This window comes from Bos javanicus, chromosome 7 (genome assembly GCF_032452875.1).
Source record: "Bos javanicus breed banteng chromosome 7, ARS-OSU_banteng_1.0, whole genome shotgun sequence".
Lineage (NCBI taxonomy): Eukaryota > Metazoa > Chordata > Mammalia > Artiodactyla > Bovidae > Bos > Bos javanicus.
The window spans coordinates 26,192,784-26,481,141 of NC_083874.1; the positions used below are offsets into that span (position 1 = coordinate 26,192,784).

General features: G+C 40.6%; 1 protein-coding gene across 2 annotated transcripts; it reads right to left on the minus strand.

Moving 5' to 3' along the window:
• Positions 1–3,007: 3,007 nt before the first annotated feature.
• MEGF10 (multiple EGF like domains 10) lies at positions 3,008–181,676 on the minus strand. 2 transcript variants are annotated; one of them, XM_061422913.1, is made up of 25 exons: positions 180,949–181,676; positions 134,542–134,674; positions 124,553–124,654; positions 123,117–123,217; positions 86,400–86,492; positions 64,412–64,658; positions 62,473–62,593; positions 58,414–58,550; positions 51,772–51,984; positions 44,809–44,983; positions 43,380–43,500; positions 42,438–42,601; positions 39,539–39,641; positions 28,975–29,121; positions 27,676–27,810; positions 27,028–27,156; positions 25,456–25,584; positions 22,838–22,966; positions 19,220–19,348; positions 16,523–16,759; positions 15,127–15,248; positions 13,615–13,738; positions 7,320–7,364; positions 5,884–6,090; positions 3,008–4,389 (listed from the first exon to the last, which is right to left on the minus strand). In XM_061422913.1, exons 2-25 carry the CDS (start codon positions 134,655–134,657, stop codon positions 4,205–4,207), a joined length of 3,411 nt encoding a protein of 1,136 aa, XP_061278897.1. In that variant the 5' UTR covers positions 134,658–134,674; positions 180,949–181,676; the 3' UTR covers positions 3,008–4,204. The 2 variants fall into 2 exon arrangements, with proteins under 2 accessions (XP_061278897.1, XP_061278896.1); XM_061422912.1 differs by lacking the exons at positions 3,008–4,389; positions 5,884–6,090; positions 7,320–7,364; positions 180,949–181,676 and adding an exon at positions 151,956–152,200 and having other exon boundaries at positions 13,366–13,738.
• Between the last annotated feature and the right edge of the window lie 106,682 nt (positions 181,677–288,358).

Here is a 288,358-nt window from a genome sequence, read left to right on the forward strand (position 1 = left end):
CATATCAAACATTGTAAATAATTATGAAATATTCTTCATCATATAATTAACTTCAGAAAACAAAGATCATGGCATCTGGTCCCATCACTTCATGGGAAATAGATGGGGAAACAGTGGAAACAGTGTCAGACTTCATTTTGGGGGGCTCCAAAATCACTGCAGATGGTGACTGCAGCCATGAAATTAAAAGATGCTTACTCCTTGGAAGGAAAGTTATGACCAACCTGGATAGCATATTCAAAAGCAGAGACATTACTTGCCAACAAAGGTCCGTTTAGTCAAGGCTATGGTTTTTTCAGTGGTCATGTATGGATGTGAGAGTTGGACTGTGAAGAAAGCTGAGCGCCAAAGAATTGATGCTTTTGAACTGTGGTGTTGGAGAAGACTTGAGAGTCCCTTGGACTGCAAGGAGATCCAACCAGTCCATTCTAAAGGAGATCAGTCCTGGGTGTTCTTTGGAATGAATGATGCTAAAGCTGAAACTCCAGTACTTTAGCCACCTCATGCGAAGAGTTGACTCATTGGAAAAGACTCTGATGCTGGGAGGGATTGGGGGCAGGAGGAGAAGGGGACAACAGAGGATGAGATGGCTGGATGGCATCACCGACTCGATGGACATGAGTTTGGGTGAACTCCAGGAGTTGGTGATGGACAGGGAGGCCTGGCGTGCTGCAATTCATGGGGTGTCAAAGAGTTGGACATGATTGAGCGACTGAACTGAACTGAACTACAAATAATTTTCTCTGTATTAAAGCAAGCATACAAACTATAATTTGGGCCAGTTTTCATTTTATATAGAAATACAAATAGGTTATAAATTTTCTGACACATCAACCTCTAGAGAAAGTATAATAGTTTGGCTGACATCCCTACATGAATGGTTTTTGCTACATGTCACCAAGCTCATTCACTGCTTTGACCACTATAGGATATTGAGTAGAGATTATTTTTAAGGTTCTAAATTAAAATGGGTTCCCTGGTGGCTCAGATGGTAAAGAGTCTGCTTGTAATGCAGGAGATCTGGGTTAGATCCCTGGGTTGGAAAGATCCCCTGGAGAAGGAAATGGCAATCCAATCCAGTATTCTTGCCTGGAAAATCCCATGGACAGAGGAGCCTAACAGGCTACACAGTCCATGGGGTTGCAAAGAGTCGAACACAACTGAGTGACTTTACTTTCAAACGTTATGAAAACAGATTCACTGTGTACAAAGCAGAACATTACCATTAAATCGAATTTGATATATCTGAAAAAGCCCAAAACACTGTAATTTCAAGGGAAAAACTGTCAGATTCTTTTGTCTCCAATTCTCCTTCTGCCAAAATTGTTTTTCTAAAGTATCTTTACCCAAGTCTTTATCAAAGTATCTAGAAATTTTTTACCTTTCAACTAGATCTCTTTAAATATAGTGTGTAGTTTTACAATATCCACAATGCTATGTGTAAGAATTGCCTCCGGTCCAAATGTCGTTTTAGGACACCAGCCATCCTGAGGAGGCGATCTGTCAGAAAGATTGCACAGGGAGGGATATCAGTGCCCCTCTGGACCCACCTCTGTTTCCTAGGTTTTCTATTTACATTGCTGTTGCCTTGGGACATGAAGCTTTCATTTTTTAAAAATAGGGGAATTAGGAAAAAAAAAAAAAGGTGTCTTTTTTTTTTAACTTATCTCGGAGAAGGCAATGGCACCCCACTCCAGTACTCTTGCCTAGAAAGTCCCATGGATGGAGGAGCCTGTTGGGCTGTAGTCCATGGGGTCGCTAGGGGTTGGACACGACTAAGCGACTTCACATTCACTTTTCACTTTTATGCATTGGAGAAGGCAATGGCAACCCACTCCAGTGTTCTTGCCTGAAGAATCCCAGGGACGGGGGAGCCTGGTGGGCTTCCGTCTATGGGGTCGCACAGAGTCGGATGCAACTGAAGTGACTTAGCAGCAGCAGCAGCAGCAGCAGCCAGGGAGTAATGGGAAATTTCAACTTACCATGGAGCTCTGAAGAGATGAATCTTAGAAGTGGAAAGCTGTCTTCTTTTTTCTAACCAAAAAGGACTCTTACATGGTTATGAACCCAATTGTCTCAATTAGATCTCTATTCCCTAGAATCAAGGGCCAACCAGCAGGACACTGTTGAAATAAATCAATTGTTTCTAAGGTGTGTTCCGGGCATTTCCCATTTCCTTGAATTAACTTTGGAGTTCCCTGAAAGAAATAGCCATCAAAGAAGTATATTTGTTCTCTCATCCACCTGATCAAACCAACATCAGAGGTGCAGGTGTGTGATATGAAAGCACAGGATACCCCACTGGGTGACTGGCAAGGACAATGCCTTCTGTATACTATTGGCAGAATGGAAATACAATACGTATTTGTGAGTTGACTCACTGGCACAGGACACCATGTAGGTTTTCATGTCTTTAAAAGATGGATGGCCACTGTTTTCTCTTACAAAAATGCTTCCTCATTCAGCTTTCAGCCCTTCAGGTTGCCCAGGTAGGTCAAAGAGAAACTGGTTTCCTTGCATGGAGTTGGCATTCTCCTGAGGTAACTCCCTTGGAGTGAAAAATGTTAACTACATTCAGAATACACAAGATGAGTATCTCTTCTGGTGTGCCTGTTAAAGTGCACATTTAAGCCCACTGCAGGATAATTATTCACAATGCCTTCGTTTTCTTTCAAAAGTGTCCCAGTTTGGATAATTGATTATATGATCACCCTAATGAAGGTCTTCAGTAAGATCAGTCTGTGGTACTCGCTCAGGGACAATGACTCCCCGTTCCTCTTCCCTTTGGTTTAACCAAAACTCAGGACCCACAGATCAAGAGGAACTCCATTTTGGAATATTTAAATGCTTCTCCATTTCCATTATAAACCATTTACTTGTTACTACACTATTTTAGTAATGCCCCATTTTAATGGATTCGATTTATATATCTTCTTCTCTTCCCTCCAAAAGAAACAAGACCGATGCATTTTTCTGAAGCAGAAAGAAAAGTGGCCAAAACACAAGAAACAATAAACATATAATATTTTTTTCATTAACAATCCAAACACTACAAAACATAGAATATACAACTTAAAAATGGAAATACAAATTAATGAAAAATGGGGTACATGTCATATTAGCAATGCAAAAGACCAGCTTAAGCATAGTTTCTCTAAATCAACAATTAATAAAAGCAAAGTGCCCTTTTCTCAAATATGCACAAAAATATTTCGGTCACTTCTAGGGAAAAATTAATCAAAACTTTCTGCTAATTCTATATTACAGCATGTATTACTAATGGCTTACAAAACTTAAGCATCATCTTACACCTAACATTTACAACCTTTTCCAATCATTAGACACTCATTCAATCCAAGCTGTCAAAAATAAAATTATTTCATTTCTGTATGTATGAAATAATTATTGATATGTTATGGATCTCAAGTGGTGAATGTGTATGATTGGGACAGTGATCAGAATAATGTCGTGGATCTAAAATGGGCCGAAAAACAGAGAAGCATCTCTGTCTGTCACATCTGTGTATTCATTGCTGCAGTAATTCTATTACTTCTAAAGTAATTCTAAATGTACATTTCCTCATCCTACAAAAAAAAGTCTAAAGTGTTCATATGTAAATTTGCTCTGCACCTCTAGAGTTTATGAGGAGTCTGTGCAGTACTTGACAGAATGTTTCCTGCTGGGGTCCTATTATCCTTACAATAATGAGTCCCGCTGAAAAAAGGTAAACAATAAGGACTCAATGAGATGGCCCTTTTCTTCTATGTGTTGAGCATGTGACCTTTAATGAAGTAAATTTCATGGTAAAATGCACAATCCTAGGTACAGTTCTATGATGCAAATGAGAAAGAAAATATTTAAATTTTAATTTTTCAAGCAACAATACCAACATCCGCTGCAACCCGTGTCTCTGAACGAGTCCTGCACGGTCATGCTTTTAGCCAAGATTTTACAGTAAGTCATGCTTCATGGGTGCAGTTCTAATACTAACAAAAATGGGAAATCACATTGATATCTCCTTCTGAGCCACCTGTATAAGGAGGACCTATGGTCAGTTAGCCTCAGCTTTGAGCTTTCGGGTTCATATGCAACAATTGCCTATGAAGTAGATTAACATTCACATAGGGTGGCAAACTTGAGGATGGAGAAGAACCGAACTGCAGTTCTGGAAAGGGGTCCAGTGGCTACCCAGTGGTCTTTGGTGTCATTCACTGCTGCTGCTGCTGCTGCTGCTGCCGCCATCCTCTTGCTTGGGGGAGGATGAACTGTCTCGGACTGGCAACAGGTCATAATGGCAAGGGATGTGACTGTTCTTTGGGAGGTCATATGGATCCTGGGTGCGATGCCCATTATTGCTGAATATTCCTTGGACAACACTCACTGTAGGTTCTGTGACAACCAGGGACACATTAATTGATAAACAAGGACGTTTTAAAAATATACAATATGGCATTTCATGCAAGTATCAAACACGCCAGAGGAACATTCATAAAAATATAAGAAAGTATTTTTAAAAACAAACAATCCTTGTATAATCCCATAGAGGTGACTACTCTGTGGTTGGTAACCCACTGACACTTAAAAACGATGTTCAGAACAAAGGGTGACTGTGTGGTTGGGATGAAGACATCAAGGGAATATAAAGAAACCCTGGACATGAATCACTGTCTGTAAAACCTGGGAGATAATCTAGTCCAAGCCCCTTCCTGTACAGGTAACAACAACAAGGTCCTCTGGCGATCACTTGATTCATGGAAACATGTAACAAGTTCATAGCTTTAGGATTCAGGACTCAGGTTTTCAGTTGTGTTCCCATCTCACAGTGGTAGGCTTAGGGGACAATTCAAAAGGGAACTGCTGCTCACTTCCAAAACTAAATTTAGTTCATCCTGGTTTCCATTTTACAAAGCTGTCTTAATACTTTAAAAAGAGTTACATATCTTTCGGTCACATCTATGGCATAAAATGAATGACTAGTGACTAGAGTTAAATAAGTCACTACAGTTGACCCTTGAACAACTCAGGGTTAGGGGTGCTCCACACATAACCCCAACCCACCACAATTTAAAATCCATAGTCAATTTTAAAATTGGCCCCACTATTTACCATCTCACATCCTTGGATTGAACCAACAGAAGAGTGTGTAGCAGTGTAGCATTTACTAAGTGGAAAAAGTCCGTGTGTAAGTGGATTCGTGCAGTTCCAACCTATGTTGTTCAAGGATCAACTAGAATAGAGAATTTTTTTAGGTTCAAATCATAAATACTGGGAAAGATATGGAGAAAGAAAAATGAAAATATAAAGTTCTACTATCTAGCCCAGGATTGCTCTGGTATGTTTTAGCTTCCTCAAATGGATGTGCAAGGGGCAATCAAAATAACTCTAATATTAATTGAATTCTTATTAATTTGTATCAGATTCACAGCTGGGAATATTACTGATCTATTAGACAAATATAAAAGTAAAATGTTAAAATTCTGCTAAAAGCATTATATTGGTATAATGGATGCAACCAGGAAATGGAACCATCTGTTTAATCCACTTGAACCATTTGTTTTGGCTAACTCAACATGTTAGCTAATATGATACATATGCTGTTCCACATGCGTGCTAAAATATTCACTATGGTTACAAAACAAAAGATGGATAACTAGGGAGGTAAGAAAAAACCTACTTTGACTTTTTGAAATAGTATTTTTCCTGGAAAGTTCATTTGACACCAACTAATATGATCACCACAAACACAGGCTGAGTTTAAAATACAGATTATTATTTACAATAAAATGTATATGAACTGCAACTACTGTATTCTCAAGGACTTTAAAATTGTTTCAAAAGAATAGTCTCATTCACTAGATTCTTTCTTTGGTTAAGAAAACTTACCAACTTCATAGACATTCTTGTTGGCAGAGGCTGAGTTATTGATCTCTGCATATGGGGAATCTCTCCGCGCTGGTGACTTCATCTCCACATAACCACACTCTGAGTGTTTGGGAATAAGGACAGGCGGGTCTTTAATAGTGGCGTATGGGTTTTCAGAACTGCTTAGGGAGCAGTTACTTGAATTATATTCAGAATGCTTCCCCAGGTCTGTGAAGAGAGACAGAGGGGTGAAAAGCAAATGCTATTTCATGGGCAACAACATTTATTTTCTTGGCGATTAACTGACTTGGGCAAATTATTTCTTTTCCTTTGCATCTAGTTTTCTCATTTTTAACAATGAAAAGAATACTATTCATTCTCCACTTATTTTGGAGAAAATCAGCTATAAAATTACCCATCCATAAAGTAATCGTGGCTCCTAAGGTGAGGATCAGTGTAAACATCATGGATTTGATTTCATTTTCCGACTCTTTGCGACCCCATGGATTATACAGTCCATGGAATTCTCCAGGCCAGAATACTGAAGTGGGTAACCATTTCCTTCTCCAGGGAATCTTCCCAACCCAAGGAGCAAACCCAGGTCTCTCACATTGCAGCTGGATTCTTTACCAGTTGAGTCACCAGGAAAGCCCCTTTTATTATCACACTCAAATAAAATTAACTCCACTCTATTTTACCAATAGTCTCTGAATCCTCAAAGGCTTCGATCAAGACCCCACATGTTGCTGGCTCCAGGAGCACAAGGAGGTTCTATTTTGATGGTGAGGAAGGCACCTGTGCTGTACGGCTTCCTCGTAAAACCTCAGGTCTGGGCATATGAAGTTATTATTCAAACTCTTCTCAAAAAGCTGGCTTCAGTGAACATGTAACCAGGCTGACCTTTTCTTTTCCCTGCTTTTTCCTTCTTCATATTGCTCTCTCTCCATAAGCCATATTTCTTTGAGGCGAATTATGTGTGTTTTCCCAGCAAACTGAGATACTGGTGCTCTAAAACTTCTGGTCTAACAGGATAGACCTACGTTCACACTCTTGCTGGCAGTCAAACCTGGCTGTGGGTTTGTTGGAGTAATTTACCACACTAACTGCCTTCCCAGGTGGCTCTAGTGGTAAAGAATCCACCTGCTAATGCAGAAGACGAGACGCAGGTTCGATCCCTGGGTCAGGAAGACACCCTGGAGAAGGGAATGGTAACCCACTCCAGTGCCCTCGCCTGGAGAATATCATGGACAGAGGAGCCTGGCAGGCTATCGTCCATGGGGTCACAAAAGAGTCAAACACGACGGAAGCAACTTAGCAGGCACACACCACAGTAACAATGCTACCTTTTCTCCGGAGTGGTTTTGCTGGTTTAACAAATTATTTTTATCTCTGAGATTAAAAAATATTTTAAATTGTGATTCTGATAAATGTATTTCTTCTGCAAATTCAGGCAATACCTTTCAAGGATTTTCCCATATAACTTCTGTCAAGCCCAAAAGCACCTGTGACAAAGGAAGAAAAAAAAAACATCCAGTGAGAACTGAAAGGAAGAGAAAAAAGAAAGGAAGGGAAAACCCATCTAATATTCTCAGGTCACTGGAGTATGATGGTTTGGGCACCCACAGTCTCCCTACTGCAGGAAATAAACAAGGTTGCTATTTTCCAAACCTTGACACCGGATCACTTGGGCCAGATGTGTCAGTACTTCAGAGTTAACCAAATGTTATGTATCATCCTGAGCATTCTCCTGCCTGTTTCGTGGCTTTGGGAAAGGCTGGTCAACATGGGGTAGACACCGAGGAACCAATGAACCAAGAAGGTTGCCTTGATTCAAGGTTGCTCAGTGGAAAGGACACAGCCAGGCGACCTGAGACAACGGACTGGGACTTCATCACTTGTTAGCTGCATGACTTTATGCAAGACGTTCAACTTGCTGAGCCTCAATTTTCATATTTCTAAAACAGGGAAAACACAACTCACCTTCTAAGCCTCACAGGGTTGTTGTGAACATAAAGTGAATCGACCATAAGGAAAGGCATTGTAAACGCTGAGGTGTCATATAGATGAACGGTATTTCAGTTACCGTAATACCTTTTTAAAAAATTGATTTTGCTGACACATACCTGATTTACAATGTGTCAGTTTTGGGGGTAGAGCAAAGTGGTTCAGTTGTACATATATTTTTTCATTATAGGTTAAGATATTAAATATAGTTTCCTCAAGAATCTGCCTGCAATGCAGAAGACCCAGTTTCGATCCCTGGGTTGGGAAGATTCCCTGGAAAAGGGAATGGATATCTATCTATTCCAGTATTCTTGCCTGGAGAATGCCATGGAGAGGGAGCCTGGTGGGCTACAGTCCTTGGGGTCACAAAGAATCAGACACAACTACATGATTAACACTTGCACTTTCCCTATAGAGTAGGGCGTTGTAGTCTACACATAGTAGTTTATATCTGCTAATCCCAGACTCCTAATTTATTTCCCGCCCCACCCTCTTCCCCCTTTGGCAACCATAAATTTGTTTTCTATGTCTGTGGTATATTTCTGTTTTGTAAATAAGTTCACGTGTATCATTTTTAAAGATTCCACATATAAGTGACATCACATGGTATTTGTCTTTATCTGATTGATTTACTTCATATGGTATGATAATTTCTAGGTCCACCCATGTGGCTGAAAATGCATTATTTCATTCTTTTGCTGGCTGAGTGGTATTCCATATGTAGTATATACACACATACCACATCTTTATCCATTCATCTGTCGATGGACATTTAAGTTTCTTCCATGTCTTAACTATTTGAATAGTGCTTCTATGAACGTGGGGTGCATGTATGTTGTTGAATTATAATTTTATCTGGACATATGTCCAAGAGTGGGATTGTTAGATCATATGTGCATGCATACGTGCAGTTACTTCAGTCATGTCTGACTCTCTGTGACCCCATGGACTGTATCCCATCAGACTCCTCTGTCCTTGGGATTTCACAGGTAAGAATAATGGAGTGGGTTGCCATGCCCTTTTCCAGGGCATTCTTCCCAACCAAGGGACTTAACCCACATCTCCTGTATTGGTGGGCAGGTTCTTTACCACTGAGCCACTGGGGAAGCCCTGTTAGACCATATGGTAGCTCTATTTTTAGTTTTTTAAGGAACTTTCATACTGCTTTCCACAGTGGCTGCACCAATCAATTACTGTAACACTTCGTGTGTCACAACACCCTCAGCTGCAGTCTATCTGTAGGCAATCCAAGGTATCTGCAATTATTCTTTAACAGAATGTTATGGATTTAGGCTAAAAACAGAAAGTAAAGTAGTAACTTGTGATGAATATTCAAATAACTATGAGAAGGGTCAGAGAAGGCAATGGCACCCAACTCCAGTACTCTTGCCTGGAAAATCCATGGACAGAGGAGCCTGGTAGACTGTAGTCCGTGGGGTCACTAAGAGTCGGACACGACTAAGCAACTTCACTTTCACTTTTCTCTTTCATGCATTGGAGAAGGAAATGGCAACCCAGTCCAGTATTCTTGCCTGGAGAATCCCAGGGACAGCGGGGCCTGGTGGGCTGTGTCTATGGGGTCGCACAGAGTCGGACACGACTGAAGCGACTTAGCATAGCATAGCATAGCATGAGAAGGGTAAGGAAATTATTTCCCTGCATGGCAGGTCTGTGTATAATTTTCTTAGAGTGATATTAAACTCAAGTTCAGAAGGTGATATTCCCTGGGGGTACACATTTGTGGAGAAAGAGGGAGGATCCCTGAAGGAGAGAGTGTGTGTCTACTGTCAACTGTTAGAGGACAGGAAACAGGGATGTTTCCCTCTCAGGCGTGCTCTCTTGAGTCTGGTATGTGAAGAATAGCCAGGCAGGCTCCCAGATGGTGGGAAAGGCACCAAGTTGTTCAGGAAGACAGGATAAAAGGCTCCCCGTCCCTGGGATTCTCCAGGCAAGAACACTGGAGTGGGTTGCCCTTTCCTTCTCCAATGCATGAAAGTGAAAAGTGAAAGTGAAGTCACTCAGTTGTGTCCAACTCCTAGCGACCCCATGGACTGCAGCCCACCAGGCCCCTCCATCCATGGGGTTTTCCAGGCAAGAGTACTGGAGTGGGGTGCCATTGCCTTCTCCAGAAGTCTACACTACCCTTTGCCTAATTCTCTTGGCCACCTCCAAGCTGTGGCAAAGTCTTTTTAAATGTCCATCTTGATCTTAGCTATGCAAGATCTAGCCTTCCCCAAGGGATGAAAGCAACATGGGGTGGATAACAACTTAGGGAATAAGAGTGGGGCTACGAGATTAGCCATGCTTGGCAGATTCCCTCTCCTCTGCCCTGGTTGATCAGGGCGCAGTTTTAATAAGGGAGCAAGTGGGCTTTCTCATAAACTCCCATCTGTCTCAGTGTCTGGACAGGTGTTTTCAAATGCTCAAATTAATCTACTTCATACAATAAGCCAGAACATGATCCTTATCTCTATTTTTTTGTGTTTTTGTTTTTCAGTTGTGTCTGACTCTTTGCAACTCCATGGACTGCAGCACGCCAGCCTACTCTGTCCTCCAACATCTCCTGGAGTTTGCTTAAATTCATGTCCATTGAGTCGGTGAAGCTATCCAATCATCTTAACCTCTGCTGTCCCCTTTTCCTTCTGCCTTCAATTTTTCCCAATATCAGGGTCTTTTCCAGTGAATCAGCTCTTTGCATCAGGTGGCCAAAGTATTAGAGCTTTAGCTTCAGCAACAGTCCTTCCAATGAATATTCAGGGTTGATTTCCTTTAGGATTGACTGGTAGGATCTCCTTGTGGCCCAAGGGACTCTCAAGAGTCTTTTCCAGCACCACAATTCAAAAGCATCAGTTCTTCAGCACTCAGCCTTCTTTATGGTCCAACTCTCACATCTGTACATGACTACTACAAAAACCATAGCTTTAACTATACAGACCTTAATCAGTAAAGGGATGTCTCTGCTTTTTAATACTCTGTCTAGGTTTGCCATACATTTTCTTCTAAGGAGCAAGGGTCTTTTAAGTTCATGACTACAGAGACAATTTGCAGTGATTTGGGAGCCCAAGAAAACAAAATCTGTCACTGTTTCCATTTTCTCCCCTTCCATTTGCCATGAAGTGATGGGACTGGATCTCTATTTTACAAATGAACAAATCAGCCTTGAGAGGGTGACTGCAAGTGTCATACCACAGAACTAGGAATTGATTTCAGGGCTTTTGCGTCAAATTCTGGGCTCTTTCAGACAGCATCACAACTTTTCCATCATTTAAAACACTGCACACTTCATTATCCGTAATGAGCCATATTCTGTTCTTTGTAAGAGAAGACTTTTTCTATGCCACAACTTCACAGGGATACTAAATGCACAATTACTTTTGGATGGGAACAAACCAAGGAGATTCAGAATTTCCAATGAAGATTTTATGTTCCTAATAATCAGTCCCTTGGGTCTCACTGAGACAGAAAGCAGAGAAATTTATATGTGACCATTACAGTAACTGTGTATCCTGGAATCAGGACAAACTGCATTAAGTGGAGATGGAATGAGAGAACTTTTCCCTCATTAGTGCTGGGTGGTATTTTACTAAGAACTAAGTTATCATCTTGGTTTTACACATTTTCATCAGCCTTTTTGGAGAAGGAAATGGCAACCCGCTCCAGTAGTCTTGCCTGGAGAATCCCATGGACAAAGGAGCCTGGTGGGCTACAGTCCATGAAGTCGCAAAGAGCTGGACACGACTGAGCGACTAACACACACGACCACACAATTCATGGACTTCTTTGAGCTAGATTATTAACCTCCCTAAACTTAAATGATGTCACCAATAACTATAATGTAAATCTGGTATATAAATAATTTTACTGTAAGTGTGTGGAAGTACTCATCCTATTGATAATGTTAGTGAAGAATTCAGATAAAAGCTAAGCATTTGAACTTATTTTCTATTTCCATAGTAATAGGGGATTCCAGAGTCCACCCATGGCTCCTTCAAGTGGCTTAGATGAATTGAAATCTAAGGTGTTCACAGAAGGATCAGAGAGGGAGTGCGCAGAAGACCAACTATGAGACCCGGTTTTACCATCTTCCTTCCATGAAATCTTAAGACAAGAGTTAACCTGTTTCTTCCTTTATAAAACAAGGTATGTGGAAGGGCCCACACAGTGAGGGGTACCAGATTTAGCAAACAAAAACATAGCAAGTTCAGTGAAATTTGAATTTTAGAGAAACAACAAATCATTTTTTGAATAAGTGTGCCTTGTGCGATACTTGGGATATACTTACCCCAAAATTATTTGTTTCTTACCTGAAATTCCAAATTAATGAGACTTCCTTCCAACCTTATCATTAAATAAATACCTATGAAAGGGTTTGCTTTCAATACATAGGAAAGTGCCCATAAGACACTGCACTCATGTTAGTTACTATGTGGAACTCCTCCCTGAGAATAAGATTATACCACACTCTCAATGTGGAGTCACAGCAGTTATTTAAGTGGAGTCACCCCACGCCCTCTGCAGGAGGGCCCTGAGGTTAAAACAATTCTTGTCCTATTACAGCACTGTTTGTTCTTTCCTCTCTTATCCTCTCAGGTGGACGGTGGAGTTTTCCAGGAGCCACACCAAGTGTGACATCACTCTTGACTGGACGCAGAGCAGCTATGAAAATTCAGCTGACCTCTATTAAGCCAGATGTCATAAAAGTGTTAAACAGTGGCCATTCTTCTCAGTAATTTTTTTGTTGTTTCATTTTGAAAAAAAGTCATTTTTCACAAAAATGCACTGTATATTATCAGGAAATAAGACTTATTATCATCAATAAATTAATAAATAGCCCTCAGATTTTATTTCTACTATGGCAAATATCAATAAATATAACCCATGTTAGTAGGGCCTCTTGGGGGTCCTTGATTACTTTTTAAAAAAATTAACTTATTTTAATTGGAAGCTAATTACTTAACAACATTGTGGTGGTTTTTACCATACATCATGAATCAGCCACGGGTACTACATGAAAGTGTTCTGATTCCCAGATGTTTGAGAACCTCTGACTCACTATATTCCCAAAGATATCTCCATTTTCCCACCTAAAAGAGGAAAGGGCCTCAAGTAAGGGTACCTCAGCTTGTGCATGTGTGCTAAGTTGCTTCAGTTGTGTCTGACTCTTTGCAACCCTATGGACTGTAGCCCAGCAGGCTCCTCTGTCCATGGGATTTTCCAGTAAGAATACTGGAGTGGGTTGCCATGCTCTCCTCCAGGGGATCTTCCCAACCCAGGGATCGAACCTGTGTAGCAGAGAGCCAAGAGAAGCACACATGCTGGAACCAAGCTGACGGGGTTCAAATCTCAGCTCTACCATGTCATAGGCTTTGAGGACTTCCACAATTGATTTAACCTCGTTATGACGCAGTGTCACAATGGGAGCAGGGAGATGATGATGCTAATAATGGTACCTACAGCAGTTCTTGTGAGAATTGAGTTGATACATGGAAAGGTGGAGTGTAAGCCACAAACAGGCAGTGATCCTTGCCTCTTTATTGATTCCTTGTTCACAGTAAGAACTCAATACATGCTGAGTAAATAAAGCACTTGGGACAGTAAAAGCCCCACACAGGGATTAGGTGTAATGCTATGTCTTTCTTTTCCTGTGCATATTTTCAATAGTTGCTTTGGCACTGTCGTGGATCTCTGAGTGTTTGAAGTGACTAAAAGATAAAGATGCTGGTGGAGGCTGGGGGATGGGGAACTTGCCGAGCTCGTTGAGGTAGCCGCCGTGTTTCCAGTCTGCAGGCAGCGTGCCTGTGTAATCTACCACAGGGCCTCTCTTCCCGGGATTCACATTTTTCAGATTCACAAACAGCTGATTATTTTTTGACTGTTAAAAATATAAACAACAAAAAGATTTAAAAAAGAAAATACAATATGACACAGTGCAATGTTACCCATCTAAGAAAAGCAGGTCCATGGAGCATATCAAGGACTGGTCCTTACATGAGGAGGCACCAAGGGACAGAGGTGAAGCTTCTGACCTGGTGGGACTTAGAGGCAGCAGGAGTAGGTGCCCCTCAGCCCCAACCATTCCCTCCATCACCTTACTTCTTCATTTTAAGTTGGTGCTCTGTGCCAATTAGGCCTCACTTGGATTTACATACATGGAACTTTGAACTGAAAAAAAAACAAAAACCCAATTCCTGAGCCTTCCCATCAAACACTGTATAATCATGTAGGAGTCATTCTTAGCAGTTTTCTTAGCTATAAGCATGAAGGTAATATGATCAACTTTGCTCCCTCCCTGAATGGGAATGAGAACAAATCGTATGATAAATACCAAAGTCTCTGGAGAATATGAAATGCTATTTAACTATGAGGTACTATAATTAAAATCTAGCTGCATTAATTTAACTGCAACTGAATAATTTAATTAGCTTGGTTTTCTTCTAATAGAGAGCTGGAATATAACTCGAGCACAGTTGGAAGGGAGAAATGTTTGGGATTTTGGAGCACTCTGGAAGAGGCCTGGTGGTGAGCTGGATGGGTCCAGAGGAGCTGCTCCAGCTTCTAGACAGCCCTGGGCCTCCAATCTTTCTGGGCCTCTGTAAAATGGGATAATCACTCAAGTTATAGGATTGGCATAAAGATTAAACAAATTTATATTTGTAAAATGATTAGAAATGCCTGGCACATAGTATTAGGTTGTTTTGTTTGGTAACTTTTTGCCCACAAAACTGCAATTTCATATGGTTCAATCAAAATAAATAAATGTATATTATTGTTGTCATTACCCAAGTACAGGTGGCCAGGAAAGGGTACCAGAAGGGGATCACAAAAGACAAACCTGCCAATTTTACCCAGACCGGAGTCTGCTATAGGTCTGCTATGAGACATTATTTTAAAACCACATGCAATATTAGAAACATTTTCCAAAAGAAGTGCAATGGAAACAGTACAAGTTGCAGAGACAGAGAGACTGACTCACCTCGCTGCAGCCTCTCTCACAAGCTATGTTTGGAAGTGACTTAAGTTCCCTGTTACTTAGGGTTTTTTGTCAGTAAACTTGAGATACTAATACACACCCACAGGATTGTTTGGAGGAATAAATGAGATAATTGATGTACGTATGTGGAATGGCAGCTGGCCAACTGCAGCCCTCAGGCATGCCTGTTCCTTGCCTCCTTGCTCTTTCCCTACCCCCCATCACCCCCCCACTCCCCGCCATCCACCCCCCCCCAACCCCGCCCAGTGACCTGGACCATCTCCTCTCACCTTGGCAATCCTGTCCCTGTTGTTGACGTGAGGGGATGTGGCACACTGAGTGAGCGTGTGGTAACTGGGATTGGTGAAGTAATGGCTGTTAGCATTTCCACCGTTGCCATGAGGAAGCGTTTCTGACAACAAAGAAGGAAATGGTTAAGATGGCAGGCTCCTTAAACGTGTGTGGGAAAGAGGGAAGTGAAGCAACAAGAACAAATGTTTGGACTGATTCCAGATCACAAGCGGGCAGAATCCCCTCCTGCCCGGCATGCTCAGAGAAGCCTGTGGAAGCAGCAGGCGCCTGCCTTTCTGCCCACCTCCTGGAAAAGTCTGAAAGCATCCACCAACAACTGCTCTCTGCTCTGGGGCTTGTACAAGCTGGGTAGGCATTGCTTTGAAGCTTCTTCCACTGTAACTTTCCTCTGTGTTTAAACACTTGAGCTCTTGACACAATATTCTTTCTATTTCTCTATCTACTTATAAATCAATCTATCTACCTACCTACCTATCAATCCATCCATCCATCCATCCATATTTCTATCTATCTAACTGTGCTGGGTTTTAGTTGAGGCATGTAGGATCTAGTTCCCTGATCAGGGATTGAAGGCAGACCCCCTGCATTGGGAGCATGGAGTCTTAGCCACTGGAATACCAGGGAAGTCCAGACAATACTCTGCACTAGAAACACACCACTAAGTAAATCAGCTACTTTATGAATTCCCCCAGAATCACTTTATTTATAAACCTGAAACCCTTCACTGATTGCCCCCAAATTAACAAATACCTTAAGTTTGCAAATTCTTCACTTATATGAATCTTCTGAAGACTGAATGCATTACTTAAAAATTTACTTTTATGGGGTCTTGTGACAAAAAGGAAGATTCAGGGGTTTTATTAAAAAAACAGCCTTGGTTCTTGCTAATCCCCCCGAACTGTTTATGTGACTTGGTTGCTGTGTGACTAATAATGTACATGGGCTCCAGGACAGGCTAGAGGGTACCTGGGAAGAACCCAAGGCCAAAGACAGAAGACCTGTTTTTTTCTCTGATCTGCTCCATGACCTTGGTGAAGTTATGGCACCTCTTCCTCTCCCGTCCCTGTCCCCCACATATGGCAACAGCTTGGGATCAGGCGTCCAGCAAAGCTCCTTCTTGGTTGACATTCCCAACATTTAAAGCAACCATATAATGAACCCAATTTTAAATCTCTCATAAGAGAAAACAGTGATGGTTTTACCACTGTTGACACATAAAACACATCTCTAACAATGTGTCGTCTCCAAACATAAAAGCTGCTCAAGGCTAATGGACAGTACCAACGGGCAGCACAGCCTAACACTCGGTTTCAAAGAACCAGGATGAAGTCTCGCTTTTCATGAGTGAAATGCCTCTAGCGAGTCCAGTCTCACCTGAAATGGCATAGTCTGCATTCATGACCCTCATGGCAGGGGTGTAGGTAACTGCTGGCATGCTCGATTCCTTCCCCTTCTGCTTGTGTCTATAAATAATGAACAACGCCAGGAGGAACAGAACAACTAGGACGAGAATGATGATGCCCGCGATGGCCCCGATCTGGTAGGAATCAGCAGGGAGAGCCGTACTGGTCCTGCTGAGGCTGTTCAGATTCCCCACTATGATAACACCAGCTAGAAACGCAAGAAAAGAGATGTGAGCAAGGATGACAATGTGCCGGACAGATATTTGATCTCTATTTACAAAAATCTCCCACAGTGCTAATAAAGCCTGGGTATTTTCAGTACATGAAATTTTCATTTGGAAACTTTTGAAAACAGAGCAGGAAGGAAGAACAAACAGTCTTCATTTTCGGACACAAACCGGACGTTGTTGGTTTGTCTGTGTCCAGAAGAAGGATTCTCTAAGGCTCAAAAAAAAAAAAAAAAAGAGAACCCAAAGATTCAACAGTAGGGTTTGGGAGCATCTCCCAGATTTCTGATTAAATGCTTAGACCAGAAACGAGATGGAGATAACAATTTATCTAATTTTTATTGTTTTTTGTTTATTATCCAGCATTAAGTTTATGAATGGCTAACTCAAGTCCCTAACTTAATAGTATGTCTCTCTTTAGCATTTCTAAGAGGAAAGTAATTTTCCTTCCAATTAAGAATAAGTCTATTATAAATCTCAGAGAAGGCAATGGCAACCCACTCCAGTACTCTTGCCTGGAAAATCCCATGGACGGAGGAGCCTGGTAGGCTGCAGTCCATGGGGTCGCGAAGAGTTGGACACGACTGAGCGACTTCACTTTCACTTTTCACTTTCATGCACTGAAGAAGGAAATGGCAACCCACTCCATGTTCCTGCCTGGAGAATCCCAGGGACGGGGGAGCCTGGTGGGCTGCTGTCTATGGGGTCGTACAGAGTCAGCCACGACTGAACTGACTTAGTAGCAGCAGCAGCAGCCATTATAAATCTAGTCCAAGATCAGGATCTGTCTGGTCCTAATTTCAGAAAGGTCCTAAGATCAGAAAATATATTCTATGCAGAATTTTCTATGACAGAAAGATCTGTCCCAATACCAGGTAACATCACCTCACCTAAAACCTTACTTATTAAAATTCAAAATTTCGCTTTACATGGTTCTCCCTCAAGTTCCATCAAGTGAAGACACAAGTGATATGAGTTGAGAGTCAAGAAACCTGGCATCCAAAAAAAACTGATTCATACATCTTGAACTTTCCCTTAAGCTCCTAGGCTGCAGTTTCATCATCTGTAAAAGAGGAAACTGGCCTTCATGAAGGTTCTTCCAGCTCAAGTGTTCCTATGACTACATGATTCTAAATGCTGGAACTTCTTATAAGACAACCTGCCTCGAAAGGAACCAAGGCCAATGTAGTGTGATCACAATGCACAATGCATTGTAACAATGATGTGACTGTGGAATATGATGTCAGATTTTTATGATGGCCAAGTACAAATCATGAACATGTCAAAGTTATTTTATGAAAGAAAGTTAAATACAAATACCCACATAGTGTACAGTTTAAGATAACTCCACTTACAAGAATTTTATGAAATTTCTATATGAATTTTTAAAAGCCTTTATCACCCGTATATTTAAGACCACCTGCACTAGGAGCTCTCATGCTTCAGAACCATCTTTCTCAAGGGTGCCATCTATCCCAGAATCAGAATTGCCCAAGTAGGACTGATTACTGATGACTGTCATTTCCAGATGACTGTACCACGCATCCTAGTTAAGAACCACGGGCACAAGGTTCTTAAAAAGCTAGACATGCAACCACCATACAACCCAATCCTTCTACTCCTATGAACTTGCCCAAGAGAAAAGAAACCCTATGATGCCACAGAGACTTGAAACACTATTGTTCACAATAGTTTTATCTGCAGTAGCCCAAACTGGAAGCAGTCCAAATGTCCATTAACAGGTGAACGGATGGGTAAACAAATTATGGTATAACCACCTAATAGAATATTATTCAGCAACAGAAGGAATTGAAGTATGGAGATACCCAACAACATGGTTCAATCTCAAAATAATTATGCTAAGTAAATAAAATCAGATGAAAAAGAGGAGAGTATGGTTCTACATATACAAAATTCTAAGAAATGCAAACTAATCTCTAGTGACAGAAAGTAGATCACTTTTCACCTGAGACCTAGAGGACAGCGGTGGTCAGGAACAGCATGAGGAAATTTTCGGGGGTGGCGATATATTCATTATTTTTATTGTGGTGATAGTTTCATGGATGTATAGATATGTCAGATTTTATCAAGTGGTATTCTTTGTTTTTTTACATATGTGTTGTATTGGGCTGGCCAAAAAGTTCATTCAGGTTTCTCTGTATACCGTTATGAACTTTTTGGCCAACCCAATTTGTGTGTGTGTGTGTGTGTGTGTGTGTGTGTGTACGTACAAAGTATAATTATATATGTGTGTGTTGCTTTTTTACAGCTAATTATATCTCAATAAAGCTGAAAAAATTGAAGGCACAGTGGAAAAGTCATGAGCTTTGGAAATCCTAATATATTCTACTACAGATATTAACATAGGTAACCTCGGGCAAATCACTCAGCTTCTTTGAGCTGCAGTGTCTCCACCTGAGTAATCATCTGTGCATCCTTACCTTGATCACATCGTGCTCCCTTCCATCCTGGGCTGCAGTAACAGGTTCCGGTGATGTGGTCACAGGTAGAGTTGTTCAGACAGTCACATATCTGGCGACAGCCATAGCCATACGTTCCTGCAGGGCACTCTGAGAAGGAGATGAGAGTCCAATGTAGCTCTCCAGCCTTGGGAACCTGGGGTAAGGGTCTCACTGTATGATCTGGTGTGCCTGGAGGCCAGCCCTTTCAGGGGATCCCTGTCCAGGGAGACCTGAACCATCCAGGGTGGCCTCCAGCTGGCTGGCATCCCCTGAGTCACGCTGGGACTCTAGAGGCCAGGCGGCAACGGACTGGAGACTGAGACTCTCATCACAGCTCTTGGCTCTTTCCGAGTCTATATGCCCTCCTCCTTGATGGAGGTTTGTAGAGAGTACGAGGAATCCCAATAGACCTGATGAAGATCATCATTAAGGGCAATCTGAGATGATGCCACCAGGCAAAACTATGGGATAAAAGGGGACTACACTGAAAAATACAAACCGGAGATGCTTCCTTGGGAAGATGCATATTTTACTGTAAGCTTTAAGATCTGCCTGAAGGCATATTCTGCCTTCAGTTCAGCTGGGAACTGGGAAGGAGGGAGAGGGCAAGTTTGTTAATTTTCTAGGTAAGAACTTCATTTACCATGTGTGTGCTTGGTCGCTCAGCCATGTCTGACTTTTTGGTACCCCATGGGCTCCTCTGTCCATGGAGATTCTCCAGGCAAGAATACTGGAGTGGGTTACCAAACCCTTCTCCAAGGGATTCTTTCCAACCTAGGGATCCCACTGAGTTCTCCCACATTACTGGTGGATTCTTTACCGTCTGAGCCACCAGGGAAGCTCTTATTTACCACAGAAAGCCTCAAAATTTGGATTTGCAGGTTGAAGTCTGAGACACTAAAATAATGGGATTTTTATGATATAGTTGTGTAAGAGTTAGGCATGAATTTCAAAGAATAGGCTAGGCATGTTAAATGTAAAAATCCTCATGACAAAATAAAGATGTTTTTTGTAAAATGAGCAGCAGGGGGCGATGCACAATTATTATCAGAGTTCTCTGTCAGACACAGGGTTTCTGTTTACATAGGAGCATTAGGAGAAGTCTCTAAAAATCGGGACGTTTTAATTTGATGTTCAGAGTAATCATGGAAGTACTTTAAGATGTGCTTATTTAATAAGACTATAAATAGTCTAGCATTTAAGTGAAAGTCAGTTTAAAGCCTATTCTGGTTTCTAAGTATATATACATGTGCATAAATGTTTAGGGGGGCTTCCCTGATAGCTCAGTTGGTAAAGAATCCACCTGCAATGCAGAAGACCCCAGTTCGATTCTTGGGTCAGGAAGATCCTCTGGAGAAGGGATAGGCTACCCACTCCAATATTCTTGGGCTTCCCTCATGGCTCAGCTGGTAAAGAATCCACCTGCAATGCAGGAGACCTGGGTTCGATCCCTGAGTTGGGAAGATCCCCTGGGGAAGGGAAAGGCTACTCACTCCAGTATTTTGGCCCAGAGAATTCCATGGTGTCTCAAAGAGTTGGACACCTCTGAGCGACTTTCACTTACTTACTTACTTACTTATATGTTTAGACATGTACACACATAATTACATGTGTAGACATATACACACATAATTATATTGCATACACAAAGTGGTGTGCAGGCAACTGTGCGACCAAGTACCTGTTTCATGGTTAAATGAACTAGCAGTGCAAAACTAAAATGGGGCTATCTTTGTCCAGGCTGACTCCTGAATATCACTCTTGGTATTTACTAGATGCAAGGATATGCAAATATATTCTAGAGTTTAGGGTTTGGGCTTCCTAGGTGGCTCCAGTGGTAAAGAACCTGCTTGCCACTGCCAGAGACAGAGATGCGTGCTCGATCCCTAGGTCAGGAAGATTCCCTGGAGAAGGAAATGGCAACCCACTACAGTATTCTTGCCTTGAGAATCCCATGGGCAGAGGAGCCTGGCAGGCTACAGCCCATAGGGTTGCAAAGAGTCAGACACCACTAAAGCAACTTAGTACAAGCACAATTCTAGAGTTTAGCAAATAAGATTGAGACAACCTGACTGTCCAGTGGTGATATGAGGATCTGGGGAGGGAGCCTGATGGAGGGAGCATGATGCTTTATTGCCAAAGCCCTGCCGACCTTTCCAGGCAACAATGCCCCTACAGCCATGTAATCTCTGGTACGTCTTTCTCAAGAGCACACCCTCTGTAAGCAGGAAGCGTCCTGCACCTTTCCTGTCACTTATGATAAGACAGTGAGCCTCATAAGCTCTACTGCTGCTGCTGCTGCTGCTGCTGCTAAGTCCCTTCAGTCGTGTCCAATTCTGTGCGATCCCATAGACGGCAGCTCACCAGGCTCCCCCGTCCCTGGGATTCTCCAGGCAAGAACATGGAGTGGGTTGCCATTTCCTTCTCCAATACATGAAAGTGAAAAGTGAAAGTGAAGTCGCTCAGTCGTGTCCGACTCTTAGCGACCCCATGGACTGCAGCCTACCAGGCTCCTCCGTCTATGGGATTTTCCAGGCAAGAGTACTGGAGTGGGGTGCCGTTGCCTGATTTATTCAGTGTGAACACTGAATGAAAGTCACAGAGAAAGGAATAATAAACTACTCTGAAACATTAAGTCTAAGGCTAATGTTCTTACAGCCCTGGGAGCAGCTGCATAGCTGATGGAATAGAAATGGAAACATAAGGATGGGGAATTCCTACGGAGCATACTCTCCTTGAGTGGGATTTTTTACAACAAGAACAAAAAAAATGAAGGCAATATATTGTCTGGAGGGTTGTTAAGATTAAGATGAGGAGTAGTTAGTGGAAACAGTATAAAACCACTATCAAGAGAAAGTTGTCAAAAGCGTAGCCATGTTTGCACAGACTCACCCCCGCCCCTATAGTGGATCTGGCTCTGGGTTCCCAGCCCCTTTGAATGCATACTCCTCTTGGATTCCTGTGGGCTTCTTTGGTGGCTTGGATGGTAAAGAATCTGCCCGCTAATGCGGGAGACCCAGGTTCGATCCCTGCGTCAAGAAGATCCCCTGGAGGAGGCATGGCAACCCACTCCAGTATTCTTGCCTGAAGAATTCCATGGACAGAGGAGCCTGGTGGGCTACATCCATGGGGTCACAAAAAGGACACAACTGAATAACTAACACAAACACCTGGGTGCCCAGCCCCCCTGAATGCACATTCCTCCATTGTGAGATCAGGTTCTGCCTCTGCCATGAAGAACACTTGACTGGCTCTTTTAAAGCTCTGAGCAGCCACGTTTCAAAAACAAGAAGGGGAGGAAGAGAGAGCCAGGATGAACAGATGGAAAATTTGAATACTGTCTTCATCCTTGTAGCCACACCCCCTCCACCCAGATCACTGTCAGTTCCTCAGAAGAATTCTGAGGACAAAGACAGCCAGCAAGAATCCCAAGGTGGCCAGGTCTCTGGGAGGGGAAATCAATGGTGCTGGGAAGTGACCAACCATCAGCTCAAATACCCTCAGAGCTGTGGGTCCTTCCTTCACATCGCCAGCTATGTAGGAACACTGACTCTAGGGAAACAGCAGCACCCAGAGATGCTACGCTCTCACACTCACTCTGTTCGCAATGCTTCCCCATGAAGCCAGTGCGGCAAGTACACTGCCCGGAGATGTGGTCGCAGTCGGCTCCGTTTTGACACTGGCATACCAACGCACAGTCCTTTCCATAGAAGCCCAGGGGACATCCTGTGCGGGAAGGAAGGACAGCAGAGTCAAGAGGCCATCAAGGAGAAACTCAGCTCTGCCTCCAACGTGTTTGAATCTGAAGGATGCTGAGCCAGTAGAGAGAGAATAAAGATAGTAATACAGTCAAAGCTTCTTACAACAGCTTTTGTGAAGTCCCAAGTTGGAGCTCTTTGGAGGAAGTTTCCTGAGCAGAAGGCAGAAGAGTTCCATGCCTGGGGCAGTTTAACCATCACTTGTATCCCAGGAGGCAGGCTGCTATCTTCTTCTTCTTCTTCTTTTTTTTAAACCATTTACTTTATATTGGGGTATAGCCGATTACCAGTTTTATGAGTTTCAGGTGAACAGCAAAGGGACCAGTCATACACATCTATATATCCACTCTCCCTCAAACTCCCTTCCCATCCAGACTGCCACATAACCTTGGGCAGATTTCCATGTGCTATACAGTAGGTCCTTGTTGGTTATCCATTTTAAATACAGCAGTGTGTACATGTCCATTACAAACTCCCTAACTATCCCTTCCCGTCAGCAACCATAAGTTCATTCTCTAAGTCTTTGAGTCACTTTCTGTTTTGTAAGTTCATTTGTATTATTTCTTTTCAGGTAACACATAAAAGGTTTGGTGTCTTCTAAAAAAAAGCATCCCATCAACCCCATGGATGTCTGGGAACATTTCTTTTAGTTTTTTTTTCACTCAACTATTAGAATCTTGGACTCAGATTCCATGAATTGAACTGAGTACTTTATGCTAAAATTGCCTACATGCTTCTACTTACAATACAGAATGTCTCCAAGTCTGCTACTAGGCCTGTCTTCTGTATCTGTTACTAATTTAGACAATAGCATCTTCTTCTGCAAAGATATATAGTAGAATTCTGAACTTAAAAAAAAAAAAACAAAACTGTACTTCATGGGTGCGTTGTTAAAAAAAAAAAAAAAAAGGCAATGAGCCTTCTTACTGCTGCACAATTTTCAAGACAAAGACCACTGGGCCGAGGACATGCACAAGCCCTCCTGGCTTTCCTGGGCCAGAGTGGCCCTGCAGGAGAGCTCAGGGCTCTCCGCCATCAAGAAAGCTTCAGTACAGGCTGTTTTCATGCATCACATGTGCTTTTTCTTATAGTGGTTTTAAAGAAAGTTCATGTTTCAAGAAACAGAGGCAGAGTAAGGATGCCAGCAAGTGACATCACTGCTACATATCCATTTAGCACCTACCCTGTGCCAGATTCTTTTCCTACATCTTCTCATGAAATCTTTACAGTAGCCCAGAAACACAGGGATAGTCTCCCTCTATAGAAGGGAATCGCGTCCATGTGACACAGCCAGCAAATGGCAGGATAGCAGGGCCACGATACAAACACAGGGAGGTCTGGCTCCAGACCCCACGTGCCTCCCACTGAGTTGTGCTACTTTTACTTTAAAAGGCCCTCTGATTGAAGCAGGTCCCAATTTTAGAATTACACACTCTAAGTTTTAAGTACTTTCCCCTGAAGAGCTGAAAAACTTCCTACATATACAATCTTGGCAGAATATGTTCGAGACACCATCACAGCTCAAGGTCTACATCTCCTTCTAGAAACTTCCCAAAGACATGTTCAACGTATTCTCTAATTTTGTTCTCTAATTAGTATTAAATAAGAATTGCTTAACTTCTGACCCATCTTTCTTCCTTAGCTCATTTTCGTGATTTGAAATTATATATTATTGTCAATGATCACCATAATGCGTGCTCTCTTGTCTTGCCTCCTTTATTGCATTGCAGACAAAAGGGCAGAGATCAGTCTTTCTTTTTTCCCCACAGCGCTGAGCTGTGAATTCCTTTGTACATTATACCCTATAATGCTAAAAGTCTCCTAGAAGAAGAGGTGGTGAGGACATTATGGGATATAAAATGGAAGAAAGAATGCGTGGTTCTTGAAGCATGATCCCTGACTGATATCACCTCCTGGAAGGGCGTTAGCAATGTGGATTCTCAGGTCCCACCAAGACCAGCTGAATCAGACACTCTGCGAGCAGGGCCAGCAGTTGTACTAGTCCAGTCAGCCTGGTGACTCTGAAGCTCCCTAAAATTCTAGAACCTCTGAATCGGTCTTCTCCCAGAGCGCACATTAGGTCAGGCAGTGAGGCTTGCTGTGTTCACTTCATTTCTAGTAACTGTCACTTATCTTAATCTTTGTGCTACTAGAACAACTGAGCCGTATAACTAGGGCCTGGTGAAAGGAGAGAAGAGAAAGAAGCTGCACGCTGTCACTTACGGCACTGTTCCACCTCAGTGTCCTGATATGACCCGGGGACAGCAAGCCTGGAACGTGGCAGCTCTTAACCACCCAGAGGAATTCAGACGTCTAGAGGTCACTAGGTGAAGAAACCCTCCAATACCAGGAACCCTGATGAGCTCAGCTCATCCATGTGCAGGGTAGGGCCGTGTCCCCAGAAGTGCCTCCCCCCAGCCCCGACTTTTGGTGAGCCTCGGAAGGCATGCCGCTTACTCTGAGTGCAGTAGAGCCCCGTCCAGCCCGGAGTGCATTTGCATTCCCCGTCATAGGCGCTGCAGAAGGCCCCGTTGTGGCAGTTGCATGTATGGATGCAGTTCGGGCCCCAGTGCGCAGGGGGACAAGCTGAAAGCACAGCACAGCGTGGAGAGTTCAGTGCGAGTCCCTAGGCCAGCACCCCACAGAGAGGATCCCACCCACCTGATCCCACCTGTCCACAGCTCCTTCAGTGGACGGGTCAGCAGTGAGCATCAGGACTGAGAACGACCGTGCTCCACACAGGGCTCAAACCCAGATGGCGATGCTGGTGCCAACGGTGGCCATCACTATGATATGATATTCATTCACATGCTGCAGACCGAGGTGGGCAGAGCAAACATCATCCCAAGCTTACAGAGTTAGCTATTTAACAAACCCACACTGAGCACCTAGATATGCCCAGCGCTGTGCTAGGTCCAGGGGAGATGGCAGATAACAAGGCAAGGTCCACAGCATCCTCTGAAAGCTTACATTTTTGTAGGGGAGGCAGGCAAACCAATCAGCCAACCACCCAGCCAGCTAGTCACCCAGCCAGTCAGCTAAAACATAAGGGCAGTAAGGACTATAAGAAAAAATAAAATAGGGAAATGGGGACAAAATGATGGGAGCTATTCCTTTATGGAAGGTATCTCTGAGGAGAGGACATTTGAGTAGAGATTAGATGGGCAATATGGTGTGACTTGAGATAAGTACTCAAGGTCACATAATTCTTGTCTGTGGTCTCTAAACCTGCACTTGTCACTCCACTCTAGACTTGTCCCTAGAGGCTTGTTTTAAACATGAAGGCTCCTATTTTCATGTGAGAACAGATTTACTATAAACACTCTTAACTGGACGAAGCAGAACATAATCAAACTAAATTATCAGGGGTCATCGCCTATCAAAGAGCAATGAGAACCTCAGATAAAGTAACATAAGATTATGGGGGTAAAATGATTTGCTTTATATTCATACTAATGCTTCAAGAACATAACTACTTAAAAGAAGGAACACTTACAATTTCTATACGGTTATCCAGTAGGGAACATGGCCCCCAAAAGATAATACATAAATGTGAATTAATTTAAAAAAAGAAAAAAATTTCTCCCATAATTGTGTGTACCGTTTTTGCCCAAGAGCAAAGGGAAAACAATATGACACTTGAAGTCTGGAATGAAGCTTTGAATGGCTTCTGAGTACAAGACCCTCATTTTGCAAAGGAAAATCATTTTAGTGAATAAGCAAAGTGCTAGCTGTTTAGGTTCTTTCCAAGGCATGAGTTAGATTTAAATACTGTAAGCAAGCTCCAATTAAAATAAATAAATTTATAAAAAATAATAATAAAATAAAATAATGCAAAAAAAGATTTAAACACAGGATCATTGCAGAGAACTCTTAATGAGGGGGGAAAAGCTACTTAAAATTTTAAAAAAATCTTCTAACTATTCATATATTATTTCTTAATTATTTAAATACTCATATTTTGATCCTAAAGAAACTGAAAACAAATGGAAATACATGGCCGACCAGTTGTTCCCAAACAAGACTTACGTTGAGAGCAGTCACTGCCGATCCACCCTGGGTAACACTGACAAGATCTGTCAATGGGGTTACAGGTTCCATTGTTGGTACATGTACAAATTCCTGCACAGTTTTTCCCAAATCTGCCACTGGGACACACTGTGAATAAATTATAGGTCAGAAACTCATAATTACATCTCATCTCACAGAAGCCTAGACTCTTAGGATAGGAAACGACTTTAAAGGTCATCAATCCAGCTGTCCCTCTGGGAAGGTGCTTCCACTCCAGAGCATCCCTCATCCTAAATGGGCTCATTTTTGCAAACATCTGAAGCCAAAGACCCTCATTAAGGCATCACAAACCAGGAGACATCACCACACTTTTAGAAATCTCCGTTGGCTTCTCGCTCAGGGAATCAAAATCCTCCCTCATATTGATTTTTCATGGAAGGCTGTTTCCAATTAAAACTGAAGAGTAGCACAGCTCAAAGAATAAAGAGATTGTGCTGGACTGGCAAGCCAGCTTTCCCAAAGCTCAAAGCCATATTTACAGAAGCTGCAGACACAGCATACCAGGAGCCGCCGCTAGCTGCAAATGCATCCTTTGGGAAGCCTGAGGACAGACTGTATGGGGTGTGCTCACCACCACATATTTCTGCCAAAGTCTGCGCACCCTACCTTCATTGCAGAGGGCGCCTGTGAAGCCAGGCAAGCAGTCACACAGGCCTGTGATGTGGTGGCAGGGCCCACTGCTGTGCACACACTGCGGGCACGTCTGGCTGCAGCGATGCCCATAAAAACCAGGGGAGCAGACTGAAAACAGAAAGGAAATAGTTATCTTCCCTGAGACATGTTTCTCCTGTATTCCACACAAGGATCTGGTTCAAGTTTGGGATAAAAAAAATTTATTTTTAGTGATACTGAGAATTTTCCAAGCATAAATCAACGACAAAAGGAATAAGGGCAGTTTTTAATAATGAAAAGAAGCTAGGAAACTCTGAATTGCTTGAGGGCAAGCAAATGTCTTAGTTCTCTTTATTTTCCCATTTATGGCCCCAATTAGCTTGAAGCTTGGCATAGAGCAAGGGCCTGGAGAATTTTCATTGAGCAAATAAATGAGAGAAAGAAAATTCTAAATACCAACAAGGACCAAATAAATACTCACATGTTAATCCTTTATTCTTTAAGAGTCATTACTGGCAATAAATAGATCTACAGTCAGAATCAAAAGATTGTCCCTCCTCAAAATGGTTCAGGTTAATGATTGTGATTGAAAAGTGAAAAAGCAAAATGCTTCATAATTAGGTTCTTCACAAGACATTATTTGTATTTAAGTATAGAAAGACAGCATAGAACTCTTAGTACAAAAACTAATCATTAAAAATAGAATAATGTATCTTATAATTAGTCATATATTCATTTTTTATTACATTTACTAAAAGACTAGGGAAATCTTATGGATTCATACTCTCTAACTCAAAAATTCTATTAACCCATGTCATCAGTCCCCATTTTTAATTCTGCAATCCTTTTCCCCCAGAGCACTGGCTTTCAGATTACTAGCAGGATGTATAATTTGCCGGTAGGTTTGGCTGATGTTGACTTCTGGTAATTGAGGTAAGGCCAATGCCAAAACGGCTGAATAAAATAGTTACAGGTCAATGGATTTCTGGAACACCATTTGCAAGGTCTAAGGCAGGATCAGGAAACTGACGATGGTGCCAATGAGGCAATGAAATCATTACTGAGAAGAAATGGCTAGAGCCCCATCTGTTAGGTTAGTCCTGAAGGATGGAAAAAATGAAGCCTTTGGGGCAGGGCTATGGAGCAAGGACAGCTCTGTAAAGGACAGGATGACCTATGCCACTCCTCTGCCCTCGACTGCAACAGATCATCTCTATGAACTGAGAGATCAAAATTGTGTACACGGTGATCTGAGAAGTGAAGACGGGAGGTGTGGGCTAACGAGACACTTACTTCTCTGACAAGTGGTGCCTCGGAACCCTGGTGCACACTCACAGATGCCGTCATCGGGGGAGCAGGAAGCCCCATTTTTACAGTAGCAGGGCAGGGAGCAGTTGGGGCCCCAGCGCCCCTCAGCACACACGCTGTCACAGTGGACACCTGAAACGAGGCACACAGGCAAGGCTGGGTGAGACGCTGTGAGGGTGGACGCCTCGGATGCTAAGTCAGAGACCAGGACCAAGGTCACCATATCACACCTGAGTTATCATGGGTAGCAGTGAGCAGGGATGATCTAAAACTTAAAATCCACTTATACACAGCAGTTCATCATCATATATTGTATCATATATCATATCATCATAACATTAAAATAACCCCAGGACTATTCTCTATAGCATCATGAAGGAGAAGGAATACAACATCTTTGTTATACTGATTTTTCTTCCTTAGAAGGAGAAAGCAGAGAAGAAGCCCAAGGGCTCTGTCAATTGAAGGCAAAATTTATCAAAAATACTATATGATTTAGCCGTCAGGGCCTTCCTTCCTTCCCCATTCTTTATTTTTTATAGAAAAGTAGGCAAAGCATGGAAAGATAAAGTAAGAAAAAGGTGGTTAAATAATTTTACATAAAGAAAATCTTCCCCTGGAGCAAACAAACATAATCTTAAAATATTTTGAAAATACATTATGTAAGACAGAAAGATATACTAATCTGTGCCACCAAATTCCTCTTTAAACATTTAATCCAGCACAGGCAGGATATCACAAATGATGTTACTCATAGCTGTTGTCTAAGTGATTGATTATTGAGAACCCATATGCAGGTATTTAAATCTTAGTCTGGAAACAGAGAAACTTTAGAGTCAGTCACCAGTGAACCTAAAAGAAACATACAGAAAATCCAAAGTTGCAAAAAATAAAACCAGGTTTTATTTCAGATAAATGGAAGTCTCCTTTGTAAATTCATTCAAAATACCATAGGGGCCTCTTTCTTGTAAGTCACAGTACTTCACAACTCAAAGAAATGCTCTCTTTATTGAGAGGCAATAAGAATGAGTTATAATTAGGAGTGAACCAGCGACTGCTGGCCTCCGACCAAGTGAAAACACGGTAAGAACCAGCCCACTCCCACTCCGATGATTCCAGAATGCGAATTCTGCTTGCACTGAGGAGGCTGACAAGTCCATGTTTTGAATTACAGTTTTTGCTCTTAAATTGATTAGGAGAAAAGTTACCATGGCCTGAACCTTAACACAGAAGCAGTTCCAAACCCTAACGTGAACACTGTTAATTGGTGGCCAGTCATTTCTACTGAAATAACTCCACTTTTCACTCTTCCTGGTTTTCTCCATCTGAAAGTCTTCCGCGTGGTAAAGGCTGTTAAGCAGGCATGAAAAAGCACAGGCCTCATTGTGTCTCGCTGGAATTGACAACAGACTGTTATTTCAGCCTGGACTGCTGGCTGAAGAAAGGCAAGCAGGCCTGTTAGAAGCCAACTGGGGTTTAAGTGTTCCCCATAGAATAAAATGCAGAATTCTGGTCTACTATGATTTTTTTTCCCTTGAGCTCACAAATATTTGATCTTTCTTGCAAACTGAGATGGGATTGCAAATGCTCTACTCTCTAAGCACGCTAAAACAGTCCCAAAGTCTAAGCTAGTGTTCTGACACAATTACTAGGCAGAAGCAGCAAATGGACTGAGGACCAAACCACTTAGAAAGAGGCTGCACATTTAAAGTTGGTTTTGCAAACTTGAAAGAAGTACCCACAAAGGTAACCTGTTTCATTCTCTAATTCAAGTTCAGGTTCTGATCATGAGCCAGGACTCCTGTGTTACAGCAGGTAAAATGAGACACTAGCTTCATAAAGACCCAGACAACCCTGGCCATTTTGGTCTGGAGCTACCTGGGCAAATCCCACTTAGGATTTTAGAGAAGTGGAAACTCAGTGAATATTTGGATAATCTGACAATCACCCTGAAAATTAATCCTGAGTTTTGACACTGTTTTTCTGGGGTAGGAGTTTGGGGGAGGTAGAGATACAGCCATTTACATGGTCTAATTTATCAGCTACTTAACAGATTTTTACATGACACTTAATAAATTGCAGTTAAAATGAAATGGAATACACTCTAGATCAAAAAGTATATGCTGCTTTTCCACATTACAGATTATCATGATTTACATATTAATTAGCACATTCTCAATTAAAGCATGTTAAGAAAAATAACTCTAGGGCAGATTGACAAATCAGAATAAAGGGATCCTTTGTTTATACCTATTTCCTCCTCAGTAATAAGTTTGTCCAGCTGGTTAGCATAACAATCAGTTAAAATGAACTTTATCAAGGTAATTTTCATAGATGTAACAAGGTCCCTGATATAGCAAGGAGATCCATAGCAAAGGTAAGCTTTTTTTTCACGTAATTTACCCATGATTTCATTTCTGGAGAATCAGGTAATTCTAGAGATCACCTATCAAGACTTCTTTCTCTAATCATATGAGTATATTTCAACAGAATCAAGCTTATGTTTAAATAATTTATTTTAGGGCTACAAAGAAGTCTTTTTTTGGCAAGTAAATTTTAACAATTCTATTACCAACTCACCCTGAAAATTCAATTCCTTTTCTTTTTCTCTATCACTAGTAACAGTCAGTCATCATTTTGCAGATATTAATGCCAAGTCTATTTGGACACAAATATAAAGCATGTCTCAGTCAGGTGGCAATTCCAGGAAAAAGGCAGGAAGCTGTCTTTTTCCCTCTTGCTTCACCTTTTTCTCCTGTTGCTATTCATCCCTTTCAGACCTCTGTGCCCTTCTGTTATCTTTTGCTTCATCTTATAGTCAGAAAGGGATAAGATAAATTTATTATTACTGAGGGTTATCACCTCTAGAAAATTAATATTTTAGAAAGCATACCTGTTAGAAGCCTAAGAAATAAATCACTGTGAAATTTAAATCTATAAGGCTGACTGAAATTCAGGAAGTAGCCCTGGGGTAAGTGCTTTTCTAGGTCACAGTTAGTGTATGGACACTGATGTGCCCTCCATATAAGGCTAACCCTACAGTGAAACTTTCTCCAGGATAGGGAACTATAAGTTTGCTTTAACTATTTTATGGGGTAAGGTAGGCGGCTGGGTGTTGTGTGTGAGTGTGTGTTTTATGCCTTACTTATTTCCACTGATCTCATCTTACTCTTTGCCAACCTTGCTGGAGTCCTATAAGACACATTTTTGTTTCTTATTTGTCAAAGACAGAAAAGATAATTCAGCTCAATAAATATTCAAGGGGTCTAGACACTGCTGGCTTGCTAATGACAGGTTCTCGGAGAAAGACCTCCAACTCTAGAGTGACAATGGCCCCAGTAAAGACATATCCAATCCTGTCTGGAGATCATGATCAGGGAAGGAAGTAGCTTGTGAAGGTGGAGGAGGGTCCCAGGCTAATAGTATGGTGGTGCAAGGCTCAGGCCCTAAGAAGTATGTGTCTATCCTTCAGGAGTCAACAGTGTTGGGGACGGCTGAAATTGGCGCTGGAAAAGGCAGGAAAGACAGTGGGGCAGCCAGGCAGTGGTCACAAAAGGAAGCGCCAAGGATGCCATTCTATGGAGTATGAGCTTTCCTCCTGGGTTAACAGTGGAAAAAATGGCAAGGTCTTGAACTAAATCAATGGCACCTGAGGGAGATGAATTCCAGAGAAGTACAGAAGAGAATGCAGATGAAAAACCACTCTCTGGTCCATACTCCATCCAGGGTAATATAAGAATTCTCACAGTCCCATGAGAGTTGGTGCCTATGATTGTCACTGCAGAGCCCAGTACATGAAGGATGCTAAATAAATGTCTCTTGAATGAGTCAATAAGCACAGTTCCTCTTTCCAACATAATAGTCAGGACCATTTTCTAATTGGATGGAGCAACCATACCATTCTTTGTTTCTCTGAAGAAGATATGAGAAGAACATTCAAACCAGGAAGCCCAACATGTTAATATTCTGTATACCTAAAATGAGGACCCTTGCTAGCTAAGGGAGTGGAAATGTCTGCCTTACTTATTTGGGGCAAGACAGACTTTTATTACCTCAGGTCTGTGATTTTAAATGTTAGTCCAGATTATAAAGCAACTGGAGATCTAAAGGATATCTTGAGGAAATTCCTTTGGAATGTTTATCAAAGTACAGATAGAGGCTTTACTATGAGTTACTTTGGGAAACAATTTCCTACACTATTTGGAAGAAGGGACAAAACACAAAGGGGATATCTTTAAATTTGTAGGATTCTCTGGTTCAATGGAAGTATTTTTTCCTGATAAATGTTCTAACGCTGATAAGGAGATCTGTGAGGGACTGCTTTTGCCAGGACCAAGGACAAAGAGCTCTTTGATAGCCCTCAAGAGTTGCTAGGCAATGGCTGAGTGATCGTGATAAACTTCAGCTAAGCAGCTCTAAAGAAATGCTCATGCATTTAATGCATGATGCATTATGCCTGTGGCCTTCACGTGAAATCAGCATTCACTAGGCATTTGTGATTATGTGAATGCAGTAAATAAATCATTTGGGGTGTTATTATTTCTCCCTCTCAGAGATCTAACCCAAACTCCTGGTCTTGCTTAATTGTTTATATTCCTTATGCCAGTATTGCAATATTTGGGCATCAATGAATGAAGGAAATGATTTCAATTCGATGTCCTGTTCCCAAGCAACCAACTACTAAGTATCTATTACACTGAAGAGTGTGATTTGTTAATAATCACTGGATTTGGTGATTATAGGAGAGAGGAACCAAAGACACTCTGCAACTGAATACTTGGTCATAACACTGTCTCTGCTTTTCTAATCCTCTGGACACCCAAGGCATACAGTAGTGTAGACAAGCAACTCCCCAGCGTATCCACCTCTGCCCGCCCACTGCCTTCCCTGGGAGCTGTCAGCACCTTCCTGCCCCCAGGAGCTGGTACCACCTCATCTTCCTGCTCCCAGCACCAAACGCTGCAGTTGCATACAAGGTGGAGACACTCAGCAAATGGTTGTTAAATCAAAGTTTTCTCTTTGCATACTATTAATATAAATGTTAAAGATCCATTAAAAAGGATCTGCTATTGGTCATCACGTTGAAAACAATCTTGATAAATAAGTAATGTAAATCAGAGATGTTTGCATTTGCAGTGGCAAAACCAGAAATCATGGTCTGCCTTAGTCTGGACCCAGATAAAAGCAAACAGGACAGGATGCTGGGCAGATTGGTAAAGCTGGAAGCCTGGCTTTTTCTGCAGCCTTTCGTTTAGGAAGGTGAGTCCCTCCCTTCACCCTCACTTTAGGGACCCCATGTTCTGCTTTTAAGTTACTGCCTCTCCCAAGCCCAGGTAACAAACAGACATGTAACAAAGCATGTGCTACATTTTCCCACTCCCCTGTCCACTCCCAATACCTTGAAGGGCCAAATAGTGAGTCATTCATTTGCTTACTATGACAATTCAGGCGTCACAGATCAGTACCCGGAGTTGCAGCTCCCTTACTCAGCTGGTCAAAGTTGGTGTGTGTAGAGCCACTTAGAAAGGTATCTCTAAGCTTCCTCTAGTCTTCTGCCACTGGCTATGAGGGTTTCTGCAGCAGAAATGCTCCCCCGGACTTCAACTTCTTCAATCATTAGAATAGCAAGGTAGAGCAGAGGCCAGCCCACAGATGGGTAATCGCCACTACAGTTACTGGGGTTACTTTTCAAGTAACAGACAAAGCCAGCAAGTAAGGCTGGGCAGGTTGCACACTGCACAAAAGCCTTTGGCTAAAGGGCTAAGTCAGAGCATAAATCTACCTTGTTACTTTCTACTACCAAGAAGCACACTCACAGGCATTTCAAACCTTTTCTAAATTTATACAAAAGGTACTTTATGGGTTGGCAATGGCTCCATCCTTCTCAGGCACCCTCCAGAATGTCATTCAGTAGGTCTGAAGTAGGACCAAGAATATACAAGTTAAAGGAGCTCCCAGGTGACAATGATCTTAGCCAGGGTTGGGAACCAGGCTGGAGGCTACTTATCCTCCCAGACAGCTGGAAAGAAATCTTGATTAGCTGTAACACTCAGCAAAGAGGTGATCTGGCTGACTGAAGTCAGAGAGGAAAGGAAGGAGAAAAAAACAGTGGCATGTTTCTAGTGTTTCGGGGAAGTACTTTACAAAGCATATCACTCCACTACTCTGGAAATACACATACACATTGACCTAATTATATTTCTGGAATTTCAGGATAATGATTTTGAAAAGTCGTCTCACTTATATATGTGTGTGTGTGTGTGTGTGTGTAACAGAGGTGTGGGAGACAAAGCCCAGGCATTCTTCTCTTTCTCTCTCTCTTTTTTTTTTTTACTGCAATCTGCCTCTGTTTGATAAAGTAACCTATTGGCTAAACACATCAATAAATTAAAGTTTTAATTAACAGCATATAATAAAAGTGTATGTCTCTTCTTTTGAAAAATGGTACATTTCTTTTGGAAATAGTATCTGGGATGTCAGATGCAATTTTTGGTTAGTATTTATGGCAGTACATTTTGAAGACTTATTTTATGACTAGGTAAAATGAGACAATCAATTATAGTACAAATAAATAAGAGTCTCATTTCCTTTAAGAAAAAAAAAAGACCATCAAACATTAGAAAAGAGAATGAAGTTACAAGGGTGGTGAATGAGCACCTTGGTGAGACAGCAAGCTGACTTCCTCTGTCTATCACGTTAGAGCCTGACTTCCTGAGTGTAGGTATGTCCATTTCTTTGTAAGGAGGGATAGAGCTCTCCTGACCCTTTTTCTTTAATCTCCACACTCCTAGGCCAGATCCGTCTCTCCTCAGTGTCCTCAGCGGCCGAGCACTGTTGGTGTCTCTACAGATCAAATCTCGATAATTTGCTCAAGGGAAGAGTCCAGGTTCCCAAGTTAGATTTCACTGATTCTTTTGCAAAGGCCTTGCTTTTATCCCACATATTTGCTACCCTCTCTGGCAATTCTCTACATATCACTGAGAGCAAACTCCACAGCAAGGAGAAAGGAGACAGAATCACTTGCTTCCCTGAATTAAGGTTATTTATTTTGCCCCAAACCTGATATTTAAATGAAAAGCAAAGTTTTTTATTTCAAAATGTCCGTATGAGGTACCCATTCAAAGTAAGTTTGTGATGAAAAATGATAAGTCTACCCAATGTTGACAATGAAATAATACAGAGTCTACTTTTCTTTTAGAAAAACAAGGCAATTCTTGATCCAATTGTAGGGTGTTTTTCAAAACTTCAGGAATTTTCTTTTCCTGTATACACATTTGCTTATACAAGTGTGTTCTGTGAGTGTGGGGGATGACCTCTCTAAACAATGTCTCCCGGCAGCCTTAGATACTTAACATACCAAGAGTCCACACAGAAGACCCAGAGAAGTAAGACACTGGAGCCATGAAGCAAAGAGACGGTGAGCAACAAGTGATAGAACAATGAGGCAGCAAAACTTCCTCCCCTTTGGAGAAGCAGACCAGTCACAGATGGACAGAGGATTACAAGATTATGCCGTGTGACAAAGCCACTGCATTCCCGCAGGAGCTCCACAGGTCTAAGGCCAGATGGGATCATTTGTCTTACCCCATGACCCAGACTATGGAATGCAACTAGCACATTTTCTGGCTGGCTTCAGGCCAAATCATATCTCCTGCTTTTCTCATGTATACAAGAGCATGCTTTTCACAAGCTGGTTCTAAACCATCCAAGCAGGTGGATACTTGATCAATGACTGGTGGGTCCAGGAACATGTCACATTTCCTCTACATTCATAAGACAAAAGTAGCCAAAACAAATGATGTGACTTCTCTATTAGAAAAGCCCTGAATACGCCAGGGGGGTTAAAACACTATTTGCTTCACTGTGGTCATTGAGAACTTAGTAGTGGTCACTCCATTTGAAAGCTTCAGGAACCCTTGCAAAGTCACAAAATCTGGTTTAATTCCTACGTATTAATAGTTGTAACATGTAGTAACTGAGAACCAAGTAGAAACACGGAAAAGTGGAATTTCATACTGTAGAGTCAGAGTTATCTCAGTCTTTGCAAGTCAAGGAGGAACTGGAGGACTATGGAGTCTTTGTTTCAGTGGGTAGCTCCTAGTGACAGAAAATAAAGTCTATTACACAAGCCTTGACCTGTTCCCAAGGTAGCTCTCAGACACTAGGAATCAAACACAAGACAGTTTGTCTCTGTTTGTCAGAAGCCTAAGAAGCTCTCAGCAAATTGCAAAGAGCTGAGAGACACCACTCCAGAGGTTACTGATGGCATCCTATGTTCAAAGATCTGAAGACTTAATATTGTTCAGATCAGATCAGATCAGTCGCTCTGTTGCGTCTCTCTTTGCGACCCCATGAATCGCAGCACGCCAGGCCTCCCTGTCCATCACCGACTCACGTCCATCGAGTCAGTGATGCCATCCAGCCATCTCATCCTCTGTCGTCTCCTTCTCCTCTTGCCCCCAATCCCTCCCAGCTAGCACTATTCCTGCCATGGATATATAGACTCAACCCTCTTTAAATTTCCACCGTTTCTTTGCAGGAATTAACATGCTGATCCAGAAACACAAAGGGAAATTCAAGGAACCCAGGATAGCCAAACAATCTTGAAAAAAACAAAAGTTGAAAGACTCATACTTCCCAATTTTAAAATTTTCTACAAAGTTACAGCAATCAAAACAGTATGCTACTTACATAAGGATAGACATATTTGTCACTGGAATAAAACTGAGAGCCCAGAAATAAATAAGTCACATTTATGGTCAACTGATTTCTGACAAGGTTATCAAGACAATACAGGGGGTGAAAGAATGCTCTTCTCATAAGATAGTGCTGGGACAGCAGGATTTTGACATAAACAGTGGATGAATTTGGACCCTTATGTATACCATATGCAAAAACAAACTCAAAATGTGTTAAAGACTTAAATGTAAAAGCTAAAATTATAAAACTCTAAGAAGAATACAGAGGCATAAATCTGTTATCTAGGACTGGGCAATGATTTCTTAGACACCAAAAGTACAAGCAACAAAAGAAAAAGTAGATAAACTGAACTTTATAAATATAAAACCTTTTTGGTGGCAAAAGACATCATTAAGAAAGTTAACAATAACTCACAGAGGAAAAACATTTGCAACTTACATATATGAAAAGGACATGGAGCTAGGGGACAAAGAGACATTACAACTCAGTAATAATAAGACAAATAAGCCAAGTTAAAAAATGAGCAAAGTATCTGAAGACATTTCTACAAACAAGATACACAGATGATCAATAAACACACAAAAAGATGCTCAACATCATTACTTATTGAGGGAATGGAAATCAAGAACACAATGAGATAAGATTTCACACCCACCAGGATGGCTGTAATCAAAAAAGGTAGATAAATAACAAGTGTGGTGGGGAGTAGAAATCTCATACATTTCTGGTAGGAATGCAAAATGGTGCAGATGCTTTGGAAAACAAGTGTATAGTTCTTGAAAAGGTTAAGCTTAGAGTTACCATACAACCCAGCAATTTCACTCCTAAGTATATACCAAAAATATATACATCCACACAAAAATTGTACATGAATAACAGCATTTTTCATAATATTCAATAAGGTGCAACCAATTCCAGTATTTATTAACAGACGAATGGGTAAATAAAATACGGTCTATCCAAGTAATGGAATATTATTTGGCAGTCAAAAGGAATGAAGTACTGATATACACTCCAATGTGGAAGAACCTTAAAAACATACACTAACAGAAGGAATCCAGATACAAAACACCACATATAGGCAAGTTTACAGAAACAGAAAGTGGTTGCCTAGGGTAGGGCAAAGGGGGTGGGGCCGTGAATTGGGAGTAAATGAAGAATGACTGCTAATAAGTACTAATTGGGTTTTGGGAGAGGGCAATGAAAATTTTCTAAAGTTGATAGTGGTGATAACTGTTCAATTCTTTGACTATACTAAAACATTGAATTCTACACTTTAAATAGGTGAATTCTATGATATGAGAGTCTATCTATTTACCCGTCTATATACCTATCTACCTATCTATAAAGAAGTTGCTAGTTATCTGCACTGATAGTTAGACCTTACCTAAAGACTCAAGAGAACTGCCACTGCATGATTCAACAAGAAGTCATCCCTGGATTATAGATTAATTGTTGTTGTTGTTCAGTCACTAAGTCATATCTGACTCTTAGCAATCCCATGGACTGTAGCCCACCAGGCTCCTCTGTCCATCAGATTTCCCAGGCAAGAATACTGGAGTGGGTTGCCATTTCCTCCTCCAGGGGATCTTCCTGGATCAGGGATTGAACCCATGTCTCCTGCATTGACAGACAGATTCTTTACCACTGAGCTACCAGGGAAGCCCACAGATTAATTAGGCCTATCAGTAATATTGTGAGGGTAAACATTTATCACCTTACTGGAGATATTACCATATTTTCTTTTTTTGAAAAACTGACCTGTGAGTGTTTCTCTGAGGTAGCAAGGAACAGCACTAGGTACAAACTGGCATGTTTTTCACTTCAAGTAGTGGCCCGTGGCTCTCACCTGACCATCCGGGGAGGCAGCGGCAGTGACCCGTGGTGGAGTGGCAGCCATCCGCATGGCTGCAGTCACAACGCTCAGCACAGTTCAGCCCATAAGTGCCATCCTACATGGAAGACAGCGGTGAGGGATGGGAATCCTGCAGCGGGCGACTTCAGTCAGCCATTTAACACACAGCACCCTCCCCTCCAAAACACCTCTCGGCAGCATGCATTACAATCACCTCTTCCCATGTCTTCTTGGCTCCTAAAATATTGGCTGCAAGGGGTTAGTGTTTTCAAAACGCTCAAACCTAGGTTTACATCTAGCATACAAATTGTGAAACCAACTATGTCAATATGCTGGTGTGCATATGTGCAAAGATAGGTAAACATGCCAATTAATTAAAAGAATCTTTATCTTATTGTGAGCCATAACTCGTAAAAATATTGTCCTTTTGTTCCTAAAGATTTTTATAAAATAGTTCAGTACTCCTTACAGGGTATTTTTCCCCCCACTGATGTATAATTCACATATGTTACATTAGTTTTAGAGGTAAAACAAAATGATTTGATATTTATATACATTGTGAAATGATTACCACAATAAGTTTAGTTAATATCCGTCCCCACACACAATCCCAGAATTTTTTTTTTCTCCTACAGAACGTTCTATTTGTTAGTGGAAAAAGAAGACTCCGATCCACATAAAGAAGCCCTATATGTGGAATCTTAAAAAAAAAAAAAAGTGGTACAAATCAACTTTTTTACAAAACAGAAGTAGAATCACAGACATAGAAAACAAACTTGTGGTTACCAGGGGGTAAGGGGACAGGGGAGGGATAAATTGGGAGATTGGGACTGACAAATACATACTTCTAAATATAAACCCGATAACTAACAAGGACCTACTATTTACCACAGGGAACTCTACTTAGCACTCTGTAATGACCTATATGGCAAAGAATCTAAAAAAAAAAAAAAAAAAAGAGTGGATATATGTATGTGTATAACTGATTCACTTTGCTATAGACCTGAAATTAACACAATGTTGTAAATTATCTATACTCCAATAACGTTTTTTTAAAAGAAGCCCTAAAATTTAAAAAACAACATAGTTCTAATTAAATTAAGATCATGTCCATAAATTGTCCGTGAGATACACAGAACTATAAGGAGAAATGAATATGTTTTGTCACTTTTTCCCAATTAGCATCCTCTCTCCCATGATGACATCTGGACATCACGAAGCATTCTGATTTAAGCTCCTAGGCAGGGCTGAGCTGTGTGCTGGCACACCCTCCCCTTCATCCCCTCCCAGGCCTTAATGTTTTCACATGCACATCCGCGTTGCTGGTCCAGCGGAGATGAGACTCTTCACGGACGTGATCATTTAGTTTGTGGGAGAGGAATGAAAGCTCCACATTTACAAGCCCTGATCCTTCATGCCAGGTCCTGAGGAACTGAGGGAGGGCACGGCAAACCTCCCACAGCACCAAGCACTAAGCAAAACAGGGGCTGTGAAATTACCAACAGGGAGGCACCCAGCACCAGCATTCAACAGGCGCCTGCACGCTCAGTCACTCAGTTGTGTCCAGCTTTTTGCAACTCATGGACTGTAGCCCGCCAGGTTTCTCTGTCCGTGGGATTTTCCAGGCAAGAATACTGGAGTGGGTTGCCATTTTAGTAGGTGTTAAATGGCATATTCATTTGTCTAGTGATTATTAAGGTAAAACATTTTTTTAAATTAAGTTCTACTAATGTTTGCCCAGGCATATAGGATTTAGTTTTGCCATAATATGAGCCACTAAAACCAATTTCCAGCCTTGGCTGATTTACTAATGCATCTAATAACATACCAAAAAAACAGACAAGATGGTGTAGATTTGCTTTGTCTACACTTAGACTTGTATAAGTGAAAAGTGATCTTTAAGCCCATCTCAGAGCACTGATAATCTGCTCACTGGCAGATAACAGGAGGCAAAACTAACAAAACTGTGTCCTAGGGGTTTGGAGGGCATGGAGTAGCACCCCAGGCTCTTTAGCTGGGAAATGGGTTGGACTTAATGAGGAAGAAGCCCAGGGAGAAAAGCGCTCTGTGGAAGGGCCCCCTGGAGCTGTCCAGTTCAGGGGGCCATGGTGTCACTTCATCATCACGTGATCCCCAGGAGGCACAGCATACACACCACTGAGAGAATGCTTAATGGCTTGGGAGAAAATAACTGCCTAGGGAGAGAAAGCTACGGAATAGAGGGAAGGAAACTGGCCACACTGGCCCCGTACTTTAGAGGGAGAGAGTGAAATGGGCCGTCACTACAGAATGCACTGTCCATTGCCCACTCTTGTTGGCCTGCGGCAGACTCAGTATGGGGTTGGGGGCGTATTTCCAAAGTAGGTGAAGGGGAGGGAGTCGGCATTGAACCATGGAAATCTATGGAGATCTGGGTGACTCCAGAGATATTTGTGCTAAAAGACGGCTGTTTCCAAACCTTTCACCACCTCATTGAACCCTTCTGTGACACCATCACCACCCTCCTTTCAATGCCCTGCCACTTTCCACCCCAAAGGCTGGGGGATTTCCATTATAATGGAAACACAATGTTTGGAGAGTTGACAGGCATACACTGGATGTTTGACAAATACTGATGACTGGTTGCCATGAAGAGATGGGTATATTAGAACAGAGAAAACAGAGGGGAGAGGTGGGAGGAACTAGGAGAGAGAGGATAAAAAGGATTCTCACAAAGCTGCCTAACCAATTTCTGCATCTTTCCCTCTTCTCACCCTGTATCCACTCTGAGTTCAAACATCTCAGTTCTTCTACAGTGACTCTAGTTTGGTTCACAATAAAGGACTTTAAATCATGAAGTCTGCAGAAAATAAGCTGCCATCGGATCCTCCCGGCCCTCCCTGAGGAGTCATACCTGGCAGGGAAATTCACATTTCTCCCCACGCCATCCAGGTGCACAGGTGCAGGTCCCGTCCAGGGTGTTGCAGGCTCCGCCGTTGAGACACTGGCATGTTAAGTTGCAGCCAAAGCCCCAGGTGCCACTGGGGCAGCTGATGGAGCAGTCCACCCCGTGCCAGCCTGCCGTGACAAAAGTGCCAGGGCACGTGAACAAACAAAGGCAGCACGGAGCTGGCCAGCCTCTCCCAGCCACACTTCCCTTTAGAAACACCTTGGAGGTGGGCAGCAGGGCCCCTGCCCTAGCGTAGGGAGCATGGCTCTGCCGCGTAAAGCCTTTCTCAGAACTGAATCAGAGCACCAACACAGCTGTCAAGCGAGAAGCACCATTGGGCTACTGGGGGAAGAGAGATCAAGTTGGGGGTACCTCACTGTCTAACATGCGGTCATGCACACTGTGGGGTGCAGAGTTTTGTGCAGGTCAGGAAATAAAATATTTATATGGGAAGGAAAAGGAAAGTGCGTTTGAAAGAACATCCCCATCTTTAAAGCAGGACCCCATGAACCATGAACAGTGAGTGTCCACAACGCTGGCTGCTGCAGAAACTATGGATAAAGATGCTCTGGCCCCCATGTACAATCAGGTGCTTGACTGCATCTCTTGTCAGGACTCCAGGCCAATGGATTTAGGGGCACCGACACAGTTCTGCTTGCTTACTCTTCCCCAAATCACAGAGACCCATAGATTTTGGAGCTGGCAGCAACTTCAGAGATCATCTCACAGAAGCCTCTCCCCTTGACTCTGGAAAGCAGGAGAGCCCTTCCTGGGTAAGGGTGTTTGCTGAGTTCAGTCACTGTATTTTGGCAAAGCTGGAGCTAGAATCCTGGTTAAGGTTTCTTTCCTGTGTCTTTAGGAGCTAACAGGACCGGGATCAGATAACAGACTCATTCACCCACTCACCTGCATTGCAAGTACAAGATCCATCCACAGGAGAGCAGACAGCGTCATTTTTACAGCTGCAGAGCGAGGAACAGTTTATCCCATAGGTCCCCAGAGGGCATGGGATGGAGCAGTCAATTCCCTAGACAAGCGCAAATAGGAAAATGCGTGCAGTTTGACCACCTGAAATAGGGCCAACACAAATATACAAAAATATATCTTGGCTGTGCTGATTATACTCTCTCTCTCATTTTAACACACTGTATTTTTTTAAAGAGTTTTATAACTATTCAGATGTACAAACTGTACAGATTCAAGGGCAGTGCCACCTGGCCTATATTTAGGATACAAGTATTGAATATGACCCCAAAACCCTGCTGCCTTCATTACTTTCCCTAGGTAGCAAACACAAAATCCTCTGTCCTTGCTCATACAAGTAGATACAGAACAACAAACTGCAGCTGTAAAATTATTGTCTATAAATAAACATAAATATGAACTATACATTAAATTGCAATGATTCCTAGACTGCTTTATATAATATGTAATATGATCAGTAGGTAAGACAAAGAAACAGAACACATTTAGCCTGCAGCATGATTCAATTTATTATCTGACAGGGAGCATTAAACACAGAAGTTGGTCACCGAAGGTGACTGGAGGTCACCTCCTTTAAAAGCAGAAGAGACAAAGAGACTCTTAAGGCTAATTCAAGGGCTCAACCAAAGCATTGTGACCCAGCTTAGAAAACCCTGTAAAGATCTCAGCTCTGAGACTTTGTGACCCACTTGTTCTATATTATATGCTCTGGAATAGTCATCAACATTCTTCACAGTTTAATGTTCTCTTTAAAATGGGAGAAAATAATTCAACAGCAGCCCATTTTCCTTTAAAACAAAAATTACTAATCTGTGGCTAAGAAATCCTGAAAACTAGCAAAATTCTGCTCTATGAGCTTATAGGCATATTTGAAAGGTCTGGATTCTCAAAGGGACTGAAAAATTTACATACTACTAATCCTTGGCTGTTAATACATAATAAATGCTAACTATGCCTTCAAATTGCTGGAATTAAAACATAAACTGTGGACAATAAAACATATCCTATTTGGAAAAGTAATTTCTTTGCTGCCTATAAATTATCTACATGATGAGATAATTACATAGTTACATAAGAAATAATTACATCTTACTTCATGATACATATTAATTAAATTATTAAATATTAATGCCACTTTAGAGTTTTACCAGCTTGCCCAGGCATCATTCTCAAGTAATTACTTATACCTCTTATTATTTTTTTCTCTTTATTTTCTTCCTTGTTAATGATGCAATTGGTTTTTAGCACATTCACTGGACTTCAGAGAAAGGTCATATAAATCATGGTATCGATGTGCTCCAAGCTGCACCCCTCCTCTCCTCCTTCTCTGGAAGTAGCCCAAGCCACTCACTTTGAATCCTGGGGCACAGATGCACTTTCCTGTCACGCTGTCACAGTCAGCCCCATTCTGGCAGCTGCAGATCTGTTGGCAAGCTTCCCCATAGAATCCAGGAGAACACGTCTCATTACAGTAGAGTCCCGACCAGCCTGGCTTGCAGGCACACTCTCCAGACATGGGGTGACAGCTGAGGGATGTGGATGAAAAGAGCAAGTCACTCATGGGTAAACATGACACCCAAGGCTTGTACAAATGTTGCTCTAGCCATGATCACGAAATGTGTTGGTAATTCCATACATAACAATTTAAACTTCATTCTCAGGCTTGATATGGTTTAATTAATCGGCTGAAACCTGACTGGTACCACAAATGTTGCATGAAATCAGCATCATGCTCTAGCAGGATGACTCTTGTAACTGTGTCCCTTTGTCTGAAACTCATTTTAATTTTTGTCAAGTGAAAGCACTAATACAATAAGAGGTCAACTAGATAAGACGATCTGAAGAACTCCATCCAACGAACACCACCAAGTCAGTTAGCAAGGGTCATGTCCAAGGAACCCCAGAAGCAGTGACCTTTCCAGCCTAGCCTACTTCTCTCAGGTCCCCATACCTGGTGGCGGAGCAGCTGTCTCTACCTGAAACGGCAGCCACATTGATGGGCCAGGCAGCCAGCTGTCATTCCACAGCAAATGGACACATCAGCTGTGCTGAGGCACGGGTTAACGAGGCTCACACAATAGGGTGCTCTGTATGGCTCAAAACACATGTGCTTCTCGCCAAAGGAAAATCTGAACAATCAAACCAGCTCTGCTCACAACTGGAAGACGGTTGAAGATGGTCTTCCTCCCCTAATGGAGATAAAACCCTCCCCTTAACTTGGGCCGTAACAAAACCCACTGTCTCATCCAGACATCTGCTAAATGACCTCTCACCAGAGGACTGTTAACAGATTTTCTGCAAAGAACCATGACCTGGAAGGGATAAGGACTGAGGCTGTAAATTCCAGCTCTCCCACAGCCTGGCCAACCACAGTGAAAGCACATAACCTCCCTGGGCCTGACATCCTAATCTGTCGAATGAGGGTCTCGCCACACCTTATCTCATTTCCTATCTTTTTCTTAAAGAAATTGGCTGTGGGTTAGATAGCTTGCTACTCATTTTCAGAAATTTATTTAAATATGCTTTTGGACCCCTGTTGCAACTAAGTGCCCATAAACAAAGGCTTAGGCTTCCATCACAAGCATCACAAGCATGACTCGGGAAACATGGAATGAAGGAATATCCAAGCACAACCCTATATATAAGATGGTTTCTTGGGTACAGAAGATTTGATTCCAAAAACAAGGTCTGAATCTCAAATCTTCTTAGAATTGCTGAGATGTATCTATCTGGTATTTATCATTGGGCAAAACACCCAACATCTCCATGGCTTCTCAAACTTAACCCATTAAACATGGAGCCCTGGCTCTCCCCTTTCTTCATTCCTCACTCAGTGTTTCCTCTCCATTGAAAGTGAAAGTGAAGTCACTCAGTCGTGTCCGACTCTTTGCAACCCCATGGACAGTAGCCTACCAGGCTCCGGGTCCGTGGGATTTTCCAGGCAAGAATACTGGAGTGGGCTGCCATTTCCTTCTCCAGGGGACCTTCCCAACCCAGGGATCAAACCCGGGTCTCCTGCATTGCAGACAGACACTTTACCATCTGAGCCACTAGGGAAGCCCTCTTTCCACAAAAGCAATGGAACCAACCAGCCACTCAGTAGTTTAAGTTAAAAACCTCAGTTATTCTTAATAACTCTCTCTCTCACCTCCTATATTGCCTTCATCACTAGGACCTAACCATTCTAACTCCACAATATATCTTGACTCTATCCATATCTCTCCATCTTCAGAGTCACCATCCTACTCCAAGGCAAGGGCATCTGTCTCCTCCACTCCTGAAGAGCTTTTCAATCTTCCTCCCTGTGTTCACTCATGAATCATCAACTAAAAAACAGATCATATGGTATCACCTTCCTTAAAATTCTTCAAAGGCTCCCTTAGAAGCCTACACTCAGAGTAAAATGCATACTGCTTAATATAGCTAGAGTGAAAATTATTTACTGTCTAAACCAGGGCATTTTTAAGAATGAAGAGAAAGTTACTAATAATTACATTGGGACAACAGACCTAAACCAAACAGTTCTGAGACATATATCTGAGACATCGGATAAATGATGACCTTAGGAGCTGGTGATGGACAGGGAAGCCTGGCGTGCTGCAGTGCATGAGGTTGCAATGAGTTGGACATGACTGAGCAACTGAACTAAACTGAAACCCAGCCCACAGGCCTTCATCAACTGGTCACTGCTTACTTTTCAATCTTTTCTTTCATCATTATTCTCTTTCTTTATTACTATGTTCAACTGCAATAGATTTCTTTTATTTTGTAAAAGCATTGAACTTTTTCAAAGTTAAGGGCTTCACATGGGCTATTTCATGTGCCAGGAATGCCATCTCCCAACTCCTGGCCTCCATCTCTCAATCTTATCCTTCCAGGCCCAGTTTAAATCTCTCTTCCTTAGAGAGGCCTTCCCCGACCAAGCACATTTCAGTTAGGAATCTCATGTTATTCTCTTTCATTGTCCTCTGCTCATCTCACTTGTCAAGATCTGTAATCTTATGCTTATTCTTATAGTCCTTCCCTTGTCTCCCTTCCCCTCTAGGCTTCGAGCTCCAGAAGAATGAGAATTGTGTTTCGTTATCATACAGTAGGCCCATGGTAAACACAGATTGAGTGAACAGGTGAAAACATCAGAGTTGATTGTGTGTGTCGGCGGGGTGGGGGGCAGGGCGCAGAATCTGCCTCCCCTGATCTCTCCAAATCATCCAGCCTTGTTAAAATATAGTCTGTATGTCTGCATACAAAGGCCAGATGTCCCTTAAAATTAGTTTTTAAAATCTCAACTTTATAGCTTAAAAGGAATCACCATTAATTGCAGGGAACAGTCATTTAAGTGACATTTATGATGACACTGCAAGCGGATGTACAGACCAGCGCTGAATGTATGCTAACACCATGCTAAGCAATCCCTGTGGATGATTTCATTTAATGCTCACAACGTTAGGTATGACTCTATTTTTTAAATGAGGGAACAGAGACCTGGAAAGAGGTACTAATTATTCCAAGTCTCGCGCAGGTAATGGCAGAATCAAACTTGAACCCCGATTTCTTTCTTTGTCTCCACACCAAAGGAAAAGGAAATTTGATAGCAGTCTGATAGGAGGGCTAGATATGAAAAGGAATTGTTAAAACTTAGGATTTTGCACAGATAAAAGGGTTATTATTAGGACCAATAGAAGCCTAAATTGTGCAAAAAGCAGGGACAAATTTAATTTTATTTTAGCAAGGCCCTACATATTACAAAAAAGAAATATTCCAAATGGTGAACTGGTTAAAGTAGCTTACCTTAAGATAGATACTATTTTTAAAAAGGACATATTTTGGTAGGAAATGTTACTCAATAATAAAAGTCCAAAAACAACACACATGGTATAGATATAAATGTTAAACAGAATAGACAATTCAGGGATAGGGAATTGACCTAAGCTAGAGGCAGACAGAGAAATTGATATTCAATGCCCCCCGGTGAGTATTAGCGTAGCACACTGGTTCTCAGATTGATTGACACCAAAATTAGTATTCTGCAATTTGTAATTACATGTAGGAAACTAGAGCACTTTGGAGGCATTTGATGGGCTCTCATGCAGGCAGCTTAATTGGTAATGAGATTTACGTGTCGTTGTTAGAGGAGCAGAGTGGAGGTGGAAGGGTAATATCCTCCTACCTGATTTCTTTCTAAACAACAGATTGCTTTGTGTAATATGGAAATTGGATTATACACAGATAGGAATACCTACCATTTTATACACTTATATATATAACTAGATTAAAACTTTCTAGTAAAATTTTCAACTTAACAGTTCAATTATTACAGGTATCCAATATAATGTTGGCAAAAATAGAAAGAGTCACTGAACTTCCTTGTATTCATTTCCTTAGATATTATTAATGCTCAAATATATGACAATTAGGTGGCATTTGCAAGTATGCACATCCTGATTGCCCACAGCTATTAAATGTCCTTATTAACAAGAGCTAATATACATATCTCATGTGGAATCTCAGTGAATCTTGAATTTTGTTTTCCTATTCAAAATTATTTCCACTACACAAGTCAGTTTTAAGAATTCCTGGTCACAGAGAATGCCCTTAGGCTCTATAATAGTACTGTAATTCAAAATACTAACATCACTTATAAATATATTTAAATTCATTTCAACCTTATGATAGCTTGAAAAATAAAAATGGTTACAGATGCATTGTAACTCCACCCCCTAAGAGGTAGAGTATAAGGAAGCTGGACTTGGTTATGATGCCTTCTCTGTCTGGAGAGACATTAGCAAATGTGGTATAACCAAAGGTTTGAAAAGCATTTGCATGTTGGGGCTTGCCCTGTCTCTTACAGTTGTTGAGAAGCCAGTTACCATGTACAGAAGCTCAGGCTAATGTGCTAGATTACTGGGGACATATGGCTCAGTCACTCCCATCACTCAGCCAAATGCTAGACATGTGAGCAACACAGGAATTCCAGCCTCTAGTTGATCTGCCAACTGAATACACACAGACCACCAGAAGAACCACCAAGCTGAGCCCAACCCAAGGAGTCAAGCAAGAAATCATCAGCTAATAAATAAATGTTGTTTTAAATCCCTAAGTTTGGGATAGGCTTTTTTGTTGTTGTTTTATACAGCAAAACTAACTGATACAAACCCTTACTCAAATATATGGCTTCCATATATGTCAATATGTGAACATTCATAGAACTCAAAATTTACCTAAAGATACTATAAATTAATAGTTCTCATTTCATTAGTTATCTCATTATTTATAACAAAGGATTTTAGGATAGACATCATGTATTATGCAATAGCAAGCTATACTCTTGTCTGACTAAATGGTAGGCTAAACTTTGAATTAATACAAAGATACTATGCCTTTTGGTTCAAAGGAACTTTGTGTTTTCAGGAATTTTACATAGAAGTCCTAGATTTAAGAGTAGAAGGGTGGCTCCAACTATGAATTCAAGAAGACAAGAGTCATATAATCAATTGTCAATTGGTTTTAATAGGAATTTGTACAAGTTAATCTTTTAAAATAGCTTTTATTATTTAGGGAAGCACTTCATAGGCTAACGGTCTTTGATCTTCTGATTATCTGTTATATTATTAGACAGATTTTAGTGTTCTTTTGATCTATGTACCTAACAAATAAGTTCATTTACTTCTTTGTTAAAGCATATGTGTTTAGGTACACATGACCTATGTCAAAATTATACAGTATTGACATCAATCAAATAACTGTCAACTTGTACCCTGCATCTACTATTATGATAACTAATTTCCGCAAAATCAACATTTCCTCTGCTTCTCCAATTCTTCTCAAAGCAGAGATCCTTTGTATAGGTTTATTAATCTATTTGATTTCAGACTGTATCTACATTCAATGAAAGAGCACACTGGTATTAAAAAATCCTTAGCTATTTCTAATGAGAATTACCTTTCGTTGGGACAAACCTTACATTGCAGGAAAGGCAGCCAAAATTCAACGCTAGAGAGTTGAAAAACAACCAAAATCCTGTAGAGACTATTCATTTTTACTCTCCCAAATGTTTATTTAACCTGTCCTGTAAAGATGGTGATATTTCCCAATGAAGAAGGCCAGAAATTGACTAAAGAAGCTTGCTAACTGCTGGAGACACATTAAGAATGCACTTCTTTAATATGCCCACTAAAATGTATTTCAGTGCATGTACACACTGCAGTCTTTTTTTTTTTTTTGCTCCCAACAATGGTTTAAAGAAGAGACCAACCACAGCCTTCTATTTACTTTTAACTTTAGTGCATTTGAGATTTAATGTGACCACAAGTTATCTTTCAGAAGCATAAATGAAGTAACAGTTGTGCTGAATGCAAATAAAAGTAATCCTGGTATCATCCGAACTGCTATATAATGTACCACATTATAGTCAAACTCAACTTTTCCAGCAGTATGTAAGCGAGGCCCAGAATTCTAAGTGATGTGTATCTGGTCCTTGGGGGAGGCAGAGGAAGAAATGGTTGGAAAGACATTTTCAGGGGCAGACAAAGTACAGTAAAGTGGCTGGGATTTTGGTTTCCTGTTCTTAAGTTCTTCAAGAGATTTTTGCGCCTTTAAAAGACCCCTGTGAGTTCTGTGTTCAAGTAATCAGTTCTGAACACACATCTCACATGTGACAACCACAAGTGAAGCACTTTCTCAAAACTTCCACACTTCCTGCCTATACAGACTTTGAGTAAAGAGGCCGCCATGAGAATCATTCTGTGATGGTTATACATACCCAACTGGGCTTAACCTATGTCTCTCATTGCGTCTTGGCTGCTAAGGGAATGTCACAGAATCCCTCTCTTAGGGAAACATTGTACTAACCTCAGCAAGTTTAATTTTTTCCAGTGGTCATTAACAGAGAATAGGATTTCATATCCACAGCCATAACAACTTCAGCACTTTTGACTTGGACCACTGGGTATAAAAGTCTTCCATATACTGAGTGGTTCTTGCCCAGGATGATCCAGAGGCAGGAAGGGTCTCAGGATGGGAATATCTCTGCCGATCCCTCCTTCTAAATAGTGGATAGTGTGTGTTAGTCACTCAGTCGTGTCCGACTGTTTGTGACCCCATGGACTGTAGCCTGATAGGCTGCTCTGTCCATGAAATTCTCCAGGCAAGAATATTGGAGTGGGTTGCCATTTCCTCCTCCAGGAGATCATCCTAACCCAAGGATCGAACCTGAGTCTCTTGCATTGCAGGTGGATTCTTTACCATCTGAATCATCAGGGATCCTGTAGTGAAAACTTTAACAGAACACATCACTCCAGGGGCAGCTGACCCTCACCTGAGAGTGTTGTCCACATGGCAGGGACACCGCTTGTCACATCTGATGCCATAGAGTCCTTCTGGACACAGGCGCGCTTCACAGCGGTCACCAGAAAAACCTGCTTCGCAGAGGCAGGAGCCACTCACATGGTAACACTTTCCTCCATTGACACACTGGCAGGTCTCCGCACAGTGAACTCCGTAGGTGCCAACGGGACACTCATCCTGGCACCTGTCATGCAGGAGATGGGAGTGTAAGATTAGTCAGTGCCTTGTGAAAATAAACACGTTTTGTTGTATAACACACTTAGATCCTTTTTGGATTTCATATTTACTTAGTGATTGTCCCATCACAGATATGAAAAGCATTAAGAAAAATTATAATGGTAACAGTCATATAACCTGTTTAAAGAAATAGTAAAATCAAAAACAAAATATGAATTTGGGATGGGAAGCATGTTTTATACCTAGTCCTTGCTAAAGGTATACATAGCCCTTTAGTAGATACCAGGAAAGAGAGAAAATGAATTGCCCAAGTGTGAGCCCCAGCCCATTATTAGAGAATTAAAACATATGCTCTCTCTCAAAAAATGAAATAATGCCATTTGCAGCAAACATGGATGGACCTGGATATCATCATGTTGAGTAAAGTAAGTCAGAGAAAGACAAACATCATATAATACCACCTACATATGGAATCTAAACAAATGACATAAATGAATTTATTTACAAAACAGGAACTGACTCATACACACAAAAAACAAACTTATGGTTACCAAAGTGGGTCGTGGGTAGAGGGAGATAAATTAGGAGTTTGGTGTTAACAGATACACACTACTATATTCAATATATGTAAACAACAGGACCTACTATATACAGCATGGGGAACTATACTCAGTATCTTTTAATAACCTAAAATGGAAAAGAATCTGAAAAAGAATATGTATGTATAACTGCATCACTTTGTTGTTCACTTGAAACTAACACAACATTGTAAATTAACTATTCTTAAATAAAATACATGCTTTCCCCATTTCAAAGTGAAAACTTTGGAGCAAATTCGAAACAAAATGTTAATTCTCTTGGCTTTTATGTTGATGTTAATTTTTAACCTCAGCCACGTGTCTATCTTTTCAAAGCTGAATGGCAATAACTGCTCCTTATTCAGAAAGTTTTGCAACTTGACAAAGAAAGTCCTCCTTTGGGAGGACTTTGGGAAAATCTGAGCTGTTGAAATCAGGTGTCCTCAATTTCAACCTGGGGAACTCCTGCCAGGAGGCGGTAGAGAGACTGTGAGTTCCCCGAACACAACATTTTTATTAAGTGGGGTTTTGTCCTTTTGGGAAGAAGGGCTACCAAACAGCAAGGGAAAAAAAAATCATATCTCAAAAATCCACCTTATTTTCTTTTAAAAAATGGCCTTAGATTGTGGCATGAGGATATGCTGTGGGTAAGTCAGATCGGGTGGGAAGCCGAGTTGCTGGAGGGACTCAAGAAGAGAAAATCCTCATGGCTCCATGGAGCGTATGCCCTGCTATTGGGCCAGCTTTTTCTTTCTGACCAGGCAAGGTGACTTGATAGGATTTTCTGCAGCAGAAGGAGTGCTTTCTGCCAAGGGAAAGGCAGCCGGAGTCTGCTTAGCCAGAGTGCTGCCACAAGCAGAGTACTCTTTGTGAGTCTCAGCAGCCACTTCCCATGTGGCTCTCAAGTCATGCCAGACCCAGAGTCAAAAATGTAGGTCAGCACTGCATTTTTTCAGATGGGTACAAGGCAAGCAGCAAGTGCACGATAATGAATCCAAGCAGACTTCAAAGCAACAGGAAAGGGGCTGAAAAGCAAACATTTTCCACAAGGCTTTGCATATTTTTAATGATAGGGTGTGGGGACTAACAATACCAGGGCTGGATAGGATTCTAGTTTAGAGCAGAGGATAAATCTTGAGAACTCTTTGATATTTTTCTGGTTAACTCTGGCTCTGACATATTTAGGGAAAAGGGGCTCTTGCAAATTTGGTTTCACAGACTGTAGACTTTTTTTCAATAGGCAAAGTCTTCAAATCACTCACTCAACAATGCATTAGAGTTCTGGAGTAATTGAACTAAGTTCATTTAGCATAAAATCAGATGTGTGTTGCAAAGTTACACAGGAGTATACCTATTTTTAGACCAGAGTGTTTTTTAAAGGCACTCTATTTTTAACTTCTAAGCAGCTTTACTAAGCCAAGTCACTTAGTTTACTCCCCAAAATGTAAACTTTAGAGGAAGAAATGCTGTCGGTCAATCATCGGGCCTCTTCATGGCTCCGCCAAAGGTTGGCAAGACGGTTTGGCAACCTGTCTGTCCTTGCAAGGCAATACCAGAAAAAAAGAAAAAGTTATGCTTAAGGTAAATCATATTACTAAAAGAAACCCAAATGCTACATTTTGGACTCCAGGATTTTAACTTGGGGAAAAGCACAGCTCTAAAAATGGGGAACAGGAGAGTAATGGGAAGCACGGGAAAACGTCTGCCACCAAAGACAGGGGAGCGTGTGACTATTCTATCCTATCTTGGCAGAGACTTCCTTCTCTCTGAGCAAACAAAATCCGTAATAGCTGGGCATGACCCAGATTTACCTTTCTAACCTATAATTAAACACACTACTAAGTTTGTGTTTTAAACGGCAAAAAGCCATTCGAATTTTTCTTACGAAAGTAGTCAGTAAAGCTTGGTTCACCATCCTGCTTCTTTTCCATCAGTGTTGCGCTTGTAAGAGGAATCCTGTTAGTTGCCACCTACCACACCAAAGTGGTAGGATATCTTTCTAGAAGTAGATCTTTTCCATCTTGAGAATAAACACAGTGGTGAAGTAGATTACACCCTTCTCATTGGCTGAATTAAAAATCTTTGTCAAGCAGTCTTACCTCCCTTTTGGGCTCATTTTTCTGAAAGAAGCATCATTTCCCAACAAGTTTTATGCCCTCAGTGTTGCTTTTTTGGGCCCACGTGGAATAAGAAAAGTAATCTTAGAAGTCACTAAAAGAGGAAATACTTTCTTTCTTAAGAGATGGCAGAGAGGAAGATAAAAATACAGCAATAAATACTGGCCACAGTAGAAATATGAAAATATGAAGTTCCTATTTTATTTTACTTTTTTTTAGATTTTTTGAAATAATACCCTGGAGTTTGGAAAAACGGACACACATTAAGCTGTGATAATCTGGTAAGACATGACACTAATGCACAAACCAATGAGGGTCACAGACTTGTTTGACTATCATTTTGATTATCTTATTGCATCTCACTGTGAACTTATAGAAAAGAAAGTGCGTTAGCATGGAAGGGGTGCCAGGTCCCATTTTCTCCTTTGTCCTTTTACGTATGACCTTCCAGAATGACCAGAATAATTGGGCCAAACCATGATTTACTGTGAAAGAATCACATTCCTCATCAGACTGGGATCAATAGATCGGCTGCTTGCCTTTCAAACCCCTGAAACCGCTGCTCTTGGGAAAATATTTATATAAAGAACACTGGGAAAGAGTCAGCTTTTCCTCCATACTGGAAGCAGAAAAGACTGCCTCTGTTGAAGACCAATTCTGCATCCCCCCAATTCCTGTCTATAACTCTGGACTTCCCCTCCCTTGGCCCACATTCTTCTTCACTGTGAGGGTGGTTCAGAGCACAGCATAGCGTAACATTCTGGGGCTTTCCTTTAACAGAGTGCATGACTGATCCACAGACCTCTCCACCCAGCTAACACGTAAGAGGCAACAATCATGTACATGGACCCACGCTAGGCCATCAAAAGCCCCAGTGCAGTGATGCCACGACAACCCATCAGCATTAAGAACACTCTTTCAGCCCCTTCAGAAGGAGTGCTGTGAGGATCTGAGAGCCATCATACTCGGCTATGCCACATGACCCTTCCTCACCACACCGTCCTCTGAAACCATCCCACAAACCCTACAGCCTATTATGTGGGCAGCCCACGAGCTGCTCTGTCTGCCTACGAGGTGCCTGTTTCGTTTGTTCTGCGTCCTCTCTGGCTGGGAGATCCATCCCCACATCCGGGGTGCACTCTGGGCCAGCTGCCTGTGGTGGTACCTGCTCCCCTCTGGCCTGACCTCAGGGGTCATGTTTCGCTGACTTCTCAAAACAGGGGAAAGGGCAAGGACCCTTGGCCCTCGGACTGCTTTCCCCACACCTCCTGCCACAAATGGTTGCATAACCACTGTTTCTTTCACGCTGACAAATGTGCTTGATGTCATTGTGTTGTGAGTATGTGTGTTTCCGTGTATCAGAGAAGAATTGGAAACAGGAGTCATGTCATCAGTTCATCAAAAAAAAACCCACAACTGTTATAAAAACAAGTTAAAAGCAAGTTCCTTCTTCACTTTCCTCTCTTACTCTGGCTCTTTGCCTGCCTGGCCTTAAATCAAAAATTCACCTGAAAATTAGCTGTTATCCCCTTTCCCTGTGTTCTAAATGAGTATAAGCCTGCCTGTATGTTTGCTGATTTTATGTTCCTTGAATTTGAGACAAATCCAGACAGGGCAAGAAAACTATTATATTTAAATTTTTAGTGTCCAAAAATATTACACAGAGTTATTACTTAGGGTTCTGCTTGGTCCCATGCCTCTCTTGCCCTGATTCATCTTTTTATATTAAGACTTTAATACAACATGGATCCAGAATTCATCTAACAACCTCATTTTCCAAAATACAATCATAAACCAGGAAGCAGGGCACAAAAACTTTCTGAGTACCCCAATTACATGTTATAGAAACCATGTGCTAAAGGTGCCAGTAATTCATAACATCAAAAATTAAGGAAAATACACAATTGTATTAATGAAACTAAACAGATATTACTTAAAAAGTTTCTAACAAAAACAGGGATTTTTAAAAAACTACTCAAAGATGAAAAAGACCATCTACTAGAAACCAGTAACAAACAGGAAACTATACTGGAGCCATTTTCAATAAAATTAGGAAGAAGATAGGAATTCCCACTTTTATCTATATTTGTCAACATTCATTTAGAAGTTTGGGCTTCCCTCATAGCTCAGTTGGTAAAGAATCCACCTGCAATGCAGGAGACCCTGGTTTGATTTCTGGGTCAGGAAGATCTGCTGGAGAAGGGATAGGCTACCCACTTCAGTATTCTTGGGCTTCCCTTGTGGCTCAGCTGGTAAAGAATCTGCCTGCAATACAAAGGACCTGGGTTAGATCCCTGGGTTGGGAAGATCCCTTGGAGAAGGGAAAGGCTACCCACTCCGGTATTCTGGCCTGGAGAATTCCATGGACTGTATAGTCCATGTGGTCGCAAAGAGTCAGACACCACTGAGCAACTTTCACTATTCCACTGTACTATTTATAAGTTTAAATTAATGCAATCACTCAAGTAAATGACACATTACAAACACTGAAAAGAAGAGACTAATTTATCTTTATCTGTAGATAATAAAATAACCTTAGGGTTTGCTAAAAATAACATGAGAATTAAATAAGAAGTTTGGTAGAGTGACTAAATAAAAAATAAATATTCAAAGGCAAGACTTTCTTTATCCAGAAATATCCAATTAAAACTTAAATGGGATTCTTCAAAAACTATAAAATACTTATAAATAAATTTCCTAAGAAAGTGTGAAGCCTAAATTGGAGGGGGAAAACACCCTACAGTAACTTATCAAAAGTCATAGACCAGAATTTTAGAAATAAAAAAATTAGAGAGGAAGGTTAAAGGAATTTTTAATTCACAGATATAAAAAATAATGATAGCTAATATTTATACAGTTTCTAGATATCATTCAAGTTAATAATCACTAGTATTTATACAGTTCATAGAATCACTCAACTACAATAATAGCTAATATTTGGAAGATTTAGCACTGTTCTAAAAGCGTTAATGTACTCATTTAATTCTTAACAACAACCCTAGAAGAAAGTACAATTATTGTTTGAACATTATAGATGAGCATATTTCCAAGGACAGAGGTTTCAAATTCTTTGTTTGTATACTTTTCTGCCTCTCAAGCCTCTTTCTCTAATTTTACAGGCACAGCTAACAAGCTTGGTTATCAAATCTTTCAGGATACAATGGATTAAAGAGCAAATTAGAAGCCGTAGGCTGAACAAAGCACTCTGGGTAACACTTTACCACCTAACACACAAAACGGACAAGCTGTGGGTATAAAACCACACTCCACACAAGCATCAGGAGAGACCTGTAAGTCCCACCGGGTCTTACTCCTATCACCACCACAGTGAAACGACACATATTCTTAAGAGTACACAGTGTCATAGGAAGGTAACTTTATGCCTGACATATTTTTTAAAGATAAAAAATCTATCCAGAAATCTTTAAAATGTTAGAAGTGTTGGGGTTTGAAGAGGCTGCCCTAATCACTTAACTGTGTAGAACTGATCCATCATGGGTTTCTAATATTTTCTCATTTAAAAAAAAAATGCTTTCTCTGCATCTTCAATTCACCATTGTTGTCAGCGGTCCAGTTGCTATGCACTGAGTTGGGAAGGAATCTGTCAAATACACTGATACCTTAGAGATGCTTCTGGGAAGATTATAGAATAGTCACAGACAAATGGTCGTAAATGTGCTCCCTGGACCCTCCCAGCTTCGCTTCCATGCAATAGTCAGAGAGGCACACGGCTGCCCTTACCTTTCCCCTGTGTAGCCGGGACTGCAGTGACATTGGCCTGTGGCAGCATCGCAGGTCCCTCCATTATGGCACTGACATTCTTGTGAACAGTTCTTTCCAAAGCGACCCTCGGGGCAAGGCTGACCACACACTGTGCCCTGCATTCAAAGAGACTTGGAAAATTAGATGGGCCTCCAGTTGGGGAAGGGTCAAAGAAGAGAGAGAAGGGAGAAAAGAGAGGAAAGGCAGGGTATGGGAACAGGGCTGCACAAAGATTAGACAAAGGAGATTTTAGAACACAGATGTTAGAAATTCTAAATTGACTTATTTTCTTAGTAAGCCTAAATCTCAAGATACATGCAGAGGTGGCAGCATAGTAATCATAAGAAATACCTATGTTAAAAAAAAAAAAATACAGTCACTTCAAATGATTATGGGAACCTAAGGAAATTAGAAATCCTCCTAAGTGTTCTTCCTGTGTCTTACATGTACAGTAAGTGAACAGCACTTATTGAGCATCCATTACATAAATGATAACATCTGGCCCAAATGGAATATTCAAATACTTTACCATATGTTCTAGAGAAAATACACCTTATCGTTGGTTTTATTTCTTATAAGCAAGCATTAGAAAAAGGATGGACATTTTGTGTATCTGAATTAACATTAACATTGCCTAAGAAATACTTCAACAGAAACAATTCTAGACATTTTATTTTGGAAGAAAAGACACTTTTACTTTTCAGCGGGTTCAACAAACATTGCTGGGCCAAGATCAATAGGAAAACTAATTTCCTGGGAGAGAAATCAAGAGAGTAACTTGGACACATCTTCTCACCCTAGAGGCTGTCTGTCTTGTCAGATATTGTCATATTTATTCCAGCCCTATGTGGAGAAGCATAAGATACTTTACCAATAAGTCAATGGAATACTCTACTATTTTCTACTTCCTTTGGCTACATAACTTGGCTTTGTAGTTTATCATGTATTGGAATTACTATTACATCAAACAAAATAACCCCAAATAACAGGGATTTTTACAATGTTTTTAACTGTTGGAAGCTGTTGCTTTGTCCTCCTTCTCTATAAAAAAAGACAGACTGTGGGCACTCTGAAATTGGAGGCTGGCGAACACCAGATGGTTTTGTAAATGTTTATTCTGGATAGCATAAGAAAATGCATTTCCTCTAACTCCTGGCTACCCACAAAGGCAGTTGGTGTGCTAATTAAGTCTCCTCTGGTGGTTTCTAGCTATCTACCAACGAGAAAAGTTCTTCCAGAATCTTGGAACTGAAAAAGCCTTTGAGAGATGATTCAAATCAGTGCTTAAGTGAGAATCATCTATGTGCCAGGCATCGTGCTAAGCTCTGAGAATCAAAGATAAAGTCACAACCTTTAATTAGCTCACAATATGATGAGGGAGACAGATATAAAAATAGCTCTAACCCCTCATTCTAGCACAACATATTAACATGACTAGATGAAATAAATATGCGAAGGGTCAATCCATGGTAAGCCAGGGTTCTGGTGAAAATTCTCACTCTCTCAGGAACTACTCACATTTTGTAATGGTCCCACATAAGCTTTAGAGATGCTGTTGAAATACTGTTTGCAAAGAAAGATTAATGTGAGTCAATAGCTTTAAGTAGAATATTATTGGGCTTCCCAGGTGGCTCTAGTGCTAAAGAAGCTGCCTGCCAAAAAAAAAAAAAGAAAGAAAGAACCCTCCTGCCATGCAGGAGACACAGGATACATGGGTTTGACCCTGGGGTCTGAAAGATCCCCTGGAGGAGGGCAGGGCAACCCACTCAAGTATTCATGCCTGGAGAACCATGGAGAGAGGAGCCTGGTGGGCCACAGTCTATACAGTAGCAGAGAGCCTGATACGAATGAAGTGACTTGGTATGCACACAGGACATTATTAGTTGAAATATATACTTGTGTATGTGGAATAGGAATACATAGCCACCTATGAAAAGCACTTAGGATTACTGCCCAAATAAAATGCTGCAAAGAGAAGTGTAACTTGGAAGCTCAGCTGCACTTAGAGAAAAATGACCTGAAACATTCAGTAAGAAACATCCATCAAGGTAGGGGTGCAGAGTATACGGGAGGCTCTGCTTGGGTGATGGAGAGGGCTATATGTCCACCTACTGGGACTCACGGTCCAAACTCGTGGTCACCAGCATCCTACCTCATGACCACTCCAACCCAGGAGAAGAAGAAGGCTTCAACCTCAAGATGAGGCAACTCTACAGACAATGTCTACACAAAAATTCTGCAAGTAATTTTTCTACGGCTCCTCATCCAAAGAACATGGAGGTCCCTGGACACTCTGCTACTTCAGCAAAATCCATCCCTTGCCAAGAACCAAGTAATGACCAGTGTTTGCAAAAGGCTGACTATAAGAAATAAAAGAAGAGAAGGAATCAAAGATATTTCAGCATTTCTACTTTGGGCAACTAAGAGACAAGTGTTGGTTTGCATGAAGACAAAAAAAAAAGTAAAAAGAGAATCACCTTAAGAAAGGTTTAGGTGTATGACAAATTTGGTTCTATGAACACTGACTTTGACAGGCCTGCTTCCAGGTCAGTAGTTCTTCAATAGCTTCTCTATTTGCCTCACCATCAGGCACTCAATAAAAGGCCCCCTTGCACTGACTCTATTGCTCCATGGAGTTTCTCCAGGCTCTGCTTCCTTGTCTTGTCTGCTTATTATTTCCAATTCTTGCCTTCGGTCTTACATTTCTTTTTCACTTCTCCCAGTGGTCTTACCATCTTGAACCCAATCTTACTTCCCATGATTCTGACTGGAAGTGGACTCCAAGTCTTCTTTGCTCTATTCCTACAGAAAGGGCAATCCCATGTCTGCCTCCTAAGGCTCCAGCCTAGGCATAGTTCAGGCAGATAGTGACACATGTCTTTAGGTGAAACTAGGGTGGAGAGTCTAACAGAACAGTGACAAATACACATCTGTGTTCAGGTCAGAGAAGGTCAAGGCTGAGAAAAATCAGCTGATGATTGTTAAAGCAATGGATCTTAATGAGATTTCCAGGAAAGATGTATCGTGAGAAAAGAGAAAGACTGGCATGAAACACAGGAAATAAAATGGTATATAAAAAAAGAGGGATTAGGAAAAGAGATCTTTAATAAGAGAGGTAGGAGAAGGGGAGAAGTGGAGAAAGAGATTAGGAAAGGGAGGTGGATGAGCAACAGAGTCAAAAGCTTTGGAGGAATGAAGTAGAATGAAGATGGAGGAGTTGTTATTGAATCTGGCAATTACATCACTTGTACCCCTGCAAGAGCAACTTCACTACAGCTCATGGAGATGGAAGGTAGTCATGAAGTAAACTGCTGTTTTGTTTTCTGTATGTTAACGAAGGAAACAGACATTGGTCATTCACTCTCCTGTCTTCAAGCAGACTTTTACAGAAACCAACTCAGAGAAACATGAGCCAATATTATTGCCTGATTTTAATCTACCTAGTAAACCAGCTTTGACATTGGGTATTCCACATAAGATTAAGCCTGTGAGATACTACACAAAGAAAGAATACCATAGTCAAAAGTTGGGAAGTGTAGTAAGGTACAGATCATTACACTAAAGGCTCCGAGTTCTTCAATACTTGGAAAACTTGATTGACCTCAATGAGTCTCCAGATTCAAAGACCAAATAACTTTTTCACACAACACTTAACCTGTTGAGAATAATGCTCCCAAAGAATAATAATGATCCATATAACATAATTATGAAAATGCTTATTTGAATACTTACAGTAATTAACAGCTTTTGTTGTCATGTGAAAGGCGAGATATTTCCCTTTTATATCCTGAAGGGAGATGCAGGACAGATGGCCTACTAACTTTTCCATGAGAACCCTCAGTAAACTTCAAGTTCAGGATTTAATCACCTTCTGCCTTCTCTGCACTAAAAAATTCCTGCTTTGAAATGGTCAGATATTTCCAATTTTGAAATTTTTATCCGTTGATGTGACATTCTTTTGTATTAAAGTTCTCCCCATGCATTTTCACTCAGGTATCCTGGAACAAGGGTCTTTGGCAGGTGGGGAGGGATGCTTACCAGCCAACCAGGAGGACAGGAGCACTCTCCAGTGACGTGATGACATACGCCTCCGTTCTGGCAGGGGCATCTCTGCTCACACTGTGGTCCATGCTTGCCAGGGGGACAAAGATCCTCACAGCTGAGGGATTAACATGTGACAAAGGACACCATAGTTTATCCCAACCTACAACCCTTAGGTTCACAAACACAGCAGCACCCAGGACCCTAAAATAGACAAGCTCCTCTGTTCAATATTGTTCGTTTCATTAACAACAAGAGCACCAATCATATTGACTGGAAGGGTCAAGGGGTCACTTACTCCTTCCCTTTTGGGGGGATATTTTCTACTGAAACCATTTCAATTTGAGGAGAATCTGTCCTATCAGAGAGATGACTCTCACTGGCCACACACTCTTAGTTACAGGGACTATCCATGCAACTCTCAAAAAGCCCATGGGTTACACTGGAAGTGTACTTGGTGTGTTTGTTCTAATCTCAAAGAAGAATGAAACATCTTCACATCACCTAATTAGTACATATTCCTTGTACTCAATTTTTAGCATTCTCTTCTGCAAAATGATGAACCTCCTCCATATTATATGAATATACCTCCTACTTTAAGCCTTTGTCTTTTTTACTCTCCTATAAAATTGCTCCAAATTTCTCAAAGCCTTATTCAACTAGGACCTTGATAAAAAACCCATAAAAGCAACATTAACAATTAAATAGTCTGAGATGCTCATCCATTTTTCTGAAAATCAGGGCTTTCTTGGCTAATTCAGTTTTTTCTTTAGCTTTACTTTACAGCCTTAACTCTGTCAGCAGGAAACAGCTACCTCATGAGCCACATTTTTTCAAGTTTTAGTTCTGTGATTTACAGGTGTAAAAATTTTCTCAGTAAGGGAACAAGATTTTTTTTAATCTCACTTTTTTGGGCAAATTCTGCCTCTTAGTCTGTTCGCTAATACAAGCAAACCAAAGAATGCCCTTCCCATAAAATAAAGAAAGTAGTAGAGACAAGGGCTTCCCCTGGGCGCTCAGCTGGTAAAGAATCCACCTGCAATGCAGGAGACCTCGGTTCAATTTCTGGGTCGGGAAGATCCCCAGGAGAAGGTATAGGCTACCCACTCCAGTATTCTTGGGATTCCCTGGTGGCTCAGACAGTAAAGAATCCGCCTCCAATGCAGGAGGCCTGGGTTCCATCCCTGGGTTGGGAAGATTCCCTGGAGGAGGTCATGATAACCCACTGTAGTATTCTTGCCTGGAGAATCCCCATAGACAGAGGAGCCTGGTGGGCTACATTTCATGGTGTCACCAAGAGTCGGACACAACTGAGCAACTAAGCACAACACAGTAGAGATTAAGTACTTGCTTCTATGTTTTCCAGAAAGAATTAAACCGTGTGCACATGTACTACACGAATGTGGTACAAGTCCTTTTATATTCACAAAACAACACATACATATCTATGAGCCTTAAATAACCCAGCTAACCTTTGAGCATAAACTATTTCTAACATCTATTTCCTTCTCTAAGGCACTGAACTCATCCTCTTTTATCCATCTTATTAACTGCCACACAGAGCAGAACAACATGGACCGTTAATAGCCAAAAGTGTAAAATGAATGCAATCAAGGGAGTTATCAAAGTGTGAAATGAATGCAATTGAGGGAGTGTCAAAGTGGAACCCAAATCTGCCCCAGCAACCCCAAATATTGATATTCAACACAACATCCAGGCCCTCTATCTCTGCTCTGCCAAAGGAAGGCATGGAAGCTGGTTCTAAGACCCTGACTGGGCTCTAATGCTCAACAAACTGCAGGAGCACCTGCCTGGAGTCCTGTCCCCTAGTAACTCCTTAGGCAGCCAGAGAGACAGAAGTACAGGAATATGAGGCTGGCGGCAGGAACAGAGAGGGTGGGCGGGCTCTGCACGCTGCCCAGTGGCGATCACTTACAAGGCTCCAGTGTATCCAGGTGGGCAGCGGCACTCCCCCGTGACATGATCGCAGGTTGCTCCATTCTGGCACTGGCATCTCTGGTGACAATCGTTACCGTAGGTGCCCTGCTCACAGCGCTCCTCACAGCGCCAGCCCCGGAAGCCCGCAGCGCAGTGGCAAGCCCCTGTGATGGGGTTGCACAGTGCCCCATTTTTGCACTGGCACCGGCTGCTGCAGTGAGGCCCCCAGTGATCACCGTCGCACGCTGAGGTTGGGGAAAGAAACAGTGGAGGGCATCAGAGTGTGGGTGTGGATAATGGCAAGCTCTTCAGTACCAGCTTTCCTCTCCCCTTGGAGAGAGTGGCTGGATGACCCCTTTATCACCATTTCTCCACTGAGCAGCAGGGCTTGGGTACACAACTATGGCAATATTTCACTGGTGCTCAGCACTGGACCACTTTCTTTCACTCCATTACTCAAGCATCGCTTGAGGCCTGTGCTCAGTCTGCTCCCTACACCTGGAGTGTTGTGTGTGATGTGGGCAGTCACTGGCTAGGGGAGGGTGTGAGCAGTTGTGGGCAAAGAGGAGGCTGACGAGGCAGGTGGGAATGGTCAGCTTATGCAAGGGTTTTATACACATCAAGAAGTTTGGATTGTATCTAGTTGACAGAGGATTGGTAATAAAGGATTTTAAGCACTGAGGATCAATGGAGATTTGCCTTCTAGTAAGATCAGCTGCCTACAGCATGAAGAAGGGGCAGGAAGGAGCTGACAAGAGACAGGAAACCGGGCAAGAAGCATGGCAGTCAGCGGCTTAGCGACTCACGCAGTGACCAGAGGGATAAAGAAATGACCCACATGCAGTCCACTGTGGAGTGGGCTGATCCTGCTAGCTATGGGCCTGGGCCGAGCTCCTGAAAAGGAAATTGATGTGCTTTCACGATAAATCAGTCAAAATATGTGTGATTGGGAGGTAACCAGAAAAGGCAGGGAAAAAAAAAAAAACTGACTAAAATGTTTAAGTCATTGACTTATTTTAAAAATATAACAAGCCGGAACTTGAAAGTGGACAGCAAATAAACAGATAAGAGGTAGATAAAACCAGGAAAGATAAAGGCAATAAAAAAGCATTTAAAAAACTTTAAGGTGCATTTCCCAAGGAAAGGAATACTGGCTTTGATTCAAGTCAACGAGCAGGAAAAAGCAGAGAAGAAAAAAACTTCAGTCGCAAACATTCTAAAATTTATCAAGGGTGACAATAAGCAAAGTCTACTCTTAACATGCATTGCCTAGTCAGTCATCCATTTATTAATTAGATGCTATAAAAATCACTGGGGAGGAAGTACCCTGCCTAGAGTTCCTAGGATAAATTGCCTTTATGATAAAACAAAATTTCATTTCATAAAAATTTTGTAATGTCAGATACAGAATAAACTATTGAAAAAAACAAAACTAGGCACACAGAAAACAACTTTTTAGACTTGCAGGATTCATCTCCCAGTATTAGAACCTACCTTTCATTTCATAATATCAAGAAATTTAAATGAATAATTCTGTTTCTAATAAGTATGGCTTTAGTCTTATTAGTACTTTAATAAACATACTTTAACACAATTAAATAAAAGCAATGAGAAAGAATTATTGAACCTAAAGCAGATCAAGAAAGCAATTACCTAAGAACAATCTTCTTTCACAAAATAAGATAAGGTGATGGTTCCAAGATGAGATTTCAGCCTAACTATTATTCATATGAATAGGTTTTTTTTTTTTGCCTGTGGATATGGACAACACTCCTTTTTCTTTCAGTTTTAATTCTTTCAATCTAAGATCCATTCTTTAAAAAATTACATGGTGTGTTTCTTGAAATCCTCCAAGCTATCTCAGTTGGAAAGGAATCTATCTTGTTCTGAAGGTTCCCCCAAAGTAAACAAGTCCTTTGTAACTAGGCCCTGGTTCATCAGTCCTAAGAGTAAGGAAAATCTTCATTCTATGTAAGTCAAAGCCATTATTCTATAATTTGATCCTCCCATCCCCCCACATCTTCTTCACAGTATAGTCAATCTAGTATAACATTGTTCTCTATATTATAAATGATTTTACTCCTTAAATGTAAATACATCCTTAATGCCAGTATAGCCCAAATATATACTAAATACTACAACTTCAATACTTTGATGTATTTTTTAAAAGTTTATTCAATTTCACACATTTTCTCTGCTGAATCCTCTCCAAAATGTCCATATTCCTTTCAACTTCTGGGAACTTCATATTAAATTAAAGATCCATTTTTCCTTATGTATAATGGAGAATTAATTAATTGACACAAGAAAACAATGTAGCTAATAAATTTACCTCGATAAGGATATCATGATCATGTTAAAAGAATTAAAACAAACAAACAAAGTAACAACTCATGAAGGGTTAGAGTCCTTTTCCCTCACTGTGAAACTGGACTAAGGTGGGCTGGAGCATATACATTTTATAGAGTATATTTCACAATAAGAGGTGAGTGGTAGGAAGAAGCCAAGTACTGAGGGGACAGAACTGGTCTCTCCTCTCCTTCATAATTCATTTATTTGCCCACCCCCTTCAACAGCTTCTCTTCCAGCACAGCAGTCAGGCAGATATCAGTTCTATTATGATCAGACAAAAACAAAACTCTTAAGATATCTCCTTGTGGTAGAAACAAGTTTACAGCAGAAATTGATGACTATCAGCATCAATCCAGCCACCCACGTAACACAGTAGTCAAGAGACATGAGTTCGATCCCTGGGTTGGGAAGATGCCCTGGAGAAGGAAATGGCAACCCACTCCAGTAATCTTGCTGGAAAATCCCATGGACAGAGGAGGCTGGCGGGCTACAGTCGGGGTCGCAAAGAGTCAGTCATGACTGAGCACACACACACATCAGCATCAAAGAAAGGGTTAAAGCATTAAAGAAATATTATCGTGCTGACGTGGTTAATTTTCTGGCTGTGTCTAAGCGTTGTGGCATGCTTTGAAGTGACAGCTTCTTCCCTCGGGGTTGTATTTCCGTAAAAAAGCCATTGATACATATGCCTCACAATGTGAATACGAGGCACCAATATGGACTCCGTTGGGAGGAAAATCCACAGACAGAAGTCTACAGAAAAACAGACAGGAAGTAGAGTAAGTAAGATACAGAAGCCTGGCTTGAATGTAGGCGTCACTGCGACTTCCTTTTTTCATTTGTCAGATTTAACTGCTTCAGTACATTCACTGTTAAATGTACCCCAGTGAGTTACACAGTTTATCGCACAAAAGCCAGCTTTCTTCCCTGATTACTACATACACAAGAGTATGTTGAGTGTCCCGACAAGAGGCAGAATTTGTTCCTTATGTTTAGTGCCAAGCTTGGACAATTATCCTGAATTCAACTACTGCATTTGGAAAGACAGTTTGAAGAGGGTGAACTCAAATTATCTGGCATCTTTTAGTTAACATTTCACACAAATTTCAAGGGGCAAATGTTTCACTCCTCAAGAAAAAGGGACTAGGTTGGTTTCTCCCACTGACAACCTTTTTAAAAATATATGTATAACTGAACCACTGTGCTGTACATCAGAAATTAACACAACATTGTAAATCAATTATACTTCAATAAAATACATTTTTTTAAAAAAACAATGTAGTTAACACGGAAATAGCTTGAATAGCCTAACAGGAAAAGGTAAATGAACAAAATTTCGTTTCCGATTAAAGAAGGGGGTGATGCCTCCTTTACAGCTCCTGGTTTCAGCTCTTATTGTGCTAACAGCTAGGAACAGGCTGTCAGATGCCATGTGCCCAGATTCATGCAGGTATTTTAGGAGACAGCTTATCGAGGGTCTCAGTACAGACAGCTTACTCTAAGAAGCTCTCATAATAAGTTAAACAAATAAAAGGAAATAAAAGGAATTTTAAACTACTATGCAATATCAGAAGTGTACAGTCCATGCTACAAACCCTTAAGGACAACTAGTAGAGCACTGACGAGAATGGAATTACCCCTGGGCCATTATGGCTGTAATTTCTAATGACCAGAGGTAGACTCATGGGCTAGGGACTGAAATTGATTCAAGCTGTATCTTTTAAGTAATGCCTTCTGCCAGGCATGGTACTAGACCTTGACTTCAAATAAGAATAATAAAGCTCATGTTTCTACAAGCTTACAGTTTAATGACAAGGTGTCAAGTTAGTAGGCAAGAGCATAAATACCCTGTGATAAGCGGTAAGGTAAGCATATGGACTGGGTACAATGGAAAATGCAGGGATGACATTAACTAGTGTTGGTGAATAGGGAAAGGCTTCCGTAATAAAATGATGTGTAAGATGAGACCTAATGGCATAGTGAATCATATATAGGTAAAGTGCGAAGAATTTTATGTAGAAAAAGGAGGAACTGCAAGAAGAGGGAGGCTGCAGGCAGTTTTACATTCAGAAAGAATGATACATGCAACAGCCAAAAGGTTTTGAAAAGACAATCATGAATGCTCTCTTGGGGTTCTACACTATTACATCATGGCCCTCATCATCTTTCTTAGCTGTGTGCATAACAAAATGAAGAACAGAAATAATCAGAGAGGAAGAGATATTAGACATGTCCTCTCCATCAGTCCTCCCCAGCCTGCCACTCAGTCCAGAACATCTGAGCTTCAGGTACATTCTACAGATCCTATCTGAGATGCTCTCTGAAAAAGGCATTGTGTATTTTCCATGACACTAACTCTGCACTTAGATCACAGTTTTTATATATGTTTGCCTTTTTTCATATCTCTCAAACTGAATTTCACAGATCTTAAGACACATAGATACCCTTCTGCTGCTGCTGCTGCTGCTAAGTCGCTTCAGTCATGTCCGACTCTGTGCGACCCTATAGACGGCAGCCCATGAGGCTCCCGTCCCTGGGATTCTCCAGGCAAGAACACTGGAGTGGGTTGCCATTTCCTTCTCCTTCTACATCTTATCAAATGTCAGCAGAAGGTTTCATACAACCATGTCCTGGCAGTCACCGTGCTGACAATGATAATGAGAAACATTCTGATTCGGAGATGTTGCTGTTGTTGTTCAGTTGCGAAGTCGTGTCTGGCTCTTTGTGACCTCATGGACCGCAACACACCAGGCTTCCCTATCCTTCACTATTTCCCGGAGTTTGCTCAAGTTCATGTCCATTGAGTTGGTGATGCTATCTAAACATCTCATCCTCTGCTCCTTTTGCCTTCAATCTTTCCCAGCATCAGGGTCTTTTCCAATGAGTCAGAGATATTAAGCTGTGAAAAACTGTGCCCCTGAGTCATGAAGTAGTATAATAATGACAATGAGCTTGATCCTCAAAGGGAGGATGATAATAACTCCCTTTCTGGGAACACCAGCACTCTATGCAGTACTGTGGGAGTTCAGATACTATATCCAGTTTAGAGATTAGCCTGGGAAAGTGTATCAGAAGCCCCTGACTCATAAATTCATCTTTGCGGATTTTTCCAAAGGAAACAAACATAAGTATATAAAGACAACATCAATTCACAATAGTTAACCATTAATAATATTTACAAATTGTGCCCACCAATACCATTGAAAGCACCTGAGACAGATGAACGACCATGGTGTCCCTATGAAGCAGGGACTACAGTCACCCTTATTTTATTGAAAAAACTGATAACAGCTGATATGCTTAAAGTCATACAGGTTAAAAGGAGTGAAGAACAGATCTCTTGTCTGTTTTCCAAACCACAATATTCTACCCCCTCCAAAGCTATAAGGATGTTTTTATAATAACAACAAAATTAGAAACAACCTAATTTTCTAGAAATAGAAGACTGGTTAAAAAAAAAAAAATTGGTATAATCATGCAATGGAATACCATGCATCAATTGAAAGTGATATTGTAGAAGAATACTTAGTGAACTTGAAAAGTGAAAGTGAAAATTGCTCAGTTGTGTCTGACTCTTTGAGACCCCATGGATTATACAGTCCATGGAATTCCCCGTGCCAAAATACTGGAGTGGGTAGCCTTTCCCTTCTCCAGGGGATCTTCACAACCCAGGGATCAAACCCAAGTCTCCACATTGCAGGTGGATTCTTTACCAGCTGAGCCACAAGTGAAGTCCCAGTGAACTTGAAATGTTTGTAAATATCATAACTGTAAAAAGTAGACTAAAAATATGTATCACATGATTCAACTTTAGCAACAGACTAGAATCAACTACATGAAAAGCTAAAAGCTAAGTCACTTCAGTCGTATCCGACTCTGTGCGACCCCATGGACGGCAGCCCGCCAGGCTCCTCCATCCCTGGGATTCTCCAGGCAAGAACACTGGAGTGGGTTGCCATATCCTTCTCCAATGCATGAAAGTGAAAAGTGAAAGTGAAACTGTCATTAATTTAGGTTATAAATGACCTCACGTCAGCAACTGTATGTGACTGACCCTAATGTGCAGGGGAGAGAGGAGAAGAGAGAAAATGAAAGAGACACAGAGACAGATACTGAAAAGCTCTGTGGTCATATGGGACCACTTGGTTATTCTGGATCTTAAGACTGTGTGATTTTTCTCTAATTCATCTGAATTAACTAGATTTTCTAAATTCTCTGCAATTGAATGTATCCTTCTGGTGGGAGGAGAAAAGCAAGCGAAAAGTTATGTTTTTAAATAGTTGGATCTGCTGGATCTGCTAAGCATTTGTATTGTGTCATGCTCTATGCTCCATGCTTTACCCACCTCCCTCTAGTCCTTACAGCACCAACAAAGTGGTATAATTATCACCTTTAGCACACAGAGGATATTTAGGATGAGAACATTTAGGTAAAACATCCAAAAACACTCAGCTGTGGCATCAGTATCCAAACCCAAGGTTGTCCACAAACAAAAGTCCAGACGCTTTTCACAAGGCCATTCTGCTCCTGAGGCAGTGAAATTAAGTATTTTGGTTAAACATAATACCTCACAATGATGTGTTTCATCTAATATGATCCATTAAGATGGAGCAGCCAATGATAAGACCTTCCACTGAGCAAGCTTATAGGGTCAGCCAGTGACTCAACAATGAGGGGCACTGAAAATAGGAAAATATCTCAGTAGTGAAAACATAGGGTGTTTCTCAAAGAGAAAATAAAATGAAGGGGATGGTCAGATCTGAAGAGCTTCTGTAAGTTGAAAATGATTCTCTGCAAACAAAAGAGCCAGTGAGCTCACTGTGAAAACAATACTGATGCCATTAGCTGAGTACTCTGACTGGAAAACTAGGTCCACACAGTACGTGGTACGTGGCTGCTCTCAAGATGCAGGTGGTGAGTGAGTGAAAGAGCACACACAGAACAGGGCAACTAACTAGGACAAGCGGAGAAACCTGCAAAACCATCATCACAATTCTAGGTACATTCTCTCCTCCTAACCTACTTCAGGTCCATCTAGTCAAGGCTATGGTTTTTCCAGTGGTCATGTATGAATGTGAGAGTTGGACTGTGAAGAAAGCTGAGCGCTGAAGAATTGATGCTTTTGAACTGTGGTGTTGGAGAAGACTCTTGAGAGTCCCTTGGACTGCATGGAAATCCACCCAGTCCATCCTAAAGGAGATCAGTCCTGGTTGTTCATTGGAGGGACTGATGCTGAGGCTGAAGCTCCAAAACTTTGGCTACCTCATGCGAAGAGTTGACTCACTGGAAAAGACTCTGATGCTGGGAGGGATTGGGGGCAGGAGGAGAAGGGGACAACGGAGGACTGGATGGCATCACCGACTCGATGGACATGAGTTTGAGTGAACTCTTGGTAGTTGGTGATGGACAGGGAGGCCTGGCGTGCTGCGATTCATGGGGTCGCAGAGTCGGACACGACTGAGCGACTGAACTGAACTGAACTGAACCTACTTCAAACCCTTAGTCTAGCTTTCCATGCAAAAAACAGGGAGAGAAGAGATTTCAAGATGCATTGAGTTTTGAAGATATGTCAGCATATGCAGCTATTTCATTTTATCCTCATAATAACTCAATGAGCTAGGTGTAATTATTCTAACATACCATGTGAAAAATGGACTTAGATGATAATTTGCTCAAAGTCACTTAGCGTTCAAGTAGCAAAAGCAAGAGTTCAACCCAAACCCAGCAAGGCCTCCCAAGCTGTGATCTTGCACATGCCATGCATACCATCCCATGTCACCAACACAATTACAGGACCTGCTACCAGTGCACGTTACTGGCTTTTGCCAGCTTTTCAAGGGGGGAACAGTGTAGAACCAAAGTCACACAGGTGTTTTGAGATGTAATACTTGTTTGCCTAAATGACAGTTCCCAGGTTCCAAAGTGTTAGTAGCAGGCTCATCAGAACCATTTGATAAGGAATGTTCCAACATGTCCACAGCCACACACGTATTGACAAAACCAAGGCCGCAGGAAAAAATCTTTGAACAAATGAGAGATGGTTTAGTAAATCTCTTGTTTTTGTATAGACCAAGAATAAAGAAAGGAGAACAATTAGAGATACAGAGACATACTAAATGGAGAGAGACTCCTGGAGGAAGGATCAAGGGCACATTAATATACTGCCTTACCCAAAGGACTCCCTCATCAGGGGGGAAAAAAAGGATGAAATCATTTTTCCCTGAGAGAAAAGAGTAATGTTTACCATCACATTCACCTTGTTATAAAATTCATCAGTCACTTAGCTGGGGTACAATCACTTAACACTGGACAGGCCTGGACCTTCACGGGGACACTGCAACTTCTTAGCCATGAAATTTGAACAAGTTTCTGACTTTTATTATACTTAATTTTCTGTCAAATGGGGATGGTGAAACATACTAATTACATCTAAAATACTTGTTGGTATGTGTGACACAGCATAGATCTGGTGGCAGCAGCAATTTTATTCTGTGGTTGGCTCAGTGAAATGTCCCAACCCTGAAAAAAACATCCTCCAGCTGTATATGAGGCCGGAATAACAGGCCTGTCGTTGGTTTGTATTATTTGTTTGTCTTGCATGAATCATTCATGCCAAAAAGGACAAGTTGGTTCTCACAATGTGAATTCCAAAAAACAACTTGCCCAGTAACTCCATAAAGTAAAAAATAAGCCCTGGTATCCCTCTTTTCATCCACATTTTTTTTTTTTTTAATAAAGCTAATTGGAAAAAGCTCAGGCCTGGGATGAAACCCAGTGTTAATTTACATCCTATTCTTAATTGTCAATTAAAAACTGGATTTAGAAATTTCTCATTTGCTGATGATTAATGTGTCCAGAGGTGCAGGCTCATAAATGGAGCTCAGAAATGTAAAAGGATAAACTTAGAAACAAATATGTGAACTTCTTAGAAATCATCCTCTTGGAGTAAAGAGGTAGATGGTGATAAATAGAATCTGGAGGATCTGCCATATTAGAAGGTGTCAATCCCAGGACTTGATTTTTTCCCAGCTTATCTACATCCACCAAGACCACAGAAACAGCCTTGAGACACATATTGAAGTATAATATACTTTCTTAAAACAACTGGTTCTGAATGATAGAGAACAACAAAAGGGCTCAATTCTGTGTACTTGTGTTATGCTATGCTATGCTAAGTCACTTCAGTCATGTCTGACTCTGTGTGACCCCATAGACGGCAGCCCACCAGGCTTCCCCGTCCCTGGGATTCTCCAGGCAAGAACATTGGAGTGGGTTGCCATTTCCTTCTCCAATGCATGAAAGTGAAATAGGGCTAAACAAACCTTAGATGAACTAAGTAGCCCATTTTTTATTCTGTGTTTTTCTTTTGTCTTAGTTTAATACTTTTGGAATCAAAGAAGTAAAATTGTGGAATTACATGGAGTTCAAGAACCTTGTGGATACATCTCTGCTGCTGCTGCTGTCATTTCAGTCATGTACAACTCTGTGCGACCCATCTCTACCAGACACTTAAAACGGGATAATGTATTGAATCTTAGAACTCATGTTTATCATAGGGAAAGTGACGTCAGTTTATAATACATAACTACCCTCACCAGGGTTGCTGTTTGAAGTAACTATAAGTGCCCTTAACATCTAAATGTCAAGCATCTATTAGGTTATATCAGTCAGCTATACGGACTTAAAAATATATTTTTACATGGAGTTTCACTGTGATGTTCTCCATTGACTTTAAGCACAGGATAATCTGTGATTATTAGAGAAATTAGCAGGAAAGAAAATTCAGCCTTTCGTAGTCTCATATGTAAACAAAGCACCAATAAGTCATTTTCAAGAAAGCGTCTCTATAGAGTGAGTAGCTTTTAGAAGAGACCAAAATAATTTTCTGCTGTCTCAAAGGATAGAAAAACACGATTCTTCCTGAAACATATACCCTTTCTTCCCAAGCCGTGGTTCCCTCGGGGTCTTTTATCTCCCTATGATTTCATTCCTTGTGCCTCGGGCTAACAAGGCTATGCTGTGTCATTCCCTTTTGTTAATGTAGAAGAAAAGATCCTCATTCAAAACATCAAGTGCTTTAAAAAATAAAACAAGTTTGTAAAGCTTCTCCATCCATGAAGAAGAACAATAAAAATGTATTTTCCAGATCCTCTGAAAGCACTAAAACCTCACGTCCTTCACATGTCAAAAAGCCGGCTGGAGAGCTGACAGCGTGCCAGCAATCGCTGTTGACAGCTACCCAGTGCTGTTTATATTAATATTATTCAGTGGCTGAGAGAGAACCTTTATTCTTCTTCTTCAAAAAAAATGTTTATTAAATGAAGTTTGGAAGCATGAACTGTCATTTTTTAACTACAGTGGATGCTTACCCCAAGCGATGAACCAGGGAAAAGGGCATGAAATGTTTATTCCTTAATGTGTCTAAATTTAAATGTTGATGTCTCTCAACGAGAGCATATTGATGACTCTATTCATGGTACAGGAAAATCTCCAGGATATACATTGTAGGCTGGGATTTGTAAGGGATTTGGGGGGATTACATTTATATTCAATGAAGTCAAAAGCATAATAACCACCTCGGGAGCCATTACAGGATATTTTGCTTTATAAAGTCTTGCCATAGTTTTGCTCTTTTGCTCATTCATTCTTTCCTAAGTTCTTTTTGTTGAGCACTTACTATTGCTCCTAAGACCTGTCCTATAGCTTTCTTTATCTACTGGAAGATACTGGCCCACAGTGAGACTTATCAGAAAAGAACGTGCTAACATTATAAGCCTTGCTTTGGTGTTGGAGAAGACTCTTGAGAGTCCCTTGGACAGCAAGGAGATCAAACCAGTCCATCCTAAAAGAAATCAACCCTGAATATTCACTGGAAGGACTGATGCTGAAGCTGAAGTTCCAATACTTTGGCCACCTGATGCGAAGAGCCAACTCATTGGAAAGGACCCTGATACTGGGAAAGATTGAGGGCAGGAGGAGAAGGGGACAACAGAGGATGAGATGATTGGATGGCATCCCTGACTCAATGGACATGAGTTTGAGCAAACTCCTGGAGATGGTGAAGGACAGGGAAGCCTGGCAGACTGAAATCCATGGGGACACAGAGTCAGACACGACTGAGTAGTTAAACAACAATAAGCCTTGCAGTGCACAGGATGCTCGAGGAACACAGAAGCCTTCAATCCATTGCCTTATATCTAGAGGCCTTATATCCTCTGGGCAGAGGACAGCAAGAACGGCAGAAGGCTCCCAGAGGAGGAGGGCTGGAGGTGAGTACCGAAGGATATGTACTCAGGACTACCACTGTGCAAATACTTATTACCTCCATCATAGATGTGGGAGTCTAAAAGGCCTTAAATGATCTGCTTAAACTGCAACAGTAAGGAAAGTTCAGTTTAGTTCAGTCGCTCAGTTGTGTCCGACTCTGCGACCCCATGAATCGCAGCACACCAGGCCTCCCTGTCCATCACCAACTCCCGGAGTTCACTCAGACTCACGTCCATCAAGTCAGTGATGCCATCCAGCCATCTCATCCTCTGTCGTCCCCTTCTCCTCTTGCCCCCAATCCCTCCCAGCACTGAAATCACTGGAGCCTGAGCTCGGTGATTTCGAAGGAAGGCAGGACCTCAGGTCATGCCCTTTTCTAGAAGACACTGGACCACTTCCTCCTTGACTCCTTTTGCCTATGTATTTGTAGATGGACTTCCAATCCTATTAAACTGAAAGCGTTTGAAAAAAGAGGTAGAACCTTACTCATCCCTCGAATCTCCTATTTATATCCATTACTGCTCCTGAAACATTTATGCCTTCATTCTTTCCTTCCACAAATATTTACTGAGAATCATTGGGTACCCAGAACTATGCTAGACATTAGGTGAATAAATTAGCTAGGCAGCAGTGAAGAAAACAGACAAAATTTATGTTTCTATGGGCCTCATATCCTGGAGGGAGATACAGACCAAAAAAGAAGTGAACAAATGAAATATTTTCAAATAGTGCCATAAAAAATTAAAAAGAAGATGTAATAGATAGGTATGGGGGAATATTCTTTATATCGAGTCAGGGAAAGCCACTCCTGGTGGCGACACTTAGTAAGTCCACTGGCCTTAAGAAGCCAGCCATGCAAAGTTCCAAGGAGGAGAGCATTTTCGTCAGAGAAAATATCAAGTGCAAAGGCAAAAATGGAACTACTGTGTTCCAGGAAAAACAGGCAGAGGCTAAACAGTGTGGTACCCTGAGTGATTGGTGGGATGAGAAGGGGGCAGGAAGGTATGGACGGATGGATCAAACAGGGCTTGGTAGACTACATCAGGGCTTTGGCATTTTATCTAACAATAATAGGAAATACTGAGGAGTTTTCGGAAGGGGAGCAGCATGTTCTGAAGTACATTTTGACAAGATTACTCTGGTCTCAGAAGAGAGAACTGACCCTAATGGGGCTTGAGTAGATGCAACAGTAGGGAGACTATAGTGATCACAATTAAGAGAAGATGGTGGCTTGGATTTGAATAGCACCAGGAAAGAGTAGCAAAAGGTTAGATTTTTGAGGTTGAACCAGGATTTTCTGATAAACAGATATACAGGGCAATTACTCGAAGCTAAAAAAAAAAAAAAAAAACAGGAAAAAAATCAATAAATGATGTGTAGTGGAGTTAAATAAAATGACAGTCCAGCCTTGTATTTACAGCTTATGAACTGACTAGCGCGGGTAACATAAACATCTATAGTGTTCTCAGGACGCCCAGAGCAATACAAACCAGACATGAATTCATCTGGTAAGGACATTCATGGTCAGAGGTTGGGAGAAAAACACCACCAGAGGCTCTGTCTGGGGAGCCTCTTGGCAAGCAACTGTGAAGGAAGAGAGGCTCCTGCTCAAGAAGGGTGTGGCCTGCAGGGCAAAATGTGTGTGCGCACGGGTGCTTTGTCATGTCCGATTCTGAGACCCCATGGACTGCAGTCCACCAGGCTCCTCTGTCCATGGGACTTTCGATGCAAGGAATACTAGAGTGTGTTGCCATTTTCCTTCTCCAGGGGATCGTCCCAACTCAGGGATCGAACTCAAATCTCTGGTATCTCCTGCACTGGCTGGTGGATTCTTTACCACTGAGTGCGTCACCTAGAAATGAGATATCCACAAAGAGCCGCTCCATCTATTCTCTAGTCCACAGACTGGATTGATTCCAAGTCTGGTGGGAGGCACATTTGTCACACAAGGAATTGTTAAGTAAGTAGGACTTCTCTGGTGGTTCAAATGGTAAACAATCTGCCTGCAGTGCAGGAGACCCAGGTTCGATCCCTGGGTTGGGAAGATCCACTGGAGAAGGGAATGGCAACCCACTCTGGTATTCTTGCCTGGAGAATCCCCATGGACAGAGGAGCCTAGCAGGCTACTGTTCATAGGTTCGCAGAGTTGGACAGGACTGAGTGACTAACACGTTCACATCATTTATTGAGCCGTTATCATGCTGCCAGGAACAGTGCTGAGTGCTGAGTACTCAGCAGGTATTGTATCATTTAATTTTCACAAGTATATGACATAGATACTTTGAAACTTCTTTTAAGCTTAGCAAAGTGAGGCATCGAAACAGTACAGAATTGAGAACCATGAAGTCTACTGCCGTTCAGTTCCAAAAGGGAGTTGGGTGAGTAGAAGTGGAAGAGACTGTCTGCCTCTCCAAAGAGGAACCAACAACAGCTCAGATTTCAGACTTTCACAAAGGCAAAATCAGCAGTTTCTATGTGTGACCGCTATCACTCACGTAGTCCATCATTGAAATTGCTTTCATGCAGTTCTGATGAAACATTCATTCTGAGCTCAGTCCTTCCCACCTGCCATCAATGTCTGGCCCCCAGGCCAGTGAACCCAAATGATCCACTCTTATTCCTGCTGCTCCATCAACCTGATTTCTAAAGCAATTCTGACAGTGCAATGGGGATATTAACAACTTGCCACAAGGATTGGGCTCCAGTATCTTCTCTCCCCAGACAACATCGATCCTCCATTGTATCTAGTCAATAGACCTTCACATCAACAGACCTTGCTGGCAAACAAGTCAGCTTTTTGTGCCTTACAATTTCTGGCTTGTAATATCTTTCAAATGGATTCCCCCATTAGAATATCCTGCAGGCAAATTCTTATTACTTACTCCAAGCAGCACAGCACGTTTGCTTTATCTAAAAGGTTATCTGTGTTATTAAAGCTGTATTGGAAATGTTTGGGCAAATTTGGCCTCCTAGGCATGTTTTCACTAATTCTAAGTACATTTAACCAGAAATGCTATTGATGACTAAATAAACCTCAGTTTGGATATTTTAGATGAAAATTAATTTCCATTTTTTGCTTCTACTTGGTACTAGTGTCAAAAGTCTGGGGAACAAGCATTTGAGAACTATTTGCTGGCTGCTGGCTGACTTAGGATATGTGTCTCGGTGTGTTTCTGGATATGCCCTCTTACCAGAGGAGAAATAAATTTCACTATAGACCTTTAGAAAATCACAAATAGAATTATATGGGCTGAGAGAACAAATGTGTTATTGCTACTCATACAAAAGGTTTAAAGGGTTTCTGAAACAAAGAAAGGTCTTGGGGGTTGCAGACACATATTTATGAGAGTAAATCACACACAAAATCATACGTTTGAAAGGGAAGATACATATAATCTGGTCCAACATCCTTAATGTTACAAATGAGGAAATTACAAATTACTAAGGCATCCAACCAAATTGGTGTCGTTTTAATGCCATGTTTGTACACGCTCCACATCTCTCAGGAACTTCCCTTCGCTATTTTGTCTGGTGGTGTCAGTCCTGCCTCCTGCTGTCATTCCCCTCGGCATCCCTGACCTCGTCACCTTCATGAAACCTCCTTTCCCACTTCAGAAGGCACCATACCCTTGCGGTTAAAATTACTGGCTCTGAATGAGATGCAAGTCCAGCTCCATTCTTTACCAGAAGTATAAATGTAGGCCAGACACTTAACTTTTCTGTGCCTCCATTTTCTCATCTGTAAAATAGGAACAAGAATCGTAACTCTCTCATCTTGTTGAGCATTGAATGAGGTTATTTCCTACAAAGCCCTTGCAATAATGCTTGGCACATAGGAAGCACCCGTTAATGATGATGCTGTCATCATCAACATGTCTAACTTCTGCTCCTCTTGGTATCAGCAGGTCATCTCTTCTCTAGTTCACCAAAAGAAGAAAGGTCGTCAAATATGAATTCGCTCAGATCCGCCTCCCCACTGCCTATGAGCTCCTGAGCCCAGAAACCTATCCACATGCTGCCAGCCACTCTTTCCTCCCTCACTCTGCTGGGAACCGGAAATACTTTGTACTTCAATCCTTCCATCAGAGTCAGGATGCCATCTGTCTTCTCAGGAGCCACGTTCCCTCATTTAAATGACCTCTCAATTAAACCTCCAGACTTTCCCTCTCTTACTACCCTCTCAGCCTCTTTAACCTTCAAACACAATCAAAAGCAAACAAACACACACAAAACTTGCTCTTGAGCTTGCATCTGTCTTTTACTAACTCCCTGTCTCTTTGCTCCTTCTTGTTGACCTTCCAGCTAAGCTTTCGGAAGATGAGTCTATGCCTTAGCATCTTTGCATCACCCGTCACCACACAGCAGTCTGATTTCTGTTTCCAGCACTACATCAGGTCCTTCTTTTTAGTCCACCCGGAACATCTCTCACTGCTCTACCCAGTGCTCTACCATTTCTGGCTCCTTCCATCCACCTCTTCTCCTGAGGCTGTTCTCTTCCCCAGGACAAGACACTTACATGTCTGTCTACTTTCCTACGGGCTTCGATCTCTGTGGGTCCAGCAACTGCCAATGGTTTCTCTATCCCCAGCATCCAGCACAGTTCCTTGCACACGTAATCAATGAAAAAGTTCACATCATGAACACATGAATGACCTTCTCAGAGTCACACATTCAATCTCATTAAATGAAACAAACATTCACTGTGCTTCAGTCACATGACAGCAGAGTGGAGGCTAAAGAGATTAATAATACACAGACCCTACCCTCCAGGAGTTATCATCCAGTGAGAGAAGAGAAATCCAGGATTGACAAATAGACCCAAGATATTGATGGGGTAGGAACAGAGAGAGAACAGGAAAGAGGAGGAAAGAAAGAAGTGGAGGTAAGACAGATTAACATCATATAGGCTAGGGTATACATCAGGATGCCAATAAACATAAAATATGTGTATACTTTTTAAAAAAAATCATTTAATCAAATTTAAAAAGAAGCAATATGCCTAAGTCTAGTTGAATAAATCATGATTTCACTCCAAGCAAACAAACTCTGCTCAGTTCTCACATACCTGGTGTTTCATACAGAGGATACATTGAGACTCAGAAACTCTGACCATATACTACATACAGGAATCTGTCCATCTGCTGACAAGGTGAACAGTCATACTAAATCTCCAAAGGCGGCCTTTGTAAACTTGTGCTTGGGAAGGTAACTGTCAGACTTAATCTCCCATGTATATATCCAGAAGGAAAAAATATACAAGACAGATAGTTGTGTGTGACAGTTATCAATTTATTTATTTTAAACTCATAATGTAAATTAAAGGAGCTATTCTTCTGGTTGGAATGACTTATCCCGATCATCAACAGGAATTGGGTTGCGGCTACATAGTGGGAGAAAGCTGAACTCTGTCTGGAACCCAAGGGATTCGGTGGGGCACCTCTTGGAACTCACATGCCGAGTAGTAAAGCTTAATGGAAAGGTCAATGACCAAAAAAAGGCAGGACAACTGAGAATTCAGGAGTGGAGGTTTGAGTCATTCCTCCCGGCAAAGAACCCTAAGCAGCTGAGGTCTGGGCTGAGAAGGGAGATACCTGAAATGGGGAAGAAAGAGTCCATACACACAAGTACAGCCTGTGAGTCATTATAGAAAAGAGTTCTCTTTGCTTGCGACATCTACAGGTTTATTTGTAGAAGCTATTTTTTCTTCTGCTTCTTTGTATTTTATCTTATATAAAATAAAAGTTGTTGGAAGGTAATTTTACTATCTAGGTAACAAAATATTTGACTTCCTTGGTGGCTCAGGAATAAAGAACTTGCCTGCCAATGTAGGAGACGTGGGTTTGATCCCTGGGTTAGGAAGATCCCCTGAAGATGAAAATGGCAATCCATTCTAGTATTCCTGCCTGGGAAATCCCATGGACAGAGAGAGGAGCCTGGCAGGCCACAGTCCATGGGGTTTCAAAAGAGTCAGACATAGCAACTAAACTACAGCAACAACAAAATATTCAGTGTAACTTCATAAGAGTTTCAGGAAAATTTAACATAACCAGCACAGGATACTACAACTGTTGGTACCTGCATCTCTTTATTTTGAGAAAAGAGCAAATAGCATCCTAACTTGTAAGATGGCAGGCTGTGTTTTATTAGATGGAAATGCTGAGTTGCTTTGTTTATCTGCAAGAATTCAAATGCATATAGAAAGGTGTACAGGAGACCTAAGGACCCAAAGGAGTAGATTGGAGGTACTTTATTGCCTCTCAGTGCTAAAGTTATCCTCCATTTTTATCTACAAAATGGATATGGGCCGTGTAAATAGCCTTCCTTGCCAGCTGGCTGACTGTTAAGCACTTTCCTAGGGTGCTCAGAGACACTGCAAGAGGAAGGCGTTTCCCGTTGTGTTTCCAGTGTGCCAGCTCAGCTGACTCCTGAAGTGCCTGCTCCTCCAGCATGGGCAACTTCTTCAACATTCAGCTCCTGCAGTGCACTGTGACGAGCAGCACCTATTAGCTAGCAACCTCCCGGGCACCTCCCTTGGGCTACCAGTAACAGAGTGCTTCTGATAAGACATGTCTCCAGAACAGCTTTCCCAAGCATCCTGTAGAACAGATTTCTAGCAAGTTCCAGACAGCAGATTTCCAGCAAGTCCCATGAGGAGTAAACCATAGCAGCCTCTGCCATTCAGTAGGCTGTGGCTGTGTTCTCATAAGGTCTGTACCATACCCCTACTGGGGCTTCCTCTTTGCGTGAAAGTTCCATCTCAGCCCTCAGAGTATGGGTGTTCCTTATATTTGCCATTCTTGTATTCCTTTCAGTGTTGTCTACTTCCTACTAGCCAATGCCCACAACAATTTCTTGTTACAGCTAATAATTCTTTTTAATAAACCTTCCCTGCTCAAGTTACAATATTTTTCAGGAGCAACGAGCACCTCCAGTATCCAGATCTTGGTTTCTAAATACAATTCTTTAATGGCTCATTCTAGGACTGAAGTAGGAAAAACACAAAGTGAGACTGGAGAATCCGACAGTAGCAGAAAGTAAGGAAGTGCTCAAAAGACAGAACAAAACATAAGAGCCAAACAAAAGGACCAGGGCGTGTCAAAAGGTCACAGAAGCCACCTAAAACAACGCCCGATTGCCAAATCTAGAGCAATTTAAGCAACGAAACAATATATTGATTTTTCATATAAATATATATAAGCCCACACTGATATAAATGACTGACTAAATGGGAGAGAATAAATAAATCTTCTTTGCAGATGAATTCCAAATAACATACATAGACAATCTCTCCTCCCAAAACCATGGAGCTTAATCCCTACCATTCACCCTTGAGGGTAGACTAGACTTAGTGACTTATTTCTGGAGAATAGAAATGGGAAAGAGAAAAATAATAACTTTATGTGGAGAAATCTGGCAAACACTACACATCACTAAATGATGAAGGTTAACTGAGTGATGACATCATCGGTGATGTCATGTGAATATCATCATACCCCTGGTAGAATGTCATGAGGTGGGTACTTCAACTGTGTGGTATTCTTTTAAAAACTTGTACCCCTAGTCTAGTCATGAGGAAAACACAAACTGAGAGACATTCTGCAGGATACCTGGCTAGTTGTTGTCAAGGTAATGAAAAACAAAGGCTGAGTAATTGTCACAGACCAGAGAGGGCTGGAGAGACGCGACAATGCAGTATAGTGACCAGGACTGGATCTTGGAAAAGAAAGAGGACTTTAATAAAAAAAAATAATAATAATGAAATTCAAACAAAGTCTAGAGTTTAACAGCAATATACTAGTAGTGAACTAACTAGTAGTGCATTCAGGTCAATTTCTTTTGGCAATTAGTTTTGCCAAGCTAATGCTAGCTTAAAATGTTAAAGGGAAAACCAGGTGTGGGTATGTGGAAACTCTCTACTATCTTGTAACTTTACTAAAATTGTTCCAAAATGAAAGGTTTAGTTGAAAAAATTATTGCAATTTCTGTCTCCTGATTGGACCCTGACTAATACAAGGAACTGATCTAACTAAAAAAGAAATCATTTTCTCAATCTAACATATAGTATCAAATATATGAATAATGATAACCAGAGAGGAGGGTACAGAGAGAGAAAAATCCTTGGGACCTAGGTCATTTTAACTCTGCTACTTAATAGGTTACTAGAGTATGCATTTGCTTCAAGAATTATTTGGCTGAACGATACTGGATGCTTGGGGCTGGTGCACTGGGACGACCCAGAGGGATGGTATGGGGAGGGAGGAGGGAGGAGGGTTCAGGATGGGGAACACATGTATACCTGTGGCGGATTCATGTTGATATATGGCAAAACCAATACAATATTGTAGAGTTAAAAAATAAAATAAAAAAAAAAAAAATATATATATATATATAAAAGAATTATTTGGCTGAGAGTATTAAATCACACACCTCCTAATGAGGCATATTAGGGTAACAACTACAGACAAAACCCAGGTAACAAAATTCAGTGCTCTGACTCAGAACAGAATGTAGGTGCTTAAAAAAGGTGTCAGAAATGTTTTCTCAGGTATCTGTCCATGTTTATTGATGCTTCTGTTCATGATAATACCAAAACATGAGCTGTGGAGAATAAACTAAAAGTCACCTCAGTATCTTCACCCAGAATTGAAAGAACATGTGTTTCTTTCTAGAAGAATTCTAGAGGCTTCACTAAAAAGTTGGTCAATTCCAAAATAAAGCAACAGTTGTTTCTAGAAGGCCTAAATCAGTTCTAGAGGGTCTGAAACCCATGTTGGCTTTCCTTTCATTTATATACACTTCAGCCTGATCTCTTAGCACGAGGCAAGCTGCAGCTTTTAGGGGACAAAGTGTGACTATGACTAAAATTATTCCACAACTTTCCCCCTGAAATTAGTAATAACAAATCTCATTTTTCAGAAGAAGAATACAGCCACTCTTCTCTTTCTCAATGGTTTATACAATAATGTTATTTTTCTTCTAAATGTGTAGGCACAACTGATCTTTAAGCAGGAAAAGCCAGTGAAAGCAACATTGCATTTGAGGTCAGTTGGCCAAAAAAATGGACATGAGCCAGATCCCACATCCTAAACATTTTGCCTCAGCAGTATGAACAAAATGCCCACTCTCCTCCTGATCTCCAGCAGAAGCCAAACTAAACCCTGCAAGACAGTTACCCATTGGAATGGGAACCCTGTCAGGGACAGAGACACATGCACACACACTCCCTAAGACACAATAAAAAGGTTCTCTCACATGGAATGTTCTGTGCACAGATAGCACAGGAGATTGATGCTGTTTTAGAGACAGCCAGGAAATCATAGGCCTAAAACAAAGTAGTTCTAACAAGATAAAGAACAGCATCCCCAATTCCAAAGGGAAGCAAGTAAAAATTCCTAAAACCAGCTTATCTATTATACATAGCCTGATGTTCTTTTTGACTGGTTTCAGAAATTCTTTGGTGGCAACGAGGACAAATCTGTGTTTGTCATGAGAGCTTGGTAATTTGAAAACTATTATTCCCTTTCTCTAAATGTTAACATTTCATGCATTACAATTGAGTTGCACTTGAGCTCTTTCTCACATTTTTCAAGGCAAAATGAAGTATAAAGGAACAGGAAGAGTACACAATTACACGCACAGCAAGGAGTTAGCCAGAAAACTTAAGTTTTAACTGTGAAATTTAGAAAAGCAACTGTATTACATGACATTCCATCATTTAATCCTCATAATCATGAATACAGGATTTTAAGTGCAATTTGTTTATCATCCAAAACACCATCATCTTAGAATTATAATTCTAATACAATGGAGACAAATTATATATTATGAATTAGTACTAAATGGCATGAATTTTCATTTACTACCAGTAATTCACCCCAGTTATCTGAGAAAGTACTTATTATTGGTACCTCAGAATTCAGAGATAAATAAACAAGTTAAGCATTGAAAATATCAATTTTGCTTCTGCTTTAAAACCAACAAGTGGTAAATTGTCATCACCAAGAAAATATATTAGATATATGAACGAGTAAAAACAGATGTCAGAATACAATAGCTGTGTTACCACAACTGCGTTACTGAATGAAGGAATCTGAATTCTGGATCCTACTCTGGAATATGTATTCATATTCATAGAAGTATCAGAATCAGATTACTGAGATCTCCTGCTTTCCAAGTGCCTTTCTTTATACTCTATTCACAACAGTTCTATGTATAATACATGTCGAGATTTCAAAGAAACACTATTTGTGAGCTGGGTTGGGGATCCACACCACACTCTGCATTGGGCTGCAGAGGGAAACCCATGGACACAAGGGGCTCATACAGCAAAAACATCCCGAGACAGACAACGGCAGGTGCACACTCACCACTGGAGCAGTTGGTCCCACCCCAGCCAGGCTCACACTGACAGGTGTTTGGAGCAATGCAGCGACCATGGACACATTTATCAGCACAGTGGGCTGTCAGAGAGAAAAATCAATCAAATAAGGAAAGTTGGCACAAGAAAAAAAAACCCAACAACACAGCTGTTTCACATATCAGTCTCAAGTATCGCTTAAAAACAACACGCATGCTTGATAATTTTCTTCATTCCGTTCCTCAGGCCTCTTGCAGTCCTCTGTGTAACCAAACAATTCCACTTCTTATTTTGATACCTCCAAATACATGCCTTCATTTCTACTATTTAATTCTACTTCATGCTAAGTTAGGAAAGAAGTTTCAAGGAAAATTGCCTGATCTACTTTAAAAAAAATTATCAATGACTACCAAATACACCCTCTTTGTTCCAGCAGACGCATATGTGGATGCACAAACATACCACAAAGCAAGATCTCAGGACTCCAGGGCAACAGAGGAGACCGAAAGGTACTCCTTTCACATAATACCTTTACTAGAAACAAGTCAAATTTCTCTGTGCATGTGTTATTCATAACTATGACACAGCAGAGCTACATATCCTTCATCTGTTGAGGAAGAGCTGAAAAATGTCATCCAGGTCTTTAGGAAATAGTAAATCTCAGTTCCCATTTCATTACCGCATATCATTGGTGTGACCCAACCTGTGAAGATAGGGATATCATTGCAAACATGAGCAGATGGGTAGACTGATGATTTCCAAAACAATGATAGAAGGGGACATTAGAAAGATGTGACGTTGAACATCCGTATTACCCTCACCCTTAGTGTCACTCACATGGTTAAACCTTCTTTAAAGTATCTGGATATATGAGTAATTGTGAAAACAATTCAGAAGAGTTTGGATTTAAGATCTTCCAAAATTCTACTTAAGGATGATATAAACTGTCCACTTGAGAGATAAGTTTTATTAATTCATTTGTTATTATAAAAATAAAATGGAGCTACCAACAAGCAAAATAAACCTGTCTCAAGGAAAAAAGATAATCATAATATTTTTCAATTTATATTTCCTCAATAAAATGGGGAAAAAACTTTCTGTGTCATTAAATATCTTTAGTGTGATTTATATACTGTTGTAAGTCTACATTGTGTATATATTTTTTATATATTATATTATTATCAGATATTCCAGTTGAGCTATTCCAAATCCTGAAAGATGGTGCTGTGAAAGTGCTGCACTCAATATGCCAACAAATTTGGAAAACTCGGCAGTGGCCACAGGACTGGAAAAGGTCAGTTTTCATTCCAATCCCAAAGAAAGGCAATGCCAAAGAATGCTCAAACTACCGCACAACTGCACTCATCTCACACGCTAGTAAAGTAAAGCTCAAAATTCTCCAAGCCAGGCTTCAGCAATACATGAACCGTGAACTTCCAGATGTTCAAGCTGGTTTTAGAAAAGGCAGAGGACCCAGAGATCAAATTGCCAACATCCGCTGGATCATGGAAAAAGCAAGAGAGTTCCAGAAAAACATCTATTTCTGCTTTATTGACTATGCCAAAGCCTTTCACTCTGTGGATCACAATAAACTGTGGGAAATTCTGAAAGAGATGGGAATACCAGACCACCTGATCTGCCTCTTGAGAAATTTGTATGCAGGTCAGGAAGCAACAATTAGAACTGGATATGGAACAACAGACTGGTTCCAAATAGGAAAAGGAATTCGTCAAGGCTGTATATTGTCACCCTGTTTATTTAACTTATATGCAGAGTACATCATGAGAAACACTGGACTGGAAGAAACACAAGCTGGAATCAAGACTGCTGGGAGAAATATCAATAACCTCAGATATGCAGATGACACCACCCTTATGGCAGAAAGTGAAGAGGAACTCAAAAGCCTCTTGATGAAAGTGAAAGTGGAGAGTGAAAAAGTTGGCTTAAAGCTCAACATTCAGAAAACGAAGATCATGGCATCCGGTCCCACCGCTTCATGGGAAATAGATGGGGAAACTGTGGAAACAGTGTCAGACTTTATTTTTCTGGGCTCCAAAATCACTGCAGATGGTGACTGCAGCCATGAAATTAAAAGACGCTTACTCCTTGGAAGAAAAGTTATGACCAACCTAGATAGCATATTCAAAAGCAGAGACATTACTTTGCAACAAAGGTTCGTCTAGTCAAGGCTATGGTTTTTCCTGTGGTCATGTATGGATGTGAGAGTTGGGCTGTGAAGAAGGCTGAGCACCGAAGAATTGATGCTTTTGAAGTGTGGTGTTGGAGAAGACTCTTGAGAGTCCCTTGGACTGCAAGGAGATCCAACCAGTCCATTCTGAAGGAGATCAGCCCTGGGATTTCTTTGGAAGGAATGATGCTAAAGCTGAAACTCCAGTACTTTGGCCACCTCATGCGAAGAGTTGACTCATTGGAAAAGACTCTGATGCTGGGAGGGATTGAGGGCAAGAGGAGAAGGGGACGACAGAGGAGGAGATGGCTGGATGGCATCACTGACTCGATGGATGTGAGTCTGAGTGAACTCCAGGAGTTGGTGATGGACAGGGAGGCCTGGCGTGCTGCAATTCATGGGGTCGCAAAGAGTCGGACACGACTGAGCGACTGATCTGATTTGATCTGATTATCAGAGAGAGAGAGAGAGAGAGAGAGAGAGATATTGTAGAGCCAAAAGTGATCATCACTTTTAAGGTTTTTATCAAGAAAACTCAGACATGAAGAGATATAAGGGAAAGACATTTTAGGTAAAGAGAAAGCAAAAGCAAGAGTAGAAGGAAAAATAAATGGAAGTGAGAAGATCTGTCTGGGTGCAGTGTTTGGAGCAATATCTTTGGAAAGAGAGATACTTTGAAAATCAAAGTAAAGTATCAGGACTTGATTCTGAGAATTAGTGGAGAATATTCTAAAGAAAGACATAAATTTGTTACAAGAAACCATCAGGTAGGTCAGCTGATGAGGACACTGCAACATAATAGAATGATCAAAATTTCAGGAAATAAAAGTCTACATCCTATTACCAGAATAATTCCTTAATACCCAAGCAATTTTGCGTGGGGTACCAGCCATATGAGCTAGAGATTTTGACACTAGAGTTCCAAGGAGATGCTTGTATGTATGTGCTCAGTCACTCAGTCATGTCCAGCACTTTGAAACCCCATAGACTGTAGCCTATCAGGCTCCTCTGTCCATGGGATTCTCCAGGCAAGGGTATACTGGAGTGGATTACCATTTCCTTCTCCAGGGGAATCTTCCCCACCCAGGGATTGACCCATGTCTCCTTCTTTGGCAGATGGGTTCTTTACCACTGAGCCATAATTACATATGTAACTGTAATTAAAAGCAAAATCTGTCTGTAACATATGAACACACTGCCCTATAACATGCTGACTTATGCTGCCAGGTTAAGTTGATATGTGCCAATCTCAGGATTCAGTGTCTCCTGCCATTTCCAGGCATGTTTCATGTTGTAGATGGGTCATTCATTCAAAAGGACTTACTATTATTTCTTTAAATTTTAGGTATGCAAGTACAAGACAGAAAAATGCCATAACTGGATGGAGTATGTAAGGTCCCACAAAATGTCACACAACGCCCAGAAGATGTAATAGGACGTTTAACAGGATGCAAACTTGTATTTCCTGAAATTTTGATCACTCTATTCTGTTGCAGTGTCCTCATCAGCTGACCTAACTGATGATTTCTTGTAACAAATTTATATCTTTCTTTAGAATCAGATCAGATCAGATCAGATCAGTCACTCAGTCGTGTCCAACTCTTTGCAACCCCATGAATCGCAGCACGCCAGGCCTCCCTGTCCATCACCGACTCCCGGAGTTCACTCAGACTCACGTCCATCGAGTCAGTAATGCCATCCAGCCATCTCCTCCTCTGTCGTCCCCTTCTCCTCCTGCCCCCAATCCCTCCCAGCATCAGAGTCTTTTCCAATGAGTCAACTCTTCACATGAGGTGGCCTAATTACTGGAGTTTCAGCTTTAGCATCATTCCTTCCAAAGAAATCCCAGGGCTGCTCTCCTTCAGAATGGACTGGTTGGATCTCCTTGCAGTCCTAGGGACTCTCAAGAGTCTTCTCCAACACCACAGTTCAAAAGCATCAATTCTTCACAGTCCAACTCTCACATCCATACATGACCACAGGAAAAACCATAGCCTTGACTAGACAAACCTTTCCCCCCTAATTCTCAGAATCAAGTCCTGATACTTTACTTTGATTTTCAAAGTATCTCTCTCTCTTTCCAAAGATATTGCTCCAAACACTGCACCCAGACAGATCTTCTCACTTCCACTTATTTTTCTTTCTATTCTTGCTTTTGCTTTCTCTTCACCTAAAATGTCTTTCCCTTATATCTCTTCATGTCTAAATTTTCTTGATAGAAACCTTAAAAGTGATGATCACTTTTGGCTCAACAATATATATAGGTGTGTGTGTATCTTATAACAACATAATATATAATTTCCCCTAATTGTGCAGGGGATGGTCTGGATCCTGAATCACACTGTTACATGGTAGCATGCACACCCAGGACACTCACATCTTACAGAGGATGCTGGCACCCTTTGTAAACATGCAAATTTGACAGTATTTGGTGCAACTTGGCTAATGCAGTGATGACATCTATGTTTGTAACATATTGTTAATGATCAGTCTTCAGACATCCAATTTTCAATTTCTCCTCCTTCAAGATAGTAAATCTACTTAAAATTCTATTTCCACTTCCAAGTTTGAGAAGTTTTAAAAATTCGATACCATTTCTCTTTAATATGAAACCAGAGTTTTCTGTTACTGTGCATTTAAAAGAAAACACAGAAATTGCATATAGTGGTAGATGAAAAGAAGTACCATTCATCTTCTCAAATTTCAATTTTTATGTCTATTTAAAATACTCTTGTTCTCACCCATTAACTGTATACTAAGCAAATATTATAAATGTTAACTTATAAGGTAAATTTATATTAATAAAACACAACTTTGTCTTTAAATCTTAGGCATCTCCATATAATTTCATTTGATCAAAAAATCAGTTCCACCACTTGAAACCTGGAAAATCTCTGGGTACCCAGATCACTGGATTGGATGACGGTAACCTGGGGGTTTATATCTACAAAGAGCATGTGGCCAGGAGAGGAGGAGTTTGGGGGGTATTCCACGGGCAAGTCTCGATTTGCTCCTCTCCCTTTTCCTCTCTCATTTTTTTCATTCCTTATCTTCCTTCATGCTTTCTTTTACTGCACATCTTTCTCTCCTCCAAACTATGTCTTTGATACGCACAGCCACAATACAGACCACAAAGTAAACTGGTTTTAGGTGTAGTTTAGCTCTTCACCCCTGGGTGACACCAAAAGATTTTGCACTGTACCCACCTAAATCAACCAGAGAGAAAGGACGATGCAAACCGGTCTAGAACCTTTTCTCTAATATATTACTAAAATGGGTAAAAAAAAAAATGCATGGTAAGTTAAACCTGGGTATCAAAAGGTTAGGGATCAGAATTGCGTATGCTTGGATACCAATTGATCCTTCTTTGTTACTCTTGTGGATTCCAAGAAAGGATACTAAGTGAATTTCTACATGTAAACATCAAAGAAGATCTGCTTCAGAATGCTTTGAGATTGCTGAATACTCACACAAACGCTCTCATGTTTGATTCCTGATGATACAAACTGTATTTTATGAAATGAACACCAAGAAGACTAGTCAATTGTAATAGACAAAAAAACTCCTATGATGGTAATTTTAAAATCTAGTTGTTGTTGTTTTTTTTATGAAAACCTTGAAATAACATTTGGCTAAAGTCTAAAGCAAAACATAAATAGATAGCAGAAAACAAATTAGACTGCCAGTTAATTAGGAATTGGAAGGCGCAATCTGCTTTCCTAACGATTTTTTTTTCCCTTCATTAAAGCTAGAGTCAAAGGAATCACCTCAAGGCATTGAAGCCGAAAGTCAAATAATGATCTAAATAATGAAATATATTGTTGGTACAGATCCTCAAAGGAAAGAACACAAAATTCTACTGCTATGTGAATCCACATGGCATTAGACTGCACCACAAGCATCATCTCTGTTCCACGCCCTGTCCCATAGCTCGGGACTCCCCACACCCAGCAACGTTTCTCATCAAGAACCCACAGACCAGTGAGAGCAAAGGGAGACAATGGAGGAGATGAGAGCAAGCTAGAAAACGTTATGTTCTCTGATGTACCAATTCTCCAAGTTGCAGGAAAACAACCATAGCATCTGTGGCGAAAAACACAGACTCTCCCTCTAGGAAACTGGTTGAGCTAGACCTCTACCCTAGTTTCATTTTTCCTCTTTCAGCCTCAAATGCCACCTACTGGGTGCTGAGCTTTCAGGACTAACAACCTCCACGTGAGAAACCATGGTGAGTTAAAGACATGAATTTGTCATATAGGAAATTCCAAAGTCAGCTGGAAAAGAAGACAGGGAATAGCGGTCACTTGTAGCAAATGCTCAACAGCTTAAATTTCAAGACGCACAAAAGAACCATCCCAAGTATGGCTTTCTCATCCGTGGGAAACTGTCATTTTATTCCCTATTCTATTACTACCTTTTAAATATTTCTTTATTTATTTTTGCCTGTGCTGGGTCTTCATTGCTGACTGTTCTCTAGTTGCTGTACGTGGGCTTCTCATTGAGGTGGCTTCTCCTGTTGCAGAGCCTGGGCTCTCGGGCACTCGGGCTTCAGTAGTTGAGGCCCCCAGGCTCTGGAGCACAGCCTCAGTAGTTGTGGCACAGGGGCTCAGCTGCTCTGTAGTATGTGGCATCTTCCCAGATCAGCGATCGAACCTGAGACCCTTGCATTGGCAGGCAAATTCTTGACCACTGAGCCACCAGGGAAGCCCCATTCTTATTTTCAGAAGTGCAATTAATACCAGGAAAATGCTAACAAAGACAGTCTACCCAATATGATTCTTTTTCACATCTCTCTTTAAGAAAATGGTAAAGAATCACATTCTGAGTTTTCGGTAATCTTTTAGACACTGATGTAAGCCGAATATGTGGAGCCATTTGGTATACCACTGCAGACACATCAGGTTGCCAGGGACAGGCAAGGCATCTTCCCCCTCAAGAACTGGGGGGCAAGGCACACTGATGAGAAAAACACGCTCTATCTTTGAAGTGAAAGCTGTGGACAGCCTGTCTGCCTGATGGACAGGTGAGGACTGACCTCATGACCCTGGAATCTTCTCTAATTAGGATCCTGTTTCAGCCTTAGTTCCTAAATCCATTTAAATCCCATTACCAGTTACACGGTTCTCATTCCTTTCACTTGGAAATACTTGCTTTTAATACTGGGAGCCACTAACTACACTCAATAGCTTTCTCTTCTGCCACAAACATTTCCCTTTGGATTTACCCCTAAGGTATGTCAGAAAGGTTAAAGTAAGAGTGGACACACTAGAGACTCCTTTAAACCAGTCGCATCACTAAACAGAATACCTACTGTGTCTTAAAAGGATATATTATAATCAATGCATTTAAGTTCATTTGAAAAATGCTCCCATGATCCATCTCTTGAAAATAACTGTCCACTAGAAACACACCAGATGGTCAATACCAAAATCCGATTGATTAAACTCTTTGCAGTCAAAGATAGAGAAGCTCTATACAGTCAGCAAGAACAAAACCGGGAGCTGACTGTGGTTCAGATCATGAACTCCTTATTCCCAAATTCAGACTTAAATTGAAGAAAGTAGGGAAAATCACTAGATCATCCAGGTATGACCTAAATCAAATCCCTTATGATTATACAGTGGAAGTGACAAATAGATTCAAGGGATTAGATCTGATAGACAGAGTGCCTGAAGAACTATGGATGGAGGTTCGTGACATTGCACAGGAGACAGGGATCAAGACCATCCCCAAGAAAAAGAAATGCAAAAAGGCAAAATGGTTGTCTGAGGAGGCCTTACAAATAGCTGAGACAAGAAGAGAAGCCAAAAGCAAAGGAGAAAAGGAAAGATATACCCGTTTGAATGCAGAGTTTCAAAGAATAGCAAGGAGACATAAGAAAGCCTTCCTCAGTGTTCAGTGCAAAGAAATAGAGGAAAACAATAGAATGGGAAAGACTAGAGATCTCTTCAAGAAAATTAGAGACACCAAGGGAACCTTTCATGAAAAGATGGGCTTGATAGAGGACAGAAATGGTATGGACCTCACGGAAGCAGAAGATATTAAGAAGAGGTGGCAAGAATACACAGAAGAACTGTACAAAAAAGATCTTCATGACCCAGATAATCACCATGGTGTGATCACTCACCCAGAGCCAGACATCTTGGAACATGAAGTCAAGTTGGCCTTAGAAAGCATCACTACAAAGTTAGTGGAGGTGATGGAATTCCAGTTGAGCTATTTCAAATCCTGAAAGATGATGCTGTGGAAGTGTTGCACTCAATATGCCAGCAAATTTGGAAAACTAAGCAGTGGCCACAGGACTGGAAAAGGTCAGTTTTCATTTCAATCCCAAAGAAAGTCAATGCCAAAGAATGTTCAAACTACCGCACAATTGTACTCATCTCACACGCTAGCAAAGTAATGCTCAAAATTCTCCAAGCCAGGCTTGGAGAACGTGAACCAAGAAGTTGCAGATGTTCAATCTGGATTTAGAAAAGGCAGAAGAACCAGAGATCAAATTGCCAACATCCGTTGGATCATCAAAAAAGTAAGAGAGCTCCAGAAAAACACTTACTTCTACTTTATTGACTACGCCAAAGCCTTTGACTGTGTGGATCACAACAAACTGTGGAAAATTCTTAGAGATGGGAATACCAGACCACCTAACTTGTCTCCTGAGAAATCTGTATGCAGGTCAGGAAGCAACCATTAGAACTGGACATGGAACAACAGACTGGTTCCAAATTGGGAAAGGAGTAAGTCAAGGCTGTATATTGTCACCCTGCTTACTTAACTTATACGCAGAATACATCATGTGAAACACTGGGCTGGATGAAGCACAAGCTGGAATCAACATTGCTGGGAGAACTATCAATAACCTCAGATATGCAGATGATACCACCCTTAAGGCAGAAAGCGAAGAAGAACTAAAGAGCCTCTTGATGAAAGTGAAAAAGGAGAGTGAAAAAGTTGGCTTAAAACTCAACATTCAGAAAACTAAGACCATGGCATCCAGTCCCATCATTTTATGGCAAATAGATGGGGAAACAATGGAAACAGTGACAGACTTTATTTTCTTGGGCTCTAAAATCACTGCAGATGGTGTCTGCAACCATGAAATTAAAAGATGCTTGCTCCTTGGAAAAAAAGCAATGACCAACCTAGACAACATATTAAAAAGCAGAGACATTACTTTGCCAACAAAAGTCCATCTAGTCAAAGCTATAGTATTTCCAGTAGTCAAGTATGGATGTGAGAGTTGGACTATAAAGAAAACTGAGCACTGAAGAATTGATGCCTTTGAACTGTGGTGTTGGAGAAGACTCTTGAGAGTCCCTTGGACTGCAAGGAGGTCCAACCAGTCAATGCTAAAGGAAATTAGTCCTGGATATTCACTGGAAGGACTGATGCTGTAGCTGAAACTCCAATACCTTGGCAACCTGATGCGAAGAACTGACTCATTGGGAAAGGCCCTGATGTTGGGAAAGATTGAAGGTGGGAGGAGAAGGGGACAACAGAGGATGAGATGGTTTGATGGCATCACCGACTCAATGGACATGAGTTTGAGTAAGCTCTGGGAGTTAGTTGATAATAGACAGGGAAGCCTGGCATGCTGTAGTCCATGGGTTGCAAAGAGTCAGACACAACTCAGTGACTGAACTGAGAAACACACACCTTCCAGCTAATCCATCTTTCCTGAGAAGTCTATCTTGGTGTCATGAATAAAAAATGACAAACCTTATTTTGCTCATTTTTTATTCTGAATTGCTACAGAGGAATATAGGTTTATATATAGATAAGAAAACTGGGACCTGGAAAATGGAATGATTTTCCCAATATTTGCAGTAACATTAAGAGGCAGCAGGAGTTACTCCAGGTGTCTGAATCTCAGTTGACCAAAATGTCTGATGAGTTTTGATGGGAGTGGGGAGGCAGGAAGGAAAGGATAATAGCAGCTTCACTGGGTCAGATACTGGGGCAGGTATGCTAGATGGCTGCAAGTCTGGAGTTAGAAGATTCAGATGAGAAAAACAGAGAAGGTAGAGAATTGACTTTTAAGATAAATTTTATCCACTCCATATTTTTGTTTGTGGCCAATTATATGCAATGTCTTTCTAAAAGTCAAATTGTTGCTACAGTGTTCACTACAGAGAGGAATCATTTTGTTTTCATATTTGCAAACTTTACATTGCAGCCTGCCTTCTTGTGTTTTTTATGAAAAGGAATGGATTCCCTTTTCCTTCAATTCAAGGAGGTTACTGAGGTAGCAGGCACATTCCTGGACGCTACTACGGACACAAAAATGGCAGACCAGGAGCTCTTAGTCTGCAAAGGAAGTCAAATATAGGCTCCCCAAAGCCAAAAAATGAGAGTGGAATGCAGGTGTAACACAGGGAAAGAATCTGCCTGCAACGCAGGAGACCAGGTTCAGTCCCTGGGTTGCGAAGACCCCCTGGAGAGGGAAATGGCAACCCATTCCAGTATTCTTGCCTGGAGAATCCCTTGGACAGAGGAGCCTGGTGGGCTACAGTCTATGGGGTGGTAAAGAGTCAGACACAAATGAGCGATTAACAATACCCTACTACATGAACAAATACTGCGAAGCATGTTCAATGTTTCCATTTATATGTAATCCAAATAGGCAAATCTATAGAGACAGAAAGTATATTAGTTGTTGACTAGGGATGGGAGGGACTAAGTGTGAATGTGGAGTGATGGCTAATGGGTACAGGGTTTTACTGAGGAAATAAAAATATTCTAAAATTGATTGTGTGCTGGTTGTACAACTCTGTAAAGATGCTAAAACCCACTAAATTATTAATGGTTGAATATTGTGGTATTGAACTACATCTCAAAAAAGTTATAAAAATATTGAAGAGAGCAATTAATCCCACCTGGAGTGAGAACAAGGAGGGTCTCAGGAAAGCGAGAATATCTGATCTGGGGAAGTGGATACCTCTGGAATAAAGTTGCAGGAAAGAGATGCCAATAGCAGCTGCCTCAGACTCCATTCTCTTTTCATCCCACCCCCAAAGATACATAAGTCACTGCACAGGGCAAGGGGCTATCACCCCACAGCCACCACAAGTTCATACACGTGACATGCATTGATGGCTGATCAGTCATGGAGAGTGAGAAAACACGGGGAGTCTAGAAAGTTGAAGTTAGTAAAGGTATTTTTTAAAATCCACACCTAAACTTCCTTCCCTTCCGTTACTGATTGAGCTTTCATGACAGAGCTGGAAGGACAAGTACAAAGAACAATTACTGCCAGTGTCTTTGGCAGACATCTCTAATTGTATACTTAATGTATAGTCTTCTTTCTACCTTAATTAACAGAATACCACTGCCACCAAGGACAATGACACGACCAGCAATAAACCACATTCCCAGCCCTCTTTCTGGATTGAAGTGTCCATGTGGAAACACTATAAAGGGATAGGCTCAATGGTCAGTGCAACTTCCCGTCTCTTTCTTCTTCTTGATGCCCAGTATGTGGACAAAAAGGCTGAATCTGAAAATACCATCAGGCAACCTTGAGGGAGGGACTTCCCAGGTGGTGTGGTGGTAAAGAATCCACCTGCCAATATAGGAGACGCAAGAGATACAGGTTCAATCCTTGGGTTGGGAACATCTCCTACATTAGGAAATGGCAACCCACTCCAGTATTCTCACCTGGAAAATTCTACAGAGAAACCTGGCGGGTTACAGTCCATGGGGTTGCAAAGAGCTGGACATGACTGAGCGTGCGTGCACACATACACACACACAAAACCCTGAGCGAAGGGCCCAGGGAATCATGGAACTCTTTGCTCTGAATTTCTTGCATGGATGAACAAATGCCATAAACCACTAACTTCCAGATATTTTATTACATAAAAAATAAAAAATTCTTCAGTAAATGTTTCCATTTTTCAACTATCTACTTATTGCAGCCAAACATGATTCCTAACATACACTGGCCCTTTGGAAGACTTTTCAGACCAGTCAGTTTCTGAGTTTAAAAAAAAAACTCTATAATAGCAGAAAATAAGTATCTCAAAAATATCCCTAAAACACTTGGCAAAATCCAACATCCATTCCTGAAAAAAATTCTCTACAAACTGAGATTACTCAAAAAAAAGAAAAAAAGAGCTTCCTTGACCTAAAGGGGCAAATATGAAAAACCTATCACTAAGATTAGACTCAACAGTAAAAGAATGACACTTGACCCCTTAGATCAGGAACAAAACAAGGGTGTCTGCTCCTGTAATTCTATTCAGCGAGGTTCTAGCAAGGTAATAATACAAGAAAACAGAAGTACCAATAAAAGATTGGGAAGGAAGAAGTAAAACTGTCTTTGTTTACAGATTATTGAAATATATGTATGTATGCAGAAAATCTAATGGAAATCTACTCAAAATAGGTACTAAAATAATAAGAGAGTTTAACAAGTTTGCTGATAAAAACCAATATAAAAAACTTAATTATATCTCCATATACAAGGGAGAAACGATCAGCAATGGAAATTTTAAAAGCCATTTATAATAACACCAAAAATATGAAAAATTTAGGGATAAATCTGACCAAAGATGTGAAAGACCTATACACTAATAACTAACAATATTGCTGACAGAAATTAATTAAGCTACCAAGCAAAGTGACCTATTTGACATTTACAGAACGCCTCACCCAACAACAACAGAATATACGGGATATTCTCTCCAAATAAAAATAGAGACATTACTTACAAATCAGATGACTCACTACTGTTAAGATTAATTTTCTCCCAAATAGATCGACAGATTAATGCAATATCGCTTAAAATCCCAACAGCTTCTTTGGTTGAAATTTACAAGCTGATTTTAAAATTCATATATAGATACAAAGGACCTACAATAGCCAAAGCAACTCAGAAAAGATAAAGACTAATACTACTTGATTTAAAGACTCAAAAACTACAGTAATTAAGCCAGTGTGATATTGATGTGTGTGCTTAGTCACTCAGTTGTGTCCAACTCTTTGTGACCCTTTGGACTGTAGCCCGCCCAGCTCCCTCTGTCCATGGGATTTTTCAGGCAAAAAAACTAGAGTAGGTTGCCATTTCCTCCTCCAATATTGATGTGTATATATATATAAACAGATCAAGGGAACAGAAGATAGTCAAACAATCCACACATATATGGACAGTTATCCTTTAACAGGGGCACAAAGATAATTCAGTGAAGAAAGAATAGTCTCAATGATGTTGGAAAATTTGGATACCTATGCACAAATAAACAAACATGGATATATAATTTTGCACCACATGCAAATATTAACTCAAAATGAATCATAAACCTAAATATAAAACTTAAAAGTATATAGCTCTAGAAGAAAACATAGGAAAAAACCTTTGTGACCTTGAGTTGGGCAAAGACTTCTTAGCTATGGTACCAAAAGTACAACTTGCAAAGAACAAATTAATAAATTTATCCATCAAAACTAAAAAATTCTGCTCTTCAAAAAATATCATTAAGAGATTGAAAAGATGAGTCACAGAAGGGAAGAAATATTTATTTAAAAACTAGCTGATAAAAGAACTTGTATTCAGAATATACAAAAAATACTAAAGATAAACAGCTCAATTACAAATAAATAAACAGGCAAAAGATTTCCTCACTTCACCAAATAAGATGTATTAACAGTACATATGTCTTGAAAAGATGCTCAATATCACTAGGCACCAGAATAGTATGAATTAAAACTACAATAAAATAATACTACCTATCTAGTCAAATGACTGAAATGAGAAAGACTGCCTGTACCAAGGATTGGAGGCATTAGAACTCTCATTGCATTGCCAGTCGACAACTACTCTGGAAATTTTATTCAGTTTCCTACATTGCTTATGGACATTTGTATTACTTTCAGCTTTTGGTTTACTACAAACGAAGCATCTCTACACTGTGTACAAAGTCTGTACCAAATGATTCAGCCATCCTACTCCAAGGTACTACCCAAAATAAAGGAAGGCATACATCCATACCAAGACTTTCACATAAATTCTCAGAACTTTATTTGTAATTGCCAAAACCCAGAAACAATCCAAGTATCCATAAATAGATGAAAGAATAAATAAATTACGGTATATCTATATAACAGAATACTACTCAGCACTAAAAAGAAATGACTCAATAATATATCAGTCAATATGGATAAATGCCAAAGTGATTATGCTCAGTGAAAGAGACCAGAAGCAAAAAAGAACATACTGTGATTGCATGTGTGTTAATATAAAGCTCTAGAAAATGAAAACCAACCTAAAGTGACTGCAAGTAGACCAGTGGTTACCTGAGGGTGGGCAGGGTGGGTGGCGCAGGTAGGAATGGTTGGGAGGAATTACCAAGGGGCATGAGCAAATATTTACACATGATGAACAAGTTCACTATCAGAATTGATGTGGTTTCATGATTTTCGACATATGTCAGTACCTATCAACTCATACCCTTAAGTATGTGCAGTTTATTTTATGACAATTTTACCTCAGTAAAGCTGTTCTTAAAAAAGGAACGGTAGAACGTGAGAAGAACTTCCAGAGAGGGGCAAAGAGACCTCTCGCTATACAAATAAGACATAATAAAAAATCCGAGCTAACACTGAAACACTATAAACATACTTTGCAATTTCAGTAAGTGTGGTCATTGGAGAGTGGGCTCTCCAAATGTTTATGAAGATATTTGTTTTAGAGCCTCCCAAGACATATTTATTTTGGGAAATACCAATACGACAAACTCACAATGCAATGTTCTACACTAAGCTTCTCTACAAAGTAAATGACATATACAAGGAGAACAATGAAATTGACTATTGTAATGGATCCCACACAAGGGATTGTAATACCATCTGTGGAGCACATAATCCTATTCATTTATTTAAAAATGGAAAGTTTTCAGCTTAATTCCACACATACACAGGCATTAGCTCTTCTGGCCACAACTCCCACATTGTGTCTCTTTATGTTAAATCAGATTTGAATAATATAAGTAACATGATCCTAATGGACCAGAGTTTCAAAAAGTTAACAAGTGCTGAAATAAACTCTAATTCTCCTAAGCACAAATTCCTAACAACTCAGCCTACGAACTGGTTTGATGACACAACTGCAAACCGATTCAATTTGGGAAGGATTTCAGAATCATCAGGAGACAGTTGAGAGAAGAAACCAGAAGGAAAGTACCTTCATTTGGGATAAATTATTTTCCTTCCTGTCTGGTCAAGCTTGTATCTACTGGGAAAGCATGGTGATTCTGTGGGAACTGCCACACCAGGCTCTTCTGTTTTTAGAATGGCATTCCTCTTGGTCTGACCACTTTCTACGGAGCCATGGAATTCTGTGACAAATATGCCTTCCCACAGCATGCTTTGCACCCCCGTGACATTTCTCTGTCTGCCCTATTTCATCGCACTGATACTTGTTTCCAGACACTTTGCTTCTGGCTATCCAACACGTTTGAATCACATGTTAATAATAAACGCCAGCTCCGGGGAAAGTGAAGAGGGCAGTGATGGTCATAGTTGCCACTTTTCCCATCCAGTGTCTTTCCTCCTTGGTGATGGCCCCTGGACATTTCCTTCTGGACTCTGGTGCCCTCATGTCCTTTCTGCTCTCCTTCTCTGTCAAGGCTAACTTGAGAATAAATGGAGTTCTCATAGCCAAGAATCAATGACTAATTATAACAACTCAGTTTATTTCCCTTGTCAGGGACATTTGCATTTCACTATGGAAGCTTTAAGCCAAATGTCTATATTAAGCGGCAGAAGTTCTTCAGAAAGGGGAGGATCAAACATCGAAAAGAAAGCTGGCAGCAGGATCATTGTTACTAGAAGGGCTCATAAAAACCAGGGAACACAAACTCAAATGCCTGCAGGAGCCAGGGGGATCAATGAAAAGAGTAAGTAGGTCAGTTAAGGCCTGGAAAATCCAGAGAGCATGTGCTCATTTAAAAAGGAGCAGCTCCAGGGGGGTCAAAAGGTACAAACTGCCAGTTATAAAATAAAAATAAGCCGTGGGAATGTAATGTACAGGATGGTAACTATAGTTAACAATCCTGTATAGCATATCTGAAAGTCACTAAGAGAAAAGACCATAAAAATCCTCATCACAAGACAAAACCATTTTGTAACTGTGTGTGGTGACAAGCATTAACTAGCCCTACTGTAATGCTAGTTACATCTCACAATATATACAAATATTGAATCATTATGTTGCATATCTGAATATTAATTATATCTTAATTAAAAATAAAGAAAAAAGTAAGCTCTGATAGGCAGTAGTGTCTCCTGCCTATTGCCACATAAGAAGATCAGGCCAGTGTTACTAATCTCTTGATTTTTCTGTAGAAGATAAAAGTCCTAGGTTTCATGTTAAAAGTTCTTTAAAGGTTAATACTAAGTGGACCAAACAAAACATGATTATGTGTCAAATCATTCAGCCTGCTAGTTTGTCACCTCCAGCAGAGTACTGGCCTGCTTTATAAACACAGCGGTGACGGTCTTAAAATGTTCAGAATAAAGAGCCGTAAAGCTCTTTGACACACTGTGTTTTAAACTTATCCATCCTTTTCTCTTAATTTTAGTATTTACTCTTGTACTAACTGCAAATCTATGATTTATACAGCCATTTCAATTTAATATCAAAATCAGCTTCATATGCAGAAGCAGATAACTCATTGACAACTTCACTTTTGGTAAACAACCATTTGCCATGAAATAGCTCTATTAATAATAGTTAAATACTTGGAAGGGAGGCCCAGCCAATGCTGTACCAATTGATGAAGATAGTAAATAGGTGCATTGTCTATACAATGGTGAAGGGAAGGAAGTGTCTGCTATATCCTGTCATGACTCAACTAAAATTTCTGTTTCTTGAATTGTTTAAATAGACATTATCACTGTCCTTAGAGGAAATTACAGAGTGACACAGCCAACGTGCCTGAAAAAGACATCTATCATGGTATCCCCCTTCAAGAACAATAATTCAGCACTCACCCACAGACAAAAGAGCCTTTGTGGGAGCTATGGGATCCAACACCATATACTAAGGGACCCAGAAGCAGTCCCACCTAACTGGGCATCAAGTAATGGACATACAGACCTGTTCCCAGCTGTGGACACTGAGTGGCCTGTGAACTCTCCAGTCCATCTGGCTATGGTCAAGGAACCCCAAGAGAACAATGTATTAGACAATAACACCTGGATGAGATAGCCTTTGAGAAGTACCAGGTGTCCAGAGGAGAAGCTCCAGCACATCCCTGGAGCACACACACACACAAAAAAAGGTATATCAGTTTGGACACACTGAAGAGGGTAAGAGGAATGGTTAGACTTTACGCACACCACCCCTCCCAGAGCGCATGTTGAGAGAGTCCTTCTCATCCTATGATTTCTCGTGTGGGGACAAGCTAGTGCATATGAATGAGTGGAGCTTCCCCCAGCTGTGTAGGACTTTGTCAAAGAGGCCCCTTCCTCTCTTACTATGTTCAAGAGTATGGGGTTGTGAGCTACATCACCCGGGGGGAGGGAAGAAGAATGGGAGAAAGGCAGAAAGAAATCTTAGAGGGCATTAAAGAAATATGGATCCAACTATGCATGTCACAGGGTCCATCAAGAAGCCCACCCATGTACCAAAGCAGATGTTGAGCCTGTGGACACCCCCAACTGGTTCACGGGCATTTCCAGTACTCTGTGTACCACAACCAACACCACCCCCTACTATTTATCCAGCTTGCTGTGCAAGCTGCCAACACAGGTGAGAATGAGTTTTGGCAAACTGCTACTGAATGCATGAAGAAAGCTTGCCTCAATCTGTGGACCAGCGAGAGATCCCAATTTGAGATTTAGCTCTCCCCTTGGAAAAGCAAAAGGAAGGGTGTCAGTCCCCAGCCTGCTGCACTGTAGAATGTAGAGAAGCCATACAAGTTTAAGACTTCTCACATAAGAGGGAGCAAGAAGCATGGAGCAGGCATATCAATCAGTTCAGTTCAGTCGCTCAGTCGTGTCCAACTCTTTGCAACCCCACGGACTGAAGCACGCCAGGCTTCCCTGGCCATCACCACCCAGAGCTTACTCAAACTCATGTCCATTGAGTCGGTGATGCCATCAAACCATCTCATCCTCTGTTGTCCCCTTCTCCTCCTGCCTTCAATCTTTCCCAGCATCAGGGCCTTTCCCAATGAGTCAGTTCTTAGCATCAGGTAGCCAAAATATTGGAGTTTCAGCTTCAACATCAGTCCTTCCAATGAATATTCAGGAAGGATTTCCTTTAGGATGGACTGGTAGGATTGCCTTGCAGTCCAAGGGACTCTCAAGAGTCTTCTCCAACACCACAGTTCAAAAGCATCAATTCTTCAGCATTCAGCTTTCTTTATAGTCCAACTCTCACATCCATACATGACTACCGGAAAAACCATAGCTTTGACTTGATTGACCTTTGTTGGCAAAGTAATGTCTCTGCTTTTTAATATGCTGTAGGGTGGTCATAGTTTTTCTTCCAAGGAGTAAGTGTCTTTTAATTTCATGGCTGTGGTCACCATCTGCAGTGATTTTGGAGCCCAAGAAAATAAAGTCTGTCACTGTTTCCATTGTTTCCCCATCTATTGATCAGTTCCCCATCTATTCCCCATCTACTGATCAGTGATCAATGCAAAGAAATAGAGGAAAACAATAGAATGGGAAAGACTAGAGATCTCTTCAAGAAAATTAGAGATACTAAAGGAACATTTCATGCAAAGATGGGCACAATAAAGGACAAAAATGGTATGGATCTAACAGAAGCAGAGGATATTAAGAAGAGGTGGCAAGAATACACAGAATTATACAAAAAAGATGTTCATGACCCAGATAACCATGATGGCATATCAATAGAAGGTCTCAGAAAGTCTCAGAATCCGCAGCAGACCTGACAGAAGACATTTTATCTACCACAATCAGTTAGGAAAGACTGAGGAGGTGACTGCCACTGCAAAAGTGAAAACAGAAACAAAAGAATTCAAGGAACATTAAATATCAAGGAGACATGACCTCCCCAAAGAAGCATAATAATCCTCTGGTAACCAACATCAAAGACATGGAGACCTGAGATTTACCTAATAAAGAATTCAAAACAGCTTTTTAAAAAGAAGCTCAATAAACTACAAGAAAACATGGAAAGATAATTCAATAAGATCAGGATAAATACACAAGCAAGAAGCTTAATAAAGCAAAGGAAATCATAAAAAAAAGAACCAAACAAATCTGAATCTGAAGACTATAATGAATGAAGTGAAAAAAAAATACAATAGAGAGCATCAACAAAGGAATTTATCAAACAGAAAAAAGAATCTGTGAAAAGGAAGACAGACATTTTAATATCATCCTGTCAGAAGAGAACAAAGAAAAAAAGAATAAAAAAGAGTTAAGAAAGCCTAGTTATCTATAGGGTACCATAAAGGGAATAAACAGCAAATCATGAAAGAAAAGAGAGGGAAAGGGAAGCAGAAAGCTTATTTAAATAAATAATGGCTGAGCACGTCCTAAGTGTAGGAGAGATTTGGATATTTAAGTACATGAACCTCATAAGTTACCAAACAAATTTAACTTAAAGAGATTTTCTTTAAGTCACATTATTTAAAAACTGTCAAAAATTTAAGACAAAGAGAGAATCTTAAAAGCAGCAGGAGAAAATAAGCTTATAACTTACAAATGAGCCCTCATAAAACTATGGGCTGATTTCTCAGTAGAAAGCTTAAAAGCCTGGAAATAATAATGTATTCAAAGTTTCAAAAGACAAAAGAAGTAAGCAAGAATACTCTATCTAGCAGTTGTCCCTCAAAATGCAGGAGAAATAAGAAACTCTCCCAGAGAAACAAAAGCTGAAGGAGTTCATCACCATCATAACTTCCTTTAAGAAATTCTAAAAAGCTTTCTAAGTCTGTGAGTCTCTGTTTTTTTAGTAAGTTCATTTGTTTCATTTCTTTTTAGATTCTACATTTAAGGATGTCATATGCTATTTCTCTCCAATACAAAATAAAAAGTTTCAAGTTTGGGGGGGAAATGCTAAAAAGAGTTCTTTGAGCTGAAATAAAGGGATGCTAAGCAGAGATATTACTTTGCCAACAAAGGTCCATCTAGTCAAGGCTATGGTTTTTCCAGTGGTCATGTATGGTTGTGAGAGTTGGACTGTGAAGAAAGCTGAGCACCGAAGAATTGATGCTTTTGAACTGTGGTGTTGGAGAAGACTCTTGAGAGTCCCTTGGACTGCAAGGAGATCCAACCAGTCCATTCTGAAGGAGATTAGCCCTGGGATTTCTTTGGAAGGAATGATGCTAAAGTTGAAACTCCAGTACTTTAGCCACCTCATGCAAAGAGTTGACTCATTGGAAAAGACCCTGATGCTGGGAGTGATTGAGGGCAGGAGGAGAAGGGGATGACAGAGGATGAGATGGCTGGATGGCATCACTGACTCGATGGACGTGAGTTTGGGTGAACTCCGGGAGTTGGTGATGGACAGGGAGGCCTGGCATGCTGTGATTCATGGGGTCGCAAAGAGTCGGACACGACTGAGCGACTGAACTGAAGTGAACTAAATTACTGACATAAAAATATGAAAATATATAACACACTAGTAAAGGCAAATATAAGTCAAATTTAGAATACTCTGATACAAACAGGATACATGCACTCCCAATTCACTACTCATTATTATATATATATATATATCACTAATAATTCACATAAGATATGGAAATAAACAAAATGCCCACCAATGGATGCCTAAAAGAAATGAAAACATTCCTAGAAACATACCAACTTCCAAGACCAAGTCAAGAAGTAGATAATCAGAGCAGAGCAACTATGAGTAATGAATCTGAATCAGCAATTAAAAATCTTTCAACAAACAAAGTCCAGCACTGGACAGTTTCACATGATAATATAACCAAACATATAAAGAATTAATACCTATCCTTCCCAAACTCTGCTAAAACTCCCAAACTCATTCTACGAGGCCATCATTGTTCTTCAGTTGTTGTCATGTCTGACTCTTTGCAGCCCCATGGACTGCAGCATGCCAGACTTCCCTGTCCTTCACTATCTCCTGGAGTTTGCTCAGCTTCATGTCCATTGAGTCAATGATGCTATCTAATCATACCTTGTTGCCAAAACCAGACAAAGACTCTCAAAAAAAAAAAATATATATATATAGAGGCCAATATTTCTGATGAATATACAAAATTCCCCAACAAAATATTAGCAAACTGAATTCAATAATATATAAAAAGGATCATACACTAAAACAGGTACATGAAAAGGTGCTTTTCATCACAATTATCAGGAAAATGCAAATCAAAACCACAAGGAGGGATCACCTTACCTCACACCTGTTAGAATGGCTATCATCAAAAAATGAGATAACAAGAGTCCGTAAGGATATAGAGAAAACGGAACACTTTTGCACTGTTAGTGGGAATGAAAATTGATACGGTCACTATAGAAAATAGTATGTAGGCTACTGAAAAAATTAAAAAATTGAACTTCCATATGATTCAGCAATCCTATTTCTGGGTACATATACAAAGGAAATAAAATCAGTATCTCAAAGAGACATCTGCACTACCCTGTTTAATGCACGAGCATTTGTAATAGCCAAGATGTGAAAAGAATCCAAATTTCTTTTGGCTGATGAGAGTGGATAAAAAAATGTGAGATCATATAATATGTGTGTTTGTGTGTATACATACACACCTACATACATATACACATATATTCAACCAACTATTACTTATTCATGAACAAAGAAGGAAATTCTGCCACTTGTGACAACATGGATGGCCCTGAAGGCATTATTCTAAGTGAAGTGAGTTCAACAGAGAAAAAGAAATACCGTATAATATTTATATGTGTAATCTGAAAAAGATGGACTAATCGAGAGTAGAATGGTGGTTTCCAGGGGGTGGGAGTGACAGGAATGGGGAGATGTTTGTCCAAGGGCACAAACTTTGAGTTGTAAGATGAATAATTTCTTGGGAGCTAATGTACAGCAGAGTGATTATAGATAACAACATTGTACTACATACTTAAAAGCTGTTAAGAGAGTAAATTTTAAATTTTCTCACCACAAAAAATTAATGGTAATTATGTTAGATGAAGGAGGTGTTAACTAACCCTCATGGTAATCATTTTGCAATATGTAAGTCTATCAAATCATCACACTGTATACCTTAAACTTACACAATGATATTTGTCAATAATATCTCAATAAAGTTGAAGAAAACAAGAAAATAAACATCTAAAGAGTTTCTGGTAGAGTTAAGTATTTATAATTACCAGTCTAAGGTTATACAAAGCAAACCAAAGGCCTTACAGCATCGTTTCCCAAATAAGTAGACTCTAGAAACTATCAGTCCCATTGTGTTCTTAGAAGAAAAGAGGGGTGGAGAGGGTAGGAGTGACTTAGCAGCAGTAGCAGCAGCAAGTTTGAGACATGCCTTTACTCCAACAAAAATTTAAAAGTCAAATTTAAATTTTTGAGAAAGGGTATCTAGGACAAGGCATTTTCCAATTTTACTAGCTAAATGCCACAGTGAGTTCCAAAAAAAGAGTACTCAGTAGCTCACCCCAGGGCCATGCAACTACACATAATGCCCAGGGGGTCCAAGTCTCTGGAATTCTCTCTATCACCAGAAGGATTTCATCTGAGGTAGCACATTTCTTTTTCTGCCCCTTGATTACATGCTAAGTTCAATCAACTGATTCAGTTGTTTTAAAGCTTGGGGCTTCCCTGGTGGCTCAGTGGTAAAGAATCTGCCTGCCAATACGGGAGATGCAGGTTCGATCTATGGATCAGAAGATCACCTAGAGAAGGGAATAGCAGCCCACTCCAGTATTCCTGCCTGGGAAATCCCATGGACAGAGGAGCCTAGAGGGCTATGGTCCATGGGATTGTGGAGTCAAACACAACTCAGCAACTAAAACAAACAACAAAATTAAAGTTTAAACTTCAGTTTGGGTGGCATATCTGTAGACTTGCCATACAGCCTTTGCTTCTCCAATGAGCCCAGCTGGTCAGGGAGGCCCACCTTCACACCATGCTGCCCCCTGTGACCTAACTAAGATGGTGCTTTTCTATGTGGTGGTTCTCTTGGAACTCTAGATAATTTCCTTTCAATCTTTTTAAGAATTACTCATCAAGGGAAAAAAGGAAAAAACTACATCTGGAACTTGGGCTATTGCTGTAGCTTCAGGAAAGAACACTGGCTTCTCCAGTGGCTCAGTGGGAAAGAATCTGCATGCGATGCAGAAGACCTGGGTTCGATCCCTGGGTCAGGAAAATCGCCTGGAGAAGGAAATGGCAACCTACTCCAGCATTCTTGCCTGGGGAATCCCATGGACAGAGGAGCTTGGTGGGCTGCAGTCCATGGGGTCACAAAGAGTCAGACACAACTGAGCAACTACACGTCCACGCTTGTATAAGATGATCCCCTGGAGGAGGCAATGGCACCAGTATTCTTACCTGGAGAATCCCAGGGACAGAGGAGCCTGGTGGGCTGCAGTCCACAGAGTCACAGTGAGTCGGACATGACTGAGGGACTGAGCACACACACCAGGAAAGATCAGTACCCACAGAGCACTGCCTGTGTCAGTCTCTCCCTTTAGCATCTGTGTATGCGGTTGGAGGGATGTACTAAGTTTACCACTGGATTATCTGTGAAAGTGCTGACAGCAGCCAACCGAGACTAAAAAATGCAAGTTCATCATCACCTGGTCATGTCAATATTTTGTGGTTGGTCACTTAGATCAAAATGTAATTTTCCCATTACTTTTAAATTAGTTTTCTCTAAAAAGTAATAGTGCAATAAAAAAAAAATGCTTCTCAGTTCTGAGCATTTATATTAGCTATTATCTATCCCCGTAAGGAGACTGCATACATGATTGGAACTGTAAAAATTCTCCCTGTCTGCAAAGACTGAAATAGCAGCAACTAATTTTCTAGAGATAAGGTAAAGCTGTTCATTGTTTTCCTTTGGCCCTGTCTCCATGGGACTCTAAAGTCGAACTTTCTTAAGGAAAAAACAGGCAGAAGACAAGATTTCCATCTGTTTAGATGGAGGCTAAACATAGAGGTTTTATTATCATTATTAAATTCAGAGTTTCTATCTATAAAATCCTAAGTAGTCAGCATGCATTACAAGCAATAAAACAAAAAAGGTTTCCTGCATTGTTTATCAGATTTCCAATCTTCACTACTATCAGAAACCAAAGACCTAAATCAGAAAACATAAGTTAGGTTCTAATAGATGTGTGGGAAAATTGGAATTTCTGCTGGTGCAGTATGCGGACAAAGAATCTTTCCCAGTAGTTACTGGTACATTCCTCTGAACCAAGTCGGGCTCCATGGCAACAGAAGGCAGGGTCCCTATGGAAACATGAAAAAATCCACTGCCAGTGGCAGAAAGGGCATCATGGGTAGGTGTACTTAGGAACATACCATCTGGTTTCGCTGTCAGTTCAGGGTCTCTTTGGATAGCTTAACAGGATTGTCTCACTTTTATCTGTACTCAAAAGGGTCTGCTTAAGAGAGTCTACATACCAAGGTTGTTTGGAAATATTTGACAAGATCACAACTTTATTATTAAACAAGCCTGTGAGTGTGGAAGTCAAACAAATCAGGAACAGAAAGCTCTGATTGCCTTCAACTTCAGAGAGACGCTTCTTCTCCCCTAAATCCTCACCATGTTCCCCGAATGCCCTGGAAAAGCACCACTCACCCCAAAACAGTCCTCTGCCAAAGGCTGAATCTTCACAGCCCCAAACAAGGCTTTTGCCCTGTACTCTAGTTCTTCTCATCCAGAAAACTCTGAGTCCAAAACTTTTCAGCAGCAGTAGACCAAAATGACATGAAGCCTGGACAAAGAATTAAATGTGTCCCTCCATCATCTCCCTTGGACAGCAAAGAGATCAAACCAGTCAATCCGAAAGGACATCAACCCTGAATATTTATTGGAAGGACGGATACTACAGCTGAAGCTCCAAAACTCTGGCAACCTGATATGAAGAGCCAACTCATTGGAAAAGACCCTGATGGAGGGCAAGAGGAGAAGGGAGTGACAGGATGAGATGGTTGAATGACATCACTGACTCAATGGACATGTGTTTGAGCAAAATCAGGGAGACAGTGAAGGACAGGCAAGTCGGACATGCTGCAGTTTATGGGGTTGCAAAGAGTTTGACATGAGAGACTGAACAACAACAGCAACTCCATCATCTCCAGGTGAGGGAAACAAGAACCCACAGGGAAGTTCTTTCCAAAATCCTTGCCCATTCGGCCAGTTCCCCAAGCCTGTGTTTCCCCTCGAGTGGCTGACAGTGGGGCAAAATGTAGCCACTGAAAATGTTTTTCCATTCCTTAAACAAAATTGCTGACAATATTATCCTGAGTTAGCTTGCCAAATGTTCCAGCTCACAAAGAGGAAACCCATTCTTCCTGGAGACAAGGGCAGGTATAGTACATATAACTTCCCGGTTAATTGGAGAAGGTATAACATGAACCTATGGCCAGGTGCATAATTCAGGAACCTCAGTTGATATCTCCATGACTTAAGAGGTCCAAAATGTCATAGGAGGCCAGAAAGAGTCTAACACAGGGACGGCAAATGTGGGGCGCTCGGGCCACCCAATGACCATGACAGAAATCATTAATGAGTCACTCTGTTCTCCCTCTTAGCACAGACACGGTCTCATGATGCTCTCACTCTCACTCTCGTGGTCTCACTCTCTTCTAAACACGATGTTCCAGGTAGTGACTCCTAAGAGACGTTACCCTCTCTCTCCAAAGGGAAACTTTTTGTTAATTCCAGTTCAATATAACATAACATTCCAATATAAAAGACATAGGAAGAAATCTATGAGTTATGTGGCAAACAGCCTAACTGGGCCCCCTGAAGAGCCACCCCTATGGCATATCTGTCTCCTGGAAGGAAAACAGTCCTGGGTAAGTGAGCAGCAGATGTCTTTAAGCTCTTAACCCCAAATTTCAGTTTACAACCCACTGCTTACTGAAACATGACATTCAAGCAAGAGTCAAGCTCATTTGCGGGAATTATTTATTACATAAACACAGACCAGAGTTCTAGCTCCTTCTTTGCCTCCAGCCAGTTCAGTTTTTTCACAAAACTGGCCAAGTGAAAAATCAGCTGTGAATATTCATTCAGTGCTATGGTAATCAATTGTCACACTGCTCTCTGCTAAGCACAGGAAATCATATACAGTTCAGTGTGTGGGAGTGAAGCCTTCTTATTTACGGTTCCAAAGTTCTCTTACTGAGTGCAAAGACAGCCAGGGCACATCCATGGGAACTGGTCCTCTACCACCAGGGCTGGCCTACAAGACAACAGGGTGACAACTCAGTCCCCAAACCTCTTCCTGTGTCTTCCTTGCAAGCCACGTGGGCTGTAAAGCCCCCATCACAGCTTTAACTTGAAGTGAGTGTTTGACCTCCACCATCTAATAGAAGGGGCTTCCCAGGTGGTGCTAGTGGTAAAGAACCCACCTGACAATGTAGGAGATGTTAAGGGACATGGATTTGATCCTTGGGTTGGAAAGATCCCCTGGGGGAGGACATGGCAACCCACTGCAGTATTCTTGCCTGGAGAATCCCATGGACAGAGGAGCCTGGTGGGCTATAGTCCATGGGGCTGCAAAGAGCTGGACATGACTGAAGCAACTTAGCACCAAATATGCATCTAACAAAAGTAGGGTAACAGAGTCAAGCTCACCACAGAGGAAACAGTCATCACAACAGTCCTTTCCTCTGCAGCAGCATCCAGCAACAGAAGACAGGGCATACAGACTAAGGACGGGAGCTGCACTGGAGGAGATCCCCAAGCCATGCCCTTTGTCTGCTCACAACCCTGCTGCAGGCAGCCCTGCTCCCAGTGATCTGCTTTCTCTGCCACCAGTCAAGGACGTGGGAGGGAGAATGCATTTCTGGTCTCATCTTTGGATTAGCCAATCCTTCCCAAGGAGGGACAGTTGCCAACTTCTCATTCTGCTGTTTTGCTGTGAGCTTTTCCTAGTCCCAAGAAACCAAATTTACAAGCAATTCCCACTTGCTAAGAGGTCAGGCACCAAAGACGTGTTTGAAAATCAGTTGTGTGTAAACCCAACGCATCTTCCTAAAATTCTAATGTTGCTAATAATGGTTAGATGCCTAGGCCAGCCTCAAGTCCTTATTCACTACTCAAGTACAAGAACATGGTGATCACAAGTCCGGGTCTCAACTCCTTTCCACTGACCCACAGCCTCATGTGTCGCTGTCTAGGACTGCTGGGGGTGCCCTCACTGCCACAGGGGAAGAGATCACGGCTCTCTCCTTGGTGTTGATGGTGGGGGCTGTGGGAGAAGTCAAGCGGCCACCCTGGCTCCAAACCGTTCCTGGAGCTACAAACAGATGAGGCCTTGGGAGAGGAGGACCTGTGGACTTTAGGATGGAGAGAATGGATCCCAGTGACAGTGGTAAGGGTAAGGAGCTCGAAGCACCTGCTGGTTTGACTCCTGGCATTTATTATTCAAGTCTCAGTCTCAAACTATCTCCTTTACCGGCTGGGAAATCCGCCCATTTCTCTCTCCACTGCCACCTATTGTTTCTAAACAGCATTTCTATAGCTGTTTGAAGAACAAAGCAGTCTACTTTATCCCCCTTGAAACCAAAATACCAGTAGCTAACTAATACGTATTTCTTAAGAGGACAGCAACACTAATAAGTAAGGAAATGCAAAGAAAAGCAAGGTTCTCTTGTCACCCAGAAGCCTGAAAGCAATAATCACATCTAGTGTTGGTGAGAATACAGGGGAGTGGGCACCCTCATATATTCCTTGCGGGCAGGCAAGTTGTTAGAACCAAGTTAGATAGCAGTTTGGAAGTTTGTATCAAAAAGTCTTAAAATGTGACTCAGATTTCTCCTTTCTCCTAATATTCCATTATTCCCTTCCTATAGAAATATATTTTTACTGGGCTCCTGACCACTCAGAATAAAGATGCCCATGCAGCTCAGTGAGGTCATGTAACTAAGTACCCACCACTGGGGACCTAGACTGATGTGAGGAAATCAATAATGGCACATGAAGATGAAGGCTGCACCCTAGAGATGGTGGAGCAGAAAGGTGGAAATTGCTGGGTTTCCTATTGGTTTACCAACCTCTGGACTCGTGAGAAAGAAACAAACTTTTATGTCACAGCCAAACCTAATCTTTTCTGATACAAAATACATACTCTTTGTCCCAGAAATCCTACTAAATTTGTCTCATGAATTTTTCACATGTACAAAGAAATTCAAAATAGCTTAGTGGCTACAGTGAGCAACATTTAAGTGTCCAACATTAGAATGAGTAGGTAGGCAGGAAGGAAAGAAATAAGAAAGGAAGAAAATGTAAGTGAGATAGTCAAAAAGTGAGGAGGAAATAGATGTTAACAGATAACCTTGGAACACTGCATTTAAGCCAGTTTTTAAGCTATGCATCTTTTCATTTTAGGAACAAGATCAAAATTTTAAAGGAAAGAATTATATGAAATCTTGAGGGATCAAGGTTGAGAAGATGGAAGATAGGAAGTGTCTAAGACTACTGATCTTGTGGAGGAAGAGCCAAACAACATCTACTCTCATGACTTCAGAGAACACATGGGACCAAGGCAAGGTGGAAGAGGATGAACAAGATGACCTCAGAGGTTATGATTTGAAATTCAAATGTAGCCATGATATTTGCAAAATGCAACCAGACACTAATATTTACAAGGGATGTGTGGTCATGAAAGATAAGAACTATATGAAAAGAATACATAATTGTAGCAATTACCATGGTGGTTAAAGTTAGGCAAATATATATATATATATATATATATATATATACACACATATACACACACACATTTATATATCTTAATGGCAAAAGATACAAAAAAATCAATCAGTGATGAGTAAAACATCTGTCAGGTGAATTTAGCTTAAGAACAAGTAGGTTTTGTTATTTCTGTTGTTTTTTTAAATTGAAGTAGAGCTGATATATAATATCTTGATAGTTTCAGGTGTACAACAAAGTGATTCAGTTATATTTTTCAGATTGTTTTCCAATTTAGGTTATTATAAGATACTGAATACAGTTCCCTGTATTATACAGTAAATCCTTGTTGTTTATCTACTTTATTTATAGTTCTGTGTGTCTCTTAATCCCATACTCCTAATTTATCCCTCCACCTTCCCTTTCCCCTTTGGTAACCATAAGTTCTTTTTCTATGTCAAGAAACAACTAGATTTTGGATTTATAACTTTAGTAAATTAAAATTAATTGCTAATACTAATTGTAAAAGTGATCAGGAAAATAAATTAATAAAAAATTCCCATTTATAATGGCATCAAGAAGAATTTAAAACCTAGGAATAATTTAACTAAAGAGGTGAAAGACCTTTACACTAAAAACTATAATAAGTTGATGAAAGAAATTGAAGATACAAATACATAAAGCCTGACTCAAATACATTTGATACATTCCACGCTCATGGTTGAAAGAATTTATATTGTCAAATTGTCCATACTAACAAAGCCACCATTTACAGGTTCAATTCAATCTCTATCAAAAACCCAATGGTATTTTTCACAGAAATAGAAAAAACAATCCTAAAATTTGCATGGAACCACAATTGACTCCAGATAGCTAAAGTGATCTTGAGAAAGAACAAAGCTAGAGGTATCCACACTCTGTGATTTCAAACTTTATTACAAACTTGTAGTAATCAGTATAGTACTGGCATAAAAACAGACTCATAGATCAGTGGAACAGAATAAAGTCCAGAAACAAACCCATACATATATGGTCAATTAATTTGTGACAAAAGAGTCGAGAACATAAAACAATCTTTTCAATCAATGGTGTTGGGAAAACTGTACCACCCTATGCAAATAAGTGAAACTGGATCATATATTATATCATACACAAAAATCTACTCAAAATGGGCTAAAGACTTGAACATAAGACCTGAAACCGTAAAACTCTTAGAAGAAAACATAGATGTAAAGTCCTTGACATGGCTTTCAGTGATGATTCTTTGGATTTACACCAAAAGCAAAGACTACAAAAGCAAAAATTAACAAACGAGACTGCATCAAACTAAAGAACTACTGCAAAGCAAACACCCACAAGACTATGCTAAGTCACTTCAGTCGTGTCCGACTCTGTGCGACCCCATAGACGGCAGCCCACCAGGCTCCCCCGTCCCTGGGATTCTCCAAGCAAGAACACTGGAGTGGGTTGCCATTTCCTTCTCCAATGCATGAAAGTGAAAAGTGAAAGTGAAGTCACTCAGTCGTGTCCGACTCTTAGTGACTCCATGGATTGCAGCCTAACAGTCTCCTCCGTCCATGGGATTTTCCAAGCAAGAGTAATGGAGTGGGGTGCCATCGCTTTCTCTGACCCACAAGACTATCAACAAGCAAACAACAAACCTGATTAAAACATGGGCAAAAGATTTGAAAATACCTTTTTCTAAAGAAGACATACAGATGGCCAACAGGTACATGAAAAGGTGCTCATCATCCCTAATCATCAGGGAAATGCAAATCAAAACCACAATGAGATATCACCTCACATTTGTTAGTATAGCTATCATTAAATAGACAAGATACAATAAATGTCGGTGAGGATGTGAGGAAAAGGGAATCTTTGTGCAATGTTGGTGGGAATGTGAGATAGTACAGCTACTATGAAAAACTGTATGGAGGTTCCTCAAAACAATTAAAAATAGAACTACCACATGATCTAGCAATTCCTCTTCTGTGTATTTATCTGATGGAAATAAAACACTAACATAAGAAGATTATCTGCACCTCATGTTCACTGAAACATTATTTCCTGTGGTCATGTATGGATTTTTGGGGGCTCCAAAATCACTGCAGATGGTGACTGCAGCCATGAAATTAAAAGACGCTTACTCCTTGGAAGGAAAGTTATGACCAACCTAGATAGCATATTCAAAAGCAGAGACATTACTTTGCCAACAAAGGTCCGTCTAGTCAAGGCTATGGTTTTTCCAGTGGTCATGTATGGATGTGAGAATTGGACTGTGAAAAAGGTGCCAAAGAATTGATGCTTTTGAACTGTGGTGTTGGAGAAGACTCTTGAGAGTCCCTTGGACTGCAAGGAGATCCAACTGGTCCATTCTGAAGGAGATCAGCCCTGGGATTTCTTTGGAAGGAATGATGCTAAAGCTGAAGCTCCAGTACTTTGGCCACCTCATGCGAAGAGTTGACTCATTGGAAAAGACTCTGATGCTGGGAGGGATTGAGGGCAGGAGGAGAAGGGGACGACAGAGGATGAGATGGCTGGACGGCATCACTGACTCGAAGGACATGAGTCTGAGTGAACTCCGGGAGTTGGTGATGGACAGGGAGGCCTGGAGTGCTGCGATTCATGGGGTCGTGAAAACTGAACACATGGAGACAACCTGGTGTCTGCCAGTGGATAAATGGATAAAGAAGATGCGATATACAGTTATAGTGGGATACTATTCAGCCATAAAAAGAGTGAACTTTTGCTATTTCCAACAATATGAATAGGTCTAGAGGGTATTGTGTAGGTTCAATCCCTGGGTTGGCAAGATTCCCCTGAATGAGAGCATGGCAACCCACTCCAATATTCTTACCTAGAGAATCCCCATGGACAGAGGAGCCTTGCATCACACAATCCATAGTGTCTCAAAGAGTTGGATAAGACTGAAGCAATTTAGCACGCATGCAGAGGGCATTATGCTAAGTGAAATAAATCAGACATAAAAAAGACAAATACTGTCTGGTTCTAATCGTATGTGAAATCTAAAAACAAAATGAAAACAGAATCACAGCTACAGAGAATAAATGAGTGGTTTCTGGCATTGGGAGTTGAGGGTGAAATGGGTGAAGGGAATTAAGAAGCAAAACCCTCCAGTTATAAAATAAGCCACACAGACGTAATACGAATACAGCACAAAGAATACAGTTAATAATATTATAATAGCTTTGTAATGATTTTAACAGGTAGTTATTAGATTTATCCTGGAGATTATTTGTTAATATATGCAAATGTCAAATCACTAACCTGAAACTAACATATTTTATGTCGACTCTATTTCAATTTTTTAAGTCAAGAAAATAAATGACATTCCAGTTTTTAAAAATAATGAAACACAATCAGGCAATAATAGGAACTTTGAAAAATGAATAACCGTACAAGTGTAATATTATGAACAGGTTAAAACCTCACAAAGGAATTACAGACATCTTCATGTCCCGCAATATTTTCTTCTTGGAGAATTTTCCAATCCATTCTCTTTTCCAGCCAGATTCTTAGGAAAGGCTTCTAACCACACTACTCCCCACATTTTTTGTTTTGGCTCTTCCTGCCTGATGGTAAATATCTGTCTTCTGAACACAGAGCCTTGTTACCCAAAGTGTGCTCTGTGGACCAGCAGCTTCTGTACAGCCTGAGAGTTTAGTAGAAATGAATAATCTTGGGCAGGATGAAGCAGGGGGAGGGCGGGATGGGAAGATGGGACTTGCTCTCCAGGGGAGCTACCTTAGCCACGTAAAAGAAACTATTTTTTCTAATATAGGTTGTTATGTGAAACCATCCTTTTTTTGCCTTCTAGGTAAACTGATTAACAAAATTAAACCAAAATTATAACCAATTCGTGTGTTTCAATTCTTTTTGATAACTTGCTGGAAACAGTTAAAATGGTGACTGTGCTGGGTGCCTGGCAGCAAAGCCTAGTTGGAAAGACAAAAGATTATGAAAGCAGAAACAAGAATCATGTGTTCTCTCTTCCTTCTCTATCCACAAGGGTGTCTCACTAGTGCCAGCTGTTGAGAGAACAGAAGATGTACCAGAGGCATCCCTGAGAACAAGAAGTAACGGAAGCATGCTTGTCCTCTGGGGTTAAGCTATGAAATCAAGACATCAGAGTGGAGAGATAAAAAAATACCCTTAAAGAGACCAAATAGCTCCCAGGCCTCGGAGACCAGACAGTGAGCTGATTAAATGTATTAACATATCTAAAGGAAAACTGCAAGAAAAGGAAAATTTTAGTGACAAATGCTAGAGATGGCCATCCAAGCATTCAGGAGTCATATTGGCTGGTATGAGACTTATCTCAAGGAAGAGTTATAATATCTTTACCATCACATTATGGCAATAATTTTTACCAGGTATGACGGTCCTGTGGGATTGCCCTGCTTTCTGAGATTAGCTGTACTACTGATGGAGGCACTGGGCTCTGGAAGGCTAGAACCATGAAGCACTGAAATTTCTCTCTAACTAACCTTGCTCAGATCCACAATCCCTACATCAGCTGCCAATAAAATTTCGTTTCCCACACGCCAGACCTTCAAGGAGAGAAGGTACGACCAGGATACTGTGTCAGCGCCTCTCCAAGTTCTGTGTAACAATGAATTAGCACCCGACTTTATATGACTCTTAGGACTTGGATTAACAAAAAAATCCCCAATAGATAGAGCTATTTTCTCAGGGTGCTGACAACTAGGCTTGTAGGTTTGAACCCTGGCAAGTACACCAAAATAATGTCTCCTTGCAGCATCTGGGAAGTGGCCAGCCCGACCAGCCAGGCCTCCCCACTCTCCAGGCTGTGTGTATTCAAGGCCCTCCTTTGAAAATTTCCCATCAGCCTAGGCCACAGAGATCAGTTCATGATTATTCTCAAAGATGTTTGATTATAAACATAATTTTTCTTATTCCACACCATTATTAATCAAACACATGCAAATTAAGAAAAATTGCAAAAGAAAAATTGGCACAGGGTATAAGCAAAAAGATGGGCTTTCCTGGTGGTTCAGTTGGTAAAGAATCACCCGCAATGCAGGAGACCTGGGTTCAATCCCTGGGTTGGGAAGATCCCCTGGAGAAAGAAAGGGCAACCTACTCCAGTATTCTTGCCTGGGAAACCCCATGGACAGAGTAGCCTGGGGGCTACAGTCCAAGGGGTTGCAAAAAGTCAGACACAACTTAACGACTAAATCACCACCACCATATAAGCAAAAAGACATTCTACACTGCTGGTGGGGGTATAAATTGAAAACACACCAAACATTCTAGGAATACGTGTATGCCTCTAACCCAGAAATTCTATGTCTATGAAGGTATCCTTACCTATTAATTATGTAGATGAACAAAGAATTAATCACAATGACATCTTCTAAAGTAGTCCATAATAGTTATAACTTGGAAATCATGTAAATATTCAAGAGCTGAGATCAGTTAAATAAACATCTATAATCCAATAAACACTGGCATTTGTAAATTATTGCAGCAGTACATTTACCGACCAGGAAAGACAGTCACAATATTTGTATTTTCTTCTTTTTGCTTAGTTACATTTTCTAATTTCTCTTCAATGAACATTTATTATCATATATAGCTTTGGTTTTGAATAAAATTTGAGATATCACTCTTTCTATATACCCTGGAGAATGGAATGGCAACCCACTCCAGTATTCTTGCCTGGAGAATTCCATGGACAGAGGAGCCTGGAGGGCTTCAGTCCGTGGAGTTGCAAAGAGTTGGACACGACTGAGCAACTAACACTACACCCTTTCTATATAAATAATAGACTCCAAAGGTTAGAAGGAAGATGATACATATACTGGGCCAAGTCCTCTCTCTATTTAGAGCAAATTAGCCTCAAATTTGCTGAGCGACTTCACTTTCACTTCACTTTCATGCACTGGAGAAGGAAATGGCAACCCACTCCAGTGTTCTTGCCTGGAAAATCCCATGGACAGAAGAGCCTGGTAGGCTGCAGTCCGTGGGGTTGCTAAGAGTCGGACAAGACTGAGCGACTTCACTTTCACTTTTCACTTTCATACACTGGAAAAGGAAATGGCAACCCACTCCAGTATTCTTGCCTGGAGAATCCCAGGGATGGTGGAGCCTGACGGGCTGCCGTCTATGGGGTAGCACAGAGTCAGACACAACTGAAGCAACTTAGCAGCAGCAGCCTCAAATTTGCTGAGCTACTTCACTTTCACTTCACTTTCATGCATTGGAGAAGGAAATGGCAACCCACTCCAGTGTTCTTGCCTGGAGAATCCCAGGGACGGGGGAACCTGGTGGGCTGCTGTCTATGGGGTAGCAGAGTCGGACATGACTGAAGCGACTTAGCAGCAGCAGCCTCAAATAAAATTATAAACCCATTTATAAATGGTTTATCCAAGCCCACCCAGTTGAGCGGTGGCCAAGTCAGTGCTATCATTCAGTTCTGTGGAGTCTTAAGCCCAGACATGATCAGAAGTTTCTAGTGCCTCCACGTTAGAGCAGAACTCTGTCTCTTTTTACTACTCAATACCAGCATCTCATCTCAGAAAGCAAAGATGTCCTTCTAGCTTTTTGTTGAGCCAAAATATTTGAATAAAATCATTTTTAATAATACCTATCTTAAGTGTTTTTCAGTGATCCAGCGGATGTTGGCAATTTGATCTCTGGTTCCTCTGCCTTTTTTAAAACCAACTTGAACATCAGGAAGTTCACGGTTCACATATTGCTGAAGCCTGGCTTGGAGAATTTTGAGCATTACTTTACTAGCATGTGAGATGAGTGCAATTGTGTGGTAGTTTGAGCATTCTTTGGCATTGCCTTTCTTTGGGATTGGAATAAAAACTGACCTTTTCCAGTCGTGTGGCCACTGCTGAGTTTTCCAAATTTGCTGGCATATTGAGTGCAGCACTTTCATGGCATCATCTTTCAGGATTTGGAATAGCTCAACTGGAATTTCATCACCTCCACTAGCTTTGTTCGTAGTGAAGCTTTCTAAGGCCCACTTCGACTGAGCAACTGATCTGATCTGATCTGATCTGATCTGAAGTGTCTCTAAGAGTCCTACACACAATAGTTAGAAAGCACAATTGCAAACTACATTGCACATGATATTCTAAGATTTCCTAAAGTGTATCATAAAACATCAAACTTCTCTCAAGACATCTTAAAATGAATCAGTGAGGTGGGGAGGGGAGGGATGATAGAAATGACAATGAAAAAAGGTCTACTTTGTGATTCAGACTTACAGCCATTTCATATTGTGAAAGCTCCTTAATAAGCCTTTCAGTCTATGTACCAGAAAAGAACATGCTGGCCCCTTGAAAGTTGACTCAAGACTCTGGTGAGTTGCTGCAGGAAGCTTACATCTCTGTTCTCTTCTCTGATGACTCCCTGACTGATTTCCAAACAGACTTTTCTTGAAGAATTGTAACAAACATTGCAGCATCCAACCTTGAATCATCTTTCTACAACTTCTGCTTTCTCCTCAAGTGACTTTCATGTGGAGACTTGTGACAGGACAGAGGGACATAGTGAATGCTTCCCTGCTTACACAGGCCAAGATAGCAGCAGTGAGCATAAGGGAAGGATCCAAGATGCCACAGGCCTCAGTCTCCACAGGCCTCAGTCTCCATCTCCGCAGGCTGCCATTAACAGATGCAAACCAACACTGGGAAAAGTAAATGAACTTCCAAGAAATGTTAGTCTTACTTACGGATACACATTTCCCTGCTCTCGTAAAATCCAGGACAACACTGGGACTTGCGTCTGTACATAGTTTTTTCTCCATGTCGATAGGCGGTCCGATAACTGATTCTATATAGAGGTCAAAAAAAAATCACATCATTACATCTTTTGATCTGCAATTTGATTAGAAATCAAAAATGTATATTTTAATACAAAAAACTATCAAACATGATATAGGTATAAAAAACAAGGTCCTCCAAAATAATAAAGGAGAAACATGGGATATATATTTTGAGCAATACTATACTAACTCACCAATTTGCTAAGAATACACTGAATGGACATTTAAGTACACCAGCACTTTTTGCAAGGAATCAGAAGCTTCATGTCTTCTCTACTTCACTTGAGATATTTTATAAGATATTGATCAGCTTCATATATATTACTTATCTAGTCACTCATCATTTATCTATATAGGTTTAGAGGAAGAATTTGGAGAAGTCCTTTAAAAATCTATGTTAGTGCATTTTTACCCTACTACAAAATAGGACACCAAAAATAAAGACCTTTACATATAACTCAAGCTTCATTCATTTACCAATCCATTTATATAACACATGTTTATTGAGCACTTACCATATTCCAGGCATTGGGGAAAGAGCTCACAGTGAGTGAAAGAATATAAAGCTCTTTCCCTCAAGAAATTTACATTCTACTGGGGAAGACAGACCTGTATAATTTAAGATATACACTCAACAAATAAATATATTATCAAATAATGGCTGGTAATGATTAAATGCTGTCAAAAAATAAAGCTTGAGTAAGGGAATAGATTGTGACATGAAGGAATGCTGGTTTAGTCACAGCAGTCAAGGAAAGTTTGTCCTAAGAAATAATAATGAGTGTGACATCATTTAGTGCAGCATAAATCAGCAGGTACCACATTCCACCCACAACCCAGATGACAAGTATTTTACTACTGAAATCAAGACAGTTTTCTTCCATATGAACATGATTATTTAACACAGTGTTTTTGTTTTCTGTTTTCGCATTTATAGAAAAAATAAACATGCGGCTTATTTTTCTTAAATTTAATTCAAATTTAAGTTAGTCTAAATTAAATTCGATGTTCAAGTAGAAACATAGGCTAAGATAGAGTTTTTTGATATCTGGTGATATCCATATTTAAGAGTGTCTCCCCAGTTTTGCTCAACAGCTGGGTGACTTCAGCTAATCAAATGATGGTAACCAGTAGATGTTTTGTGTGTAAGTTCCTCGAGGGACAGACAATCTTTTTGTGTTTCCATATCTCCTGCAGCTTGGAACATGGCTACAACAACCACCCACACTCAGCAGCTATTCACTCTATGAATGGGCCCACTTTCTCAAGTGTTTAATATCTCGGACTGTGTCAGACTCCATTCCACTATGCCAAATAAATAAACATTTCTGAGTGTCCATTACCTGTGCCGCGTGCATTTAAACCAGTTCAGAATGTCGGTGCAGCTAGTGTAGTAAATTTGATCAAAGGGATGTGGATATGACTCTTGCACAGTCACAGAGTAGCTGAAAAGAAGAGAAAAGAGAAGCAGTCAGTATTTCTCTTACATTAATGATAGACTCTGTACCAAAAAACAGTCACTGGCTAAATTATCTGTACTTCCAACTCCACACTGACTTTTAACAGAATCTCCATGTTTTGATGGGTTTCTATGTGAACTTGAACCCTAAAAGTTCCAACATTAAAATATTTAAAACACAAGAGTTTATGCTATAAATTTCAAAAAATTTCTCATTTACTATTCACCCAAAACTCCGATATCACTAAATTTAAAAGCATACTATTACAGGGACTTCCCTGGTGGTCCAGTGACCAAGACTCCATGATCCCAATGCAGGGGGCCTGGGTTCAATCGCTAGTCAGAGAACTAGATCCCATGTACTGCAACTAAGAGCCAAGGCAGCCAAATAAATATTTTTTAAAAATCACCACATATTTTCCTGTAATTTTCAGTTCCATCCCACACCCTGTAGTCCAGGGATATCAAAACCTTTCAAAAAAAGTTTTCATCATAGGCCTCAATAAATAATACCCCTAGCTGAGCTGGTAAAGAATCTGCCTGCAATGCGGGAGACCTGGGTCAAGAAGATCCCGTGGAGAACAGATAGGCTACCCACTCCAGTATTCTGGCCTGGAGAATTCCATGGACTACAGTCCATGGGATCACAAAGAGTCAGACATGACTGAGCAATTTTCCATTCAAAAATTAAATAAGTGTAATCAGCAAATCTGAGTACATTTTGCTACTGATTTTGGAAAATCAGAAAGTATATTTCTCTGATTGGAACTTCGAATGATTTTTTTTCTTGCACCTGCCCTGTCTTCAGGTAATGGAAGAATATATGCAGCCTCTACATAAAAGCTACAAAGAAGCCTTTAAACCTGATTCTAAACAAACTGCTGAGACAGTTAGCCTGAAATAATCATACTAACAACCAGACGCTACTTAAACAGTCTGTTTTCCAATATATTTTCATTAATAGATTCTTGTAAGAGTAAAAACATGCAATCCGATGGGTCTAAGAATGTGGCTGAAAAGATCCAAAAAATATAAAGAATATTCCTTGTTCAATTCCTTACTTTATTTCAAAGCAGTCTATTGCATGCCCAAGAGCTTAAATTTCTTGCCCACAGGAAAATCTGGAGAATTCCCTTTCCAAAACAATCTGTTTTCTATTTGTTAGCAGTCTCATAAAGATTTCCACTAAAATCTTTAATTCATGCTAACAACAATAACAACAAAAGCCACAATCATGGACTCACTTGGTGCAGATCAATAGGCCAAGTTCATTAAGAAGAGCTATGAACTGCAGAAAGTATGGAAGGAATGGGGTTAAAATTTCTACATGAATGAATTCAGGTTAGATAAAGAAAAGAGACTCTTGATTTGAAAGCTAAGCTGTACTGGCCTCACACACAGTACTATTTCTTTCTCCAAGTGGTCTCTCTCAGTCATCATGAGACATCCATGAACTCATCATACTGTTTGAACTCTGTGTATTTGGGACATTGCAACTTGATTTCTAGGTAAATTTAGGGATCCTCCACAGGTCTGAGGCAAATGTAGTAGGTCCTTGTGAAAAGACCACTGGATTAGAAGAAGGCAAGATTATTAGCATCCTGATCTGATACTGAGAACTTGGCTGACCTTCAGGGGAGAATCTCACTTCCCTCGATTTATCACATTGTAAAACAATGGGCTAAGAGATGTTCTTGAAGATCCCTTCCCACTGACTTCTGCATTTCTAACATACATTTCACATGACTACTTCCTTCTACTCCAGCAGATGACACCCACAAGAACAGGTTCAGACGAGCATCAAGTATGCAATCACCTACATCTCTGATATAACTCCTTTTGGGTAAACCAATAGGTCTCTGTTACAATATAAATTGTCTTGGAATGAAATATCACATCAAGCTATTCAGATTTCCTTCAGACTCCCAGCAGTGTCCTGAGGTTTGTTGTGGTTGTTGTGCTTTAGTCACTAAGTCGTGTCTGACTCTTTGTGCCTCCATGGACTGTAACCCACCAGGCTCTGTGGGATTTCTGTGGGATTTCCCAGGCAACAATACTGGAGTAGGTTGCCATTTCCTTTTCCAGGGGATCTTCCCAACCCAGGGATCAAACCTGTGTCTCCTGCATTGGCGGGCAGATTCTTTACCACTGAGCCACCTGGGAAGCATCCTGAAGCTCATGTTGATGCAAATTCTAAGCCTTTCTTCACCAATTCTTTTCCCTCCCAATCCAGAGTCCCTTGGATGACAAGGAGATCAAACGAGTCCATCCTAAAGGAAATCAAACCTGAATATTCACTGGAAGGACTGATGCTAAAGCTGAAGCTGCAGCACTTTGGCCATCTGATACGAAGAACCAACTCATTGGAAAAGACCCTGATGCTGTGAAAGATAAAAGGCAGGAGGAGAAGGGGATTATAGAGGATGAGGTGGTTGGATGGCATCAATGACTCAATGGAGATGAATCTGAGCAAGCTCCAGGAGATGGTGAAGGACAGGGAAGCCTGGTGTGCCATAGTCCTTGGGATGGCAAAGAGTCGGACACAACTGAGTGACTGAACAACAAACCAACAGCTTGCAAATAAATGAATCTTGAGACCTGAGCGCTATTTCTCCATTTCATTTCTAGCAGAGAGAATGTCCTCTGTGTGTGGACCTGCCATCTAGGCAGTCTCACATTCAGTTCAGTTCAGTCGCTCAGTCGTGTCCAACTCTTTGCAACACTATGAATTGCAGCACGCCAGGCCTCCCTGTCCATCACCAACTCCTGGAGTTCACTCAGACTCACGTCCTTCTAGTCAGTGATGCCATCCAGCCATCTCATCTTTTGTCATCCCCTTCTCCTGCTGCCCCCAATCCTTCCCAGCATCAGGGTCTTTTCCAATGAGTCAACTCTTCCATGAGGTGACCAAAGTATTGGAGTTTCAGTTTTAGCATCAGTCCTTCCAATGAACATCCAGGACTGATCTCCTTTAGGATGGACTGGTTGGATCTCCTTGCAGTCCAAGGGACTCTCAAGAGTCTTCTCCAACACCACAGTTCAAAAGCATCAATTCTTTGGCTCTCAGGCTTCTTCAAAGTCCAACTCTCACATCCATACATGACCACAGGAAAAACCATAGCCTTGACTAGACGGACCTTTGTTGGCAAAGTAGTATCTCTGCTTTTGAATATGCTATCTAGGTTGGTCATAACTTTCCTTCCAAGAAGTAAGCGTCTTTTAATTTCATGGCTGCAGTCACCATCTGCACTGATTTTGCACCCCTAAAGTCTGACACTGTTTCCACTGTTTCCCCATCTATGAAGTGATGGGACCAGATGGTACCAGATGCCATGATCTTCGTTTTCTGAACGTTGAGCTTTAAGCCAACTTTTTCACTCTCCTCTTTCACTTTCATCAAGAGGCTTTTTAGTTCCTCTTCACTTTCTGCCATAAGGGTGGTGTCATCTGCATATCTGAGGTTATTGATATTTCTACCAGCAATCTTGATTCCAGCTTGTGCTTCATCCAGCCCAGCGTTTCTCATGATGTACTCTGCATATAAGTTAAACAAGCAGGGTGACAATATACAGCCTTGATGTACTCCTTTTCCTATTTGGAACCAGTCTGTTGTTCCATGGCCTGTTCTAACTATTGCTTCCTGACCTGCATACAGGTTTCTCAAGAGGCAGGTCAGGTGGTCTGGTATTCCTATCTCTTTCAGAATTTTCCACAGTTTATTGTGATCCACACAGTCAAAGGCTTCGGCATAGTCAAGAAAGCAGAAATAGATGTTTTTCTGGAACTCTCTTGCTTTTCTGATGATCCAGCGGATGTTGGCAATTTGATCTCTGGTTCCTCTGCCTTTTCTAAAACCAGCTTGAACATCTGGAATTTCATGGTTCATGTATTGCTGAAACCTGGCTTGGAGAATTTTGAGCATCACTTTACTAGCGTGTGAGATGAGTGCAATTGTGCGGTGGTTTGAGCATTCTTTGGCATTGCCTTTCTTTGGGATTGGAATAAAAACGGACCTTTTCCAGTCCTGTGGCCACTGCTGAGTTTTCCAAACTTGCTGGCATACTGAGTGCAGCATTTTCACAGCATCATACTTCAGGATTTGAAATAACTCAACTGGAATTCCATCACCTCCACTAGCTTTGTTTGTAGTGATGCTTCCTAAGGCCCACTTGACTTCACATTCCAGGATGTCTGGCTCTAGGTGAGTGATCACACCATCATGATTATCTGGGTCGTGAAGATCTTTTTTGTATAGTTCTTTTGTGTATTCTTGCCACCTCTTCTTAATATCTTCTGCTTCTCTTAGTCATCCTAAAGGATATCAGTCCTGGGTATTCATTGGAAGGACTAATATTGAAGCTGAAACTCCAATACTTTGGCCACCTGATGAGGAGAGCTGACTCATTGGAAAAGACCCTGATGCTGGGAAAGATTGAGGGCAAGAGAAGAAGGGGATGACAGGGTATGAGATGGTTGGATGGCATCACCGACTTAATGGACATGGGTTTGGGTGGACTCCGGGAGTTGGTGATGGATAGGGAGGCCTGGCATGCTGCAGTTCATGGGGTCGCAGAGTCGGACATGACTGAGCAACTGAACTGAACTGAACTAAATTAGTTTGTTAAAACTAGATCTGATGCAGTATTCCCATAATTTCACATGCTATGTTATAGTGTTAAGATCCAAATGCCTTGGAGTGCAAAAGCAATAATCAACTAAGGGACCTTGCCCAAACACTCGCCATTGCATATGATGGAGGAGCTGACTCCATAAGCAAATGTGAAAAGTGTTTTCACTAATTTCTTGCAGCCTGGAAAGTTTCCTCAATAAGAAAAAATGTTAAAGCATATGAATTTCCTCTTCTGGACATTTACTGCTCATTAATAGCTTACATTTGCAGGATGTTTCTCTGCTTTTAGGATACAAAAAAGCTCTTCTCTATAAAAGGGTAATTAAACCATTAAGGGTTCCAATTCAACAAACATTTATTAAATAAATTCTATGTAATTCTCAAAGGGCTCTTAAAAGAGGCCAGCCTGTAAAAGCTAAAATAACCTGCTTTTACTTTAACAGAGAAATATATACATTTCGGGGGAAATCAAACCATAAAATTTACCATGGTTGAGTATTTCTCTTCAGTCTTGACACTTTTCATTAGAATTATTCATAGTCTCAAACTTAATGAATAACAGGCTAAATATAAATTACTTTTCACATTGATCAGATACTGAGGTTTCCACTCAAATTTAAAGGAGAACAATTCTGAGCCTCTTCACCCCAAATTTCCTTTCTGTTCTTTTTCATACATTCTTTTTCTTTTCGAAACAATCTCTGCTTTTTATTTCTCATTTTTAATGATATTATAATCACACCAGAAAATCTGGAAAACAAATCTTTAAGAAGAAAGGGAGAAAATTGAATAACTCTTACCTAATTACCCATAGCATTTTCCTGCACTTCTCTTACCATCCCTAGGGGGTTTTAGCTTTTAGCTTTAGTTTAGCTTTTTTCGCTTTTATATTTTCATACTCATGCTAGCCACATAATTTTAAGTCTACTTTTTGAATTTAAGGGTATGTCATAAGCATTTTTCCCTGTTAGTAAATAGTCTTCAAATTATGACTGCCAAATACTTGTGACTACACCTGATTTGCTCAGTACCCACTTATCATTAGACAATCAAGTTGTCCTTTTCCAAGGGGCCACTTTCTGGAAGCTGTGTGCTCACACCTTGAAGGCAAATGTCTCTGAGAACTGGAGGGCATCCCCTGCTCCTTAGCACTACTTCTTTGGATAATACCTGGGTTGGTGTTTGAACTCAGTTAGTACCCCGGCTAACAGTCCACACAGCCATGTTCATCTGCAGCTGCTCTTAAAGTCACAGAATGGGAAGGGATCTTCTTGATTGTCTAGTCCAGAGGTCCCCAACCTTTCTGGTACTAGGGACCAGTTTCATGGAAGACAATTCTTCCACAGACCGGGACGGGGGCAGGGAGAGGGGAAGGTTAGGGGATGATTTAAGAGCATTACATTAATTGTGCACTTTATTTCTATTATTATTACATCAGCTCCACCTCAGATCATCAGGCTTTAGATCCTGGAGTTTGGGGACCCCTGTTCTAGTCCAACCCCATTTTCATCACAAATAAGCCACACTGAGCTCCTGGTACTAGTGGTCAGTCTAGAGCCGGCACTTTAACACCAAGACCCCCAGACACCATCCTGTACCTCTGCTGCCTCTCAGATATTATAGAACATTGAAAGCTTCTAAAGCAAGCAGTGAAACTGTGGTATAAAAACTGCAGGTCCCAACTCTACACTATTTTCAGGCTCAAGATGCAAAACCTTTTATTTCCTGCTTGTTTATTTCATCTTCTCAAACACACTGAAAACATATCATCACCATGATTTTAACCTATTAAGTATTATTTGGGGAGGAACCCCAGCAAGATTTAATTTAAGGTCAAAGAACAGGGTAGGGGAAGCCATCATCACTTGGACTCATTCCAAAGTGGTTAATTACATTTTATCTGCCGAAATTATCCTGTTACTTTAATCAAATATGGTAATAATTATCATTTCTTATCTCTGCTCACTTCAGGAATGCAGCTTCAATTATTACCACTCCTGTGTCCCACCCCCAAGGGATTTGGCAGAGAATGGTTTATCTTCATTTGTGTCTTCTTTAGAAGAAACCCTCATAGGTGGAAATACTTAAACTCACACAACAGGGAAAGGAGATGGGGAGAAGGGACAGATGATTCATGGAGTTATTCATTTTCCAAAGGGATGCTGTTCAGAATTTCTCTAATAACAAGTATCTCTTATGTATTATAAATGATTTGATTCTCCTTAATTTTACTTTGGGCTTCCCTGACATCTCAGTTGATAAAGAATCCGCCCGCAATGCAGGAGACCCCGCTTCGGTTCCTGTACCGGGAAGATCCTCTGGAGAGGGATAGGCTACCCACTCTAGTATTCTTGGGCTTTCCTTGTGACTCAGATGGTAAAGAATCTGCCTGCAATGCGGGAGACCTGGGTTCAATCTCCAAGTTGGGAAGAGCCTCTGGAGAAGGGAAAGGCTACCCACTCCAGTATTCTGGCCTGGAGAATTCCATGGACTATATAGTCCAAGTTCATTTCAGTTTTTGAAAATATAGGAGAATCTGTCACCTGCACCTTTATCTTATAAAACAAATTCTACTTTTCTTTAACCTTTCTTCAAAGAATCGTTATCTAGCCGTGTAACAGAAAATTTATCAATGAGAAGATTGTAGCTGTCAACTTTTTCTTTTTAGTAGTACATAGCAAAAATATAGGCAGGAGAAAAATCTCCATCATTTTCCTATTGTTTCACATTGAATTTCCTTCCCCATTAGTATTTTCTCAGTTACTCCAATCACTTGTACAACAGTGAAATTATGTTAGGTTTAGAGTCTCCCCGGCTCACCACAACTACAGAAAGCCCACAGGCAGCAACAAAGACCCAGAACAGCCAAAAATAAATAAATTCATTTGTTAAAAAAAGAGACTCATGCAAGACTCATGCAAGATCACTGGACTCCTTCAATGGGAAAAAAAAAGGGTTATTCTAAGCCAGTACCCTTTCTTATATTTAATAAGGCCTGTTTGTCCATGACAATTATAAGATAGGGCAATGTAAAAACAAACCAGAGGAAGTGTATTTTTCATGTTTTATTTAAATGAAAAGTTAAACATTCATCTAGGCCCGTATTTCAAATTGATCTTATCAACACAATGTGACAAAACCACATGAATCTCTTCCCTGTCACATCAACTCTCTTCCTTTTATCTTTCCATATGTGATCACCGACCCAGGAGACATGAGTTTGAGCAAACTCCAGGAGATAGTGAAGGACAGGGAAACCTGGTGTGCTGCAGTCATGGGGTCACGAAGAGTCAAACACGACTTAGCAACTCAACAACAGTGTCCAATGACACGCCCACTCTTCCACACAGCAGGTTCTAAATCTCAGCCTTTTCTGCCTCTTTCACATCCATAGTTAATGTATTACCAAGATCTCTTAATTTTTATTTCACAGTACCTAACAAATTTGATTTTTTTCTCCCATTTCAAAACTATCATCCTCCAAGAAGCTCAACTACCAATGGACTCTCCCTTTTCTAAATTTGATATGTTCCTATTCATGTATTCATCAATTCATTTTTATTATTATAACCCTACTTATTATGTACTTTGCAGGTGAAATGTTTTATGGGAAGGTCTATGAAAATTATAAAGATAATAGGCATTCCCTCCCCTTAAATTCTGTATAATATAGTTAATATCAAATATATATAACTTTATTACATATACATATTTCCACTTAAAGTTTCATAATGATAGAAGACTCTATTGATCAATCAGGAGAATATGTTTTGTTACCCTGCCGTAATACTGCCAGCAGAGATGGGGGTGAGCCCTCACTGAAAACTAACACTGTGAATGAGGAATCAGTGTGCCCTAGAATAATTCAGCTGCCATGCTGGAAAAATTCTGAGCTTTGAGCATCCTTCCAGTGGGTGACACAGTGACTGGGATGTATGCTCTGTGCTGTACTCTTCTTGGTACTGAGGGTGACAGGAAAAAGAGGCTAAGAGTTTAATGTCACTGCATTTACAGCTATTACAACTACTACTCTCCGGTACTTGACACCTTCTATTTGTTTGAAAAATCTGCAAATGCAATGTTCATTTTGGATAAAGAAACATGTCCACACTTTTTTTAGGAAGATAAGTAACAGAGTGAACTGCATTTGACTGCACTTCAGTATCACTAGATAGTTTGTGCTGTTTCTGTATTCCAAAAAGGACTGTAAGTTTACCCAGATCTGGAGACTACATCATTTGCTTTCATATAATGTAGGCAATCTTGCCCTCCTCCTGTATTGTATCAACGCTAGACTTACTGGGTCCAGTCCTTAGTGGTCTGCATGGCACTGGTTTCAAACTACCTTCCATCCTAGAACGCCTGCCAATCACTGTCATCCACTGGTCTTATTCAAGTCTTCAAGGACATCTCAGGTGACAGCACTTCCATGCAGCCTAGCCAGTTACTCCAGAAATCAAGTTTTTCCTTTCAGGTCACCTACCACACAACTTTTTATGCCATCCATTTCAACGCTCTAGGACATTATTCCACACCATCTTCACTGCTCTCTCATTGATTCCCATGCGTAAGTAGGAACTCCACCATAATCCATATGTCCATAAGTTCAGCTCCACCAAATCATTGCAAATAGATACAGAGCAGAGGTAAGACCTCAAGGAGATCATTTTAATTGATCTATGAATCTATAATGTTTTCCCCTATTTTACAAATACACCTCTGTTAGAATTAATATCTCAAGCTTAATATACATAACATATACTCTCTAATGGAGAAGGCAATGGCACCCCACTCCAGTACTCTTGCCTGGAAAATCCCATGGACGGAGGAGCCTGTTAGGCTGCAATCCATGGGGTCGCTAAGAGTCGGACATGACTGAGCGACTTCACTTTCACTTTTCACTTTCATGCACTGGAGAAGGAAATGGCAACCCACTCCAGTGTTCTTGCCTGGAGAATCCCAGGGACGGGGGAGCCTGGTGGGCTGCCATCTATGGGGTCGCACAGAGTCGGACACGACTGAAGTGACTTAGCATAGCATAGCATAGCATACTCTCTAAGACCAAGGTGAATTATACCATCTAATTTATTACATATAATGAAAGATTTTTACATGAAATCAATTTTATAATCTCTTCTCAGATTCTAATTTTATATGTTGTACTGATATTGATAGCATACAAAGGAATCTATCAGAAATTATTTCTCAGACTATTGAGAAATATTATTTCTCAAAACTATTACCTTTCCCAGTGGCTGCACACATTGGGATCTTCAAGGTTCAGAGATGATGCCATCCTGATCCAGTGGCATAACAATAAACAGATAAAGCCCGGGCATGAGTTCGAGGAAATAACCATTGTTCCTGAAGAACAACCTACGAGAAAAAGAAATTCAAATTAAAAATGCATTAAAATGACCCCCAAAGAATTCTTTTCAGTACGGTAACTATAAAGTGCCAATTGTCACTAGGGCTGAAACATGAATAATGAGTTTTAGATTTAAATAGATGGGTCACCAGCTTTCATGGTCCAGGAGAGAGAGATATTTCTTATGTTGTTAGGATGGCCACTATTTTGTAAATTACTAAAAAGTGCAAATCATCATTAATTGCCACTATAACAAAAGACCTTCTCATCCATGCCAACCGACATTAAAGGAATCTACCAGAACAACTCAAGGCAACACAGGCTTCCAGATTCTCTCAGCAGGCATATTTCCCTTCTGGAAGGAGAGGGCACACAGAGGAATCTGGCCTCCTTTGTCCTAGAGGATAAATAATGGAACAGAAGGTCCATTGACTCAAGAGAGAGGCACCTCAGGCTTAAACTGAGGGTCATTCAGTAATTCATTCGATGTTCACTGAATGGCCACTCTATCCTAGGCACCGTGCAAACACGGCACTTAAAACACAGACCTAGTTCTTGTTCCTGCCCACTACGATCTTTATAATTTAGTAATCGTGACACACATTTCTTATATTTAGTGCTTCTGTCCCACCATCTGCTGAACAGAAACTAAACCAGTTGTTTTATAGAGGTTTCTACATAGGTGTACAGATAAAGAGTGTAAAGCTGTTTGGAGGTCAGTATTAGAAAAAAATGAACCTGGTATTATTGTTGAGAGGAGGAAAGACCAAAAGAGGAAAAACAAATAGCAAAACATCTACAAAAGAGTTGGGCCCACAAAGGAGATAGAAGAGGAAGGAGAATGTTCAAGGCAGAGGGGACAGAGGTGAGGGAAGATCAGGCACACTTAATGAGCTCAAATTAGCTCAGCTGGAGAAAGATATGCGGTGGGGGGCACATCACCATGGATTTTATAAGACATGGCAAAGGATGTGAACCTCATCCAAGGATTACAGAGAGCTAGGGAAGGGTGCAGGGTGACATTAGAAATCTTACTGGCTGCAGGGGAAGCATGAACTGCAGGTGCAGACTATTAGAGGGAGGTCAGGTGAGAGGCAACTGAGGGTGAAATACGGAAGTAACACTGGGGTTGCAGGGAACTGAGGGAATCTGGGAGTTTTTCAGGAGGTGAAATGGACAGGATTTGGTGACTGAATGTGGGAGTCAGAGCAAGGAGGGATGCCTATTACAGCCCCTTGAGTGGCGGGTGAGCCACTCATGGAGATGGAAGCACAGGAGCTCTCTTCCTGAGAGGCAGGGCAGGGCCATGGTGGGGGAAACTTGGCACTTAATGAGGAGGAAAAGTTTGTCTCACTATATAAAATGGCTTCATATAATAATTATAAAAATAGACACGGTATTAGAAATAGCTGATCCAGGACCTCCCTGGCAGTTCAGTGGTTAAGAATCGGCGCTTCCAATGCAAGGGGTGGGCAGTGCAGGGGGAGAGGGGAGGGTTGATTCCTAGTCAGGGAAGTAAGATCCCACATGCCACGCAACACCCTCCAAAAAGGTGATCCATTTGCAAATTAAAAAGCAAGCAAGCATTAGCCTTCTTGTTGGTAAACGAGTGAAACTAGTAAAAATGGACCAGATTATGGGGCCCAGCAGTTACTTTCTGGGTGAGAGCTGGCGTTCTGAAAAGTTATACTAACTTTCCACACCATGAGGCTACCAGGTTTTAGTATCTGGGGACAATATTTATTGATTGATAATCTTGGGGTTTTAAAAGGCCAGTTTATCTTAAATAAGTAATAAACAACCATACAGGCAAACACTGAACCTTAGGTAACAGTTTATCCTTCAAATTCAAGAAAACAGAACAATGAAGAAACATTAAATTCTTTAAAATCAAAACTGTTTATAAGCACAAGTATATATAGCGTATCAGTACTGTAGCCCACGAGGCACCTCTGTCTATGGGATTTCCCAGGCAAGAATACTGGAGTGGGTTGCCATTTCCTTCTCCAGTTATGAGAGGTTATCTATCTCTGATCCACACAGGCTAAAACGAAAGAAAATGTTTGATTTGGAATATGGATAAATGTCATGAATTCACAGGATAATTAAAATATAGTGTAAGCCACTATGAGAAGCAGTAAAATCTTTAAAAGGGGGATTCTAATCATCACGAAGTAATTCCAACATACAAAGCATAAATGACTAGCCAAAATATGGCTTATAAATTAATTCAAATCACAGATGTTTCTCACAGGCTAATCATCATGAAGTTGTAAAATCTGAAGCTTAATGTTATATAATTACAGAAGCTATTCTGCTTAACAGGAATAAATAAAAAGTAATAATGATGGTGATGATAAACAACAAGAGCTAACATTTCCTGACTGGTTACTGTGTGCTAGGCACAGTACTGAACCTTTCATGTGAATTATCTATTTAATCCATGCAGTAACTTAAGTAGACATTTTTACCATCCCCATTTCACAGCTGAAGACACATCATATATTGTAATGTTTTCTTCATCCATCAAAAAAGTAATCCTTTCATATACTAGATTTGGTTGTAACAAACAAGCATGGCAAATATCTCTGTCTCATTGCCTTATCTATACCAGGTAAATATTCTGTTTCAACGAAGTATGAAGTATGCACCTTAACTTTCATCCTTTTCTCGGAGACAAAACAAGAGCCAGTCAGCAGTAATCTGCCATCCACTCACAAACAATTATCCCAAATTGGAAAGTTTATATCCTGAGTCACCATCTCAGCCTCAACCCATCCATTTCCCAATTAGAAATGTTTAGTCTGTACAAAGTTGGAAACTGCTGGAAGCAATGAACCAAACTGCCAAGAAAAGGGAAGAGTCTGTTCTCTTTGAATGCAAAAAATGTTAGCGTTAATTTGGTATCTCTTTTTGCTTTGCACTTGATGCACTGCCCTGTGAAGGCTTTAACCTTTCTACAGGGATGTCAGAGAAAAAAAAGAAAAAGCAGAATTTGGTCATCTCCTTAGTGCTTCTGAAATTCAGCACAGAGAAAAATCAAACTGCATTGCAAAGTTGCTGGTGGTGTTCATGGAAGGGAAAATATCAGTACATTTATAACAAAAGTGAATATATATAGCTCAGCCTTATTCCTGAAGGATTTTCCAAATCAAAATTAGAAAATTAACTGAGTTTTAGAACAATCTACATTAAAGTATATAACGTTCAAAGCAAAAAAATTGCTAGATCAAGAAGGGAAGGTGCAAATTCACACAAAGTGATTAAAATCACTTGAGCAAACAATTCAAATATTATACATGGTAGAGGGAGAAGACATTTCACAAATGTGCCAATGAGCTATAAAGGAGTGTAGAAATGCAACATTTCCCTGTATTCAGAAACACGGGCGGTCCTTCCTTTTGTTTGTCTTGTCACTGATAGGCAATCAAAACAAGTGGATAGGGCATCTCATATACTTTCTCCCTATTTGATTTGTTTTCTTTCATAGGCTTTGAGGAGTAAATGTGTGTACCTTTCTGTCTTTGTGTCTACCCTGAGAAGAAAGTTCCATGAACGTTTTTCTTCATATCTCTTTTAAACTGTATCATCTTGTCTGAGACTATAATCTTTCCACTTTAGGGTGTGCATGAAAACAAAATACAATCCTTTAAAAATTGCATTAGTTCAATTGAAAAAAAAAAAAAGGCAACACAGATATGTTTTCTTGGAACAAACATTTTAAAAATATTCAAAACTCTAAATTGGGTGTTAAACTACCCCTACCTACCCAGGCTTTGCCTTCAAATAACGTTCCTTGTGGTTACGTTTAACAAAATTTTAAACATAAAAAAATAGTCATTTGCCTGAACCCCCTAGTGTCAAACTTGATTGCATTCCATATCATTCACTTAATTATGATGGAAAAATCAAAACAGAAAATCAGTACAACTGATTAGCATTGCTAAGTGCTCCTGTTAGAAAGAGGAAACACAGCAGGCAGAGTTAACTCTTACCACCTACTCTGAAGGCAGGCTTTGCCCATTCTGATACAAAAACCGCAGTAAACAATCAGGTTGAATAAAATCATCACAATGGATGAGTCTGCGTTGTGATGACAGGGAGCAGTTTCTCTATCGGTGTGTTAGGGAGAAATAAATAACGGGGCGTTGACTTGCTAATTTATTTTAGCAACAACAGAAGGATAAATGATTCCAAACAATTCTTTCTGGCTTGAAAATCTATCTCCTTGTGAGAAACATTAAGTGCACACATAGAAATAATGTGGGGGCCCTCACCCAGTGTTTTTTCAAGCTCACTACTGCAAGAAGATCCAACCAGTCCATTCTGAAGGAGACCAGTCCTGGGTGTCCTTTGGAAGGAATGATGCCAAAGCTGAAACTCCAGTACTTTGGCCACCTCATGCGAAGAGTTGACTCATTGGAAAAGACTCTGATGCTGGGACGGATTAGGGGCAGGAGGAGAAGAAGACGACAGAGGATGAGATGGCTGGATGGCATCACTGACTTGATGGATGTGAGTCTAAGTGAACTCCGGGAGTTGGTGATGGACAGGGAGGCCTGGCATGCTGCAGTTCATGGTGTTGCAAAGAGTCGGACACGACTGAGCTGAACTGAGTGACTCTAAAATGCTCTTGTAGTTCTCTAGATGAAGTGATTTATTACAAACAGCCACATTCTCATAATTTCACACCCCTCCCCCAGGGTACCAAAGAGCCACCTAGTCCACTGATCACCATATCATGTTATCTACAAGTGTTAAAAGTGTTAGCTGCTCAGTTGTGTCCAACTCTGTGAAACCCCATGGACTGTAGCCCACCAGGCTCCTCTGTCCATGAAATTCTCCAGGCAAGAATATTGGTGTGGTTAGCTATTTCCTTCTCCAGGGGATCTTCCCAATGCAGGGATTGAATCTGGGTCTCCCACATTACAGGCAGATTCTTTACCATCTGAGCTACCAGGGAAGCCCTCATGTTATCTATAAAGGATGTATTAACTTTACCTTGAACCACACAGAAAGGCTGCACAGATGAGCTGTGTTCTTCCTGGAGCTCTGAGCCTGTGAATAGCATATCAGAGGTCCAGCTTCAGGGTATTTAAGATGTCAAAAGAGTAATGCTTGCCCAGTTGCCCCAAGAATAACCTCAGATGAAAACTTCCATGGAAATACTACTTCACTGATCAAAGGAATCCTTGAGGCACTGTCCTGATTTCTATTTTCACCATCCAAAGCTAGTTATTTTAACAACATTTTACTTTACTCAAGCGTAACTATTCACTGGAGGCAGTACAATGCTATCCATTTTTGTCTGGGCATCCTCACGTCATGTTGCTAACATCAAATACCACACCCAAGATATGCTTCTAAGTCAAACTGAATCACGTTGCAATGGCAGCCACCCAGTGTTCCTTGGACGCTTCCAAAAACAAAAGGTAAATGAGTGTGGCTATTAACATTTAATAAAAGAAAAACATTCTCAAGTCCTATTTTATAAACTTAAAAAGGTTTCATAATCAAAAAACAGATAAATAAATAAAAACCCCTATACATTAGCATGAACTGGGTATTCTGGCATTCACTGAGCACTTTACATCAAGCAAAAACTGGGCAAACCCCTGAAGATGCCAGCCACTGAATTACCTGAGGGGGGCTCACACCACACGCAATGAGGGGGCCACAACAGACCATCTCAAGCAACAGCCATGATTAAGGATTAAGACTGAAAGAGCTGCTAGGGGAACACAGAGGTATAACCTTACCTACTTAAGCATCCAACCCCACAGGTGTAATTAAGTGGCATTCAGGGGGAGTTTAGGGGAGGCCATGGTCACTGCTTATCATCAACTCTGGAAAGTATCCTACAACATCCCTATAAATCCGTGTCCTATAACATATGGGGGGAAATCTACACACAATACTCACTGAGGATCTAAGCACAAGCAACTATGAAGTATTACGTCTTATAAGGCATGGTCTCTAGCTTTAATAGTTCAAAATCTACTAGGGAGAAAGATTATAAATAAAATTATTTGCCAGATGAGTCACTGCAGAAAGAAAATGCCAAGAGTTTTAAGAGGAAAAAAAATCAATGTAAGCAATGAAGGCTCATGAAAGAGGTCAAACTTAAAAGGAAGTTTTCAAAAGGAAAAGAACTAGAAATCACTGAATATACCCCTCACACCTCACACCTCTCAGATGTAATTTCATTGGCTGAGATTAAATGCTTTACCTGAAATCAATTAAAACAGAGTAGTGATTTAAACCAGAGAAGGCAATGGCACACCACTCCAGTACTCTTGCCTGGAAAATCCCATGGATGGAGGAGCCTGGAAGGCTACAGTCCACGGGGTCGCTGAGGGTCAGACACAACTAACCGACTTCACTTTTACTTTTCACTTTCATGCATTGGAGAAGGAAATGGCAACCCACTCCAGCGTTCTTGCCTAGAGAATCCCAGGGACGGGGAAGCCTGGTGAGCTGCCGTCTATGGGGTCGCACAGAGCTGGACACGACTGAAGTGACTTAGCAGCAGCAGCAGTGATTTAAACAGGCTGGCTACTGTTTATAATAGGCAGGACATGGAAGCAACCTAGATGTCCATCAGCAGATGAATGGATAAGAAAGCTGTGGTACATATACATAATGGAGTATTACTCAGCCATTAAAAAGAATACATTTGAATCAGTTCTAATGAGGTGGATGAAACTGGAGCCTATTATACAGAGTGAAGTAAGCCAGAAAGAAAAACACCAATATGGTATACTAACGCATATATATGGAATTTAGAAAGATGGTAATGACAACCCTGTATACGAGACAGCAAAAGAGACACAGATGTATAGAACAGTCTTTTGGACTCTGTGGGAGAGGGAGTGGGGGATGATTTGGGAGAATGGCATTAAAACATGTATAATATCATATAAGAAACGAGTCACCAGTCCAGGTTCAATGCAGGATACAGGAAGCTTGGGGCTGGTGTACTAGGATGACCCAGAGGGATGGTATGAGGAGGGAGGTGGGAGGGGGGTTCAGGATGGGGAACATGTGTACACCCGTCACAGATGCATGTTGATGTATGGCAAAACCAATACAATATTGTAAAGTAAAAAATAATAATAACAATAAATAAATAAACAAAAATAAACAGGGCTGGCTGTGACTGCTTTGCCTGCTATCTGCCCTAGGCATTACTTCAGGATTAAAGGAAGACTTTGGGTAAAAATGAATACAATGGGGAGGGCCCATAAGGCAGAGAGGACAAAAGAAGGTCTTATAAGGAACTGTGAGCAGCAGTGCTAGAAAGGAAGGAGAGCTTTTTGATGAAGGGGCTTGAACTTTAGGCTAAGGAGTTTAGATGGATTTTATCCTGTCTAGAGTGGAAAACACTTGAGTCTTTGAGCAGGGTGCATTATTTGATAACAGAGGCATTTTAGACATTAACACAGAGTAGGTGTTCAAAACCCAACCAAGGAAACGGCATCAGCCTTCTGCAGGGAAAATGGGTGCATTCAGGTTTAGTGTGGAACTGCCTGTCCAAGGTTTGTTGGTCGTCTAAGGAATAGGAAATACATGAGAAACCAATGAAAGAAAGCATTGGCAGATTTGGGAGAAACAACAGAAAATAGGGTCAATATTAGGGAGAGTTATTTTGGGTTTAAACCATTTTGAATCCCAGTTATATTTTCTCAGTTTGGTCTATTTTAATCTCCCTTTGGGAAAAAAAATACATCTCTTCTTTAATAGAAAAAGACTTCAAATACTACTTCTCATTTCAGAATTTACTAAATAAAATTATATCTATTTTCCTAAACATCTCACAATTTAACATTCTTCAGTAACATTCCTACCCATTCTTCCCAGTATCAATTCAGTTCAGTTCAGTCGCTCAGTTGTGTCCGACGCTTTGTGACCCCATGAATCGCACCACTCAAAGTCTCCCTGTCCATCACCAACTCCCAGAGTCCACCCAAACCCATGTCCATTGAGTCGGTGATACCATCCAACTATCTCATCCTCTGTCGTCCCCTTCTCCTCCCACCTTCAATCCTTCCCAGCATCAGAGTCTTTTCAAATGAATCAGCTCTTCGCAACAGGTGGCCAAAGTATCGGAGTTTCAGCTTCAACATTAGTCCTTCCAATTAACATCCAGGACTGATCTCCTTTAGGATGGACTGGTTGGATCTCCTTGCAGTCCAAGGGACTCTCAAGAGTCTTCTCCAACACCACAGTTCAAAAGCATCAATTCTTCGGCGCTCAGCCTTCTTCACAGTCCAACTCTCACATCCATACATGACTACTGGAAAAACCATAGCCTTGACTAGACAGCCCTTTGCTGACAAAGTAATGTCTCTGCTTTTGAATATGCTATCTAGGTTGGTCATAACTTTCCTTCCAAGGAGTAAGCACCTTTTAATTTCATGGCTGCAGTCACCATCTGCAGTGATTTTGGAGCCCCCCAAAATAAAGTCAGCCACTGTTTCCACTGTTTCCCCATCTATTTGCCATGAGGTGATGGGACCAGATGCTGTGATCTTTGTTTTCTGAATGTTGAGATTTAAGCCACTTTTTCACTCTCCTCTTTCACTTTCATCAAGAGGCTCTTTAGTTCTTCTTTACTTTCTGCCATAAGGGTGGTGTCATCTGCATATCTGAGGTTATTGGTATTTCTCCCGGCAATCTGGATTCCAGCTTGTGCTTCATCCAGCCCCGCGTTTCTCTTGATGTACTCTGCATAGAAGTTAAATAAGCAGGGTGACAATATACAGCCTTGACATACTGATTTTCCTATTTGGAACCAATGTGTTGTTCCATGTCCAGTTCTAACTGTTGCTTCCTGACCTGCATATAGGTTTCTCAACAGGCAGGTCAGGTAGTCTGGTATTCCCATCTCTTGAAGAATTTTCCATAGTTTATTGTGATCCACACAGTCAAAGGCTTTGGCATAGTCAATAAAGCAGAAATAGATATTTTTCTGGAACTCTCTTGCTTTTTCAATGATCCAGGGGATGTTGGCAATTTGATCTCTGGTTCCTCTGCCTTTTCTAAAACCAGCTTGAACATCTGGAAGTTCATGGTCCATGTATTGCTGAAGCCTGGCTTGGAGAATTTTGAGCATTACTTTACTAGCATGTGAGATGAGTGCAATTGTGCAGTAGTTTGAGCATTCTTTGGCATTGCCTATGAAAAGTACTAATTTTTTGGCCTGTACAAAAACAACAACAACAAAAGCCCTGTAATCTCTTTTATAAGACACACTCTTTCCCTTTTACAATAATTATGTTTTGGCAGTGTGGCACCCCACTCCAGTACTCTTGCCTGGAAAATCCCATGGACAGAGGAGCCTGGTAGGCTGCAGTCCATGGGGTCGCTAGGAGTCGGACATGACTGAGCAACTTCACTTTCACTTTTCACTTTCATGCATTGGAAAAGGAAATGGCAACCCACTCCAGTGTTCTTGCCTGGAGAATCCCATGGATGGGGGAGCCTGGTGGGCTGCCGTCTACGGGGTCGCACAGAGTTGGACACGACTGAAACGACTTAGTAGTAGTAATAGTTACGCCCTATTGTTTTAGCCAGCCTCCCAGATGGCCATCAATGAATTCTGTCTTGTGTAAACTCTTCTTACAATGAACAGACTTATGTAACCAACTGGATATTATAAAACTGACAGTATAACTTCCACACTTAGGTCATCAAAGGCACGGCAGTTTCCATCTTGCTTCGTGGATCACCTCTGCAGGAAACCAGCTGCCATGTTAGTAGGATACTCAAGCATCAACTGAGGCCTCCTGCCAACAGCCATGTGAGTGGATCCTCCAGCCCCTGTCAACCTTCAGATGACTGCAGCCCTTGCTGACATACTGGTCACAACCTCATGAGACCCTGAGCCAGAACCACCAACCAAGCTTCTCTCAAACTCCCGACCCACATACACTACAAGATAATAAATGTTTGTTGTTTTAAGCCACTAAGTTTTGAGGTATTTTGTTACGCAGCAATAGATATCCAATATGCCTATATTTCAAATATGGCTAATATAGGAAGTATTTTGACATCCAAAACAGTTCTCAAAAATGCCACCATTAGTTGGCATCTTCACTATCAGTTGTCCATGGAAGAAGCCACCCACAATGCTTCTGAAATCTTTTCTCTGCATTAAAACTCCTGTCAAGAGCTCACCATTTTCTAGTTGTAGTTTAACTTACTGTGTCCCCAGAGGAATGACCTCACAAAGCCTGTGTTTTAAGGTACTGCTGCTGAGTCACTTCAGTCATGTCTGACTCTGTGCGACCCCATAGATGGCAGCCCATGAGGCTCCCCCGTCCCTGGGATTCTCCAGGCAAGAACACTGGAGTGGGTACATCTGCCACTTTTCCAGACAAAGCACTGTCCCAAATTATCCTGCTTTTTATTCTTAATCATTTAACATTAGACTATCCAGAGGAATTGACCTGTTTCACAATAACTTAGTTTATCAAGTGCTCTGGGCAATGTCATTCGTAAAATATTAAGTGAATGGATTTTGGAATCTTCCCTAGGTAATTTTTCATCTACAAATAAATTTTCCTTTATTTCTAGTTTTCTATAATTATCTTTGATTAGATGGCATATAAAATTTGTTACATTTTGTTAACACTTCATTTTAAAAAATTTCAAATGTACTTGAAAGCCACAAAAATATAACAGAGACTCACCAGTTGCTAACACTTTTCCACATTCACTTTATCACTATCTACCCACACACCAGACCACCTGACCTGCCTCTTGAGAAATTTTTATGCAGGTCAGGAAGCAACAGTTAGAACTGGACATGGAACAACACACTGGTTCCAAATAGGAAAAGAAGTACGTCAAGGCTGTATATTGTCACCTTGCTTATTTAACTTCTATGCAGAGTACATCAAGAGAAATGCTGGGCTGAAGGAAGCACAAGCTGGAATCAAGATTGCCGGGAGAAATATCAATAATCTGAGATATGCAGATGATACCACCCTTATGGCAGAAAGTGAAGAGGAACTAAAAAGCCTCTTGATGAAGGTGAAAGAGGAGAGAAAAAGTTGGCTTAAAACTCAACATTCAGAAAATGAAGATCATGGCATCTGGTCCATCACTTCATGGGAAATAGATGGGAAAAGAGTGGAAACAGTGTCAGACTTTATTTTTGGGGGGCTCCAAAATCACTGCAGATGGTGACTGCAGCCATGAAATTAAAAGGTGCTTACTCCTTGGAAGAAAAGTTATGACCAACCTAGATAGCATATTCAAAAGCAGAGACATTACTTTGCCAACAAAGGTCCGTCTAGTCAAGGCTATGGTTTTTCCTGTGGTCATGTATGGATGTGAGAGTTGAACAGTGAAGAAAGCTGAGTGCCGAAGAATTGATGCTTTTGAACTGTGGTGTTGGAGAAGACTCTTGAGAGTCCCTTGGACTGCAAGGAGATCCAACCAGTCCATTCTGAAGGAGATCAGCCCTGGGATTTCTTTGGAAGGAATGATGTTAAAGCTGAAACTCCAGTACTTTGGCCACCTCATGCGAAGAGTTGACTCATTGGAAAAGACCCTGATGGTGGGAGGGATTGGGGGCAGGAGGAGAAGGGGATGACAGAGGATGAGATGGCTGGATGGCATCACTGACTCGATGGACGTGAGTCTGAGTGAACTCCAGGAGTTGGTGATGGACAGGAAGGCCTGGCGTGCTGCAGTTCATGGGGTTGCAAAGAGTCAGACACAACTGAGCGACTGAACTGAACTGAAGTGAACCCACACATACATAGGCAATATATATACATTTCATTAACCATTTGAAAGTAAATTGAGTAAACAGTATATATACTAATACTTCTAAATACTTCAATTTACATTTCCTAAGAATAAGAATGTTCACCCATATCATCCAATTGTCTAAGTGAAGAAATTTAACACTGATGCTATACTACCATCTAATATGTAGACCTATTTCAAATTTCACTATGTCCTAATAATGCAATTATTTTAACACTCTTTCACACAGACACTTTTCAAAGCCTTTGCTGAAGAACAAACATTGGTTGTCTCAATCAGCAAACAGTGGTGAAGGTGATGTCTGCCCTCAATGAGTTTACAACATAATGTGAGAGGTATATCATTGTTGTTCAGTTGCCAAGTCACGCCTGACCCTCTGCGATCCCATTGAGTTGGCTGTATCATAATAAGACAATGAAAACTGTGATTAGGGTCCAAATAAGTTAACAAAATAAGTATGGGAGTTTGGAAAGTATTTCTAGTTGGCGAGCAGGGATAAGAGGTGCCATACTGAGGACTGTGCTGGGTAGACGGCGCAGAAGAGGTTGCACCAGAAGGAATTAGGAGGTGCAAAAGCAGAAAGCAGATTCCCAGAGGGGAGAGCCAATGGGCAAGTCTGTCTGGACCACAGAGTGGAAAAGCTTGTGAACGGAAGAGGAACTATAGAGACAGGCCAGGGATGGTACTGAATGTTATGGCTTAAGATTCACTCAAGATAAAATATCCAAACACAGCATGAGACCTCAGGCAGTCTAAGAATAAATGCGTATAAGAAAAATGAACTAGAAAATAAAATTTGATCAGCCCAGAAAGAAAGGGAGACTTACTGCTTTTTGTTTTCTTTCAACCAACAACACTGATTAAAGAAGCTGAACATTTCAGGTTTGACCAATCCCTTGACACAATACAAAGAGGAAAAAAATCCAATGGAAACAGAATGAATAACAAAAGAAGCCAATCTCCTTTAAAAAGGAAAAGTCAAATTAAAATAAAGGGTGGCGGTGGTTTAGTCGATAAGTCATGTCCGACTCTTTGGGGACCCCATGGACTATAGCTCACCAGGTTCCTCTGTCCAAGGTATTTTCCAGGCAAGAATACTGGAGTGGGTAGCCATTTCCCTCTCAAGGGGATCTTCCCCACACAGGGATTGAACCTGGGTCTCCTGCACTCCTGGAGAAGGGACAGGCTACCCACTCCAGTATCCTTGGGCTTCTCTAGTGGCTCAGCTGGTAAGGAATCCACCTGCAATGTGGGAGACCTGGGTTCAATCGCTGGGTTGGGAAGATCCCCTGGAGAAGGGAAAGGCTACACACTCCAGTATTCCAGCCTGGAGAATTCCATGGACTGTATAGATCATGGGGTCGCAAAAAGTCGGACATGACTGAGCGACTTTCACTTTCACTCCTGCACAGCAGGCAGATTCTTTACCAACTGAGCCACCTAGGACGGTAAGAGGAGAAATAGAGTTCTTTGATGTGCAGCTGGATACGTGAGTATCAGCAGAACCTTAGGTCTTTTCTTGCACCCGGGGGTAGGAGAAAGATAAAGATAATAGTATTTGCACAATCCCTCTCTCAGAAGGGTCCTTTTCAGTGGCCCATAGTAGGATAGATGATGGTCATTCTGCACCATCGCTGGCATGACAAAGGGACACTTACATGTCACCTGCTTGCCCAACTCTAGGTCATTGCGCTAATCCTCAGTTCCTGAGCTACTCAACCATTAGGCACATCTGAGCAATCCAAGACAAGCCTTCTTTTCCTCCAAGGTCATTTCTTAGAATAGAAAATACAGAGGAATGCAAACCCCGTAAGGAGAAGAGTTTCTATGGAATTAAGATGTTAGACAGAGGATGAGATGATTGGATGGCATCACTGACTCAATGGACATGAGTCTGAGTAAGCTCTGGGGCTTGGTGATGAACAGGGAAGCCTGGTGTGCTGCAGTCCATGGGGCCACAAAGAATCAGACACAACTGAGCGACTGAACTGAACTGAAGATGTTAGAAAGTTTCCCTGTCAATTGCATACATCTAGATTCTATTAGGAGAAGGCAATGGCAACCCACTCCAGTACTCTTGTCTGGAAAATCCCATGGACAGAGGAACCTGGTGGGCTGTAGTCCATGGGGTCGCGAAGAGTCAGACACAACTGAGAGACTTCACTTTCACTTTTCACTTTCATGCATTGGAGAAGGAAATGGCAACCCACTCCAGTGTTCTTGCCTGGAGAATCCCAGGGACAGGGGAGCGTGGAGGGCTGCCGTCTATGGGGTCACACAGAGTCAGACATGACTGACGCGACTTAGCAGCAGCAGCAGATTCTATTAAGGCAAACACACATAGAGTATTGCTCTACTTTTAATACTTCATAACGAGCTATATAATTGAAGTTCTTAACATTCATTTGGCTCCCCCAGATTTTCCAGGGCACTGTATATGTCCTGGGTCCACAGAGCTTTTGTGCTAAAAAAAAAAAAAAATGGGACAGAAAGTTACAGTTTAAGTCTTTATGGAATCCAGTCAAAATTCTTTCATTTTATGGATGGAATAATTGAAGCCCTAATGATGGATGACTCCACCATGATCACAGAGCTACTTTGTGAATGGTTCAAAACTAGAAACCAGAACTCATGTTTCTTAACTCCAGTCAAACTACCTCTCCATCAGGTATAATAGTCATAGTCTTTCTAAAATAATACTCTATCTGTGCACTGGAACCTCTTAAAATGCAAATTCATTCAAAGTTAGATTTCTAAGTGACTAAGCTATTTCCTGGTCAAAACTGAAAATGTGAATTTAGAAAGTATACAAGGTATTTCCATGTTTAGACTGCCCAGATGTTTCAAAAACTCCGTGACAGCACAACTCCATGGCCATTCTCCCCTGGGCTACTCAGTTCAGAACCGCTAATCCAGACCAGGATGCGGAGTGACCACAGACATCTCGAGCAGCAGGCATTGCCACAAAAAGAGTCTGGACACATTTATCCTCGTGGTTTTAAACCCACATGGTGAAAAGCTTTGAAGCTTTCAGACAAAATGTGAGGGAACTGCTGAGGAAGTGCAAGTGAGTGAGTGAAGTCTCCCAGTCGTGTCTGACTCTTTTCGACCCCATGGACTGCAGCCTACCAGGCTCCTCCATCCATGGGATTTTCCAGGCAAGAGTACTGGAGTGGGTTGCCATTTCCTTCTCCAGGGCATCTTCCCCAATCAAGGATTGAAACCGGGTCTCCCACATTGTAGGCAGACGCTTTACTGTTTGAGCCACCGGGAAGTGCAAGTAGGCAGAAGGTAATTACTCAAAGCTGTACTTGGCCAGGACGTTCAGGAGAAAATGCAGGGGCTGTCATCCCTCCCATCTCCACTTCCTCACCAACAGCATCTATATGCAAATCTGAGAAGCCACAACCCAAACCCCAACTTTATGGCTCTTAAAATAGGACTTTGTTTTAACAGATAAAGTGACACATGCTGAAGCAGAAGCACCGCTTCCTGTGGTGTCTAGACAGATCATTTATTCAAGAAGTGACCCTGTCTGACCCGGAATAATAGTTGGAAAACAATCTCATGTTGTTAGGAAAGTTAAGAGCCATTCTCCGTACTACTTCCTTCATTCACATTATCCATAACAATCCCTTCCGATTACCTGGCATCTCCTTATTTGTCTTTCTCTGCCATTTTCAGGGAAATTCAGAATCTGGATGCTACAGGGACCGAAAGGTATAGCAACTGACATTGTAATCTGGCCCAGAGTCAAACTTCAATCACTAATGAATTCACTCATTCTCACTTTGCTTTGCTTCCAGTTCAGAAATATTAGCCAGGAAAGGAGCTTTAATGGCAATGTGTCTTTCTTATAAACCTCCAGAATGTCTAAGATTCATCTACTTTTTGTGTGAAAATAGCTGTTAACAGCAAGTTGGTCCAATACTCTAAAGTCATGGACAATGATGCCATGATCAAGTGAAATTCTGTGCACACCCAAGGTCACAAACCTACTTGATAAACAGCTTCTCAAGATCCTTGTACAACATTATGACTTGCTACACATAAAGATAATAAAGATGAAATTACTTTTGTTCCCCTGCAACTGATGCCAGTCTTAACAGAATAGAAACACACAAATTATAGGCTCCAGAGTTCCTATAAAAGTTTGTCACTAAAATACTGACAAAATGGCCAAGACTTTAATCAGGTAACTAGTGAATGCTTTTTTTCATTCCAAGGAGGAGGAGTTTACTCACAGTGGGTTATGCCCACCCAATCTGTGCATTGAGGGAGCGGAGTAGACACAGCCTCAAAAAAGCTTTGCTATTGGCTGAAGCAAAGGAGTTGATGAAACGGACGTTCCAAATCCTCAGCACAATGATGCCTTTTTGATTCTTTGTGATATCCTTAGTACCTAGAACAGCACCTCACAGAGAGGAGGGCCAAAGGATGAATGAAGAACAAATGATTAAATGAATTCAAAGAATAATAAAGTACAAAGAAGAGTCAAGTACGTAGACTTAACTAAAGACTTTAAGAAGACTAGCTTGAAAAAAAGGTTTGGGTCTGGTAGGACTTCCCAAGCAAGATTTGGAACTGGCGAACTGAACAAATCAAAATCTTTTGAAAGCCAATATATTCCAAATCATGGGTTTTTCAAGAACTAATAATGTTTATGTACCATGAGGCCATCGTGCGTCTCTTATATAACTTTAACTTCCTTTTATTTTTAAAAAATTCTGGTGGAAGACTTGGTTACTTTGAAATAGGGTATAATTTTACAACTCTTATGGGTATTTAATTTTTCTGTCTCATTCTCAGCCAATTATGCTTGATCTTCTTATTGGAAATGTTTCTTGTTAATCTATTTTTCATTACTTTTTAGGGCTTAAGGCAATTTTCCAATGGCAAAATCATTGTGAGAGTTGTCATTTCTTATCTCAAGTATTTATAAGCTTTGTATATTCTAGGATGATTTTACAACTATCTTTTAACATAATCTTTGGCAATTTTATCGGCTTTCCAAAGTACTTTTAAAATTCATTTTCAGTCAGTAATGCCAATTGTATCTAACATCTTACAGAAAAACTCAACCAAACTTTTTGGCCAACTCAATACTTAGAATGGTCCCAGCACTTTAAATTCTTTATCACTTTTATATCTTAGCAAAAAACTATCAGGAATAAGGAAATGGCCAATATTTTTTGGCTCTTCCTGAGTCATTAAGTTTTTAAATTTTAATATTGATATCTGAAATAAAGAGTTGAGAGATATATGCCTCTATCATTTATTATTAACTTAGTTTCTCTCTTCATTCTAACTACAGCAACGAACAGTTCAATAATATTGGTCTTTTAGTTTGACCTTTTGTTGCAAAGATAAAGTAGGTTTTAAAGCCAAGCTTTTCAACTTATCTTTTTTTCCAATTAACCTCCAATTCGTCCTCCATGTTGTCACCAATTCTCTCAAAACACAAATCAGAACGTCAGAATTTCATACTTAAAGCTTTTGAGAACTCACCTTTGTGGTAAAGTCCAAACTGGCCTTCATTCACTCCACATGATCTGAGTGACCCGTCACCTAGCAAGTTCACACAGCTATTTATCACTTCTAAATATCACTTGAGCAATCCTTGCTACTTGAATTTCCCCGAATATTACATGTTCTCACTCCTCTCTCTTTCCCCATGTTATTCTCTTCTTGGAATGCCTGTAACTATCTGGTCAACTTAATTCTCACCAGTTCCTCAAGAATCAAAAGGTACTTCCTCTTAGAAGAGCTCCCAGGCCAATCTAAACATTCTTCTTCTTTGCCCTCATAACCCTGGGGCATCAGGGAATAGATGATGTGGACTTTGTCAGAGGGAAACCACACTATTTTCTTGGCCATTTTCTTACTCATCTCTCCACTAGCTGGTGAATTCCCTGACAGGGAATTCATCTCTACATGTTCATCTCTACATCATCTCTTCATGTTCTTACCATATATGCAGGGCTTAATAATGTTTCTTAACCACTGATTGAATGAATTAATGACCCATAGGAAAAAAATAAACCTCAGAATATGTACATCAGTTGTCCTGGATCTTGAAATATTTTTCCCAATATTAAAAAAAAAAGAAATGAAAGCTCTAAGTTTTATCCCATTTAACTGTTAAACTCGACTACTGCAAAAGGAAATCCTGGAGTTGAAATAAAATGATTGCAATACCAGTGAATATAAACACGGAAAACCAATGAAAGCTTTACTAGAAAAATACCTGCTCTAATTAGAGAAAAAAAAGCGTTGCTTCTATAGAGAGCTTATAGATATCTTTCAAGGACTTAACTGAAGTTAGTTATTCTGTGAATTCATTTAAAAGCTCAAGGCTTTCTTTTCATTGGCATTCCTTTATTCTTAGTATGTGGCCCTGCTCAAACATGGCTGCATTTGGTCATGATTGTTGTGGATCCATATTCATCTCAGCTGTGGGCAAAGGGAGGTGACCATGAGCATATATTTGGGAGTGGTAAAGAGAGAAATCAGGATGTGCTGAGATTCAGGCAATACAAGGAACGAAGGAAGGTACAGGAGTCGGGGACAAAGGAACAGTGGAATCAAACTCTCAATGAGCCTTGTGCTGTGCCTGCTGCTGCTAAGTCGCTTCAGTTGTGTCCGACTCTGTACAACCCAATAGACGGCAGCCCACCAGGCTCCCCCATCCCTGGGATTCTCCAGGCAAGAACATTGGAGTGGGTTGCCATTTCCTTCTCCAATGCATGAAAGTGAAAAGTGAAAGTGAAGTCACTTAGTCCTGTCCGACTCTTAGCGACCCCATGGACTGCAGCCTACCAGGTTCCTCTGTCCATGGGATTTTCCAGGCAAGAGTAACTGGAGTAGGGTGCCTAGAACTTGGGAAAAGTTGAGTCCCTATGGCTGAAGAGTACAATTCCTAGGGCCTTTCTGTGTGGGTTGGTAGAGAGACCCATCTTAGCAAACTTCACCAGAAAAACAATATCTGAAACACACCATAACAAACCCTCAGTAATTAGCAGATTATTACATCTATAATAACTGAAAAATCACCACACTTCAATGAGTTCATGAAGTGAAATATAAAAAGTTTAGAAAAGAAAAAGGTTAATATAAAATATTTATTTTTCTCTTTCTGACTTACTTCACTGTATAATAAGCTCTATGTTCATCCACCTCATTGGAATTGACTCATATGTGGTCTTTTTACAGCTGAGTAATATTCCATTGTATATATGTACCACAATTTCTTTATCCATTCATCTGTCGATGGACATCAAGGTTGCTTCCATGTCCTAGTTATTGTAAACAGCGCTGCAATGAACACTGGGGTACATGTCTTTTTCAATTATGGTTTCTTCACGGTATATACCTATTATATATGGAATCTAGAAAGATGGTACTGATAATCCTATATGCAAGGGCGCAATGGAGATGCAGACAGTGAACAGACTTGGTGATACAGTGGGGGAAGGAGAGTGTGGCATGAATTGAGAGAGTAACATGGAAACATATATATTACCATATGTAAAATAGATAGCCGGTGGTAATTTGCTATATGACACAGGAAGCTCAAATCCAGTGCTCTGTGACAATCTAGAGGCATGGGATGGGGTGGGACATGGGAGAAAGGTTCAAGAGGGAGGGGACATACATATACCTATGGTTGATTCATGTTGATGTTTGGCAGAAACCAACACAATATTGTAAAGCAACTATCCTCCAATTAAAAATAAATAAATTAAAAACCAACCAAACCTTAAAAAAGGGGAAAGCTTATATTATAAAGTAATTCAAAATATATACTTGAAATATAGAAAGTAAAGATAGGGATCCATATACTTTTAGGCTTAATTTTGAGAACTCTCTAAGGTCTTCAATAGTGTCTGATGAAGGTCCTATTATGACTACAAGCAACAGAACACTCCGAATGCACACGAGTGTTTTTTCATTACCCAAATAAGGAAAGAAAGTGAGAAGCACAGGTGGACATGAACGCACATCAAATATAATGTTAAGAATAAATAAATAAACTGTAACATTAACATCGATATAGACAGGTTTCATGGTGAATAATACCTCTACTTTCAAGCAGATTCTAATAACTCTTTAAGGGCAATTTGGACCAAAAAGGCTCAAGGTAACTGAACTAAAGCCATGTGTTCTGAACTCTGCAGGACTACAGGCTTTTCAACTTGTGGCATTTTCTTTAATCTCTTTCCTTCCTCTGTTCTTGATTTTTTAAATGTTATTTCCCTTTTGCCTTTATTATAAATACCCTTCCTTGACTCTGTGTTTAATTTCAAAATCTCTAATAGCAGTATCTTCACTTTATCATAAATATTGAAACTACAGACAGCAGAAAGCGTTCAAGATTAAGTTGACCCTATCATACTGAACACATTAATTTCCTTCTTATGACAATATCCCTATAAACTATATTACTGTCGTTTGTTCAAGGTTTTAAACTTTCTAATCATTTAATTTTAAAAGGAAAAATAAAATCTAATGAATTTAAAGTATACATGAAACCTATCTCAATTGAAGAATCTATGGAGGATGGAAATAGTTTCCTGCATGGATTATATTTTTCTTGCCCTGCTAATTTGAAAGGGTCTATGATTCATTTCTATGATTTCCTGCGGCAAACATGTACGCCTCCCTAATTGTTTGAAATTCAAACCATTACATAAGCTTCCTGTAAACTTATTTCTCTCTTTGCAATAATTTATTCTCTCATCCCACGTCTAATTAACAATGTTTCCAGGACATAAGCAAAAATATTCTTTACTCTTCTCACTAAAAACTGCATAGAAATCTCTCCTGGAACCAACTCTCCCCATCCTTCTTCTGGTACAGCAAGTTACCTTGGGCTGCTGGTCATCTTTTCACATAGCCAACCCCTTCTCCTCAACTAGCTACAAACTCCTGAAATGCAGAGCTCAAGTCACTGTCTTGTCTTTTATTCCAGTCCTCTTTAATTTTTACTACTCTCCCCATCTGCCAGAATACAACAGAGGTTCAACAAACGGTTGTTAATTGAAATAGGTCAAAACTTGGGGCACACAGCATTCACACTAAATTAACTAGTGATCTGAGAGGCTGAAGGGCAGCCAGGGGATTGTATCCTGTGAGTCCCAGACAGTTGATATGAGTCTAGAGGCTTGAGGTGAGAGATTAATAAACTGAGAATGGGATCCATACCTGAGGAAAACAAACCCCTGAATAGTTTTGAGAAACCATCCCTGAAGTGATACGTTCCACCAGGAGGTGGCGCTTTAGCTCAGGACCACTCTTGGCCAAGTTTCCGCTTCGTTCAAAGGGTGACGCTATGAACCTGTAGAAACATTTACCCAGCGATGGAAATTATAGAAACATGAATTCTGTCATCCCAGATCTTGCTGTTAGGGGAAATATAAGAAAACAAATTAGAATCTCATTTAAAGAAAAGTTTTGCTTTTCCAGCAACTGTATAATCCTAGCTACAGTGTTTTGCTAGGAGGTCTCACTTTTTGATGCAAGGCATACATAGAGATGGTTTTTAAAAATAAATTTAATGTGGTAAGGTCTGAGTTTGCACATGCCTACCTTTATATTTGGCAAAAATATTTTTGGCATCAGTGGCAGAAAATCTCTAAATGGATAAAGGTGGTAAAATGTGATTAGTAAGTATTGGATGTCATTTGAGGAAACAAGGGGCTTCCCTGGTGGCTCAGACGGTAAAGAATCACGTGAAATCCAGGAGACTCAGGTTCAGTCCTTGGGTCCAGAAGATCCCCTGGAGAAGGGAATGGCAACCCACTCCAGTATTCTTGCCTGGATAATTCTATGGACAGAGGAGCCTGGAAGGCTATAGTCTATGAAGTCACACAGAGTCAGACATGACTGAGTGACTAACACATTTTGAGTAAACAAATATGGACTGCCATTAACATTGGTATCCCTTTCCATAGATGTTTGTGTACAAATATTAAGTACATACAAGTTGCTGGTTCAAGGCTAATCATAATCAGATGAGCAGGTCAAGTTTATGCTTTATTAATACCAAGCTTGAAACTAAATTAAATCCTGACTTTGTGCTATGAATCATCTGCTTCACAGGGTTAGATTAAAAGAGCGGAATTTCAGAATATAGTCAACTAGAAATTCTCTTGGAAATACCCTGAAAAACTCAAAATTATGCATTAGGAGACACAGAAATGAACCAATAATTTAATAAAATGGGATCCAGGGCCTTTTCAAAATATTTAAACATCTTTAAGCTTATGGCCACCCTGGATTAGAAAGAAACAAAAAATCATCTCCATGATATAAATGCTGTTTTCAAATCTACACTATCCAAGAGTCATGTAGAAACGTTTAAACAATGAGCAGTGTTTGGCTGTCTTTCCCAAGAGCACCAATAGACCCAGCTCTAAATAATTCAGGAAGTGCTCCAGAGAAAGTTTCAAGCCACATTTTCTTACTATTGAGGACACTTTTTCTACCTGTCCCTAGTTACTAGATTCATTTTCTCTAATAATGTGCCAGACTCATGTTCATCATTAAAAAAGAAGGAAAAATAACATTAACGAAGACATTTGCTTTATAAACTGCCACAAAGACAGACTTTTTCAGATGTAATTATTTTCCAAGATAATTTATCTTATTAAAATATGGTAATTTACCATGGTTTCAGGTTATTTGAAACCTTTCTGGGATTGAAAGCTGAAGTTAATTTCTTGCTATAAACAGCATAATTTGAACTGAAGATATTCAGGGAGCATTTTATATTCACACAAGCACATAAAAGCTAAAACTGTTTATTCATATCCAAGGTACTTTAAGGAATCTGATGGTACCCCAGGAATCTGCATACGCTTCAGTACTGGAGTGCAAAGGGCAGATCAGAAAGGATAGAACTATCCTCCCAAAACTGATCCAACCTGTGCTGGCTGCGTCCTAGGCTGATAAGGACTTAGGAAGAAAGCCCTTGCAAAGATGTCATTTTTGACGACATCAGGATGCCCAAATCAAAAATCAGTGGGATTGGAGGCTTAATGAGGCACTTTGTTATTCCCTGCAATAAAAAATAGAGACGGAGTTCTTCAGGCTTAATTACCACATCTGTTATTAGGCACTTTACCGTGATTGACTGGAGTGTATGTCGGACACGGTGCCAAAAAAGCCTCCCCATGAAAGCAGCTCCTCGCTCGCTGCCTGAATGGCAGCAGCCTCTGTTACAACCAGGATTTCCACGGCCAACAGTCACAGCCTGGTGTGCACAAGCCCCTGTGCCAGCTGAAGGCACTTTTCCCTGGTGCCAGTTAAACTGGAAGCACGGCCTGGGCTGCTTGCTCTGACTTCTTTTTTTCTCTCTCTCCTGTGGACTCCATTTCTATCATGCTCACCTAGGGCCCGTGATTGGAGAAGGCGATGGCACCCCACTCCAGTACTCTTGCCTGGAAAATCCCATGGATGGAGGAGCCTGGTAGGCTGCAGTCCATGGGGTCGCTAAGAGTCGGACACGACTGAGCGACTTCACTTGCACTTTTCACTTTCATGCATTGGAGAAGGAAATGGCAACCCACTCCAGTGTTCTTGCCTGGAGAATCCCAGGGACGTGGAAGCCTGGTGGGCTGCAGTCTATGGGGTCACACAGAGTCGGACACGACTGAAGCAACTTAGCAGCAGCAGCAGCAGCAAGGCCCATGATAAACAACAGGCCCAGCGGAGAGAGGACAGAGCAGGGCAAGACCAGGAGGGCCCAGCTCTGGCTCTGTTGTGGTCCTACCTGCAGGCACTCACATTAGGAGCTCTGATGGGATCCTACCAATGAAGTGCATTTACTAGTTACCGAGCTAATCAGTACTCTTGCCTGGAAAATCCCATGGACGGAGAAGCCTGATGGGCTGCAGTCCACGGGGTCGCGAAGAGTCAGGCACGACTGAGCGACTTCACTTTCACTTTTCACTTGAAGGAAATGGCAACCCTCTCCAGTATTCTTGCCTGGAGAATCCCAGGGACAGAGGAGCCTAGTGGGCTGCTGTCTATGGGGTCGCACAGAGTCGGACACAACTGAAGCGACTTAGCAGCAGCAGCAGCAGAGCTAGTCATGACTTGAAAACATGAATCTAATCTGCAAAACCAGGATGCTGTCTTCTCAGGACCCCTAGATCCTTGGATGCCTTGTGCCCTACGAACCAACCACCAAATTGAATTTTAGGAACTTATCATCTCATTCTGTAATCTTTGTGAGCCCATGGATTGCAGCCACTCCCCCTCCTCCCTGCACCTCCCGCCCCCCACCCCAGGTTCCTCTGTCCATGGAATTCTCCAGGCAAGAACACTGGAGTGAGTTGCCATGTCCTTCTCCAGGGTATCTTCCAGACCCAGGGATCAAACTCGGGTCTCCTGCATTGCAGACAGTTTCTTTACCATCTGAGCCATTGGGGATTTCTAACGTATATATTAGGGAAACTTAAAGCCATCTCTCTGTGTCCCCAGGAAAGCTGCTCACTGATTCTTCCAAGTCTGTGTATGGCGGTAAGTGGGCATCTACTAATTAAACTGCAATTCATTTGAAAACAGCTGCCTTTTAAAAATATGCCATCCTTCAACTTAAAACTGCAAAAATCCAGACACCCAGTGCTCTCTCTATCTCTAAATCAAATTACTGTGCAGGCAGAAGCACTGGGACAATTATTAGCACAGAAAACCATTCTTCAGACCAGACATACAAGCAGGAAACCTCTTACCCAAACACATGCCAGGTAGGGAAACAAACACACACTCACCTAACCAGAGCTGTCTAAAGTAAACAATGACCCAGTGCTAGAGAAGTTGTGACATACGGTTGTAACGTACGAGATGAGAAAAGATTACAACATGTATACCTCATAAATATTCTTCCGGAACAATCAAGTATAAAGAAGAATGTCCTTGAGGCCTTCTCTCTGTGTTTAATTTGCTCTTAGAGGATGAGATTATATAAATTTATGATGCACTCCCCATTTGCATTTTTATACCAAGCAATACCCATGGTGTTTTGGGTATGTGGTTACTCTCAATGGTGATCTGTGCATAGACTATAACTCAGAAATAACAGTGAGTAAACCATGAGAAGTTGGCAAACAGGAAAAGGACTTTCTACTCTATTAGAAAAATCAGAGCAGCATTTAATAAAAATAAAAGGAATGTATGGTTTTCTGAAAAAGAATGAACATGTATAAAAGTCACTGTCTATACATTTGGAGGCATCTCAGATATGACATTTTCTCTGCCTTGGGATGGAGACTGTCAGTTCCCTAGAGGTTCACCCATAACGCCTGCCTACTTTTCAGCAATTTTTTCCAACTTGTGAGGGGAGGGAGGAAATGGGCTCTAGGAAACAGATCTCAGGCTTCTCAGACAAACGGCAGTCCATTTCAGTGTCACACACTTCCTGCAAGTCATGATTGCTGAAGAGCCCTCTCACATTCCCCCGACTTCTGAAATGTGGCCTTTCTCTCCTCTATCCCTATAATATAAATGACGGAGGCTCGTTTTTAAACTAAGCCTTTCCCTTATTCTCTTTTCTGTTTATCCACAATGAGCCTTTGTGATCCCCTAAGAAAAGAAGAGAGATAGTAGAGCAGGGTGGAAGTGGAATCAACCAATTCTGAAATTATATAAAGTCTACTCTGACAGCAACAACAAAAAGAGAGCCATTTCAAAGCAATATTCATTCAAAAGATAAAATTATACAAATAACGGTTTTTGTGGTATTACAGAGAAAGAAGCTTTACATTAAAATACTTAAAAGCAATTTGGCAATAATTTCTCAGATATGATACCAAAAGGCACAAGCAACAAAAGAAAAACGAGGTAAACTGGACTTCATAAAAATTAAAAACTTTATTTTTTAATCAAAGGACATTAGCAACAGAGAAAAGGCAACCCACCCAATGGGAAAAAAATATTTGCAAATTATATATCTGATAAGGGATCGATATCTAGACTATTAAAAAAACAAAGACCAACAACTCAGCAACAAAAAATAATTTAATTAACAATGGGCACAGAACTTGAATAAATATTTCTTTAAAGAAGATACAGTATTGGCCAGTATGCTCAGGAAAAGATGATCAACATCACTAATCACTAGGAAAATGCAAACTGAAACAATGAGATACCCCTCCACATCCATTAGGATTGCTATTATCAAAACACAAAACTAAAAAAAAAAAACGAAAATAACAAGTGTTGGTAAGGATGAGAAGAATTTGGAAATGTGTGCATTCTTGGTGGGAATGTTAAACACTGTGCTGCTGTGGCAAACAGTATAGCTATTTCAATTAACTAAAAAAATAAACATGAAATTGCCATATGATACAATTCTACTTCTAGGTAAATACTCTAAAAGGTTTGAAAGCAGTGGCTCAAACAGATTTGTACACCAATGTTCATAACAGAATTATGCACAATATCCAAAAAGTAGGAGTAATAAAAATGTCTACTAATGGATAAACGGATAAACAAAATGCAGTATATTTATACAACAGAATATTCAGTTCAGTTCAGTTCAGTCACTCAGTCATGTCCGACACTTTGCGACCCCATGAATCGCAGCACGCCAGGCCTCCCTGTCCATCACCAGCTTCCGGAGTTCACTCAGACTCATGTCCATCGAATCAGTGATGCCATCCAGCCATCTCATCCTCTGTCATCCCCTTCTCCTCCTGCCCCCAATCCCTCCCAGCATCAGAGTCTTTTCCAATGAGTCAACTCTTCGCATGAGGTGGCCAAAGTACTGGAGTTTCAGCTTTAGCATCATTCCTTATTATTCAGCCTTAAAAAAGGACGTTCTGACACATGCTACAACATGAAAGAAATGAAGACATTACACTAAGTGAAACAAACCAGCCACAAACGCATAAATATTGTATGATTTCCCTTATACTAGGACTGCAAGGAGATCCAACCAGTCCATTCTAAAGGAGATCAGTCCTGGGTGTTCATTGGAAGGAATGATACTAAAGCTGAAACTCTAGCACTTTGGCCACCTCATGCAAAGAGTTGACTCATTGGAAAAGACCCTGATGCTGGGAGGGATTGGGGACAGGAGGAGAAAGGGATGACAAGATGAGATGGCTGGATGGCATCACCGACTTGATGCACATGAGTTTGAGTAAACTCTGGGAGTTGGTGATGGACAGGGAGGCCTGGCGTGCTGTGATTCATGGGGTCGCAAAGAGTCGGACACGACTGAGCGACTGAACTGAACTGAGCTGACTGAGATACCTAAAGTAGTCACATCAGTAGCCAGAAAGTATAGAACGGTGGTTGCCAGGGTGGGGGTCACAGGGACATCGGTATTTGCTGTTTAACGGGTGAAGAGTTTCCATCTGGGAAAACGAAAAAGTTCTGCAGATGGTGACAGCGATAGTTGCACAACAACAGGAGTAAACCTAATGCCACAGAGCAGTACACTTAAAAATGGCAAACATTACACCTCTTTTATCACAATTTAAAAAAAGAAGTAACGGGAACTAAGCCAAGTTCTAAGGAGTGAGTAACAGATACCTGCCCAAGAGGTAGGGACTTCTTGTTTGCCTTTCATTTTTCACCTGTCTGCATGATTTAAACACGCGTTGTGCGTTCTTCCACAGATCACGGGACCGTAAGCCAGTCGCTAGAACTCAAGGGTGGAAGGAGGGACACGTCAGTAACACAATAACAACAGAGTGATCCTGTGCCTATTCAGTGCCACCACTGCCTTCTCTGCAGGATTCCACCAGGGAAGTCCCACTCTGCAGGATTAGGGGTCCAAAATGTCCCCTCTCTGCTCTCCTAGTGAGCTCTAAACAGAAGACAATTCCTCCGGAACCCACCAACAGAAGCCAAAATAGACAATTTAGCGCGCTCTCTCTCAACTTTAAGCAAATAGAAACCAAAGGGCATCTAACATTTTGAAGCCCCTGTGCCTGTCAGAATCCCAGCTCTCGACCCCTGTCTGCCTGAATTCAAAACTCCATTTCACTTGTTTAACTCGCAATGAATGGACTTAGGGATGCGGACTGGTGTGCACGTCTTACTTTCTCGGAGAAGTTATCAGGAATTTGATGTTAAAACTGAGTAACTTGCCCTCCTCGATTTCAATTCTAAATTCCTGCGCTTGGATTTTCTGGGTCAAACAAAACAAAGTAGCTTTGCTTTAGAGTTTTATTCCCTTCCGCCCCCGCCAACTCGTCTAATAACTAATGAAGTTAAGATGACACAAAACAATGCTTTTTTGAGTGCAGAATGCACATCTCAATCCCTTCTGGCAGGTACTCCTACAGAACAGTTGTTATTTATAATACCTATAAGGGAGAGAGGAGATTAAAAGATCAAGTCCCACTGCACTTCTCCACAAATCCAGCCACAGCTGTATCGGGGCTTCGGAGCAACTGCTCGGCAAGGAGACAGCAAGCCTTCTGTTCTGCAGGGTCCGTTCAGGTCACTGCATGTGGCGTGGATTAGACAGTCCCGGGTCTCTGTTACCCAGAGGGGCAGGACTGGCCTTTCCACTCCACACTCCTGAACTAGGGCTCTGTGCCGCCACCAGACACTCTCTTCACAGTCTCTTGGGGAACAGTAGCAGATATCAGATTTTAAATGCTAACACTTTCTTTTCTTCTTCTTCTTTTTTTAATGTATGTGTAGATTTTTTTAAAAGAGAAACAGAAAGCACATTTGTACCTGTTTTTCCTGAAGATCTGTCATAACGAAGTAGAAGAAAATACATCCATCGTGGATAGAAGAAGGTAGTTTAGATTTGGTGTGATGTTAGCCATAACGGAGGACTTTGCTAAAGTTGTGCTTTAAGTTCCATATGTCCGGGCCCAGCTCTGCAGTAACCAGGAGCCAGTACAGAGGAAGGGTCCCCAGGAAGGCAGCCATCCCCAGACTCATCCCAGGCTCCTCCAGGGCAGAGAAGGGACGGGGATCAAGCTCTGTGAGCCACACAATCGTGCTTCCTCCATTCAGTGCCAAGCCCCTCAGACAGCTCTGCTCGCTGCCAGCACTAAGCCTCACCCACCTTAGTCTCACCTGCCCGTTCAGCCATATCCTGCACTCCAGACTCGCCCCCGAGGCTTCCTGGTCAAGGTCATGGCATTGCAAAGGACCTTTTTGACCTCTTCATCTCATAAATAGGAAATCAGGCATGAGACAGGTTTTTAGGTGCCTAAGATCAAACAGTGGCAGATTTAGATCTCAAGTCAAGAGCTCCAGGCTCCAGATGCATTCATTGATCACCCTACTATTCTGGACCACCTAGTAGGGCTCTGAGCATGCTCCCGTACTCTAGAAGTATTTGCTTATTTCACTCAAGGCCATGCAAGTGTGTGTGTATATGTGTGTGTTAGTCACTCAGTCATGTCTGACTCTTTGCAACCTCATGGACTGTAGCCCACCAGGCTCCTCTGTCCTTGGGATTTCCCAGGCAAGAATACTGGAGTGGGTTGCCATTCCCTTTTCCAGTGTGTGTGAAGATAGACAGACAGACAGATAGATACGGATTAGTGACACTAATCTTGAGATTCACATTACCGTGTATGCTTTTCATTGGCACCAAGAGGAGAAAGCACAAAAAACTACCTCAAAGTGATACAGTTCTAAAAGTGGGCAGCTACACTCATGAGTAATGCTGGAATTTCAAATTTGGGTGATCCCACCACCTCCCACAACTCAGCAGGAAGTACATTTAAGGTAAAGCTTGAACCAAATCAATGAAGTGAAACTCTTAAAAGCCCCCCTCTCTTTAAGCAATTTTGCTTCATCTGGACTTCTTTCCCCTAACCATGGGGTTCCCGCTGGGCCTTCAACAATGATCCTGGGGCCTGACTCTGACCTCCCACAGGCATCTTCACTTTCCCATCTGCTCAGCTGCCAATAACTGCAGCACACAAAAAACGAGCGGGACGGTCACTGCACATGGCTTTTTCTCTGTGGGCACAGTAGTCAAAGCCTGGCAGAGGTCATCTCACATCTCAGAGAAGAGGCCACAGAAGAAAGCCCGCCGTGGTTCCCCATAGGTTTGCTCTGCCTCCAGTCTTCCTTGCGGTGGATCCAATGCCTAGACAGATGGCGAAGCTGTTTTTGTTTTAAAGAACTGGTTCTTAGAACTCTGTGACAAAACTCGCCTGGCTTCCAAAACCCTGTGTTTACTGACTGACACTTTGTTCTGCAAATCTGCCTGCCAGGCTGTGGTTGCCACCCTCCTCAGCAGCAGAACCTGACACATTCCCCAACAAAGGAAACGGACGAGGTGCAGCACCCACCAACCCATGCAAACACCGCAGTCTCCTCCTGTGCCAGGGGAGGAATCTACATGCCACCGGGGCCCTAATGATGCGGCCTCGTTTTCACACACACAGTACAACCTAGCCAAGAAATGAAAAAGGCTCTTTCAAATTCTCCCAACTACACAAGAGCTTCCTCAGATCAAGCTCTAAGAAATCCTCCAGGGATAGAGAGAAGTCCCTGTCTGCCCCGCCTGAACTCTGCAAATTCAGAAAGAACGGAGTTTTGTCCTCTAGGGAGGGGACTGCACATAAGTACCCACTTCAAATTCTAAAAGCGAATTTAGGGGATCACTTTCAGAAGCTCTCTGGATGCTGTAACAATACAATATCCTCAATCAAAGACAATTACTCTGGAAGGTGACAAATGGACCTAGAGGGTTAGCTTATAGGATGATGATCACAATCATAAAAATTACTCTACAGCAGTGATGGGCTGCGGGGAGGCCCGCGGAATGATCCCCAGTGGCTGCACAAACCAAACTACAAAGCATCATTTGCATCCTGCCTTGAAAAAACAAGGCCAGGATTTTTTTTTTCCTGCCCTACCTTGGCAGAGCTCCACATCATAAGCTTTTTGCTTTTGTTTTTGAATAGTGGAAGAAAAGTGTCTTTGCTCCAGGCGGGTCTTCACCAAAATAAAAGTAGACCATCTGGCTAGCTGTCCCCAGGAACTCTCTGCACTTGAGTCCTTGCCTGGGCTTAGGCAGAGTTCGCACCCTTTTGGAAGGGGGATGTCCTCCGTGGAAGAATCCACCTGACCTCTCCTGGCCCAGGTGAGGTGCTGTCTGGCTGGCACAGCCTCCATTATTGACCCTCCCTTTACACTCTCACCACTTCAATCCCTCTGCCTCCTATGAAAGGATAGCTAGGAAGTCAACTGTTCAAAACCTGAAAGTCCAAAGCACAAATTGTCTACCCCTTCCCTCCCCGCACATCCTTCAGACAATGGTTCTCACTCACTCTTGACTATTCACCACTCATTAGCATCTCCAGTAGAGGAAAGATGAGGTCTTGGAGAAAGTTTCTCATCAAGCAATGATGCTACCTCGTGGCCTCGCTGGTGTACAGTGGGAGACAAGGTCAAGATTATCCATTCAATAGGATGGTGGGTCAGGTTCTCTTCTTCATGTTATTCTTCTATACCCATAGTTCTGAATAATCTCAAAATTAGTCAAGCCCACAAATGCTTGAGTTCCTATTCTATGAAAGAAAGAAGGAAAGGAAGGCAAGAAGAAGAAGGGAGGGAGGAAAAAAGTAAGGGAGGGAATGGGAAGAAAAAAAGAAAATGTTTACATGTCTTGGTTTACTCAGGCTGCCATATCAAAATACCACAGACTGGGTGACTTAACAATATAAAGTTATTTCTCATAGTTCTGGAAGTCCAAGATCAAGGTGCTGGCCAATTCAGGCTTGCGGAGAACTCTCTGCCTGACTTGCAGATGGCCCCCTTCTCATTGTGTCCTTACATGATGGAAAGAGAGAGTTCTAGGGTCTCCTCCTCTTCTAATAAGGGAACCAGCTCTACATGATTAGGGCCCCACATCATGACTTCATTTAGTCTTCATCACCTCCTCACAGGTCCCATCTCTATATATAGTCACACTGAGGGGACAGGATTTCAACAGATGAATTTGGGGAGACACAACCAAGTCCATGGCATTATGCCTGACCATTTGGGGACTGCATGGTAAACCAGACATATCGCATGTGCTCAGGAAATTTATATTCTAGAATTAATTTATGCTAAGAGTAGAAGGGCCCTCAAACTTTACGCAGTCTTTTCCCACAAGCTCCAAGGATTACTTCTAGAAAAATTCCAAGAAGGTACCTTCTGATGGGGGGTGGGGGCTGGCTATTTTACCCTAATTCAACAGAAAGGGTCACAGAGGCACAGAGAGCTGAGGTGGCCAGGGCACTTGTGATGAGGTAACATAAAGAAATTAAACTCAAAGTGTGCCTCTGTCTCCAGAGGGAGACAATACCATAAGGTTTGAGGCACCAACCACATTCCTTATCACTAGACTCCTAATACTGAAAGGGCAGAATCTGTCAGGCCAAGATGTTCAAAAAGACTTCGTGATTCAGATTGCAAGAGGAACATTATTTGGAAACTTTTGTCCAAGCCAAGATCAGAACTGCAGCTTGTTAGAGAGAGGAACTCTACTGTTTTCCTGAGTTCTGAAGGAAGAGTTTCTATGCTTATTGATTTAACACGTTCAATATCCAAAATAGTACAGCATATGAAAGACAGCGTAGACCCGAGGTGCAACACACCAGGATTCCACAACAGCCTCACTGAATTAAAAATGGCGATGACCTAGACAAATCCTTGAGTAGAAATCAATCAATCCAATACAATCAAGTAAAACTTACTGAGTGTTTACTATATACCAGATAAGTCATAAGTCTTTCCCATTTATCATCTCAATTAATCCTCAGGACAGCTCTCTGAGAAAGTTAATATTCTCCCTACTTAATTGATAACGAAACTGAAGTCTGGAGTAACTGGCTCATGGTTATACATCTAGTAAACACGGAGCAGACCAGAATTCAAACCCAGGTAGTCTGGTTCTAGAACCCACACTTTAAACCACATTATAGCACAACCTGTGCTTTAGCTTTTCAACTACAGCTGTCCACTGGACAGAGTGATCAGTGTTTGAAATGTATAACTAGAATCTAAGTCCAAGAAGGCAGGGACCTTGCTTCTCTTAGGTAATGCATAGAAAATTGCATGGAACATAATAGGTAGTCCATGAATATTTATTAAATAAATAAATAACAGATTGTATTAGATTTAGTGAAATTACTATATTAGTTTCTTTATTGTCTTCCCCATTTTTATATCATTTTCTACTCCTGTCAGCAATGATAACCCTTTAATAATCACTGCCTAGTAAATGTAAGTAGCTTTCAAAGATTTCCCAACTTGGCTCCAACCTCCTGCAACTTTATTTCTTGGTATCTCTGTTAACAGGCATGCCACTCTGCTCATCTCTGCCTGCCCCTGTTCCTACCCTCACCCACTCTCACCCAGCCCTGAATTTCTAGCAACTGGGTTACTCTCTCCCTCTTCTCCATTACAGGATGCTCACTTATCTTTCAAAGCCCCATCTCTTCTAAGAAGCCTTCTCAACAAACCCACAGTAATCTCTCCCTCTTCCAAGACAGGTTCACTTAGAACATATCACCTGCTTCCTTATTCTTTCCTGTCCCCAGACTGGCAGTGTGCTGAGGGCAGGTACCAGGCCTTGACATGTTGAATATCCTCTCCAACATGCAGCAAAGACTTGGCTGTTCAGACACATCGTGAAGAGAGATCGACTGACTGATACAGATACATCTCATCTAAAGGCAAAACATTTGCTCATTTCTTTTCAATAAAGGCCAAAAAAATAATTAAAGTAAAATCCACATGATGTAAAATTCATCATTTAACCACACTGTACCACCATCACCCCCATCTACTTCCAGAACATTTCATCACCCCAAAAAGAAATCCTGCATGACCCAATCACTATTCATTCCCCTCCTATAAACCTCTTGTAAGCATTAATCCACTTTTTAGCTCCATGGATTTGCCTGTGCTTGACATTTCATACAAATGAAATCATACAACATGTAGCCTTCATGTCTGGTTTCTTTCACGAGCATTATGTTTTCAAGATTCATCCATATTCTAGCATGTATCATACTTTATTCCTTTTTAGGGATGAATAATATCCCATTGTATAGAGATATGACATTTTGCGTATCCAGTCTCCAATCATCAGTTGGTGGGCATTTGGGTTTTCATCTTTTAGTTTTTGTGAGTAATGCTGCCACATGTTTTTGTTCAAATCCCTCTGAAGTCTGCTCACATCTTACTAGGAAAGAACAAATTCATTGACTAAAAGTGCTAGTTGCTAAGTCATATCCAACTCTTTGCAACCCCAGGACTGTAGCCTGCCAGGCTCCTCTGTCCATGGAATCTCTGGGCAAGATACTGGAGTGGGTTGCCATTTCCTTCTCCAGGGGATCTTCTGGACCCAGGGATCCACCCTGGGTCTCATGCATTGCAGGCAGATTCTCTACTGTCTGAGCCACCAGGGAAGACCCTGGTTCTATAGTAGAGATAAATAACTTTTCTCTTAGTAAAATACTATCATCATTAAAAAATATTCAGGTCCATAAGCAAATTTAATTGTTGCTGATTCCACAATATTTTGAATTCCTTATTGTTTATATCATAGTATATCATAGGCCATATTTTCTAACTTCTGTATTTAATTAATATAATCATACTTAAGCACAAGGGTAATTCTCTCATAAAATCATAAGCAAACCTGATTCCTAGACATGTTAATTTAACATTATTTGGTGTTAAATAATAACTAAGATTTATTGAGAGCTTACTACATACCTACGTAACACCCTTTGAAGTATATACTGTTGGCATTTCACAGGGGTTGAAAAGAGGCTTAGAGAAGATAAGTAGACTGCCAAGGTCACAAGGGTTTGGGCTGGAGATCGGACCCTCACCAGGGTTATCACATTTCATATAGTAAATCACAAGGTCAGCCAGGAGTAGACCCCGACCATCAACATCTTGTCTCCTTGCTCATGACTTTAATCACACGTGTTTGTGTAAAATCAACAGTGAACCTTTAAGCCCAATGCCCAAAGGAAGTGTACAGAATGGATACTCAAACCTCTCACAGTTGTGCTAAAACCATTTCAAAGCCAACAATTCCAAAATCTCCTTCAGGAATGAAAAAAAAAAAACAAAACTATTTTTTCCATCTGAGTCTATCAGTTGTATGTGGTAACAGCAAGTTAGGATGTTCTAATAGGTACACGGAACAATCCACATTGATGATGAATAATGCCTTCTACACAGAAAAAGGACCACAGGCCACCCACATGCTGGAAACATCATTTTGCTCATAGGGCCTTTCCACCATCACAGGTATTGAAAGCATTTCAATATTAGACTTTGAGAGAGATATCATCTAAAGATTCAGGAAAACATCCATGCCCCCGAGTTGCTCTCTGATTTCTCCTGACAGATTACAATGAACAGGAGAAGAGTGGAAAGCAGGAATGAGAAGGTTTGCTAGCCGATCAACTTGGAGAGGTGATTTTGTTTTAGATTCTGAAGAGTGGGGCTCTGCTGACATTACTGACCTCTTAGGCACTGGATTTGCTGCCTGGAAAAGTACAACAATCAACTATGATGGTGTTGGTCTGTTGCTTCCTGACACACAGCTCTTCTGGCTATAGAAGTAAGGGCAAATTAAAGGATGTTTAAATCTTCAGGCCTCCTTAGCCCCTCCAAGACCCAAATTTTGTGACAGTTGGGATTCTGAGTTTATTGTTTTCCATCACTGTTACAGCTATAATTTGGTATTAAACATGATGCTTTAAAAGTTTTTCAAACTTTTTACTGAAGTATAAAATATATATCACAAATGTATACAAATCAAAATTAAATAGCTCAATACATTCTCATCAGCTGAACACATCCATTTACCCTGCCCCCAAGGGGCTTTCCAGGTGGCTCAGAGGATAAAGAATCTGCCTGCAATGCTGGAGACCTAGGTTCAATCCCTGAGTCAGGAAGATCTCCAGGAGAAGAGACTGGCAATCCACTCCAATATTCTTGTCTGAAGAATTCCATGGATAGAGGAGCCTGGTGGGCTCCATGGTCACAAAGAGTCAGACACACCTGAGTGACTAACACTCACTTTTCATATAAGCATGGCTGTGCCCACCAAAGCAAGACCCAGTTTTCCCCACAGCCAGTCTCTCCCATTAGGAAACTTGCAAAAGTCTCTTATATTTATGCATCAGAGGGCAGACAGAAGAAGCAAGAACTATAATCCCACATCTCCAGAACAAAACCCACAGCCACAGAAAGCTAACCAAAATGATCACGTGGATCACAACCTTGTATAACTCAATGAAGCTATGAGCCAGGCCATGCAGGGCTACCCAAGATGCATGGGTCATGATGGAGAGTTCTGACAAAACAGGGTCCACTGGAGAAGGGAATGGCAAACCACTTCAGTATTCTTGCCTCGAGAACCCCATCAAGAGTATGAAAAGGCAAAGAGATATGACACCAGAAGTGAGTTTGATCTAACTCCAAGAGATAGTGAAGGACACGGAAGCTGGGCGTGCTGCAGTTCACGGGGTTGCAAAGAGCCAGATATGACTTATTGACTGAACAACAGATTAAACAGAACAATATGAGCATTTCAGAAGCCCTTCTAGGCCAGAGCTTTAATCCAAACACAAAAATAAGTCCCAGCAAGCACCCTGTGCCTAAAAAGTGCATTTAGCATCAAATGTGCTCCTTGGGACATGAGCACAATAATGTGACAACCCATCACTGCTGTATTTTTTCAGCACAAGCAGCAGCATCTACACAGAACTTCAAGCAGAGCACAGTACGCATCCCTCACAGTACCGAGGGATGAGCCTCTCTAAATCACAGGAATGGAGCCAAATTAACAGGCCTAATGACAACGAATTGAGAATTCATTAACTAATCAGGAGCATGCTGAATACAATTCTTCTGCCACCTGCAAAGAACAGTCTCCTCTTCCGCTTCTCCACTTCAAAGGCATCTCTATCCTTGGTAAAAACCAAATATCCACTTAGTAAAGGATAAACAAACTGCAAGGGGGTGGGGGAGTGGAAACATGAATAAATAAACCACTTGCCTCTCTGCAATCCACTTGGCTTCTCCTCCTTTAATGGACTCACAATGATAGTCTGTAATCAAGGTGCCGTGATGGACTCAATTACAAGAAGCTCTAAGTGACCTCAAGCGAGTCATGTATTGCTTTCTCCTGGGTACCTGCCTCTTTTAGCCTGATACTCCCAGTCAGAAAACCTCTTATCTCAGACACTAAAGGATTCCTACAGCCACTGAGCAGCAGCTGCCTGAACACTGTGTAAATGGGCTCTCCACAACCCTTCACAACCAGAAAGGCTTCTGCCATTCGGCCTCACTCAAAGCTGTACTCTTTGCCTAACTGGCGGGGCGGCGGGGGGGGGGTGTGAGGGTGGGGTGGGGGGGTGAGGGTGGGCGGGGAAATAGCCACCTACAAATATCCACAGGAACAAGGGACTGAGTTTCCCTTTAAAAGAAACCCAGAGGCAAAGGCTGAATGAATGACATACTTCTTCATAAATCAGGCTAAAAGACCAATCCTGTGTGAAAAGTCCATGACCTTTCCTGAGGCTCTGACCTTAAATTTGAATCTTTTTCTGATGCAAAGAATGTAGTCAATTGTCAGGCTCTGGATTAGATCTTTACAGGAAGTTTACAACCCTTTCCCTTCAGGGCTGGAATCCAGTCTGAAAGTTGGGGGTAAGAAATGGTATCTACCTAACATCTGGGGAGTCCCCCAACCTCATAACTGCCCTACTGCTGCTGCTGCTAAGTCGCTTCAGTCGTGTCCGACTCTGTGCGACCCCATAGACGGCAGCCCACCAGGCTCCACCGTCCCTGGGATTCTCCAGGCAAGAACACTGGAGTGGGTTGCCATTTCCTTCTCCAGTGCATGAAAGTGAAAAGTGAAAATGAAGTTGTTCAGTCACGTCCGACTTTTAGCGACCCAATGGACTGCAGCCTGGCAGGCTCCTCTGTCCATGGGATTTTCCAGGCAAGAGTACTGGAGTGGTATGCCATTGCCTTCTCCGATAACTGCCCTAACATATCAATAATTTTCTAATGCATTTAACTGCATTTCAATCTCACAAGATTCTCAGCTTCTAAACTAACATCTGAATCTAGATTTAGAGAGAAAATTTTAATACATCATACACATGGTGACCATACCACAGAATAAAGAATCATTCTCTGAAATCAGAGGCCTTATTTAGGTCAGATCAGATTCTTGTCTTTGATGAAGCTGGGGAAAAGAGGCCCAGAAATGTACCTTTGCCTATATGATATCCTCAAATCATGTGAGATGTGAGGAACATCTCACATTTTTAAAATCAATAATAAAATCTTTCCATAAGAGAAGTCACTGGGTATAGCAGGAAACAACTCTTCTTTGGCCAGATATCAGCTGGGGCTTCTAACAGACTTGTGTCCCTTTAATGCCATATCATGTGTGCCCAGTTGCTCAGTCATGTCAGACACTTTGTGACCCCATGGACTGTAGCTCCCCAGGCTCCTCTGTCCATGGGATTTCCCAGGCAAGAATACTGGAGTGAGTTGCCAGTTCCTTCTCCAGGGGATCTTCCCAACCCAGGCATCAAAACTGCATCTCCTGTGTCTCCTGCCTTGGCAGGCAAATTCTTTACCACTGCGCCACCCGAGATGATCTTAATGCCATGTCTCATACCCCCAAACCAGCAGATTAATGATGCTTCCACAAAATCACTTTCTTCTTTCCCAAATCCTACATCTGACACATTGCTTCAAGTAGTTTAACTGTGGAAGGCCTTGACCTCCTTTCTTTGTCTCTCTGATTCAAGTGTGTCTGTTTCCTTGGGGCTACCAAGCTCAGTTGGATGGCTGGCCAGAGAGGAATGGAGCATCAGCCAAGCCCTGAACAATGGGCTCCTTTCTCCGGCTGTCACATGAACGGCGTTGTGTTACAGCCATTGTCCCTCCTAGCAGAGACGGAGAGGCACGGGTTCTCACAGACCAGCTATTCTCTCCGACCCCCTCTGACCAAGTCACTAAATATTAGAAATGAAGAGAAAAGAAAAGGAAAGAACATTTGTGCCTTTGGAGCAATACAGCCCTAACAAGGATTATTAGCATACCCACAGACCACCTGTGTCAGAAGACCCTGCCAGAAACACCCATCCCCGTGCTCACTTCGGCAGCACATATACTAAAAAATACACAGCCCTGGGCCCCACACGGCACACCTGCCTGCAAGTGTGTGCTCAGTCATGTCCGACTCTTTGCAACCCTATGGACTGTAGTCTGCCAGGCTCCTCTGTCCATGGGATTCTCCAGGCAAGAATACTGGAGTGGGTTGCCATTTCTTCCTCCTTCTTACTAACCCAGGGATCAAACTCGCATCTCCTGCATCTTCTGCATTGCAGACAGATTCTTTACCACTGAGACATGGGGGACGTCCACAGTACTAAAAAATACCCAGCCCTGGGCTCCACTGCACCCCTACTAAATCAAAATTAGAGGTAAGCCAGTATCTGCCAGTGATTCTTAAGCCCCTAAACTTTGAAAGCAGAGGCCTCAAGCATTTCTCACCTCGCTGATGGCCTGATTTTGCACACCTATCAGTTCAAGGAACACACAGGAGCTCGGATATTGAAACAGCATGTACTTCACACTGTGGTGATCCAGTCTTCATGTGAGGAGAAATGACTGGGAGGAGAGAGATGAGAAAAATGAGGGCACCAAGTAATGTGGGGAATGAGACAGGAAAGTTAAAAACTAATAATAATGACTGTTGAGAAGATAATAGGAAGTTGGAGGTAGGAACAGCAAGGAGGAAGAAGAGGGAGATAAGGGGAGAATAAAAGGAGGTGCTGACGCAAGCTGGCAGAGGCTGCACCTTCAGCAAAGGATGAGCCGTGAGAAAGCTCCAGTGGTGGGCTGAACAGATGACAACAAGCGAGCATGTTGCATATTTAGTTCAAAGTTTTAAGATGGGAATTTCCTCCATAGTTTTCAGCCTTAAAAGTCAGCCACTTAGAGTTGAATGTTTGGTGATATTGTATGAAATGAAGTAGATATGAAGTGATATCCATGGTTGGGCTGATGACCTCATGCTAAAAGTCCAGTGGTGTGGCAAGGTCATCCCTAAATTAAACTTCTTAAAGGAAAATACGAATTCAGATCTAGATGATCTTAGAAGAAACTTAAGTCCTGTCTCCATCCACACCCCCGAAGAAGCTCTACAATGGCTGAAAGAACGGTTTTCTCATTTCATACCTTCTCATGGAACAGGGGCTCAATTTTTACTTGACTCTCAATAGGGTGCCCTAACGCACACTGGGTTTATATAATAAAATAATTGCAGTATAATGTGAGGGGCCCCTTAAGTGCACAGAAGTGTTGTGGAAGCAGGGAGAATCCAGTCCTATAGTCCCAGACGTGGTCGTTGTAAAACAGTTCTCAAATGTTAACTCATTACTCCTATGGGATGGTTTAGTCGCTATTGCTTAAAGGTGTCTTACAAATCCCTGCGGCCATGTGTTTACACTTCCCTGTATAAAATGCCTCATTCACTCAAGTCTTCTCCTTCAAGGCCCCGCACTGTCAGGATGCCTCTGGTGAGCACACAGCCCTCTCTCTAGGATAAGCCCTCGAGAGCAGCTCTCAGAACTGCACACCAGGCCCTCACTACACCCAGCTTTAAACCGTCACTGCCGTTTTGTCATCTATTTTTTAAGGCAAATATCTTGGTACTTACACATAGTGTGTATCCCTATGTCCTATATACACCAAACACACATCTGATGGAGGCAAAATAAAACTCACTCTAATTACTTTCTCACAGAACAAAAGTCACATTTTATCACTGATTCCTTGTGCAAAAAAAAAAGAAAAAAAATGAAGTATCCTTCACAAAATATCAGTGGGAGTAGATAATCGAAAGTTTTCGTCTTGATTGTGGAATTAATCCTCTAGACCCAAAACAAAGATTTCATACTTTTATTTTGTTCTGTGTGAAACAAACTAAATTTGTGGGGTTTTGATTTTCAATTTGCCATATTTTTTTAAAAGACAAGCATGATCCTTTACTAGAAGGTATTTCAAAGACTCATCACGGGAATGATCATCTGTGGCGAGGTTCTAGAACTAAGCCAGTCTATGCAGCTCAGCCAGCTCGGACAGGATGTCAAGGACAAAGTGCTCAGTTCAGTTCAGTTCAGTTCAGTCGCTCAGTCATGTCTGACTCTTTGCGACCCCATGAATCGCAGCACGCCAGGCCTCCCTGTCCATCACCAGCTCCCAGAGTTCATTCAGACTCACGTCCAAAGAGTCAGTGATGCCATCCAGCTATCTCATCCTCTGTCGTCCCCTTCTCCTCCTGCCCCCAATCCCTCCCAGCGTCAGCTCTTTTCCAATGAGTCAAGTCTTCTCGCATGAGGTGGCCAAAGTACTGGAGTTTTAGCTTTAGCAGTCACACTCTAGATGGGGCCTCCTTGCTCCCAATCCTGTGCACACATGTATCAAGATGAGGCTTTCTATACTGAAATACTGTGTTTCTTTGTCTTGGGAAGAGGGGGATGGTACCATTTATTGCCCTCTGAATAGGAAATTGAAGTGGTTAAAATGCTTTACATAGTTTCTTTATCTAGGAGTATAAATCATTGGAAATGAAATGAGAGGAAATCACTAGTAATGAACATCCATAATGACAGGATATATTATCACATTCACACTTTCCAGACTGGCTAATGGCACAAAGTATACGTCATCAAATAGAAGCCGCAGGGTGACCTGCAGTTTTACAAATAAAGTTGTATCAAGGAGAATAACATTGGTTTGCATCTTAGTTTTTCCTGATAGTATAAGAAATCCTTTTATTAAGTTCTATACATTCATCTTCTGCAAAAACTATTTTGAAAAGGAGAATGATTATAGTGAAAAATAATCTTAAATTGGGAAGAAAAGGGAGTTGAGATAAATATAAAATCTTGGGAAATTCAGAGAGAGGGAATAAATGAATGAATGAATAAATAAAGAGATTAGGAGATCAGTTAAGAGACTTATGAAAGTACAGCCAGATGCAAGCTTAAATTAAGGCAGAAAAAGTTAATACTGGAAACAATTGAAAAAGAAGACTTAACAGAAGCCAATGAGTCCTGTTTTAATTCTTAAAGCTAATATTGTTAATGAAATACTGGGTACACATCCTTGACAAAATGAGAGCCAAGGCAGTTCTTAATACTGCTTTGTTTGAAGTCCAAAGAATTTGGATATTTGTAATTCATTCTTTGATGCTCCTACCTTCCTGCTCTATGTCAGTGGAAATCTCTTACATCAACCTATGAATGAACATTGCTTTGTTGTTTATTTTATGGTGGTGCTGCCCATGAGCTAAAAGTTCGGTTTTTGAAGCATCACCATCTTTGTCATGACCCTGCAATTTGTTCATTTGTTAAAATAGTATTACATATTTCCATTATTACAAAAAATGAGTGGGAAGTGAAAAAATTAAAAGCATAATCATAATTATAAGAAGACTTTGTCTCATAAACTTAATATGTGAAATGAAGATGGAAGTTATTAGGCATGCCCCAAATGGCAAATCTTTAGTCTGAATCAGGTACTTATTTAATTTGAACAAGTTAACTGGGACTCAAACAGGAGGAAATATCAAAATTAAAGAGCACTTAAAAAAAGAAAAAGAAGAAAACACTGAATAGTGTGTCTTAAGTGGCAAGATGTAATTAAAAATTTATAATATGTTTTTCTCTCTAGGCCCAGCATCCCCTATAACATGTAAGATTTTGCACAACCTTTGAACCTGTTTTTAGGACTGCATCCTACTCTACTTAAGTAAGAAAAACAATACTGAATGAGTCACCATGTTTCTGATCAAATATAAAAACAAATGGAAAGGTGTTCTATAGACTAAAAAGCACAGGGTAAACCACTACAGCGCCCTGACATTCACAACCAAAACTATCTCAAAGGTATGATAAATTCAGCTCTTGAATCATAATACGAATACAGTTTTGAACTTACAACATTAATTCAGGGGCATCTGGTGTTTCATAAATCTTCTTAGGATATTCTATCTTGTCCTTTTTCCACTTTATGTTATTAACTTTGTAGACTCTGTCTAGCCAAATTGTGAATTCGTGAATGGCTTGTCCACAGTCTGACTAACTCAAACCCTTGATGTGTCAATCAAAAGTCAAATGCATTCATTCATTCATTCATTCATCCTTCCTCCACATTCTTTAGGTATTTTTTAGGAAATTACTATGTGCCAGTCATTTGGATAGAGGCTCAGAATAAGGAATGATAAACTCACCAATCAGTTGGAAAATAATTCAGGTAACAGAGTTGACACAGTATGAGAGATGCTATATTAAAATTATCCACAAAGCAGAATATTAATCACATGAGATACCACTGTTTATGTAAAATAACTAGGAAAAGCTCCACAGGAAACGTCTTAATTAAACTGCATCTTGAAGGATGAGTAGGTAGTAAGAAGTTAGTTAGACCAAAAAGAGGAGAAAAGACATTTCCTGCAGAGGGAAAAGCATACACAGCGAGGAGTGAATGAGGCAATGCATTCTTTAAGAAATAGTAACAAGATCAACATCAATGGGGCCGAAAGGCTGAAGCACAGGGTAGCAGAGAAGTAACCTAAGAAGATGATGCCAAGTTGGTCTTATGTATGGTATTAAGAGGTTAGGCTTTATGCCATAAGTCAGTGTTTCTCCAAATGTGATTTGAGGTCACCTCTATAAGATTCATTTGGGGATCTGCTCAAAAGCAGATTTCTGGCCCTTACATGTGGGGTGAAGCTCCAGAATCTGCATTTTTCAATAAGTACCCAGGTGACACTGACGACACCATCTGAGGACTTGCCAAAGATTATTAAATAAGGAAATGACACGATCAGATGTGTATTTTACAAATACTCTATTAAACAATCATGAGGAAAGTAAATCGGCGGTTGCTAAATGAGCACGTGCAAGCTTGGGTTAGTATTAGAACCATCTGGGGAACTTGTAAAACTGCAGACTTTTCACATCTCACCCAGGACTTACTGCACCTGAATCCAAGAGGAGGGAGCACGGATTTATATTCGGTAGAAATACATGAAATCACAATTTTACCAGGGTCAAAAATGGTCAAATTTTAGCAGTTTCTCACAGGTCCATCTAATACTTTTAACAAGTCCTCCTCTATGTTTTTGATATACATCTGAGAATAGCTGATGAAATACAAGCAGAGTCAAATGCTTTTCTTTTTTTATTAGCAGTGTCATTATTCACTTTGACTGACATGGAATGAAGTAAGTGACATAACTTATGAACCTAAAACAAAAGTTAAAAGAAAAAGAGGATATTCAAAAAACAACCACCAATGAACTAAGGCAGCTAATTTAAGGATGTTAGAGCCAGAGGAACACCAGAGATTACCCAGTTCTTTCCCTATCTCCCCACACATGATGAAGCTAATGGGAAAAGTGCCCTTCTAGAGGTTTATATTGCATATTTTGTTCAATCCCTCAGTGATATAAGCTCTTCATTTTAACAGGTATTGAAATCATTAGAGCTAAAAAGTGTTAGAGACTTAATTTATAGAGTAATAATGCCACATGAAGTTCTAAACGTGTTTGTGTGTGTGTGTGTCTGGGCAGGGGGTAGGCATAAAGCAAATACTTGTGCTTTTCCATTTCTAAAATGAAGCACACAAATTTAAATAATATAGAACCTAGAACAGTGCTTGAACTGTAATAGATGCTTGATAAATATTTATTGAACAAATGATTTGACACTCTTAAAAAAAATAGGTTTAAGGATGCATAGTAATCCAACAAGTTTTTAAGGCACTATAGTTTACAGGTTGTAAACTGAGTGTACACCTCCCACCTGCTAACCTGTCCCAAGCACCTTTTGACACTCAACCATGACCCGTCCTCTACAAACCCCAGCCCTGCAATTTGCACCTTTCCTCTAAACAAGCCCCAGCAGGAAGCAATACAAAGACCATGTCGGAGCAAAGTTTGACAACGCATCACATTCTAGGTGGGAATGAAGCCTACATGAGCACAGTTTTCAAAGTTCATCCAAACAGAAAGAATGGCTAACACTTACTGATAACTAACAAAAACTATATCATCACTATACGAGTTAACACTGTTAGAATAATAATGATGATGATGATGCTAATAACAGCTAATATGTGCTTACTATTGCCAGGCATGTTAGCATTCCACACACACATTAACTTATTTAATCCTTTGAACTGCCCTCTGGTATGAGCATTGTTATGATTTTTCTGACTTTGCAGCTGAGGAGAGAAAGGTTAAGTAATACCCCAAATCATACAACTGGATAGTGGCAGAGTTAGTGGTTTCCCCCAGGCCCCCAGGTCCCAGAGCATCCCCTCTATTGAACACTCTGACCTCAGAGCAGCACAGCAAAAAGTACCCTGCAAGCTGACCTCTTGGAGTGTTCACATCAGAAAAATGATCCGGTCTTTTCATCCATAAGAAGTGAAACATCACATACAGTGAAGACTATACACAAAGTGAGGCTCAGAATATAAAGGAGAAAGGCCAGGGAAGCCCATTTTAGGAATAATAAAATCTCAAACTTTAACTCTCCCTGAAGAATTTGGATTCTCCTGTGGGGATATTTTCTAAAGAAGTATCAAAGTTGTCACTACATTTCATTTACTCCGTGGTATCACTCATTTCCAGAAAGAAAGACAAAATACTTTCTTAAACCAGGGCTAAAAGTCCTAGATCCAAGGAATTAAAAAGACCAACAGGAGATAGCTCTTTGCATAGTAACTATACTGGAGGAGGAAATGGCATCCCACTCCAGTACTCTTGTCTGAAGAATCCCATGGACAGAGGAGCCTGGCGGGCTACCTTCCATGGAGCGGCAAAAGAGTCAGACACGACTGAGCCACTAACACTTTCACACATGGCTGGAAGAACCGCCCTTCCCAACATCCCCTGAGGTACCAGGTATTCAAACAGGTAAGAGAGGCCTTCAGTCACCCAGCCTGTGATCCTGATGCCCCCTAAAAGACCGTGAGAACACAGGAGGAGGGAACATTCCACTCCGACCACACAATCTGAATAGCAAGTCCTGGAGAAAAAGAAGTTTAGAAAACAAGATCCCAGAGGACAAGCAAAGTGGACCTGACAGCAAGGACCCCGCCAAAACTGTTTCATTCCCAGTCTCCCCAAATCTCCCTACACACATCTATGACACTGGTCAACAGAGAACCAACACAAACAAGGAAATACAAAGGCAGAAATTATGCAAAATAAGATGCGTAAGGGGGGCATCTCACGAAAAATACTCCAAGAAGTTCTACCCAGCTCCCGGTACAAGACCAAATCCAAACACTAACAATAAACCCTGGAAACCAGTAAACAAGCCAGACCGAGCCCATCTTGCCCCACCTCACGGGGCACCCGGGGTATCCTGGCTAAGGAAAATCTGCCCCCAATCCGGCCAAGGTCCGGCGGCTGCCAGAAGGGAGTTTGCCCAACTCTTACCCGAGATCCTGAGATTCACAGCCCAACACTTTCCCCCGGGTTTTGACGCAGCGCCAGCGGAGAAACAGAATCTGTTCCAAAAGGCGCAGCTCGGTTCCGAGCAGCGTCCCCAAAAGAGCGATACTTCGGAGTCTTGGTTCAGGCTTAGAGGCTCGGGAACGAAGACGGGTCTGAGTGCGTTTCCAGACCCCCGGTTTCGCGTACCGAGAAAGTACTCGCTGCAAACTTGAGTCAGGTTTTTCCGTCTGGCCCGAGATGCTGAAGGAGGAGGGGAGTAACCCGAGCCTGGCGCGGGATGCGAGCAGTTGCCGCTGCTGCAGCTGCTGCCGCCGGGACAGAGACTGCTGGGGGGCGGGGGTCTCTGGGCGCGGCGGGCAGTCCTTAGTGTGATCTGCAGGATCCTCCCGGCCCAGTTCCTGCGCCCCGATCGCGGGTTGTCCCTGTCCTGAGCGGCTTCCACCGCCCGAAGAGACTGCGCCAATAGTCTGGCTACTAAACTGGCACACCTTGGGGTTACCTCGTGGGGTTTACCAAGGGGTAGCGGAGAGAGTGCCCGTCTGAGTCCCAATTCACTCTCAGGGCCCCAGTGTCAAAGTCCCCAGAGGTTCTGGAGCCCCTGTGAAGATTGGGGGAAGTGGGGACAGCACCCGAGCAACCAGCAGGAGGGGATGGCACGTCCCCAGCGGTGCCAGGGAGGGAGCGCAACCGCGGGACATAGAAGGGAGGAGTGACTAGCGGTACAAAAGTGTTCGCTGCAGCAACTAAGTGGTTGGAGAGGTGGGGCGTGGGGTGAGAGAGTCAGATTTACGAGGCGGAGCGGAGAGAGAACTCCACGGGCCAGCAGCAAAATCCCTCCAGGCCAGCTAAGACTTCCCGGGCGGAGATTTCTTGGGGAATGGCTCCCTCTGCCGACTCTCCAGGGAGACCCCAAGAGACCCAAAGACGAAAAGCGATAAGGATGAAAACGCTTTTCCCTATCTGTGTATTTGGGGAGACACGAATTTTGGAATCCCCTTCTCTGATCACCATCCTCTTTCTTAGGAAACAATTAACCTGCATGAGAATGACATGAGAAGATACACACTTCTTATCCACGGAAAGTTGTTAGCTTTTTCTTTTTTCAATATTAAGCTGAATTCTATCCTCTCCACTCCCCAAAAGACTTGTGCTCCATATTCACACCAGATGAGGCACTCCTGTTCCTTACATTAATATAAACTCTTTCGTTTTAGAGAGACCTCAAAAGCATATGCAACCCCAGTCAGTAACAGTACAGAGCGAACAGTCCATGCTCAAAGTTATACTTGAATGGAATGAATGAGCATGTGTATTTGAAGCCCTTCACTATTCTCCTTGGTAACCCCTGGAAATAAACAGTGGAAGACTGTTTCTGTTTGTATGTTTACCAGATAACATCACCCTTTCTTCTGGTTAACAGTACCTTCCTTCCTTTTTCTTGAGGCACCACCCCTGCCACATTTAGGGCATTCTGGATGGGAAGGTCATTCAGGATGGTCCAGCTTTTCTGAGTCCAAGGATGGGCACCTGACCTAAGCTAGTCCCCTCAGACCTTCTCTTCCAGGAATACTAACTTTGGCCAGAGCAGCACAAGGAGGAATAAATCTAGTGCTGATTGATCCATATGACAGTGTTCTAGAGACTGGCCATTAGGTCATGCCATTTGTACCCCAAAGCTCCCTGCTTTATATTTTATGAAACCCGGTTACTCCACTTCCTTTGATTTTTTAATTAACTTTATTGAGATATGATTTACATTCAATATATTGCTGTCATATCAAAGATAGAGTTTGAGAAGTTTTGAATAATGTACACACCCATGGAACCACAACTACAGTCAAGATAATGAACAATCATTCCCAGAAACTTCTCTTTTACGCCCTTTGAATTCAGTTACCCACCTCATTTTATCCCTGACCCACTCAACTGCTTTCTGTAGCTATAGATTCGTCTTTCTTGCCATTGTAGAAGATCCTTCTACAATGGAATCATGTAATATGTATTCCTTTATGTCTGACTTCTTCACTCAGCATAATGTTTCTGAAATTCATCAAAACAGTTTGTAAAAGTAGGTTGCTTTCTCTTTATTGGTGAGGATTATTCCATTGTATGGATATACTGCCATTTGCCCAGCCACCAAATGTTTTCAATTTAGGTTTATAATAAGTAAAGCAGCTAGGAACTTCCATGTAGAAGTCTTTTGGACATACGTTGTTATCTCTCTTATTTCACGGGAGTGGAATTACTGGATTATATAGTGTGTGTTTACATATATAATATAGATTAACTGTTTTCCAAGGTTCCCAGTAGCAATGTATGACAGTTGCTCCACATTATCATCAACACTTGATATTGTCTGTCTTTTTATTTTAACCATTCCATTGAGTATATAGTAGTGTCTCATTACGGCTTTAATTTGCATTTCCCTAATGACTAATGATCTTCCCAGGTGGCAAAGTGGTAAAGAATCTGCCAATGCAGAAGATGCAAGAGACGGGGGGTTTAAACCCTGGGTCAGAAAGACCTCCTGGGGGTAGGAAACGGCAATGCAATCCAGTATTCTAGCCTGGGAAATCCCATGGACAGAGGAGCCTGGCAGGCTATATTCCATGGGGTCGCAAAGAGTCTAACATGACTTAGAGACTAAATAAGAACAAAAAATGACTAATGATGGTGAACAAAGATGTTTGCCACCTCTTCATGTGCTTGCATTCCATTAGTTCTTTGATGAAGTATCCAAAGTTTCTTGTCCAATTTGTAAGCAGATCATTTGTCTTCTTGTTATTGGGTTGTATGAATTCACATATTCTGAAAATCAGGTATTTGTCACATATGTGTATAACAAATTTACTGTTTCAGTTTGTCTCTTGCCTTTTAATTTCTCAATCTTTCTTTCAAACAACATAAATTTTTTTTTACAAAGTCTAATTTATCAGTTTTTTTTTTTTTTTACAGCTGTGTTTTCCATGTTTTATCTAAGAGATCTTTGCTTACCCCAAGGTCATGAAGATTTTCTCCCACTATTTCTTCCAAAATTTATAATTTAAGCTGTTATGTTTAGGTCTGCTCCATCTACTTCTGCTTCATTGACTACCCTACAGCCTTTGGCTATGTGGATCACAACAAACTATGAAAATTCATAAAGAGACAGGAACACCAGACCACCTTACCTGACTCCTGAGAAACCTGTATGTTGGTCAAGAAGCAGCATTTAGAGCTGAACATGGAACAATGGACTGATTCAAAACTGGGAAAGGAGTACATCAAGGCTGTATATTGTCACCCTGCTTATTTAACTTCTATGCACAGTACATTATGCAAAATGCCAGGCTGAATGAAGCACAAGCTGGAATCAAGATTGCCAGGAGAAATATCAACAACCTCACATATGTAGATGATACCACCTTGATGTCAGAAAGTAAAGAGGAATTGAAGAGCTTCTTGATGAGGGTGAGAGAGTAAAAAAGCTGGCTTAAAACTCAATATTCAAAAACCTAAGATCAGGGCACCTGGTCCTATCACTTTATGGCAAATAGATGGGGAAACAATGGAAACAGTGAGACTTTATTTTCTTGGGCTCCAAAATCACTGCAGATGGTGACTGCAGCCATTAAATTAAAAGACACTTGCTCCTTGGAAGAAAAGCTATGACAAACCTAGACTGAATATTCAAATGCAAAGACATCACTTTACCGACAAAGGTCCATCTAGTCAAAGCTGTGCTTTTTCCAGTAGTCATGTATAGATGTGAGAATTGGACCATAAAGAAGGCTGAGTGCCGAAGAATTGATGCTTTCAAACTGTGGTCTTGGAAAAGACTCTTGAGAGTCCTTTGGACTGCAAGGAGATCAAATCAGTCCATCCTAAAGGAAATCACCCCTGAATATTGATTAGAATGACTGATAATGAAGCGGAAGCTCTACTACTTTGGCCACCTGATGTGAAGAACCAACTCATTGGAAAAAGACCCTGATGCTGAGAAAGATTGAAGGCAAAAGCAGAAGGGGGAGGCAAAGGATAAGATCGTTAGATAGCATTACTGACTTAATGGACATGAATCTGAACGAACTCCAGAAAACAGTAAAGGACAGGGAAGCCTGGCGTACTGCAGTCCATGAGGTCACAGACAGCTGGACACTACTTAGTGAAGGAACAACTACAACATAATAAGACTTTGATTTCCAACTTCCCTTTTTTCCCAAGATTTGCTTCATTTTCCTAAATTTGGGTTTTTTTTAAATCTCCTACGTGAATTGCAGAATTAGTTTGTCAGTGTTTAAAAACTCACTTTAATTGAGAATGCCTTGAATATACTGATAACTTCAAGGAGAACTGACATGTTAGTTGAATCCTCCAATTATAAACCTGTTGTATCGCTCCATTAATTTAGATCATTTTAAACATCTCTCAGCAATATTTTAGTTTTCAGCATGCCAGTTTTTCACATATTTTAAAAAATTTATCCCTAAATATTTTTAAATTTTTGGTGCTACTGTCAACAGACTTGTTTTTGAATTTCAATTTTTAACTGTTTGTTGCTAACATGGAAAAATACAATGAAATTTTGTACAATAGCTTCATATGTCGCCACCTGACTAAGTTTACTGATTAGTTCTAGCAGTTTTTCTAAAATTCTTTAGGATTTCCTACATACAAATAAATACAATTTTGCTACTTTTATTTCTCTTGCTTGCTTTATCGCTCTGGATAGGATGCCCAGGACAATGTTGAATAAGATGTTACTGTTGATAAAAGTTAAAATCTTTGCCTTGTTCTCCATCTTAGAGCAAAAATAAACAGTCTTTCACCAGGAAGTAGGATGTTAGCTGTAGGCTTTTCATAGACACCCTTTATTGATTGAAAAATCCCTTCACTAAAAGTTTCTACCATAAATGACTGTTGAATTTCATCAAATGTTTTTTCTGCATCAATTGAAATGACTGTATGGTTTTCCTCCTTTATCTCGTTAATTGAATTGATTGTCAAAAGTGCCCTTTGCCTTGCTGGGTTAAAGCCTACTTGGCCGATGTGTATGACAGGTTTTGTGTACTATTGGATTTGATTTGCTAACATTTTGTTCAGGTGTGTCTATATTCAGAAAGAATATTGGTCTATATTTTTATTTTCTTGTGACTCTTTGTCAGGCAAGAGATTCATTAAAATTTTTATCTATTCAATGGACCTCATAGCCCCATTTTAGCATAGTGATGAATGTCCTGCAGCCCTCTCTGTTAAAGATAGTGCCCTGAAGATCTTCTGCTTGTATCATCCCTCTAAAGCCTCCTGCCCACACTGGTTCTCCAATTGCCTCTTTAGTCATGGACTACAGTCATGGGCTTTAGTCATGGGCTACAGCCCATGGGGTCACAAAAGAGTCGGACACAACTTAGCAGCTAAAACAACAACAGTATGGGCATGCAGGGAGAGTAGTATTTCTATGGGAACACTTTGGACCACAATGAGCCACATAGGGACCTGGAGAGTGAGCAGCAGCTCAGCAGATGCTTTCTAGTTCACAGGAAAGCACTGCAGGGAGTTGTAGAGGGTACAGCACTGACATCTCCTGCATTAGCAGGAATTCTTTACCACTGAGCCACCAGGGAAGCCCCACCTGTCACTAATTACCAGTGTTTTACCAGCACAGCAGAGGGCTGCCTTTTGATGGCTTAGAGATGGTAGAATAGCTCCAGCCTGGGCAAACCAGCAAACTTCTGTGCTCACCAGAGGATTGAACTATACCTTCTCCAATGAGGTCTGAACCCCTTCCAGTTTTGTTCTTTCTTAAGCACTTTGTCAGCCCTAGAACACCATCCAGAATTGTTGTATCTAATAGTCACTTTTTACCAGAGTTAATAATTCGTTACATGAACTACCCCAACTCCGTTTAACCCACTGTGGTTTCTATCTCTTAACTGGACCCAGACTGATACATTATTGGGCTTACCTGGTAACTCAGCTGGTAAAGAATCCAACTTCAGTGCAGGAGACCCCAGTTCTATTTCTTGGTTAGGAAGATCCCCTGGAAAAGGCATAGGCTACTCACTCCAGTATTCCTGGGCTTCCCTGGTGGCTCAGTTGGTAAAGAATTCACCTACCATGTGGGAGACCTGAGTTTGATCCCTGGGTTGGGAAGATACCCCAGAGAAGGGAACAGCTACTCACTCCAGTATTCTGGCCTAGAGAATTCCATGGACAGAGGAGCCTGGCAGGCTACAGTCCATGGGGTCACAAAGAGTTGGACATGGCTGAGCAACTTTTGCTTCCACTTGGTACATTATAAGGTGTGAACTTTCTGGGATCTCTACTGAATGTCCCCCGATGTTCACTGAAGACCATTCACCCTTCACTCTGTTTATGAGTCCCTCAAGGCCTCTGGGAATTGTTCAGCTTACAGCTTCTTGATGGGTGTGTACCTGTCTTGTACAGTCTCACCCTAATCATCCTGGATTATTATTCAGCAACAGAAGGACCCTGTGCAAGTTTATGGAGGTTTCTCTTGGTTTAATTCTCTCCTCTTTAGTACACTGCTCTCCAAATTCCAGCCACCGCAGCCTCTGAATTCCAGTGTCTGTCTCCTGTGCTCACCTGCACTGTGCTTTAGGAAATACCTCTGGTCAGAAAGCCAGAGTGATTCTAGGGTTCACCTCATTTGCTTATTTTTCCTTTGGGACCACAATCTTCTTGCCCAGTGTCTAAAAAGAACTGTTTTTACTTCAGTTGGTCAAAGCAGGATCCTAAGACCAGTCTAGTTAACCATTTAAGGACAGAAAAATTCTTTGCCTTTGATTTCTAGGAGCTACTCTTTGGACAAATTATTTCGCATGTTTGGTATGTTTTTATTTATTTTCCTTGAGTTGGATAGACTTGGTTTCTGTTGCTTGAGAACTCTGGGCAATACACATGTGGTAGCCAAAATGAACACATAAAGATAAAGCCTGAACAACCTGGATTAGAGTGAAGCTTTTAGTACCTTTATTCTGAATACCATAAGCATTATTCATATAAGATGAAATGGGGTTTTTAATTGGTGACTATACTATTCTGTCAACTATACTACAGAATTTAGAATCTACTAAAACTTCAATTATTCTTCATGGTTGTTATTAAGTCTGACTTTTTAAAATATTACTTATATAATTAGTTGTAGCTTTCATAGTAATTTTATAGAACTATTCATTTAGCCCTATGAAATTCTATTTTTCTATATGCAGTCCATTTTAGAACTTGTTGATATCTTGGAGGAGCTAATTCTTATCCTGCTATACTGGCTAGGGAGTTCAAAATCAACATATTTGAAGTTTGATCAGCAGGCCACAAAGCTCTTGAGCAAATACCTATTAAACATGTGGAAGCAGGTGAAAGTCAAAGGCATATTCTGACAAGGACTTCATTTTCCATTTATAGTTCTTTTCATCCCATAGTACAGTCATTTAACCACTTACAAACACTACAGCTCTATTACATCAGCCCACATTCTTCATCTGACCCACAAGGATGTCATGGGATACTTTTTTCAATTATCTCATAAATCCAAATGTATTCTCATTCCTTCAATTTACCTGTCTGATAATATTTCCAGTAAAGAAAGTGAAGTCAGCCTAGCAGGTCTGCTTCTTAGCAAACAAGGTTGACTTCTTATAGCCATGGCCTCCTCTCTGTAGTGCTCTCAATCATGTCTTCAAATCTATGATTTAAAAGCTTTCTTAGTGACAACAATCTACTTGTGTTCGCAGAACACACCTCCCAGTGGCTGACAGTCAGGCCTCCCAATGGATGGCTGGTAGCTTCTGCTTCCCTCTGATTTGTTTTGAGCCTTGGCTGCCATTTTCCTATCTGCTCACTGCCCCCCACCCCATATAGGTTACCATTCAATACTCTGGATGAGGCTAAAGAGAAGTGGGTCTCTTTGGTAGCATCCTTCTCAGCTGGGAAGTGGGGCACACTCCCTCACAAACTCTCTGTCTCTCTCAAGGGAGTAATTATGGGCTCCTTTGGCACTGAGCTGCCGCACAGAGGGAAGGGTGACATGGATAACGTTTAACATTTCTCTTATCTTTTCCAATGAGTCCAGTCTTGGGTTATTTTTTCCTCCAGTGGTGTGTTAGAACTTCCCCCACTGGACACTTGGAATTTTCCAAAAGCTTGCTCAAAAGTGGGTGACTGACAAAGGCAGTATTCTCCAGGGGCTCTTGGACCTCAGCTAAGAGGAACTGAATTGGTTCACGGGCCACTTTACAGTCGGCAGCCCAGAGCAAGGTCGGTATGCCTAGTACCCGATGCACAGGTGGGCGAGACTCCTCCCAGATCCTTTGGTGTTTGATGCTAGCTCCCACAGCTTCCGCGGCCACTTTTGTCTATGAACTGAAGCCAAATTGTTGTTGGGAGGTGGGAATATAATAAAGGGAACCTTACTGAGCTATCTCCCCTATGTCACTCTCTCCAACGTTTTTTTTACTGTAATCCACAGGAAGAAGTACATTTTTCATCATAATCAAATTCATATTTTCATAGGTATATGATCAGAACAAGTTTCATCAAACAACACTTACTATATGTCATGTCCTCTGATATTCTCTATACTCTAGTGCTCCTCAAATGTCAATGTACATGTTAAACAGCTAGGGATTTTGTTAACATGTAATTCTGATCTGGTATCTGGGGTGGAGCCTACATTTTAACAAACTCCTAAGATGATATGCATGTCTCTTGGGTGCACCTTGAGTAGCTAAGCTCTTTTTCACTTTATTTTGTTTTATTTAAGTGCTAAATCACTCTTCAAACTTTCAAGTGTATCTGGACTATTAATCTGTAAAGGCACTGCTGGTGTATTTCCAGCTGTGACACTATGCTTGGAGAAGCTCTTGAATCAACAATATGGCTATCTAGGATATTCCTGCAAAAGTCTATGTGTGATGTGGTATCATGCTTGGAAGGCTTTCAACAGAAAACAACGGCATCTTCCATATAGTAAGGCCAGAAAGTGATAGAAGTAAAGAGATTGACATCTTCCTGACCTTGCTTTTTAAAACTGTAACATTTGACACAATAAATAAATCTATTCCAATTGGGAATATATAAATCTAACTGCTATTCATAATAAGGATCTTCATAACTGTATATGAAAAGAAAATTACATAGATGACCAAAAGTGACCATGGCAATGAGATGAATATCAGGAAAAAAGAAAAAAAATTCCCTGTGGTGTATGTGATTTGCTAGTATGGGGTGATTTCCTTTAGTCTGCAGTTTATCAGTGTTCACTACATCAGTCAAGGTTCTTATTTCAAGTAACAAATGTCAACTGTAACTTAATAAAAACAAAATTGGAAGAGGCTAAACTTGAATTCAAGTAGGACTTCCTCTAGAGGGTCCCAAAGACTCAGAGCAGAAATAGCCTGGCCATGCTATATTCCGCCTGGATTCATGAACTTGAATAATTTTTTACTGAGTCTTCACACCACACTCTCAAGATCACAGTCACAAGAGAGAGCATCCATTGGCTGAACTTGGGTTTTGCATTCCCTCTTGCCAGACCTGGGATAAAATGAAGTATTATCCCATGAACATCCTTCTATGGGAGAAGGATGATTTGATATACCATTCCTCTAAGAGTATAAAAAGGTAGGGAGAGGAAATGTCCCAAAAGTAAATCAGCGTGCCATTGTAAAGAGGAAATAGGTGCTGAACCACAAATAAACTCCATATGACGAGGACTTCCCTGGTGGTCCAGTGGCTAAGACTCCATGCTCCCAATGCAGGGGGCCTGGGTTCCATCCCTGGTCGGAGAACAAGATCCCATGTGCACACGCCATAACTAAAAATTCTGCATGCGAAAATGAAGACCGTCACAGTCAAATTAGTTAATTAAAAAAAAAAAAACTATACATGACGGAGCACTGTGAATCAGCAAGGGCACTTATTGCAAGTATAACAGGATGGTGAATGAGGTTTTCCACTTGTTTGGGAATCGAATCTATAGTCTCAGACACAAAGAGAATAGAGGCTGACTGACACACACTTTAAAGGATGCATATAGACACAACCTTCATAAAACTTAATAATTTAAAAAAGACAAGCTCTGATAGCACTATCATGTACTACAACACACTCCCCTCCCCACCACACACACACACACACACACACACACACACACACAATGTCTATCCCTTTACCCCCATAGGAAAAAACTAAAGAATTCCAGAAGAGTTGGCAGAATTCCTGTTGTATGGAAGTTGCCACCCAAATGGTGACTTTTCTCCTCCCCATATTAGAGGGAAGGGAACTACTTCTTCCCTCCCTATGGCAAGTTAACTGAAGATGTAGGGGAAGGCAAGGAAAACAATCACAAGATGAGGAGTGCTGGCCAGAGGCGGAAGCTGGCATCTCCACCCCTAGGCAGACTTCTGCTTACATAGAGCAAGCAGCTCTCCCCACGTGTTAGAAGAGGAGGAAAGGTGTGGTCAAGGGACAACAGAGTGAAACTCCCACTCCCACTGCTTGATGATATGAGAATGCCAGGGAAATAATTAATCTTTAAAAAAGAATGCTCAGGTTCCCTTAGGGCCAAATGGATACCACGGGAGGGTAGCTAGACTTAAGCAATTTTGTCACAATCTAGCCTAAAAGGGTTGACTGCTAGTGGGAGGCTGCAGTGGAGGAGCAGGAGCTGAAAGCACAGAGGGCAGAAGAACTTGGGTTGTGAAGAATCACTCATGTTGGAGGCCTGGGCAACTGAGGCCTCTGCAAGGCTTCCTGAAGAGCCCATGCATGCACTCCACTTCTGCCATATCTAGATGTCTCCTCTGCAGGCCGAGGACTGACGATCCGATGTCAGTCCCTTCCTCAGTTCTGCCTCCAGGACCCAACACTCGGAAAGAGACAGCCAAGATGAACCCGAAAGATGAAGGAAGAGAAGGAAGGGGGAGATAAGAAAAGCACACCAAACCCCCCAGGGTGGGACCATCTGCACGACTGGTCACACCTGCACCAAGGGAGGGGAGGAGTGTGAAACTGGATGTGAGATTCGAGCTGTACAGTGGACTATACTGTCCCCGATGTTCCAAAACCTGAAAGTCTGAAATGCTACAGGAGCCATGCAAGATGCTGTGAAAGGACAGAAAACAAGTCTCCATCAAAGCACACCTAGAGAAAGAAAATGAAGCGGTTTCATGCTAGGATCCCACTGAGCTCAGACTCTCCAGTAAACTGGTTACATGGCGAAAGAAACTGACTAATTTAAGCAGAAAAAGAATTTATTGAGAAGCTACTGGGGTGAGCTGGTGAGACGCCAGGCAGGTCAGAGGACTGGCTTGGGAAGGTGCCCAGGGATAGTGAGATTCCACACTCTGAGCTAAAATCACTTTGTGGAATTAGTCTCAGGAAGCCCTGCCCCAGTGCTGGATCCAGAGGTCTTTCCGCCAGTGCATCCAGAGCTAGACATCTACTGAGATCACTACTGCCTCTAGGAAAGCTGTTGCGTCCCCTGAGCTGTGGGGAAGAATTCTCCTTTGTCCCAGTTACCGAGTCAAAGTCCAGGGCAAATACCACAACCCAGTGGCAAAGGGGTCCGAAGAAGCAAGTATTTGTCCTTTGTGCTTCTATATCAAAAGAAAGGCTCTTCCTCTGATCAACTCTCACAAGCAGGATTGCTATTAGCCTCTACAGTGCTTTGTGCAAATGAAGAAAATGCATGCCTCCAGTTGACAAAATTAGAAAGAGTATTTCCTTTCTCCATTGCCTACATGCCACCATCAGGGCTTAGGGGACAGAGCACGCCTGGATTTTAGCCTCACTTGCCCTCTCTGCTGGGAGCCTGTGTGCAGAGCACAGGCTATACAGCTCTATGCAGTAACCCTGCTCATAAGGGGAATTGCTCTCAAACACAACAGCTGAGATGACAGGAATATAAAGGAAGATGTTCAGCTTAGAGGAAAATATGGTTAAGAGATAATGAGCACATAGCTTGATGAAGACCAGTAAAGAAATGTTATCATGGACCCCGGGCAAGTGAATAAAAACTAGGCAAAACTTGGACCTTCCTGAACAATCACTTAGTGTGAAACAACCACCATCAGTAGGAAAGTCTCTCTTCTTGCACCACGTGTGGAATTTGGCCTCCAATGAATGGAGGCACCCAGAGGTATGACCCAGGGTAGGCACATTCCAGTCATCACACAGAATTACTTGGAACCATTAAAAGTTTAAATAAGTACACTACATAAAGATTTACATCAACTCTCCTCCTCATTCATGAAGTAACTTTCTCATGCTTAACAAAACAGAGATTTATGAAAATGTTTCTATATTTTCATGTTAAAATGAACCATCATTTGTTCACAATTGCTACAATAATTCAGTCAAGTATTTGTGAAAGAAAAGGTGCATATCATTTTAAAGCTGCTTAATACTTACATAAAAATTATCTTGCCAAAATATGCATTATGAAATTAAAAGTAATATTAGTAAGTTATTCCCATTTTTATCCTGAAAACAGTAAAAATAGTAAAGACAAACAAATTGACCAGACCATTCCATTTGACTAACTGAGGGGGAAAAGTAGATGCAATTTAATGAAATGACTGGACTAGAACACCTTCCTACATCAGCTCGATTTTACTGTGTGTGTGTACAGTCAGTGCTCTGGGTTGGTTGTTTTTTACAGATGCTACGTCTGGAGTTTTGACAACGAAGAAATGGATTGAAAGTCTATTTGTAGGAAATTGAAGACAAGAGAAAGACAGGTATTTGACACAGAGTACTGACAAGTCTTTCCAGTTTTGCTCTCAACTGCAGCAGAAAAGTGAGAGTAATTATTTAGGAATGCAGGATCACAGGAAGGTTTTCTAGGGTAGAAGGAACTACGATGTTTGTGTATCCTGTTGAGAATGAGCCAGTGTGGGTGGGAAAATGGCTCACTGTCACTCAACACTATTTCTGAGCATTCTCGCTATTTCAGTCACCATCCATGGCCGTAATGCCTTCATCTTGCAAAACTAAGATTCTATACCTATTGAATAATAGTTCCCTATTCCTCTTTGCCCCTAGCCCCTGGCTGCCTCTATGAATATGACTACTCTAGTTATCTCACGGAAGTGGAATCATGCAGTATTTATTTGTCTTTTTGTGACTGGCTTATTTCACTTCGCATCATGTCTTCAAGGTTTATCCGTTTATAGGATGTGCCAGAATGTCCTTCCTTTTTAATGCTAATGATATTGCATTGTACCATATTTCATTAACCATTCATCTGTGGATGGATGCTTCGGTTTCTTCCAATTTGGGGCTCTTGTAAATAATGCTACTATGAACATGGATTGACAAAAGTCACCTTAGAGACCCTGCGTTCAATTTGGGAGCATAAATACCCAAAAGTGGGATTGCCAGATCATATGACAGTCCTATTTTTTACTTTTCTAAGAACTGCCATACTGTTCTCCATGCGGCTGCACCACTTTACAATTTCAACCAACAGTGCCCAAGGGTTCCAGTTTCTCCACATCCTGCTGACACTTCTTCCCTTGTTTCAAAAAAATAGCAGCCATTCTAATACGTGTGAGATGCTATCTCTCTGGGGTTTTGATTGGCCTTTCCCTAATGATTGGTTATACTGAGCATCTTTTCAGGTTCTTGGTCATTTGTATCTCGCTTTTGGAGAAATGTCTATTAAAGTTTTGTGCTCATTTTTTAATCAAGTTGTTTTTTAAGTTATAGGAGTTCTTTATATACTCTACTGCTTCTTGCCCACCTTGCTCTGGACACCTTGGCCTCCCTTCTTTACCTCAAACCCCAGCCGTGTTTCCACATTAGAGCCCTTGTTATTCTCTCTGCCTGGCATGTGTAGCTTGGTCCCTCATCTTATGTCTAACCCAAATTGTGCCTTCTCATAACTCATCCCTGCTGCCCTGACACATTTAATCTCCTTTAAAATGCTCTACTTTTTCTTTTTTATATATTGCTTTTACCTTCTAATAGCCTATATAATTTATTCATATTTTACATATTCAAATATAAACTTCTCAAGGACAGGCCTCTTTGTCTATTTTCTTTACAGATATATTTCAAGCACCAAGTGGAGTCTTTGTGCATAATTAACTCCTCAAAAACAGTGAATATACTTTAAGCAAAAAAAAAAAATTTAACTTGGTAGAGGATTTTTACTTTCCACTTGGAAATTATCTAAGTGGAAATTATTTTAAGATCAGAGGCTTTTGAACATGAATTTCCTTAATTCATTTAATAATTTGCCCAAACCACAGAGTTGCACAAATACGGCTCTTGGAAGATTTAGTCTTATCTCTCAGACTATAATAATTATCTTACTCTTGCTATAAAAGTCAAGAAAAGGAGGAGGAGATAAAGAATTAATTAATCAAGGCTTTTACTTTTCTGAAAACCCAGGGAATTTTTATCAGCTGCTTTGTTATTTACCTAGCATTACTCCCTGGAATATCAATATTCTATCCAGAGATTTACAGCCTTATATGGCCATGATGTATTCACACAAGTGAAGAGCAAGTGCCCTGAAAGAGTCATTGCTTATACTTCTTGTACATTAATTCACTTCGGAGCCTTCATATTCAGGAATATCAGTCACATTGAAACAACAGAAGACTGCTTTACTAAAATGCAGCGCCTTACAGCCTTTCTCATAATACACTAAGATGACAGTTACGATCATACAGCATCCTGGGATACACAAGGGAATTGGAGTCCTTGGCAAGGCTTCTGTGGCCACCTAGCCCTGCTCGGCAGCATCCGCAGGACTGGTTGACCCACCCGATAAGAAGCTCTTGCTAGGTTAGATGATGTTACAGGAAGTTAATTCTTACTAGTTGGTGGGTGAAACCAATTCTCTACTACAAACGTAATTTATAACGTCATATTGTTCTCCTCATCAAATATTCTAACAAATTTGTTTTCCTACATAGTCTACTTTCAAAATTTCAAATCAACAATGCTTTGAATTTTTTTCAATACTACCTTTTCTTTAAACTTATTTTTTTAATTGAAGGATAATTGCTTTAGAGAATTTTGTGGTTTTCTGTCATACATAACAAAAACCAGCCTTAGGTACATCCGTGTCCCCCCCTCCCAAACCTCTCTCCCATCTCCCTCCCCATCCCACCCTTCTAGATTGTCACAGAGCCCCTGTTTGAGTGCCCCAATTCATACAGCAAATTCCCACTGACTATCTCTTTTACATATGGCATTGTAAGTTTCCATGTTACTTTCTCCATACATCTCACCCTCTCCCTCCTCCCCTCCCCCTGTGTCCATAGGTCTGTTCTCTATGTCTGTTTCTGCATTGCTGCCCTGCAAATAAATTCATCAGTACCATCTTTTTAGATTCCATATATATGCGTCAGTATATGATTTTTATTTTTTTTTTTTTTTTTGGCTTTGTCAAATACTTTATTTATTTATTTTTTTCATTTTATTCTTCCAATTTTATTTTATTTTTAAACTTTACATAATTGTATTAGTTTTGCCAAATATCAAAATGAATCCGCCACAGGTATACATGTGTTCCCCATCCCGAACCCTCCTCCCTCCTCCCTCCCCATACCATCCCTCTGGGCCGTCCCAGTGCTCCAGCCCCAAGCATCCAGCATCATGCATCGAACCTGGACTGGCAACTCGTTTCCTACATGATATTTTACATGTTTCATTGCCATTCTCCCAAATCTTCCCACCCTCTCCCTCTCCCACAGAGTCCATAAGACTGTTCTATACATCAGTGTCTCTTTTGCTGTCTCGTACACCGGGTTATTGTTACCATCTTTCTAAATTCCATATATATGCGTTAGTATACTGTATTTATGTTTTTCCTTCTGGCTTACTTCACTCTGTATAATAGGCTCCAGTTTCATCCACCTCATTAGAACTGATTCAAATGTATTCTTTTTAATGGCTGAGTAATACTCCATTGTGTATATGTACCACAGCTTTCTTATCCATTCATCTGCTGATGGACATCTAGGTTGCTTCCATGTCTTGGCTATTATAAACAGTGCTGCGATGAACATTGGGGTACACGTGTCTCTTTCCCTTCTGTTTTCCTCAGTGTGTATGCCCAGCAGTGGGGTTGCTGGATCATAAGGCAGTTCTATTTCCAGTTTTTTAAGGAATCTCCACACTGTTCTCCATAGTGGCTGTACTAGTTTGCATTCCCACCAACAGTGTAAGAGGGTTCCCTTTTCTCCACACCCTCTCCAGCATTTATTATTTGTAGACTTTTGGATCGCAGCCATTCTGACTGGTGTGAAATGGTACCTCATAGTGGTTTTGATTTGCATTTCTCTGATAATGAGTGATGTTGAGCATCTTTTCATGTGTTTGTTAGCCATCTGTATGTCTTTTTTGGAGAAATGTCTATTTAGTTCTTTGGCCCATTTTTTGATTGGGTCATTTATTTTTCTGGAGTTGAGCTGTAGGAGTTGCTTGTATATTTTTGAGATTAGTTGTTTGTCGGTTGCTTAATTTGCTATTATTTTCTCCCATTCTGAAGGCTGTCTTTTCACCTTGCTAATAGTTTCCTTTGATGTGCAGAAGCTTTTAAGGTTAATTAAAATAAGTATTTGAATACTGTAGGAAAGCTCCTCACTTCTTCTGTTGGGTTTGTCTATTTGACATCCAGTCCACTGGAAAAATCTTTCTATCTCTTCCTTACATTGCAGAGGCTGTAAACCTGAGAAGTACATTTCTCTGATACCTTAGGCAGCAAAGTTTTGAATGCATATGTAGGCTCTATCTTACAGAAAAACTCAAGTATGATACTTGAAAGGCAGCAGGAAGGCCGGAGTCATTTTTCTTTGCTCTCTGGCAACAGTCAAAGGCATAGCAGGAGCCTTCTAAATGCGAATTTCTGGAGTGGCTTCTCTCTCCCCTGCTATTCCACTCATCTTGAAGCTACAAAGCACCAGGAGATGGATAGGAGTTTCTTTTCTTTTTTTTTTAAATATTTATGTATTTATTTTTGGCTGTGTCAAGTCTTAGGTGCAACACACAGGCTCTCGTTGCAGTGCTTGGGTTTCTCTCTAGTTGTGGCACGTGGCTTACTGCCCCACATCATGCCCCTAAGCAGAGATCTTAGGTCCCTGGCCAGGGATCAAACCCATATCCCCTGCATTGAAAGGCAGATTCTTAACCACCGGACCACCGGGGAATTCCCAGATAGGAGTTTCTTGCGTGATCTTAACGCTACCAACAGAGGCTCTGTAACTTCCGTGGTGGTGCACCTCAAGGCTAGTGGTACTTCTCTGTCTCACCTCCTTCAGCCCCTGTAATGGCTCTGCAGGCACTAATTGATTGTATTAAAGCCTCTGCCTGAAACAACTACAGTGCATTTTCTATTCTTGTCTGAGCTGTGACTGAAACAGTCTTCTCAGGAAACAGACATAGAAACTCCATTTCTTTATATAATACATGTAATAAACATTCAGCTTTAACTTTCGTTTTACAGGACAGGTATGTGAAAACACTCTAAACTTTTTCCCCTGTCTATGAATAGGATATAATGGCTAGAACAGGGCTTATCTGCTCACATCTTGGCCAACTCCCATTCTTTAAACTTGCCATTAAACTACCAACGAAGACTATGGTTTCTGTTCCAGTTCTTTTGCAGCCAAGAAGAAAATTTTAAATATCAGGCTTATAATGTTTTACTTCTGTATTACTCACAACACATGACCAGAAAATGAAAGGACTATAGATCACTAAATGAAAATAAACAGCTCTTTCGAGAAAAAAAGGTGAATGAATTCAAAGCAAATGGCAAACATTCTCTACAATCTAACTACCTAAAAATAATGAAAGTAATCTTTTTCTTGTATATTACACCAGAACAAATTTCAAACTGTTAAAATAATTATACTAAAAGAAATGACCCAATGGATTAAAGACCAAAATGTAGGACAGGGCACTATAAAACTCTTGGGGAAAAACATAAGAAGAATACTTTTTGACATAAATCACACCCACCTCCTAGAGTAATGAAAATAAAACCAAAAATAAACAAATGGGACCTAATTAAACCTAAAGCTTTTGCACAGCAAAGGAAACCATAGACAAGATGAAAAGACAACCCTCAGAACAGGAGAAACTATTTGTAAACAAAGCAACAGATAAGGGAATTATTCCAAAATGTATAAAGAGCTCAGACAGCTCAGTAACAATAAAAAAAAAAAAAAACCCAATCAAAAAATGGATGGAAGACCTAAATAGACATTTCTCCAAAGAAGATGTCCAGATGGCCAACAAACACATGAAAAGATGTTCAACATCACTAATTATTAAAGCTTAGCCGCTCAGTTGTGTCCAACTCTTTGCAACCCCATGGACTGTATGTAGCCTGCCAGTTTCCTTTGTCCATAAGGATTCTCCAGGCAAGAATACTGGAGTCGATTGCCGTGCCCTCCTCCAGGGGATCTTCCCAACCCAGGGATTGAACCCAGGTCTCCTGCATTGCAGGCAGATTCTTTACCATCTGAGCCACCAGGGAAGCCCCATTAATTATTAGAGAAGTGCGAATCAAAGCTACAATGAGGTATTTACCTCATACCAGTCAGAATGCTGCTGCTACTGCTAAGTCACTTCGGTCGTGTCCGACTCTGTGCGACCCCACAGAAGGCAACCCACCAGGTTCCCCCGTCCCTGGGATTCTCCTGGCAAGAACACTGGAGTGGTTTGCCATTTCCTTCTCCAATGCATGAAAGTGAAAAGTGAAAGTGAAGATATTCAGTCATGTCCGACTCTTAGCAACCCCATGGACCACAGCCCACCAGGCTCCTCTGTCCATGGGATTTTCCAGGTAAGAGTACTGGAATGGGGTGCCATTGCCTTCTCTGACCAGTCAGAATGGCCATCATCAAAAAATCTACAAACAATAAGTGTTGGAGAGGATGTGGAGAAAAGGGAACCCTCCTATACTATTGGTGTAAATATAAACTGACACAGCCATTATGGAAAACAGTCTGGAGATTCCTTAAAAAACTAGGAATAAATCTGCCATATGACCTAGCAATCCCACTACTGGGTGTATAACCTGAGAAAACCAAAATTCAAAAAAACCCCACACGCAACCGAATGTTCACTGCAGCACTGTTTACAAAAGCCAGGACATGAAAGCAGCCTAAATGTTCATCAGCTGAGGAATGGATAAAGAAGATGTGATACATATATAGAATGGAATATTACTCAGCCATAAAAATGAATGAAATTTGGTCATTTGCAGTGATGTGGATGCACCTGGAACCTGTTATATAGAGTGACCTAAGTCAGAAAGATAAAAACAAATATTGTATATTAACACATATATATGAAATCTAGAAAAACGGCACTGATAACCTATTTGCAGGGCAGGAATACAGATGCAGATGTAGAGAATGGACTTGTGGAGACAGCGGGAAGGAGAAGGGGGAACGAACTGAGAGGGTAGCATTGACATATATACGCTGTTATAGGTAAAACAGATAGCTAGGGGGAAGCTGCTGTGTGGCACAGGGAGCTCAGCTTGGTGCTCTGCGATGATCTTGAGGGGTGAGACGGGGCAGTGGGTGGGAGGGAGGCTCAAGACAGAGGGGATCTATGTATACATATATATAGCTGATTCATGTTGATGTCCAGCAGAAACTAACACAAAATGTAAAGAAATTATACACCAATTTTTTTAAGCAAATAAACAAAACGTTTTTTTAAAAAGTAGATATAAAGTGCCTACATTCTTCCTGTATGTAGCAGGTACTACTACGTACTATACTACTTAATACAGTACTAGTATACTCTAGTACTACTACAGTACCACCTATATACTATAGGATAAATGTTAACCCTATTCTCCTTTATATGTATTTTTAAAGAATGCTATGCAACATATTATCATAAACAAATATGGAATGAAGCTGTATGTATGACTTTACAGTGTGATTAATACCTTTCCTACAGCAGAGAAGTAAACGTCACTGTTTACTTCTGAAATCCTTATGATTCATAGCAGTTGCTATAGTTATCAGGTTAGCTCCATGACCTAAACGAAAAAAATCTCAGAAGTTGTGCGGTTATTCTGAAGTCTATATCTGCATCTTCAACATATATACACAAGGCTTAAGAGTTAGAATTCACATTTTCTGAAATAGCTGGCCCTGATCATTCACTTTTCTTTCAAACTGCTTACAGTGTGTGGTTAGGACTACGTAGACCAAGCTATGATAACGAAATTTAATACTGTGACTTTTCTTCCAACTTAGAAAGAGGCTCTCTTTTTCCCTGGGATTGAAGCTGAAACTCCTGAGAGCCCACTTGACAGTGAGTGTAACAAAGACGGAAGTAGAATGGAGTCACAGACCCACTCGGCCCCTGGATCCAACCATGCCTGTAGCACGCATGGTTGAATGAGGAGGATCATATCTACACTTTTCAGTTTTATGAGCCAATATATTTCTTATTTTCCCGGACTTAATTTGAATAGTGTTTCTTTCTATCTTTGTACCTAAAAGGATGCTGTCAAAATGTAATGACCACAAGAGCATATAATTTGGAATCAGACAAATTAGATCTCTGATCTAGCTTCCACATTAAGAGATAATAATGCCTTCCTATTAGGTCCATCATGAAGACAAAAAAAATAGTATTATCTACAAATGAGAGACACTGAATACACAGGTTCCCTTTTTTAATCTCCCCTATGAGCTATATATATATTTTTGAAGTATAGTTGATTTACAGTGTTTCAAGTGTATAGCAAAGTGATTCATCTATCAGTTCAGTTCAGTCAGTTAGTCATGTCCAACTCTTTGCGACCCCATGGATTGCAGCACACCAGGCTTCCCTGTCCATCACCAACTCCAAAACTTGCTCAAACTCACATTCATCGAATCAGTGATGCCATCCAACCATCTCATCCTCTGTCATCCCCTTCTCCTCCTGCCTTCAATCTTTCCCAGCATCAGGGTCTTTTCAAATGAGTCAGTTCTTTGCATCAGGTGGCCAAAGTATTGGAGTTCCAGCTTCAGCATCAGTCCTTCCAATGAATATTCAGGACTGATCTCTTTTAGGATGGACTGGTTGGATCTCTTTGTAGTCCAAGGGACTCTCAAGAGTCTTCTCCAACACCACAGTTCAAAAGCATCAATTCTTCTGTGCTCAGCTTTCTTTATAGTCCAACTCTCACATCCATACATGACTACTGGAAAAACCATAGCTTTGACTAAACAGACCTTTGTTGGCAAAGTAATGTCTCTGCTTTTTAAAATGCTGTCTAGGTTGATCATAGCTTTTCTTCCAGGAGCAAGCGTCTTTTAATTTCATGGCTGCAGTCACCATCTGCAGTGATTTTGGAGCCCAAGAAAATAAAGTCTCTCACTGTGTCCATTGTTTCCCCACCTATTTGCCATGAGGTGATAGGATCAATGCCATAATCTTAGTTTTTTAAATGTTGAGTCTTAAGCCAGCTTTTTCATTCTCCTGTTTCACTTTCATGAATATTAGGGTACATGTATCTTTTCAAATTAAAGTTTTCATCTTTTCTGAACATATGCCCAGGAGTAGAATTGCTGGATCATACAGTAGCTCTATTTTTAGTTTTTTAAGGAAACTCCATACTGTTTTCCATAGTGGCTGCACCAATTTACATTCCCACCAACAGTGTAGGAGGGTTCCCTTTTCCCTGGGAGCTATACCAATATCACACCCTTGAGTTCTTACATAATGTTTTCCTTTTCTATTGCTCATTTTAAAGTTCTCCATTTACACCCATATATAATGTGAAGTCATCTAAACCTAAATTAAAAATGGAGAAGGATATTTCATACAGCTGGCAAGACAATGTTCCCCACCTAGCTTCATAAGAGAATCAGATTAGAGAGCAAGCATATTTGTCTTCAGTAATACAGACTCAAAAGGATGGCTGTGAATTTGTATTGCTCTTCACACAGTCTCTACCTTTTTGGTTTATGTCTTCAGTGTAACATGAATTTAATCTTATTCAGGTTCTGGTCACATGGTACAGTTTCTTTTGTCTTCTTAGATATAATCCATGTGTAGAATCTCCTCTATTGGCACAAAAGATTTACTCATCTTTTATGATCATATTGGATTTCAGTTAAGTAGTTTGATAACCAGACAGAATATAATTAATCATTTACAGGATTACCTAGGCTAAACATCGACACAGTAAAATACAGTGAATATGTTTGTGCCCATCTAAATCTCTGTATTAATAAATGTGATCAAATCATACAATTCAAATGATTTTCAGGAAAATATTCCTGGCACAGAGGATTAGAAATATGTTTAAGCTAAATTTAGAATTCAGGAAAAGCAATCCTACAGCTTAGTTTCCATTATTGTTTTTCCCTTCAACTAAGCTCTTTAAGCTGAATAAATTAAAGTTCCCAAGATGTTTAAACAGTTCAGTATATAGTAATATGTTATGGTTTATTATAAAATATACTGGTAAAAGCATTGCCAAGTTACCCCTATTACCTACATGGTCATAACTAGAAATCTCTAGCAAAAGCATCAATGTCTTACTTACTCTTTAGTTTCAGCTCCTTATCTGTAATTGCTTACCTCCCCCTTGAGAATCTCTCCTCCTTTCCTAAAGTCTCATCCTTCTCTCTGGAGGACTGTCACAGTCACAGAACCATATCCCAACCTGTCAGGCAAAATGTCACTTTCTATTGTCTAATAATCTATCTAAAATAATTTCATACACCTTGATTTTTTTCATTCTTTTAAAAAGCTCACCATGGTATGTTTCAAACTGTTTCAAAATTAAGGAAAGCAATGCAATATGTCTTTAAAGGTAGGCAATCCCTAGTACCATATATATTTCTTAGAGCAGTAGAAAAATCTCATTGTTGCTCTTTTGTCTTAGCATGGCACTTACTTTATAATTTTTAGCAACTGCTAATAAGGATTTGCCCCACTTCACACTCACCTCATCTCTATTTTCACCCCATTATCAGCATGACCATATGTTGCAGGACAATACTTCGAACTATTGATCCAATACTGTCCCCTTCTCTATCAAGACCCTACTTTTTAGTAGAGGCAGTTTGGCTTGAAGACTTAGTCTAGGATAGGGAAGAGATAAAGTTAGAAAACAAAAGCATGTAAAACAGAAATATGCTTAGTCTCTCAGTTGTGTCCTATTCTTTGCGACCCCATGGACTGCAGCCCACCAGGCTCCTCTGTACATGGGGATTCTGGATACTGGAGAATACTGGAGTGGGTTGCCATGCTCTTCTCCAGGGGATCTTCCCAACCCAGGAATCAAACCCAGGTCTTCCACATTGCAGGCAGATTCTTTACTGTCTGAGCTACCAGGGAAGCCCGAAAATTCTGGAGTGGGTAGCCTATCCCTTCTCCAGGGGAACTTCCCAACCCAGGAATCAAACCAGGGTCTCCTGCATTGCAGGCAGATTCTTTACCAGCTGAGCTATCAGGGAAGCCCCTAAAACAGAAATACCTCGAAAGAAATGTGACAGAGTTTTTCTTAGACTCAATTTTAGAATTCTTTTAATTAGGGAGAGGGAAGAACAGAAAGGAGAGAAATAGGATAAAGTAAGTTGGGGCCCTATATCCTGTAGCCCTCCAAAGACCTGAGGGTGATGAATGGATTCTAGATAGAATCTTTAAACACAGGGGACTTGTGGCCTGCTTTCTGTCTAGACAATAAAGACACAGCAAATCCCCATAGAAGGCTAATGTGTTAGTTGTTTGCTGAGTACTACAGGTTGGTTCCCACCCATCTAAGCTCTCCCTTATATCACAGGGGCTAGAAGTCTGAAAGCTACATTTCCCAACCATCTCCCCACCCACCCCCAACCCCCCACCCTACCCCCACCTAGGCTTTGTGGGCAGGTTTCAGTTCAAGACCTGTGAGTAGAAAGAACTTGTACAAGATTAAAGTGAACTGCTGGGACAACTGGATAGTCACAAGCGAAGACTGAATTTGGACCCCTACCTCAAATCATATATATAAAAATTAGCTCAAAATGGATCTAAGACCTAACTCCATGAAGTAAAAGTATAAAATTGTGATTTTGCAATGGATTCTTAAATAGGATAACAAAATACAGGCAGCAAAAGAAAAACTAACAAATAAACTAGACTTTATCAAAATCAAAAACTTGCAGATGCCAATGGACATTATCAAAAAGTGAAAAGACAGCTCACAATATGGGATAAAATATTTGTAAATCATATACACTATAAGGAACTTCAGTCATGTCCAATTCTTTGTGATCCTATGGACTGAAGCCCACCAGGCTCCTCTGTTGATGGAATTCTCCAGGCAAGAATACTAGAGTAGGTCGCCATGCCCTTTTCCAGGGCATCTTTTTGACCCCGGGATAGAACTAGTGTCTTTTGCTCAGTAGGCAGGTTCTTTACCACTGAGCCACTTGGGAAGCCCAATGTTACCATGTGACCCAGCAATTTAGTTCCTAGGTACTATATACCCAACATATATATGAAACTTATACATGAATGTTATAATGATAACATTATAATGATAATGTTATAATATCAACATTATCAATAATAGTCAAAAGCTGAAATAACCCAAATGCCTATTAACTGATGAATGGATAAATGAAATGTGGTATATTCATACAATGAAATATTATTCATCAATAAAAGCAAATACTGATACATGCTACAACATGCATGAACCTTGAGAATAGGCTATGCAAAAGAATCCAACCACAAAGGACGATATATTTTAAGATTCTATTTATACAAAATGTTCAGAATAGTCAAATCTATAGAGATGAAAAGTCAGTTAGAGTTTACCTAGAGGGATGTTTACCTGGGGGAGGGGGGAGGGGGGTGTTGAGGGGTGACACCTAAGGAGAAGGAATTTCTTTCAAGGATAATGAAAATGTTCCAGAATTGACTGTGGTGATGGATGCACAACTCTGAATATACTAAAGCTAGTGAATTATACACTTTAAATGGCTGAACTGCATGCTATATAAATTGTATCTCAGCAAATCTGTTTTTTAAAAATAGGAGGTGAGGAAGAAAGGCAGGGCCACAAGTAGAAGGGAGCTTGAGCAGTGCACCCCTCTAGCAACTGCACTGGCTCTGCAGGGGTACCAGAGCACAGGTCAGAGCAATCCAGGATGAGACATGTACGATCCCCTATAGGGCCTGCAGCAGCTTCCTGGAGTCCCTAAACACTGACTAACACCAATTTCCTCTCCTTCCTTTTTTCTCTTTCATTCCTTCCAGCAAAACTGGAGCTTAATTCCCTGGGTTAAATCTCACTCTGCTTGAAATTCCTAGAGTGATTTGTTTTCCTAACTAAACCCTTGCTGTTATTATTGCCTAGAGAACATCCAGTCTCCTTGTTCTCTTCCTAACAAGTTCCATATTTCATTCAGGTCCTCACTCCTCCCCAACATAGACAAATGCCTGACAAGACTGTGAGTCTCCCCCCACCCTTCCTGCCTCCGCTTCAGGGTTCAGCCTGATTTTGGTCTAAGGGTAATTCCATTCTTCTTACTAAAAATTGGTTTAGAAATAGGCCTGTGGCCCAGTTATACAAACAAAAGCTAAAAAGGGGTTTGCCAGAGACTTCTAGGAATGTTCTTCATTCTTAAGAAAGAAGTATGAAAAAAAAAGAAAGTAATAAGCATGAAAGACCAATTATATAAAAGAGAAAACCCTAGTTTCTGCAGGCAGCTGTCATATAACCTAGACAGTAGCCCACCTTAGACTGAAGATGACTGGCAGAAGGCAGAGCAGAGCAAACCCAATTCTTTAACTGTTGAATCTAGACACTCTGAAGCTCACCTCACCTCTTGACTTCTAAAAGGGGCTAATAACTTGCCTCAAGGCAATTTGAGGTAACTTTCCTGTTATCACTGGAAACATCTTAATTTAGGCCCTGAGCCACTTTGAAATGGAGGCCCTCCAGGCAGAAAGGGCATGAGATAACTACTTAATTTCCCATACTGGCATGAAATATCATGTAAAAGGTACCTCTAAAAACTGAGAAATTTAGCCAAGTTGGGGCTGGTGGACCTGGAGGGGACTGGCAGCCAGGATGAGAAGGCACGAGGCAAGAACTACACAAAACCAGAGATGAGGTAGGAATGCAGACATCAGGAGAGAAGGGTAATGACAACCAGGAACCAGATGGTCTCCTACATCCCAGCAGATGCCACACAGGACAGCTGATGACCTGGGTTATACCTTCCCTTCCCCCAACCTACATCCCTCAAGCGTTAGGAGGATGATGAATTGACAGGATTAATTTCCCACCAACAAACAGAATGGAAGTTCAAAATAAAGATTGTTGGATTCTGGGAAAATGAAAGAAGTTATGGAGAGGGAGAAAATCATAGCCCAAGGAGTGTACCTCCCACTCACGCAGAACTCGTTCTTCAGCCTCGTTCTTACCCTGAGTGGCAGGGTAAGCATGATCATCTTGATTCCCAAGCCCACCCAATATTTATCAACCTTGTATTCAAGGAGGGTCACAGTCCACCTTGTCAAATCCTCCTCTGCAATCTGCTCTCATCTGGAATTGTTCAAAGTTCAGGCTTAAACCATCTCATGAATGGAATTTATATTACTAGAGGCTCATGGGTGCAATCCTGATGGGAAGGCTTAGTATAGAACTCTTGCCTTCAACCACTCTATTACCACTGTCTTCCTGATCAAAAATGGATATATAATTAGGTAAGAGAAACTCAGAGAAATGCTTATATATTCTGTTCCACCACCCTAAGCCTTCTTCCTTACATGTCTTCCAAAGTCACACCACTCCAAATCTGAAGAAGAGAATACATTTTAAATCATTACTGATGGATAATATGCAACTCAAAGTGGGTCTAACTTGGAATGTGAAAGTTCTTACCACTCTTTTCTCTGGCTGAGCTTGTAGAATTTAAGTGGCACAGTGCTTGAAAACAACTGTTGTCATCATATAATTTCTTATTTCTTAACGTTCTTCATTGCATCATTCTTCTTCATGTCATTTGGTCTCTATCCTGAAATTAAGAAAAATTTTCCATTTTCACTCCACAGGGAAGTGAATTTACTACACAAATCACGAATACTGAACACAACTAGAAAAGCAGAGTTGAGTATCAGATTGATGGTTCTGTATCTTATTTCTGTTATCATTCTTCTATTAAAAAATGTTAAACCTTTGCATATGCAGAAAATAATTTAACCTCTATATTTCACCACTATGTTAAATATATTCTTTAGTTGAGCATTGATAAAAAATTCTACTGATGCATAGAAGCACATTTTAACTTTTCATAAATGTGAAAAGGTGAAATTCTTTTTATTCCTTGTGCTAGCAATCACAACTTTATAAATGGGTATTTAGTAATTATATACATACCTATTACAAAGAAATTTAAATGAAAACTGGACATTCTATATTTTGTCACTGAAAATCTGAGTTTCTACATAAGTCTAGTGGCTAAGGACAGAACTTTATTAAAATATTTGAAGGTTTATTTTTAATATTCTACCAAATGCTGACTTTCAACTTTGAAATTAGACCATGTGTTATGGATTACTTTGTTGAAATGTATGCTTAAAATTAAAATATTTGCTTAAAATTATTGTAAATGTTTGCTTAAAATTATAAACTACATTTTGTCTAACATGTTGGTGTTACCCACCAACTTGATGAGACTAAACCCATCTGGACACCACCTGATCTATCTCAAATTATTCCAACCTGAGCAAAAGGAATGAAGGAGATTTTATTAACATTAACCTTTCTTAACATTTAGAAACACGGCTTATAAAGATTTATTTAAAGGCTCTGACAGCTAATTTTAAAGCACTGTTCCAGGCACATGAGCCTTCTGGGCATCATGGGGGGCAGTGGAGGCAGTCCGCACTTCCCAGAAGGTGCCAGTGGTTGGTGTGAGATGGAGTGGCAGAGCTGGTGGCAATTCTCTCCAGCGTCTGGTGGGGCTGTGGCAGTAGCGTTTCTCCTAGGTCAGTTCCATGGCACAGTTTTCTAGAATCTACTAGATGAAGTGCTCCCCACAAACTAGGGTATAAACCATAAAAGAGACATGGAACCCCACAAATGGATGCTCCCACATGAGGAAAAGGAATGTTCCTAGGATGACAATGAACAGAAGGTCCTGAATAAGTGTGACAGCAAGTGTGGAGAGTAACCAAGTCCAGTGTGAAGTGAAAAGATGGTCCAGGATGCATATTTTCGAGAACTGAATTCCTATACTTTTTTATGAGTGCTTGACTGAATTTAGAGGTTCATCCATTTGGTTTTTTTCTCTCTCTCTTCCTCATTTCTCACCATCTTCCCCTTCCTCCTTCCCCTCCCCCCACCCCTCCCACCGCCCCCCGCCCATCAACTGCATCAATCACAAAGCAAATTTAAAAGTGAGCAATTATTAACTCCCTCCAAAAGTAAGTTGTATATGAGAGGAAATTATAGGGCACTTTGTATAAGAATATTTACAGAGACATACTAATGTTGACATTAGATACTGACAGACTCAAAAATATTGTCAGTGAGAAGAAGGTGAAATGTGTGCTCGTTTATGTGGTGTGTATTTGTGTGGGGGGAGGAGCAGTTGAGGAGTGGATCAGAAACCTAAACCTTACTTTTCACAATAGGAAGTGAAGTGATAATCTTCAAAACTGAAAGAAAGAAGTAAAAACTCCTCAAAGTATTGGAAACTGTTGACTTTGGGAGTTGGAATCAGAAGCTGAAAAGAGTAAAGCTGAGAACTATTATAATAAGCTAGCAGAACTCATCATATTTAAAGTATGTGTAATTCTGACAAAAACAAAGATTAAAATTTTAGAGACAAATAGTTTTTAAATTCCCCCCAAATTCCATCATTATTTTCATTAGACTTTCACTGAGTTTATACATAAACAACTTAGGAAGAATTGACTTCTTTATAATTCCAATTATTTCTCTCTAAAAATATGGTTAAGACTTATTTCTGTCCTCAGAGTTTTATCATCTTGTTATATGTCCTGTGCATTTTCCATTGTGTGTGTCAAAGCATGCTATATTACTCTTTGCTATTATAATGACATCTTTTTCCATTATGTATTATAACTATTAATAGTATATAACAATTTTTCTATATTTATTTGTATTTATTATTTATAAAATTTATATTATTTATTTCTATATTTTCTCATAACTTGCCAACTTACTGAACATTTCTAATATTTTTCAACTGTCTTCAGTTTTTTAGATAGACAATCATATAAATGCACAATTATAATTGTATATTATAATTTATATGTATAATATTTCTTTTAGTTATCCCATTACATTGGTTAGAATTTGTTAAATACATCTCTAAAAATAAGAGAGAGTGGCTGTGTTGCTTTCAACTTGGATATAATCTTAGTTTTCTCCAACATTATTTTTACTGATTTCAGCAAACACTTGACCATCTATTTCTCCTATTTATAGTTTTTCCCTATCTAAATATTAATACCTCTTCATACTTTATTATTTATCATTTAGCCTTTGTCTAGTTATCTATTTTTCTCATTACAATGTATGTTCCTAGTGGTATGGAACAGCATTTTGTCTTATGCCAGAACTGAAAAGAATGGCTGCCTCAATAGAAATTTGTTAAATGAATGAACTGATCAATGATGGGCAGGTCACCTCTAGACAGTCAGATGCTCTCTCTTTTAATCTGTGAAAAGCATTAAGAGCTGTCATAGTATTACAATACTTTCACGTTTATATAATAACATTACTTCAAAGTGGTATTTAACTGTATTTCCTAGTGTTTTACTTTAAGTGTTTGCATCTGTACTTATGAGCATGAACTGTAGCTTTGTTATATGTTATCTTTGTCAGTTTTTTTTTATGTTAACCATATTAAATTAAAATATTTCATATGTTTGCTCTATAACAGTTTTAAGGTTATATGAATTAACTGCTAAATTAAGAGCATTCAAGGAGAAAGTAATCTGCATCCTGATGCTTCTGCAACTTCTCATCTCAAGTCATTATTCTTCTATTGTGTTTCATTGTTCTTTTATATAAGATGTATGTGACAATGCTTTTATTAAAGTTAAAACTATATGTAAGTGTAAAGACTAAAAATACGAGGTTCTCTGTCACCCCATAACCAGAGTTAACCATGATTAACAGTTTAATACTTCCATTTCAGTATTTTTCCTGTGACTTCCCACACATGTGTGTGCATATGTGTGTAAAAATAATGGAGGTATGATCCTGAAATTTACTTTTTTTCACTTTCCACATATATATTAAAATATGAAATTCATGTACTATATCCTTGTCAATAACTGTATGGTATTTAACTGCTCTTTTGATGATGAATATTTAGCTTTTCCCCATTTTTCACTATAATAAATATTCCTGCTGTGATCATTGCTGTACATAAAGCTTCAAGTCTATGTGCATGAGAAGTAGTCTTCAGAATAAAGACTGCCAACTCAACAAAAATGGGCAGTTTTATCTTACTCAATACTGAAAAATTTATCTTCAAAAAAATGTTTGCTCTCTTACTCTCCTATCAATAGAATATCAAAGTGCCCCTTTGCCACATCCTTATCAACCCTGGGTGTTATTAAGCTTTTATATGTTTACTAATCTGATGCATGAAGGTTGATTAAAATGTGTCATTAATTTACCAATGACTTTGTGCATTTTTGTGGAGTTTATTGAACATTTGTATTTCTTTTATGTAAATTGCTTTTCATACCTATTGCTAATTTTTCTACTGGAGTGTTTTTCCTATTGACTCATTTTGATATTAATCCTTTATTAATATAATATAGATATATTCCTAGGCTGTGGGTTGTCCATTAATGTTGTTTCTTTGTGTACAGATGTTTTAGTTTTTATATATTTAAATGTGACTATTTTCCTTTATGACTTTAATATTTTATATCTTTGATACGATTTCTTCACCTCAAGCTTATGAATGTCTTAATGTCTCTTCTACATTTTTATCTGATAATTTCATGGGGCTTCCCAGGTGGCACAGTGGTAAAAGGGTCTCTTGCCAGTGCAGGAGGTACAGGAGATGCAGGAGATGTGGGTTCAACCCCTGGGTCAGGGAGATCCCCTGGAGAAGGAAATGGCAACCCACTCTAGTACTCTTGCCTGCAGAATTCCATGGAGAGTGGAACCTGGTGTGTTATAGTCCATGGGGTCGCAGAGTCGGACATAACTGAGCATGCATGCATGCATGTGTCTGATACTTCTATATCTTGTCTTTGTATATAGCATAAGGTATGTATCTAACTATTTCTCTCAAAATGGACAACTAATTACCTCAACTATATTTCTTTCAAAATAAATAACTGAACTTCACCCTGAGTTAAAAGGTAATTCAATGTCTTCCAAGTAATTTACCATCTTTATTATTGATAGCAGCTAGTATTTACATAGTTCTGACCATATTCTTCTAAGTTCTGACCAAGCACTCTTCTAAGGGCTTTATGTATATCAACGTATTTAATCTTCACAACAATAATAAGATACAGGTGACATAGTAGTCCTTATTTTACAAATAAGGAAATCGAGGCATAGAAAGTTTAATTAACTTTCCCAAGAATGCACAGCTACTCTGTGGCCTGGCTTGTGATTCAGAGTTTTTAACTATTATATAAAACAGCAGTGTATACCCCTATTTCTAAGTTCTAGTCAATCTTATTAATCAATATCTCTGTCTGTATCTGTACCAACCCTATATTTTCACAATTATATTTCAAAAATGTTTTAATTTCTAAAAGAAATTTATCCCATTTATTTCTTCTTAGAATTTTCCAGGCAATTACTACCATTTGACCTACAGAATGAACTTGTTAAGTCTAACAAGAATGATAAGGATTGTATTACATTTCTAAATTAACTTGGGAAAGATTAATATCTCAAAAATATTGTGTATTTAGGAAGAGGCTATCTATCTGCATCTATTGAATCTTATTACATCTTTTTTCCTATAGTTTTATAATTTCCAACAGATGAGTCTTATATTTTTGTTAGACACTTTATAGTTTTTATTGTTATTGAGAATGGATTCCATTTTCTCTGTTTTATTCTTTAATATATGTCAATAATATATAGGAAAGCATTAATTTTTTCCTATGCTAACTTTGTATATAGTCATCACACTGAACTCTTTACTGCAAGTAATCTTTTATGCAAATAATTATATTTGTGTCTTTGTCTTATAGTGGGTATGTATATATATATATATATACACAAACGTATATATTATTCTTTTTGCCTTACTGCATTATAGTCTGATTCCACTTAAAGAGTAACAATGCTAGGAGCTAATTTATCTTTATTTCTAATGTTAGCAGAAATGCTTCTTATGTTTTACATTAAGTATGATATTTGCTTTTGGTATATGCTGCTGCTGCTGCTGCTAAGTCACTTCAGTCGTGTCTGACTCTGTGCGACCCCATAGACGGCAGCCCACCAGGCTCCCCCATCCCTGGGATTCTCCAGGCAAGAACACTGGAGTGGGTTGCCATTTCCTTCTCCAATGCAGGACGGTGAAAAGTGAGCGTACATGCTAACTTTTACCAACTTAAGGAAGTTTCCTTCTATTGATCACTTGCCAAGACTTATTGTTTACTTGTTTTTAATCAAGAGTGATTGTTGTATTTCAACAAATATATTTCTGCTCATATTGAAATGTCATGAAGTTTTCCTCTTTTCATCTATCTACTTAGTGAATTTCAGTAATGGATTCCTTGTGTTGAGTTATCCTTAAATTAATTGTATTTACATGTGCCAAGAGCTATGAATACACATTTAAGATGTTGCATCCTCTTGACAAACTGACTTTTCTATTGTGAAATTTGTTAACAGGAACATCTAGTGCATTTGCATTGAACATAATTATTAATTTGGTTTAATGGGCTTAATTCTGCCATCTTGCAATTAGTTTTTTATTTGTCCCATCTCATGTTTGCTTCTTTATTGGTTCTTTTCTGCTTTCTTAGGCCAATAAAATACTTTTATTACTCCGTTTTATTGCCTCTTTTTCTTTCTCTCTCTCCCTTTCTTTCTGTATATGGATGTGTATACTAGTGATTGCTCTTAGGATTATAGTACACGTCCTTTACTTATCACAGGCTAGTTCTAATTAATATACTATTTCATGTAGAATATAAGAATCTTCCAACAATAGAACTCCATTTATCCCATCCAATTCTTAACACTACTATCATAATCTACCATTGCATATGTTAGAAATGCTACAGCACAGTTATTATTTTTGCTTGAATCATCTTTTTAAAATTTTTTAAAAATAAAATATATTTCATTGACCATTTTCAACAATCTTTACTTCTTCTTATAATTCTAAGTTTTATCCTCACCCCACTGAACCTTCTTCAGCACTTCTTTTAGTGTGTGACGACTATAAACAAAGTCTTTCAGTTTAGAGTCATCTGAAAAATATGTCCTCCCTGTCCCTCATCATCTCCCAAAGTTTGCCCAAATTCATGTCCATTGCATCAGTGAGGCCACCCAGTCATGTCGTTCTCTGATGGCTTCTTCTCCTTCTGCCCTCAAATCTTTCCTAGCATCAGGGACTTTTCCAAAGAGCTGGCTGTTTGCATCAAGTGACCAAAACACTGGAGCTTCAGCATCAATCCTTCCAATGAGTATTCAGAGTTGATTTCCCTTAAAATTGACTGGTTTGATCTCCTTGCTGTCCAAGGGACTCTCAGGAGTCTTCTCCAGCACCACAGTTCGATACTTTTTAATTGATAATTTCTTATAACTTATATTTCTCTTTTGAGATTTCCAACTTGTTTGCTCATTATGTCCCTGTTTTCCTTTAAATCCTTGAACATGTTTATAGTTACCATTTAAAAAATTAAATCCTAACTCCAAAATTTTAGTTATCTCAAGATCTCTTTCTTTTGCTTGGTGGTTTTTTTTTTTTTTTTGTCTTTATTATGGGTCCCATTTTCCTACTTCTTTACACATGTAGTAGTGTTTTTATTGAATATTGCATGTTATGGACAATATAGTGTAGAGCATCTGGATTATGCTGTCTCTCCTTTAAAGCTACAACTTTTTTTTCTGACCAGCAACTACATAGCTGGATAATTCTCCTGATTCATTGGGCTTCATTTTATGCTTTGTTTGGGCAAGTATATATTCATTTGACTTAACTATAGGATATAGTCTTATTCCTGGCTCCTAAAGAGTGGCCTTTCTGAGGTCTCAGCTTAATGACTGATGTGCTCAGTGAAGTTTTTCCACTATGACTGGACCAAAACTTCAATGTCTTTTAGCACTGCATAATCTCTGGCATTTCTATTCATTTCTTAACTCCACATCAGCTGCTGTCTTGTTGGATCTCGGGTTCTTGCAGAATCTTAATATAAGTCTCAGACCAGCTCTTAGTCAAAGGCTATAGAGAATCTGTGCACTGACTTCTGAGACCTTCATCTGTACAGCTTACTTCTCTCAGAAATCCTATTCTGCTAATTCCAGCTACCTTTACAACCCCTCTGTTTTAATTTCTACCTCCTCAGCTCAGTGGGACTGATGTTTTTCACCTGGGCTTCACAACCGTGTGCCACATGCAAGGAAGGTCCCATAGCCATAAAACAAGGTTGAATGTGTGCTTATCTCATGACGTCTGGACTTTTCAGGACTCTAGTCCTGCACTGCCTATTATCCAATGCCTATTAATAAAAAGAGCCACCACATATTTTGTTCAGCTTTAAAATGGAAGAGTAAATTCAACAGCAGTTACCCCATGACAGCCTGGAAGTACATGTCTAAAACAGGAGACTCTTATTGTTTTACTCCTTGCGTCTTATTTCATCAGTTCTTTTTATTTTATTTTTTGCTACTACCCCACTAAACACATTCACATATACACCTACACTTTGACACTTTTAGAATAATAATGCTTTCTATGTGGTTTTTTTCTCTCACAGCCTCATTGAAAATTGATTTTGCTTAAAAAACTTTTAAACATGTTTTAATTTATCCTGTATCAATATCAATGTCAAATTTACAGTTACAAATATGGATCCTCCTTGTTTGACATTGAAACTTTACCATATTTTACTTTCTCTTTTCCACCTCTCTCCTCACCCAATATTTCTAGGGAAATTTTCTTTTATAGTATACATTTGTCTTTTTAAAATTCTTTGTTATAAATTGACTTAGTTTCTCAACCACATTAAAAACAATTCTTTAGACTTAAATCTAAGGTTTTATTGCTCACTGCACTTTTTTCTAAAAACATAGCTTCATCTTTATTAAATTCTATATTTTGATGAGTTTTTTCTTTAAGGTCTACTTTAAGTTACATTTTTTCCGAAAAGCATACATGAGTCATATAATTTCTAAATTCTTAAAAATCTGAACCAGACTTTCATTTGGCCTTGCATTTAGATAATAGCTTGGTTCAGTCTATAATTCTTAGAACATAATTCTTTTGCTTCAGAAGTCTTTACATTCTCTCTGAGGTTTTCTGGCATTAGTGTTGCAAATAAGAAAACTAATGTCATGTTTTTGGTGACTCCCCCTCTTTTTTTTTTTTTTTTTTTTTACAGTTGGCTGTTTCCAGCATTTTCTCTTTATCCAAGACATGGAAAACCATCTGAATATGATTCCTTTTCATTATATCTGCCCAGTCTTTGGTAAGCTTTCTCCATGTAAACAATGAATCCGTCAACTCTGAAATTATTTTTAATTATTGTTTTTCATTCATTCATGCTATTTTCTCTTTCTGGAACTCCTGTAACAATATTGCTTCTCCTGCTTCAAGTTTTTCTGACTGTCAACTTTTCTCTTGAATTTCCAACTCTCAGAGTTCTAGAAGAATGTCCCATAGTTGCTTTTTCTTTTCTCCTTCCATTTATTTATTTGGCTTCATCAGGTCTTGGTTGCGGCATGTGGAATCCTCATTGTGGCTCACCAACTCTCTAGGTGCGGCACATGGGCTCAATAGTTGTGGCACACAGGCTCTCAAGTTGCTTCTCACTGGCTCCAGAGTACATGGGCTTCAGTAGTCGTGGAATGCGAACTTAGTTGCTCTGCGGTATGTGGGATCTTAGTTTCCTGACCAGGGATCGAACACACATCTCCTTTATTAAAAGGTGAATTCTTAACCACTGGACCACCAGGGAAGTCCCAGTTACTCTTCTTTTTAATTTCTTTATTTTTACTTTAATTTTTAAACAAAATTAATACATGATGCTTTTTGAACCTAAGAAAATTAGCTCCGCCACCCTCAAGTTCTTCCCTTTATTCTACAGCATCTCTGATTTACTGCTACTGCTGCTGCTGAGTCGCGTCAGTCGTGTCTGACTCTGTGCGACCCCTTAGACAGCAGCCCACCAGGCTCCCTCGTCCCTGGATTCTCCAAGCAAGAACACTGGAGTGGTTGCCATTTCCTTCTCCAATTCAGGAAAGTGAAAAGTGAAAGTGAAGTTGCCCAGTCGTGTCCACCTCTAGCAACCCCATGGACTACAGCCTACCAGGCTCCTCTGTCCATGGGATTTTCCAGGCAAAAGTACTGGAGTGGGGTGCCATTGCCTTCTCCGCTGTTTTACTAGAAGGTATTTAATCTGAGTGCTCAACATTTGATTCCCTTCATTTGAACTACTGAATATCTCAATTTCCCTGACAATTTTTCTCTTAGAGAGGAAGAATTAGTTTTTCCAAGATGTACACCCGAAATGTGAATAGTGGATCACCAGTGATCCCCTCATTCACTCCTACCTGTGCTATTTCCATCTCTGACTGTTAAGCTTCATAGATTCAGGTGAGAAGTTTCTGATCATATCACATAATGATCTTTTTATATTTCTTTTACATCCCTTGGGTTGTTTCTTTATGAAACGGGAAAGAAGAAGACAGCAAACATGTGATTAGGATACCATCTTTGTCACAGCAGTTTCTATTTATTTTCCTATACTGTGACAAGAAAATTTTATATTTGTTTCCCACTTAAAATTATTTAAAACAAAAGTTGGATATAGTCCAAGCTCCTTCCTTATAGACAAGAAAGAAGGTTGTTCTGTTTCCAACAATCTTATGAAAAGAGTCTCTTGTGAAGAGGAAGGGGGAAGACATTTTTAAGTGACTTTCCTCCCACTGAAAACACTTTGACATGCTTTCCTTGAAACCATCTTTACAATCTTGAATTTACTGTGGATTCCTATGTGCAACAGCCTAAACAAGGATAGGGAAATATGTCCATGAAAGTTAACCTCTGCTGAATACAACCATGAAGTGGGACAAACACTGGGAACATCTGTATTTTATACTGCCAATATGTTCTCTCCTTTTCTGGAAGCACAGGATGTCTTTACTCTGTCAGCTGCAAAAATATTATCTCTCTGCAGGAATGAAACACGTGTGGAATATATATTATGCTACCACATTACATGCATACCTAAGCAGAAAACAAAGAAAATAACCATTTAATATATAACTCAATTTTGCCTCCAGGGACAGATAAAAATTTTTATTATAATACCCAAATGGTACAGTACATAAATATACATGGGGAATGTGATAGGGCCAACCTAGGCTCTTTTGGCCAGATGCTAGTGGCTAAAAATTTATCATCTAACCTCATCCTAATCTTTTTCCCTCTCACAGACATGAGGTAGGCTATATTTTTTATGAGGGCAAGGAATTTGGGGCAACAAAGACCCAAACACATCACCATTGTTCAGCAGATCATTAATTTCTAAATGTCTGTGGAAAATTACTATTGACTGATATCTTTCAGTTTCATTTCAAACATAATACCTTATACTGTTTACTTGAATAAAGAATATAGTTAAAAGAAAACAGTAACTAAACTGGTATTTAATAACTTCAGATGATTCTAGCATGCATTGGAGAAGGAAATGGCATCCCACTCCAATATTCTTGCATGGAGAATCCCAGGGACAGAGGAGCCTGGTGGGCTGCCGTCTATGAGGTCGCACAGGGTCGGACACGACTGAAGCGACTTGGCGGCAGCAGCAGCAGCAGTGATGTTTATCCATTTTTAATTCAATAACTTTTCATTTGGAATCTTAACTTTAATCAGCATTCTGCTGGCAGCTGCTTTATTTAAGACTCGAGCTTATACAAACAAAAATAAGAGAAGCTTTTACCTAGATTACAATTTACAGTTAACTTTTGCAGATCACACAACTCACTTGAATGTATAAATCTCTACAATTCCATTATATATGTTTCTTAAAAGTCTGAAATGCTTTTAACCAGAAAAGAGGTTAAACAGGAAGAGGTATTCTCGATGAGGAATCTTGATGTTGCTCAGTTATTTGCAACATGTTGGAAATGGCTCTTCTAACACTTGTTCTGTCTTTGAAAGCCCATACAGAGCAATAACATGACTTTCCTAGAGGCAATAAGTGAAAACGTTCCCAGGATAATGCCACAGACTTACTACTTTCTACGTAAGTTGCATTTTTTTTGAATTATCAAATTGAAATATTTGTCAACACATAATACCCTGTTTCTTTGTATTCTCACATTCACCTACTCTTGTTTTAACTCTGACAGTGTCTTCACACTATTTCTTCTCTATAAGAAACTTTTTGGAGTCAAATAATCCATCCATATAAAATGTATTAGGATCATCCTCCACAATACAGGGGGTTAAATTTATTGTTACTGTAATCCGCATTGCTCTGCCTCCATGTACCAGACACTCAAGTGTCTCTGGAAGCCTCCAAAAGGTGTTCAGCAAAGAAACTACAGCCTCTGGGATCATCAGGGCTTCCCTCTGAGACGCTGTCCAGTCTTGCACTAACGTTGCCTCCCGGGAGCAATTCAAAGCTATCATGCTTTTAATACACCAAATAACTGTGCTGCATTCCCTTCATAGTTTATAAAAGTCTTCATAAAAACAATGACTTCATCATCAGTCATAGTTCAGCTTTTCACAGGGCTCAAAAATTAGTCCTTGGGCCATGTGGGAGATAGCACCAAGTAACGCCTCACCACCTGTCCCTCTCCCCAGGGCCTTAGAACACAACATCTCTTTAAACCAAAAAAGAAAAAGGAAAAAAAAGAAAAAGTGAGGTCACCCAAACAGACACCCAGGCAGACTCCAGATCCCAGTTTCTGCTCAGCCAGAGCTCCTTACTTCATTTGTAAATATTTAAAGATCACCGCCTCGTCAATGAACAACCTGCTATTGCTCCATGAACATCCTACTGGCATGCCTACCTGAAAATTAAGCTAGCAGAGAGGAAAGCAAGTGAGGAGATGAGAGGCCTCCTCACCTGAGCCCTCAACCAGCAGTCACCTTTGGTATCCCCGGTTGTATGTGCCAGTAAATTCTCATTTTTCTTTAAGTCAGTTAGAATTTGGATTTATATCACTTGCAATTGAAATAAACTTGACTAATATACTGATAATTATCAAATTCCATTGGGCTATGTAAATACCATTGCCTTGGGAACTTGAAACAACAAATTCCTGAGATTTCCAACCGTGAAAACTACAGCCTGATGAGTGATTTAATTAAACATGTACATATAGATCACTCCCCACGCTATATACATAGAAATAAGGAGAGACAAATCTAAAGGAGATAGGGGGAAAAAAAAAAAACTTTTGCGTTTTGAAACAATGTATTAAGGAGAAGACATGTGCCCAATGTCTAGGACTGGGAAGATAAATGATTCCATTTTATGTTGTTATTAAATTGTATTACTCTTCATTAAATTTAAATGCATTTAGAGGAATTAAGCTTATCAAAAACTTGGCAGTGTGATATAAGCGATGATTCTTTGTTTATCTGACAACATCCTCCTGTGAGTTGATTCACAATTTTAATTTTGGAAGACAGTATTTCTTTGATGCGGACTGACAGAATGATGTGAACTGCTGCATCATTTTGCATGAAGTCATACTGACTGTGAAAGGAAACAGGGGCCAAGTGACTTAACCAATTTCTCAAGGAACATTATGAAAGTAATGTTTCTATACTGTCAGAGGGATCACATGAAATTAAGAACTGAAATTAAACTTCAGGAGACAGTCTCCTATCCTTTTGAAGATAAGCACAATGGAATTCTATAAAAGGAAAAACTTCTAAATATTCCTAGTGGAAAAGAACTATTTTGAAAAATATATTTTAAAATCATATATCAATACCAAGCACCTATTTGGGACACAGTGGTAAACAAAAGAAGTACATGAGACAACTTGCAGCCTAGGGAGAGAGGAAGCATTAGTCCAAGCACAGAGAATTGTAATTTCAGTTGGGATGTTACCAGAGAAATGTGCCTACCAGCATAGGAGACAACACTCTAAACAGACAGACCAAGGATGGATCTAGTGAAGGAGTGATATCTGAAGAATGAACAAGCACTAAGTAGGTAAAGAGAGAACAGGGTATTCCAGTGAGAGGGACGAGCCTCTCCAGAGGAGTGCAGAAGGGCAGGGTAAAAATCGGAGGGCTGAAAGGACTGTGCACCCAGAACCTAGGGGAAAGAGGTGAAGAGTGAGGAGGGGCAGACTGAGAAGGAATGGTTTAAAGCGTTAGTCGCTCAGTCATGTCCAACTCTTACTGACCCCATGGACTACAGAATGCCAGGCTCCTCTGTGCATGGAATTTTCCAGGCAAGAATACTGGAGTGGGAAGGTAGCCATTCTCTTTCTCCAGAGGATTTTCCCAGCCCAGGGATTGAACCCCGTCTCCTATATTGTAGGCAGATTCTTTACCATCTGAGCTACCAGGGAAGTCTGTAGGAGTGGTAAGTTTCCTCCTAAAACAATGTACAGAACTTAAAGGGTTTTAAGTGGAGCCTGGAAAGGTCAATTTTGCATTAAAAAAAAAATCGTTTTGGCTTCAGGCTGAATGATAAAATGGGAGGTGGAGTTGGGATGCTGGCAAGGGAAAATGGTAGCTGGGCTGGGTAAGAGTGGGGATGAGGTCAAAATACAGAAAAGCAGAGACAGAATCTGTCATGGCAGTTTACTTTCATCATGTACTGAGAATCAGCACCATGAAATCTGACTGAAACAGTAGGGAAGATTTCAAATATATAAAGACAAGTAGACAGAATAATATAATGAACCTCTCTGTACTCAACACTTAGCTCCAACTCTGGGCTAATCTTGTTTGACCTATACCCCGACTCATTTTTCTACTCCTATATATATTTTTTAAATTATGAACATTTCAAACCTTCAGAAAAGTTGTGAGAACAGTATAACACCAATTTATCATTAATCTAGAGTCACTAATTGTTAACATTCTGTTAACTTGTTCTACGTATGTGTGGTGGTAGTGTTGTTTAGTTGCTAAGTCGTGTCTGACTCTTTGTGATCCCATGGACTATAGCTCATCAAGCTCCTCTGGCCATGGGATTTTCCAGATAAGAATACTGGCAGGAGTTGCCGTTTCCTTCTCCAGGGATCTTCCTAACCCAGAGATGGAACCTGTGTCTCCTACATGGGCAGGTGGATTCTTTACCGTGGAGCCACCAGGGAAACCCATTTAATATACAGTTCATATTTTAAAAGCATCCTATTTGTCCTAATAACCTCCCCTATAGCTGGTTTTACTCCTGACCCAGAATCCAAACAAGGATTATGCACTGCATTTTATGGCTCTGCTTCTCTATCTTCCAATCTTAAACAGTTCCTCAGCCTTTTTGTCTGTCTTAACACTGATGCCTTTGAAGAATCCAGGCCAGCTACTTTGCAGGCTGTCCTTTAATGTGGGTTTGTCTGTTTCTTCATGATTAGATTCAGGTGACACATTTGGCAGTACCATCACATAGGTGGTATTGTGTCCTTCTCCATGTATCACATCAGGAGCCATATGATGTCAGTTGTACCACTATTAATGATGATTCTTTCACTTTTTCAACAGGTTGAATTCATATCCTGTAGACATAATCCATTACTGAGGAAACCAGACAAGCGCTGCAAAATATAATTTCTATTTCCCTGTGAGCATCTTAATGCCAAGAGACATTAACATAGGTCATTTATAAAGACAAAGCTTTGTCAGTTTTATTCACGGAAGGTGAATATAGATCATAAGTAGACACCGACTGGGAATGAATATCCCACAGCAAATTAGAAGTCGGCACACTTGGGAAGCTGGAATCCTAAGAAGAAGGAAAGTGTGGAGGTGAAGTGTGTGGCCTCAGAAACCAGACTGTTGGGGATGTGATCTGGTCATGCTGCTCACCACCTGTGTGACTTTGGACAAGTGACCTGCACTTTATGGATGTACTTCCATATCTGTGACATGGGTGATCAGAGAACCCATCTTCTACAGCTGATGTGGGCACTGAGTTGCTACATATGCAATGTCTGACACACAGCAAGCTCTCAGAGGTGTGATGGTGATGCTTCCAGCGCAGGACCACTAAACTCCCTGTACTGACTCAAGGAAAAACCTAGGTCTTCTTTATTTAAAAAAAAAATAAATAAATACTGCCTGGAAGTTGGACCCTGTTAGAAATATAATATAGCAAAATGTCAACATGTTTGCGTAAAATCACTAACATATCTAATGGGAACTACTTAGGGCAAAAGCAGAGAAGGCAATGGCACCCCACTCCAGTACTCTTGCCTGGAAAATCCCATGGACGGAGGAGCCTGGTGGGCTGCAGTCCATGGGGTCGAGAAGAGTTGGACACGACTGAGCGACTTCACTTTCACTTTTCGCTTTCATGCATTGGAGAAAGAAATGGCAACCCACTCCAGTGTTCTTGCCTGGAGAATCCCAGGGACGGGGGAGCCTGGTGGGCTGCCGTCTGTGGGGTCGCACAGAGTCGGACACAACTGAAGTGACTTAGCGTAGCGTAGCATAGGGCAAAAGAGTTTGATTTTTAACCATCAGCTAACAAGCTCTTTTATTTCCCAAATAAGAAATGGTAACCTTAACAGTGAAATGTGTCCAGTGACATTTCCCACTGAAGAGTTTATTACCTCCTGTTCATTAGTGATATGTATGTGATCTGTCCGGTGAGTGAGTATACATATAATATTTACACTCCCATGGAAAGATTTAAATCACAACTAGAAAAAGGCCTGCTTAGAGATTTAGTCAAGGATCCAGCCTAGTCTCAGAAATCACTTCTTAAACCTTTCAATTACAACTTGGTTGTAAATTTTCCAAGGTATTTTTCTGCCTAGGGAACGCAACCACAGCACACTTACCCACTGTCTATTACACCTCAAACCCTCTCCACTTACCGACACCCCAAACATATACAGTGTGCCTTCTTTTTATTCTTCATTATCTTTGATTTTTTTCAGCTGACTCCATTTGTCAACGTTAAATAACGTCCATCACAGGCATAAATTTTACAGTCACAAAAGCTAAAGGTACAAACATAAACCTCCCTTTACTTCTTCAAAACTGACTTAGCTCACAAGCCTCCATTGCCACAGATGGGAGAATACCTAACTTTGTCAATTTAAAGAAAACTCAGACATTTCTGGGAGAAGGCAATGGCAACCCACTCCAGTACTCTTGCCTGGAAAATCCCATGGGCAGAGGAACCTGGTAGGCTGCAGTCCACGGGGTCGCGAAGAGTCGGACACGACTGAGCTACTTCACTTTCACTTTTCATTTTCATGCATTGAAGAAGGAAATGGCAACCCACTCCAGTGTTCTTGCCTGGAGAATCCCAGGGACGGGGAAACCTGGTGGGCTGCTGTCTATGGGGTCGCACAGAGTCGGACACAACTGAAGCGACTTAGCAGCAGCAGCAGCAGCAGACATTTCTGGGTTTTCTCAGTTTCTTTGGATAAATACACTCTTTCTTGTTTCCTTCTGTTCTTTCCATCGATCCTCTCAATGTGGGGATAGGTGGTCATAACTATAAGTGAGGGGCAGCACATACTGCAGAGAAGAGGGAGCTCAGCCTAGAAGAGAAGATAGTAAAATAGTCCAGTAAGGGCCCAACCACAAGATCAATGAGAGTGATAGGGGAGAAGAGTGAATATAAAAAAGCACAAAGGGAGCAGACAGAACAAAAACTCAGACAGCTTCTGAGAGGAAGCGATTTTTAAATCAGGGTAAGTAGGAGTTAGCTGGTTTGAGAAGATGGGGAAGGAAGTCACAGGGACCATTGATTAAAGTGTGGAATCAGGGAAACTGTGACATGCTTGGGAAAGGCAAGCAGTTCCCTGTGACTGGAGCACAAAGAAGGTTTGATAGAGGAGGGAAGAGATAAATCTAGAGAGGTGAACAGAGGTGTACCTCAAGACAAGGAATGGGGATTGTATTCTCTAAACCAGGAGTCAGCAAACTGGACATGAAGTCCACATTGGCCTGATGCCTGGTTTTGTAAGCAGAGTTTGGTTGGACACAGTCATGCTCTTTTGTTTACATAATATTCACGCTGCTTTCTTACTACACCATCAGAGCCAAGGGCCTCTGATAGATGACATACAGCCATCAGGGCCTAAAATATTTATCTTCCATTCCTTTACATAAAAGGTTTGCTGACCCTGCTCCAATCCACTTGAGAAATATATGCATCTTCTTTATTGTTTTTGCATACATCATTTTTATTCTTTTTTTTATTGAAGCCTAATTGTTGTACAGAGACATTACTTTGCCAAAAAAGGTCCATCTCATCAAGGCTATGGTTTTTCCAGCAGTCATGTATGGATGTGAGAGTTGGACTATAAAGAAAGCTGAGTGCCGAAGAATTGATGCTTTTGAAGTGTGGTGTTGGAGAAGACTCTTGAGAGTCCCTTGGACTGCCTGGAGATCCAACCAGTCCATCCTAAAGGAGATTAGTCCTGAGTGTTCATTGGAAGGACTAATGTTGAAGCTGAAACTCCAATACTTTGGCCACCTGATGCAAAGAAATGACTCATTTGAAAAGACCCTGATGCGGGGAAAGATTGAAGGCAGGAGGAGGAGGTGCTTCACAATTCTGAAACTCCATTTAAAGTTATTATAAAATATTGACTATATTCCCATATTGTACAACATATTCTTGTAGTTTATTTTATACCTAATAGTTTGTACCTCTTACACCCTTACTCCTTTACTGCCCCTCTCCCTCCTCACTGGTAGCCACTAGTTTGTTCTATGAGTTTAATTCTTTTTTATTATATTCACTAGTATGTTATATTTTTTAAATTTCCCATATAAGAGGTATCATACAGTATGTCTTTCCCTGATTGACTTTATTTCACTTAGCATAATGCCTTCCAAGGCCATCCATGTTGATACAAACAGCAAGATTTTGTTCTTTTTATGGCTGAGTGGTGTTCTATTGTGTATAGATATACCACATCTTCTTCATCCATTCATCTGTTGATGGGTACTTAGGCTGCTTCCATGTCTTGGCAACTGTAAACAATGCTAGTATGAACACAGGGGTGCATGTATCTTTTCAAATTAGTGTTTTGTTTTGTTTTTTATATATACCCAGGAGTGGGATTGCTGGATCATGTGGTAATTCTATTTTTAGTTTTCTGAGAATCCTCCATACTGTCTTCCTCCATGGCTGCATTAATTTACATTCCCACCAACCATAGCTGAGAGTTCCCTTTCTCCACATCCTCACCAAAATTCACTATTTGTGTTCTTTTTGATCATAGCCAATCTGACAGGTGTGAGGCGATATCTTCTGGTAGTTTTGCTTTGCATTTCCCTGATGATTAGCAATGTTGATCATCTTTTCCTGTGCCTGTTAGCCATCTGCATTTCCTCCTTGGAAAAATGTCTATTCAGTTCTTCGACCATTTTTTAACTGGGTTATTTTTTGCTGTTGAGCTGTATGAGTTGCTTTTATGTGTTAGATATTAGTTTCATATCTGTCATGCTATCTGCAAATATTTTCTCCCATTTGGTAGGTTGTCTTCATTTTGTTGATGGTTTCCTTTGCTGTATGTACCTTCTTTAAAAAACTTCTCAAAGACCTGAAGTGCCACTCAGATATCTTCAGTGTATTGATACTTACATTTGTGCAAACCTAAAACTAGCTGGAAGCATTTCATACTTATTGCTCTTACATAACTATATAAATTTGCATATTAAATTTATGCAAAACTGACATTCAAATGAATGGTATTAATTCAATATGACAGATAACATCTTTCATATGAAAACAAATTTCCACTCCTAACATGGGACTGGCTGCTGAGTACAGGTTCTTTTGAATTTAGCAACTTAAACTACTTGGACCACATGATGGTCTTCCATACTTAAACTAGGATAAACCTTTGTTAATATAACAAAAGACAGTGACTTCATTGAATTTCATCTGTCCCAAAAGCTTCATTTTGGGATACAAAGTCCCCCTGCTTTCTTTTTTGTGTTGGTTGTTGATAATTACTGTAATGCTCATTGGTACAATAAAAACACAAATACACATGCAGGCACTAAAATCTATCGGCAGTACTCAGTTCTAAAACAACCATTCAGGTGATCCACAATTGCTTATGTTTTTTCAATGTCATCTAGATAAAATCAAAGTAATTTTTAAAATAGCACAGAGAGCTACAGATTCTGGAGTACATGGAAGGCTAATGAAGAAATCTAACAGGTATTTAACGTGGCAACAATATAGCTAAAAGCAGCTAGTCTGAACTGCTGCTGCTGCTGCTGCTAAGTCACTTCAGTCGTGTCCGACTCTGTGCGACCCCATAGATGGCAGCCCATCAGGCTTCCCATCCCTGGGATTCTCCACGCAAGAACACTGGAGTGGGTTGCCATTTCCTTCTCCAATGCATGAAAGTGAAAAGGAAAAGTGAAGTCGCTCAGTCGTGTCCGACTCTTAGCGACCCCATGGACTGCAGCCTACCAGGCTCCTCCATCCATGGGATTTTCTAGGCAAAAGTACTGGAGTGGGGTGCCATTGCCTTCTCCGAGTCTGAACTAGGTGACCCCAAGAGGTGGCAGTGGGTTAGAGAAAAGAGGGCAAAGAGGAGAATTTTCAGTACCCTACCTGGACAAGACTCTAACATCAAATGGCTGTGGGGAGAAAGGAATGCGAGGGAGGATACACGAATGATTTTCAGGTTCCTGGCCTGGACATGGGCATTCATCAAGATGAACAAACACAGAAGAGGTGGAATTTTTGAAGAAAAGACAATGAGTTCACCTCGGACATGTTGAAACTAAGGCACCTGTGAAACTAAGTCTTTTTCCTAAATGGAGTTGGGTATATCAGACTACACAGTCATGAGCGAGGCCTGGCTCCAACTACAAGATCTGGTAGCTAGAAATAAGTGGCTGCTGAAGTATTTATATGTTGCGCTGTACCACACATACAGAAGTAGAGTGAGAACAGAGAAAAGCACTAAAAGACGCTCAATAATGAATTATCTATTAGAGGCAGTTGTATAAATAACCACATGTATGCATCCACAAATATTATCAATTCAGGATGATCTAGGCCGATAGAGGGAAACTGTAATGTGCATAATATGAACTACCAACAGAAAAATCACTGTGCCTTTGGGTGGGTACACAGAAGACAGAAGAGGTTGCGAAACATTTACTTTTGTTTGCTGAAAGCTGGTTTGCTCTTCCAGAAGGCGCATTAACTTAAATAAAAGGGCAAAACAGTATGGAATGTGGCAGTCACTGCTAGTTACCCACTCAGCATCCTTCCCCGCTTCTTTCCTAACAGATCCTTAATTTTTCTCAAGGTTTTAGTGTGCCCAGGGGAGAACTGCATTCCCCAGCTTGCTTTGCACCTAGGAATGGCCAAGCGACACTGTTCAGGTGAGTGAAATATAAGTAAACGTCAGCAGGTGAAACTTCTGGGAAGGTGTTTTAAATCTATTTAAAAGGTAAATAGAGTCGGCTGCCTGGATGCTTCGTCCTTACCTTTCGTCCTGCTCGGAAACATCTCAGTCAAGGTGGAGTAACTGTGTTGGGACCTTGAGGCCCCAAGGTAAGGATCACTGAGCAGAGATACAGGATGACCCTGGGGGCTTCATGGAGCCCCAGTATCAGCTCTAGACGTCCTACTTCCACATGGAAGTAAGAATAATAAAACCTCTAATTTTTGTCACCATTTTCTATTTCTTGAGGTCTACTGTAATTTCTCTCTACCCAGAAGCCCTTTTTGAAAATGGCCTTAGGTAAAATCTCTTCTTAAACAGCCTGTAAGTTAATATAATATCCAGGGGGAAAAATGAAGAGTTGATTTTTTAGATACATAGATACAATAGGAAGACTGTCAACCCTGCCATTGGGTTATACAAAGCAAGGGGAAATGGGGGTGGGCAGCCAGGCTATGTTAAATAGCTTCCCTCTAAGACTGTGTCTATTAAATCACAAAATTCTAACACCCTCCACACCATGTTTTTATTTTTGGTTTGCATTTTCCTCTCATCCTTAGCATGGTGGAAGGGGGAAAAAAAAGAACATAAATATGAATATTATTTCTTACTAACATTCAATGGTTTCTCATTGTCCACTCAACTTAAGAATGTGTAAGAGAGTGCCCTGGTTGCTCAAATGGTAGAAAATCCACCTACAATGCAGGAGACCTGGGTTTGATTCCTGGGTCAGTCAGATTCCCTGGGGAAGGGAATGGCAATCCACTCCATTATTCTTGCCTGGAGAATTCCATTGACAGAGGAGCCTGGCAGGCTACAGCCCATGGGGTTGAAGAGTCAGATACAACTGAGCAACTTAACACACACACACAAGATAGGGGGAAGTTGCTGTATAATACAGGGAACTCAGCCTGGTTCTCTGTGGCACCCTAGAGAGGTGGCATGGGGGCTGCGGGGGAAATTAAAGAGGGAGGGGATATATGTATATTTGTGGCTGATTCACACTGTTGTATAGCAGAAACCAACACAACATTATAAAGCAATTATCCTCCAATATAAAAAAATTTTTAATTTAAATAAATTTTAATTTTAATAAATTTTTAAAAATAATATGTAAGATAATTTGTTGAACTATTAATTCGTATGACCAGTATTTTCCTCCCCTATTCTAAGCAAGTAGAAAGGTTACCTGTTGGTACTTCAGGGGAGTTTTGTGGTAGAAGCCTGATGGTAAACTCACTTCTCCTCCTGCCTGCTGTGTGGAGCTCGACTCCTCAAGTGTACTAAGCTGGGGGAGGGAGGCAGAAGCAGGCACAGCAAAGGAGAGGACAGGACCGTGTACCAGAAAAGTACGGTGGTGTCCACAAACAGTGGGCACCCCTCATGCTCCTGATAGTACCCGGGTGAGAGGACGGGGCCTCCAAGGGGCATGACTGTGTGGCGGAATGAAGGAGGCCGTACCCTGGATGACAGGTTCCCATGTAAAGAAATATTCCTGCAGCCCCTAAAGAGCACAGGAAGAGAACCAATGCCATTTCAGCAGCTGTGACAGCTTTGACAAGAGGACTACCATGATGAGCCAAAATGTAGGGGCAGTTCCTCTGTTATTTGAGGAACCACAAAAGTTTCTGAGATATTGAGGGAAGGAAAGAGAATCCCCAACGAGAAGATGGAAGTTACTTCCGGGGAGGTGGGATAAAGGCTTGGAGAAGTATTGTGCACACTCCATCTTTGATTTAGGAGTTATTCCTACCACCAGTACCAATTCCTTCTACTGGTGTCTCAGCCTCAACAGCACAGTCTCCTTGAACTGGTAGTCCCAGACACTGGCTGCTCTTCTCCTGCGTGAATCCTATGCTCGCTGCTGCTGCTGCTGCTGCTAAGTCACTTCAGTCGTGTCCAGTTCTGTGGGACCCCATAGACAGCAGCCCACCAGGCTCCCCCGTCCCTGGGATTCTCCAGGCAAGAGTACTGGAGTGGGGTGCCATTGCCTTCTCTGCCTATGCTCGCTAGGCTTTTTGCTCAGATTTTCTGCCCTTGGCCAAATTACATTCACTGGGTTAGTAAGTGAATGTTCAGATTTTTCTATCATCACTTTCCTTTCACAAAACCCTCTTTGATCCTGAAATCGTAAGTCATAATTTCTTCCTTTTCATCTCCAAATTACTGACTTCTTCTCTTCTTGGGGTATTCACCTGGCACTACCTCATGCTACAATCTCCTATCTGCTCTCTCATTACACACACCTTTTAAAAAATGTATGGAACATCTACTGTGTACTCCGAGGACAGTGACTGTTTCCCAACTACCTAGCATAGTACCATATTACCAGCAAATACTTTGTGAGGGCCTGCTATGTCCCAGCCCTGAAACACTATAATAAACAGAACAAACAGAACATAAAGCCTGTCCCTGAGATTCTCCAAGTCTGAGTATCATGCACGGTCAAATGCTCACAAATGTGAACATAATAAATCCGCAGTGAGTACTTTTTGATACCATTTCTTAGGATTTTAAAGCTGCATCCAGCTAGTCAGAGGAAATTTTAGCAAAAGGGATAAGATAATTTTGTTGGGGAGATAATTTTCAATACTTCAGAATATGCTTATAATATCTGAGTAGTGGGGGCTAGGGAGGTGGTAACCACTGTATTTACTAGAAATATAAAATAGTAATAAAAACTTCCAAGTGTGCTTTAATCAGTTCCATTTTGAGACTAGATAACTTTTATTTTCAAGATGAATGTGCAAATAAAAATATTATTCTTGAAATATTTGAAATCCATGAAAAATGCTGAGATGAAGGAACTCTTGTCCAAAAGCTACTTCCTCTTCTCAGGGCTTGTTTCCATAGCCTTTCATTCTTTTCTGCTGTCACTGCTGCTCTGGAATTTGCAGTTATGTGTAATAAGACTCCATTACAAATGTTTGTGGGTAAGTCAAGAAATGTTCACTGGGGATCTTGGCACAGGCCGCTTTAGAGACTCAACCCCTGATCTCCCTTCCCACGCTCCTCATCCTGTGCTCTGGCTCTCTTTCTCCTTGCCAATTCTCTGTTCTCCTGACTCTAACTGTTGGGGGCAGACTTTCTGTTTTCAATTTCCTAAATATGTCACAAATTCTCTATCTTAGTCAGCTAGAGAAGGAAGGAACTCTTTCCTTTGAAAACTTTCTGACTCTCTGCAACCTTATAGACTATACAGTCCACGGAATCCTTCAGACCAGAATACTGGAGTAGGTGGCCATTCTCTTCTCCAGGGGATTTTCCCAATCCAGGGATTGAACCCAGGTCTCCCGCATTGCAGACAGATTCTTTACCAGCTGATCCACCAGGGAAGCCTGAAGGAAGGAACACTGGCTTGAGGCCCAGACTTATTTGGTCATTTTTTTTTTTCATTCAATAAGTATTTTTAAGCATTTTCTATGAGTCATATATTGAACTAAGCCTTAGAAATCAATGGTGAATAAGACAGCAGACTTCCTGCCTTTAGGAAGCAGACATTCCAACAGAGAAAAACAATAAACAAGTACACAAATAATCGAGAAGATTTTGGATAATGATAAATGCCAAGAAAGAAAGAAATGGAGTAATCTGATAGATACTACCTGAAGCAGGAAAAAGGAATATGGTTGTCAGCGAAGGCTTTCCTGATATTTAAGCTTGAGACCTGATGGATGAGAAGGTACTACAAATTCTAAAGAAGGACATTTCAGGCATCTTATCCTAAGATGGGCTTCCCTCGCAGCTCAGATGGTAAGAATCTATCTGCAAAGCAGGAGACCTGGGTTCGATCCCTGGGTCATAAGATCCCCTGGAGAAGGAAATGGCAACCCACTCCAGTATTCTTGCCTGGAGAATCCCATGGACAGAGGAGCATGATGGGCTACAGTCCATGGGGTCATGAAGAGTTAGACACGACTTAGCGACTAATACCACCAAAACCATCCTAAGGAATAAGAGCACAATATGTCTAAGGTACAGAAGACAGTGTGGCCAGAGACAGCCAGCAGGATAGAGAGGGACCCTCTGTGAGTTCAGTAGAAAAGGATTAGTTCACGGAGAGCCCAGGAGTCACAAGAGGAGTTTAGATTTTAATCTAAGAGTGTAGGAAGTATTTGATGTGCAGAGGAGCGACAGATTCCATTTTTTTAAAGATCACTATGTCTACTGGGTGGAGACTGGAGTTAGGAATACTAATTAAGAAACTGCTGCCTAAATTCAGGAAAGAGAAGGGGAAGGATTTCATAGTTTAGAGTTGGAACTTGCAGGACTTAAAGATGGATCCCTTGTGTGAGGTGGGAGAAAGTCACCAAGGTGGATCCTGGATGTTTGGCTTGAAGACTTTCATTGATGAGAATGCCACTTACTGAGATGGGAAAGCATTCCAAGCCTGTCTTGCCTGACCCTGGTCAATTTGGTCTCTTCAAGTTTGACATGAAGATACTGAAAGAGACAGAGTGGATGGCCTCAGATACTTCTTCAGCACTGAAACAGCATAGCACTATTGGACAATTGGACTATGATATGCTTCCCATTAGGAGAATAACACAAGCTTTGGAACAACAGAGGCCAGAAGCCCCATAAAGCTCCCACAAGCCCATAAAGTCACACAACTTTGGTCAAAAAAAAAAAAACGCTCTGTGCCTCATCCTCCTCATCTGAAAAATGGCATCATAAAACTACCTTGCTTACCAGACTGCTGGGAGGAATAACTAATATGATTACCTAAGACTCCTAGAATATAATGCTGCTGCTGCTGCTGCTGCTGCTGCTGCTGCTAAGTCGCTTCAGTCATGTCCGACTCTGTGCGACCCCATAGACAGCAGCCCATATTATGGTGCTCAGTTAACTGCACATTCTCCTCTCCTTACAGACTTAAAACTTGTTCCTTCTCTCCTTTCCTCTACTTCACTTTGTAAACATCTAGACTCAATGATTTCTCTTCTTTCTGGTGATCAACTAATTCCAAGATTGGGGATGCCCAGAGGAGAACTTCACCTGAGTCCTTCCCTGAGGCAGTCTCTCACCCTTGACCTCTCTGCCTTCCTGCCTGGAAGCTGAGCACTGAAGAGGGAGGGCACCTCATCCAGCTCCAAGCCTTTGCACTCCAAGTTGTCCACATTGGAGTTTCATCATTCCAGCTTAACTTTGGCTTATTCACCTCTCCCTGCCTTCCAGCTCCAATCTGCTTCCTGATAAACAGGAAGAACTTCAGGAACTGGGTGGGTCAGAAGAAAATGTGATGGAAGGCTTCAGGCTGCTAGTGAAAGGGATCCCATACCCTTAAATTCCACCAGTATGCCTTTTTGCTGCTGATGGCCATATTACTCAACCCTTGGGAAACAATAAGATGGACTCACTGCAAGAAGGGATATGATGGTCTTATCTGATACCCACGCCATGTTTTTAGTTAACAAAAACGAAAATTTAAACCACAATAAAAATTCAGTCATAAATGATCATTTTTTTTTTTTTTTTTGCCTGCACCGCGGGGCTTGTGGGATCTTAGTTCCCTGATCAGGGATTGAACCTAGCCCCTCAGCCATTAAAGCCCAGAGTCTTAACCACTGGACACCTGGGGAATTCCCACACTCATTTTTAAATTTATGCCTCTATTTTTCATTTATCATATTCGCTCATTTTTTTCCTTTCAGGAAGAAGCCTATAAAATTGAATTCCCCAAGAGTCAGGCAAAAAAAAGAAGTTTTTTTTTAAGGTTTCTTGCTGACCAGACAGAAACCCAAGTTATATCTGTAGTTTCTGCTGTGGCAGCTAGAGGGCAGTGCAACTCTCTCTCCCCTCCGGCAGCTGAGCACATTTCCTCCCATCCCCCTTCCAGCTGATGGCGCTGGGGGAAGAGACACAACGGAGGGAAGCGTGCGCGCACACCGCGGGAACAGTGGGGGAACACTAGTCGTTCACAGATCGCGTATCTTGGTCCTGCTTCCTCCTCGCTCACACAGCATTAGCTGCTTTCAAACGGACCCAACTCACTCTTCACATTCCCTCAGCCTCTTTCTACATCCCCTCCCTACATCCAATTCCTCAAATTCTTCAAACGTGAGCTCATCTCAGCCTCACCCTAGTCTGCTCACACGCAGACTCACTCAGCACCTCCCTGAATATTCTGAGAGACCTGCAACTCTTTGTTCCTTACCAGCTGAGTGCTGGCCCCAGGGCCTGTGACCCTGCCTGGGAGAGGTGACTGTACTCTTGTGAAGCCTTGGCGTGTGACAATGGGCAGACCAAGTGGCAGAGCCTAATTCCGGAGCCAAGGCTGCCACGGGGACGCCCAGCCCCACAGGTGGGAAGGGCGTAACAGGTGAGTGACCTACCCAGTGATTGCTGGCAGACAGTGAGGCAGCTGAATGCATGACGCATGAGTGCTCTAGGTGCCATCACAGGTCACAGAAGAAACAGGAGCAGCTGGTTTTTGTGGGCAGGGTCAGGCGCTGAACTGGAGCAGGGGTAAGGGAAGCCACAATAGCATTGTCTTACATGCACAGAGAGCTTTCTGCTTTTCAAACTCAGGCACAGAGACTCTGGTATATCTATTACTTCATGTGAAGAGAGCAGGTATTACAATCCCCTCCATATAGGCGAAGAAACAGCTCATATGAAGGTTAAGCTGCCTGTTCCAACCAGACAGACATTCATAACAGCTCGGCTAGAATCCACAGCTAGGCTTAGCACTTTACCCAAAACATCACTGACCTGTATAGAATCACACATCAAGAGCACACTTATCCTGTGGGACAGCATCCCCGACAGGGGTTAGCACGGTGAAGGTCAGTCTTCTCACCATGTCAAATGCTTAAGACCCCTACACCAAGGTCTTTTAACATGTTCAGGTACTCCACGGGAGGGACAAGGGACGTGATCACAGCCAAGACCCAGAAGAAAAGGTGGTTAAATGAGAGGGCTTCACCACCCTCCCCTACACAGGACCTGCTGGGCACCAAGCTCTCATGAGATGTTTGAAAGCTTGGGATGGTCTCATTCCCTTTCCCTCCTCCTTCTAGAATAGAAAGCTCTTATTGCCAGAATATTCTAACTACAAGAACTCATGGTAAGGATACTTCAGCTATATCCACTAGAGATTTTTGTTTGCAGGAAGCTTTTTTATTGGCAACTCAAAGACGAAACATTTTAATGGGCTTCTCCACCTCCCCCCTATAATTTAAGGAAGAGAAAGTAAAGATTAAAAATGAAAGATATCTTAGCAGTAATCTATAGGTTGGAATGAGACATTGGTGTTTTAGTTTTGCTTTTAAATTGATTCTCCTTTTATGAAGCATTTCTTTCAAAAAATGAGTGGGCGTGAAGGTGAGGCACTACGTATTCTGTATCTTTATATCCACTGTACTAGATTTTGACACAACATTTTGGCTCCCTTTTGAATTTCTCGGTGATCTAAATCACGTAACCTTGTTTTAGGTTCTTCATTAGTAAAAGTTAAATTATAACTTCCATTAGTGGCATCAGTGATTCAGTGGAAGAGTTTGAGCAAACTCCAGAAGATGGTGAAGAACAGGGAAGCTTGGTGTGCTACAGTCCAGGGGGTCAGACACGACTGAGTGACTGAACAACAATTTCCATCTACATTCCGCATGTTATGTAATATTTACAAAATGGCTAAAACTAGTATATGATGTCAATACTTAGGTATCTTTGGGACTTCCTGAAACTATATGTGAGAGTCTATTCATTTTTCTTTTATTTAGGGATTAATTTAATTTTACTTAAATAACCTGAATGCAGAGAGCCAAAGTGAAAGTGAAAGTCGCTCAGTTGTGTTTGATTCATTGCAACCCCATGGACTATACAGTCCATGGAATTCTCTAGGCCAGAATCCTGGAGTGGGTAGTCTTTCCCTTCTCCAGGGAATCTTCCCAACCTAGGGATCAAATCTTCCACATTGCAGGCAGATTCTTTACCTGCTGAGCCACCAGGGAAGCCCAAGAATACTGGAGTGGGTAGTCTATCCCTTTTCCAGCAGATCTTCCCAACCCAGGAATTGAACTGAGATCTCCCGCATTGCCAGCAGATTCTTTACCAATTGAGCCATCAGGGAAGCCCTGCAGCAAGCCAAAGTACATGCTAAAGGTGACGTGAACAAGACAAAGCTTGTTCCCAGGTCAGGATCACATTTCTTATTTTCCCTGAAGAAATGTTTCATCTGAGAAGACATCCAAATAATTGCTTGCTGAGCTCTTGAATATACATATTCTTTTGAAGACTTATGCTTTAAGATGGCATACCCAGCACATATTCTTACTTCTATTCTTTCAGAAAGTCACAGGGCAATTATGGTAAAGAAATACAGCAGGAATAGTCATGACACCGTCATGACCAGGGGGAAGAATATCAGTGAGAAACTTATATTGATACATTTCTTGGCAATAAGAAAGAGGATGGGACCATACTGTTGGATCAATCAGAGTGAAGGAAGCTAAGACCCAGAATGCATTAGGAAGAAGTCTTCAGTAGAGGCGGGAGCCATTCTTTAGGGCAGAGTCATAAGGGACCATAAATGTATAAATGATGAGAAACAACAGCAGAAATAGGATGCGAAGCAGTCATCAGTATAATTAATTAAAGTGCTATTATGAAATATCTGGTCCAGGTAGCCTCTCCCACCCCACTCCCATCCCCTTGCATCAAAGCAATTAGAGGCTGTGGAATCTGAGAAGCAGAACTGCTGCCTTCCTACTCCACACCCTCATACCCAAAAGGAAAATCATCTTGTCAGCGTGTCCTGCCCACAGAGTTCACAGACAGACCCCTGGGCTCTGATGGTCAGTAGGGATCCTTTTAAGAGAACAGGACGCACGCAGCAGCAGGCAATCACTTAACAGTAATCTGTAGTATTGATCTCTAATACTCAAAGAAATCGATGCCAAAATGAGAGATTTGAGTAGGATCCCAAGGGAACTTTTGGGGTTAATGAAACTATTCTCTATCCTGAGTATGGTGGTGGTAACATAAGTGTATGTATGTATCAAAACTCATCAAACTGAACATCCCTAGAGAGTGTATTTTACTGTATATGAATTGTGCCCCAATAAACCTGGACTTAAACAAAAAAATCACAAACCACAAAAGGAAAGATGCCTAAAGTTGTGACATCTGACCTGGTCTGTAGCGGTCCTGAGAGTCTGTCTCCTGATGTGACAGCACGGAGGGGTGGCACTGGGAAGGCTGGCTCCATCTCAGCAAAGGCAGGAAGCGGGCCTGACTGGCGTGGAAGCAAAAGAGAGAGAAAGTCCTGTGTACACTGAGTACACTCTGAGCACCAAACATACTGAGATCCCTTCTTTTATTCAATTCACAACACAGTGAATTCACAACGACCTAGGGAAACGTCCCTCATCACCCTGGACAGGACTGTGTGGGATGGCTTACATCAGCTGGGGACACCTAGATAGGTACTCAATAATGTGAACAGAAACAAAAATAAAAGATGCTTCTTATGAAAAAGGAACCATCAGAAAACAAGAAAAGGTTACTAGAAATTTAAAATATGGTTGCTGAAACTTTTTACATGTAATAGAAGGGCTGAAAAATAAAATCAAGGAAATCTACTAAAATGTTGATCAGAAAACAGAGAAATCAAAAGTAGAAGTCATAGAGGATCGTTATAAGAACTCCTACATGTACTCTGCTAGCCAAACTGCCAGAAAGAGAGAACTGAAAAAATGCACAGGAGGAAATGATTAAAGAAACACTAGTTGATGAATAGATAAACAAAATGTGGTTTTTAAATATAATGAAATATTATCCAGCCATAAAAAGAAATATTAATATATGCTACAACATGGATGAATCTTAAAAGCATTATGCTAAGAGAAAGAAACGAGGCACAAAAAGCCATATGATTCCACTGATACGAAATGCCTAGAATAGACAAAGCCATAGAGACAGAAAGTGGATTAGTGGTTGCCAGGGACCAAGCGGAGAGAGGAGTGGAGAATGACTGATAATGATTTTGAGGTTTCTTTTGGGGATGATGTAAATATTCTGAAACTAGACAGTGGTTATGGTTGCACAACTTTGTGAACACATAAAAAAAGTATTAATGGCATTTGCTCCTTGAACAAAACATTCCATTTTAGAGCATATGAATTAGATCTTAATTCCCAAGAAATAGCAGAAAAAAATCTCAGAACAATGACAACAAACACACAAAACAACAACACAACAAACATAAGACTTAAGACTGAGTATCAACCAGAGTAAATATGTAGATGCTTCTTTCTAAATCCATCCCTCTGGAATGGAACACCAAAGAAAAGAGACCTAAACAAGAATCAGTTTTTACAGGAAAATTGAAATAAAAATGCATCAAACTTCTCATCTGTAAAACACTAGAAGACTGTGGAAGCATGCCTTTTCATAGTTCTGCAGAAATATGTTACTGGCCAAATTAGAACAGCAAGTCAGACATTGATGAGAATAATACCTGCTAAGAAAGTACTTTCCATTTCAACCAATAGCATGATGAAGAAGTTGGTATCTGTCATATAATGCAAACATTTTTGTTTCTACTCTCCACAAGAAAAAAGTAAGGCAATCAGCAACACAGAGTGGAAAAAAAAGTTTTAGAAAAAACCAGTGTTTGAATATGAACAAAAGTGTGGCATGATTTTGAAGAATCTGAGTATGAAGAAAGAGAACCAATGTCTAAAACATGCTTCCTTGGATAATTTAGTGACATAGGATTCCATTCCTTTTTCTAGGGTTTAAACCATGCCACTTGATGCTGAACTTCATATAATAAACATATGAAAAGTGATGTTTATTGATACAAAGCTACAAATATAACTGATAAAGGAAATGCAATAAATATGAGGAGGGAGTAGAAGTTGATGGTAAATTCCTCATCTTTCAGAGTGGGGAGCCAATAGATACTGTTTAAATAATATGCTTGGAATAGAAGAATAGGCAAATTATAGTTGTAATTATCAAGGACTAAAAACAGAAGCAATTAAAAGTGATTTCCTCTGTGGAGGATACTGGGATCTGGGATAATAAATGCTCATTTGTTATTTAATGGCTTTACATACTGTTTGACATTTAGTTTTACTACATCCAAGTGTGACTCTCATGAACCAAAAAAATAGTACAGAAAAATTCCCAGGCCTGCAAACTTAACTGACTGTAATTGTATGGAACACTTCCAACAGCAATATACAGAAAACTTGACTAACAGTGACTTAAGTCATGACATTTATTTGTATTCAAAGTGATTCAGGGGTAGACAGGGTGGTTTGCTGGCTTGATGAGGTCAGAGAGAACCCAGACTCTTTCCATCTTTCTGTTCAACCACCCAAATCACTGTCTGAGGTCTTCCCAAGTGATCCCAACATGGCTGCTGAGCTCTGGGCAGCAGTTTTCTCACCACCATATCCCAAATCAGAAAGGAAGTTAGCAGAGACACAGAGGACTACCTCTCACGTGATGGTCTCCTTTCATTTCTTTTTCAGAAAGCACTGTCCTTTCTCTTCCCAACCCATGCAACCCCTACTTCTATTTCATTGGCCAGAATCACAACACATTTTCTCCCTAAACCACTCGTAGGCAAAGATGAGCTTCACCGTAACTGGCTGAGGCCACTTATATCTCATCACCTGGGGCTGAGCACATTGCTGCTTCCGCAAAACCAGGGCTCTTTAACAAGGAAGAAGACACAACTGACTGCTGGATAAGCAATAACAGGGTTAACCAGGCTGACTGACCAACTAACCAACTGCCCCTCATGAGGAGAGGGCTACCAACCTGTCAGAATCATCAAGCCTGGATTCTCTCATGACAAAAGTCTGTACAGTCCGGAGTCCTTAATCCTATGTAGGTTTAATGTGTATTAATCTTTTGAAATAAAAACCCATTAGTCATGTGTTGGCATCTGCAAATTAACACTGGCTTTTGGGGAGAAACTCTTGAGAGAGAGGGGAAAAAAAAATCACATCACTGCATTTTTCAAAGGTTCAACATCAAAAATTTATCAAGTGTAAAAACCCAGTCTGTTTGATAGTGTTAAAATGATTAATTTTACAAATAGCTACTAGAAACAAGGCACATCTGACAACCTGAAGAATTAGAAGAGGAGGCAGACGTTTTCCTTTCTGAATCAAAATAAATTAGTCCCATCATTTCCATTTTTTCTCCCTTGTATCATTTTAGTGTTCGTTGCACATTTCTTAAGTCAAAGACTTTCCTGAGGATTCCATATATCAGAGGGTTATTGGCTTGCTTTTTGGTGACTCTATCACAGCTGATTTACTGAAATATCCTACAGACTTTCTGTGAAATGTATACAGTGAAAGCCCAGTGCCTCGTAATTCCCACCTACTTGAGGTTAAAGACTTAATGCATAGATGGGATCTGACATGAGTTGCTCACCAGTGCACTGTGAGAGCAGGTCTGAATAATTAGCACCAGCAGCTCTTCTTTCCAGATATTAATACCTTATATCATAAATGTCAAGCGTAGCACAAAGATGCAACCGGAAAACCTCGGAAGAGAAGGGAGTCCATCAATCATGGAGGTTTCACTCTATTTTGCTTCCATTTTACGATCCGAAAATAAGCCCAGGGTGGTGAGATTTAAAGACCTGACCTCTTTTTATTTATTACATATTGCTGGGCCTTCCCTCTGCCTTCCCTGGAGCTGTGCCCTGGATGGAGGACAGAGAGGGAGGAGGCTGCTCAGCTGGGGAGGGATGATGATGAGTTCCAGAGGTGAGAGGGGACCCTGGGAAAACGAAACCTCCCTGCAGCACTCAGGTGCTGGTGTGACCTCTACCCGGGACACCGTGCTCTGGGGACATGGAGACTGGGTGGTGGCAGAATGCAGGCCCACGTGAGGGGGGTGTTTCTACCTGGACCATCTCAGCCCCTGCCCTGCTCTGTAGAGAAAACAGTCTCTTCTATGTTTAGAGAATGAATATTGTAATGCATTTGCATGAACTTGTTGAGGATCCCAGGCCCTAAACAAGCACCCAGTTCCAACTAGGCACTCACTCCACAGTTAGCAAGACCACCTCCGAGCCCATCGCTAATAACAGGTCTAACTCTTCCAGCTGCAATTATGGGAGCTCTAATTTAGAGAGGAGGAAGGTGGTCCTCCTTCCAAAATTAAAAAAAAAAAAAAAAACTACTTAATCTATCTTTAGAAAACTTTGGATATATTGAGCTGAGGTCAGTCTCCTTGAAACTCCCATCAGTTCATCCTGTTTCTATCCTCCAGAGTCCCACTGGGCAATTCTATCTCCTTTTTCTTCTAGAAGCCTTCTGTGTATTTGAAAAGTGCAATCTCAGAACTCCTGTAAATCAGGCCTGATGAGCTTCAGGCTCTTTAACCATTCTGATAAACTCGCACATTTCAGCATCTCATCCAAACGAGGCACAGTCTGCCTTTCCCTCTTCAAGTGAGTTCTCCCAAACAATAAGCAAACCACAAGAGCAGCGACAATGATAGTGAAAATACTTAGTATTTCTTGAGCAGTAGCCAAATGCCAGGCACTTTTATGCATTTTATATTCATCATTTTATTCCATTCTTATAAAAAATACTGTGTAGTAACTGGGATTGTTTTTCTTACTTTTATTTTCTAAAAATTGTATTGAACTATAATAGACCTACAGTACACAGGAACACAACAGATATGTTCTTGTTAAGATTCTTTTCCATTATAGGTTATTACAAGATGTCGAGTATAGTTCCCTGCGCTACACAGGACTGTGCTATACAGTTTTTGTTGTTTATTAACTTTATATTGGGATTCCCTGGTAGCTCAGCTGGTAAAGAATCCGTAAGCAATGCAGGAGACCCCGCTTCAATTTCTAGGTCAGGAAGATCCCCTGGAGAAGGGATAGGCTACCCACTCAAGTATTTTGGGGCTTCCCTGGTGGCTCACCTGGTAAAGAATCCACCCGCAATGTGGAAGACCCAATCCCTGGGCTGGGAAGATCCCCTGGAGAAAGGAAAGGGTACCCACTCCAGTATTCCGGCCTGGAGAATTCCGTGGACTGTGTAGTCCATGGGGTCACAAAGAGTCAGACACGATTAAGTGACTTTCACTTTATATAGTAGTTTGCATATTTTAATCCCAAACTTCTAATTTACCCCTCCCCTTTTCCCTTTCGGTAACCATAAGTTTGTTTTCTATGTCTGTGAGTCTGTTCCTGTTTTGTAAGATCATTTGTATCATGTTTTTAAAATTCCACACATAAGCGATATCATATGGTATTTGTCTTTCTCTGTAGCCACTGCTTTTATCATCCCGTTTATAGTGAAGAAACTGAAACTCCAAAGACATAAGTCACTACCCTCAGGCCCCACAGCCTGTGCAGAGCAGAACAAGAGCTCTCAGCCCCGATGCCATCTGTACTCCAAAGCCAGGACTATCATTCCCATATTCTAGGTCCTACTTTTGATGGTTAGGGATATTTTACTATTTTTGTTGACTCCTTGAGATTATTCCTGAGTTAGTATCTTTAGTCCAAATCTCTCTTGGGCTCCAGATTTTTCCCAGCTGCCTGCTGGGCATCAGCACTTGAACAACACCTGATTACTTCAAACTCAGCCTGTCCCAGACTGATTACATCAGCTTTTCTCCTAAATTCATTCCTCTCTTGCTGTTCCCCAACATCAGAACATGGCTTCACTGTCAATTCACTTGTCCCAGACAGAAGCCTGACAGCCGCTCGGACTCTCTCCTGTCTCCACATGCAAACCATCACCAGATCCTTGATTTCTCTTCTGTTTAATTGTCAGCTCCACCCTTTCTTTTCATCCGCACCGCCACTCGTGCCGGCTACCGTCTCTCACCTCCGTGACTGCAACAACCTCCTAACAGGTCACTGGGTGCTCCCTTCTACCTCTGCACTCCTCAACATGGGAAGCTTCCAATAGGAAACTCTGATTAAGTCACTTCCTTGCTTAAGAATTTTTTGTAAATTGTCATCCCACAAAAATAATATCCAAGCTCTTTAAGTGACTTGCAAAACCCTTCTAGACCAATTCCAATTCTCCCTCTCCAATTTCATCTCCTATTATTTCCTCCACCCTCTGTGTCACAGTGTAAATAAACCTCATCCCATCGCATCAGTGTTTTACATCATTTCACCTGCAGGCCTTTGGACCTGCTGTGCCCTCCCCCGGGACCCTTCTCTCCTCTCCCCACTGCTTGGTAAGCTAACTCCTGCTCATCCTGCATGTTTCAGCTTTAATGTCACTTTCTCATGGTAAAGTTTCCTGAATGTTAAAGTTTTGTATTCTCTAGGATACAGTTCTTACTTCGTTTCTTATTCAATAGTTTCCATAAGGCAATGAGTTGTGTCTATCTTGTTCATCACGAAACCCCCCCAGAACCAAACAAAGAAGAGGTACAAAGAAGGACTTGGAAAAATATTTGAATGGAAGAATGAATGATAGTTAAATTCCTGGTCTATGAGGATATATGGTATACCACAGGGCATATGGCCAATATTATAATAACTATAGATGGAGTATAATCTTTAAAAATTGTGAATCAGTGTGTTGTACACTTGAAATTTATTTATTTATTGTAAAACTGTAGTTCAAGGGGAAAAAAAGCCTGCTCATATATGGTGGACCTAAGTAGGTCTCCTTGAAAATGCACATGTGACGTTGGTCACGAGGACTCCAGAGAGGATATCACATTTATTCTTCACTCACCTTCATGTTGTTAGGTTCAGTTCATCATTTCAGGTTGCTCGGATGCTTTGCGGTCCTGATTCTCTGTAACCTATTTTCTAGCATACTGGCTATCACTCCAACTTAATGTTACCTGAAAACTGGCACACCTTCTGTATCTTCATCAGGCAAGGACAGAGCCCAGTGACACCCATGAGACACCTACCCACTGACTATACTGATTTAATCAGATTCAATCATACTACATTCCACACCCCCATCCTCAAGAATATCATGGGGAAGCTAGTCAATAGTCTAGATGAAATCCAAGTAAAGATTGCCATAATTTGCCAGTTCCATGATTCTCAATTCTTTTGGACTATCACACTAACAGATAATATTCAGATAATATCCACTTGGGCATACTCAAGGTTTTGTGAAATTCCCAGAAGCACAATTAAAACCCCACCTCTTTCTATGCCCTTAAAGAAATCACAGTGGCGAGCAGATAGGTGACTGAGGTGTCTAACGACAGATCTAGCAGGATCCCTGGCTCTTGTAGAGCTGAAGCTCGGATCCGTGCCTGGCAGCTAGCCAGCAGGGTGGTCAGTGCCACCTTCAAGGCAGCTGTACAACCTGTGCTTGAACAGTCAGTCTTCTCTCCTCCAAAGAGAAGGCGACATTCCAGATCCTGCCCTCTGGCCCCGAGTCTGCACTCTTCTCTTGTGGTATTTCATTTCTTCCTGACCTAGTCCCCAGCTGGTCTCCATACACGCCAGAAGGAAAAGAGCTATGTGGTTAAACTGATTCCTCTTAAAATCAGTAGAGACCAATTAATACAACATTGTAAGTAAACTACACTTCAATTTAAAATTTTTAATTAAAATATACAATTAAAAATCAGTAGACTAAAAAGTATAGGGACCTTTTACCTGGAAAACCAAGTAACACAACAAAACAAACTGTGCTTGAAACAATACATCACCCTGTTCCCCTTACAGGCAGCTTCTGAAGTCTTAGAATTGCAATGAGGTGATGAAAATCAGCAGGGACTATGTCCGTGAATGAAGCAGAGATCAATGAGACAGATGTCACCCACAGCATGGCCCACTGGATGCAGGGGCACTGAGACAAGTAAGACAGAAAAATATGTATTTTTTTCTGCTACAATACACATAAGTTGCTGGCTCTAGGTAAGGTCCCTGGGGCAGAATCCTCAAAGAAAACCAGAAGTTGAATTCCCTAAGAGAATGGGTACACAGAATTGGGATAACATAACATTTCATTTCTAATATATCAGGCTGTATGGACTATCATTCTACCTACACAGGACTAGTCATACCAGCAGCAAAGAGTTGAGAAGAACACAGAGAACAAGAGCCCAGGCACAGGGATTCCAGACAGCGAGGGGAGGTAAATGTGAGACCAGAATGGGGAAGGGCCAGGGCCTGGTCATCTGATGGTGGGGACTTTTGATCCAGTAAACTCAGAAATAAAAAGTTAACGAGAACTTTAAGCAAAAGCCCGTAAAACAGGGGGACGTGAGGGTTATCCAGGTGTGGCAGACACTGCTAGGTACCCCCCTAAATCTACTCTCTACTAATTCCTTGTTAAAGAATTCTGATTTTTTTTTTTAAGCAGGATACATTTCTACCCAGGTAAAAGATTACTTTTTAGCTTTCCTTTCAGTCAGTTTAGGACACATTGCTAGTATGCTGAATGAAGAGTGTTGTGTGCTAAGTGTAGGAAATCTTCTTGTATGGGAGGAGGTTTTTTTCTTCTCTTACCTTTCTCCATCCACCTGCCTGGAATGGGGATATAATGGCAAGACCAAAGCAGCCTTCTTGGACTGTGAGGTGGCCTTGAGAATGGAAGCAACAAACACAATACAGCCAAACAAGGGCAGTTTCCTTTCCCATTACTACCACACTAGTCCCAGATTGCCTTATCTCCAGGTTCCTTTCATGTGTGTGTGAGAGAGATTTCTCCTAGTCAGTGAGTTTTCTGTTAGCACCTTTCCATATAAAGCCACCTATGTCATCCAGCAATTCCCTTTGTCATTTACTAAATAAAATATATTGAATATGGGTTCATGAGTTTGAAGAAGCTACAAAACCCAAGTTTCAAACAAATTTGAAGTACAAGTGAACCCTGGAGTGGATTATTTTCTCGAACTGCTGAACAATACTTGGTCCAAAGTGCTGTGCCAGGGGCCAACAGGGTCCCGCCTTCTACCATGGACATTAACACCTAGATAGGGGAACACCAGGGGACCCATTCTTAACATCACTGTTTGATGAGTCAGTGGAGCATATGTGGGCTCCTTAGCATGCTTCCCTCCTATGGAAAGAATTTTTCCAACCTTTAGGGCACTTTTCATGATATATACTTACAATATACTGCCAATTTGTGATTAGAATCCCATTGTAGGGGACATTTTGGAAATACACATCTGATTTCACTGTAAACCTGTAATTTTTACTCTATATAACATCTGGAGAATATCTGGTATCACATGTACTGCAACATCGAATGAAGTCTTTTTAAGTAAATTGTGGTTAATTCATAGAAACACTGATGTTGTATTTTTATTTTCATGTTGAATATTAGAAAATTCCTCCTGCTTGGTTCCTTCTCCAAAAAACCAAGTTTGAAAGAAATTCAGTAACAAAAAAACCCAAGAAACCTGATTTTGAAATGGGACAAAGACCGTTATAGATACCTCACCAAAGAAGATATACTAATGACAAATAAGCATATGAAAAAATGCTTCATATTTTGTGTCATTTAAATTAAATGAAAATTAAATAGCAAATTTAAACAAATTACAATAATGAGATACCACTACACAACTATTAGAACAGCCAAACTCCAGAACACTAACACCACGAAACGCTGGTGAGACTGTAGAACAACAGCCTCACTTATTGCCAGTAAGAATACAAAATGGAAGACAGTTTGGTGATTTCTTAGAAAATTAATGTATTATTACCATATCATACAGCAGCCATGCTCTTTGTTATTTACACAAAGGAGCTGAACATTTATGTCCACATAAAAACCTGCACAAGAATGTTGACAGCAGCTTTATTCATAGTTGCCAAAACTTGGAAGTAACCATGATGTCCTTCAGTAGGTGAAGAATAAATAAACTGTGATACAACCAGATAATGCACTGTCAGCATTAAAAAAAAAACTGAGCTATCAAACCATGAAAAGACATGGAAGGAACTTAAATGCATATTACTAACTCAGAGAAGTCAGTTTGAAAAGCCTTTACAGATTCCAACTGCATGGCATTCTGGAAAAGGCAAAACTATTAAGACAGTAAAAAATTGGTGGTTGCTAGGAATTGGAGAAGGAGAGATGAACAGACAGAGCACAGAGGATTTTCAGGGCAGTGAAACAACTCTCTATGATACTATAACAATGGATATACGTCACTGTACATTTTCTAAATCCATAGAATGTACAACTGGAGAAGGCGATGGCACCCCACTCCAGTACTCTTGCCTGGTAAATCCCATGGGCGGAGGAGCCTGGTGGGCTGCAATCCGTGGAGTTGCAAAGAATCAGACACGACTGAGTGACTTCACTTTCACTTTTCACTTTCATGCATTGGAGAAGGAGGTGGCAACCCACTCCAGTGTTCTTGCCTGGAGAATCCCAGGGATGGGGGAGCCTGGTGGTCTGCCGTTATGAGGTCGCACAGAGTTGGACACGACTGAAGTGACTTAGCAGCAGCAGCAGAATGTACAACACCAAGAGCGAACCCTAATGTGAACTATGGACGTTGGATGTTCATGATGCATCAACGTAGGTTCATCAATCCAACACATGTACATCTTGGCCGGGGATGTTGATAATGGGGGAGGTTATGTGTGCAGGGGTAAGGAAATCTCGACCTTCCTCTCTCAGTTTTGCTGTCAACCTAAACTTCTCTTTAAAAAATTAAGACTTGGGACTTCTCTGGTGGTCCCGGAGAATGCTAAGACTCCATGTACCCAATGCAGGGCGCCTGGATTTAATCTCTGGTCAGGGAACTAGATCCCCCATGCTGCAACTAAGGGTCCGTGTGCCACAACTAAAGATGCCACAGGCCAAAAGGAAGATCAAAGGTCCTACTTGCCATAACCAAGACCTGCTGCAGCCAAATAAATATGTTTTAAAAAATGAAATAAAAAAATTAAAACTTAAAAAAAAAAAAAACCCACCATAAAACAGAAAAAAAAACAACCGCTGAAAGACGGTTGGAATAGATTGATCTGAAAGAGAGGGAAAGGGGGCAAGTAAAGATTGTCTGAAAAATCTAGTTCCTCCTCCAGTCTGCCTCTGCTTCCACTGGCAGGCATCCATGTGGTAAAATCCTGCTGGTGTTCAGTTTTCACTTGGTCTTTTCACACGCATAGTCTGCACACTCCCAGGCCACCAGATGAATGATTAGGGTGCTGTCAAGTGGAGAGATGCCGCCAAGCCTTACAAATGAGTGTGCAGTTAATGCTGGTGCCCGTTACTTTCCAGATGCTTTCAAGTAGATGAAGGACACTCCTTGAATGATGAGCTTTTAACCTGGCAGCTGGTCATTTATTTTTCTGCCACTGTCTCACTTCCAGGTGTTTGTTCATAGTAGGGAGTAATGGTGCCTTGTTTACTCATCTCCAAACCATGCCGTGTATTGTCAACTCGTTATTGTGTGTGATCCTGCCTTTGAGCGCCAAACATTAGTGGATAATCACTTTTGATTCTTCTTTCTTCGTTGTGTTAGAGAAGACTACAGAATGTTTAAAACTCTAGCATTTGCTGAGGGAAACAACAATTGTAGCATGTGTTTTGAGAGAGCAAACTTGGGATCAGGGAGTTCCAAAACACAGAGCAAACCATCCAACAAAATGCACTTTCCAAAGTAAGAAATGATGACACCCCAGGTAAAAACTCCTCCTTAGAAATGTTTTATGTCAGCCAATTGAGCCCCAAGGACCACACACTCCTACTTTACAGTTTAGCATTTTATTTGTTGCATTTATAATTTGCTTAATCTCCATCCCTCCATGCCTCCCCTCATTGTGAACTTTAATAACATCAGAGGTTTTAGCAAAATTCCCAGTGATGTGTACTTTCAGGATCGGGCAAAATCTCTTTTTTTTTTAATATGAGATTCTGAATAATTGTTTCATTCCCACAATGAGAGAAAAGCATGATTGCTAAGCCTACAGTGGTGTATAATATCGTAAATCAGCTTAATGATGTGTGAATAAAACTGTATTAAGAAAAAAAAGGGTTTGTCTTCGTGGATTCAGAAGGGAAGAGAAATAAAAAACAATTCTGGATGCTTCAGGGAGACTGAAAAATCTATACCACGGAGCTCTAGGATTTTTTTCCTTCAAAGCCTTTAAGCAACAGGAGAGAACTGAAGTATCTTGGACAAAAGGCAAGCTCATGAATAACCCACTGGGAGTGAGAGCTCTGCTTGGTTTTACATTTACACATTTATATCCAGAAGTTAACATTTTAAAAGCCACGGAAGAACTAACCTTGGTTTGAAGGAGGAGTAGGCTTGGGGGTTGGAGGAAGAGCACTCTTTTTTCCTTAACAACATGAAAATCCCAGTGTTCACTGCAGTTGTCATAACAACTGTTTTTAAATAAAATATGTATTATTCACCAAATATTGGCATCATAACATCATGCCACATAAAAGATTATTCTATATTCTTATCACCATAACACTGGGATGCATGGTAAGGAAGAAAGAAGGCAGAATTCTGTATTATGGCAGAGAATTCTCAGGTAAGGGGAGATTTACAAAAATGCTCACAGACCCAATTTGCTCCTCTAATGCTCCATTCTCCCAAGTCATCTCCTACCTGGGCCAGAAAGTGGATGGGGGCTAGAATGGAGATGCGTGCATGCTCAGTCATGTCCAACTCTGTGCGACGCCATGGACTGTAGCTCGCCAGGCTCCTCTGTCCATAGAATTCTCCAGGCAAGAACACAGGAATGAGTTGCCATTTCCTCCTCCAGGGGATCGTCCCAGCCCAGGGATCAAACCCGCATCTCCTGTGTTACAGGTAGATTTCTTACCCACTGAGCCATTGGGGAAACCCAGAATGTAGAGGCTGTAACCACTAAAAGAATGGGTCAAGATGCTACACGCTAATTCTGAAGCCTCGGTGGCTTCGATTAAGAGATTTGATCTCAGGGAAACCAACTACTTTATTCTTTTTCACGACTGCACAGGTTCATTCCTATCGGTTGTTACTAAGATTGTTTCAAGTGTTTTTACCCCTGTAAATAGTGCTGCCACAAATATCTTTGTCCTTATTGCCCTAGCCTTCTAATGGGTCCCCTTGCCTTCCATATTAATCTTCTTTGACTTTCCAACCCCCTGCATTTCTGCCTGAATAATCTATCTCTGTGGCAAGATTGATTTTGTCACTTTTCCGCTTTTAACCCATCAAGTTTTCCCATCACTCACAGAAAATATCCAAATTCTTCTCTAGAAGAATTCTCTTCTCTCGCTGCTTTTTCAGTCTCATCTATTACCATTCCCCACCAATCAAGACGCTCAGGCTAAAACGACAGCTCTTACAATGTACCTGGTTGCCCATGCTCCCATGCCCTTGGCATTATTTACCTTTATTTCTTCTACGAGTAGTTGGATGTGCCAGGGGTAACGTTGGAATTGACCTTTAGCTCTGAGCATGGACCCTCCAGGGAAGCCATATTTAACTGCTGCTGCCACAGGTTTCCACCAGCTTGTTGCAGCGACATCCCTAGACTTTAGCAATTAGCACACCTGCAGCTCTTTGTATGTGGTGGTAATTGACCTGCTGCTCAACTAACATTTGCTTCCTGACACCTTGCCTGAACCTCATCCTGTCTTGTTATGGCCTCTTCAACCCATGAGACACCAGAAGTAAACCTCCTCTCATGGAAAGGAGTATTTGGATATAAGTACTACCCCAAAGCCAACTCTGGTTCCTATTCTACTGCCCTGCTCTGATCAAAGACCCAGACTCATTCCCTGGTTCTTAGAAGGAAGTCTTCTGGCCCACTTTCAAACTGACTGTATCAGGCACTTCTAATGTTATCTGCAACTTACTTTCCTCCAAATTCCCTCCCTGGCATTATTTTACCCAACTTAAACATTATATTTCCGCAATTCTAAAGGGGAAACATTCTGCCCCATTGGTGAAATGAAAATTTTCATACTACAAAGATATTGGCACAGGAGAAATACATGTTTGTTCAATCAGAGAATATTCTAACAAATGCAAGTGACAGAAACACTCTAATAGTTGGGTGTCTTCTTCTTCCATTTCCAAAATCTAACACGATTGCGTGCCACAAACAGCTGAACAGAGAATCATGCATTTTAAAATGTGATTGTGGCTAACTGGTATACCAGACATGCCTTGTGTTCAAGGGTACAGCTGACATTGATACAATATGCCAAGCATATACAGCAAGATCTTTAATCAATGCCATTTAAAATAAATATTGAATCTGATTCCTCCCTTCCCTCTATAAACACTCATCGGGAAAGAAAGGGTAAGTTTCTCTTTAGAGTTGGGTCATTCTTATGGGCAAATGAATGGACAGATTATATGTCATGATAAAAAATAATGGGTGAACTCTGTTTTAAAATGTCCCCCAGGGGACCAATTGTTAGATTTATTTCCTTGCACTAAGGCACTGTCTACAGAAAAGCAGTATTAAAATACAAACATCTCTCTTGGCAGGGGTAGCAGTATGTTAATGCAAAGAGAGAAATCACTATACACTGGTATTTAGCAATTCCTACTGTGCTCAAGAATATGTTAAAGTAGACGTTTAGGGGGAAAAATAAGACATAACCCCTTTAAGAAATAGATTGTTGTAGAAAAGAATATTAACCAGAAACTGCTATATGAAGAATAAGATTATATAAATGAGTGTTTAAACATGATCTCATTTTTATAAATGAGAAAATATGAAATGCCAGGCCATCCTTCCTCCCTCTAAAAATGAAAACAGCCTCCACAATTATCTGAGTGCTGTAATATGATTTTTTAATCTTTTTCTTACTTCTTTTTTTAAACATTTTTATGAACATACATTTCTATAATAAAATATCCATAAAAGTTATAATGATATGTATATATTCATATACTTTCCTGTATGTGTCTTTTTGGGAATCAGGTTTTTCCATTTCTAGGTGTTTCTAGACTTAACTAAAGCACACTCTCAGTGGAGATGAGCATTTAATGTGAAGAATGAATAAATGGGATTTGAGAGGGAGAAGGATACATTGTACAGATACTTTCTCTCATGATGGCTAAACCATATGGCCTAAGGGAATTTTTCTTTCCTCAAAGGCAAATGAGATTCAGGATAGGTAGAGTGAGCAGAAAAGGCCCTGGGAATGCTGAGGATACAGTGACATCTTGCCTTCTTCCGGAGGCGTTCCATGAAGGTAATAAAACTGGAAAGAACTTGCCTTAATGGGCTCGACATCTGAGCAGAAACTTCCTAAGTCATGGAAGTGGCTACACAGCTTTCTGAACAATAGAAATATACTGGGGTCGGGCAGGGGCGGGGGGAGGGGTGGTTTACGGCACGGGGAGTTCTTTTCATGAAGCAAAAGGAGAAAACATACAATTAGATTAAGTAGTAACCATTTCAAGTTGACGCTTATGTGATGAACTTAGACTACATTTGGAAAAGGTAATGGCTATCCACGCCAGTATTCTTGCCTGGAGAATTCCATGGACAGAAGAGCCTGGCGGGCTATAGTCCATGGGATCAGAAAGAGTCAGACACGACTGAGTGACTAACATTTTCACTTTAGACTACATTACACATGCAGTAAACTTCATATAAACTTTATTTGCATTAAGGAAATGGATGCTTGGGGCTGGTGCAATGGGATGACCCAGAGGGATGGTATGGGGAGGGAGGAAGGAGGAGGGTTCAGGATGGGGAACACATGTATACCTGTGGCGGATTCACTTCGATATTTGGCAAAACCAATACAATATTGTAAAGTTTAAAAATAAAATTTAAAAAAAATTTTTAAAAAGGAAATCAATATTTACTTTTTAAAATAAATCATCATTTTAAAGAGGGAAAAGTACATTTCTTTGACCATAGACCTTTCTTGATATACAAGGCTATCCAGGCTATCTAGCCCCTCTTTGCTCCCTGGACCCCCCTCCATGACACTCTTCTCCATAAAATCAATAGAAAAAAAAAATATATATATATATGTATATGTGTGTATATATATATATATATATATATATATATATATATATATATTCCACAGCTGTGCTTCCCCAGTAAGGCTATGCTGGTTTTACTTGCAATGGTTTCTACTGAATGATCTACTAACCAAATCAAAGTACAAGCTTTTAAAGGCTTTCATTTCTCAACTCTGAGTGGAACACTACATCAATTAATAAAAGGAGAGTTTTTTTTTAACTACATGGTGCTTTTTAGTTTATCAAATGCTTTTATATTTTCTCATTTCACCTTCAAACCCACTCAATTTCAATAGCTATTTTAAGTGTCCATCTCTAGTTTTTCCCTGCTCAGAAGCTATTCCTCCCATGGCTTATGATAGTAAAGTTCTATTTCCCTTTGACAAGGCACACCCCTCCCACCGAATGTGACTCAGGTCAGATGACCTCATCCCATCCCCTAATCCAAGTCTGGACTTAGCAAACAGTGTGTTCCACCTCCCTGGCCACAGTGGTTGGTTCAGAGACAGGCCTATGACTTAAATCAGCCCAACAGACTAAATTATGGGATTTTCCTGAAATTGATAAACCAAGAAGCTCTAAATTGAAAGCTTGTGGGAATCACTATATGTGAAAGGCTGCCCAGAATGGTGCTGACACAGAGGAAAGCAGAACTAAGAGATGGAGAGGTACAATGTCCTGATGAAGATGTTTATACCTGAATCAGCCACACCTGAAGCCAGAGATACCGTTATACCTTACAGTTATACAATTGGGTAAACCAGGAAGCACCTACTTCTTCATCTAGCTCAAGTCACATTTGTGTCACTTTAAAAAACATCAAGAGTCCTAACTGATATACATCTCTGCTCCTCACCAACTCTGGGAAAACTAGAACCCGTCCATCATGCAGCCCTGTTCCAGGACACCTGAAGGCTACCTGAACTGCCCCTTTGTGCTTAAAAGAAAGTGAGTTTTCTAGAAAGAGGTGGCCACCAAGTCATGATTCATGAAGGATGAGCTATTACAATATTGGCATGCCTTAACAGAGATCCACACACTGAAGCCATAAGTATTAGCAGGCAAGTCCCTAAGGGGATCAAGTTCTGACTTAGAAACACCCATGGGCTTTGGAATAAAGACAGCTTCCAGTGACCAGTTCTGAGATCTTTGCCTAATTTCTTAAAAAAAAAAAAAAAATTATGCATTTATTTGGCTGCACCAGGTCTTAGTTGCAGTATGCGGAATCTAGTTCCCTGACTAGAGACAGAACCCGGGCCCACTGCATTGGAAGGACAGAGCCTCAGCCACTGGACCACCAGGGAAGTCCTGCCTAATTTCTTAATCTTCTGGACCTAAGTTGGCTTATAAGCAGTAAGGGTAGTAGTATTCTTTTCACACCATTTTTTTGAAGACCTATGATATTGTATATTGTCACCCTGCTTATTTAATTTCTATGCAGAGTACATCACGAGAAATGCTGGACTGGATGAAGCACAAGCTGGAATCAAGATTGCCGGGAGAAAGATCAATAACCTCAGATATGCAGATGACACCACCCTATTGGCAGAAAGTGAAGAAGAACTAAAAAGCCTCTTAATGAAAGTGAAAGAGGAGAGTGAAAAAGTTGGCTTAAAACTCAACATTCAGAAAACGAAGATCATGGCATTTGGTCCCATCACTTCATGGGAAGTAGATGGGGAAACAGTGGAAACAGTGTCAGACTTTATTTTTCTGGGCTCCAAAATCACTGCAGATGGTGACTGCAGCCATGAAATTAAAAGACGCTTACTCCTTGGAAGGAAAGTTATGACCAACCTAGACAGCATATTCAAAAGCAGAGACCTTACTTTGCCAATAAAGGTCCATCTAGTCAAGGCTATGGTTTTTCCAGTGGTCATGTGTGGATGTGAGGGTTGGACTGTGAAGAAAGCTGAGCGCCGAAGAATTGATGCTTTTGAACTGTGGTGTTGGAGAAGACTCTTGAGAGTCCCTTGGACTGCAAGGAGATCCAACTAGTCCATTCTAAAGGAGATCAGTCCTGGGATTTCTTTGGAAGGAATGATGCTAAGGCTGAAACTCCAATACTTTGGCCACCTCATGCGAAGAGTTGAGTCATTGGGAAAGACTCTGATGCTGGGAGGGATTGGGGGCAGGAGGAGAAGGGGACGACAGAGGATGAGATGGCTGGATGGCATCACTGACTCGATGGACGTGAATCTGAGTGAACTCCGGGAGTTGGTGATGGACAGCAAGGCCTGGCGTGCTGCGATTCATGGGGTCGCAAAGAGTTGGACACGACTGAGTGACTGAACTGAACTGAACTGATGATACTGTAAATAGAAAATACTTAGCACGCTGCTGGACACAAAATAGATTCTCAGTAGAGAGTGGTTTTTATTAATCACTTGAGATGTTTTTAATAGTATGAAAGAAGTGGATATCCACAGTAGCATAGTCTGAGAGGATGCCCTGAACAACTAGAGAAAACATTAAGCAACCAAGGAAGTCAGGAGCGGAATGGCAGTACAGAAAGAAAGTGAACAAGTGCTACTGACAAGTGTGTTAAAGTCCACCCCTTTTCCTGGGCCAGTACGCCAACTAATATTACTTTGGATCTGGGGACCAGCCTGGGTAACCAACCATCTGTTTGACCTGGACCTACATGTTTTTTGGAACCCAAGACTTTCAGTGCTAAAACTAGGAAAGTCCTAGGCAGCCTAGTAAGAACAGGTCCCCTTGCCAGCCAGCCATCACACTGCCACATTCCTGAGAAGGGAAAGCTCCAGAGCCAGGAAAGGGGAATTATCAGGAAGGACATCAGAATGCTCCCTCCTTATCAGAGAAGACCAATGATTACACCCTACCGCACTCCAAGAGAACCAGTGCCCAAAGTACCAGGAGGGAATTTTAGAGAGAATAAAGCTAACAATCAGTTCCCTTATTCAATTTAATCTTTAAATAATTGGCAAAAAAAAAAAAAATTACATCACTTTTAACAGCATCATATTTCAATTATCAAGTGCTGAATTAAAAATGGAATGCAAATACTAAACCTTAACACACTGCTAAAAGTGAACATGTCTAAAATATTAATAGCAACTCTAAATGATTTATAATGCCCTCTTGGGCATATTTTATGATTTATTGATTGTCACTTGAGCTGCTCCATGGGTGACAGAGTTACCTCACTGTGTGTGCTCTGGTGGGTTTCTAGGCTCCTGATTCAGAAAACTATACATTCAAACCTGCTGCGTGCACATCAAACTGTAAGTAAAGTAAAAAAAAAAAAAAAAAAAAAAAAAACCAGTAAAAATGTTAATTTTTCCCATAACTTAGAGAAGCAGGGGCTAGATAGATTTTAAAATTGGCTATTTCTCCTATATTCAAGATAGCAAAAGAGACACAGATGTATAGAACAGTCTTTTGGAGTTTGTGGGAGAAGGCGAGGGTGGGATGATTTGACAGAATAGCACTGAAACATGTATATTATCATATGTGAAACAGATCGCCAGTCCAGGTTTGATGCATGAGACAGGGTGCTCAGGGCCAGTGCACTGGGATGACCCAGAGGGATGGGATGGGGAGGGAACTGGGAGGGGGGTTCAGGATGGGGAACACATGTACATCCATGGCGGATTCATGTCAATGTATGGCAAAACCACTAAAAAATAAATAAATATTTGCTGAGCACCTATTAAGTACCTTACAGGTTCTGTTCCAAGTATTTGAATATGATTATACACGAGAAAGAAATGATCCTGCATTCAAGATACAGGTAGTCTTGTAGGGGAAACCAGTCTGTCAAGCAAACATCTAACACATCTTCCACCAAGTTCTGGGTGCAAGTTCTATATGGAGTTTGACAGGGTGCCAGCTGCAATAAAAACTAAATAAAAACTAAATAAAAAAATAAAATTGGTTATTTCTTGTTTTCTCAACTCCATGCAGGACCATACTGGAGCTACCTTCAAGTATGTGAATTTCACAAAATCTCCCAAGTTAACTTATAATGTCAGTCTTTGTTAACAAGAAATTCAACTCAGATATAACCCATAACCCTGATGCTGAGAAAGACTGAAGGCAGGAGGAGGAGAGAACGACAGAGGACAAAACAGTTGGATGACATCACCAACTCAATGGACATGAGTTTGAACAAGCTCAGGAAGATGGTGAAGGACAGGGAAGCCTGGTGTGCTGCAATCCACAGGGTCGCAAAGAGTTGGACACAACTGAAAAACTGAACGACAACAATTACCCTTTCTGCACTAAGCAGAGCTCATTTTCTAGAGAATATCTCTTAAGTTCTTTGGTAGTTCACTTTTCTTCTTCAACATAATAAGGCATTTTTCAAACCTTTCTGCCTATCCACATATATCATTCAGTTCAGTTCAGTTCAATTGCTCAGTCGTGTCTGACTCTGCAACCCCATGAATCGCAGCACACCAGGCCTCCCTGTCCATCACCAACTCCTGGAGTTCACTCAGACTCATGTCCATCGAGTCAGTGATGCCATCCAGCCATCTCATCCTCTGTCGTCCCCTTCTCCTCCTGCCCCCAATCCCTCCCAGCATCAGAGTCTTTTCCAGTGAGTCAACTCTTTGCATGAGGTGGCCAAAGTACTGGAGTTTCAGCTTTAGCATCATTCCTTCCAAAGAAATCCCAGGACTGATCTCCTTTAGAATGGAGTGGTTGGATCTCCTTGTAGTCCAAGGGACTCGCAAGAGTCTTCTCCAACACCACAGTTCAAAAGCATCAATTCTTCGGCACTCAGCTTTCTTCACAGTCCAACTCTTACATCCATACATGATCACTGGAAAAACCATAGCCTTGACTAGATGGACCTTTGTTGGCAAAGTAATGTTTCTGCTTTTCAATATGCTATCTAGGTTGGTTATAACTTTTCTTCCAAGGAGTAAGCGTCTTTTAATTTTATGGCTACAGTCACCATCTGCAGTGATTTTGGAGCCCAAAAATAAAAGTGGGCATAAAGTGCCCAACTCTAATTTACTTTTATTTTATGGTTTGCTTCTAATCTACAAGTTTTCTAAGACTTAGGCTATTGCACCCAAAATGTGCTTTAATCTAAACTGGACTTGCCTTTTACTTCTTTCCCAACACTGTTTCCATCTCTCAGTCATTTCTCCTTCTCCAGAGATGGAAAGATTTCAGTCCATCCTCTGGACAGTCAGAGCTTCATTTCATCACCTCTCCACTGACAGCCACACAACTAAACAGCAGTCACATAGACTGTTCTTTTGGCAAGCAACTTATGCTCCAAAATTGCCATTTCCTCCTCTACCTGCCCCCTCTTTCAAAACTTCAAACCCTCCAATATAGGAGTACATGGATATTGGGGAATTAGGGAGGGGTTTCTGAGAACCCATCCAATTAAATCATGTTGACAACTCCTCATCTGAAATTAGAACCATGACACAGGATTCTGTGTAGTATTAATAAATAGTTCAAAAAACAAAACCAAAGAAAAAAACAAAAAACCCACCAAAACCTGAAACACAAACAAAAACCAAACCAAAAAAATCCCTCAATCTTTTACTCTGTTTATTTTTCTGTATCCACTGTGTGATTTACTTTTTGAACTGCAGTTCAATGTTGCTGACTCATGGTCTGTATTTTTTCTACCATAGACACTGCTAGTTACTTCCTATCTTATTTTGGTGACATCTGTTTTTCCTCACTATATCACAATGCTATAATTTTGTAGGCAGCATCCCATGATCCTAAGATGCATAGTATCTAAATTTGGCACATTTCTCCTTTATCTGAGACATTTAAAAGGGATGATTATGCTTTTGAAGGTATGAGTACTCAACAGTTACTCAATATGCACCTGTCCATTGAGTGATTATATCAATATATAATTTAAGCACCTACCCAAGCATAGATATCTATCAAGTATTAGGCCAAGCCTATCCAGGCACTGGTTTGGGTTGACTTAGAGCTCTCACTTGGTTAAGTGGTAGGAGGTGTTGGTTGGAAAAGACACTAAGATGGAGTTAGAAATGTAAAAGGCTCACTGTGCTGGGGAGTGGGCTTCTCCAGAGGCTCAACAGTAGAGAATCTGCCTGCAAAGCAGGAGCCTCAGGTTCCAACCCTGAGTTGGGAAGATCCCCTGGAGGAGAGCATGGGAACCCGCTCTAGTATTCTTACCTGGAGAATTCCATGGACAGAGGAGCCTGGTAGGCTACAGTCTATAGGGTCGCAAAGAGTCAGACACAACTGAAGAGACTGAGCACACACACAGGCTGGGGAGTAATATTTGTGCAAAAACAATAAAGAAAGTAAAATTGATCATGGAAGCTGTCAGACGATGATGCTGAACTCACAAAGCTTCTGCCAGCCCAAAGAGAAGCTGTGAGCAAAGACTGCCCATGAAAGTGTCAGCATTAGAGGAAATGCCCAGGATTGGAGGACCAGAGGAGAGCTGGCTTGGGATCCAAAGCTGAAGCAAACCCAAAGGGGTCAACACCTGGAAGTGTTCCTGATGCTGAGCAACAAGTTCTTTCTTCAAAGGGGGCCTGAGAGATGCATCTCTGTGTCTGCTGACGAGGCTAAGTCAGAGTCAGTGCAGAAGGGCAGAGGATCCAATCTAAGTTTATTGAGTCCAGAATTCTAAACTTGAAATGGGTTCAAATCAAAGAAAGTCAGGATTTAAAAGAGTGATGGAGCATGTTATAACTCAGGGGAGACCTGACCATTAGGTTTACCATCAGCTAGAATTTAGGACTCTCTCTTATGTGCAAGAGAAACCACAGATATAAATGGGTCACTCTAGCAGCTAGCTGGAAGGGCCAGGGATGTAATGAACAATTTAAAATATATGAAACACCATATCAATGTCTCTCCTTCAAGTAGACACAAAAATTTAAAACTCTGGGAAACACATGGCATTTGCTCTACATTCTGCCAAAATGGCATAGATACCCCTGTTACATACATACTCATAGTCAGGCAGGGTGATAAAGGAGGCAGGCTCTGGAATGAGAATCACTTTAAGCCCAGTACCACTGCTCCAAAACCCGTGACCATGGGAAAGTTATTTATCCTCACAACCTAAGTTTATTATGCATAAAATAAGGACAAAAACTAGTACCCATCAAATAGGGTTGTTGTATGGGTTAAACCCATGTTATTCAAAGGGTGAGTCTTGGACCAGAAGGGTCACCATTGCCTATGAAGTTGTTAGAAGTGTAGAAACCTTCTTATTGCAATGGTGAATGTGACTGAATGAAATACCTAGAAATAAAACTACCTAAAGAGACAAGACCTTTATGCAGAAAGACACTGTAAGACACTGATGAAAGAAATCAAAGACAACACAGATGGAGAGATACACCAAGTTCTTGCATTGGAAGAATCAGTATTGTTAAAATAACTGTATACCCAAAGCAATCTACAGATTCAGTGCAATCCCTATCAAATTACCAGGGCTTCCCTTGTAGCTCAATTGGGAAAGAACCTGCCTGCAATGCAGGAGACCCAGGTTCAATCCTGGGTCAGGAAGATCCCCTGGAGAAGGAAATGGCAACTCACTCCAGTATTCTTGCCTGGAAAATCTCAAGGACAGAGGAGCCTGGAGGGCTACATTCCATGGGGTCACAAGAGTTGGACATGACTTAGCAGCTAAATCACCATGATCAAATTATCAATGGCATTTTTCACAGAACTAGAACAAAAAAAACTTCACAATTTGTATGGAAACACGGAAGACCTTGAATAGCCAAAGCAATCAAGAAAAATTGAGATGGAGGAATCAACATCCCTGGCTTCAGATTATACTACAAAGCTACAGTCATTAAGACAGTATGGTACTGGCACAAAAACAGAAATATAGACCAGTGGAGCAAGATAGAAAGCCCGGAGATAAACCCATGCACATAGGGGTAACTTATCTTTGACAAAGGAGGCAAAAATAAACAATGGAAAAAAGACAGCCCCTTCAATAAGTGGTACTGGGAAAATGAGACAACTACATGTAAAAGAATGGAATACAAAAATAAACTCACAATGGATTAAAGGCTTAAATGTAAGGCCAGAAACTATAAAACTCTTAGAGGAAAACATAGGCAGTACACTCTTTGACATAAATCACAGCAAGATTCTCTCTGACTCACCTCCTAGATTAATGGAAATAAAAACAAAAATAAACAAATAGGACCTAATAAAAAAAAAAGCTTTTGCACAGCAAAGGAAATTATAAGCAAGATGAAAAGACAACCCTCAGAACAAGAGAAAATAATTGCAAATGGAACAACTGACAAAGGATTAATCTTTAAAATGTGTAAGCAGTTTATTCAGCTCAATATCAGAAAAACAAATAACCCACTCAAAAAATGAGCAGAAGACCTAAACAGACATTTATCCAAAGAAGACATACAGATGGCCAATAAGCACATGAGAAGATGTTCAGTACTGCTTATTAGAGAAATGCAAATCAAAACAATGAGGTATATACCTCACACCAGTTAGTACAGCCATCATCAGAGTATCTACAAACAAAAAATGCTGGAGAGGATGTGGAGAAAATGGTACCCTCTTACAGTGTTTGTGGGAATCTAAACTGATATAGCCATTATGGAGAACAGTAGGGAGATTCCTTAAAAAACTAGGAATAAATCTATCACATGACCCAGCCATCCCACTACCGGGCATATACCTTGATAAAATCACAATTCTAAAGGATACATGTACCTCAATGTTCACTGCAACAATATTTACAATATCCAGGGCATGGAAGCAACCCAGATGTCCATCAACAGATGAATGGATAAAAAAGTTTTCGTACATTTATACAACGCAGTATTTCTCAGCCACAAAATGGAACAAATTTGAGTCAGTTCTAGTGAGTTGGATGAATCTAGAGTGAAGTCAGAAAGATAAAAATATTGTATATTAATGCATATATATGGAATCTAGGGGAGAAGGAAATGGCAACCCACTTCAGTATTCTTGCCTGGATAATCCCATGGACAGAGGAGCCTGGTGGGCTGCAGTCCATGGGGTCGCAGAGAGTCGGACACGACTGAGTGACTAACACACACACACACACACACACACACACACATGGAATCTAGAAAAACAGTGCTGACAAATCTAGCAGAGAACAGACTTGCGGCCACAGCAGGGGAAGACGAGGGTGGGACAGGTTGAGGAAGTAGCGTTGACAGATATCACTATCATGCGCAAAACAGAGAGTGGGAAGTTGCTAACTAACACAGGAAGTCCAGCCCGGTGCTCTGTGATGACCTAGAGAGGTGGGATGGGGACAGGGGAGGAAGGCTCCAGAGGGAAGGGATACATATATAATCATGATGGATTCACACTGTTGTACGGCAGAAACCAACACAGAATTGTAAAGCAATTTTCCACCAATTAAAAAATGTACAAAGAGACAGGAAAAAAAAAAAAAAAAACAACGACTTCTTTTGCCACATCCCAGACGTACAGAATCAAAATCCACATTATAACATTGTCCCCAGATGACTGTGTGTGCGTGTTAAAGGTTGAAAACCTCTGGGTTAATGATATTACATACATCAGACACTTAATACCGTGTTGGCATGTTATAAACACACAATAGATACTACTTGTTATTGCTTTTGCTATCATAATTGTTGCTATTTTCATCCTGAATCATCTTGGGCAAGTACATCACTTAAGAACCTGAGTTTTCTAATCTGTCAAATGGGAATGATAATAATATACAGCTGCCTGAAGACTAGATCATATTCTAAAGTCTTTTAAAACTCTAGGAGACCCCTTTGATTCAAGCATAATCATATAATGTTAATGGCTAATACTCTAACAGCATTTTCTATATGTCAGGTGTTGTTCTTAGTGTTTTGTCTCATGTTTAATCATCAACAGTGCTATCAGACAGGTACTATTTTTAATGCTATTTTACAGATGAATAAACTGAAACATGAAGAGATTAAATAATTTGCCCAATAAAACACACAGCAGTAGAGTTAGGATTTGAACACTGGCAGCCTGATGTAACCATTTATATATACTCAATCTTGTAACTATTCTATCCCTCAAGCCTGGCCATCAGAGAGAGGCAAACTACATCATCAGTGCGATCAGATGTAACATTTGATACATCATTGTCACAGCAGGCAACATTCAGACTGTTGGTTCTCAAATCTAGCTGCATATTATTACTCAAAGAATGGAGATTTTTCAAAATACAGGCTTCTAAATTCTCATCTCCAGAGACTCTCTTTCAGTAGTTTAGAAGCGGGGTCAGGCTTCTTATCTTTTTTCTTTTTTTCAGCTGTTAAGAGATTAATCTGATGCAGAGTCAAGATTGAAAATGTGTGAGAACTATGCCTGGTGAGCTACAGTCCATGGGGTCGCAAAGAGTTGGACAGGACTGAGTGACTGAGCACATGGGTTAATAAGCCACCACTTCTGTGTCTAATATGTGGTAAATCATACTTCTTTCCAAAGCAACTGGAAGGAGTAAGAAGGGAAGACAAAAAGGTAGGGAAAGAGAGAGGGAGGGAAAGAGCTTTGTTGGTGATGGAGGTGTGAGCCATTCTCCCTAATTCTACACACATATCCCCACATCTAGGTGGTTTCTTTTGCATGTTCTGTAGACAGGAATCATACATGTCCGGAACCACTGTTGTTTGGGGGATGTTTAAAGGCACTAAGAGTTATCTTAGTACCACTGAGTGGAGGAATTTATTTCACTTTACCTCCATGAGGGAGACACTTTTCAGCCAAAAGCAGGTGACTAGAATCCTACACATCACCCAAGTCAACAGCAAGAGGACTCCATGACAGCTGGAGGAGAGAGGGGGGAAGCAGGACAGTGCTCGGCTGGGAAAGGAAAGATGGAGGGACGCACCCATTAACAGGATCCTTAGTTGCTCCCAGGCACACAAGTACAGCAGGACATCAGTACTTCCCAGAGCATTCCACACTCAAGCACAGTAACAACTGATATAGCCCAGGCTTGAAACAATCTTTAGTCTGACATACACGGAGCCAGAGAAAGAGAAATATGGGCCCGCTCCAGCACAGAGAGCCAGGGTCATTGAAAAGCATGGGCTGTGGATGAGGAAAAGGGGAACTCAGGAGGAGAGATATGCTAACAGAAAAAACTCTCTGAATCACTCATGCAGAGGAGGAAGAACTAGAAAATGAGATCAAGTTCCGCTTTGTGATAGCTTGTAGTTTGTCGTCTATATTAATGCCAAACTTGATCATTAGTTTTAATTCCAAGGCTTTGGTTTCAATTATTCTCAAAAAATCATTTCATTATCTTTGTAAAACCCTTAGTTAAAAAAACCCTCAGAATTATCATACAGATAAATGGACCAAATAAACTCAAGCTGATGTTAGGGTTCTGGTACCCGTCTTGATTAAACAGAAACACCTAGAAGACACTGCCTCAGACTTGATTTTGTTCTCAGTGTAACATATTACACAGTCACTACTCCTAGGCTATGGAAAGGTAACAGTTTAGCGAGCAACATGGAAACATCACTGTGCCTGTGACTAGGATATTTTGCATTGATACACTGCCCCACTGCATTTTGCATAACACACCAGACTAGAGCAAATCCTAGATTTGAATGGAGTGAAATCAATAGCTGAACTTGAGGAAGCATTTAGGTTAAAAACAAATGGATGATCATTTATAAATAAAGCTTTAGTTAACACTTAAATAAAATATTACAAATTTTACTTTCATTGTTATTTAACATCCCAGAATTCTTTGGGGATGCAGCAACTATGAGGAACTAACCACAGCAGTGAATAATTCATGTGGAATATAGAGCCATAGATAAAAGAGAAGAGCAGTTGATTGGTTTTTTTCCAAGAAACTGCTAATGTAACATTACAATTTATTGAACTGGCCTCAAGAAATAACAGAGGCTGAACATTATTATTGCCAAGATTACCTTTCCTTTCCAAATGCCATATCTTGTTCTCTCTTGAGTTGATACATTCTGATTACTTCTGCTTACTTTAGAGATTTGCTTTTTCTCGTGAAAAAAATGCTTGACTATAACCTCTCATATTCGAATTTCCCTAAGCTACAACCACTTATTATCAAATTTAAGTAACTTCTCATCTTATTGTAATCCATTTGTTCATTTCCAACGTACACCTTCCATTTAATATACGGATCTGTTCTTTGGTGCCCTCTCTCTCTAACTATAAAGGACAAATGTGTCCTTCATTAGTCACAGTCATAGCTACAGCCCCACATCATCCATGGAATCAGGACAGCTGACACAATGTCTGTGCAAATATGACTGTGGCAAGACAATGTGTGACTGAAAGACTCCGTGGGTCCAGTTTACTTTGGATTAAGTGAGGAACCTTGAAAACAGCTGCAATGGAGCAAACAGCCCATTTAGTGAGGGTCACAGATATATGGTCTGGTTTGACTATTTGCCTCTTTTCATTTCCAGAAAAGCTTCAGCAGTTGACACTGCTCTGAGTTTCCTATCAGGCTCATCATTGTTTGTGGAAACTATGTAATTCACCCTGGTATAAAAATTAAAGTATTTTTATGCACCAAGTATTTCTGTTTGTTTTGGGTGTTTTGTTTTATGGCTTGGGTTTTGTTTTTTATGGGTTTTTTTTAGATGTTTTGTTTTGGGCTATTCAGGGAAATATTCAGGGAAAATAAGGTCAGAGTTCCTTATGTCCAACTTTAAACCTGTTAGACTTTTCTTTATCTGTGATAAAATGTCTTATTCTGCTAGCACAGATATACAAATTGGATTGAAATTTAGCTTTGTGAGTTGTAGAAACTTTCTTGGTTCAACAGGGGCAACTTGGGGTAGAGTTCTGGACAAATTAGATCGTGGCAGGTCCAGTCTCTCCCATTTTGTACTCCCCAACCTCTCATCTTCAACTGTCAAATTTTTCTAAAAAAGTTAAAGCACAGGGGTCTTGCTTTGCTGTAACAAAAATACCATGAACTGGGTGGCTTGGACAAGAAGCATTTATTTCTCACATTTCTGGAGCCTGGGAAGTCCAAAGAGCCTCCAGACTTGGCATCTGGTGAGAACCTGCTCACCTGGCTCATAGACAGCAGTCTTGTTTTCACTGTGTCCTCACATGGAGGAAGGGGCAAGAGCTCTCTAGAGTATCTTTTAACAGGTCACTGATCCCATTTATGAGGATTCTACCCTCATGAACTAATCACCTCCAAAAGGCAACACCTCCTAATACCATCACATTGGGATTAGTATTTTAACATATGAATTTTGGGGGTGAGGGGAGACACAAATATTCCATATAGCAGGTAACCAGAGTTGTTAGTGTCAAGAGATGTTGAGCGATAGCATCAGCAAAATATAATTTGTGTAAACCAGCACATCTTTGGAGAAGGCAATGGCACCCCACTCCAGTACTCTTGCCTGGAGAATCCCATGGATGGAGGAGCCTGGTAGGCTGCAGTCCATGGCGTTGCTGAGGGTCGGACACGACCGAGCGACTTCACTTTCACTTTTCCCTTTCATGCATTGGAGAAGGAAATGGCAACCCACTCCAGTGTTCTTGCCTGGAGAATCCCAGGGACGGGGCATCCTGGTGGACTGCCGTCTATGGGGTCCCACAGAGTTGGACACAACTGAAGTGACTCAGCAGCAGCAGCAGCAGCACATCTCACTTCAAGGCTGTTTGCTGAACAACAGCCAATCTTGCCCCAGGAGGGTTCCTGAGGTTGTACTCAAGCCCGCAATGTCCATATTAGCAAGAAATTAGTTTATCTCTTAGATCCCCTCATCCCTTCCATGCATGCAGAAATTCCAGGATTCCAGGATGCTAAAAAGTCTAAGGAGGGAACCCTGTTTGCTTCTGTCCTGCTACTTTGCTACCTTGGGGCCAAATACACTCCCTGATGGCTGGAGAATTTCACCACAGCTACCAAAGCCGGTTGGCTTAGAGTGAGCAGGTACATGGAGGGCAGATGAAGCAGCAGCTTGAGACTGGACAGCCTGGAGTGGCTTCCTCTGCCTGATGCTGCTGTTTCTGAAGGTGCTTAAATAGAGTCCAAAGTGAAGTGAGCAGCTGATGCTGGCCTCTGCACTGCCTGCCCAGCCTCTAATGGTTCTTCTAGGTTCCCTGGAAGGGCACTCCAATCATACAGTACCAGGCTCAGTGGATGCGTTCCACATCAACCTTTCTAGGCTTTCAAATGTAGCTCTTAAGATTTCACTCCCCAGCCTTTTCTGATGCCAGGAGTCCCTTCTGAATGCTGGTTTCCAGGAACCTCAAAGACTACTCATTCATCCACTGAGCCACTCCTTAGAAACAGAAGCTTCTTATACCTTAGGTCCCAGCCCAGATTCACATTCTACTTTCAAATGAGTAAATAGACAGGAACATCTTACCAATAACTGCTCTTCTGAGATCTCTAACTCCTACATCCTAAAAAGTCTGTTTAGGTAAAAGGTAGTCATCTTCTATGTGTAATGTTTTCTTGAATAAGTGAATAACAGTTAAATGTGAGAATTTTGAAAGGCTTCCTGGGATTCATTTCGTTGGGCTAAAAATGCATAAATTTGCGTTTAGTCCCTCAGTCCTGTCCAACTTTTTGCAACCCCATGGACTGTAGACTACCAGGTTCCTCTGTCCATGGAATTCTCTAGGCAAGAATACTGGAGTGGGTAGCCATTCCCTTCTCCAGGGGATCTTCCCAACCCAGGGATGGACCCTGGGTCTCCTGCATTACAGGCAGATTCTCTACGATCTGAGCCACTGGGATTACTAGTGGTAAAAGTGCTTGCTTATTCTCATGCAGAAATGGGAGCAAAAAAATCAGGAAATAGTTGCTTTTCATAAAACAACATCTAGAACTATTTGAGTCTTTAAAATATGACCATGACCATTTGTAGATGTGGTAATATAAAAAGAAAAAAATTTAAAGTAAATTAGACTTTGAGATAAGCAAAAAAACTTTGGAGTGAATCACATGTAGATTCAGGAAAAAGATTGACTTCAGACTTCTAAGCAACAACAGTAGAAGCCAAAGGTAATGTAGAAATGCCTTCTAGTTTTTGAGGAAGATCTTCCAAATTCTATTCTCAATCAAATTCATCTCTTACAAATTCATCTCTTACAGTAGAATAAAGACCTCTTTAGGCATGCAAGGCATATGTGCCAGGTTAATTTGACATAGTGGAAGTTATTCTAGCCAGTTGCTATGGTCTGAATATTAGTGTCCCCTAAATTTATATGTTGAAATCCTAATGCCCAGTGTGATGGTATTAGGAGGGTGATCCTTTGGAAAGTGAATGGCCCTCATGAATGCGATTAATACCTTTTATAAAAGAGATGCAAGAAAGCTCCCTTGAGCTATGTGAAGACACAACAAGAAGTTGGCACCTGCAACCTGGCTGGGAGTCTGCACCAAATGGAACACATTGGCTCCTAATCTTGTATTTCCAGCCTCCAGGACCATGAGGAATAAACATCTGTTGGTTTTAAGCTACCCAGTCTATGGTACTCTATTATAGCAGTCCTAACAGACTGAGGGAGAAGGCAATGGCACCCCACTCCAGTACTCTTGCCTGGAAAATCCCATGGATGGAGGAGCCTGGTAGGCTGCAGTCCAAGGGGTCGCTAAGAGTCAGACACGACTGAGCGACTTCACTTTCGCTTTTCACTTTCATGCATTGGAGAAGGAAATGGCAACCCACTCCAGTATTCTTGCCTGGAGAATCCCAGGGATGGGGGAGCCTGGTGGGCTGCCGTCTATGGGGTCGCACAGAGTTGGACACGACTGAATTGACTTAGCAGCAGCAGCAGCAACAGACTGAGGGGCTTCCCTGGTGGCTCAAACAAGTAAAGAATCTGCCTGCAATGCGGGAGAACTGGGTTTGATCCCTGGATTGGGAAGATCCCTTGGAAGTGGGCATGGCAACCCATGCCACTATTCTTGCCTGGAGAATCCCCATGGACAAAGGAGCCTGGTGGGCTACAGTCCATAAGATCGCAGAGTCAGACATGACCGAGCGACTAAGCACAGCACAGCAGACTGAAAGACCAGTTTAAGCTAAAAGGACTCGTTGTGAGATAGAGTCCACAGACTAAAGGGAAGGAAATGGACTGTGTTTCCAGGAGTGACACCCCAACATCAAGGCAAAGAGCTGCCTAGCGAGGAGTCACTGCTTCTGACTGAAACTACCGAGCTAGGAGGCTGCAGTCACTAGTTCCAGGTCCTTCCTCTGCCTCTGCCACCACTTTGGATCCTCACACTCAGCTGTGCGGCCTCACCCAGACCTGCACCTGTCAAGTGGACGCCTCAGGCCCCGCCTCCTTCCCAAGTAATCCAGCTCCAGACCCAGACTCTGACTCGCACACAGATGCAGCTGACGAGTGTAATCAAAACCACATGTCTGAAATCCAACGGCTAGAAAATGACCTGGGAAATGTCCTCCTTTAAGAATGTGGAATTTATAATGTGGGAAAACTACTAAAACAATGGGAAAGGGGTGTTTAAAACTGTGGGGCAGTCTGAATAGCAGATGACCACTACACCTGACATGAGTTTTTACCTCTTATGGACTCGTTTTTAGGAAGCAACCAGAAAATAATACTTTCTTCATCAAATAAAGGAGTGAATTAAGAAATAGGGAGATAAAGAACTAAGAAACAGGAGCTCTAGCACAGGGAGGTAGGCAAGGGAAGTTTCAAGATGATGAAAAAGGGAAGGTTTAACCAGCACTCTGCTGTGAGCAGGAAGATGGAGCTAGGATAGGAAGGGAGAGGGGAAGAATCAGGTGGGTCGATTGAAACTATCCAACAACTCTTATCAGAAAACCAGGACGGGCTAAAGAGAGCGGGTGGTGGGGATGGGGAGAGGCCAGTATTAACCCTAAGAAAATACAAGGTTATATAAGGTAGGAAATATAATCTTAGTATGCTACAGGTCTTAACTGTGAATACTGCTTGCATGGGCATGATAGTATAAACATTCAGTATTACTAATGGAAGCCGTGACGTAACTATATTAGGAGCTGGAGCAAGAAGGGAAAGAGAACTCGTTGGAAGGGAAAATAAAGTGAGTACCAAGTCCCCATCTTATATATTCATAAACCCAAAGATAGTCTCTAACATTAAAAAGTCAAGAAACAGTAACATAAGCATGTTACTCAGAATGTGGAAATAAACACCAGAAGCAACATTTTTTTTTAAAGGTCAAAGTATGTTGCCTTGAGGGAGCAGAAGTTTGGAGTAAGAAGGGGTGAAGACTCCTGTTTCCATTATAAGCTTGAAAGCATTATTTTACTTTTAAAGTCACATATATATGCGTACATACATAAATACAAATGCACAGTAAGGTAGATAGATAGATAAATTAAACTTTGAGAATTAAGTGCATAAGAAAGCATCTCTTGGTGAGCACTGGTAGCCTCTCTGTGCTTACGACTCATACACCTGCCGTCTCTAATTCTCCCCCTTTTATGGTACACCTGCTCATCCTATAAACCATTCTCTCACCCTGTCAAAATGACAAACTACACTGGCCACTGGCTGCTTCCTGAAAATCAACCATAGAGAAACTATAGGAACTGGAGGGAAACTTGGATTTGAGGAACGAACGACTAAAAATAAATAAAACACTATGAGAAGTCCCTGGGGAGTCTGAAGACTCAGAGAGTGTTATGTGGGGCTGTGGAGGGGTGGGGGTGGGAGGAGAGTTGAGAAAGTCTTCAGTCAGGCAGGGAGGGCAGCTAAGGCAGCTCTGAGAAGAGAGGAGAGAGGGGAGTTTCCGCGCTGCTCTTGCTTCCCCAGTGTGGACGGCCACAGCCTGCCAGTTACCACAGAAACTGACAACCACATCAGGGGCTGCAGGAATCCGGAGGGAGCAACAAGACATGCCAAAGCCCTGCAAGAGAAAGGAGGGATGGAAAGGGTGGGCGTGTACTGACCGGCTAAGTCTTGGGTATTCTCCAAATCCCCAGGGCAAGAAGAGTGAATCTATGGAGACTGCTTCTAGAGAGTGTAAATGAGAAATATAGACTAGAGAAGCTACTTGTAGATGGTGGGCGATTTAGAATTAACACTATGAGTTCTAGGGTCCCTGAGCCTCTCTTCCCTGGATTTAATTCACCTACAGGTACATCAAGTAAAGGCTGAGCTACAGACATTTCCCAGCACAGAGCCATGTGTAGTAACCAATACTCTCAGGGGAAAAGGAATTCTTCAGAAGAAATAGCCGTAAGTCATATAAGGAATACAACTACTACAAAAGAAGGACAACAAACTCAACAGTATAAACCATCTAAATTATACAGAATTATAAGAGGAAATGGACCAAGAAATTAAAATGATGATGGACATATTAAGAGGCTAAAGGCTGATATCCATGTGAAGCAAGAACAAGAAAACATAAGAAAGGACTAAATTAAGTGGTAGGTATGAAATATATAATAGCCGAAGTGACAAAAGCAATAGATAAGATACATAGCAAGATGGACAAAAGTGATGAATAAATCACTGAGTTGCAAGATCAGATTGAGAACCTCTCCTAGAGGTCAGCAGGAGAGGATAGAGAGACAAAAAATACCAAGAAGCTAGGAGATATAGGTGGTGGAAAGGAAAGGACCAATGTCTGTGAGTGGTGACTTTGAGCAGTGTCAAGTTAGCTAGGCTGAACTCGCTTTCTCCAAGTTCCTTTTCTTGTATATTTCCAGTTATGGGACCATAAGCTAAATCCCCATGAAATGTTCTAAGGGCCTTGCCACTTACTTGCCAGCTCACATCATTGGTGTCAAGAGGCAGTGGAATCTTCAAAAGCTCCACCTTTCACTAGGTCACCTTGAAGGTCTCTGATTCCTGGACCAGGTGTGTGTTTGGCCATTGTGATTAAAGGTCCCAGTTTCTGCAAGAAACACGTATGATCAAGGTTAGAGGCAACAAGAACTAACATGAATTTCAGTCTGTTCCCAGGTTCCAGTGTGTGCTTGTACAAAAGTTCCAAGTTGTCTTGCTCACCTGCACCTGTCTTTCATCTTCCCTTCCCACTTGTCTGTTCTGTAGTTTTAAACTTTAGGCACTGGAAGTGAAATGAACATATATGTGCATACACATACATACAAATAAATATATATATATATATATATATCTTTTAAGTCACTACATTTGAAAGACAATTAGGCTGAATATAAAATTCTGGGTTCAAATTTACTTTCTTTTAATATTTAAAAGTATTTTTCCCATTTGTCATCTTGTGCTCACTGTTGAATTTGATTCTTATTTTAATTGATCTCTTCATTATTTATGGAAGCAAATTTTTTCCTTTGATATATAGACATTGATAAATTTAATGCAGTAATAGCATAAATAAAGATGAATAAGGGCCTTAAAAGCAGCTACTTTTGAATAAAAATAGAATAATTTTTGAGCCAGCAGAAAATGCAACAAATTTAAATATAAGACATGGTGGGAGAAATAATTCCTAATATAAAAGAAATTACAATAAATTTAAGTGGATTTAACTAGCAAAGAAAAATATTTTATGATGGTATTAAGAAATAAAAACAAAATCCAAAAATATGTTCTATTTGAGAGAAATTCTGAAAATCAAAAGACACAAAAAGGTTGAGAATGAAAGAATTCAAGACAGGGGAAAAAACCCAAAACCATGAAAGAAGGCTGGAATAGCAATCATAATAGCTAATTTTAAAAAGTTCAAGGTAAAAGGTAAACAAAAAATAGAGTGAGAAGAGATAACCATCACAAACATATATGAACCTAGTAATAGGTCACAATAACTGACATAGAGAGAGAAACAGATAAACAGCTGGAGCATTTAAAACCAAATTATCAAAAATGTATTAAGCAAAAAGAACTTAAGCAGATCTTTATCTAAACAGTATAATTAGTGGGCTTATACTATTAAGAATATTGTTGAGATCTGTGATATGTATGTTCAGTGGTATGCTATGTATAATATATATGCTTCGATATATATGCTATAATAGTTCATGCAACAAATAGCAAACACACATTTTTTAGAAGCATACACATGTTTAAACTAATAGATCAGGCCTACAGAAAGTCTCAATAAACTTGCCAGGAAAAATACCATGCAGATGAATTAATATTAGAAATTAATAACAGAAAAATTTTTTAATGTACTATATTGTGAAAATGTCATATTATTAAATAACTCATAGGTTAAAAATTAAATTATAATCAAAATGAGAGACTATCTAGAATTGAATGAACATGAAAACACAAAATGTGTGGAACATACCTAAAGCCGTGTTAGAAGGAACATTTATACCTTTAAATACACTTATCAGGAAACAATAAAAGTTGAAAAGAAATATGGTAAACATTCAACTCAAGAAGTTATAAGAAAGATCATCAAAGCAAGCCCAAAGAAGACAAAAGATAAAAGAGAGGAAAAGAAACAATATAATGACTTTTTAGTAGAAGAAATTAATAAAACTAAAGTTCTACTTTGAAAAAGCTACCAAAATAAACCTCTGATAAGACTGATCAAGAGAAAAAGGAGACAACAAAAGTAAATAAAACACAAATCAAAATGAAGACGGGGAAATAACTGCAGATTTAAAAAACAAACATAAAATGGATAAATTCCTAGAAAACATAGGATGCCACACTGGTATGAGAATAAAAAAAGGAATTTAAAATAGACTTACAAGGACCAAAGGAATTTAATTGGTAGTTAAAACTCCATTCCAAATTGCTCTAGGCTGGATGCTTTTAAAATAGATTCTATCAAACCATTAAAAACACAATTCCTATGTTATAGAAGTCGTTCCAGAAAATGCAAAAAGAAAGCATAATTCTCAGTTCATTTTCTAAAGCTAATCTATCTCATTTCCCTCAAAGCCTCTGGCCTTTAAGCCTCAGTTTGGAAAGTTTCCCCACTCTCATGTTAGAGAGGAATTCATCTGTGTCTGGCCTAGTACTTGCAAGGTTTCATCTTATTTTTACATTTGTGTTTCTGATCCATTTGGAATTTATTCTGGTATATACTGTAAATAATGAATCAAATTTTCTCTTTCCCCATATGGCTACACAGAGTGGTGTGAGCCAGCTCACAAGAGCTGATTTTTTTAATTTTCAGGAATTTCATGAGCTGACTGCTAAACACAGACATTAATACAAAATAAATTATACAAATGTACATGAAATAAATCATGTTAAAAGCAATGCTAATAAATATTCAAAACTCAATCGCTTTCTAATTATTTTAGGACATTTTACTATTATCAAGGTTCTTGGGGCAATTTTTGTCTGCTGGGTCTATATGGTGGTAAGACTATAAAATGGCGTGCTGCTCTACATCTCTTGTCAAACTGGCATTAATCACCATATCAACACCATGAAATTGGCTAGGGTGGGAATACTCACATCATGAAACTTGGCTGTTCTAAAATCAGGGCTTAATTTATTGCTTTGTTGACTGTATACTTGGAGGTCACTATGGCCAGTAGGCCAAATTCAACCTCAAGTTTACTGAATCACAGCTATTTTTTTTTTTTTTTGACATACTGTTTATGGATGCTTTTGTGCTATAATGGCCAAGGTGATTAGCTGCAATAGATACCATATAACCCCAAAAGCCTGAAGTATTTCCTATCTGACCCTTAGAGAAAGTTTGCTGACCTCTGGCCTAGAGATTTAAGAAAATAGAGAAAATATCAACAACGTAGATTCATCTTTAAAGTGCATCTTGTCTGTAGCTGTTACATTGTGAATAGCATGAAAAATTGAGAGATAATCTTCCAGTATTTGAAACCTATTATCCAATTCAACAAAGAAGTCACTCATGTCCTTGACAAATAAGTCAAGATTCAACACTGTCATTTCACTTTCAGCTTATTCATTAATGCGAGTGAAAATACATACATACATTCAGATGAGAGCTACCTTTATCAATTACAACCATAAGTTTGTCATGGATAAGAATTTGGCAAAAATCAAAGAAAGCATTCTATGAGAATCAATTAATTATATGGCATTTACAATGGAGAATACTGTATATTTTATTACAATTAGTAAATTACTTACTAAATATTCTTTATATCAGTAAAATAGTATACACAGTGGTGGCTTAGTTGCTCAGTGATGTCCGACTCCTTACGACTCCTTATACTGTAGCCTACCAGACTCCTCTGTCCATGGGATTTCCACACTAGAACACTGGAGTGCGTTGCCAGTTCCTTCTCCAAGGGAACTTCCAGCCCCAGGATTGAACCTGAGTTTCCTGCTTGGCAGGTGGAATCTTTACCACTGAACCACTTGGGAAGCCCCAATAATACATATATATACAAATATAAGTGTATGCATATATATGTGTGTGTGTGTGTGTGTGTATACACATATATAGACACAGGTATATGTGTGTGTATTAAACATTTATTAGCAAAACACTGGCTATATAGCATCTCGTTTTTACTTATTAAAAAGTTTATATCTCTAGTTTAAAGTGAGCACAATGGAACCATTACTTGTGACTTCCATCCAGAACTATAAAGCAAGGAACAATGTTTTCATAGTTTGGTCAACTGAGTTCCATTGACAAACACTATGCTGAATTTTAAGTGTGTTAATGTTACTGTAAGTAAATCACAATCTTCTATTATTAAAAATACTTATTTTTAAAATGCATCTTTTCCTTCCTGATTTGAGATGCTCCCTTTACTGTATACTAAATTTCCATCTGCAGTTTCATCTGTTTCTCATTACTCTTTGCCCCACTTATCTGTCTATTCATGTGTCAATACCAAACTATCTTAATTATAAAGGGTTTGTGAGTTGGTGTAATGTAACCGTTAATCTTCCCATTCTCTCACAACTGCTGTTGTGTTTAAGATGTCTTAACCATTCTTGCTTGTAGGTTCTTTCAGACAAGTTTTATAATCAACTTGTATTGCTCCAGAGGGGAAAAACTCGATGATACTATTACTAGGCATTTCATAAATTTATAAATTAAAATAGAGAAAACATATTTTTTAATGATATTGATTTTATCCAAGAACAAGGCACATTTTTCCATTTATTGAAATCAACTTTTGTAACTTTCTGGTTTATTTTCCTCATGTAGGCTCTGGATACTTCTAATTAAGTTTTACCTTAGCACTTCTTTTTCTTAAATCATAAAAGAAAACTTCTCCACCATTACATTTTGTAACTGGTTTTGTTTCTATTATGAAGGTTATTGATTTTGAATATTAATTTTATAAGATGTTACATTACTAAATTATTTTACTTAAGGTCATTTCTTATTAATTCTTCTGGATTTTTCACATATATAATCATGTTATCTGAAAATAGAGTTAAAATTTTTCATTTCCAACTATTACATCCCCCAATTATTTCCTCTTGTCTAATTAAAATAGGTAGGAGCTTCAAAACAATGTTATATCAGTTCAGTTCAGTCGCTCAGTCATGTCTGACTCTTTGTGACCCCATGAATCGCAGCACGCCAGGCCTCCCTGTCCATCACCAACTCCTGGAGTTCACTCAGACTCATGTCCATTGAGTCAGTGATGCCATCCAGCCATCTCATCCTCTGGCATCCCCTTCTCCTCCTGCCCCCAATCCCTCCCAGCATCAGAATCTTTTCCAATGAATCAACTCTTCACATGAGGTGGCCAAAGTACTGGAGTTTCAGCTTTAGCATCATTCCTTCCAAAGAAATCTCAGGGCTGATCTCCTTCAGAATGGACTGGTTGGATCTCCTTGCAGTCCAAGGGACTCTCAAGAGTCTTCTCCAACACCACAGTTCAAAAGCATCAATTCTTCGGCACTCAGCCTTTGGTTGTATAATTCCTATCTAGTACCTGACTATAGTGTTAGTGTCTTCTCATTAAGTAATATGTAAGATTGGGAGCTGAATTATATATGTATATTCTATTAATTGAGAAAGCATAATAAGTTGAATAATGCCCTCCCAAAAATATCAAGTACTATTCTTTAGAACCTGTAAATGTTACCTTATATGACAAAAATTTGCAAATATAAATAAATTAAGGATTTTGAGATAAAGAGACTATGCTGAATTATATGTATAAGATCTAAATATATCCTTCTAAGAGGGAGACAGGGAGATTTGATATATACAAGAGAGAAAGAATGTAACCATGGTGGCAGAGATTGGAGTGATATGATCACAAGCCAAGGAATACCAACAGAAAGTGAAAGGGGCAAGGAATGGATTTACCCCTAGAATTTCCAGAGGGAGTGTGGTCCTGCCCACACCTTGATTTTGGTACAGTGTTACTGATTTTAGATATCTCCACAACGACAAAAGAATACATTCTGTTGTTTCAAGCCCCCAAATAGCATAACTTTTCAGATAGCTTGGTATGACTGCCAGATATGACATCAACTTAAATATTTTAAACTTACAAAATCATAAGACATACTATAAAATATAAAAGATAAAGTATTATTCATAGTTTAAAACCATATAGCATCTAGGAATTAATTTAGAAGAGATTGCCATGGAGAAAAAATAAAGGTTCAATGAAAGAACGTACAGATGATCTGAATAATGGATAGAGAATTCAAATTCTTGAATGAGATGAATTAACATTAGAAAGATAATAATTATCCTCAAATTGATCTATATATTCAATGCAATACCAATCAAAATGCCATTTGCATTTTTTCAAGAATTGAGTCTAAAAATTCTATAGAAGAACAAATGTACACAAATAGCTAAACAACGAAAAAGAAGACTTGAGGAAAACCCACCATACCAGGCTTCACCATACAATAAAGTCATGGTATGGTGAAAAAGAAAAGTATAGTCTTCACTGACTATAGTGAAAAGGACAAACAGATTCAAGGGATTAGATCTGATAGACAGAGTGCCTGAAGAACTATGGAAATAGGTTTGTGACATTATACAGAAGGCAGTGATCAAGACCATCCCCAAGAAAAAAAAATGCCAAAAAGCAAAATGGCTGTCTGAGGAGGCCTTACAAATAGCTGAGAAAAGAAGAGAAGCAAAAGACAAAGGAGAAAAGGAAAGATATACCCATATGAATGCAGAGTTCCAAAGAATAGCAAGGAGAGATAAGAAAGCTTTACTCAGCAATCAATACAAAGAAATAGAGGAAAACAATAGAATGGGAAAGATTAGAGACCTCTTCAAGAAAACTAGGGATACCAAGGGAACATTTCATGCAAAGATGGGTACAATAAAGGACAGAAATGGTATGAATCTAACAGAAGCAGAAGATATTAAGAAGAGGTGGCAAGAATACACAAAAGTATACAAAAAAAGATCTTCCTGACCCAGATAATCACCATGGTGTGATCATTCACCTAGAGCCAGACATCCTGGAATGTGAAGTCAAGTGGGCCTTAAGAAGCATTACTAAAAACAAAGCTAGTGGAGGTGATGGAATTCCAGTTAAGCAATTTCCAATCCTAAAAGATGATGCTGTGAAAGTGCTGCACTCAATATGCCAGCAAATTTGGAAAACTCAGCAGTGGCCACAGGACTGGAAAGGTCAGTTTTCATTCCAACCCCAAAGAAAAGTGAAAGAAAGTGAAAGTGAAGTCGTTCAGTTGTGTCTGACTCTTTGCAACCCCATGGAGCCTACGAGGTTCCTCCATCCACGGGATTTTCCAGGCAAGAATACTGGAGTAGGTTGCCATTTCCTTGTCCAGATCTTCCCAACCCAGGGACTGAACCCAGGTCTCCTGCATTGTAGTCAGACTCTTTACCGTCTGAGCCACCAGGGAAGTCCATAAATCCAAAGAAAGGCAATGCCAAAGAATGCTCAAACTACCACACAATTGCACTCATCTCACACACTAGCAAAGTAATGCTCAAAATTCTCCAAGCCAGGCTTCAGCAGTACATGAACTGTGAACTTCCAGGTGTTCAAGCTGGATTTAGAAAAGGCAGAGGAACCCGAGATCAAATTGCCAACATCCACTAGATCATTGAAAAAGTGAGAGCTCCAGAAAAACATCTACTTCTGCTTTATTGACTATGCCAAAGCCTTTGACTCTGTGGATCACAACAAACTGTTGAAAATTCTTAACAAGATGGGAATACCAGACCACCTGACCTGCCTCCTAAGAAATCTGTATGCAGGTCAATAGGCAGCAGTTAGAAATGTACATGGAACAACAGACTGGTTGCAAATAGGAAACGGAGTATGTCAAGGCTATATATTGTCATATTGCTTATTTAACTTATATGCAGAGTACATCATGAGAAATGCTGGGCTGGAAGAAGCACAAGCTGGAATCAAGATTGCTGGGAGAAATATCAATAACCTCAGATATGCAGATGACAGAACCCTTATGGCAGAAAGTGAAGAAGAACTAAAGAGCCTCTTGATGAAAGTGAAAGAGGAGAGTGAAAAAGTTGGCTTAAAACTCAACATTCAGAAAACTAAGATCATGGCATCTGGTCCCATCACTTTATGGCAAATACATGGGGAAACAATGGAAACAGTGACAGACTTTATTTGGGGGGGCTCCAAGATCACTGCAGATGGTTTTTGCAACCATGAAGTTTAAAGATGATTGCTCCTTAGAAGAAAAGCTATGACCAACCTAGACAGCATATTAAAAAGCAGAGATGTTACTTTGCCAACAAAGGTCCGTCTAGTCAAAGCTTTAGTTTTTCCAGTAGTCATGTAATGATGTGGGAGTTGGACTATAAAGAAATCTGAGTGCCAAAGAATTGATGCTTTTGAACCATGGTGTTGGAGAAGACTCTTGAGAGTCCCTTGGACTGCGAGGAGATCCAACCAGTCCATCCTAAAGGAAATCAGTCCTGAATATTCACTGGAAGGACTGATGCTGAAACTCCAATACTTTGGCCACCTGATGCAAATAACTGACTTATTTGAAAAGACCCTCATGCTGGGAATGATTGAAGGCAGAAGAGAAGGGGACAACAGAGGATGAGATGGTTGGAAGGCATCACCAACTCCATGGACATGAGTTTGAGCAATCTCCGGGAGTTGGTAATGGACACAGAAGCCTGGCGTGCTGCAGTCCATGGGGTCACAAAGAGTTGGACACAACTGAGTGACTGAACTGAACTGAAACAATGGACCCCAGTGAATGACAGGCATTATATTGGAATAGTTTCCTATGTGCAAAGACGGAAAAAGGAGTAAGGATCTGTATAAAAGTTCTTTTTTAAGTTAAAAAAAAATTAAACAGCAGGTTTATGTGAACCAATGGTAATGACATGGCATAAATTTAGAAGTGTGGTTAATTAAAATCTCTGCACCTGAGCTCCAACTAAAGATAAAGGATAGAAATGGCAAGTACCTAACAGAAGCAGAAGAGATTAAGAAGAGGTAGCAGGAATATATAGAAGAGCTATACAAAAAAAAAAAAAAAAAAGATTGTAATGACCTGGATAACCATGATGGTATGGTTACAAACCTAGAGCCAGACATCCTGGAGTGTGAAGTCAAGTGGGTCTTAGGAAGCATTACTACAAAGCTAGAGGTGACGGAACTCAGGCTGAACTATTTCAAATCCTAAAAGATGATGCTGTTAAAGTGCTGCATTCAGTATGCCAGCAAATTTGGAAAACTCAGCAGTGGCCACAGGACTAGAAAAGGTCAGTTTTCATTCCAGTCCCAAAGACAGACATAGTTGAAGAATGTTCAAACTACTATACAATTACACTTATTTCACATGCTAGCTAGGTAATGTTCAAAATCCTTCAAGCTAGGCTTCAACAGTATGTGAACCAAAAACTTCCAGGAGTTCAAGCTAAATTTAGAAAAGGCAGCAAAACCAGAGATCAAATTGCCATATCCATTGGATCATAGAGAAAGCAAGGGAATTCCACAGAAACATCTACTTCTGCTTCATTGAATTACACTAAAGCCTTTGACTGTGTGGATCACAACTGTGGAAAATTCTTAAAGAGATGGGAATACCACACCACCTTACCTGTATCCTGAGAAACCTGTATGTGGGTCAAGAAGCAACAGTCAGAACCAAACATGAAACAACAAACTGGTTCAAAACTGGGTAAGGAGTTCGTCAAGGCCGTATATTGTCACCCTGCTTATTTAACTTATATGTAGACTACATTGTGCAAAATGCCGGGTTGGATGAATCACAAGCTGGAATCAAGATTTCCAGGAGATATATCAACAACCTCAGATATGCAGATGATACCACTCTAATGGGAGAAACTAAAGAGGAACTAAAGAGCCTCTTGATGATGGTAAAGAAGGAGAGTGAAAAAGCTGGCTTAAAACTCAACACTCAAAAAACAAAGATCATGGCATCTTGTCCCATCACTTCATGGAAAATAGGTGGGGAAAAAGTGAAACAGTGACAGATTTTATTTTCTTGGCCTCCAAAATCACTGAGGACAGTGACTGTAGCCATGAAATTAGAAGACAATTGCTTCTTGGAAGGAAAGCTAAGACAAACCTAGACAGTGTATTATAAAGCAAAGACATCACTTTCCCAACAAAGTTCTATATAGTCAAGGCTAGGTTCTTTCCAGTAGTCATGAACAGATGTGAGAGTTGGACCATAAAAAGGGCTGAGTGCTGAAGAACTGATGCTTTTGAACTGGAGAAGACTCTTGAGAGTCCCTTGGACTGCAAGGAGAACAAACCAGTCAATCCTAAAGGAAATCAACACTCAATATTCATTGGAAGGACTGATGCTAAAGCTGAAGCACTAATACTTTGGCCACCTGATGTGAAGAACTGACTCATTGGAAAAGACCCTGATGCTAGGAAAGATTGAAGGTGGGAGGAGAAGGGGACGACAGAAGATGAGATGGTTGGATGGCATCACCGACTCAATGGACATGAGTTTGAGCAAACTTCAGTTGATGGTGAGGGACAGAGAAGCCTCGTGTGCTGCAGTTCCTGAGGTCGCAAAGAGTCAGACACAACTTAGTGACGGAACAACAACAAGACGGAGGGACAGACGGTAGTTGATGATGATGATAAAAATAGAAGAAACCATTTGCTTTCCCATTATGGCCACTGAAATAGCAGCACTACCACCACCACCCCAAAGGGTTCCATTCCCAATCCATTTAACCTTGGTCTTACGTGTAACTTGGAAGCTCTTTTATACAAAAACAGCTAATAAGGTCTTTTATTTCAGGATATAAATACTACCATTCAATCTTCTACCCTCATCTCAGTATCTTCTACACCTTGTGCTGCAATTTCTGATGTCTCCCCTGCTCACTAAAGAATAGATGAAGGGTCTCCTTGAGAGACTTGAGAGAATAGAGGAAGGATCTCTTTACCCAGTGGGGAGAGAACATCACTGAGGGAAAGAACAGCATGTGCAAATGTGTGGTGACAGATAGGACTCATATGGAAAACCGCATTTAGATCATTGCGAACCCTGGTCTGACTGCAATCTACAGTGAGAAACGTGAGCTCCAGGAGACATTTCCCTCAGCGTCCAGTCCAATCAGTTTATGAATGATTGTAAGAGAGGCTAAGGAATTTGAATTTGCACCTGAGGCAAACAGAGTCATTGAGGAATGCTAAACAAGACAAGGAGTGACTTGATTGGATTTATCTTTAGAATGATCACTCTGAGAGCAATGTGGAGAAAAAGGAGTGGCAGGGGGCTGGAAGCGGGGGAGCAAGTTAGAAGTTTGTTGTCATCCTCCATGCTAGAGCATTCACAAACTTAACAAAAGACCTTGGTAGCCTGACTCTGTTAGTGGATTAGGCATCTAACTGTAAAATCAGAGGCCTAGATAAAATGGTTTCCCCATGTCCCTCCCAAGTCTATGATTTTCAAATCTTGCTTCTTTTATATTCAATCAGAGAAGGGAGTGATGAAGCATAAGCAGAGAAATTTGCAAATTTGTGCTCAACATGCAGAATTCACATTCAGCAGACAGGAGGCATTAAAGGCTATACATGATGCTGATTGCCTAGAAAACTCTCTGTGATCAAGCACACTTTACAATTAATGATACATTTATTTGATTCAGGTAAGATCTGCTGTTTGAAAAAGTTTTAGTGTTTAAAAATGTATGGGAAAACTCTGTTGAATTTAATGCTGAATATTCTAAATAAGGGCAGAAATATTTTAACTTCACTAGAGTCACTTCTGCATCTCCCATCCTAAATAAGATTGGATTTGATAGGAAAATCTAGGGCATTGCCATGACAATTATCAGGCTTAGTCTTAGCTCCACTTAGGATTTATATAACTCCAATCAGACAAAAAGCAGAGGGCTGTAAGTGGCAGAGATGGGTGCTCACCTCTGCCTCTCTTTATCAGAGTTTGGACTCCAATAGTAACGAAACTTGACATTAAGCCACTGGCATTCAGTCCTGGCTGTGTGTTAGAATCACTGGAGAGTCTTTTACAAATTCCTTGTGCCTGGGCCCCATCCCCAGAGCTTCTCAGTTAATTGATGTGGAGTGAGAAGTTTCCCAGGTGACTTTCATGTGCAACTAGAATTAAAAACCACTGCACCAGGTAATTATTGCAGCAATTCTCAAGATGCCGCCTAGGGATGTCTGGAAGTTGGGAATATCTTCCAAGCGGCTGGCAGTCTGAATTCTTGTGTGTTTGGGTTATTTTTATGGTTTACCCTCAAAAATAATAGAAGTATCACATTAAAAATAAATAGGTTCTATCATTGGTGTCCCACCTAAAGGGCACCAGTGTCTTCCTGAATCTAGCTTGGTAGTTTTATAGAATTTTTTTTTTAACGAAGCAAGGGGAAGTAGGAGGAAAGTGAGGGGAAAGAGGAAATGCAGAGATCACTAAGAGGGTCCTCACACAAAGTCTGAGAACTTCTGAGCTTAACGAGCTGGGTCTAGTGCAAGGAAACAGCAGTTGTGCAGGACACCTGCTTCCCATCATACCTTTGGGGGGATTTTGAGCTCTATCATAATTACAGTCTTCTACATAAGAAGACTATGATACGAAATTACCAGATTTTTTTTTTTTTTTAAGCATTGTGGATAATACTGTCAAGTGACCTATCAAGGTCTCGGTCTCTCTCTCCCTCTTAAGAAAAAGCCCCAGATCAATAGAGGGCTTTAGTGCATCTTTAAAGTTTCACAAATAGGTCTTAGAAATCATCTGGCATCTTGCGGCTTCCATAGCTGGACAAACTCTTAGATCTTAGCCTGCTGAACTGTCCCTTTTTCAGAAACATACCGTCCAAACTTTTTCTGATAGCTTTGCTTTTAACTGTTGTTAAAAGCAGCTAAATCTGATATGAAGTCAACGTCATTTCCTTCAAGATTTATTAATAACATCTTTCTGGGCTTGAAATACTGAACAAGCAATGCTTTGGCCTCATCCGAGTCCCACAAATGTATTTTTCACTCAACAAATTCAATTTTAATAAGAGACCCATTTTACTGAACAATAGCATTGATAGGTAAGTGAGAATATACACACCTCATCTTGTGATGGAAGCCCAGTACCTTGCTCTTGATCACGTTCTGTATGTGAAGCACAGATAATTTGAACTGTAGCCAGTTCCTTTCTATTTCCCCACTGCTATAGACTGAGAAGAGGGTAGTAGAGGATGAGATGGTTGGATGGCATCTCCGATTCAATGGACATGAACTTGGGTGAACTCCGGGGGAGGGAGTGAGGGCCAGGGAGGCCTCGTGTGCTACAGTCCACACAGCAGCAAAGAGTCAGACACAACTGAGCAACTGAACAACAGACTGAATGTTTGTGTTCCTCTCAAATTCGTATGTTGAAACTTAATTCTCAGTGTGGTAGTATTTGGAGGTGGAGTCCTCAGGAACTGGATTAGTGACTTTACATCTATGAACCAGGAAGCAGGTCCACACCAGAAACTAAATCTTCCAGGACCTTGATCTTGGACTTTCCAGCCTCCAGAACTGTGGAAAATAAATTTCTGCTGTTTATAAGCCACTCAATTTATGGGATTCTGTTACAGCAGCCTGAACTGACTCAGACACCATTTATCAACCCAGAGCCTCTTTTTTTCTTTCCAAGTAGACTGAGTTCTATATGGATGTAATTAAAGTCCCTCCCCAGGGTTCCTCTGAGACCCTTCACAATAACCGTTCATCCCTTTAGAGTGATGTCAACATTCCCAGGGATACCAACAGTCGAATGGCTACATTTTCACAGGAGATGTAGTGAAGGACTCAAAGGCTTTTGGAAATTGATAGACCTAGGAGTATTATTTGTGGTATTTTTTCTTGTCTATCATTGTAACATATTATTATTATATAAAGAAGCAATTATTTATTTGTTTTCTAGCACTGCCACAACATCGTACCACAAAGTAGGTGGCTTAGAACAACTGCAATTTATTGTCCACAGTTCTGGAGGTCAGAAGTCTGAAATTAAGGTGGCAGACAGGGCCCTGTCCCCCCTGAAACCTGTAGGGGAATCCTTCCTTGCCTCTTTCTAGCTTCTGCTGGTTTGCCACCAATCTTTGGTATTCCTTGGTTTGCAGCCACATCTTCATTGTCACATGCTGTTCTCACCATGTGCCACTGTCTTCACAAGGCCATCTTCTTGCAAGGACACTGCTGCTGCTGCTGCTAAGTCACTTCAGTCGTGTCCGACTCTGTGTGACCCCATAGACGGCAGCCCACCAGGCTCCCCCGTCCCTGGGATTCTCCAGGTAAGAACACTGGAGTGAGTTGCCATTGCCTTCTCCAATACATGAAAGTGAAAAGTCATGGCTTTATCTTAACTAATTACATCTGTGACAATACTATTCCCAAATAGGCTAACATTCAGAGGTATTAGGGGTTATGAGTTAACCTATCTTTTCAGAGGACACAATTCAATCCATAATAATACTTGACCAGATTATTTACGGTTTTTTAAAAATTCAGATTTTTACGTTTAAAGAAATCAATTTATTAACATCTGCATGCCAAGATAATTTTTGATGAAGCTGTTTCATTTCTGGTGCTCTTCACAAAAGACCAAAAGGTAAAGTGAATCTTGATGAAAAGAATATGCCTTTGGAACTATTTCTCTATAATTTATCTTCTTTTTTTTCAATTAAAGCAAAAAGAGAAAAATGGAAGGAAATCTTTCCTGGTTACTTTTTACCAGATTTTACTTGAAAGTTTATTGAAAACCTTGACTTATATTGGAGAGGAGAATGTTTTAGGGAATAGGCAAAACGCTCATCTTTATTGCTTTGAAACATGAGAACCTAAAAAGACCAAGGAAAAAAGCCACACTAGTTTTTGAAAGCTATTTTTTTTTGTATGCTGTGTTTATGATAGCTTGAATCAGAAAAGATCTTGATAATACAAAATGTTATTCCTCAAGGTTTTTTATTGGTAAAAATGACCCATATTTTTTATATGCTATTGAATGAAATTTTATCCTTCAATCTATTAAACAAACAAACAAAAAAGAGTATCCCTATCAAGGATCTAATGTCATCAAAGAGGAAAAGTTCTGATTTTTTCTTTCACGTGAGCTTATAGTAAAAATATTTATGATTAAAGATAGAGTTATAAATAGGTGGGTAGGTAAATAGCAAAAGTCTAAATAATATTTTACTTTTCCACTACTGCTGTGACAAAGTAAAGAACTACCCATGCAAGCCAGGAAGATAGAGTATCAAAGTCCTTACTTCAAAGAACACGAAGGTTCTTACTGGGCCTAGGGATAGAATGTCCTCACGCACACTGCCCCAGCCCTAGGTGAGTGTGGTCAGGCTCAGGCCTTGCAGTGGCAGGTCCAACTCAAACTGCTGTAAGACGAAAAGACTTCAACTAATTAAACATGACTGGACAAAGTGGCTCAACAACGTCCCCATGATTCAGCTCTCTCACACCTTCTTTTCCCTCTGCTTTCTTTTGTATTGTCTTGACTCTCTGCATGGAGACACTTGGCAAAATGACTCAGCTTCAAGTCCAACAGAAAGGCAGCACTGGAATACTTATCCATCTTGAACTGTAGCCATTGGGATGAAAGCGAAGCCCTTACTGGGTAGCCTGAGGTCAATGGCTACTCCAAAGTGAGGAGGTTGGATCAGTATTACATGAACTCCAAAGATCATGTAGGGGAAAGACCATGCCCTACACACAATCGAGAGCTGTTGCTTGGGGCTCAGAGACTGGATGGGCAAAAACAACCAATGTCCAAAACAGAAATACAGATCAATGAAACAGTATAGCACACCCAGAAATAATCTCACAAACCTATGGTCACCTAATCTACAACAAAGAAGGCAAGAATATACAATGGAGAAAACACAGTCTCTTCAATAAGAGGTGCTGGGAAAACTGGACAGCTCCATGTAAGAGGATGAAACACATACACAAAAATAAACTCAAAATGGATTAAAGACCTGAATGTAACTCCAGATACTGTAAAGCTCTTAGGGGAAAAAGCAGGCAGAATACTCTGACACAAATCACAGCAAGATCTTTGACCCACCTCCAAGAGTAATGAAAATAAAAACAAAACTAAACAAACAGTACCTAATTAAACTTAAAAGCTTTTGCACAGTAAAGGAGGCCATAAACAAGATGAAAAGACAACTCTAAGAATGGGAGAAAATATTTGCAAATAAAGCAAAGGAAAAGGGATTAACCTCCAAAATATACAAACAGCTCTTGCAGTTCAGTATCAAAAAGCCAACAACCAATCAAAAAATAAGCAGAAGACTTAAATAGACATTTCTCCAAAGAAGACATACAGATGGCCAACAAACACATGAAAAGATTCTCAAATCACTAGTTATTAGAGAAATGCAAATCAAAACTACAATGAGGTATTACCTCACACCAGTCAGAA

Excerpts from the sequence above, each read along its gene's own strand:
- MEGF10 (XM_061422913.1), bottom strand. The coding sequence starts at position 134,657 with ATGGTTATTTCCTCGAACTCATGCCCGGGCTTTATCTGTTTATTGTTA. Across the intron at positions 123,218-124,552 it reads TTTAAATGCACGCGGCACAG|AATCAGTTATCGGACCGCCT; the intron begins GTAATGGACACT and ends ACCTCTATATAG. Across the intron at positions 15,249-16,522 it reads TGCAGACTATGCCATTTCAG|AAACGCTTCCTCATGGCAAC; the intron begins GTGAGACTGGAC and ends CTTTGTTGTCAG.